The sequence below is a fragment of the Melozone crissalis genome, unplaced genomic scaffold, assembly GCF_028551555.1.
Source record: "Melozone crissalis strain CALT ecotype California unplaced genomic scaffold, PUWL_Pcris_2 ptg000033l_1, whole genome shotgun sequence".
Lineage (NCBI taxonomy): Eukaryota > Metazoa > Chordata > Aves > Passeriformes > Passerellidae > Melozone > Melozone crissalis.
In genome coordinates, this window is record NW_026535811.1 from 18,730,304 (window position 1) to 18,994,614 (window position 264,311).

Below are 264,311 nucleotides of genomic sequence, written 5' to 3' on the forward strand. Positions count from 1 at the left end.
TCACAAAACTTTCAGCATATGTGATACTGGAAAAAAAGCCAAAACAAACCAAACAACAGCAAAACCCACCCTTGTACCAGGCTAGACAGGAAATCTGTTTGTTTCTTTGCACTTATGTTTCCATAGGGCTGGTGAATGCAGCATGCTAACTAGCTGTGATTGCAGCACTGCCAGGGGTAGAGGATTTTAAGAATGGTTTTTGCTCTAGTAAAAAAATTAAAAATAAACCACAACATCATCAAAAAACCTCACCCCAAACAACAAAACATGGGCATAAATAAGGAGAAGGGAAGAAGAGACAGAAACCACCAGGGAGGTCAGGTGGTTAAGTATTTTTGGACTGCCAAGGTGGTGATCTTAAGTGAAGATAATGTATTATGCAGTGGAAAGCTAATGAGACCAGGTCTGTTAAACATGGACTTGGTGTTACTTAGCTCTGGAGTGCTTCAAATTACACAGGCACGGGTTGTATTTGATCACCGCTCCCGCCCTGACAAAGTGAGCAGCAGGCTTTTATATAATGTAAGTGATCATATACTGTGGGGAACAATCCTGTGCTGGCAGGGGAGGCCGGCTGATGACATAATGGGTCTTTTTCATCTCGAAGTTATGTGATTCATCAATTAAACCAATTCGGTGGGATAAAGCAGCATGAAAGGGCACTGTCCCTGCCTGACGATTAACCCTCCCAATTCCACTCATTCCGCTCGGGATTTAGCCTCCACCAATGTGTCCAGGAGGCTCCGCTGGCGCAGCCCCGTTCGGTACCGAGGCGGGCCGGGGCCGGGGGGCACCGGGCACTGCGGGGCAGCCGCCGCCCTCCGGGGCCGCAGCCGGGCTCCGAGCGGGATGTGCGGCCCCGCTCCGCCGCAGCTGCTGCGGGGGCACCGAGCGCTGTCCCGCCGTCCCTCGGCGCGTCGGGCCGCGGCTGCTCGGCGCACCTGTCCGGGCTGCCCGTGCCTCCCCTGCCGGCTGCCCGGGCTCCCGCTGGCTCCCGCAGCCCCATCCCGGGGCCGCCCGCATTGCGTCGGGGGCGCGGCGCGCAGCGTGCGGGGGCGGCCGGCCTGGGGGCAGCGCGCATCCCTCCCTCCTCCGCCGGCCCCGGCCCCGGCTCCCCCGCCCTCCCGATCCCCGAGCTGCACCAAACAGCTCTCAGGTTTCTGCTGATACTGCAGCGTCAAGAAATGGCTCGAGTTTGCTCCTCGCTCTTATGCATTCAGCTGCACTCTCGCTCCTGCCACACGCGTCCTGCTCCTGCCTCCTCCTGCCTCCGCCGCTGCTGCTGCCGGGACGAGCCAAGACCGACTCCGGGGATGCGGCTGCAGGGCTGCGGCGCTCTGACATCTCCTCCGCCGCCGCTGCCCAGCGCCTGGCTCCTTTTCCAGCTGTCCTAAGGCAAGAGAGCTGCAGAGGCAGCAGCTATCTAGGACTCCTTGATTTTATTGACTAACTCAAGCCTTTTGGAAAAGGTACTTTGCGCTCTTTTCCACGCACACCCCCCACCCCCCACTGCGGTTCTCAGCAGAAACTAATTAAACCCACTAGCCCTTGTGCAGCCTAAGACAGTGTATGAATATTTCAGTGTCTCGCAGGCAGCCCTGTAAAGCGATCGCTGCGTTATAAAGAGGGGCGCAAGAGGAGGAGGAGGGTTAAGTTTGCCGCTGCGGTTTTTGTTTTGGTTTGGTTTTTTTTGGATGCTGCTGCAAGGCGACTTGACGCATTCCGGCACTGGCTCCTACTCCTGAGCGGCGCGTCTCACCCGGAGCAGGTAAGGAAAAGCCCCTTCTCCGTGCCGACGTTACCCTCGATTTTGGACGGTTTGGGTCTGGGATGTCGACCTCCCTCCCCTTGTCTCTCTCTCTCCCAGTTACATTTAGCTGCTGCAAAGCAGGAGAGGAGATGCCTTGCCTCCCCCCCTCCTAATCCGCTCCCCCCCCTCCAGTCGGTGTGATGAAGTTGTCAGTGCTCAGCTAAGTCTCCACAGCAGGGAGCGCGGTGCTCGAGAGCCTCCTTTGCAGGAGCTGACCCCGCTGAAGTTTCCCGGGAAGCCCTCCCGATGAGTTCGGGGCACCTTCCTGCCTTGGAGGCCCTGGTGCATGTCCAGGGATGTGTAGGAACGCGTAGAACTCCGCATATACTGCTGTAGTGGGCAGAACGGGATGTTCCTGCTGATGTGAAAGCCAATCCATTGCGCCTGAGTGTGTGTGTGTATGTGGAGGGGCTTGGGGGCTGGTTTATTCTGTTTCTCTCTTCCCTGGCAGCCTCCATCCTGCAAGTGAGCTTTATGCTTTCAAAGCAGAGTGTTTCCATCCCTCTCTCCCTCCCCAGCACAAAAGAGGAGAGGACGAGGGCAGTGGTGGTGGTGGTGGGAGGGGGGAAGGAAGAGGCAGGTGATGGAAATTTGCTGAGTTGGCATTGCAAGGACTCGCCTCCCAGCCAGCCCGTGATTTATTTATTTATTTATTTTATGTGTATGTGCGTGTGCGTGTGTGTGTGTGTGGTAGCTTCGTGGCAGCAGCTGCAGCGATGGTGAAGCCGGCAAGAAAAGTGGACGGATCGAGTTAAAGGCTAAAGGAGACAGCTGGGGAGGGGAACTCCAGCCTGGGGGTGCACTCCATAGACCTTCAGCCTCCCGGTGTGGGGGACAGGACCCCTCACCTTACCTGCCCTCTGCCCCCCCTAAAGGTACTTCTTCCCTCTTTCTTCACCCTCCCATCATCCCTGATGCCTCTCCCTTCATCCCGCCTCTCTTTTCCCCTTTTGGGTATTTCCATCCTTTAGGCTCCCCTTCCACCCCTTCCTCAAGCTCCCCAGCCCAACCCCCTCAACCTCCCCCACCTTGAACTGCCCTGGGTCTATCTGTGCTTCTCCATCCTCCTCCTCCTCCTCCCTTTCCCTCACTTTCTCCCCTACCCCTTGGTCCCTTTCCTCTGTGCCACCATGACCGTGATGGCTGGAGAGAACATGGATGAGACTTCTGCGCTACCTGGCCACCCCCAGGATAGCTACCAGCCCGCTGCCCATGACGACCACGAGTGCTGTGAGCGCGTGGTGATAAACATTGCGGGACTGCGCTTCGAGACACAGCTGAAGACTTTAGCCCAGTTCCCCAACACGCTGCTGGGCAACCCCAAGAAGCGCATGCGCTACTTTGACCCCTTGCGCAACGAGTACTTCTTTGACCGCAACCGGCCCAGCTTTGACGCCATCCTCTACTACTACCAGTCCGGGGGGCGGCTCCGCCGGCCCGTCAATGTCCCCCTGGACATGTTCTCTGAGGAGATAAAATTTTATGAGCTGGGCGAGGAGGCCATGGAGAAGTTCCGAGAAGATGAGGGATTCATTAAAGATGAGGAGAGACCCTTGCCGGAGGGGGAGTACCAGCGCCAAGTGTGGCTCCTCTTTGAGTACCCAGAGAGCTCTGGGCCGGCAAGGGTTATTGCCATAGTCTCTGTCATGGTCATCCTCATCTCCATAGTGATCTTCTGCCTAGAGACATTACCTGAGCTGAAGGAGGACAAGGAGTACACAGTGCACCGCACTGACAACACCACCCAGGTCTACAAGTCCAACATCTTCACAGATCCCTTCTTTGTTGTGGAGACCCTGTGCATCATCTGGTTCTCCTTTGAGCTGGTGGTGCGCTTCTTTGCTTGCCCTAGCAAGACTGATTTCTTCAAGAACATAATGAACTTCATTGACATTGTGGCCATCATCCCTTACTTCATCACCCTGGGCACTGAGATGGCCGAGCGGGAGGGGACTCAGAAAGGAGAGCAGGCCACCTCCTTGGCCATCCTGAGAGTCATCAGACTGGTAAGAGTCTTTCGAATCTTCAAACTCTCCCGGCACTCTAAGGGCCTCCAGATTTTGGGACAGACCCTCAAAGCAAGTATGAGAGAGCTAGGTTTACTAATTTTCTTCCTCTTCATTGGGGTGATTTTGTTCTCTAGTGCGGTATATTTTGCTGAGGCTGAAGAACCTGAGTCTCATTTCACAAGTATCCCTGATGCTTTCTGGTGGGCGGTGGTATCCATGACCACTGTGGGCTATGGTGACATGTACCCTGTGACAATTGGAGGCAAAATCGTAGGCTCCTTGTGTGCCATCGCTGGTGTGCTGACAATTGCCCTGCCTGTACCTGTCATCGTGTCCAACTTCAACTACTTCTACCACCGAGAAACAGAAGGGGAAGAACAGGCTCAGTTACTTCACGTTAGCTCCCCTAATTTAGCATCTGACAGTGATCTCAGTCGCCGCAGCTCCTCCACAATCAGCAAATCTGAGTACATGGAAATCGAAGAGGATATGAATAATAGCATAGACAATTTTAGAGAGGCTAATCTCAGAACTGGCAACTGCACTGTAGCCAACCAAAACTGCGTTAATAAAAGCAAGCTGCTGACTGATGTTTAAACAAACAAACAAAAAAAACCCAAAACAAAATCCCCACTCACAGCTTGAAGACTTTAGTGACACAGTCACATTTTGTAGATGCTTTACTGATAGTCTTTGAATGCTTTATTTACCTCGTAAATGCATTGTTGCATTGCAAATCTTTGCTCTGCAATAAAGAAGCTTCCAGGATCCATGAAAGATAAAATTTTGTTTATTTTCAAAAAAAAAAACATTTTCCACCTGGCAAATTATAACCATTTGAACTAGTTTAGTTTTAAGCTGTTATGATGTAGACCTAAACTTTTCCTCTCCTATCTCCTCTTTTTTTTTCTTTCACTTTTTTTTTTTTGATAAAGCTATCTTAAACTAAGCAAGACAGTTTTTAGAGCTATTAAGCATATGCATGGATTCCAGTAAAAATATTCTGCAAAACTACACAGTTGCAAGACAGTGCATCAGCTAATAATAGTACAAAAAGATCAGCCAAAACTTGTGGCAAGCATTTGCCATGGTGTTTATGAAGGAGTGCAAATTTTCCTTCCGCCCCCTCTGTGAAAGATTCCATCCTTCCAACCTACAGATCCACACAGCACCTTATTAAAAAACCTCTTTTGCTCTCTGTAGAAGAAATATCCTAAAAGGAGAATAACAAACAAAACTGAAGACAAAACATCTGCAATGCTGCTAAGTCCTCTCACATGCAGGTGATAGGAACACACTTTGCCCCCGCTCCCCGTTTGGAACTGGATACAAAACTTTAAGCCCCTCTGTTGCAAGATAGCACAATGGAGTTTAATATAAGCATGTTTGAATTTGATACTATTTATTTTATGATCGCATGCTTGAAACGTTACCTCAGTCAATAGCGGATAAGCTTTCGTTTGAGCTGAATCTTCTAAAAATAGGTCCTTTCTCTTCTCTTTTTTCATTTCTTTTCTTTTTCTTTTTGATTTGCATTCACCAGAAGTGCACTCCTTAATTTATTAAATCGTTGACTAGTAATTTAAAGTACTGTATTTAAGTGCGTATGTTAGTCAAAGGGGAACAATAACTTTTGGAGATCAAAGCATGTTCAAATATTCAGCATTATGGCCTATTTGATTAAAGTGTAACTTGAATTAATTAGTGCATGAATTCAATGATAATAATAATAATGATGATGATGATGATAATAATAACAACAATAATGATAACAATAAAAACAAAAAAAAAAGTGCTTGATAGACTGAGGGCCTGAATTAACTGATTAGAGAAACCTGATTGTTTCCTGCATTGCTCAGGGAAGTGTGTTGGCTTTTGTCCAGGTGTTGTCAGAAGGGAACATATCCCATCTCTTAAAGGAAAAGCTATATGGAAAACTAACAAGTCAAGTTATATATAGCAACAGCTAAAAACCTAGTATCCTCTATAGATGAAAGGTGCAGATGCATGCTTTTTGGTGCATTCTCAGAATGTAAATGAAACTTATCTATTACATGCATCCGAATTGCAGCAGCTGGTTTCTTTTGCAGTCATCAGTTGAGACTTTTTTGTATCCCCCCAAAACTCACTGAAGAGACCCAGCAGATTGATTGAGAGAGTTGCGCAGTGCCTTTATCTTACACCCCCCAAAACTGCTGAAAGTGCCTCCAGGAACTGAGTGGATCAGAGACACCGAGGGAAAGGACGAGGAGTCAGTCCTGTATGTCAGGATCCTGTGTCCTGTGCTGTCTACTAGTGCAGCATGGAAAGGTTTAAGGATAGAAAGATCAAGTGTGAGTGAGAGGGATGCAGAAGAGGCAGGCAGAGATCACCGGTGCCCGTGGAATACTTTCCTTCCCTAGCTAGGCTCATGTTGCAGGGCTCTGCATTAGCTTCTGCCAAATAACTCCTAGTTGTGTGCATGCAAAGCTTCAGATTTCCCTGGTTTGTTCATAAAGGCATCACTGACATCACTGTATCAGCCCTTCTTTTCCCTGAGGTGGCTTTTTGGCAGCTTGTCCCTGTAGGGCAGGGTGCAGGAGGAATGGGAGCCTGGGCATCGCCCAGTCAGGCAACCAGACTGGAGGACTGTGCTCTTCTTTCCCTTGGGTTCCCCAGCAGGTAGATGAGAAAGGCTTTGCCAGACCCTCCCATCCCTGTCTGCTCCATCCTCTTTCAGATCTTAGATCCCATCAAAGCCTTTGAGCCATAGTCTTCTTCCTGGTCTCTGATCTTACTGTACTTCCATCATTTCCTGGTGAGGGAAGCAATGCTAGGAGAAGATATGTTCTGCAACATGCCAGCCTTGACTGCTAGGCCCTGGAAGATCTGAACAAACATATAGGCACTAATCTTAATTTTTCAAATGACAAAGTTGAGGATCTTCATTCTGCACTTAGCATGTGGCCAACTGCTGTTGAACACATCTCCTTCCATGGTGTACAGATCCTTTCCTCCCCTATCTTTCTGATATATGTATATATGTGTATAAATATATATATATATATGTATGTCTGCTCCTGTGTGTGTCACATACATATGCAGGCACATGTATATATAAAATAAAATCAAAGCACTTAAAAACCAACCCTAACTCTGCAGTTACGCACAAGCTTGACCTGCCAGGTTTTCAGAAAGACTTGACTTTATTTCTCACTGTGTGACTTCTGTGAATCTTAGTGATGAGAAAGATCAAGAACTGAAGGAGCTCCAATTCCTGCAAGAAGTGCAAAGTATCATATAAAGCAGGGCATTACATCGTCTAGGTAGATGTTGTAAAGCTTCTTTCCTGTCCCCTGCTCACGCCCTTGCCCTTTGTACACCTCTCTCCCTGTTAAAGTCCAGCGGTCCTGATCTTCCCAAACTCTTGAATCATAGGATATGACTTCTGATATCAAAATGGACTTGAATGCTGCACTCAGCTTATAAAACCACCATCTGACTAAACTAAACAGCAATAATCAATTCAGTGCTGTGGGACCGATGATCAGAAGGATGCATTTGGGAGATGAGGCCTCACTTGGGTACCTTCTGCCACAGCTGGGTGTGCACACCTTAATTTAATGTGCAGAGTGATGATCATTCTGCTTATGCACAGAGAAAAGTGCTGCATGCAGCAATTCTTTGTCAAGAGACTGGGACGGATCATAAGAACTCATGGTTTGGGGAGCCTGAATGTTGCTTTGTCCACTTACAGCTCACTGCAAAGGATCTCAACCCATATGGAGTACAGGAATTAATATCATGTAGCATAGGCATGCATTTTTGACAAGTTTGACACAAAAAAATAACAAAAACAAGGTTCTTACTCCCTTTACACGGGAGTGCTGAAATGTCTTTGTGGGCCTGAAGGTGCACTTAACAAACTGCCTGTTCTTATCAGCAAGTATCCCTTTTTTATTTATTTATTTCTTTTTTTCTTTTCTTTTTATATATATTTTTTTTTCCTTTTGGCCCTTATGTTTTTTTTTTGCTACACGTGGACTCTAAGGGGTTTTTTATGTAACTGGAAGAGGACTGGAAATGAGCTGATAGCCAGTGTAGTGCTTCTCTGAAAGAATTCCATTGGTAGGTACCTCCTGGAAGTGATGCCCACATTATGCTGGACAGGGAACCCAGTGGATATGGCAGTCTTTAGTTTGCTGAGGGGAAGAAAGCTTTTCCAGCAGGAATCATTCCCCATGCCCTCACCACCACCCACTGCTCTGTGCCTCTCTGTGCTTCTTAACTGGTCCTGTGCAGCTTTTCCTTCATCCACTCAGGGAAAGGGGTGAGGGAATTTACCTGGCAAGGGCAAGGCAGCAGTGCACTGCAGTGCAGAGGCAGGAATGGAGCTGAGAGTCAGTGGGCAGGAATCCCATAGACTGGTATCCCTGCCAAAATTCCCCATCTGGTTCTACCATACTTAGCTCTAGAGCGCTAGGGAGAGGCAGAGGGGCAAGGGTGAGAGTGAAAATGAAGGACTCTGTACCCTGTTCCTTCACAGAACCCAGGGCTTTCTGCAAGACCGCTGAGAGCTCAAACCCTCTCTGTGGCAGCTCCAGCACAGGCCATGAACTGGATTTAGTCACCTTCATGAGGAAGCTGGGGTGCAGTTAGCCAGGCTGTGAGTTCACAGCATACTAGCAAACCCATACAGATTCCCTGCATGGGGTGTCCTAAGCCTTATCTCCACCGGGGACTTCAGGAAACCTAATCCGAATTAATGAAAGGTGTGCATTTAAAGTAGATTTGTTAAACTGCTTTAAAGCCCAGCATGGACATTCTGTTGCAGTATTAAAGCAACCTTAATCTGATTTAGAGTCATTCTTTTTGAAAAGGAAGTAATCTGAATTGAATTAAGGCTGCTTTAATTCTGAACACAATGGGGCTTAATGCAGTTTACCTCATCTGCCTCACAAGCCCATTCAGACAGATAAGCCTGTAGTAATCATTAGATGTACTGGAAGTGACCCCATTGTGCAGGGGGTGCCCATGTGCACCAAAACTCTTGGTACACGAGTGCTGCAGATTCACAGCCTGGCTTACTGAGGGGGAAACTAACACTTGATCCTGGTGCCAGTTCTGGTGAGTCCCTCCTTTTGTTCCTGGTTTATACCACTGCTGCCTTTCAGGAAGCCGAAAACAATTGTGGCCCAAGGAAATTAATTTCCACTTTACAGAACGGCACAGGTGCTAGCCTGATGTACTGTTAGTCACATGGACAAGCACTTGTGAGACAGAATGAAGCACTGAAGACAGGACAAAATTCAGCCAAAGTCCTCTTGTTTGCAGCAGTGGTTTTTGCCCACGCAGAGATTTCAGAGATCAGACGCTTCTTAACAAATCAGCTGTGTGTCATTCATTATAGGCTGCAGGTGCCCGAACTGACAACAGTAGCAGTGGCAACTTGTATTGACAGGGTTTTTTCAATACCAAGGGACAATTGTTTTCATTAGGCAGAAGTACAGGAAGTTAGTTTCTACTGTGAGAGAGCTGCAGCCCAAGTGGAACCTCAAAACCTTCTGATTTTAAGGAGCTGAGGGCGAGTTTCACTTTTCCACAGTCCACACTTGAACAGTGCAGTTTCTTATATGTACATTTATTAAACAAAACACAACCAACACTAGGTCAGGAACATCAGAAATGTATTAGAAAAAGGTGGAAAGTTGTATTTTAGAACAAAATCTTCTGCATACATATGCAATACATGGAGAGAATGTATTCCTTTTCAAATGCTACCTTGATAACTATTGCTTGAGGGGTGCCATTCTGGATTAATCGTTTCCCCTAACCTGAAGAAGAGGGAGGTACTGCAGCTTTTCCAGGAATGGTCTGATCCTGTAGGCTTCCAGCAGCCTGATGCCAGTGATCCTCAGAGTAATTTCAGACTCACAGGGACGCAGAGTCAGCTCCAAGGTGTGATTTAGCCTCGGCAGCCGCAGAGCTGGACGGAACTCGAAAGCTGTCCTTGCAATTGCACAGCAGGGCAAGTTTGTCCCAAACTTGCCTCCTGCAAGTCTGGAACAGGCTCCTTTTCTGAGATTCTTTAATCAGGGACCTACACTTCAGTTTTGGTTGGACTTAATTCAGGCTGAGTTTCTTTTTCTGTTTTCTGTTCTGGCTTTACTTAATCAGGTGTAGGGAATTTCTTTTTCCTGAAATGCTTATCAAGTATTCTTAAAGGAGTCAGTATTTGTATCTGCAAAAAAAAAAAAAAAAGAAACTTCAGGGTGTTCTACAGTTTCACTCAGTGCAGGTGAACTTGCCACCAGTGAGGTCAACAATTTATGCTGTCAAGGTATAGCATGCTTTGATATTTTCAAAGGAAATAAAATGAAACTGAGGTCTTAACTGAAATTTGTCTCAAGGTTTCTGTTAATATCTGTGTAATTCTGTATATTTCACCTGTTCACAGGCTCTAGCAAATGTCACTACAAGTTATATATTAAAAAAATCATCATCCATTTCTAGTTTCTATAATAAAATGAAGACGTTGCATTCAGTTCCTTTAGGTGCATCAGTCTTTGATCCATGTTATTGTTTCAATGACATTTCTATAATGTAATTGGGATCAAATGTATATTTTACTTTTGTACAAAAGTAAAAATGATATTTTTATTATTAAATTCAGCAAACCCTTACCTATAGCCTGCTATGATGAAATATTTTTTTTCCTTTCCTTTACATGTAAAACACTGTGTTTTTTGCAGTATGTCGGTTTGAAATGAATAACTAACAGCGGTCAATAGAACTGTAAATGGCCTCTCAGACATACCTCTGACTTTAAAGATCAAATATTGCCGATGTGAAAGATATAAACTGAATAGTCTCCCTATGAAAGTGCACCATCAGGGCAACAAACCATTTAAGCTGACACAGCTGTACTTATTTCCACCATTCACCAATCGCTTATACTTTGGGTGAAGTATGTACTTCATTGTCACATTACAGCTCATTTTACTTCCAAATAGTGAAATTGTTTGACTTACCATTTTTAGAACATCTGATGTTATGAGTTCTTAACTATTTGAAATGCATAGTTTTCATCTATGCAATTTTACTTGCTTCTGTACTCGTTCATCTGTTCATACTTGGCATCAATTAAAGATAATTTTTAAGGATCTTACCCAGGTTTTAATCTGTCTGGTTATTTTCTGGAGTCTGTTTTCTCTGCTGTCACTATTGGCCATTTCTGTCTGAAATTGATGGTTGCTTTATTGATGGTTTTCCTACTGAGTGATATAAGAAATGGCAATGCAGTGAGTGGGAAATGTGGCTGTGGGCTTTGAGAGGCTTGTAAATGATTACTCAAGCTTTACAGTGCAATTAATCCAAAGGCTTGGTTTGTGCAGGCTTTGGACCTGGCCCTGCATAATGTTCTGCGGCCAAACTGTGCTGCACTCATTACTGAGACATCACTCAGTCCCACCAAAACTTAAAATCACGTTAAACCTACTGGCCATGAGCACTGACTGCACCCTCCAAAGGTTTGTGGGTATTAATTAACATTACCATCTGAGTGCAGACTGGTAACCAGGTTTCAAACCATTGTGTGACTGACCATGGGCTTTGGGTTGGGTTGGATGTCAGCAAATCCAAGTGAGTTGATGTTGTTTTCCATGGAAAATTGCTTTATCATGGCGTGTTTCATGCAGAGTGTGCTGGGAGAGCCACGCATGCCATGTCCCAATGTTGCATTGTTCACAAAGGAGGCAATGACATGTATGCTCGTTATTTTGTGCCAAAGCTGTTGTGTGCTGGGAGTCCACCTAGAGAAGGGTTTTTTAGGAGATAGGGGCAGTTTCCAACAGTGGGATGCACACAGAGTGCTGATCACACGTTGGTGAAAGGAAGTGAAAATATCCTGGCCTTACACGAGGCAGAACATTTTGTGTGGCCTCTCCTGTGATTTTATTGCCTGACTTCTTAGTCGAGAAAAGCTTTTGTCAATTAAACCCTCGTTCATCAATAGCTTTGAGTGTTTAGTCAGTTGATTGAATATAATTTACAAACTGTCTGAAATTGTTTTGTTGAGTTGTTAGTAAGGATTTGCAGTGATCTTAAATGGGTCTGGTCCAAGCTGTTTGTCTGCTGTTGGCTGCTTTGTGGTGGTCAAGGGGGTGATCACTGTCAGTGAGTTTTGCTGGCTCTAGGTGTGTCTAAAGTCTCATTGCTTCTTTATTTCTCTATTTTGTGTTTAGAAAAACCCAACCCAAACCAAAAAAAGCATGTTTATCATCTCTGCAGCAGCAATCTTCTCCCATTTGCTCTTAGCAAAGCTCCTATTATTTCCTGTTGAAACTTTGTGCATTCAGGACCAGGTCCTAGGACATGATTTTGACCTCTAAAATCACTCCATAAAAAAACCCCCAAAAACCCAACCAACCAACCAACCCAAAAAACAACAACAACAAAAAACCCCAAAACACAATTAAAAAAAAAAAAAAAAAAACAAAATCCACACAACAAAAAAGTCCAACCAACCAACACTTTGTACTGAGTTAGTTGAATCTCTGTGTTAATCCCTTAGTCTCAAAAGTAAATGTGTGGGATTTTTTACCCCAAAATGCAAATCCTCCTATCTTGTATTTTATACTGCATAATTTACAAGAAAGTTGTATGCTGAGTCCTTCCTTTGGTTACACCAAGCCACCTCCTATATAAGTTCTTTCTAAAGCATCCTACACTGAGGGGAAAAAATGTGTCTCTGCAGATATATCTTAGGTAACAGACATGAGGATCCATGGAATAAGCTCCTTTTTTCTTCAGCTGCTCTGGCAAGTGTGTTCTAAGAGGAGCAATAATTCAGCAGGCTTTCAATACAGAGAGGAACTGAGTCCATTCAGTAACAAGGTGCTATTTTCCTGTTACCTTCTTTGTATAATATTGTTGATTTCAACATAAATTTGATTTATCTGGCAGTTAATCTTGGAAGTTGATCAGTTTTTGTGTACTGTTTTGATTAGTGACTACAAAACAATTGCTTTATGGAATCCTGTGGATCTCGGGTGTGAATATGCACTCTCTTGCCGCGCAGAAACCAGGTCTTCATTCTTCAGTGAATCCTAAAATTTCTCCAAGCCATAAAACAACTTTTAGCTCTGAAAGCAAAACCAAACTTTTCTGATGGGTGCACCCTTCCCTAGTGTTAGGGTGTTGCCCATCCCATCCTCTGCAGCACCTGGAGCAGGTGCCTTCAGGATGGCAGTGTAAGTCAGATGGTGTGACTGCCAGAACAGGTCAGACATCTGATTCAGGGCTGTCCCCAGTCTGCTCTGGCTGCAACAGCCAGATACAGGCTCTTGAAGTAACCCAGAGTCCTCAGGAGTAAATAGGGTTTTGTCTTTTCCCCTCAGAAGGCTGCAGAAACACCACGATTTTGTGCTCTTTCTCAGATGAGAAACATTCTGTGCTCAAGGCTTCTACTGGGTACTTTTGGAGTTGCATTATCTCCCATGGCTGGCCTTGCTATAAAAATGCTCACTTCACAGAGTGTTAGATTAAGCGTTGGAAAATCAAAGAAGCTTTAATTAGCACAACAATGCTTCAATCCACTCAGCTCCTCTAAGAGCTTCCTAAAATACCTCACATTTTATTCCAGCGAGAAGACAATTGCAACTCTTGAATAGAAACCTTTTACAGCTAGCAGAAGAAACTGTAATTGTAGATGGTATATTTGGTGACCTCCTCTCACTAGGTAGGAGCAACAGCACATTTGGCTCTGGAGCAGAGGAGCCTGCAGTTGTCACTGTGACAGGGAGAGTTGCAGAAAAAGCACTGGTTGATCCTTAGGAAGAGGACAGGTCAAGGATGGGTGCATTTCATGGGTCACCCTTTCCATCCTCTCTCACCTGTTTTCAGTTCACATAAGAGTTTTGCTGAGTGAAACCCAGGTGCAGTGGAAGTGGTATTTAGAGTTCCACATCTCCTAGGCTGATACCCAGATGGATCCTCCAGCTTATTTGTCATGAATACTGAGAATACACAATAGATTTTAACTATTTCTTTTCAGGTTGAGGGATTAAAAAAAAAAAAGTATTTCATGTATTGATTGTTTAGCTCATTGCTGTTTGGCCATTCTGAACACAAATCTTCATGCAGAATTCTGCACTAAACTCTGAATAAAGGATTTTTTAGTTTCTTGTGGCAGCTGGGTCATGAGACATTCTGGATTCATGGTGGGAGCTGAGACTGGCAACAGGGTTCTGCCTTCAAGTGGAATCACTCAGACAATGGTAGGTGTTTAGATTCATCTTTGCCTTCTTCTTTGAGTCTTCTGGTTTGTTTTCAGTGTGTTCCAGTATTCATCTTCAGCCCCAAACAAGCCAATTCCATCTTTCAGCTTTCCTTTGGTGCTTTTCTATTTAGCCAGAGAAACCTGATTTGCTGGACTTTGGCTGTTGTTGTGGCTTTTAATGCAAATAAATCACTTGCAAATGTTCCTGAAATACTAATGGATAATAATAATTCTAATTCTACTAATAATAATACTAATTCTTATTTCCCTCTGCCCTGACACCTGCAGATTCAATTAGTATTATTAAGTTTGGTTGTTTCAGTTGCAATTTTTTAAAAAAAAATTTGGATAGAATTTGGAAAGTTAGAAGGAGAAATTAAAAATTATCTTGCTACTTGGGATACATACTCTTTTATGATTATTTAAATGATAAAGAAATGGCTTGAATTGCAAGAGAAGAATATTTACTGCTAATGAGGCTTTAAACTCTTGTGGTATTTAATATTTAAGTCCTGAAGAGGGAAAGATGTGAGTACTGCAGGGTTTGTGCAGTGACAGGGTGATGTTCAGAGAGCTGTGCACTTCTGGGGTTACAGTGACAATTGGTCACTGGAGTGTAGGGATGCAGCTGGAACTGGGTGTTGCCATCTGAGCTGAGACCCCAAAGTCACCCTGGGGAGTTGGTTTAGTTCAACAGAAGGATGGATTAACTTTAAGGCTCCAAACACCAAATGGAAAATCTTTTTGCCTGTGAGGAAAACACTGTTCTGACACAAACGTTCTTGTCTTGAAAAAATTTGTGCAATAAATCACAATGGGTTCATGTCTTCCTGTGGACTGCATGCCACATTGGTTTCTGGCCTTTTTGGCTCTTAACATTTTGCACATTTTTCCTTTATGTTTTTATTAATCCTCCAGTGTTTGAGACATAAAAGTGGCATGAACCAGACCACTGCCTTTTGTTGTCCTGTGGCCAGTCTGTCAAAGCCACACAGTTTGTGTGAAGCTTTTGCTGAGTCTCCAGCAAGTCTGTATGTTTGGTGTGGAGATTTTGAACCCACTGCTTTGGTCCTGCTGGGGTAATGTTGAATTGATCTCCAGCACGGCACCTTGTTGGCACTTGGGATAAGAAACGCAATAAGATCTCGATGTGAGTGCAAACTGTGAAGTCTTCCTGGGGTCTGGGCAGGCCTGGAGTTCTGTTCTGATCTACTTTGGCTCCGTGTCTGTTTGCCCTGTGAATATTTCATGTGCTGCTCTCATCCTTTGGTAGCTTTTCAGTGTTGGAGAGAAACCATGTTCTGTCTCAGGAGTTTCAGAAATGTGAAGGGAGCTTTTGTGTCAGTCCCTTAGACCAGTCAAGGGTCTGGGGATGCTCAGGCTGTGCTGTGTTAATCCAGGGTATCAATCTATTTATCGAGGATCCTGAACAGCAGTTGGGAACAATGGGAGCCAATACCTTCAATTATTAATTGAAGGTAGCAAATGGAAGCTGGGTATCACAGCAGGGTATAGAGCCAGTATTGCTAATGAATGTTCAAAGCCTGCATTCTGTCTGACAGGACTAGGATGTGCCTCTCCTGGCCTGCAGGTGTCTGTGATCTCACCCATTTGTGACACCTTCCAAAGGCTGCTGAAAGCCCCCAAGACAGAGAGCAGCCCAGAACAGATCAGTGTGTCCACACAACCCCACGTCCTGGCTGGAACATTTGGGACTGGCAGACAGGGAGCAGAGTGCAGGTGTTGGTCTTTTGATTTCTGTGTCTCCTTTTGGTAATACTTATTCAGGTCTTACTCCTGTGACTTGGGTACCAATATGAATGTGATGAACATGGGAAAAGAGATTTCACTGGCTGCATTTGTGCAGTTCATTGCTCCTATATAATATGAAAAATGCCCTGGTGCAAGTCAAAATAACTAATTTCTTCTGAACTAACCAGCTAAGGGTCTTCATTTCCTATTCACATCTGATAAAGTTTTATGTAAATAAGAGCTTCAGTTTGGCCAGAAGGAAAGAATCTTGCCTATCAGGTTCTACTGTAATATAATATATGGGAAAAACCCACCTCTTTTAAAGGAGAGATGTGTTAAAGTGACACCAAATATATTTTCATCTGCTGGCTCTAAACAGTGACTCTGAACAGTGTTCTGTGATCACAGAGTATATGCTTTAAGATAATAAAAATTAAGGCAAATAAAGACATGAGCATCCTTTATTTTGCCCATTTTACTGTTCTAGTGAAGACTTAAATTGTTCTCTTTTCCTGTGCAGAGATTTGTACTTAATATGGAACAGTTTATGAAAACCATGAGTGAAAGATGGAGAATTATTTAGGATACATGGAAAAGGTCAGATGGAGACATCTACAGAGCAAGCAAACTTTTTAACTCCTACTCTTCTCCAGAGTTCTTTAACACTCCAGTGATAAAGCTACTGCAGAAAATATCAGAAAATATGATTTACTGTAGTGGAAGTTAAACATGCACCAGGCTGTATTTGCTTTTACAAGGGAATTTAAAACCTCCTGCAGATAAATATTATCTGGAAGTGTAGGGGAATTAAGTCTTTAATTCTCTCACAGTAAATCTCTGCTGTGATACTTTAAGTCTGCTTGTTTATCTTACTTTGTGCAGAACATGGTTAAAAACACACACCAGAATTTTTTTTCTACAAACATAATCTATGTTCACTTTGGAGGTGAGTCTCCTCCATTTAAGTGTGAATTGCACCAAAACTTACACCCAGCTCCAGGACTTCTTACTCTCCATGGTGAAACACTGATGAGCAGTGATGATGACAAAGCTATTAAAACAGCTGGATCTTTTCAGAGCATCATGGCTGATAGGATGTGACTGACTCCTCTACATCACACTGAGAGTTATTAAATACATCCCAGGGGATTTTTATTTGTTTCAGGGTGGGGGAGGATCACAGAATCATAGAATGGTCTGGGTTGGAAGGGATCCTAAAGTTCATCTCCCTGCCATGGGCAGGGACACCTTCCACTATCCCAGGTTGCTCAGAGCCCCATCCAGCCTGGCCTTGGACACTTCCAGGGATGGGGCAGCCACAGCTGCTCTGGGCAACCTGTGCCAGGGCCTCATCACCCTCACAGGGAAGAATTTCTTCCCAATATCCAATCTAAACCTGCTCTCTGTCCATTTGAAGCCATTCCCCCTTGTCCTGTCACTCCTTACAGGATGGTGCCACGGGAGGGAAGAAGCCCCTACAGAATGTCTCTGTAGCAGGAAATGAGACTAAGGACCACTTAGGAGCTCAGCTGGTTGAAATGGGCTGGGTTCTGGGGAATCCAGTGGCCCTGTGAGATTATCAGTGTGAAGTGAATGAGCACAAAAAAGCCATGAAATTGTAGTACAAAAGCCGCTTATGGCAGCAGGGAGCAATTGAGGGCATTTGTCTGTGAGTCCCTGTGCATTTCCAAGCTGATTTTTCCAAGTGCCCTAAATTCTCATGGAGTTCAGCACCTCTTAATATGTTACTGTGCAGGAATTATATTAACAATGACATGTGGGAAGGCAGTAGATGCTGTTACTTGAATGATGTTCTGTGGTTATTCCAGATGAAATTCCCATGCTTTGTCACCCAATCTAGAAAGTAACTGTTGGTGTAAAGCACCAAGTAGAATGAAGCCCTTGATCCCACAGTGTGACTACACTAAAAACATGAGTAAAACCAAGCTTTATTTTTTAATATAATCTTGGTGATTAGTGTTTAAAACAAAGCCATCTCTGATTATTTCTATTCAGTAACATCTGGAGTGAGGCAGGTGTTTTGTGGATAAATGGGAGAAAATCTCTATGACTCATTATATTTACAACTTGTGTGAGCAGCATCTCTGTGGAAGATGAGATTGTGACTGATGGGGAAACTGAGACAAAAAGGTCTTTCAATTTCCATTTGTTTGAACTTTTTCAGGCAATACTTTTATTGCATGAATAAAAGACTGATTCACCCTTTGCTGTACTCTTAGGGTTTCTGTTGACTCACATGATGTGAAGCTCAGTAGAAGCAACAAGTTTATGGGTCTGCTAGGAAATGTCTCTCAGGTGAATCTCTCTCTGCTCATAAATATGGTGAAGGGACATTATAATCCATTGATGCTGTGAGCAATTTCTAGCCTTCGAAGTAATTGTTTGAGCCTTCCCAGCCTTCAGGATAAATAGCTATGTGAAAAAAGCCACATCTACAAATTCGCTGCCCAACACACATGTCAGTTTGCCCTGAGAAAATCTGAGTACCAACACTGCCTCCATCACTACCTGACTCTTCAAAGTCCCTGGGCATAGAGGGAGAGAGAATTCCTGGTGTTCTGGACTCCAAGACACATGGGAGTTCTTTGGGGTCTGTGTGGTTGCCTGAACTTTGGCCTTTGGAGCAGAATCACCACGAGGGGTAAGTTGGAGGCCTCTCGCAGTGCTCCCCTTCTCCACAGCTCTCCAAGGAATATGGTACTTGTCCTGCAGCCCTGGGCCACATGGACATCTTGGTCTGTGGTTCATGGAATTACTTTTGTCTTCTTAGGAGAATGAAGAAATGTTACAGTTTAAAGAACAGTTAAAGTGCTGGGCATCCTGGTCCTTGCCCTCCTGTCCCCTTGCCTCCCTCCCCACCCTTTCCCTTGTCATTCCTTTTCTTCCCAATTTCAGAATGGATGGTATCTGTAAATACTTCCTCTTTGCACTCTTTAACAAATAATTGTAGTTGTCAGGTGATGTTTTCATTTGTGTTGGGCCAGGTATTGAAGATTGGTATTTTCTTGCTCAGTGGTACCACAGAATCATGGAAATGCTGAGTGTGGAGGAAATCTCTGGTGATTTCTAGTCCAGCCTCTGGGCCCAAAGCAGGGTCTCCTGGAGCCAGCTGCAAAGGACCATGTGCAGTCATTTTTTTGAGTAGCTCCAAGGATGGAGATTTCACAATCTCTCTGAGAAATGTGCTCCACTGTTCCATCACCTTCACACCCAAACCCAGTGTTTTTCTGATGTTTCTGTGGAATTCCTTATTGTTCAGTTCGTGCCCATTAACTCTTGGCCTACCACTGGGTACCACTGACAAGAGTCTGGCTCTGTCTTCTTTACACCCTGCCCCATCAAGAATTCATCCATGTTGGTGGGGCCCTCCTGAGTCTTCCCTTCTCCAGGAAGAGTCCCAGCTCTCCCAGCCTCTCCTGGAGCATATGGCAGACTTTCCCAGTCCTTTGATCATCTCCGTGGGATGTGTGATCACAAGTGGGGCAGTGTGATCATGAGGAACTGTGGATCCTGACAGAAGCATTTGGAGGCCCATCCCTGCCCACCCATGCCGGATGAGGAGCTTGGAGTTTGTCCCAGGCTGGTGTGATCTGGCAGCCCTGTTGTCTGTCCTCTAGCATTGGATGCTGCAGAAGGCACAGAAACCCTGGAGAATTTATATGTATGGTCATCTAAATCACCTTATAGATACATTCTCATGTGCAGCCTGGGTTCTGGTACATAGAGTTTGCTTTAAAACTTAAAAGGTGATGGTCAGCATCTCTTTCAAAAGTTAAATGGGTAGTTATAGAAATGAGAAATACCCTTGATATCTATACATAAATACACAAGATTCTTTCTTTCTTTCTCTCTCTCTCTTTCTTTCTTTCTTTCTTTCTTTCTTTCTTTCTTTCTTTCTTTCTTTCTCTCTTTCTCTCTTTCTCTCTTTCTTTCTTTCTCTTTCTTTCTCTCTCTTTCTTTCTCTTTCTTTCTTTCTCTTTCTTTCTTTCTCTTTCTCTTTCTTTCTTTCTTTCTTTCTTTCTTTCTTTCTTTCTTTCTTTCCTTCTTTCTTTCTTTCTTTCTTTCTTTCTTTCTTTCTTTCTTTCTTTCTTTCTTTCCTTTTTTCTTTCCTTCTTTCCTTCCTTCCTTCCTTCCTTCCTTCCTTCCTTCCTTCCTTCCTTCCTTCCTTTCTTCCTTCCTTCCTTCCTTCCAACACTTCCTTCCTTCCTTCCTTCCTTCCTTCCTTCCTTCCTTCCTTCCTTCCTTCCTTCCTTCCGACACTTCCTTCCTTCCGACACTTCCTTCCTTCCGACACTTCCTTCCTTCCTTCCTTCCTTCCTTCCGACACTTCCTTCCGACACTTCCTTCCGACACTTCCTTCCGACACTTCCTTCCTTCCGACACTTCCTTCCTTCCTTCCTCTCTCTTTCTCTCCTCTTTCTCTCTCTCTCTCTGGTTAAAAGGCCTTGGTCAAGGCAAGTACCAAAATGCAGAACCTGGAAGCAAAATCTTTCAGCTTTCTTGTCTCTTATGGAATTATTCACATGGAGGACACCTGTTTGAGCTGCTGTTGATTCAATTCACTTGAATGGAGTCAGTTCTGTGCAGATTTACAGACATAAAGATTAAAGTAGAGTTTTAAATAAGATTCTGGGAGGAGAGGTTCTCAGGTCTGAGCTTTTGGTAAACCACTGGTCAAATCAAACCTGGTTGGTTTATAATAGGCTACGATTAAGAGATCTTGGGCCATGGGAACTGCTGTAGGTTCACTGATTTCCTCTAAGATCTGCCACTTTACAGCAGTTCCAAATTTGAAGGGTAATTTCAGCAGCAAAAATAAGTTCGAGAGAAGAGAGGGGAGTTGGTTGTATAGGCTTTTCAGCAGGCATTCCCACCCATTCAGCATGCTCACACAGACGCACTGATTTTTCCTGGGAATTTGAGATAAGTACACTTGAATATGTAAGTGTGCTTATTTACGACCCTCTCATTGTAGCGGGAGGAATACTACACATTAGCAAAAATAAATCCCCCAGGTCAAAGTTTGGTAGGAGCCCCTGGCTGCAGTGCATTACAGAAATGGAGACTGGCTGAGCCCAGACTGGAGGAAACAGGGAGATGTGACTGAGAATCAATACAATGGAGACTGAAATCTCTTGGGTTTGGGCTGTATTTGGGAGAAATTGGGAGTGAGGGGATGAATGACACTGGTTGATCTGCCATAGGACCTATAATGATGTCAGATTCTAAAGGTACCTAATGCTGTCACATCCCCTGTTTGGGTTTCCCCATGTTTACAAGGATGATTCTGGAACAGAGGTTATCACTTTTAAGGCCCTTTTTCCTCTGAAAACAGAAAATCCCTTGGATGCCTCATCCTCACTGTTTTGCTTGATCTGGGGTCAAGACATGGAGATGAAGCCCTTCCCCTCAGGGTTTCTCATGGGTGGTACAGACAACATATTTAGCCATGACAGTGTGAGGCCACATCCCAGAGAAGACTCTGCCTGCATGCTGTGGAAATATCTTAATTATTTGTGTTTGCTGCTTTTGATAATTGCTGATTAGTGCTGTGTGGGATTCAGGCAAACATTGGAAAATTACATTCATCATAGCCTGAGGAGAGAGTGGAAACATCACTGTGATTTGATGGCAGCGTGAAACAGATGCTGCCACTGTAACAATCCAGGCACAAAGGACTAATTCTGCGCTGGAATGCACTGTTAAAATCACTCATATCCCCATTCTAGTCAATCATTCATTGTCTATGAAAAAGAACATGGATAAAGTTACAGGCTGGAGGTCCTCATCTAGCACTAGTAGTTTCTGCAGAATCAGGGGACAAAAGAGGATGCTTAGATTCTTCTGGTTTAGGGAACCTTCTGACCTTAAGTCTGATTTCCTGAGGAGTGGTAGGAGGGATGTTGGGTTTTGTCCAGTTGCAGAGGTTTTGGGGTAAGAGTCAGGGAAAATAAAGAGATCTGTAGCCACACAAAGCAGGTGTGTCACAGAACAGAGCTCACTTCCCTGCTTGTCAGATGGAAGAGATGTGAAACTTTGGCCAGAAGGATATTCCATCAATATTCTGGAAACTGTGATGTTTTCATGAACCACCAGCTGAAGTAGAAGAGAGAGGAACTTTCCTCATTTTAGTTACTTTCAACCATATAAAAATCTCTCAGCTAGAAAAAAACTAGCTGAAAAGATTTTCAAACATGCAAAAACATGATTTGAAGTAGAAGCTTTCTCTTTTCTCCGTAATTTTTCAGCAACACATCCAAGAGTTTGCTTGTTGGTAGAAGAAAACATTTGGCTGTCCAAAGAGAAGAAAAAAAAATTCCCTTAAAAAAAACTATTTTGTCTTCTAGTCCATGGACAAATACCTTTTTTTTGTTTTGGAGGGCAAAAGGGAACTGAAAAAACTCTTCACACACTTGGCAGGCTTCATTCTAGTGAGCTCCCTGATTTATTAAACCATTACCTGAGAAACTGACCATTTTCCTGCCAAAAAGGGGGTTGTGTAGAGCTCCTGCAGCACAGACTCAATTTTTCCAGAGGGTACCACCTCCCACAGCTCCAGTTCAGCTACATCTTTCTCTGCTTGCTGTGGAGGAGAGAGCAGAACTTGTTAAGTAGAGAGAACAGAACTCACTGGGGAGGGGGGGGGGGGGGGTCAACAGAAATTCCAGAGTCTTTACAGACTCTCTGATCAATATTTTATAGACAAGATAACTCAATTATTATCCCATTTTTTGGCTGAACAAGGCTTTGATGGATAATTTTCAGCAAGACAAAATGATTAATATTTTGATCCTTTTCAGGGCTGACATGGATTGCAACCTTAAGTTTCTAGTAATGGGAATCCCATCAGCATAGTGATTAGGCCAAAAGAAATTCCCTGCTCATTGAACAACTTCTTGCCCATTCTAGAGAGCATTTTAATCTTATCTCAGAGTAACTCTTGATTAATACATCTGAAAGATACAAATCCAGTCCTTTGAGCATGGGACCTTTGAGTTGTGAGTTTTTTGTGAGAGGCAAAAATCTTCAGCAATCCTTGTTGCCATTCAGACATCTTCAGAAAGGGTTTAGTCACTGGAAAATGTGACATCCTACATTTTCTTTTTCCTGTGACTTTTCCCTGTCGTGACAGTTAATGCCCCACTCTTCTTCTTGGTTCTTCCCAAGTGCATGGCAGATGTCTGTCACTCCCCTTCGCTTTTTTACCTCAACTCAAAGTAACATTTTGCCTGGGAGAGACAGGACAGATCTCTGAAAGCAAAAGGCAGAGTAAAATTAGGGCAGAAATAATTTCTTAATAAACAGAGCCCTTGAAGTCCTTTTTGTCACACTTGAATGGAATTGTCCCAGGTTCCTTCTAGGCTTGCAATAGAGATGATCCCAGAAATCAGTGCAATAATTTGAGGCATGGTCTCTCCCTGTGCAGTTTCTCTACATGGGGCCAGCTGGAAAATTCATAATGTGTGCTATTTAAGGCACTGTGTAGATGTGGACCTTATGTCTGCAGAGGAGCTGTAGCTTAAATTAGTTCATTGACTTCTGGGCACTTCATTTGTGATGTGGCTGTAAAGCTTTTTCTGTAGCTCCCTGGCAAAGTGGGGTTCTCTGCCCACTCTCTCATTTCCCCTTGCAGAGGAAACTTGCAGAGGATTTAGGCAGCTTGGTCATGTCAGGTAACAGGATTCATCCAGTTTTTCATGGGCTGATTTTTCCAGATTGTTCTGCAAAGTGTGGCTCTCCTTCAGCGTTGATGTCCTGGTCAGTGACGAACCTGAGTTTTTTATTACTCTCTGAGTTTTCCAGACTGCTCCTTTCCATTCTGATTTCTCTTGCTTCCCTCCTTTGAAACCCAGGTGTTTACATGTATGCAACTAAGGAGCTCATATCACCTCCAAGGCATTGGTACTCACTGATACAAATCCATTTATTATGTCCAAATTATATTTCAAGTGTAATTTTCAAAGCGCTGTTAAAGTGCTGTGCTGAGCATTGCCTACACTGCATCTCCCACCTCCTTTGTGCCCATTAATTTTGTTCTTCTGTCAGAATGCACAGTCCAACATGGATTTTAGGGTTTGGGGCTTTTTTTCCCTCCAAAGCAAAGCAATCCTCCAAGAACCACTACAACATCTCAGAAGTGATTTCCCCTGTGGTCCTGCTGGGCAGTGTGACCAAGGGCAGTGAGAGCTTCACAGTTTGCAGGCTGCCTTTGATTTTTTGCCTTCTATTGAGAATGCAGAGGCAGGATTTGCCCAGCTTGCTTCCTTCATACTTGGAAGGGCTGGCATTGCACTTGGTGCTCCTGGGACTCAGATCTCTTGACCTTTCTTGTGGTCTCTCTGTGATGCTTTTGAAATAATGCTCGAGGTGTCTGGCAGCTCTGTGGGGATTCTGTGATTCAGGCAGACCTGAAACAGAATCGTTTGGCTGTGTGAAACAGCCAAATGGTGCTTGGTAATTTTTGAGACTCTAGAAACCCTGGAAAACAGTGATCCCCTGTAAATAGCCTCCTCTAGAGTGCCTTACTGAAAATGTTTCACTTGAATGCTGTTTCATAAAATCACATGGCTGCACTGCCACAAGCCCGTGAAATTCCCATCCCTGAAAATGTCCTGGTAATGCTAAACTTGGAACTAAATTAGGTCATATTTAACAGGAGCTTTACAGCTGTATGTCCTATATAAACCTTTGAAAATGTAAGGGCAAGGCAGCATGTATTAGTGTGGGAGTTCAGTGGATAAGGCTGGGAGTTCTCTGAAAGGGGAAGGACATTAAATTGGAGAGAAATCCCCATGTGAGGTCTCCAGTGAGATTACTGAGGTTCAGAATGTACATGAGAAAAAAAAATCACCATGTGGGTAGGAATGAGTCACCTGGAGCTGCTGGGCAACTCCAGCCTTTGAAATGCCCATGATTTGGCTGGATGAAGCTGCAGGTGACCTGGTCTAGCATTGATGGTGGTGCTGCTCTGAGCAGGAGGTGGCTCTAGATGACCTTTTGTCATGGTTTAGTCCCAGGTGGCATCTGAGCCCCACACAGCTACTACTGCCCTGCAATGAGAGATGAAGGAGAGAATTGGAAGGTGAAAGAGAGAAAACTTGTGGGCTGCAAGCAAAGCAAAACATGGAATTCATTCCCTACTGCCCATGGCTCAGCTCTCTGCAGGAAAGCAGGGCTCCATCACTTGTAACGCTGACTTGGGAAAACAAGCACCATCACTGCCAACATCCCACTTCCTCCTCCTCTTCACATGTGCTGTGGTATGAGAAGTCCTTTTGGTCAATGGGGACCAGCTGTCACAGCTGTGTCCCCTCCCAACTCCTGGTGCACCCCCCAGCTCCCTGACTGGTAAGAAGCAGAGAAGACCTTTGCTCTGTTCAAGCCCTGCTCAGCAAGAACTAAAACATCCCAGGGTTATCCACACTGTTTCCAGCAGAAATCTGAGACATAGCCTCATACTAGCTCCTGTGAAGAAAATTATCCCAGTGCAAACTCCCTCAATTCCAGCCAGCACTCCTGTGTTGAGAATAGGTGCTACATGAGTAAAAAGGAAGAGGGGAGAGAGCAAGGCATCACAGTTTGTTCTGAGAGCTGCAGGCTGGAGCTCAGAAATCACCTTTCCTGTCCTTCCTGTGCCAGGAATGAAGCAGGAGAAGGTCACACTGTGGGATCTGCCAGGGACAGGGGAAAGCTGAGGATTCAGGGCTTGCATCATCCAGTCATGCTGGGGAGAGAGGCTGTGCCTTGCCTTGTGCCAGCTGCTTCAGCCCAGGGTTTGTAGTCCATGGCTCTCAGTCCTCTGGAGGTTGGGATGTGTGAGCACAACATAGGAACTTTGCCTGCCTGTATGGCAATTCTCTGTGCCTTCATTTACAATTTGCAGCTCTGCTCCCTCCTGCTCTCGGTGTCATGATCCGGAGAGCACTAAGGGGACTTAATTAACCTGATCACCTGATTACCCCAACACACCTGATACACATCACAGCTCCCTGTCAGCTCTGGCTGGAGGCACCAGGCTCAGTCTGACTTGTGGTACAGGTATGCTTGTGCCTAATCTTGTGTTTTGCTCTCCTGGGTGGATTTTGGATGTGTGCTGTCAGTAGCTTTGGCTGTTTTGAGCACAGGAGTCCTCCTAGAAATGGGGTATGGACAATTTTGTGCTTGTTAACTTACATCAAAATGCAGAAGGGGGACCTGTCATAAAATAAGAGATAGACCTCAATGTCCTCCCTGCTTCGTTCATCCAAGTTGTTTATTATGTTTTAGGAACTGGTAGGTGAGGGAGGATTTTCTGGTTGATAGTGCACAGCATTTAGGTCTTTAGCCAGCTCTCTGCTGTTGGAGAGACGTGTTCAATCCTTTGGGCTCTGCTCTAGAGCTCACTGAAGTCACCCAAAGCTTAGTCGTTGCCTTAACTGGAAATTAAATGCAAAATCAGAAGAGACAGGTTTGATTGCAGTTAGCAGGACTTCACAAACAGTGTGAGAAGTTTAGGTTGCATTTTAATTCACAAAACAATTTGTATTGTCACATAAACAGCACCTGAACAGGAGATTCCTAAGTGAAACTTGAAGAAGTTGTAGTATTTGTAGCTCTGGTTCATCAGATGCATTGTGACTGCATCTGGGCACTGCAGTGGTGCAACATTGATACTTGTGTTATCAATGTGTTTTTGAGACAAAAAAAACCCAGAAGGTTTTGGCTCCTTGTGGTTAACAGACCTCTCAATACAGAGTAGGTGGCTGAAGTTCAGTGTGGGCACCTGTATTTCCTTATTTAAATGTGCCTCTCCCTCCTCTCTGATGCTGTTTGCTCAGTGGTGTGCTCATCTTCCACATTTGAAGTGTTTTTTCCCCCAATAGCCTGCCTCAGCAGCTTTCAGCTTACCCTGTGGGGACCTGAGTTTCTGGGGTGGGTGATATGGCAGCTACTTGGAGGACATGAAGTGCAGTGAGCTACTTCAAGGTGAAAAGCTCTCCAGGGACAGCAGTTCCTGTGCTGCTGAGTGTTCTTCAGCCTGCAAAGGGTCTCTGTTCCTTGATTTCACCATCCCTTAAGACCTGAGAGCCTTGTGGCTTTGGTGGGAGGGAAGAGGACAGCTTTTCTACCCATGTTGGTCCCTGGAAAAAAGGACAGTTTTCCTTTGCTGAGCAAGATGAGGAGCAGAAAATGTGCTAGTCCCCTCCCATCCTGGGGGATGCTGCTGTCCACCAGGGAGCTTCCATGGCACTCTGGATTTGTAGCCATGGTGGCAAATACAGCTGAGCTGTGCTGCTCCAGAACAGGGTACCATCACGTGGGGGAAGGGTTTGCTACAGCCTTGGCAATGATGCTTTAAATCTCCAAATATCACAATCAGGAGATGTTGTCCCCTCCCTTCTCTGCTAAGCTTTGGAGGACTTGTGCTGAGGTGTCATCAATGCTGGAAATACTTCAACATAGAAGATGTTTTTCGTTTACCTTGCTATATTTAGGCCTCACTTACAATAGGAGCACTAAACTTGGAATGTTTGGAGCATACGGGGGTGTTGATATCTTATATTTAGCTTGATCTGTCAGTTATACAAGCATCTGTCACAGACATAGCAGATGGCAGAAAGCCCTGATAGGGTTCAGAGGGAAAAGAACCAAGATCTTGGTTATTGGGGGCAGGGTACACTTAGGAGTGAAAAAAGCTCGTAAAACATATGTCTGTTTTCTGCAGGGAAGCAAGAGCTGGACTCTGATGTGGTATGATCAGTGTGAATCTAGGAGAAGTGATTGCAATAGTTTAAAGTTTGAAAGCTGAGCTAGCTCAAGAACGTCACTTGAGCTGGGGTGCCTTTTGGTTCTGGGGGCTATGCAAAGGCAAATGAAAACTCAGTCCTTAGGCCCGGGAGATTTGCAACATGTTGGCTTCATGGATTTTGCTCTCTGGCTGCAGCTGTTGGAGCTGAGGTAAAAGAAGTGTTTGACTAGGAATGTGGCTTCACAGCCAGCTCTGCCTGACTGAATTGTGTGTGATGTGCTGCCAAAAGGAGCAGCTCCTCTGCCTGCTCTCAGCTAATGCTCCCAACAGGCTCAAATCTACTTGGGTGTTCTGGAAGCTGTGCTGTGACTCACATCAGTTCCCCAAGCTTGGCTCCAGGGAGCCAAGGGGCTCCTTGGCCCCTTGATCACACCCAGAGAAGGCAACGAGGCTGGTGAGGGGCTTGGAACACAAGCCCTGTGAGGAACGACTGAGGGAGCTGGGGGTGTTTAGCCTGGAGAAAAGGAGACTCAGTGGTGACCTTATCACTCTCTACAGCGACTTGAAAGGTGGGTGCAGTCAAGTGGGGTTGGTCTCTTTCTCCAGGCAGCAACTGACAGAACCAGAGACACAGTCTTAGGCTACGCCAGAGGAAATATGGATTGGATATTAGGAAAAAGGTTTTTACAGAAAGGATGATAAAGTTCTGGAATGGTCTGCCCAGGGAGGTGGTGGAGTCACCGTCCCTGGAAGTGTTTAAAAAAAGACTGGATGTGGCACTCTGTGCCATGGTTTACCTGAGATGTTAGGGCATGGGTTGGACTTGATCTTTAAGGTCTCTTCCAACCTAGTCATTCTGTGAATCCTGTGAATTCAAAACTCAGCTTTCTGCTTCATCAGCCTGTGAATGTAACTGGAAGATTGGTGGTGCTGGTGGAAAATGGGGGAGTGGGAGAAGAATGGGGTATCCAAAGTTATGGGCTGGGCTGAAAGTGAGGCCCAGTCCTTTAAGTGGAAACAGGGTCTCACATGGATCTCGCACAGCATTCTCCTGGGGGTGCTGGGGAGAGCGGCTGGACAGGAGCCAGGCGTGCCCAGGGGGGCAGGAGGCCAATGGCACCTGGGCTGTGCCAGCCCTGGTGTGGCAGCAGGGCCAGGGCAGTGACTGTCCCCTGGGCTGGCACTGCTGGGGCCACACCTCAGATCCTGGGGCACTTCTGGGAACCTCAGGACAAGAAATGGACATGGAGGGGCTGGAGCGTGTCCAGAGAAGGGAACGGAGCAGGGGAAGGGGCTGGAGCAGCAGGAGGGGCTGAGGGAGCTGGGGGGGCTCAGCCTGGAGAAAAGGAGGCACAGGGGGGCCCCTCTGGCTCTGCACAACTCCCTGACAGGAGGGGACAGCTGGGGGGGATCAGGCTCTGCTCCCAGGGAACAAGGGACAGGATGAGAGGAAATTGTCTCAAACGTTGCCAGGAGAGGTTCAGGTTGGACACCAGGAAGGATTTCTTCACAGAAACGAAGGGCAGGCATTGGAAGGAGCAACCCAAGGAAGTGGTGGAATCTCCATCCCTGAAGGTGTCCAAGAAACAAATGGATATGCCACTTAATGCTTTAGTTGACAAGGTGGGGACTATCCAAAGGTTGTACTCAGTGATTTTGGGGGTCTTTTCCAATGATCCTGTGGTTCCATTTTGTAATTCTAAAGGTGACTGAGATCTTGGTAGGATGTGTATGTGCTAGGACAAGGCCTGGGCTCACATTGCTTTAGCAAAAAATTAATAACTGTCCTAGGAATGCTTTCTCCACTTCACATGAAGATGTGTTAAGTGATTCATTGTGGTCATTTTACTTTTTCACTAACATGCACTTGCTTAGACAGATTCCTTGTATCATGAGTTAGGATGAATTATGAATTAAGTTGAATTGACTTAAAACTGCCCATTTTTGTAGACTGTACTGAGTGGATTTTCTTTCTCAAGAAAATGCTTTCATTCTTTTGTTCAAAAAGCAGGCAAACCAAATCTTCATGATAAACTAATTGATGTAGCAGATATGGTATGTAGTCACCAGGCAAGAAAATCAACCCCTTCTGAAATGCTGAGTCCAGGCAGTTCATGTCACCACTTCCTTCTGCTTTCAGTGCTGAACCAGAGCAGGGACACCAAGGGGATCAGAGGGATGGAACAGCTCTGATGGAAGGAAAAGCTGAGGAAATCGGGATTGTTCAGCCTGGAGAAGAGAAGGCTTTGGGGTGACCTCAGTAGTAGGAGGAGGTACCATTTGCAAACTGCTGAGAGAAATTTAAGGACTGCGGGAGGTGGGAAGGAAATAGGGAGAGAGGGGAAAGGATGAAGTCCTAAAGCCTTCTGTGTACCTGTTTACTTCAAATGTGTGATGGGAATGAAACGTTTTTAAACAAACCACTTTCCAGCCAATAGAAACGAAACAGTGACTATAATTTTCATAGAAGTGCTTCATTTTCTATCTGGCTTGTCTCCAGGACTTAATCAAGGCTTTCTTGGACATGTTGGGTTTGCAGTCAGTGTGAATGCACTTCAGAGGCAATTTTTGGTTTGCTCCTTGCTTTCTGTGCAGTTGAAGGGATGTGTTTAAGTGAGCAGGATGCTGCTCTCTGTTCTGTTGATGGCACACAGCTTTTCCACACATAAGTTAGTGGGAACCTGCTGAATCCCAGGAGCAGTATTAGCCTCTCAGAGGTAATTGAGCTTCTGTGCATGTCCCAACTATTGGTTTTGAGATTAACTTCTCTCCTGAAGAGGTGAATGAAGCTTTAGGTGCTTACCAGTAAAGGTGAAAGTTGTTTTGGTACACAAGGTAGATTTGCAGTGAGTTATTTGACAAGTGACACTTGATATTGATGAAGGTTCTTCCATGAAGAAGTAAGGTTTTCCACTGGAAGGATTTAATGCAGTGCCCTTTCCCATTTTAATGGGCTTTGGAATAAAATTGATTCATCAGCCTTTCTTGCTGCCAGTCAGGTGATAATCCCAGTTAGATAATGCTGAGTGGCATTGTTCTGGTGCAGACAGAAAAAAGGGCAACACTTCACTCTCCATACCCTGATGCATGAAGCTGTCATCTCTGCTGATGATCAATAATGCTGCAGAAGTAGCTGTGCCATTGGTTATAGCTGCACCTTGCAGATAATGAATATTTGCCCAACAGCAACTGATTGTGTACACATTTCCAGGTAGATTTGAAAAAATGCATCACTTAAGCTGATACCATCTGCTAATTCAGGTACCTAAGAAAATTATTTAAAGCATATTTTTGGTGTGGACTTATAAGTAAAAAGAACTCCCCCCAAGAAACCCCCCTAAAAACCAACCAAATACCAAACCTGTCACATTCTGCAATTCTGGCTTGTTAATAGCAGCAATTAAAACACCAACTGATGATAATTAATTTTTACTTGTTTTCTCTGGGTTTGCCTCCTCAACTGATAGAACATTGCTTCTTCCAGAATATCTTCTTACCAAAGAAAACATTTTTGGCTGACCCCAAACAGTTCAGCCAAAGGAACGTTAATAAAATGAGTTATTAATAATCCTTGCACTGAATAGACTTTAACTTCAACAGGAATACTATTTCAATATGCAGCAGCTCAGCCTAAGGACAACAAGCCATGTTTATTTGTAGCTGATTCAATGGTTGGAGTTCAGTTACATCCAAATGCTTTGAGGAAAATAATTCAAGTAATGGAGGATGGAGGCAGTCAGGGAAAAGTCTGATTTTTTTTTCAGACTCCAGGCCATCTGCTTTCAAAAAAGGCATTGCTCTTAGATGGAAGATACCTTTTATTAATTAATTAACTTTCTAGGTACTTTTTTTGTTTGTATGTTGCCCTACCACAATGTGTTCTTATGAGCATGTAAAGTTCCTTGTTTTCCTGAGGGCTGCTGGGTGCCTTTGACAGACATTTTTGTTCTCATGGAGGAAAAAATAGTCACTTCTGGGGCAGTTCAAACTGAAGTAGGTTATTTAGATGGCACTCAAGTCCCCAAATTACCAGTGGAATGCTGCTGAGCATATGGCTGGACCTAACATTCCCTCCTTTGGAACCCGGGGTAAATGCCACACACTTGTCAGCTTTCTTCCCACTCCCTTCCATGAGTTGGCAAGAAGAGGAACCCAGGAAACTACAGGCTGGTCATGCTCACCTTGATCTCTGAAGAAAGTGATGGAACAACTTGCCATGGGAGGTATTTCCAGGCACAGGAAAGTGACCAAGAAGAGGCTGCCTGGGTTTACCAAAGAGATGTTGTGCTTGACCAAGCCAGACAACCTTTTGTGATGAAATGAATGGGTTGGTGGATGAGAGGACAGCAGGGACATTGCCCGCCTGGACTTCAGTGAGGCTTTTGATATTGTGTCCCTCACAGTAGAGCAGATGGAGGGTAGGGTAAACAAGACAGAGAACAGGCTGAAGGGGATGGTCAGTGGCACAAAGTTTAAATGGAGTCCAATCCTGTCAAACATCCTTATTAATGTGGATGATGGGCAGAGTATTCCCACGTCGGACAGAGAACTGGGGATAGTGGCTGGTGTCCTTGGGGGCTGTGCTGTCATCCAGGGAAGGCTGGGCAGGCTGGAGAAATGTGTGGCAGGAACGTCCTGGAGCTCAGGAAGGAGTGCAAAGTCCTGTGGACCTGGGGAGGAAGAGGCACCAGTATTTGCTGGGGACTGAGTGACTGGGAAGCAGCTTGGCAGGAAAGGACCTGGCAGGCACCAGGATGGATGTGAGCCAAGCATACACCAGTAGCAAAGAAAGTTAAAAGTATCCTGAGCTGTGTTAGAAGGACCATTGTCAACAAGTCAAGGAGGTGATCCTTCCCCTCTGTTTAGCACTGGTGAGGCCACACCTGCAGAATTGTCTGAAGTGCTGGGAGCCCTGTAAGAGAAAGACATGGATGTGCTGGAGAGAGTCTGATGAAGGGATTAGAGCATTTCTGCTGTGAGGAAAAGCTGAGAGCACTGTAACTCTTGAGAGGTCTCAAGAGGATCTTACCAAGGTGTAGAGTTATCTGATGGGGCTAGGTAAATAAGATGAAGCCAGGCTTTTTTTCCATAATGCCTAGACACAGGACCAAAGGCAATGGACACAAACTAGAACACAAACTGGTGTTTTGGTTGTTGTTTGGTTGGATTTTTGTTTGGGTTTTTTTTTCAAGTGACTTGAAACAGAGAAGAAATCTATTTCATATGCACCTGGCACTGGAATAAACATACCAGCTTTGCAATTTTTACAAGTTGTAGAATTAGGGTTTTTTCCGCAAATCAGGGGGCAGGGGGCAGAATGGAGCTCCTTGGCACACCCCAGGGATGTTCCTTGGAGGGGCTCCGCTCTGTCTCGGTGTGTCCCCTGTGGAGACTGACAACAGTATGTATCGAAGGGCCCTGGGAGAGAGACAGGGCTGCTGTAAGCCGCTCAGAGATGTCAGATGCACAGCCTTGTCCCTGTGCTTGCAGGCAGCCATCAGCCGAGCACAGTCAGCGGCAAAGGTTCCCTAGCTGATAGCGCATCTAGGGACAAGTTCATTGTTCGATAGAGCAACTGCTAGCAGCTCTGGGGGTGAGTCGAGTGAACCCAAACTTTGTGTGCTTGTGGTATCCAGACATTGTAGTTAATGTGTTTGCAGTCATGTGAGTGTGTGGTGTATGAAAGGGAGAGCAAGGGAGTGAGTGTACCCATGGCACTGGAGGGAGTTCTACCCGCGTCTGAAGGGGCCGGGTGAAGCCCCGGCTGTGGGTTGGAGCAGGCTGTTGGGGCAGGGAGCACCCCACAGAGAAGCAGAACAAGTGGAGAAATATGAGTGAAGATATTTATTGAGTTTAAAAGTAGTAATTTGTGTAGATTGTACACATCTTAACTGTAGCGAGATGAACACAAGAGGTTCCTCTGCCCGAGTAGTTTAAACTTGATCCCTGAGAGTTTATGAACCCTGTGAATTATTAGATAGAGGAGACAAACAAATTCATTTAGAGGAGCTTTATCAGACTTCAGCTAGTGATATAGTAAGTCTAAACTAAGAACAACCTGCCATAGAGGATTTAAAAATCCCCAAAGTGATAAACAGAATAGCCTACCTCTGCAAGCAATTCCTGGGCACCTCAAGTGCATCAAGAGATTGGCACCCTACGTGGGTACTATTGCAGAGCAGAGTTTGTGAGAGGCACTAATATTGCTGTTCTAGTAAGCATCAAAGCATATGCCCCAAGTGTAAATTGAATTTTCCTAATCAAGCTCATTCAGAACCTACGATCTCAAAGCTTGTGTGTAAAGGATCACTTCTGATACCTACCACCTGGGGGTATATGAAAAAAACCTATGAGACTTTGTGAAGAGAGGTTTGGGTGAAAACGAGATAGGAGAAGGAGATAATGAGAACTAACCAAAGCAAAGAAGCTCCCTGAGCTAGCCCCTTAGGGTGTATCTTAGCCCAGTAGAAAGAAGTCGCCAGTAGGAGCGGCTCGGAAAATAAAAAAGATTTAATTCAATATTGCACACACTAATAACCGTTATACAGGTAAGAGGATAGAGCTTAAACTTTAGATTATAATACCTTATTGCAGTTAATGCTGTTTTTAAAATGAGAAGGCAAATAAAATGAAGTCTCGTATGCAGATATACTTTTTTGTCACCTGGAATGGCAGAGGGACTGTGGGCTCAGAGCTCCCTCTGACCCAGTAATGTTAACTCTTAAAAAAGAAAACGAAACAAAGAGAGGGCAAATCAAACGTTGTTCAGCATGTAGTATAAGACAACAATGTATAAGATCAGACAAAGTTTGTCATGCTAAAGCGCAGGAACGAAATATATTTAATTTGTTAAAAGCTCCTCCTAAGGGAAGGGAGGATGAAGATGAAGGTGAGAAAGACTTTCCGAAGAGGCAGGATGACTTCCCCAAAAGAGAAGAAGACTCAAGCTCAAAAAGCATATCCACGCAGCATATCCCCCTCCTAGTAGTCCAATTTCATGCAGACCTAAGAGGCAACCAGTGTTACAAGCCCCTCTGTGAGAGGCAGTGGGACAAAAAAAAAATAAAAATTAATGATAAAGTGCCATTTACCACTCTTAATTTAAAAGCATAAAAAAAAATTGCTAAGAATTATCACATTAATCCAATAGTTACTACCAAACATCTACGATATGTTATCAAGCAACACAGTCCAAATTAGGCTGACTTCCAGTTACTACTAGATGCTTTCACTGAAAGAGAAAAACAACTAATCTTAAAGAGAGCAGGACCTTTAGCAGAAGATCATTACAAGAACAAGTAGCTAAATATAAAATAATATTTCCCCCTCCAAGACCCAAAATAAAATCTCAGTATATCAACAAAAGCAAACAAATTAGCAAGTTATTAAGAGTAAACAACAACAAGAGCAGAAAGAGCTATTCCAAAACCCATAAATTAATCTGCCTTATATTCCCTTAAGCAGGGGCCTTCCAAGACTCTGTCCGAGTTTCTAGAGCATTTAAGAAATGCTATGCCTCGCCATACATCATTGGATCCGGGGTCTAAGAAAGGGATGAATCAGCTAGTTAATTAATTTTTAAGACAATCTACTAGGGATATTAGGTGTAAACTTCAAAAAATCCGGGGGCTGGATGAAAGAAACCTCAAAGTCTTGCTAGAAGAGGCATGGAGAGTATTTAATAGCCGAAAAGAAAGATACAAACAAAAAATAAAAAAGCTAGTAGCAGTGGTACAGGAGGAAAAGCAAACAGAAACACAAAGACCACCCAGACAAAGTCCACCTCAACTAGGCAAAAACCAGTGTGCAATCTGTAAAAGAACTAGTCACTAAAGCAATACCCAGAACAAAGACAAAATAACCAACAAATAGTTGCACCCATACAAAACAGATAAAAAAGATCAAGAGATTCCACCCCAGCAGATCCACTAGTTATAACAATAAAACTAAAAAAAAAAAAAAAGTAGAATTTTTAGTTGATACAAGGACCACATATTCAGTTTTAAATAAAACTTTAGTACCTATAGAGAATAATTATGTTGTAGTACAAGAACAACTAGCCAGTCTGAGAAGGCATACTTTCACAAACCTTTAAAATATAAATTAAAGAAACAATGAAATATTCGCAAGTTTTTATATATGCCTAATTCACTTTTTATATATGCCTAATTCACTTTTTATATATGTCCAAAAACACTTTTAAAGAAAGACTTACTAGAACAGTTACAAACAACCATTGCATTCAAAAATGGGGGGGTTACTCTAGAAGTAAATAATCAAAAGTACATACAAGTGTTAAATTTAACATTAGCCATTAAAATGAAAGAAGAAATTAGTGAAAAGATTTTAAGTCAAGTATTTCCTGGGGTATGGGCTTCTAATGTACCAAAAAGAGCAAAAAATACCCCCCAAATAATCAAGCTTAAAAAGAGATGAACCAGTAAAAATTAAACAGTACCACCTAAAAAAAGAAAACAAAAAAAGAATAAACTCAATAATTAAAAATTTTCTGCAGTTAAAATTATTGAAAGAATACCAGTCTAATTTCAATACTCCATTTTAGCTGTTCAGAAACCTGATAAGTCATATCAAATAATACAAGATTTAAAAGCTATCAATAAGACAACAAAAAATTTATATCCTATAATAGCAAATTCATGTACTTTACTAACTTGTTTAACACCTAAGTTAACCTAGTTTACCTTTTTAGATCTAAAAGATACCATCTTTTACCTCCCTGTCCACAAAACCAGCCAAAAAAATTTTACACTCAAATAAAAAAGCCCTAAAAGCAGGCACAAAACCCAGCTCACATAAACCATGTTGCCTCAAAACTTCAAAAATTCCCCCACTCTGTTTAGAGAGCAACTTGCAAAAAGTATAGAGTCCTAAGAAGCTCTACAAAAAGAAAGAAAGTTTTACAATACATAAATGATCTTCTAGTAACCACTCAGATGAGGGAGGCATGTGTAGCCTAGAGGATAAACCTTTTTAAATGTCTTAAAGCTCCAAAGTATCAAAGAAAAAAAAAGCACAAGCAAAACAAAGCCAAAAGTTTAGGATCTTTCTGGTGTTTCCAGTTTTCAGAGCTGCTAAGGTAGTTATACCCTCCTACACAACCTGGCTGAAGGCTCATTTGGTGGCTGCATAATCAAACTAGTTGCTCTGTGTATTTCCCTTTTAATCAAACTAGTTGCTCTGTCTATTTCCCTTTTTGGCTTTTGGTACTGTTCTTCAGCAGCACCACGATCCACTTCTTCCTGCTGCCAATCTACCTTTTTAAGCCTTTAACAGATCAGAATCCAGCTTGTTAAAACAATTTGTGAAAGCATTTGGTGACATTCACTGCCTTCTTGAAGTCTGCCAAAAAAAAAAAAAAAAAAAAAAAAAAAAAAGAAAATTAATAGTTATAGAAGCAGTCAGAGCTGCAATGTGGGTAGGAATTTATTTGTATATATATTTGTACTTATCTGGCTAATATACAATACCTGAGGATCTGAGTTGGCCAGAGCAGCAGAGTTATGTTGATTCTGTTGTTGGGAGAATAAATGACAGAGAAAGCATTAATCTTGCTTATATTTCTCTCAAAGACTCTCTGAAGTAATTTTTGTATCCCTTTTCTGTACTTCTTGGGTTTTGGTGGTTCCAGTTTTGGGAGTCCCATTTTTGTGTGCCCTGTGAATGGTAATGGGGAGCCAGGCTACAAATTAACACTCAACTATTACAGCAATTAACATTACTTAATAATAGAATCATGGAATGGCCTGGTTTGGAAGGAATCTTAAAGAGCCATGAGCAGGGACACCTCCCACTGGACCAGGTTGCTCAGAGCAAGGGATGATCGCCTTCCTAGACTACAAGCACTGCATTTGGCTCACTCTGCTTTCTCACAGTCAGTTGAGAAGAAAAGGAATTGCTGGGTGTGATTCATGGACAGCCTTAAATGTTAACCAGACAATAATAGATCATGTTGCAAACCAGTTTGCCCCAGTGACTGTAATGGGAGTTCAGACCACTGGCTGAGCAGTTCAGTGAGTCCATAAATCACTGGAGATATCCCCAGTAAATCCAACCCCTTGTTTTGAAAACCTGTGAGAGATTAAGTACAGGTTTCATGCAGATTTTCAGCCTTCTGAGGAATGCCAGTGAATATGCCTTTGAGCAGGCCTAGATGATCCATGAAGTAACTGGGAAGCTCTAGAGCTCAATATTTGAAACATCTGCAGAAGAGCCTGTGATTCAGTTGATGTAGTGGAATTTCAGAATCACCTTTCAGGTTTTAAATATATTTTTCATTTTATTGGTCTCTGTATAAATATCAGAGTTCTTTTTGGCTTGTGCTTGATGGTTCATTGCTGACTTAAATAGATAAATGAATGCATTGCTGTATGGGGTTTTTTAGGGATAGATCCACCAAATGATGGGCATTGAAGTGCTCAGTTACTGCTTCAGCTGGGGCCACAGAAGGCCCTGGGATGGAGTGGGTGGTGAGATGGAGAGGGTGACATTGTTTTCTCTGTTCTCTAATTCCCTTCTCATGAATTGTGTTAATGTTGGATCTCACATTTTGCGTGAGTCAGGAGTGCTGTAGTGGTAAACATGAGTTTCTAGTCAAGCACAAGTGCAACAAGAGAGAGGATGAAAAGAAAATGTGGAAAAAAGCACTGTAGACTCATGTGAGGATGGCAGAAGGGGGGAGTGTGATGGTTCTGTTCTCTGGCCTTCCAGAGATCTCCATGGAAATGAGTCTATCAAGTTAAAAAATAAGAAGGCTGAGCTACATGCTTTATTAAAAACACACCAGATTGAGGTGGAAGAGAACACTGCTTATTTAAAAAAAAAAAAAAAAAGAAAAAAAGAAAAAAAAGAGAGTATTTTTGTCAAAGATAGGAGGTGGGAGGAAAGTCCACTAATGCTTTGCAACTTAGTAGTAACAGGCACCCACAGGAGCAAAATATATCTGTGTGCCACTGTGCCTGAGGAGGAATGAATGTGTGAGTGTAGATGTGGGCTAGCTTGTGTATGGAATTGAGGGGTTGTAATCTTTGAAGAATTGGATGGAAGGGGTTGTTCTGCTGCCCATGAATGAGCAAATTAGCTTTTTAACCTTCTGTAGGGTTACTTTTTTCTCTTGCCCTTTGGAGCACCGAGCCTTGGTAATCACCAAGTTCTGCTGGTGGCTTCTGTGTATGAGGCAGCCTCATACAGATGAAGGCATTCAAATAATTGCTGGCACTAATCTCCTAGAAAAGGATTGGGAGGGCATTAAGAAAATGTGTTTGGGGAAGTGTAGTCCATGTGCACCATCACAGCCATGAAGGTTAATCTGAAGTTCTTGTTGTGTAAGAGCTGGATGTGATTGGGCAACCAGAAGGACACCCCTGTAAGTGACAAACAAAACCTGCTGAGTTTTCTGGTGATGTAAAATGAGTTCACAGCAAGTAGATTTATATGCAGTTAGTCCCTATCTCCTAAAGCATGCACAACAGATGGATGCAGGCACCAACTTCCCCAATATTTTCAGTGCTCCTACAGAAAATCAGTATTTCTTCAACAGTCACAGAATCACAAAATGGCCATGGTTGGAAGGGACCTTAATGACCATCCAGTTCCAGCCCCCTGCCACGGGATGGGGCAGCCACAGCTGCTCTGGGCAACCTGTGCCAAGGCCTCACCACCCTCACAGGAAAGAATTTCTTCCTGATTTCTAAAACCTGCTCTGGTCAGTGTGAACCCATTCCCCCTGGTCCTGTCACTCCAGGCCCTTGTCCAGAGTCTCTCTCCATCTTTCCTGCAGGCTATCTTTAGGTCCTCGAAGGCCACAATGAGGTCACCCCAAAACCTTCTCTTCTCCAGGCTGCACAATCCCAATTCCCTCAGCCTTTCCTCCCAGCAGAGCTGCTCCATCCCTCTGATCCCCTTGGTGTCCCTGCTCTGGCCTGGCTCTAGCAGCTCCCTGTCCTTGCTGTGCTGGGCCCAGGGCTGGATGCAGCCCTGCAGGGGAGGCTAAGCAGATTCCCAGGCTCTGTGGCTCATGTACTTCCCATATATTTGTATCACTGGGTTTCCACCATTTTCCCTATTGGACTGTTCATGGTTTTCCTTCTTATGTCAGCAGTGAAAATAAACTTAATGTTTATCCTCTAAGTTCACACCGCTCAAGGTGTATCAATAATGGCTGTGAAGCTGCTTGAGTAGTTTGTTTCTGTTTGTTGGGTTTTTCTTTGTTTTTTTGTTTAAGAAAAAGGAGGGTGCTGTGTTGTAGAATAAGTAAAAGGGGCTTTTTTACCTATCAAGGAATATTGCTCTCCACCACTGATGCACAGAGGTAGGAAACAAATGTGGAAGGAGAGGTGCTGATGGTTGGTTGGAATGTTTTATCTGAGAAAGAGCCCAAGAGTCTCTTTCTGTTCAGTTGTCCCCACTTCTGCATCACTTTGGAGTCTTAAGGATCTTAATGCTTACATTTTTAGTCTAGGAGTGTTTTTCACAGACATTTGCACTTGCTTTTGCCTAAAGATGTAAACAGCATGGTCTTGAAGTCCTCTGTGCTGACTGAGAGCACAGCCCAGAAAATATTGATCCCATGAGAAGTCTTTGGATCCTACTGCACAGCAAGATAGGAATATCAGCTCCTCTGATGCCTCTTCCATCGTGAGAGAAATGCATGTGGAATATTCCTTCTTGCTGTCTTTTCAACAGATGGAAAGCTCACAAACAGAAAACCATGAATTTTAGATCTGAATAGGGGGTGGGAAAGTAATAACTCGGACAACAAGCCACAGTCATTGTCACTCCAGGAGTTTACTGTTATTAATTGTCAGCTTCTGTCCCTTTTCCCCCCCACAATAAAGACTCCAGAAGGCTTTTCCACTTAGTGAACAACCTGTTCTACACAACAGGGAGTAAGGAAGATGAATTCATCTCTATCTCAAACTTGGATGAGGAAAGAGTGGAACATTTGGTCTGTAGCGAGGGGACACAAGCTGCCTCTTCAAAAATTGTCTTCCACAAACTCCAATTAAGTGGAATCCTGGCTTTTGTGAAGTTATCCCAAGTCTGGAAGTATGTGTGTGTGCATTTTTATTTTATTTTAAAGCTGTGAGGTTCATGCCCAAAGCACAGGGTCTTAAAAGCAACATTTAAAAGGTTGAAGCATTGTTTGAGACATGGTCTTTGTTCAAGCTTCTCTTGTTCTTGGTGTCTAGGCTGTATATTTTGATCCTGCTTGAGTGCAGAGGTGGGACCAGGTGACTCACTGTGGTCTCTTCCAAATTTACCTATTCTGTGATATTTGTCTATGCTGGTGACATGACTTCTATTTCCTCATAATTTTTTGATAAGTGACCTTAAGAAAATGTGCTGCTAACAGTCATATCACTCATTTATCTTAGTCTTTAAACAGAAATTTCCCTCTCTACTACTTTTTCTGTCTGTCCATTCACATCCCTTGTGATGCCTGTTTGGCTTGTGCACTTTTCAAGGAAGATGTGGTCCTGGGGCAAATTAATTTGCTCCAATAATCCATTAATATTGCTGGTCCTTAAGCATGGCTTAGGCTTTCTGTGGCCTGTAGTGCTGTGTTTTCATGAACAGAGGGTCTTTTTTTTTCTTCAAAAGCATCAGCTGTGTTTTCTGGTGTATCAAATTAGCAATAATTTACTTAGGGAAAACGTTGTGAGTTACAAAGAGGGATCATGTCTAATTGCACTGGCCTTCTTCCATCTGGGATTTCACCAACCTTTTGCCTGTGATCCTTGTTGGATCAAAGCTTCCCTCTGAAGTGGAAAAGACTGGAAAATGACAAGAAGGAGGAGGATGCCATACAATTCTCAGTATCCTGAACTAAAAGCACCCTGGGGGCATCACTCTGGTATCCTGAACCTGAAAGTCACAGGAGTCCTGTCAGTTTAAGGGGCAGCATCAAATTCCAGATGTCTGAAAGGCCAGGCCAGGCACCAAGGTACTGTCCCACGATTTAGGATAGGCATCCTCATATGTTAAATTTGCCTATAGAGTGATTAATGTCCTTCCACTGGTCTGTTTTGCACCATGAATATAACTGATTCTAGCAGTGCTTAGAAAACAGCTGTTGGCTTCTCTTTAGATCCTATTTATGCTCTAAATACCATGGACAAGTGCTAGCTATTAACAGGAAAATTGTACTGTGGTTTCTCTGAGCCTTTAGAAGTATGTCAGTGCTCCACCTCCACACCCTTCCTCCCAATTTTTGAGTTCCTCAGCATTTGGACACTGAAATTTTGTGAGTCCTGCTAAAACTCATGTATCCTCCTTCCTTAAAGGCTATGGACTCCTACATTTCTAGTCCAAAACAGTGGAATCCTTCTTAAGAAAATCCAAAAACATTGCTAAAAGTAGAGGTAGAAATGCACAGAAGTCCAATTCTAGTCTAGTCTATAATGTTGCTGTAAACAAAATTTATCCAGTAACTCTCAGGATATCCTTATCACAAGCTTTAGAGATCTCCTGAATTAGCTGTTTAAAAACCAACCAAACCAACCACTGTGGTCCCTTCTAACCTGACCTATCCTGCGATTCCGTGAACTGGTTTTATTTCCAATTCAGCACAAAGCTCAGGATTTTGGGAGGAGGGTGGATGAGTTGAGTTGGGCTCACCTGTCTGCCCCCTGTGGCACCTGCAAGCCCTGAGCTAGCTGACATTACTTCAGTCCAGAATGCTGAGACAAAATCAGAGGATGAGCAAACCCTGGCGTGCAGCCTTTGCATATAATCCACCTGTCCAACAGCACTGACATCATCTCCTGGAGAAGGAACTGAGAGGAACTTCAGTGTAGAAACCTCAGAGGTCAGTATAACTGTGTTGGATTGGGTCTCCTGCCCCTTGATGGGGGTTGAGATCAAGTTCTTTCACATATTTAGTACCTTTTACATACACAGCAGAAATTACGTTTGGAGAGAATCAGTTTTTGAAATTTGACTTTGGCTTTTTCAGTGCTCAGTTCCATTTTAGTTCCTACACCAATCCTGCCCTCTTTCCCACATTCTTTGGCAAGATGCAGGAGCTCAGTGCCTGATAGTGAGTGTTTATTGGCTCCAGAGAAGGTGGGCTGAGGGAATGCTGGGGAGTGACTGGGAGATGCTGGGAAGTACAATGGGAATGGTCAAGGAATGTGCAAGCACTGCAGAGGTATGTGCTTGGTGGTGGTGAGGCCTCATGAAGGCTGACCTAGAACAGAGGTTAGACCGAGTTTAAGAATAAAAGTAGGTATTATTAGAAGGCCTCAATAGATCCACCTAGGGCAGCACAAGAGCCCAGCCTGTGCTACACCCCAGATGAACCCAAAATTGCCACAAAAATGGATGACCAGTCACAGGGTCTCACACTTTTATAAGTTCTGATCCATTAGCATATTTGAGCTAATCATTTAATTACAACTCTAGCCCACGAAGTCCCATCCTTCATGTTTTTCTCTCTTCAGTCCACCATTGTTTATGCTCTTGGGCCTGAGATCTGGATTGGCTGTCCTTGGGTCCCCAGCTAGAGAAGGAATTGTTTTGTCTACCTATTCTGTGAAGAGAGCTTACTATCCTCTTATATGAAGCCCAGACCCCTAAAGCAGCACAGAATCTGAAAAATATAAAAGCTAAAATCTGAGGCATCATTGGGGCAGGGATTTCCAAGAGATCCCACAAAAAATCCTGCAGTAACACAGAATGGGAATGTTGGAAGTGGAAGTGAAGTGAAGTGAAGTGAAGTGAAGTGAAGTGAAGTGTTGTCCTGCAGACGGCAGACAGTGGAGATGGGTCCCACAAGGTCTTGTGGGACAGAAAACCTGAACGGAGCATGGTTTGTTCTAAAAACTATCAAGATTCATGCTACAGAATCCAGCAGAAGGAAGAATTTCAAAGCAAATTAATTAAGCTGGGAAGAAGAAAAGTAGGATGAAAAGGTGCAACAAACATATAGAAGGGCTGCATGACAAATGTCTGCGTCATCTGTCTTTTTGCTTTAAATTCTGTCATTTCTGTGTTTTCTCCTGAATACCAGCATTAGGCAAAAGAGAGTTATAGTGTAAGTTCTTGGGGTGGGTGAGTAATACTGTATTGCAAAGCTCCACAGGGAAATTTTGCCTTTGTTGTTTGCATTACCATATTACCCAAAGGCCTTTGGGAATCAAAACATTATTTTTTTAGGCCCTATGTGGCAGAAGTTTCTCCACTATGAGCAATAACTCTATGAAGAAAAAGTGCAGTGGTAGGGAAGATAAGAACTGGAAGCAATACTAAGAAAATCTGTTATGCATATTAATATTGCAAAGAAATTTTTGTGGGAGATGAAATTGGATTTTAGATTATTTATTTCTGAAATAGAAAATGCTGTGCTGAATCTGTGGAGATAGCTGTAGATAATTTATCTTTCTGAGCTCTCTTTTTCTTTTTTTATTTTAATGCAAGAAATATGCTACTAATGCAGTTCCTGGACTCTGTAGACAAGGGAATGCTGATGGCATCCTAGAGAAAAATCCTCATGTCACTGGAGGAAACTGGAATTGTGGAATATGCTGGCAAACAGATTTTTTAAAAAGCCAAACAGGTTGGGAAAAGGTTAGTGACTTACCATAGAGCCACTGGCTCTAGGTCAGATATAGGTCAGATTCCAATAGGACACCTGGGCCATTGGTAAAGATTCATGAAGGGAATGGATGACAGGTTTTATAATCTTAATTTCAGCATAGCCATTATCTCTGTGGAAAAGCTGCCTTCATAATAAATGAGATTTGTATTTAAGCAGCCAAAATTACATAGTGTTCCATCATGAAGTTCAACCTTCTCCCTCCCCAGGATTCAGGGGATACTGGATTTCTGAAGGACAGAGCAAGAGAGGCTCCTGAAGGGAATGTGTAGCTCCAGAAGTTGTGGTGGCCTGGCTCATGCCATGCACTGCAGTACTTGCAGGGAGCACTGGGTGTGCAGCTCCTAGAATGTGCTTTTTCACCTAAAAGCAGCTTTTTTTTCCCTACAAAAAAGTCCATCTCAACCATTTCTGAAATTAATCTGAGAGATCTTGGTCACAGCAAAGCATAGGCATTGTTCCACCATAACTGAGCTTGCCTGCTGCTGGATTTGGGTTAAAAGTCAAGCAACCCAGAAATTACATTTATCCATTTTGTTGGTGATATGGCTGTGAATTTGTCCCTTAGAAGAGAGGGAATTGTCTTTCCTGCTTATTTAGTTGAATACCCACAGTTCTTTGATTCCTTTCTTTAGAAACAGGGCAGGACAGTTCCTGTAAATTTAAGCATGTCATGTAAAAATCATGAGGAAGTACAGGCAAAGCTTTGTGGCCTGCACTGAGTGGAATTTGATCACTGTTTATTGTATTGACATATTGGAAGAGGTTTTGTTGTCTAATGTGGTTGCTGATTGATGCTGGCATTAGTGTGTGATTGCCTCAGAAGGTTTCCTGTCTCCACAAGATCTCAGAACACAAAATTATGGCAACAAATTTTAGAGAAATGAAAGGATTGGCTTCATGAAAAAGTACAAAATAAGGCCAGGGTAGAATTAGATGGTGATGAGAAAATCTTATGGACTCCAGTCTTCAGGAGCTCCCACACCTGTTTCTCTGGCCAGAAATCCACAATATAAAAGGGAATTGGGGAATCTATTCAAGGCTCTCTGTTTAAACTCCTTCTGGGCATTGATTCCTTATCTGCTTCCCTTGTGAAATCAAGGCTTTTACTTTATTAGGGGTTATGCCTTGATAAAGCCATATCTGTGGAGGGATATTTTTTTCTCTTTCTTAACTGAAAGCAGTTCAAATCAGGAATATCTCAACAGAGACCCAGGAATAGAGAGTCTGCTGCTAAACCATTCCTGCTGTAATGTGTTCATAGGCAAAGCTTGTTGCCTTTTCCACTGATGCTCAGGAGAGGTGATTTGCCTTGTAATAAGGACTCTGAAAAAATGTAGAATGTGATATTACCTTTATTATAATTTTCTGGTTTGTTTAGTTTTTTTTCTTTTTTTTAATGCTACCTTAGTGTGTCTGTACTTATATCTATAGAATATATACAGACTGTCATATAGAAAACAACACCTGCTGCCTAGGGTTGACCCAAAATATCATCTATTTACTCCTTAAATACAGTCTTTGCAACTTTTTGCAACTTGAAACGTTTTGTATTTAAGCACCTAAATTTGTTGAGAGCTGCTTCAGCAATTGTCACATGAGAGCATTTGAAAAATAAAAATTTTGAGGGGAAATTTGACTTGCAAGAAAGTAGATTTGAGGTTACAAAACAAAGAGACATCTCACCCTACTTAACCTTTCCAAAATGCTTTCTATTTGGTTTGTGTCAGTTCCTGTCCCCAGTAGCTGGCACCTTATCCTTAGAGCATTCCCACACATGGAACAGACTGTGAAACTGGACAGAAAGCTAGCAAAAGGCTTTAAAATACTTTAAAAGACCATTTTAAGTGGTTTTAATAAAAATATAGGATGCACTGTAGTGACTGGGTGCAGGCTTGTTCAGCCAAATACACTGATCAGTGAGGGGTTACATTTGACTGACCCTTCTTCACACCCTTTCATGTCCTATTTTTTCCTTCCCTCTTGTTTTGCCCTGCCCCACTAAACATTCCTTAAGTTCAGTCTCTCTGGCCCAACTCAATACCCTCAGCCGTCATGTTCTTGTTTCCACCTTCTTAGCAGTTACAAATTCCTCTCCAAAGCTGTGCCTGATGATCCTTGGTGGTCCCATCAATGAGTGCTTTTGTTCTTTCCCAGTGCCTCTCTCTCTCTTGTGCACCTGGCTTGGGTCTCTGCATGTTCTTGCTTACAAATTCCTCCTTCATTTAATATTCCCTTGGAAGTGAAAGGGTTCTTGAGGTGATGAAGCAAAGGCCCTCACCTTCCATATGACCTTATAGTGGTGGCTTCTGTCTTGTAGTGGAGCTCTGGATGTAGCCCTTGAGTGCTTCAGGAGCTGAACAGGGAGGCAGAATATGTGCTTCCACCATTTCCCCTTCATCACAACTGATTAAACATGTGTTTAATATGGCACTCACAGCACTGCACAGTATGGGCAGTATTTCAGCATGTTGTTTGCTTGGCTATCTCAAAACCTGTCACCATCCATGAGACAATTAATTTCTGAAGCAATGCTCTGGGCAATGATTCTGGTGCTGTCACCCTAAAAAACAACAGACAAAGTCTAATTGTGGTGGGAACCAACTTTCAAAAGAGAGTTCAACAGCACCAGAAACTCACCTGTTTTATACAGTTATAATCTTTTTATTTTGCCTGGATAGAGAGAATCAAGTCCTTATTTCCTTCCATATTTACATATTATTGTTTTCAGCAGAAAATGGCTGGAGATGGCCCTTTTGGGAGCAGTGGTGCAAAGATATTTTCTCATCAGCCCGAACAGAGCCTTAGACTGGCTCTGAATGGGAGAGCACTCCTGAGATTGTTGTCTTTCTCTCCCACACAGATAATAAACCTGAGCTAGAACCACCAGTGCAGATCAGAGATTAAAATCTGCCCTTTGCCACCATGTGCCTGTTAGGGGCAAAAGGCAGCATGCTCTCCCTGTGGAAGGAGAGGCAGAAGTGTGCTGCCAAGCTGAAACAGAAGAAGAGCTGTAATAAGCCTAAAAGAAGTTGGGAAAGTATTAACTTACAAGTGACCAGAATCTGTAACTGATATGGAGCAGAACAGCATCTGTGCCCTCTCCCTGCTTCAGGGCCAACAAATCTCTTCACTCTCATAGCAACAGCCACACTGAACAGACCTGCAGGAGCTTTCATCACCTCTACCAATATGTGACCCTTGTCCTGCTGCTCTTGTTTGCAAGGACTCTATTTTCCATCACCTCTCTTCAGGCAGGCTGGACTGCCCTTCATTCTTTTGATGAACTAATTACACCCTTGGATGACAGGCCAGTGAGAGGGGAAGAAATATGGGGAGCTAAATATCATCTTGTGAGCAGGATAAATACATACAAAAGTTGACTTCTGAAAATGTCTCTATTTGACAGGAAGGGGGAGGATTTGACATCCAGCTTTCAAGCCACATTGCAGAAGAGGGTCAGAAGGGGTTGGTCTTCTTTCCCTTCCAGGGAAGTCTTCTGGAGCCTGGGAAAGAAAACAAGATGTGCTCTGCCTCTGGCTCATCTTGTTGGTCTGGAAGGCTGTGACTCCCTGTACTTCTCCTGCACCAGAACTTCTCTGCTTTGCAGGAGCTAGGCTGGGAGTGTAATTTGTTATAAGTAGTCTCTCACTTTTCCAGCAGCCTCCCTTCAAGCCCTGAAAGGCCACAATCAGGTTCTTCAGTCTTGCCCGTTTCCTTTCAGGGTTGGATCAGAGCTCTTTACCTTGGATTAAAAGCATCTGGAAGAATCAGGGTTTATCATAGTCAAATCCATTGTTCCTGTATAATCTCTGTGTCTAATAAAAATTCCTGTTATTATCCCAGTCTGTGGGAATAGGACTTTACTGCTGCTGCCCTTGGTCTCTAGCTAGACAACTCTTGTACAGAGTAAAGAAAATATGCATTTCTGAAAGTCCAGTGACTCTGTTGCCCTTTGAGTCTTTAAAGGCATCGATTCCATCAGTAGGATTGGTCTTCAAAAGTGTTTCAAGCATCCAAGAGCATAAAATCCAGTGCAAAACAAAATGGTTTAAATTTGAGGCTGTCCAGGTGCTATATGAAGACTCCAAAGTCTCTCAGATTGCTTAAAGATTGCTTGGAGCTAATTGGTTGAGAGTTAGGTGCCTTTGAGAATCTGAAAGTACCTTGACCTTATTTTAGACCCTATGTTCTGAGTTGACACTTGCATGTAAAGCATTTTGGTCTTCTAGGTGGAATTCAAACAAAAAATAATAAAGCAGGCTGCCAATGATACCTTCAAAGTAAAAGTAAGGATACCTTAAAGACAGTTTATTTCTTGTTCCTTTTCCTATAACTGATAAAAAATTATAATTTTTTACCAATTCAGCTACTTTTTTTTTTTCTTGGTGTATTACTGTCCAATCAGAAGTTTTTTGACGAAGCAACAGTTCACCTCAGAAAAATTTGTTTCATTTTCAGGAAAAGTGGGACAAATAATTGCTCTGCTTTTGAAACCTCCTCCTTTTGTTAGTGAAGGGTGTATTTATATGCTATATCTTTCTTAAATTATTAGATGCTTATATATGGGTTTTTTTATATGGACATGTCTATGTCTTGCAGCACATTTGGGGGTAGTAATTTTAAAAAGAGGGTTTTTTCCAAGGGAGAGAATTAAATTTGCATTATCTGACTTCTATTAGTATAGTACTCTATATCTGGCATCACCTTTTCAGTGATAAGACTTCATACCTTTGTCTCACTGTGTGGAGCAGCTTGTCATATGATTTTGTCTTGCTTTAGAGAATCAGAGCTTGCTGGTGCTTCGTTTGTACTCTGAGAGCTCTGGAAATCTTTTCCACCCTTCTAGCTCAAGGTTGCTCCAAGTGCATTGCTGATTTTATTCTGTTCTGTTCAAAGAAATCAAAGGGAAAACTTTACAAAGATTTCTTGGTGACTCTTATCCAAAGTTTATGCCCTGTTGTGCTCTGAGTGGGCAGATTCAAGTTTCTTCCTTTATAAATTGAACGGAATCACACCTGGCTGAGGTTATTCCACAAAGCTGAACCAGAGTGTTGCTTGTGTGGAATATTGATTCCAACAAGTGAAATGTTCTTATGGAGCTCTAGAAGGTGATCATCCCCAAACCTGAAGGGCTCAAACTTAATTTGAAATTGCTGAATAGGATTTGTGTGATACCATCCCTTCCTGGGGACTAGGAGGAGATAAAGCAGCTGTACTTGCGCAATAGTTCTGCAAGGAGGGTAATCTTTCTGGTTGATACATTCCAAGGCTACAGAAAGACTGGATAGGATTGACTTCCAGAGTACCAGTAAACAAGGCTGTCTCTTCTGGTTTCCACCCTTATTTTCAGCATTTTTCGTTATCAAAATTAGGTACCATCAGATAGAGTCTCTAGGGTGGAGAAGGTAAACAGATTTGTGAGGCATCATCATCATCTACTGTGTTTTGTCATGCCAGGATGGAACAGGAAGAACGAGTGATAAGAAATTTATGTCTTGTATTTTATTAGTCATCCAAGTCTTCAATTATTAGTGCTATGCTAATGAAGTCTCTTTGGATTGTCTGACAGATCTTATGATAAACTCCTTAACAAGACAATAAAACTGGGAGGATGTCAATTGGGTAATTAGCTGATAATCAATATCCTGCAGCTGTGACAAGATGGCAGGCAGATATCAGGCCCTGCTCCAGGCTCTGGGTACTTTGTCGGTTCAAGTTTCAGGGAAGATTTTGCCAAAACAATAATAATTGCATTGTGTGACAAGAGTTGGGATAAAGGAATAGCAGCCTAATAGTGACATTAATTTAAACTGAATATGTAGAAATCCTTTCTCCTACACAAATCATTATGAAGTGGTTGATCCTGGCAATCTGATTTTTTTCTTGACATGGGCATTAGACAGGGAAGATCTGAAATGCCCTGAGGAGAACCTTAAACTCCTAAATCTCCAAAGAGCCAGGGATATCAGCCCGTTTTACATTAAACATTTAATTATAATTTCATGGATGCAAACCTCATTGGATGGTTCCTTTACAGTCTTAGAGGCAACTGGAACAGAATTTACTTCATTTATGTGTAGACATCAACAGCAAAGACAGACATAATTCTGGGCAAGATAACTCCCATGATATCCAGAAAGAAGGAGCAGGAGTTGCCTGGTGTAGGGAGCTGTCCCCATTCTGATGGAGATGTGGTGCACCCTGGAAGTCTCTGGTTCTGTTCATTACCTCTGGAGGTTAGGATGGCCACATCAAATGCCTGAAGTTCAGAGAGATGAACTTCACTGTGATTAAACACATCACAAATACCAATGAGAATAAGAACTTGCTTGGAGGGACTCTGTGTGTGTGGCAGATCCAATGGCACAATGAGGTTTTGTGTAATAATACAAAGCTTTGTAAAATTCAGCTTATTCCAGGTATAACTTGGAGATAGAAAAGGGAGAGCACAATTTGTCCACAGAATGGACATTTAAGATCATCTCATTCCAGCCCCCTGCCAAGGACAGGGACTCCTTCCACTATCCCAGGTTGCTCAGAGCCTCATCAACCTGGTCATGGACACTTCCACAGATGGGGCAGCCACAGATTTTCTGGGAAACCTGTGCCAGGGCCTCAGCACCCTCCCAGGGAAGAATTTCTTCCTCATATCCAGTCTAAACCTGTTCTCTGTCAGTGTGAAGCCATTCCCTCGTGTCACTCCAGGCCTGTGTAAAAAGTCCCTCTGCGTCCTTCTTGCAGGCCATCTGTTACCTTTCACTGCCAATCCCAATGAAGATCCCAACATGATTTCTCTATATGATTTTCCATTGTGTTCCATTGACTTGGGTTGGTGAGAAACATACAGTATTGTGGACAGGATATTTCCTGTGAAAATTAGTGAAAAATGAAACTGTGAAAAATGAACCCTATGCTTGATTTCACCACCTAAAAATGCATGGGGTTTTGGTTTTTTGGTTGTTTTTTTTTTTTTTTTTTTTTTTGGTTTTTTTTGCAAATTTCCTGAATGTCACAGAATTCCCTCCCATCCTAGCTCAGGGAAGTTCGGGGGTTTCTGGACTTGTGTGAGGTAAAAAGCAGGCTGGAGGAGACAGGGTGGGCAGACTGTGCTGGAAGCATTTCCCTATCACGTAGCAGAGGGGGACATTAAAAATGCCTCCTGCAAGTTTCTGCCCTTGCTAAAACCTCTCCTGAGGATTGTGCTGTGCTGCAAAGCACCTTAGCAATTCCTTCCCTACAGCTTTTGTCAAGCCTGGCTTGCACTGGCCAACTCAAACCAGAAAAAGATGATCACTGCCTTCACAGAACCTCCCAGAGGCTGAGAGGCCGTGGCTTGAGAATCAGCTTAAAAATAGGAAATAAGGGTAGGGGAAAATAAAGAAAAAAAACCCCAAAAAATGGCAACCCATCAGAAGCAGTTGCCACAGCTTCTTGCATATTAAAGCAGGTTAGTGCTCCACAATTGTACTGCTGGAAAAATCTGACAGGTTTGCACTGAAAGACACCACTTAGAAGTGTTAACTTCTTTTATCTTAGCCTTATGGAGCCTTTTCACTGCAGACTATAATGCTGGCTACAGCCATCATCATTCATTCTTAAAATGTGAGGTTAATGTGTAGCTACAGTGGATACTAAGAGAAACAGATGGAGCAGGGAACACAGTGAATCACAGGGAATCTGTTCACGAATTTTTCTCACTAAGAGGTTTTTTCCTTACTGAGCCTGCCTTAACATCAGAGCAAGCTCAAATCATCATCTAAATGCCAGTTCCACTGCTCCCTGGTCGGGATTCAAAGCTTCCAGATAAATGTTGGATTTGTCTGTTTGAGTTGGGAGCCACCAAGGAGAAGCAGCAAATTCTTTCTCATTGACTTTAAGCTGGATCTTTGTTCCTAGTCTCTCCTGAAAGTCTCAGCCTTGATTTCCCTGATGACCTGCAGTATTGTGCATTGTAAACCTCACATGCAGACCTGCTGATGTCACCCATAAGAAGGCACTCCCAATTCCTAACAGAAGCCATACCTCATATCTAAATTTACTGTAATTCCAGACTACCCATCAGCCTTCTGGCCAGCTGCCTCAGGGCAGGGGATGGCTCTGTGGTTATATAGACAGGGTTGTTGGAAGCACCAAGGGAGGGCAAACTGGCACAATTCCCACAGTCAGAAAGCCCAGACAGGATTTCCATTGCTCTTCAATCAGATAGGATGGAGGAAGAATGTCTCTGATGATCTCAGCTGGGAGCTGATAACCTTCCAGAGCTGGATAAATAATAAATGGCTCCGGTGATGGTTGTCTCTGAAATGTGCTAATAATTTTGGTAGAATGTGCTGGATGGCATGGGTGTATATCTGTGCCCTCTAGGTGATCTAGAGGTTGTCACTGGTGTGTAAGAGAACAGAAGATGAGGGCCTTTCGTGAATCCAGTGGTTATTCCCTGGAGGACATGATCAAGGGAAGCATCACCACCTCTTGGTGTTCTCAAAACAGGATGGCTTTCAGAAAGTAGAAGCTTTAGCTCAATATCTCTCATTGTGTTTAATGAAGAAGCGAATGGATGAAATGGATGCAATTGGAGTCTGTGGAACACAAAGAGATGGCACCATAAGATCAAATGGCTCCTTTGTGCTTACATCTTTCAGAAAATCTTTTGCCTGTATTTTCTTTAAAGAGTTTGGAGCAAAACATTTCTAGTCAGCTTCTGAACTGGTGAAAAAAAAAAAAGTGATAATTTTTTTTTCTTTCTATCATTACCCATTCTGAGAAAAATGTTTTGGCTTGATATGTTGTCATCTGATTTTCAAATCCTTTTTTTTTTTTTCCCATGCCTCATATTGCAGTAATCTGTACCCTTGGAACAAGATGATCAGAGCTTAGTATTTGCCCTTACTGAACTAATCCTGTTGGCTATGATGTGTGGCAAAGTGGCAGCTCTGAAAGACTTTGGTGTCATCTGCCCTCACCCACTGGGTGGGATGTGGTGAGGAGCTGTGCTGTTTTGCATGGAGTGAGAGCAGAATATTCCCTGCTGTTCTCTCTGCAGGAGGGAAGGACTTTGCACCACCCCTTCAGCTGGAACGTCCTGCTCCTCTTGGCTTACCTCCACACAGGCTGGGGATCGGGGAGAAGGAATATGTCAGTCTTCCCATCCATCTTCAATTCCACCTACATTGTCTTTGGAATGCAAGGTACACTCAAACAATTTTAGGCCAGGAGATAAAAATCTAAGGCCTTTTTTCTTCCCCTGTAGCAAGGGAAGGACACCCAGCTTCTACTAAGAGGGGACAGAAATCTGTGTTGGTGTCAAGGCTCCCACTTAGCTGACACAGGTAGCTTGTTCTTCCAAAAGGCTGCATCTCAACTGACTCTTGGTGTCTCCTGAGGCAGGAAAAGGCAGAGTTAACACATTGGCAAAGTCAGAGCTGCAATCCTGTTCTGCATAAGACCATAGGTTTGCCGTGTCAAGGGTCAGGAACAGATTGGGGGAGGTGCAGGAAACCTCCTTCCCATTCTTTGCAAGGGGTTGGAATACTGTCCATTTGCTGTGCTGAGGTGGTGGCACAGTGGAAAAACTGTAGCTCTTGGGCTGGGCAGACAATCCCCTGTGTGATCCTGCATCATGCTGTGTGTCTGTCTCTGCCTCTCTGGGGTCTTAGCTCTTGCAGTCATAGAATCATAGAATCCACTGAGTTGGAAGGATCATCCAGCCCAACTCCTGGCTCTGCACAGACACCCCAAGAATCCCACCCTGTGCATCCCTGAGAGCATTGTCCAAATGCTCCTGGAGCTCTGGCAGCCTTGGGGCTGTGACTATTCCCTGGGGAGCCTGTTCAGTGCCCCAGCACCCTCTGAGGGAAGAACCTTTTCTGATATCGACCCTAACCCTTCCCTGACACAGCTCCAGCCATCCCCTGGGTCCTGTCCCTAGTCACACAGAGCAGAGACCAGGGCCTGCCCCTCCTCCTTGTGAGAAAGCTGCAGAACTGCTGTGAGCTCTGGCCTCAGTCTGATCTTCTCCAGCTGAACAGAACAAGTGACAGCAGCCCTCCTTTGGTGTCTTCACCTCCAGGCCCTCACCATCTTCCATAGCCTGACTGGATCCCTTAAAAGGAGTTGGTACTTACACAGGCCTGTTGCTTTATGTGGCACTGTTTGAGATATGAAATGTGCCAAGTAAACAGCAAAAAAGAAAAAAAAATGCCTTGTCCTCTCCCTGTTCTTGATCCTTGTAGAATAGGTGGTGGTTTCATCCAGTATGACAAAGAATGGGGCTTTTCTTCCCTTTTCTCTGTGGTGGGTTTTGGTGATGGCATTTCTGGATCACTTGACATATCTCTGCCACCTTTGAGACCTTCCCTTAGGATTCATGTCACTCCCCAGTAAGACCCTCTGGGAGCTGGCAGGAAGCAGTGCAATACCAAACCTGTTGGTGACCTGGACAGATGGCCAAAGCCCTTTCTAGACCCAAGGTGGGAGGAACTCTGCTCCTGATTTGCACTGCTGGAATTTCTGTGGCTTGAATGGAGACTTTGCTCGCCTGTGAAGTGATGGGAGAGCCAGGGTGAGCATTTCTCCCCTTCTCTGGCAGGTGGGTGTTGTGTCGCATGTGGCTTTGGGCCCCTGTATCACCGTAGAAACAGCAAGGCATTGTTTCCTGACAACTGTCAGGGTTGCTAAGAGAAAAGTCAGCAGCTTTGGTCGATGTGACATCTCTGACATCCTCCCCTCACATTACATTGGGATGGGTTTGATGGAGAGAAGACAACCTGGTGGCCAAGTCTCATCTCCTTTGACCCGGCTGAATGCTGGATTTCAGAAATAATTACAGTGTCCATAAGGCAATGAAACAGCCTGCCTGGGAGATGGGGAACATGGATCCTCTTGTTTGCCATGCTTACCCCATTTAATAATTACAAGTGACACTTCCTGCCCTCTGCTAGGAGATGAAATAATTTCTGGGAATGAAAATCATTGTCAAGGTAATGAGTGTTATCACTGGTCTTTGATGCTCTGGTTCCTCAGTCCATTTCAGAGGTGGCTTCACTGAGAAAGAAACTTTCCTCAAGCTGTCTGCTCTGACAGTGATTCATTCTTAAAAGAGTTTGCTTCCCAAACCCACCTGTCCATGGGGTGAAAGCTGTGGTTCAAGTGAGGCGTGTGTGAGTGTGGGTGGGGGAAGGAGCAGCAGGTTCCCTGAGGTATTACTCCAGCTTAGCTCAGTGGAATTCAGTGCAGTTGTACCAAGGCAAAACTAAAAGCAACACAGTGATGAATTGATAAATCCTATTTGCTCGCATCTGCCCACTCGGAGGCAGAGCTGGGGACATCACTCGCTGCTGCTGCGTGCCAGAGCATGTGCAGAGGGAGCTGTTGTGCTCTCTGCAGTGCTCAGGAGACAGATGGTGGAGCCCACCCATTCTCCACAGAGAGGAGGATTTCTGCAGTGCCGTGGTGCTGGCAGACGGTGCAATAGCACTGTTCTTACATTTCACAGAACTGACGGGTTCAAAAGTGATGTTTGATATTTTACCAGCGTTCCCTTCTGGAACCTTTTTTTTATGTTCCACAGCTGCCTGCACAGCTTTTGGCACAGCACTGATAGTGAATAGGTATGCTCTGGCTGGACCAGCTCTTCCATTTAGGGTAAGAGTTGGACTGCAGGGGAGAAATAATCTTGGCTGTTGTGGTGCTTTTAGGAGAGGAGAACCAGTGAAGTGATGTTCTTATCCCTTCTAAAATTTCAGCAAACCCTCTGTCTTAGCACAGTATGGGAGAGCTTCTGTTGGCTGGGAGTTGGGGCAGATCAGATTAATGGAGATGTCTTCTCTTCCCTAAATGGAAAAAAATTGATTTAGCTGTACAAGTGGGACTTGTGACAAGAGAATGAAGCCCAGTATGATTTTGCAGAGGCCATCAGAAGTCCTGGGGACATTCAGAAATGCTCAGTTTCCCACCAATTTCCTGCAGCTGACAGCACATTTGCATTGACCTTGGTGACAGTGCCAGCCTGGCAAATGGAAAGGACATGCATCACTAAGAGGAGAATTAAATTTGCAAGGAATGCCTTGTATTTCATTTTCTGTTACTGCCATTTTTTATCTCTCCCAGCTAATCCTTGTGTCCCTAGAAAGCCTGCCCTAGTGTTCCACTTTCTGCAGCAGGAATGGTGTCTGTGCTCACAGCAGGGGTGGCTTTCTCCAGCTCTTTTGTCAAACGCTGTCATGGACCCCCTGAGCTCCTCCTTCCTTTGCCAGCTGTGGGGAGTGCGCAGCTCACTGATGTGGAGCCTTCTGTCTCCTCAGAGCAAGGAATCAGCCCTGACCTGACTGGTGCCTCTAGGAGCAGCTCAAGTGGAAGCTGTTCCCAGTTTAGCAGATTCCAACACAGGTTCCTCTGTGGTGGAATAAGGGGGGAAGGTAATCTCTTCTCTTGCAGCTGTCACTTCAGAGATTTTCAACCCTCTGTCTTATATAAGCATTAGAGTATCATAGGCACAGGAGGTGTGGGTTACAGGTATGTGAAATAGCTTCACACAGCCCTTGTGTGAAATGTGATATTAAAGATATGTGATATTAAAATGTGCTGTTAAAGAATGTGATATTAAAGAACCCGTCATCTTCTTGATATTTAAAAAAAATGTACAATCTTGGCATAATTACCAACAACAGTGACACTGTGGGTGCATCCAGATGTAATTAGCGCTTTCTTCTTCTCCTCCCTTCCTTTTTGGTTGTATAAAACATCACTGCAGCTCGTTTTTCAGGGTTGTGTGCTCATTATTTTACAGTGAGTGGCTCTGCTCAGAAGTTTCTACCTGAAATATCCTAGAACGTGAAGTTGTTTCTTAAAAAGAAAGAACAAGATGACCAAGAACAGTCATCTCTAAAGAACTGGTCCAGTAGTCTGAGCAACCTAGAGGTGTTTGGAGTTGCAGAGGCTTAGTGTTCCTGAGTTGCGGGGGAAATAAATGATTGGATACCAGACCTGAGTCCTTGGCTTTTGGAGCTGGGCCAAGACAACTTCCTATAATTAAACTTCAGTCGTCATGGGCATGACGACAGCTGGGCATGACCAGGTGATCCAGCAACCTCTCCTGTCCTCCACCAGAGATGAGGATGGAGACAGGGCAGAGCGAGAGGGGAATTCAGAATGAATGTTGTGACAGGCTGTGCCCCGCTCCGGGAGAGCCTGGGCTCCTGTGCCCCTCTCCTCTCTGGCGGACTTGGCAAGGTCACGGCCAGGCTGCCCGTGCTCCCGGAGCCTGTTCCTGCTGGCAGGAATGCGCAGTGCCCACGGAGCTGGGCTCCGGCTCAGCACAGCGCTCTGCAGCCAAGGCTCGATGACTTTGCAGATGCTGGTTCTGCGCACGGAGTGACCTGAGCTGAGCCGAGTCAAGATGCAGTCCCAGCCCTGGAGAGCTCTGCCGGCAGGAACAAGCCAGTGGAGCTCAAAGTGGAGTTCCTCAAAAAGGATTTGCTTTACAAAAGGCTCGGGATTGATGCAGCTGGCTGAGGTGAGGATGCGTTTGTGTTGCAAAGGCAACGGGAATGTTCTTTTGTTCCCTGTGGAGACAGAGGAGCTTGGGAACCATGAGGAAAACGTCACCTAGAGCTCTGTGGGTAGGAGACATTTTGTAGCAGCAGCTCCATCTCTGTAGCCCCAAACAGACCTAAGTCAGGGAAATTCGAGCACAGCAAAGTCCTTTTTTTGGCAGTATCCAGCAGCATTTCCTCTCTGGAGAAGTCGAGGTCTCTAGTTCTGTGCAGAGAAAATGTCGGGGCTTCATCTGTCTGTCTGCCTCCCTCCTACCAGTTGAGAAGGCAGCAAGTACCTTTGTAATGAAGGATTAACTGTGCAATCAGATCTGTATGCCATCCCCACATCCATGCGCAGTCACACCCCGAGCATAGGAAAACATGCTCACAGAATAAATCCAGGTCAGGTTTCAGGCTGCTGGCTTAGCTGTGGCCTTGACTTCTTGAAGCTAGAGTTTTGACTTGCTTAGCAACAGTAAAGCTGTGCTGTGGGTCCAAAACCCAGGACTGGAAAGTGCTGCTCCTGACCTCTCACCTGAAAGACACAGCTTCTGAGCCAGCTGCCACCCTTTGTTTCTCAGTTTTGATCGACAGAGAATCACCATGGAATCCTAGAATGGCCTGCGTTGGAAGGGATCTTGAAGATTATCTCATTCCAGCCACTACCATGGACAGGGACACCCTCCATTATCCCAGGTTGCTCAGAACCCCATCCAACCAGGCCTTGGACGCTTCCACAGGCGGGGCAGCCACAGCTTCTCTGGGCACCCTGTGCCAGGGCCTCACCACCCTCACAGGGAACAATTTCTTCCCAAAATCCAATATAAGCCTACACTCTTACAATTTTAAGCCACATTTTTTGCAGCCTTCAGCAAAAGCCCTCTGGCATTTCACCCCTTAAGCAATGCTGGGAACGTAATAGTTGCTGTGGGGTGGAAGAAATCCTAGGGAGGCAGGGCAGTAGAAGCTTGTTTTGAATCCGTGTCCTTGGATGCCAGCCCTAGCCCTAGGGAAGGGGACATGGTGACTGGGCAATGTGGCAACAGGAATAGAAAAGAGCTTTGGGCCTTTTCTTTTTACAACAAGTCTCCCTAGCAGTAATCTGTAAGGACTTGGAGTTCCCTCATCCCAAAACACACCATTTCCAAGCCAATGCTAAATATGCCCTTGCTTTGCTTACCACATGCACAGAGAAAAGAGGCCTGAGAAAAACAGTAGCTCCTGCTGCCAGCTCTGGAAAGCAGCAGACTTCTCAGATGTCAGGCAGATCTGAAACATCAAAGGGGCTTCTCCTGAACTGGCTGACCTTTTATTACCCATATCCTTCCACTAATACCGAGCAGATTATCTTTGCCTTGTTTTTGCTGCTGTGTCCCTGACCTGTGGAAACCCTCATGCTTTGAACATGCTCCATGATGGCAGAGAAGTGGAATTTGCAGTGACTGCTCTGCTTCAGGTGGCTCCTCTGTGAATTTTCTTTTGGATTTGTGTGACTGGAAGTGCCTCCAAGTGTGTTTCACCACCCGCAAACCTCCATCTGATCCTGAGCTATAGGTGAGCACCAGCTCAGCAGACACTGAGAGGAGGTTTAGCCCAGGGAACTGTAAATTGCTGTGAGTACAAGGTGGCTGTGCTTACACATGATAAGCTGCACCCCCAGACAACCAAGGACAATAATTTCCAGTGCTTTTCTTTCTTCTTTCAGCAGTCTCACTGAAATCCAGGGGAGTGCTGGTGGAAACAGGTACAAAAATAGTTGTTTTGGGGAAGATGTTGCTGGTAGCTGCTGGATGTAACCACGACCATGAGAGGAGGCAGTGAAGGAAGGCCAGCACACAGGCGAGAGACCCTGTGCTTCCAAACACTGCTCTGCTGTGTCTCAGATGTCAATCACTGGCCTCATCACACGGTTCTTGTGGAGATGGACAATGCTGCCACACACAGACTGCTCTGTCTCTGCTCTCTGGGCTGTTTGCAGCTTTCTCCTTCCTGGGCCTGCTGCTCTGGTCCTGGGCTTTCTCCAAGCACTGCCTCCCACTGGCTTTGTGCTGCTCTCAGTCGTTCCTCTCTTGTGTTAGAATCTGCTGGAATAACTTGTACTGCATCAGCAATTCTTGAAATGTGCATTGAGTTTATCCTTAAGGCAAAGGACAGGCACTAGCAGAGAACCACCAGATTAACACCAGTCCCTGCAGGGAACAAGGGGCAGAAACTGCAATGTGTTGCCCAGGCCATTAGGAAACCCTGGTTTCTAGGGGAAGGGGGGAGTGAAAAATGTGGCTGGATGGGCCTTGGCATGCTGGACCAAACAGTGAGGATCAGTTTCAGTTTTCCAGAGTCAGGATCCTGGAGGACTGTTGCATCCACTAGCTATCATGCCGTGGTGTGGAAACCAGTGGCTTGAGGCTGTGTCTGCAAAACTACATGTCTGATTCCCTCCCACTGTCCTTTTGCAGCCCTCAACATCCACACAACTTGCAGCCTTCCAGCACCTGAAGGGAGTCTACAGGAAGGATGAAAAGACTATTGACAAGGGCCTGGAATGACAGGACAAGGGGGAAGGGCTTCACACTGACAGAGAGGAGGTTTAGATTGAATATTAAGAGTGAGTTTTCCCAGCTAAAACTTAGTTTTTAATGCTGGACTAAATCCTTGAATAATGAGGTGGCTTCTACAGCATAATGGCTTCTACCGCATCTTTGTTCCACGAAGGATAGTCAGGTGCTCTACAGACAGCAAATCCTTGATGATTTTTATTGTTAACAGAAAGACAGATAACAACGGTTACCTCACTTCTGCCATCTCGTAAAGAACCCGGGAACTGCTGGATGAGACATAGAAATATCAGGCAAAGCTGTACTTGTAGGCATGAACTGCATGAAAATTAGCCTGTTAACTTGGCCTAGTCCCTTAAATATTATTGAAACAAAACTGGAACAATCCAGTTGGGTCATGCAGTGAGATGTGTGATTTATGAGGGTGAAACCAGCTCAACATCATCTTAATGCCATACTATTAAATACACATTACTAAATTTGATATGTCCAGGAGCATACAGCCTGAAGGCCAGCATTCCCAGCTAATTCAGCGACTTCCACTGTTTTTCAAACATATTTCATCACCATAGAAAAAGAGAAGAAGCACTGTTTTGGAAAGTTTCTCTGCTGGCTACAGATAAATGTAAAATTGAACAGTCATAGCTAATATAATGTCATCTCACAGAATCTCAAAATATCCTGAATTAGAAGGGACCCACAAGGACCATCAAGTCCGACTCCTGGCCCTGCACAGAACCAGAGCCAGGGACAAGCATGGAAATGTTTAGACTTTCCCTTCTGGAGAAAGGAAGGGCAGGAAATGGTGTATGACTTCCTGTCCTTCATCTACCTAAGTTTCTGTGAGGTGACCTTTCCAATGTTAATTCAGTCAGAGTCTGAGCTGTGACAGGAATAATTCTTGAATGCAAAAAAAAGCAATAAACATATAGACACAGTTCTGAAAGCTTAAATTGCTCTCCCTGATGCAGAGAAATATCTGTCCGCTCAGGTAAATGCCACCAAACAGTGCTGGATTCCTGTCAAAGTGGCAGCTGATGGCCATTCTGGGAATGTGACTACCAATGGTTCAGAGCTGCCAGCTTTGGCCAATTTGTTTCTGCGGCATTCAGGCAGAAGTTCAAGTTGGCCTCTCAGCAGAGCTCATTCCAGGGACTGAGGGGTGGAAAATCCTTTGTCCATATCTCCACTGCCATGAGCAGGGACACCTCCCACTCGAATTTCCCCCATGCTGTTTTCATGGGAATTATATAAGGACAGGAGCTTATAACTGTGGCTTGCAATTTTCATGCTTCTCATGAACAACAGCCAGCAAGGAGAATGAGCAAGTGGCTTATTTGTATGGGAACTTGGAAAACCCATGGTGTGCACAGCACTCTGCATCCAAGCCAAGTGACATCTGGTGATGCATCAGAAGACACCTGGAGTACAGAGGAATTTGTGAGGATCACCACAGCATCCTAGAAAGTGCCCTTGGACCTGCACAGAGGACCTGCTCCATTACAAAGCCAACTACAGTTTCTAGGAATGATATAATCATGTGAAGGGAGACCAGGCTTATATTACCAGCAGCCATCATTTGGAGGATGCAGCTGAGCTGTAAGCAGATAGCATTAGCAGGGTGAGCCAGAGTTCACCTGGGTTACAGGGCTCTGTGCATGGCATTAACTGGGTTTGATGCAGAGTAGTTGGAGGGATGGGAAGCCAGAAATTCCCTGCAGAAGTGGGATGGCCAGGAAGTTCTGTGTCTGAAGCATGGCAGGAAGTGATCAGTCTCTAGGGACAAATTGTCAGAGTTGCTGGGTTGGATCCTGGAGAGATACACAGCAAGGAGGATCCCTGCTTGCTACAGCAGAACTGGTGTGTGCTTCTGCTCTGGCAGAGAAACCACAGCAGGATCTCAAAGTGCTCCATTTGGAGGAAGGGGTGCCTTGGTAGGGGTGGGATTAGTAGGATGCTGCAGGGAAGATCTGGAGATCATGGAAATAATGTCAGCATCAGCAGATCTCCATCCCTTTCCTGCTCATCCTTGACAAATACATTCCATCTATATTCTCTCCTCATTCCCTGCCCCTAATGGTACAGGGAGAGTCAAACCGTTCTTATTTTATATACCTGCCCAATGACTCCTGAGGGGGAGGCAGTTTGTCTCTCACTAGAACTCTGGAAACATGGGGAAAATGAATTTAAATACAATGTTTTGGGGTCATGTTCTCTGATGGTGCAAATCAACACTGTCTCAGTTAATTCAATTAGCAGTGCTGACCCTGGAGTCATAAATATTGGTGAGTCTCTCACTCTGAGCTCTGTGGCAGCATGTGGAAAATTTTTAAAAGAGCAATTTTCAACACACACACACACACACACACACACACACACACACACTCACACACTCCCGTTTTTCATACAATTCAAAAAAATTCTAAAAAAAAGTTGTCAGTCTTTGGGCCAAAGTTCTGGAACCAAATATCAGCTGTACTGACTGCCAGACTGCATCTTAGAGCAACCTTCACTGGATGCACTCAACTGTCTCATTCAAAGGACCTTTTTCACATTAAAAATCCCCTTGAGTTTGATTAACAAGTGACAAATAAGCTGCTCCAAGTCCTTACAGGAATTCTGAAGGATAGATGAGTGTGGGGGCATGCAAGTACTTTCATTTCTTCTTAGAGGAAATCCTGCCACCTCCTATGCATGGCAAATTGCAACAGAAGGATTCATATCCACAAAAGAAGTGTTTCCTGTGCATTTGTGATGGCAACAACAGACAGGATTCCCTCTCAGCATACATACATCCTCTACAAATACATGGGAGTCCCAGAAGGTCTTGGTGTCCACTGTTTTGAGAGGTTTATTATTTTGGACGAGGGACAGACTTAATTTTAGTTTGTAAGTGCAGCAGGTCTCCTCCCAGACACTGACAGTCAAAAGCCATGAGGACTGGATGTCATTTACCGTAATTTCTCACAAGAAATTGAGGAACAGAACAATCAGGGTCAGGTACTGAAGTAATAACGGCTTTCACAGTAACAACCTGTCTTTCATTTCTAGTTCCTCATGCCTTGCTCACTTGAGCAGCTTCAGATAAATCCTAATTATAGAAAAAATTCTAAGTCAACTTAGTCAAGTGGCAGAAATCCCAGACTGGTAAAAGGGTTGAAAGGAAAGAAAGCAGTCATTTCTATGTCATCTTTCCCTCAAATATGCACATAGGAAAAAAAAAAGGAAATATGATAAATAACTGGTCTTCATTCAGCCTTTACTTGAGAGTTTCCTTGCCTAAATTTAATAGTTGATCACAACAACAAATATCAGCAGGAACAATGGCACAATGGCTGTCATGTTAAATATCCAAGTCTGTTTTTCAGAGAAAGGTTTCTGGGGGCATTTATCCTTTCTTTTCCCATTCTCTGTCTCTGCAGTAGCAGAAAATGCAGCGTATTCCCCTGCCCTGTGTGATTTTTAGACTGGATGTTGCGAAGCATTTCTTTACCAAGAGAGTGGTGAGACCCTGGACCAGGCTTCTGGAAGGAGTGGTCAATGCCCCAGGTCCATCATGGTTTGAGAGGCATTTGGACAATGCCCTTAACCTTTGGTCAGCCCTGACGTACTCCAGCTGTTGGACTAGATGATTATTGTGGGTCCCTTCCAACTGAAATATTTTCGTTCTATTCCATTCTATTCTTGCAGTCATTGTCTTCTCTGTGAATAGGGGAAAAAGAGGGAATGACGGTCCCAAGGATATGGCTGTTCCCTGAGGCTGTGAGCAGCAGATTTCAAGGGAGCTGGATGCCAGAGCAGTCCCCACATGATGTTAAGGAACTGCAGATCAGCAGTGGAAGACACTGACAGCACTGCAGAGGCTGTAGTCCCAGGACCTGCCTGACTTGAACCTGGGTCAAACCAAATGCATAAGCTGCTCATGAGCTCTAAATCTGGTGTTTAGGTTTGAAAGCCAGAAAGAACTTTCCTTCCTCCCTGCCTTCCCCTTCTCCTGCATGCAAGCCTTTTGCCTCAGTGACTTTGCTGTGTGGGCTGGGAGCAGGATGCTGGGAGTGGGATGTCAGTCTCTGCTTCCCACCCTGCTCCAGGATGGGAACAGGAAGGGTGCCACTGTGGTGGGAGTGCCATCACTTGCCTGTGGAGGCTTCCACTTCCAGAAAAAAACAGAACCTGTGTTTGCATGCAGGGCATCTCTGTTTTATGTGTTCAGTAGCCGTACTCCATCTGAGTGTGCATGCTGAACAGAATGCTGGTAGTAGCAGAAATTCCATCAGCTTGAGGAGAGTTGTCCCTTACCTATATCCATAAGCTAAGAAACTGAAAGGGGGGGGGGGGGGAGAGAAAGAAGCTTGAATTTTTTCTAGTGTCCATATGTTTTATTGCATGGAGTCCAGCAGATCAAGGGATGAGATTCTGCCCCTCTGCCCCACTCTGCTCAGTCCCCCTGCAGAGTTGCCTCCAACCCTGGGATCCCAGCACAGCAAGGACAGGGAGCTGCTGGAGCCAGGCCTGAGCAGGGACACCAAGGGGATCAGAGGGATGGAGCAGCTGGAATTGGGATTGTTCAGCCTGGAGAAGAGAAGGGGGTGACCTCACTGTGGCCTTGCAGTGCCTGAAGGGAGTCCACAGGAAAGATGGAGAGAGACTCTGGACAAGGGCCTGGAGTGACAGGACAAGGGGGAATGGCTTCACACTGACAGAAAGGAAGGTTAGATTGGATATTGGGAAGAAATTTTTCCCTGTGAGGGTGCTGAGGTCCTGGCACAGGGTGCCCAGAGAAGCTGTGGCTGCCCCATCCCTGGAAGTGTTCCAGGCCAGGTTGGATGGGGCTCTGAGCAACCTGGGTTGGTGGAAGGTGTCCTTGCCCATGGCAGGGAGTTGGAATGGAATGATTTTTAAGGCCCTTTCCAACCCATACCTCAGCCCTGGGTGTCCCTGTGTGCAGGGAGGGCTCCGAGCAGGGCCCAGGCTCTGCTCCAGGGCCCAGCAATGGCACCAGAGGAACGGGCAGGGACTGAGGCCAGGAGGTTCCACCTGGGCAGGAGGCAGAACTTCTGTCCTGGGCAGTGACTGAGGACCGAACAGATTGAACAGAGAGGGTGTGGAGTCTCCTCACTGGGGATATTCCAGACCCCTCTGGACACAATCCTGTGCCCTGTGCAGTGGGATGGCCCTGCTGGAGCAAGGAGGTGGGACCAGCTGCCCCACTGGGGTCCCTTCCAGCCTGACCCATCCTAGGATTTTGTGATTCTGTGAGTGCAGGTGTTCTCATAATCTGTGTTAAAATCCTAATTTAGAAGCCACTTAAAAACTCAGTGTTAAATTCTTGGTGTGTTGTACTGAAAGTGAGGAATGAGGGGAAGTCTCCAGAGCACAAAAGCTTTAGCTTGCAGTCTCCAGTGAGACAGGAGGAACACCTTCCTTCTCAAAGAAGGTGTAACAGGATCAGAAAACGTGATACTATATACATTTCTGTGGTGGTCTGAGCTTGTCTAAAGGATATTGGTGTGCATGTCCATCTTGCATGTGAAGGTAAGGACTTTCTAGAAGGGCTAAAGCAAGCTGCTCATTGGGGAGTTGGTGCTGAAAATGAAATTTGGGTGGTGGATCTCATCCCTAGCTGTGGTTTCTGGATTGTTATCACCTCCCTTTTTTCTCATGGTTCCCCATGTTTTTTGAGGTAGGAGAACAATTTGCAATGGAGGCACGCTGAGGTGTTCGACCTCCATTACCAGAAGGATCATTTTTGCTTTTTATTAAGGACAGGAGTTGAGTGCTCCTTCAAGTGCAACAGTATGGCCCCGGTGTCCTGTGAAACATACGGGTCCAGGAGAAAGGCCTGACCTGAACCTCAGCTGGTGTCCGCTGGCATCAGACCAGCCCCACGTGCTCAGAGCAGCTGAGGGAGCCTGTCTCTGTGTGCAGAGCTAAGCTGTTTGCCTCAAGGGCAGCCTCAGCCAGGCTGAAGGACTTAGGATGAGATGCATGCTTCTGTACTTCCCATGTAGTTTTTTGAAATGTTTGCATCAGTCTACTGCTGTAGCCTTGAGAAAGAGGAGGTAAGCCTTCTCTGATGACCCCAGGGGTGTGTATCCTTTAACAGCCCCAGGAAGAGAATGCTGGCTTCCCATAGTAAGGGTTTCCTGGAGGGAGAAGCTGATCAGCTTCCCAGGGTCACCAAGTCCTCTGGCACTTCTGCTTTGTTAGGATGAGTGTGCCAGGGACACCGAGGCTCGGATGGTCTCTGTTACAGCCCCAGTTCTACAGCTGGGGAGAGGCAGCATAATTCTGCTTTACTGCCTTCCCCTGTTTGAAGGCTCAGCCCAGAGGATTTGTTTATCAGCTCTTCCACATGCCACATTTCAGCACGAAAATTCAGAGCGTTACAATGCCAGCAAGAATGACGTTTAATTTTAGCAGACACCTCCTTGCTGTGTGTGGGAAGATGGACTTTGCTGGGCGCTGAAGCGCACAATAAGGCTGTTATCGAACATTCCCATGCTGGTGGGAATTAGAAGCAGCACAGCTTTAAAAATCAGCAAAGCTGTGCTCACTTTAAACCAGTCTGCTTTCCAAGTCTTCACCAGGGGCATTTTGCATTTGCTGTCCCAAGAGACAAATGGAGGACTGAGGGTCATATTTTCTCTGGAGCCACATCAGTTAATATCTGCTGAGCCCCTGACTGGGAATGCTTATTCCACCAAGTGTGTCAGATTTGCTGCCCTGTTTTGCAGTAACTCGTGCAGTGCCTGAAGCAATGCATAAAACCAGGGCAGGATACACCAGTGACCAAGCAATAAAAGGCTCAGTTCCTTGGGAAAGAAGGACTTTTTGGATCACCTCTATGGAGAGGGAGAGGGAGAGGAAGGGAAAGGAAGGGAAGAACAGCCCGTGAAGGAGCTGTGCAAGAGCGGGTGCAGAGGAGGATGAGTCACCTCCAGGCTTCAGCTTGGGTGGCAAGGGAAGCGCTTCCACCTCCAAAACACCTCCTCCCCTTGCTTTTTCACTGCCTTACTGAGCTCAGGTTCTGCAGTGACCCCCGGATCTGGGCTCAGAGAAGGACAGTGGCAGTGCCCCAGCATGGGATGGTCAGGGCAGGAAAGCACAGCACCTCCTGTGGGGATGTCACAGCCCTGTGCCATCAGAGGCCTGTGCTGGCAGAGGACTGGCCACGGGGCTCTGGCTAAGTCTGACTCCCTCATGTTTTATGCAGTCACTTAGCACTCAGCACTGGGGGAGGCAGCACCAGCAAATCAAAGCATCTCCAGGTCTTTACACTCAGTTTGCTTGCTTAATGTCCCACACAGAGAATTACCTCACAGAGCCCTCAGCCAAGAGCTTCACAGCTGCATATTGCAAGTGCTGCCTCAATACCCAGCACTGGGGCAGCAAAAGGGAAATTTCCCCTTATTTGAAAAATGACACTCAGGCATAAAGTCTCAGCTAATTGTCTAGGCTCTTCTGGGTGCTTTATTTTGTCAGTGCAAAACCAAAGCAGTGCTAACTGGTGATTCATGGCAAAGCTGACAGGCACGGTGACTCAACTCCCAATAACACTGGTTTGTCTCCAGAGTTCTGGGGTTGCTGAAGACATCCAACTTTCAGGTGGGTAAATTTAGGTGAGAAGAATCATATCCCAGGAAGCAATTTCTGCTGCCATCTCTTGCCTTCCTCTGCAAACATCTCCAGTGAGAGGTGTGCGGTGACTTGTGAAGAAATGTTCTCTTCACAATGAAACAGCAGCTCTGAAATGAATATTTGAATGTGAAATGTCAGTGGCTCTGCCCATGGACCGATGGCCAGCTTGTAAGAGAGTAATTATTAGACCTGGACTGGGGGATGTCAGGCATAGAAAACCACAGTCTGAATGCTCAGCTTGTTTTTACCCACAGAAATTCACTTAGAGACAGATCTCAGGGGTTACTCTGAAATCCACAGAAAAGTTGTTTCTGTACAAGCAGAAAATTTGCCTATCAGAGCAAAGCAGAGTGATCAGGTGGCCAAATCAATATGAAAACTAGCCAAACCAAAACACCTCCCCCCCAACATGCTATAAACAGCACCATTGTTTTGGAAATACCCACCTCTTATGATTACTTTAGAATAAAAAAGTATTTTTCTGATGGCATTAATCCTTCATGCATAGGTGAAGTACTTTTTCCAGACCACTAACACCAGTGAAGATGTCAGATATGCTATTCTATCAAAACAAATGCACAAACACAGTAGATGTGAATCTTTATTCCTAAATTTCTATTTATTCCTAACTTGAAACCAGCCGGCTGGGTGTCTGTTCAGTAAATCCCAATCTAAGCAATATTACACAAGAGATCAGTCCATGGGTTTTAAAGAGAGCTGAAGAAAATTGCTAATATTCATAAATTATTTGCTTATTAAGTGTTTTCTCTTATTAAACTGCTGAAAAGTTGCTTATTTGAATCTTGTTCTGCCATTTAATATCAGAAGCTGATATTAAATATGTAGAAACTTCTTTACAATCATGGTGCAGGTTTGCATTCATGGTATTCTTGTGCCACTGACATAATGTAGAGTTTTCCAAATGTGCAGCACATTACAGGCCTCTAGTGGTAGAAATGGAAAAAAAAAAAAACAAACTAGCTTAGGATCCATCCTAACTGTAACAGTTCCTGATGGTACTAAATTCCAGTCTTAATAAATTATGTAATGCTTTCTGCTTATAGATTTGGCCTTGTAATTTGCTCACCTGAGGGAAATGGAAATTCAGCAGAGATCAGAGATGTCAGTGACAATTCTCTGTTAATTTGAAAGAAAAAAAACCCGAGAAAGTAAACCAAGTTAAAAAAAAAAATAAAGAGAAAAGCACATGGTGCATGGCCCTAGTCTTGCTCAATTAATTAATTAATTGCAGTAGCCAAAAGAGGTAGAATGCTGCGAGTCTGGCAGGTTACAATCATGCCACACCACACCTGCCTGGGCTCCAGACTTACCACCCTTTTTTCTGCCAGGTCTGTGTGGGCACAGGACTCTGCCAGTCCATCTCAAAGCCTGGCTGCTATCACCTCCCTGTCAGATTCAGGTGAGAGGTGTCCAGGAGCATCCTCCTTTCAGCCCTTGCAAAAGGAGCATATCCTCCTGCCAGGGTTGATCTCGCAGCATTTAACATTTGATTTACTCAGCACAAATTTATTTATCTTGCACAAAGCACAAGGCAGTGACTAAGCAATCACCACAGGGTTGTTTGGTGATTTGGTTTTGGTTTTCTGGGTTTTTTTTTGTTTTGTTTTGTTCGTTTTTAATTACAAATTTTCACTAAGATTACTAATAATATTCTCAAACTCCTCATTTCTGAGATAAATATGCAAACTTATACTACTCAAAACTCTCAGCATTTTACTACATTTTTAAGGGAGTTAACACTGTGGAGAGGAGTACTATATGTAAAAAAGCAGAAAGGAGAGAAGTGACAGAAGTGATTGAAGTTTTTTCCCCTTTGGGTGTTCTTTATTGGAAAATGGGGTTTGGTCACTGGTTACTGCATTTTGATGGAGGAGCAGGCAAATCTGAAAGGCTTCAGAAGAGATCAAATGAAATGCTGTATACCTGGGGACTAAAGAGCTGTGGAGGAAAAGCTTAAGGTCATAAAAATCTCTGTATGAGCAAAGACCATGGAAGAAATTATGGCAGAAGAGGGTGAAATTCTGTTGAGGGTGGCATTCAAATCAGAACATCCATATTTGGCAGTGAATGCATTCCTTTAAGTGCATCATCTTGGGCTTAAGCATCTTGAGGCCCTATCTTGGATCTATGGAAGGGACTTGGACACTGGAAAGTGTCCCTGCCAATGGCAGGGGTGTTGGAACTGGGTGATTTGTAAGCTGCCTTCCAACTCAGGCTATTCTATGATTTACACTCGCCAGTCCTGTCCAGGGGATATGTGAGTTGGACCATTTTGGTACAAATAGCGCCAACATTTCTCAAACATTCCCTCTCATGACCCACAGTGAAAAAATTTTTAATTTAGCACCAAAGTCCAGTTGCAGGGCATCCTGCGTGACATCTCACAGCAGTTCTGCAGCTTCCTCAGGAGAGGAAAAGGAGGGGCAGGCCCTGATCTCTGCTTTGTGTGACCAGGGACAGGACCCAGGGAATGGTTGGAGCTGTGTCAGGGGAGGGTCAGGGTGGGTATCAGGGAAAGGTTCTTCCCCCAGAGGTGTATCAGGCTCAGAACAGGCTCCCCAGGAATGGTCACAGCCCCAAGGCTGCCAGAGCTCCAGGAGGGTTTGGACAATGCTCTCAGGGATGCACAGGGTGGGATTCTTGGGGGTTTTTGTAAAGGGCCAAGAGCTGGCCCCAACGATCCTAGAATCAAGAGAGTCTATGATCCTATTGCTAAAATCAACTCTTAGAACAGATTTCTTGCAGCTATTAAATGTTCTCAAGTATAGAAGAGACTGTGATGCCTGAGACATGGCTAAAGACTTCATGGCTACATGGTAAAAAAACCCCAAAATCAGGTAATAAAATAACTGGCATAAGTCCCTACTCCACAGCTGAGCCCTGGCATCTATGGCTGATTTCCAGGTAGCTCAGAGAGAATGAATACTTGCGGGATCTACACGATATTCTGATAATCCATTTAACTGAAATATAGGCACCCCAACAGAGGTGATTTCCTCATAGTGCTGAAGGGTGGGTTATTCTATTAATTTAGGGCCACAGCTGGTCTGTCCTCTCTATGAGAAAATGCTGCCATTCATGGGGTGGAAACCTTGCTGCCCCCCTCCCACAGTGGTGAAGGAGTGTCACCAGCTCCCCAGGATACCACTGCGAGCTCTCAAATGTGACATGAGGCCCTTCTCTCATCAGCTCTTACTGCTGGCAGCTAGTTTTTGGCTAAGACATTGCTCCTGGGGAAGGGGCTGGGCAGGTGAGGCCGTGAAATCCCGAAGTGAATACTTTTGTAAGCAGATGGAAGGGATCTGTTGGTGACTTGTGTGGAGGGCAATTCTGGCACTGCACAAACCTGCATGGTGACTGCCTGTACTGGCACTCAGCAGAGTCCTAAATGCATGCCTTTGGAGATGCTTTTCCAAGTGGCAGCTGGAAACCTCCAAATCTCTCTGTCTTTCTTACCTACTTAGCACAGAGATGGAGCTATCATCCTGGAGCTCAGCAAATTATCCTAATTTCAGTGCACAATCTCTGAAGTCTTAAAGAAACCCATGAGCCATGTAGACATACTTTTGCAAAAGGAGGCCCCTTTTTCTTCTGTCTGCTTTCTTTATATCATTAGTTTGGGCCTTGCTAGCTACAGAGTCATTATATCATATTCTAATTGTCTAAATCTCCTGACAGAAAGTCATTAAAAGGCTTCCTTCATCTGCTCTAAGACAGATGAAGACAAATTGTACACTCTCCATTTTTTTAACAAACAGAGTGTGTGACCCGCATACTCAGAACCAGGTTTCTTTCCAAGGTAAGTGCCTGCTCTGTACTCCATCGTGTCTCCTGTGGCAGAGATCAGTGTTTTCCTCTCAGAGGGGTGGTTTGTTGCCTTCAAGCTAGGAGAATCCTCTACCATTGTGTTTTTCCCACACTGGTGTGTAGAAGATTGTGTCTCAAAGCACTGTGCGGCAAGAAGGACTAACCCACAAACCAAAGCAGCATGTACAATCAATCCCAAATGGATCAGTTCCAAACTTCTCACAGTGGTCAAGATAAAAAGGAAGGATGAAGTCTATTGAAGTACCTTGAGCTAGCCCACATCATCCCTCAGGATTTGGTCTGTAGCCTGGAATTATGACAAGACTAGTGCCTGTAGGCCAGGTTAACTTTCCCTAGGACTTCATGCAGTTGCAGGAGAATAGAAAGCAGGAGGAAAGGAAATTCCTGTGTGCTACTTTGGCTCATTTGTTGCCACCTTTACCAGGACTATTGCCAGCAGCAGCGATGATATTTACAGTTCTTGTCATGAACAGGTTACCTTTCTGTAAGGATTCCTAAGAATAAAACAATAATTAAACCTCATAATACCTTGGGGAGTTGCAAAGGAGTCATGTCACTTTTATAATGCAGCTCTGCAGTTGTTTGACTGTGTATGTCACTTCTATTATTGACTGATTCACCACAGGCCCAAGGAATCTGAACTGGAGGAATCCCAACTACATTATTTTTCTGCAATAAATTGAGGGAGACTGGCAGTTTTTTCTCCAGTCAATCACCCACACTGTTTTCAGAGAATCCCAAGATGGTTTGGGTTGGAAGGAACCTTAAAGATCATGCAGTTCCAACCCCCTGCCTTGGGCAGGGACACCTTCCACTATACCAGGTTGCTCAGAGCCCAATCCAACCTGGCCTTGAACAGAGTGATCATGACTTTGAGAGCAATACATAAAATCCAGCCAAAGTCCTGCCCAGTAGAGATGTTTCCATTTTTTTCCTGTGTGGAGGAGTTTGTTGCCTCAGTAAGGATTTTATGTCATTGTCTTTTGTCATGAGTTACTTTAACTCAAGGGGAAATTTTCTATTTTACACATAGATAGAGATTCGGGATGGATCATAACAAAACTGAATCTTTTTTGCTATTGTAAATACAAGGCAATTTCAGGAAGGTGTCTACTGTTCTCCACACAGTAATTGCTTTAGAGGACAGAGATCAGAACAATCTGTGCTGCCTATTGGCTCCAAAATCCACCATTGGAAGTTGGAAAGTTGAACTGCTCATTTTCTGGCTCCTATAAATATCTGTTCTATTTGGCTTCCAGATCACCGGGAGCATCTGTACCAGATCATTAGAGGAGGAAAGAGGATTTTGCATCCTCAATTTTTATTGCTGCCATAAATACTTTGGTAGTCATCGCACAGGGAATCAGACTCTGCAGAGCCTGCAATCTGCATGTTAGACACGATCCAGTGCATTGCAGGCATGGGCAGGAGAAAGGGAGGAGCAGGCAAAATGGGAATAAAAGGTTAAGTGGAAAGAGTTGGGGATACATCACAGTCTGGTTGACCACCAGCAATTTGCAGGCATAATTAGGGGGAAAGGCCTGATGATAAAAAGGAGCCATACTAATTTCTGTGGGGATGTTTCTCCAGGTGTAGGGCAGGAACAGAAGGGGATGAAAGCACAGTACCATCCCAGAGGGATTCAGATCAGTTTAATCTGGTGGACACACCTTTGCAGAGGGAGGACAATATGGGTATCTGCCAGGCAAGCATAAAAAAAAGGAAGAGTTGTCCTAGACTTCCAGAATCCCCATGAGGCTAACAGATGTTGATGTGGTAATTCAGAGCATCTGATTTAAAAAGAGAATACATTGTTTTCTTTCAGCAGCAGCATTACAATTACAAGAACATCCTCTTTCCTACAGTGTGAACCCCAGACATTTGCAGGTGGCCTGGACAACATTTGTGCACCATTTAATGTCTCTCTTCAGCTTCTGAAGAAGCATCTGTTATGACTGGCTTATTTGATCAGTTGAGTGCACATAGTGGAGGAATATCAGAAACTAGAGGGGAAAAAAAAAAAAAGGAAAAACAATCCTTATAATCCTTTCTCCAATGCAGTGGATGTTCAGTGGCAAGTTCTATTAAGTGCTCTCCCTTCAATAGGAACAGCTGGTCAGAATTAATTTCTCAGCTCAGTGCTGTTGGTGGGTTTGTGTGGGAGTGAAATGGAAGAGGAAAGTTCTCAGAAGCACTGAAACATTCAAGTATCACCAAGAGACAGGTACATGGAGATTCTGTATTCCCTTGATTAACTGGGAAAAAAAGAGACAGCAGTCATTAGCACTGTGCTCTCATTACGTGAGTACTGCACTAATTATAGGCAGGAATTCAATCTGTGCTCTACCCATGGCTCCAGCATATTGGAGATGCCATGAGGTCTGGGTTTGGAGATCCACAGGCTGCATCTATTGGATAATCAAGTTTGTTCAGTGTTCTTTGTAGAGCTCTAGGACTAGAACAATATTCCTGGCATCCCTTGGATGTCTAAATGAAGGCTCATTACCTTCTCTTTCTTTTGGCTTCTCACTCCTTTAATGCCAACATCTTGGCATAAAAACCTTGTTGCTACCATGATGCCTAAGGTTTGGTTTTTGGTTTATTTGGTTTTTCGTTTTTATTTTTGGAAGAAGGTGTTATAAGCCAATTGATTAATACATAATCTTAAGCCCATTTCTGGGAGGTGTTTGGATGATGCATTAAATTTTGGGATCAGCATTAAGTCCCTTCTCCTTGCCAGTCACAGCACAATTTTGAAATAACGCTGATTCAGGACATGCTGAAAAGACAGCAGATTTTGAGATGGAAGCCAAAAGTTTCTGAGTTCTCTAGGCCTAGGAGTGACTTGGGAATGTATTTTTGGAGACAGGGCTGTTTCAGGCTGTCACAACCAAGACTGATGCTTGGCCATAAAAGCACATCACGAGAGAAGGTTCTTATCTCAAATAAACGATCAAGTAAGTAGGCAAGGCTGACAAAAGGTGGGTCTAGAAGCAAAGAGGACTCAATTCAGATGCCTGTACATAGGTAGGTGTCCAGTGCCACTGGAGATGCCTTAAGATAGGTCTGACGGTAATTTACACAAGAGTTGATGCAGTCTCCCAGTCCTATGCGCAGAGACAGTCTGCTCAGTAGCTCTGCCAAAAATCCCTTCCTGTAATCTCTTCTAAACCTTTCAAGGTCTGTGCAGTTGGTTGCATGGAGCATAAGCAAGGCAATCAAGAAACAGAATCCCTGTGCCAAAAACATCTTCAGCTGCTTCTGGGCCTCTTAAAAGCTTCTTTTTCCTGTGAGTTTTGATTTTTTCATGCACAAGAGCTTTGTGGATTAGACCCAGATGTACTGGAAAGTTTGGTGAGGTCTTCAGAGTGTTTTAGTGTTGGCTGATTGTCACCTGAAACCACTGTATTTCCCCAGAAGCATATATAAACTGGTAATTGCATATTAGCAAAACTAACTCAGCTATTCAATTATTGTTCTGTATAAATTCTATATCTGTGAAAACATCTATTATTGTTTTCCCCATTGTTGAGAGAGTACTCATAAAGCCAGCTGTCATTTATTTCTGTTGCAAGCAATTGAGAGCTGAGGTAGTTGTTAAAAAGCACGAATTAGAGGAGATGGCATGAACCTCCCTTGGCAGCATATTCACAAAGATATCATTTCAGGAGTTCAGAGCTTGCTCTGGAGCACATTTGCCAAGGAGCAAGGTAGTGCTTCATCTGCTGGAAGTGTGGACAATACAATCCTTGAACTTCTCCTGACTCGTAAATGTGTTATCCATAAGCAGTTTGTTTAGCAAGAGTCCAGATATAGATATGAGCTGAGGCAGAGATCTGTGGGTTTGTCACCTTCCTTCCTGTTCTGTGGCATCCTCAGCTCTGATATTTACCTCTCATTGAAGCCAGTTCCATACATAAGTTACCAGTATTTTTTACTATCTGCATATAATAAACTACATCTGAATATCTGCATGCATCAAACACTTGAGCAGCTTGATCCACTTGAATTGCATAGGAAGTGAATTTGATGCCATTCAGGAGTTCCAAGGGCCAGGTATGTGCATTTTTTGCCCCATCCCTGGAAGTGTCCAAGGCCAGGCTGGATGAGGCTCTGAGGAAGCTGGGCCAGTGGAGGGTGTCCCTGCCCATGGTAGGGGGTGGAACTGGATGATCTTTAAGGTCTCTTCCAACCCAAACCATTTCGTGGTTCTGTAATCTGCCAAGTCTCTGCTGTGGGGTCCAGAGCAGCACCATGACATAGCCTGTGTATCCAGATGAGAGTGGCCCCCTGCTCCTTGACTTTCTCAAGCATTAGAACAGGTCTTCTTTGATAATCTGTCCTTTTAGTTCTGGTTGGAAGCCACAGCAGTCACAGGACCAAAGAGCAAAAGCTGCACAGTCTAGAAGCCCTCAGGATTGTTTTCCTGCTGATACTTGCTATTGATAATGATTCTGTGGCAATCACTTCTAAACTATGCTGGAGATAGCCAGGTTTTTCACTGGTTAATATATTTTTTCATCTCGATGGAGTTGTCTGAGCTGTCACACATTCTACATAACTGAGTTCCTTATTACTGTGCCTGTCATTCATGTCCCTGCAATCCCCTTTTTTCTTACCAAATCACTGAATGAAAAACCCAATTCACTTTGGCACTAAGAGCTCCCATAATACTATTTCAGTGAAGGAGCAATGTTGGGGGTTATTTTTCTACTGAGTTCTTGCTGAAACTAAAAGTTCTGAGGCTTTTGTGTGCAGTCCCTGCAGAGCTGCCCTTCGCAGTTGTGCTAAAATTCATCAAAGGGCATCCATTCCCGGAGTGTAAAAGTACCACATTGCTGAGGACATCTCTCCATCTGCCAGCCGTGCTAGTGAACATCTGCAAAGCACCACTGGGAATACTTCAGGAAGAGGGAAGGTTTTAAAAAAATAAAATGTGTTTCATGATATTAAAAGCAAAAATCCAGTTTATGTGAACAATAAAATAGTTTGCCCAAAATGAAATTTGTGAAAATTCACTGCAGGTGATTATTTTTTCACCAGGGTAAAAAACATTTGATGGAAAGGTTTTGTGTCTGTAATTCTGAGTCTTATACATCAGTATAAATAACTCAACAAACATTACTTAAACTATCTGATGGATATAATAAAATATAGTCCCATCTACATGTGACAGACAGAAAGCATTGATCTGATTTATCACTTCCATTGATTCACACAGATAAATCATTGAACTCTTTTTAGGACTGGGGCACCAAAAATACAGAAATGAAACCTGCTGGTTCATGAGCAATTAGAAAACTTCAAGGAAAGGTCTTAATAGAAAGCTCTGCAAGAAAGAAAAAAAAACCAAAACAACACCAAAAAAAGTGTGTAAAGTTCACTATGATTGTAAAGTTCACTATAATTGTAAAGTCCACAATAATTGTCTCCCTGACCCTGGGTCAGCAAAAACCCACTATGCTACCAAAGGTCAGTCAAACCCTCTTCTAGACTGGATTGCCCTTCTAATGCCCTGACCCCCCAAATTCAAAATCTTCATCCTAAATCACCTTTCCCAAAAACATTTGTTTAAATACTTCCATGGTTTCCATAAATTACAGAAATGCAGTAGCTGTCCAACAGCGTCAGCACATGATATCTTTCAATGAAAAACTCCCAACACATGATCTGCCTAATTCCTAAAGCTGCTTTGAAAAGCTAATCTTTGGTGTTTTGCCCTTCAAAAAGGTTTGTTATGTATCTGGTGACAGACACAACACAGTGGTATGAGAAATGGTACTACCCTCTAGTTTATTTGGAGTTTGCTAATGATCTATGCCCACTGGAAAAAGAAGAGGATGTATCTACACCCCAGGTGGCCCCAGGTGACGAAGCTGAACCCCATCACTTGGCTTTGGGCTGTTTCTTGGAGAGTGGGGGTCCAGGGTCCTAGTTCTGCATTGGTCCCCCCACGTGGGACTGAATCACTGCAGTTCTCTGCATTTTCCCTCGATGCAGTTGCTGGAGATCACTTGGTGTCTCTGTCACACCTCTCCAAATATTCTCCTGTCATTAAAAACAGTGACTCCCCCAGGGACACAGGCTGGATATGAGGGGATGACTCCAGCTGAGTTTTCCCTGCCTTGAGTGTCTGAGACTGAGTGAGAGTGAGTGAGTGAGTGAGTGAGTGAGTGAGTGAGTGAGTGAGTTCTCATTGTTCTCTATCCCCTCATTTGGTGGTCTGGACTTATTTTGAGCACTCAAAAGTCTTGCTGTCAGCCCCTTCTGCTGTTCTGAAGGAGTGCTCCAAACAGACTGCTTTCCAGCTGTGATCCTTCGTCTTTTACTGTCTGCAAAGCTGTCGTGGCATGTCCTGCAGAAACCTGCAGAAGAAATGCTGGCCCAGGTCCCACTTGGCCAGGCTGGGCTCCTGAGCATGGCACTAAAGGTCAGTGGTTCACTCCTGCGGAATCCCAGGAATCTTCTTCATTTGTTTCCTCCTCTTTCCAGTCCCCTAATCAGATAAACCGTGTGGGGAGAGGCAAGAGAGCGGGGGGAGGAGTATGTGATGTAACCTCTTATTCTGGCTAAGTTGCGTGATAACCCCACGGTGCCTGTGGCTCGCAGTGGGGTTTAGGTGGCACCGCTAGGAGACTGAAGAAGATGGCCTGAAGATTCACCACGGCTGTGGGAGACCTCGCAGGGGATGTGCTCACCTCCTTTGTGAAGAGGAAGGCTGCAGCTCCTTGTCTTGCCGGCTCCACCTGCGCCACGATTGGCTGGGGACAGCCCTGGAGAAAGGGATACTTGGAGCCACTTGCGCTGCTGAGGTGAGTCTGCTCCTCCTTCCTGCCTCTTCCCGACGGGTTTGGGGGGAAGGAAGGGGAGTGAGCTGGACTGCGTGTGGGTTTTTTGGGCACTTGTAACCGTGTGGAATCCCTGAGGGATTGACTCTGAGCCTGCTGATAATCGCCGACTAATCCGGGTGCTGGCAGAGTCCACCCGGATAACACGGGCATGTGGCTCTGAGTCAGGATAGGTGTGACACCTGCCAGGGGTCTCTGGCTTTGTGTCAGAGGAACACCCGAGAAGGACGAACTGCAGAAGAGAAATTTGGGGGTGTCTGTCACTGACACAATGTGGGGCGTGGGTCTCACAGTCCGTGAGGAGGGGTCAAAGGAGAAAATGTACTTTTCTCAATGCCAGCAGGAGATGAACCTGGAGGACGCTGCCCCTCTGTATTTGCTAATGGAGAGAACTGGATCAGGTAGCTCAAGCTGTTGAAACTAACTGCAGAAAAGTGTTTTCTAGGAGAACTTCTAAGTGCCTTTGAAAACATCTCCCTACTAAAGGAAAGAAGGGAAGAGGAGGATGATCATAATATGTAAGAGTATTCTGCTTCATATACTATATTACAGAATCTATACAAGATAGAACAAAATTAATGTATAAACTGGGGCCTCAGAAAAACCAAATAACCAGCTCTGTTAACACCTCTGGAGCTGCAGCAGTGCTGAATGAATCCCTAGCTGCCTTCCAGCACTGGGAATATCTAATACTACCTGTGGAAAGATGCAGTTATGACACTTGGTGTTTGTCCTCACATGAATGTTGTGCCCACACTGCTTTAGGAAAAAATGCCATGTGACTGATTTCCCAGTGGTACTGGCAGTTCCCTCCTGGATCTGGCAGATCACATGCAGCTGCTCAGAGCATTTTTTAGAGGTGAAAACTCCATGCAACATCAAAATTTGTAAATTAAATAATAAATTATTAAAATTTATAAATAAATAGAATCTGGAAGTTAAGTAGCTAATCATTGCGGGGGGGGGGGGGGGGGGGCTTCTCTTTCTTCCCTTTTTAAAGGGGACTTTAATCCTGGTCTAAAAGTTAATTTTTTTAGAAAGCAAACTGTTATCCTTTCTGTTATCCTATCCTTTCCTTATCCTTCAACTTCCGCTGTAGTTCTTTGTCTAAAGAACCTCCTCATTCCTGACTCAGTCAAGTTAATTTCTTTCCAGAACTTGGGATGGCTTCAACTTGGCAGAAAACTCAGGAATTCTACAACTGGATTCTTGAAAGTGGAGGTAGGTAGAGATGCTGTCTAAAATGGGAATTTCTGCATCAACAGCATGATCATGAAAACCAAACCTAAAAAGAATGCAAATCTTTACCCTAGCCCACATTTTCCTAAATAAGAAGATTTCCACTTTTCCTTCTCCATGATCACGAACTTCCCTTAAGTCTTGAAATATATCTCATTGACCCTCCAGTTGGATCACAGTAAGGAATGAAGGGACGAGGAATTTCCCAGTGGGCAAGGAGCAATAAATGCCTGAGATTGTTGAGTCTGGAGTACTAAAGAACATGATTTTTTTAAATGCATATTCATGTGTCATGAGAAAGCTTAGTTGACTAAAGAGTTAATACTTTGGGGGGTTTAAACTCTTTGTGATGCCAGGAAAACCTGTTATCAAATGAAATATTGGCAGGAACCACTCCTCAGTGCTTGAGATTTGACAGCTTGCAGTGAGGAGACATCAGATTTTCATTAGTTAAAGGCTCAATTTGGTTCCAAAGGGCTGTGAAGTATCTCTGGATGTAAAGAAAAGCCACAAAATGCCATGAAGGTAGAACAGCAGGCTTGCAGGAGGAAGACATGAGGCATAATGCTTAGACTTTACATAAGGCTCAGTAAATGTTTCACGACTTAAATTTCACAAGAAAGTATAAATTGTGATCCAGGACTTCTGATGAGCTGCTAAATCTAGAAATGGAATGTCAAAGAGCTCCTAACACAGCTCATAACACCCATCATAAAGAACTGGAAGGTTTAGAAGGGAGAGGGATTAACAGAGTTGTCCAGACTGGTACGGCATTTATAAAAAAATGAAGGGGGTTGACAGAGCAGTGATCACACAGCAAAGGAAAGCATGAATGGTACCTGGGATGTTTTTGCTGATATAATATATCCTGGATGACAGCAGGATTAGGAGGAGGTGGCATGACAGAAAATCTCTTCAGTTTGCTGTAGGACCAAAGAGCTGTTACAGCAGGGTAAGTGTTTTGGCATTTCCTAGTGAATTCATGCTTCTTAAGAGAGCCCACTGTATGAGCAGATATAAAAATGAAGGAGTGGAGAATTTTAGATATCCTGAGGATTGTAAGGAAGTAACACCAAAGATTGAAACACTTTTATTCTAAAATTGTAAATTTACACTCCTGAGGAGCCACTGTTGCTTTGGCTGCTCCTGTGCCTACCTACACAGTATCTGGGATCACTCCTTTCACCCAGGGACGGCTCCAGCTCATCCCAGGAAAGATCTGCCTTCCAGTACAGCAGTCCATACCCAAAAATTCGGCTAAAACCTTTGTGCTAAGTCCTTTTGGCAGAGTCAGAGCAGAAGGACTGAGGTGCAGCTTTGCAAAGACACAAAGACACCAATTTTCTTTCTGCAGCGAGCGCACCCAAGGGAAGTATTGAAATACAATTAAATATATCCGCCCCTTGCTGTGTGGAGGTGCCAGCTGTGGCTGTGTGTTTTGCTTCTCAGATCCAAGGACAGACCCGTGGCCACTGGTTTACTCCCCACTTCCAGTCACCCTGATCTTCACCTCCTACCTCTTCATGGTGGCACTGGGACCGTCCTGCATGCGGCAGCGGCAGCAGCTGGAGCTGAGGGCTCTGCTGCTCACCTACAACCTGGCCATGGTGGCATTATCCAGCTACATGTTTTATGAGGTGAGGAGGCAGGATTGGCTCCTAGGTAAGCACCTGAGAAAGGTTTGAATTCCAGAGCCTCCAGATTCCAGGGTTTGAACAGCTTTTGCTGATGGACTCTGCTGAAGGGAGTGGAAGCTGGTTTGGACATGTCCATGTTTTGCCACAAGAGGAGCAGTATTGTCCTGCTGTGCTTGATTTCCTCCCATTTCTCAATATACCCACCATTCATGAAATTAACATGGAATTTCATTCATGCTGAATGAATGAATTGCAGGTTGGGAATTCCCCATTTAGGCACAGATTTTGTGGAGAATGTGGAATGATCTCATTTCGTCTCGAGTCTGGCTGGTGATGGATCCATCTCTGAGGATAAGAACCACTGGACTAGTGGAAGATGTCCCTGCCAAAGGCAGGGGTTTGGGACTAGGTGATCTTTAAGGTCCCTTCGAACAATCTATGATTTTCCAAAGTTGGCAGTTCTCTCCGGAAGTGCCAAGCACTCTCTGTCTTCCTGCTGCTGAGAATGTTAAGAACTTGTTTTTCTGCTTGTTCTTAATGCATAAGCCTTTCTACAAGCCTTTCCCCCCAAGTTTATGTAGGCCACTGAAAAGTCTTTGAGGGAACATGGCCAAATAGGTTTCAAAAACATTCTGTTGCCAACAAATATGCCCTTTTAATTTGTATTACAAGTCTTACATTAACACTAACTGCTTTTGGTTTTTTTTAACAAATGCTGCTCCATCTGAGGACAGGTGTGCAAATTGCTTTTCTACACTTGATTGTTCAGTTCTACTGGTTATTTGGTCCAGTTTTTGGCTTTCCAGTGAACAAGCAAATGCAACCTACCAGAACAGAACAGAAAGATCTTTGCAAAGGAGAGCAGAGTCTCTCAGAGAAACTTGGAAGCCTAGAATTCAGTATTCCTGCTGAAGTAGTTTTGAGCCCTCCAGTGATTACACAAAGAAATACAAATCTTCCCAGGCCCAATTTGCATTTTTTGAGATTTCAACCAGGATGTGAAGTACTTTGTTTTAGGTTTTTACTATTTGTCCCTGTATTTTCTGTCAGTACTATCAGACTGAAACCTCACTACCTTAGCATTAATATGCCCATCTTTTTCAGAACAGATGGCATTGAACAGAAAACTGATTTCTATTTGCTTTTTGTCTGTTTCAGTTTCTGGTCACTTCAGTCTTGGCTAACTACAGCTACCTGTGCCAGCCAGTGGATTACAGCCGGAGTGAGCTGGGAATGAGGGTACAGTTCTGGAGAAAGCTTGCCTTAGGCCCCGCCCTCCCATGGCTAGGCAGATCCTTTTGCTCATAAATAGCAATTTGCCTGGCTAAGAAGGCTTTGATTCCAGTTTGTTGTTGCCTGTAAATCTATTCCACTAAATTGTCTCCTTCAACAGTTGTTGTGCTTTGCTTTAGGTCTCTAAAATTAATCATCTCAGTCAACCCAGCCATCTAAGTTTGCTCTTTGACCATTGCAGAGAGGGTGATCTTACCAGCTGAAGTATCAATATTGCAAATCAATTATTGAAATAAATGTGATTCTTTGCATGGATTATAAGGATTCTGGGTGATCTCTTTCCAACAAGAAAACTGATTTTTGTATCCTCTGACTTGTATGACAGAAATCTCACTTAACCCTTCTTTTAGCAGGGGGGTTTAGCTAAAACTATTTCTTGGTCATCACAGGGGTTTGGGTCCCACCAGCATCAGCTTTCCAAAAATGCTGCATGAGATTTTTCTCTTTGAATTTGGAGTTACAATACAAGCATCGTAGTATCTTTTCAGTTTTTCAATCTTGCCATCTGGACAAAAAAAAAAAAAAAAAAAAAAAAAAGGGCCCCTTAATTTCCCTTAATTTTCCCCCTTGCTGCAGACCGCGGGTGGGCAGGTGGGCAGGGATACAGCGTGGTTGAAAATGTGTTGATTCGGGGTAAAGCTTTAACCGCCGTGCCTTGTGCTGCCCAGCAGATGGCAAGAGTGTGTTGGTTGTTCTTCTTCTCCAAAGTCATCGAGCTGCTGGATACGGTAAGGAGGGTTCAGCTCTCAGCTCCTCAGCGGGACAGGGGCTGGACACAGATACTTCTTTGGCAGAAAGGGGCAGTGTGCCAGAACTGACGCCCTGGGTTGATCACATATTGATTCGCTGCCTGTCTCCGTCCCTTGGCTGCACACACTCCCTCCCCAGCACCCTTCCTGAGGCTGGGCACAGTGCTAGGGGAGAGGCTTTACCCCTGGCTGCTGCCAGGTGGGTCCCCAAAATTTTAGCTGCTGGTGCCACACAGGTTCTGCTATTGCCTGGCTGGCTGATTAACAGTGAGGCTGAAAAGGAGCTGGACAAGTCCTGGCATCTCTGCTGCCATGGATTTTCCCAGAGCTCTGCACTAAAGGTTTGTGTCCTGGAGGAATTTAAAGTCCACCTCTTTACAGCTTGTCGTCAGGTGTCCTTCTGCACTGTAAATGAACTAAGTGACTGGACAAGGCCTCTGCTTGGCCAGCAGAAGACAGCTGTGTCCTAGCCTGAAATTTCAGCTCTCTGGGGTGTAAGTTAACAACCCACTGAAATGTGAATGAACATGTGGATCCTTCCTAGATCTATTGCCAGGGTTTTGGCTGATCCCCTCTCTGTTTGCATCAGCAACAAAACAGCTTTTTGCCAGTCCTGAGTGCCTGAAAAGCAGATTCACTTTTTGTTGTGTGTGTATGAATATGCATGGGGAAATGCAGTGACCTGACATGTATTCATCTGGCAAAACCCTTCTGCTTACTAATGCAAATTCCAGGAGGGTTTGGCCATTCAACACAGTGGATTTTCTATGGGTTATTGTCCAGTAGCGGTAAATATACAAGCTATGTCCTGAAAAGGAGCAGATCCAAGCAGCTGTGAATTGTATGGAAGGTCAGTTAGAGTCTCAGATGTGTCCTCTTTGGACTTTGGACCCTGAATCCAGACATAAAAATATCTGGGGCTTTGTAGAAGAAATTCTGTCTTCTAGCTCCCCCTACAAGTTCTATTGTGTTTCACCAGTTTTTGTCAACAGCAGAGGAAATGGGTTTGGGAGATTCAGACTCATAATTAACTATTTTTATAACTTTTTACTGTGAAATTTTTATCTAGACACGTCAACTCAAGGTTCTCCTTTGCCTGGCTTCTTTCAGGTTTTCTTAATTCTGCGCAAGAAACAAGAGCAGGTGACTTTTCTGCATGTGTACCATCACGGCTCTATGCTCTTCAACTGGTGGTCAGGGGTCAAATATGTGCCTGGAGGACAAGGTATGCTTGCAAGAAATGCTGCTGCAAGAAAACCTTGTGTTTCTCACAGCTTTTTTGGGCCATAGAGGTAGCATTAACAGTGCAGATGGGCTGAATGGCAGGTAGGAAGCTCACCTACTTCCAAAGGTGAGAAAAACATGTGCATTTCAGATGATCCCATCTGCTCAGCTTTTGGGGCTGTTTAGGCTGCCCTGTTCACTGCCTCAACCAGAATAAGAGTGTGCCATCAGAGCAAGTCAAAACAGAAAAAAATAACATCCCACAGAAGGTCACTGTGTATCTCCTCCCAGAGCAGTGCTCCCTCTCTCTCCACTCAGAGGCCCTGGGGCAGCAGGCCAGGTTCTGGCTCTGTTTCCTGCTGTGGCTGTGCCCATTTCTGGGCGGTATCCAGAACACTGCCCCTTTTTGCTCAACTGGAAGAGAAGCATCTGTCTACTAAGCATCTGGGTACTCTGGTAGGCCTTATACAAGATGTTGAGGCATTCTTTTTTTGGGAAGTCATTTTGGCTACACAGCCTTGACACCAGAATGGTATGAAATGCTTACGTCAGACGATCAAAGTCTCTCCTCTGCCTTTGAAGCCCTTCTCTGTCTCTGAACACTTGATATGGGATGGGTATATCATGGATACACCAGCCTTGGCAGTGTTCCAGGCCAGATGAGATGGGGCTTTGGGGCAACTCTCGTGGGAGATGTGCCCTGGGGATTGGAGCTGATGGCCTTTAAGGTCCCTTCTGACCCAACCTATGCAACAACTCTGGATGCTGAAGGAAGGGAGAAGCTAATGTGCTTCCACAGTGTCCTGGTTTTGCATGGGAGGTATGAGATCCCAGGTGGAATGTTATGCACAGAGGTGGATGTGGTATGTTTTGGAAGCGTCATCATAGTGGCTGTTAGCCCTTCACGGGGTTAGCCTGGAATGCGTCGTGTGCCTTGTTCACCCTCACTTTCTCACTCCTCAGCCTTCTTTGTTGGGATGCTGAACTCCTTTGTCCACATCTTCATGTACGGTTACTATGCCCTGGCCAGCCTGGGACCGCGGATGCGCCAGCACCTGTGGTGGAAGCGTTACCTGACCATCCTGCAGCTGGTAATTAGCTCCAGGTGTTCACCCCTGCCCTCCCATGGCTCAGGCGTGATGGCCTCTGCTGTCTGTCACCTCACTGGCTCCATTTGCTTGCTGTCCATGGAAGGCAGCACGTTCCCAGGTGCCCTCATGTGCCACTCTGAGAGGCGAAGCCATGGGTGACCTGCTTCAAATGCTTTCACAAGACTATCAGAGGCCTTCAGTGACCATCTCAAACTAATTATCCACAGCTTTGTAATGGGAAGGGAAGAGAAAAATTAACAATTGGATTCCTCTTTTTTATGTTGTATATGGAGCAGTGAAAACGGAGCTTGATGTGGAGAGGTAGGGACAGTGGTTCAGGGAAACTGGATTCTCAATAAGGCAGCAGACTGGGGAGCCTTGATTCAGTTCCTTCAGAAAGGAAGAGGGTCTCTAGGCAAACAGGCAAGTTAAAGAGAAATGTGTGAATATTACTCTTTCTCTAGAAAATCCCTTTGGATTTTCTTTCCCTCATCTCTGATGAAGTTACAAATCTGGAAAAATCCGTGTTTTTTTAAAGATACAGCATAAATGCAATGGTCCAAACAAGGACAATGGTTGTAGGAGAGATTTTTTCCACTCAAAGAGAGGCTTTGCAAACCAAAAGTATACAGTTACAAGGGAAGAGGAAGAGGATATGTGTAAAACACTGGTGCAGTGAAGACTGCTCCAGAATTCTTACTTAGCCTGCATGGCAAAACAGAACAAGAAAGCATTGCATGAAATAAAAAGGTATTTCTAATGCAAATTATAGCAAAGGAAAAAAAATATTTAATAGCTCTTTGGTACGTAGAACTCATTGCTTCAGGGTATTGAGACAGGTAACTTAGTAAAATACAAAAAAAATATTAATGTTGAATGTTTAAATGAATAAATGTAGTATCTGTATTTCCTCTGTGCAAGTTAAAATACAAATCAAAATAATTATGGGTGTAACAACCTGATTACCACTGGGGAAGAGGAATCTATCACCTTCACTTTTCATATTCCAGCATCTCAGTTACTGCACTATGGCAGAGAAATGAGCCAAGGGCAGGAGAGACAGGATTGGTTAAGCCTTCAGGTTTGATGGACATCTTTCCTGGTGGGAAAACACTGCTAAACTTGAAAGGAAGGTTCCCAGGGATGTCAGGAGAGGCAAGCAGGTGATCCCCTGGGTTGAGGACACTGCTAGGACGTTGTGATAGCTGTGATGGTCTCAATGGCCAGCTGAGGTGTATCTCATGAAGGTCCCCTAATCTCACTGCTTCTTTTTTCCACCTCTTCCAGTGCCAGTTTGTGGCCATTGCTGCTCATTCCTCCTACAACCTCTTCACAGAGTGCCCGTTCCCCGATGGCTTCAACACTGCAGTCTTCCTCTACATCCTCAGCCTCCTGGCTCTCTTCCTACGCTTCTACTATCACACCTACGTCAGGGGAAAGCGGGAAAAGCTGACTTGAAGGAAATCAAAGAGGACAGAGAGCACAGCCTGATGAACATGAGCATTCTCTGCTGCTTGTGACATGGTTCCAGGAAGGAAATGTATCTGGGGAGTGTGTGTGAGGCTCACGTCTAGCCTTCAAATATCCCAGGTTAGGGAGAAGAAAGGAATGATGTAAACTCAGGGATTTAGGAACTGAGGAGCTCACTTAATTAAGCTGAGGCCAAGCTAAGCCAAGTAGTCACAAGCATAGCAGGCTTTGGGACATTTGCAAGATAAGGTCTTTTTCTCTTCCATCTTTAACTTGGTGTCCAAGGTCTAGCAGCCAGCTACAACTCCCTGCCTCATTTCTTAGGCTGTAAAGGGTTTCTTTGCATCCACAGAACTATCTCAGCTTGTTGTTGTAGGTCAGGCAGGGTCATGTGCCTCCAGCCTGGAAATCAATGTCCAGGTAGCAGCAGCAGCCAGGAATCCACAGGGACTGCAGGATGTACACTGCATCCCACCCGTCCTGCTAAGGAAGCTCCTACTAGGCCTGGGGTGGTCCTGATGGTTTAACTTCTTATCAGTATAAGCAGCAAAGAAATTGCACATTAGGTTGTCTGGCTGGACAGGTGTCTTCACTGTCCTGAAGCTAAAGAAGGCATTATTAGCACTTTCATCCTAATAAGAAGCCAGTGCAGTAAGAGTCACCATGCCCCATTTTCTGGAATGCTCATTTCCCTTTGGTTGTTCTCATACCAACAGAGGATTTTAATACATGAAGATACTTGGTATTGCTCCTTGTAGATGCCATAACTCAACTAGAAAGAATAGATTGATGTTCCCTTTTCATAACATTTTCTCCAATCTGTTATTATTTTTAATACTGTTATTTTTATATTTTGCTTCTTGTCAAACATAAAGAGTTTAACAACACCATAAGCAACCACCTCCACTACCTAATTGTATAAGAATTAATATAAAATGTATAAAATCAATTCATTGGGTAGTGCAAAGCTGCATAGCTCCATTGATTTTAAGATATCACTAACTGGCTTCTTTTTTTTCCTCCTAAATCAACTACAACTAGAATTTGGCACTTACATTCATCTGCCAACTGTTAAATACTGTTGAAGTTCTGATGTGATAGTACTTTGAAGATCCTAATTAAACTACAAAGTGGTAATTATTGATTGAATCCTGCTCAGCTGATTAAAACTGGTACTACAGAGTAGTAGTATTTTGTAAAACACAAAGGTGTTGAAGGAGAGGATTGGAATTAGTGACATGATGCACTGCCATTGCTAAGCCAAATCCATCTCAAATATAAAAAAGTCTAACTCCACTGGGAATGTCCAGAGGACTAAATCTGGCCTGAACAGCAAATGGATGTACCCCTAAAGACCTGTGTGCCCTTCACCAATCTGGAGTTGAGTGGCTGCAAAAAATAAATTCAACTTGTTCTTCACTGCCCTGTGCTCGTACCCCAATCCTTTCCTTCAGCCCCTCCATGCACATGCGGAAGCTAAAACAATATTCTGCTATTCCTCACCCTCCTCCCCTTCACACACAGCCACTAAGGACTTGTTCACACTGTCAGAGGTCACATCTTCAGTGTCCTTCCTTTGATTCGAGCAGTCTCTCTTCTGGTTGTGACTGGTGAGTATCAGAATCACTGCATCCGTGCTGGGGAAGAGGAATCCACCACCTTGGTTTTCTTCCTGTCAACTATTTTTCTTTGCAAATAAATTAATAAATAGTGACACTTCCAAATACCGTACTTCTTCTTCTGTCAGATTTTTAACTAGCAAATCCCTGGATGGGTCTTTCATTCCTCCTCTTGTTTGGAAAGACAGGAAAACGGGATCTACTGTAAATCTAACATATTCATGTGGAGGATTTCCCCTGGGGGCTCTCCAGAGCTGAAGACTCGGTGCAAGTAAAGCTGTTACATTACGCTTGTCCACCTAATGATTAATTTACGGCCCTCTCCTGCAGTCTCGCCCTGCAGCCACAGGAGCTGGACAAATGCTGGCTAGCCGCTCCCGGAGCGGCCCAAGGAAACCACGAATCCCGCCACTCGCAGGTTCTTCGCAAGAACCCCGGGTAGTGGTGCCGTCTGCGGCGTGGGTGGCGAGGCGAGAGCGGGACTATGAAGCACTGAGGCGAAGGAAGGAGAGAGCAGATACTCGTATGGGTGCCAGGGCGCTTTATTGTCCCAAGCGGGGCCAGTGACGGTGTCAGGGAAGGACTGCTGGAAAGGCACTGATAAAGGGGATGTGTGTGACAGGAGCAGACACGAGGGAACCAATAAATGAAGCCCAGGGGAGGAGCAAGGGACACAACTGAACCAATAAATATTGCACAGGGGAGGGAAAAGGCTCAGGAGACAAAGATCTTAAGGGACAACTGACATAGCAATTTCTCGAAATAAAGGGGGTGTGGTTACAATGATGGACAGGGGAACTGGGCAGCATCAGGAGGGAGGAGATAAACTTCTAAGGACATAAGGGGAAGGACTACGGGATCGGCCACCTTAACAGACAGGTCACTGGCGGGAAAACAAGGGACAAACAACTCAGGGACAAACCATTTTGAGGGAGGAACATGGGGGAAACCGAGGGTCAAACCATAATCTCGACTTATAAAAAATAACCAACTTTACAAGAAAACCTGTATAAAACACAAAATGCTACACTCTCCTGCTTAAACTCTCAGTACCTTTGGCCCCCTAGTTTTGTGGTAGAGCATTTCCTGCAGCTGGCTAAATTATCTGTGCTCACAAAGCAATCTAATGCTCTTTTTCCTATACACGAGCAGGTTTCGACTTCAGTTTCCCCCTCACTTTAATGTTTTCAGAATGTAGTAACTAAGTTCACTAATAATTTTATACCAGACTAAGCATCACATATTTTGATTTTCCTTGATTCATGACTGCTTAAAAAGTAGAAATAAGCACGAAATCTGAATGAGATTACTCCTTGCTTTTCCACTCTTAAAATACATGTATTTTTAAACATGCCATTTATCTGTTTTTAATGCAGCCTATGCAGGTTAATTTGTGTCTATGTACGACAAAGCAATGGTTTCTGGAGTGTCACTGGCCACATAGGTGGTAACAAAACATGAAAGTACAAATTTCACCTGACAGCTTGAAGTGACTGATCACCCAATTCAGACACTGCTGTCACCACTTGTTCTAGACATGAAACCTTTGATTTATTCCTGTCGCTCTTCCTCACAGCCTGAGTGAATGGCCTGATCTTGAATGAGTAAGAGCTTTTTGTTGGTGTGACTTTGATGGCACAGGATGAAAATGAAGTATTTTCAGTTGAATGATAAGGAGGAATTGATTTTGCCCAGAAACACCATGCTTTCCATACAGAAACAGACACTGGCATGGAGCACAGCTGTTACAGAAGCACTGATGCAAGCAAAATTAACTTGTGAGGATATTTGCACTGGCAGTGAAGAAAAAACTGCAGTGGTATAGCTGAGAGGCTCTGCAGGTTACTCCTTCAGATTGCCCTTGTTTGTCTTCATTCTCCTCTTTTAAAATCGGGTTGTCCTAATTGGAACTGTCCACCTGAGCAATCCTGTTGTAACAAAAAACCTGAAAGCACAGCCATGTGCTCCGGGAACTTAACAGAGAGGAAAGGCACCAAATGGGATTTCCCCTCTAAAATCAAGTCCCTGGAATTCAATATTACACCACAGAAAACCAATGGAAGTCAAAAGGGGTGGGAAATTATAAATTACAAGCTTGGATGGCTCATGCTGTCTGGTAGAGTCCAAAACTTTGAGGATGGGTTGAAAATACCCTGTCACAGCTGGATTTGTGGAAAACCTCTGAACCAAATGCTGGTTCTACCTATTTGAGTGACAAAGGCTGGAGCTCCTCTGGGATGAGGCTGGCACAGCTGTGTGGAAAGCAGCACGCTCAGCTCCACAGCCATGTGTGCGGGGGGCAGGAGTGTTATTCAATCCTATGAACAGATGACTTTTGAGGGCACGGTGGTGTGTAAGTCTCCCTCTTACAAACTGTGGGTCATTAAATGTTTGGTGAGCAGTTTCCATGGACAAGATGTAAAAGCATAGTGCAAGTAGGCTGCTGAAATGAATAAGCTTGATATCTGGTAGTGCTCAGCATCTTTCCTGCTGTTCCAGTCAATGTAAATTATGGATGTTCTGATCAAATTACTTTTGAATTAAGCAGACCATTTACTCAGTGCTTACTTTCTCTCTGAAGATAAATGAGAGAGATTCTCATTTTAATCAAAACAAAATACAGAAAAGAAAATCAATTACTATTTAATGTTTTTTCCATCCTTGTGTGATGGAAAGTTTCCAGAGGAACTTGGGCTTAAAATTGCAAAGCAATATAAAATGCAGGGACATGGCTGGGTTTTAGCTATTGGATTTTTTTATATACTATTAGAAAACATGGTTAAGTTGTTTTTGGTTTTGGTTTTTTTTAAGGCAAAAGAATTACTCTAAACAATTAAACAAGAAAAATCAGAATGCAGTAGATTGCTTCATCCAAAAAATAAAAATCTGTTGATACAGAGGTAAACCACCTAGAAGCCAAACATTTAGAAAGATCAGCCAGCCCTATATATAGAACAGTGTGAATGTGCTGAATTCATTAATAAATAGCTTCATGGATTAGGGCTTGATAGATGGAGATCTCCATCCAGATGTTTATTGTGATTTGTCAATGGCCTGGTACTTAATCCTCCTGGACAGGAAACAGGAGTCTTTTCTCTAGGATCTCCCCTCGGGACTGAGGCAGTGCCTCCCTCTGGCCTGAATCCTCTCAGCACTGGATGAGGCTGCCGAGGAATTAACCAAGTGGCAGAGGCACGGATTTGCCTTTAACCCTTTTGGTTCCCTCTCAGCTTCAGATGATTTCCTAACCATCTGCCATAACCTCGCTGTTTTTTAGTCAACTTATGAAAAAGGAAAAAAGGGAGTCACCCATGTCACCCTGGGGTCCCTGTACCCACAAAATGTGCCGAGGGAGGCACATGGATTCCCATCAGCACTGAGGAGGAGGAGGGCTGTGGGCAGCCTTAAGAACTTGGTGTGCCACTCTTCACTGCTCAGCGTCGTGTTTTCATTTTTGTTATGCTGCCACTCCCTGTCAGTGACAGGGATGGCCCAAGAGGTAGTATTTGTGAGAAGACTGATGTCCCCAAGGTGTCCTCGGTCAGGGTACCAGAGTGTAGTGTGTGTATGAGTGAGTTTGGGTGTGGGTAGGTGAATGCAGCCCCTGCAGAGAGTCCCCACGGCTCATTTCTCATCACGCCTCTCTGTGGGACGGGTCCTTCATCTTGCTGTGGGACGCTGAAGGACAGCTCCCAGCAGCCACACCTGCTATGGAATGGCACAGTGGGTGCTGCAGGGAATGCTAGGTTTTGTTGTGGATGTGCAGGATTGTAAAGGACTGATTTCCTGTGTTCAACTTCTGGCTAAATCACAAGTACAAATGTGGACTTTTCAGGGACTGCCTGGTTAAAACATCAGTAGCACATCTCAGCCCTATTCTTCCTTAGTCTGCCTGTCATCTTTTCTCTCCAGTACCTTGGCTTTCTGCTGTGCTTCAAGAGTCTGTCTTTACACTGAGCTGAAAAAGTGAGGGCTATTAAACAAAAATTGTCCTTTAAAATTCCTGCTTGGAGTAGATGTTCCTTCCCCTTTAACATCATGCTCCCACTTTTTCTTGTCCCTTTTCTCCGCTCTTCTTTTGTACCCACACATACAGACACTGTAATGGATTCTCAGACCTTTTAAAGCTGCAAAGAAAGTAGCTACAAGTCACTCAAATGCTGTACAAGCAGCTGCATTTTTCCGATCTATCAATTAATAGTGTACATTTTCTTCATAGGGTTTTCTGCAAGGCTTTAATCCAAGTGAATTTGGGCAAGTCTTTATTTTTCTTTGCACTTTAGCATAATCCTATCTGCCTTCAAATTCAGGATGTGGACACTGCAACTTGATACTTAGAAAAGCTAGAAACTTGAACTAGAACTTAAATTTGGTATGGTCCCTTCCAGGCATTCCCTGCTATTAATAAAGGAATGGCAGAATGGATACAAACATCTGAGAGGCAGCAAGTTACTGCTCTTCTGTACACTTTATTCTGCTCTGAGTGGTGCCCACCATCACAGATGTCTGAGGATGTTTTCTCCTGAAATAATAAATGGTTATTCCTGAGGCAATGTTTGGAGGGAGAATGCCTTGCTGACAGAGCTGGAAAACCAGAATAGTTTTTGAATGTGCAAGCCCTACTCTGGTTGTAATCCCTGATATGCACTGGTAGCAGATCAGCCAATCCTTATTGGGGTGCACAGCTGTGTCTGTGATGTGTCTGTATTTATCATGGGTTTTGCTAGTCCCAGAGGGTGTTATCCTATATTTTGCAGGTTTAATATGTTATCCCATTAAATAACTGTAAATCAAAGGGCCGTTATTTTGAAAGAACAATTTATCTCCTACATAATTTTGCTTCTAGAAATTACTGGTGTGAGTAAAGCTGTCATTTATTCAGTAGCACACTGGCAAAACAGGTTGGCGATTCTGTGCTCAGTTCTTGGAGATAAAATGCAAGCCACCACTTACAGAAACCATTTAATGCAATTATGGTTTTCTATTTTGGCACTGCTTTTAATATCTTTGGGCAGATTTGATACACAGAGATAATGTTTTAAATTAGGGAGAAGCCACTAATCACAGTGAATCTAGGTGAAGTGTTTGATGGAGCTATGAGTGGCAACATAAGGATTTAAGAAAAAATGTCACTGTGATGCCAACTGGAAGGCAAAATGGTCAACAGTCAATTTTGTTAGAAAACCAGAAACTCCCCAAGAGTATATATACCTATAGGTTCTAGTCATACGGTATTTATATACATATTTAGTGTATTTCCCTGCAGACCTTAAGTAGAATAGATGAGTTCATGGCTTGAATGTAGCAAGTAGGATCTCACCACCGACTGTATTACTGAACTGTAATTGTATCATTGTGTAAAGCTGCTCGCTTCTCTTTAATAAAATGTGCATCTACTGAAATGTTTTAGCCTTGGATGTGCGTTTATGAATGCATCAATGGGAAAAGTGCTTGCAAATGTTAACATGAAAACAGCCCGGCAGAAATGTCGTTTGCTGGCTTGGGAAGCACCTTTTGGAACCGCACTCATTTAGCGAGAAACTCGAGGGAGCAGAAGCGGGGAGTGCAAACGCAAAGCAATCCCTTCCATTGTTCTTATTCCGCTGGGGAATAGGGAGGGGGGGGACACACGCCGAGAGGAGCCCGGAATCCCCGGAGCTTTCAGTTTTGATTTTCATTAGAGGCGAAAGGGGGTGTGCAGCCAGAAGCGCTCGCGGCGAGCAAATCCACGCGCGGGGGCCGCTCCGTAATCCGCCGGCGCGGCGGGGGCGCGGGATGCGGAGCGGAGAGCGCTGTGCCCCGCGGCCCCGGCCCGGAGGGCAGCTCCAGCCCCCTGCCCGGGCGCACGTACCGCCGGCGCCCGGCCTCCCGCACCTCCGGAGCGGTGCCCCCGCCGCGCATCCCCCGCGGGCACCTGTGGGCATCCCCACGGCCGGGCCCCGCTGGACGCGCAGCCCCTCGCTGGGGCGGGGCGGGGCGGGGCGCGGGGGGCCGCGGCATCCCAGCTTCCCGGGGGATGCTGCCGCTGCCTGCGCGGGAGCGCGGAGCAGAAGGGATCCTCTTTGACGTCAAGCGACCATAATATAATGATCGCTCGTTCATATCCGGGTCCCCGGGCGGCTCCCCCGGGCCGCGCTCGGCCGCGCTCGGCGGCGCAGTGAGGGGAGGCGGGTCGGGCAGGGCAGGGCAGGGCAAGGCAGGGCAGCGCGGCCGCCCGGAGGTGGCCGGCGGCGGCAGCGGCACCGGGGCGGCGAGCGCAGTATGCCCGCCGCCTCAGACGCGCCTGCCTCCCGCCGCAGCTGGTGCTGCTGCTGCTGCTGCCCATGGAGATCGCGCTGGTGACTTTGGAGAACGGCGGCACCACGGCCATCGCGGGCGGCGACGATGCCGCGGCCGCCGGCGGCCGGGCGCGCTGGCGGGGCAACTTGCTGCACCTCGCCGGCTCGCCGCAGCTGAGCGACGGCAAGGAGAACGCCCCTCCGCCGCCGCCGCCGCCCGCGGGGGACGAGGAGCGGGAGCGGCCCCCGCCGGGTCCCCGCGCGGGAGGCGGCGGCGGCGCGAGCGGCCCCGACGAGCGGCCGGCGGAGCTCCGCGCTGCCCTCACGCCGCCGCCGCGGCCGCCGCCCCGCGCCCCGCGCCCCGCCGCGGACATGGGGCCGTCCGAGGAAGGGGGACACCGCCGGGGCATGGCCATGGCTGCGGCCGGCGACGAGGAGGAGGAGGCGGCGGCGGCCAACCCGGGCGCCATGCACCATCAGCGGGTGCTGATCAACATCTCGGGGCTGCGCTTCGAGACGCAGCTGGGCACCCTTAACCAGTTCCCCGACACGCTGCTGGGGGACCCCGACAAGCGCATTCGCTACTTCGACCCGCTCCGCAACGAGTACTTCTTCGACCGCAACCGGCCCAGCTTCGACGGCATCCTCTACTTCTACCAGTCCGGGGGCAAGCTCCGCCGGCCCGTCAACGTCTCCATCGACGTCTTTGCCGACGAGATCCGCTTCTACCAGCTGGGTGAGGAGGCCATGGAGCGCTTCCGGGAGGACGAGGGCTTCATCAAAGAGGAGGAGAAGCCCCTGCCCCGCAATGAGTTCCAGCGCCAGGTCTGGCTCATCTTTGAGTACCCCGAGAGCTCCAGCTCAGCCCGGGCCATCGCCATCGTCTCCGTGCTGGTGATCCTCATCTCCATCATCACCTTCTGCCTGGAGACCCTGCCCGAGTTCAGGGACGAGAGGGAGATGCCCGTACCTCTGCCCCCACAAGGTGGAGGTTTAAATGGCACGCCCGGGGACTCCCCACCCATGCAGCCACCCAGTAGCCTGGCTGACCCCTTCTTCATCATTGAGACCACCTGTGTGATCTGGTTCACCTTTGAGCTCCTCGTGCGCTTCTTCGCCTGCCCCAGCAAGCCCGAGTTCTCCCGCAACATCATGAACATCATCGACATCGTGGCCATCATCCCCTACTTCATCACCCTGGGCACCGAGCTGGCCCACGAGCAGCAGCAGCCCGGGGCTGGCAGTAGCAATGGGGGTGGGGGGCAGCAGCAAGCCATGTCCCTGGCCATCCTCAGAGTCATCCGCCTGGTGAGAGTCTTCAGGATCTTCAAGCTCTCCAGGCACTCCAAGGGGCTGCAGATCTTGGGACAGACTTTGAAAGCCAGCATGAGGGAGCTGGGCCTCCTCATCTTCTTCCTCTTCATCGGGGTGATCCTCTTCTCCAGTGCTGTCTACTTTGCTGAGGCCGATGACCCCGAGTCTCATTTCTCCAGCATCCCTGATGCTTTCTGGTGGGCTGTGGTAACCATGACTACTGTGGGCTATGGGGACATGAGACCTGTCACTGTGGGGGGCAAGATTGTGGGCTCCTTGTGTGCCATCGCTGGTGTGCTCACCATTGCCCTCCCTGTCCCTGTCATTGTGTCCAACTTCAACTACTTCTACCACCGAGAGACTGACCACGAAGAGCAGGCTATCCTCAAAGATGAACACAGTAGTGCTCAGGGCAGCACTGTGGGGGGAGAAGTGAAGAGAAGACCCAGCAAAAACTCTCTGAACAAATCTGTTGTGCACTTGGAAAACAGTGAGGAGTTCAACAATGGCACCAGCTCCTTAGAGAAAGCAAATATCAAAGCAAAAAGTAATGTAGATCTCAGAAAATCCCTCTATGCTCTCTGTCTGGACACCAGTAGGGAAACAGACCTGTGAGGAGAGGAGACGGTTAGAGTTCAGAGGGGCAGAAGGATTTTCTGGTGTCAGAAACTTGCTACTATAATTACTCTTTTAGTACCAATTAGTTTTTTAAGTCAGGCTGTACTTTATAAATTGATCACTGTCCTGAGCAGTCCTCCAGGAATACATGTTTTTGTGGTTTTTTTCCATGACACAAAGGGTCACCTATTTTTAAAACAGACTAAGAATAAGCTACACTCCATACAGGAGCTGGTAAATTATGACAGTGAAAAATCTAATTTGTAGAAACTTATTTTACGAATGACCATTGGTTTTGAATGGGTAATTTGTAACCAATTCAGTTGCCCCGAGTTTAGTGTAAAGAACTGGGGGGATGTGTGTGTGGAGAATGAATGGATTGGGGATGGGAGGGAGGAGGTTGAAGGGTTTTGTATTACAGTTTCAAATTGAAAATATTCAAATATATTTTGTATCTGTATGACTGTATTTATGGTTGAAAGGAGATTTCTTATTCCTGTGAAATATGATATCATTAAAGCACTAGGAACATTAGCAAATCAGCACTTTCTGAGTTTTCCAGTAGTGATCAGCACAGATCTGGTTATCTTGTATGTGAAGTGAATTTGGTGCTTTGAACCCTAGAGCAGAAACTTCTGTTGTCATTGATATGTTAGTTTCTTGTGAGCCTTAAATTATTAAATATTGTAGATATACTTCTTTATAATAATTTTATTAGTTACCTTCCTGTTTCAGAATTTCTAAGTCATTCAGTCATGTGCTTACTGGCCCCACTCAAAAAAGTATGTGCAACTTTTCTTTTTCTTTTTTCTTTTTTTTTTTTTTGTGGTTTTACAGTTTTGTATCTTTGTTATATTGTTGAGACCTAAAGGAAAAAAATACACTCTTCTGCTGTTACTGGTTTAAATCTAGTGCACAACAAATCTAAAGTGATCTGAACAGATTTTCAAGTGCACAACAGATCAAAAACATGAGGGAGTGGATAGGCACAATGAGAAAGTAGAATATTGAGTGTAATATCTGCAGAACTGTTTTCACTGTACACTCGAGATTCCTTGAGTGTGTGTATCAGTCGCCTTTATGTATGCACACACCATTTGTGTACACAGTTCTCTGGTTTTAGTTCTCTCAGACTGGGAGTGGATTGCACTTCAGGAGTCGAACGTGGCGTGCTGTGCTGCTTCAGCAACCATCGTGTGGCTTTTCTCTTGGACACGGATGAAAAGCACCATCTTTTCATCAAAACACACCCCTGGTTTCTTGTATTTCCAAACAAAACCTTCTCAGTGCTGTGGATTTTACAGTTGAGGTGTTGTTGAGAGACGAGTGACACCTTGCCTTCATCAGGATCACAGCTAACTCTGAAGACCGACGAAAAGTTGCTCCTTTAGCTCAAAGAGCTTTCTTACAATTTCTCTTGCAAAGGACGTCTTTGTTTCCCCCTCCAACTTCTGTTGTATTGCTGAAGGATGGTCCATGCCTTTCCCACATCCTGTGGCACAGCAAGAGTAGCAGAGAAGAGAAGGCTTGATTGTCAACATCACTCAAGGTTTGTTTCTAACAAATTTTCTAATATAAATAAGTGCTCAGTTGGGATTATAATTTATTCAAGTACCTCATCTATGTCCTGAGATAAATTGGGATCAGCTTTGCAGAGCAGCACTCTGACATTCTCTCCCCGAGACACAAATGCTGCTTTCCTGTCCCTGACCATGCTCTTTAATGATAATGCCAAAATGCATGATGTTTTTTTCGCTCCTAGTCAGTAAAATAACTGTCAAGCAAGTCATACGTTTCATTAACAGAGTGCTCAGCACAAAACCCAGGGCTGAGGGGAAGGAATTTGAATCTCATAATAGAGAACAGCATCTTTCACATTAATTTTCGAATTTTAGATGTTGGTTTCTTGGTTGGTTTGCTTGTTTAGTTAGATGTGGAATGAGGCAGTAATGTGCTGAGGAGCTGTCTAAAACAAGACTGACAGGAAAAACATCCAGTGCAGCTGCACTCCAGACTCAGGGAGCTCTCCAGTTTGCCTTAGTGGGAGCTGTTGCACCGGAGGGAAGTGAAGAATCAGCTCTTTGGTGAGGATGAATCTCAGATGAAACAAAGTGGTGTAACTCTGCCGCACGTGCTGAGACCTAGGTCACTGATGGACTTAGAGTAAGGCTTTTTGCTCAGACAAGTGCTTTGCTTTGCTCTCGGTGATCACATCCATCTGACTGGCCTGAATAAGCACCAAACAACTGCAGTGAGTCTTTCAGGATAAAGTTTTGAGGTGGTCTTGCTGAAACTACTACCCTTACCTGCCTGACCACCAGCGTTTGGTCTTCCAACTGTGTGTTGTGTTGGATTGGGCTGTTGGCTCCTCGGAGGAGGGGCACTGTGTCCACACAGCCACCTGTTTGGAATCTTGTGTAAGGATTTTAGGGATCTGGATTACATCTCAAAAGTGCAGCAAGCTGATAAAGGTGAAAGTAGATCAGGGCTATGGGGCATGGGTCAAGCTGATCGTGGTGAGACAAAGGGAAGGCCTGGTTTTCCCCCTCCTTTTTTACTTTTCTTCTTCCCACCATGTGTCTTTTTGTTGCTTTCACTGAACTGGTTCTCTCCTCATGGAAGTACAAGTTCAAGTGCTGCCTTCTCTTCCTGTAGCTGCCTGCGCTCACTCATCTGATAGGAAATTAAATTCAGCCTTTTGTTGGAATATGCTATGTTTTTCTATAACAAAACAACAGAACTTTCCAATAGAAAGAAAACAAGTCATTCTCAAAGTATGGTTAAAAAAATTTGCTTGGCTTGGGTTTCTAAAATGTTAAGCACAGTTCAGGCAAATTTGGTATTGACACCTTTACAAATAAATACATGATTTCTATTGGCTTATAGGGCAGTAAAGGATTTGCTTTCTAATGACAAGTACTGCCGCCAAGCACTGAGTAATGTGACCAGGAACATGGTCTGAACCCAGTTCAACAGAGCATTTAGCACAGACACATGCTTAAACCAACACAATTTTCAGGAGGTGTTTTAGATGCACTGATTTTTATGATTTTGAGGTTTGAGATCCTGAGTTGGACTTGGATGTTCCTTGTGGGTCCCTTCCAGCTCCAGGTATTCTTTGATTCTCTGATGGTTATTTAAAGATAAGTTATAAACAGGACTGAAACGTTGAAGCCATGGATTCCCCTTGGATTTTGGGGTAAATATGTGGGTACATGTTACAGTCACTTAATGTGCTGATGCAGATTTGTACTGCAGAAGAGTATGAGTGTAAGAGAGAAATGAATCCCTCCAAGAAGGCTCCTGGAAATGTGAGAGAGGAAGAGAGTTTTCTCTTCCAGGCCCATCACAAGAAGGAAATACAACCTAACCACTATTGATTTTATGTTAACTGACCTGCAATGAACAGCAGGCTGAATCAGACCTCTTCGCCATATCAAAGGCATCAAGATATCAGAACTTAATGAATAGCAAATCATGACAGACGTCAAAACCCCAAACAAACCCAGCCAAACAACAAACCAACACTTTTTTGTAAACTCTTTTGGCTAGGAGCTGCAACAGAAAAGCTGCCTCACCCCACACATGCCGTAGTTATTAATGGCTTGTCCTCTCATGTGGGACACTGTGCACTAAAATGCATTCTTGGGAGTGCTGAAGTGAATGTTCATTTGGGTCACCAGTAATGTAAGTTTAATTTGCTTAGCCTGACCCCAAGGGGAGTCCACATTTCCCTTCTACTTTTCCATCATCCTAAGAAAGGATAAAACAGTGCCAAGCAGTTACATAACACCATTCATCTCCCGGCGCTCTGTGGACAATTGCACCACGCTCTGTGTACAGGCAGGGTAAAGAAAAGGCTGGGGAGGGGAAGTCCACGCCTTTCAAAGGGGGACAGGGCTCAGAGAGGCACAAATAGGAGTGGGTTTCGCTGGACTGAGAGGTCTCAAATGTGGATCTCAGGGAAGAGAGATTCCCCCTGTGGTCTCTTGCATGGCTCTGGGTGGCTCTGCAGGCAAGGACTGGATGCCAGCAGCTGTGCACCATGATCCATCTGCTGGGGTCACTGAACACAGAGGGGACTTTATGCTGCTCTGAGCAGCACAAACAAATCCCTCTTTTGTGTGCCCTTTTCATTTGGGCTCTGTAAGGACAACATGGCACTCCTGCTGGCTGTTCCCTGGCCTCTCCAGCTGCAGATACTGCTGGTCTGGTGGAGGTGATGCTGAGACATTCTCCAGGCACTGCCCTTCACCTCCCATTAGGGAGCAAAGCACATGTCAGAGCACTCTCAGAGGGAGACACCTGAGTGCACAAAAAGTCTGGCTCTTCTGAAACCTATCTCAGAATCACTGAGGTCGGAAAAGACCTCAAAGGTCAGTAAGTTCGACCTGTGTCAGATCACCACTTTGTCAACTGAACCAGAGCACTGAGTGCCATGTCCAGTTGCTTCTTGAATACCTTTGAGTGTGGTGACTCCACCACCTCCCTGGGCAGCTCATTCCAATGCCTGACAACCTTTTCTGAGAAGAAATTCTTCTTCCTGGTCAGGGTTAGAGAGGGTAAGAGAAGCTGGTGCTGAGGTCAAATGAGGAGAGCATTTAGTGGCATGTGACAGTGCCACTGAGCTGTGGTGAGGGACGAGCTGCCTCGATGACATCTGATCTAGCCATTTAGCAAGATGCCATGAACAGGAGTGGAATTTGGCAGGGGCCTCAGGGTGGTTGCTGCCATATTTAGGGAATGACAGACAGAGGGCTTTAAACACCTCATCAAGACTTTGGCCTTGCCACTTGGCCAGCGGTGGGATCGGAATGTTGTGTGGCAGGCAGGGTGTGGGGGAAGGCTCAGGAATAATGAGACTGATTCCCCTGCAGGACAGAGGGGCAGCAGGGAAACGGGGAGATGAAGCTCTAACAGCATCTGCCTGCCTTTGGTTCAGCTTTAGCCATGTCACTGAATGACTACCAGCCTCACTCCTCAGCTACAAATGTCCAAAAAATGAAATAAAAAAGGTCTTTACAATAATCTAACCTAAGACCACTTAAAATCATTGTTCCAAAATTATTCTGCCATGACTTTTGCTACATACAACACCACTAAATATTTTTTTAGATTATGCCATTTAGTCTTTTCATAGGTTCTGTAATGTTTGGTTTTTGGTTACTTTGTAGTTTGCTTGTTTTGGTTGTTTTTTTTGTTTTTTGGGGTTTTTTTACTTTCTTTCTGTATGCATTAACTGGTCCCTAGTTCTTCTGATCAGCTTGTTAAAGTTCTGTTTCTCTGCCCTAAATTTGGGACCTCAGGGTGCTGGCACCCTACATTGGACCTCGGTCATGCCACCTGACATCAGTGTGTCAGCTCATTTCACCAAATTTCTCCAGTAATTCTGTGGGCTCATTGACCAGAACATACCTAATATTTGTATGATGAAATATTGTGAAAAATGTGGTTATAGTAGCCATTGAGATAATGTGAAATAAAAACTTTTATGTTAATTGGAATAGGAAAAAAATAAAGCTGATAAGGAATTAATTGGAATTAGAAGTTTTGAAGAGAAATATCAGCTTATTTAAAGAAAAAGAAGGCTTCAAAAAGACAGAAAGTAGGTTTAGATTGGATATTAGACAGAATTTTTTCCCTATGAGGGTGGTGAGGCCCTGGCACAGGTTGCCCAGAGAAGCTGTGTGTGCCCCAGAAATTACCTGATCTAATAGTAAAATGACTGTCCTTCCTAGAAGGCAACAGAGTGTTTTCATTAGAGCTTGGGCTTCCTAGCACACAGTCTTTATGGTTACTGCAGAATTAATAATTTTCCAGATAGAATTTAAAATTTACCAAAAGTCAACTGCAGGTTGTCTTCTGTATAAATAATTCACAGTCATTAGGGGGATATTTCCAAATAAAACAGTTTTAACACCTGATTGACAGGAAGAAGAGAAAAAAGAAAGATATATCTTATTTCTGTGCTTCAGTTGTGGTGTGCCATGGAGATTGTAATTTGCAATATTCTGGAAAACAGCTGTGGCTGTCTTAAAATTGGCATTGGAAAGAATGTTGCTGGAGAATCACCTTGGATGAAAACAGGTAATAATTTCCCTCTCAAGACAGTGGTTGACTGACCTTCTCCAGTCTTCTGATAAGGCCAGTTTGGACATAAATGTTGAAATATAAGGTCTCTTCTCTCAAATCTCATGTCCAACCCTGGCCAGCAATGGTGGTTTCCTCATTCCTGTGGGTGAGGAATGCAATGGAACCTTGCAGCTCTTCTCATGACAGTATAGCTGTATAATAAATACTTATGTCAGGGTTGATGTTTCCATGAAGATGCTGGAGGAGAAGATGGGATTTAAATGGACTACATTGGTCTGAGGGTGTAGTATGTATAAGGAGCAGGTAAAATTTTTTCCTCTGCATGATTTCATTCCAGTGATGGTGTCCTAGCACGCAGTAATCCCCCTACAAAATATCACAAAATCCATACCAGGGCTTGCTTTGCTCTCTTCAGTTAGTAGGGATTGGTTACATTATACCATACTTAATTCTCTCAAGCAAGTTCAACACATTTAAAAATTCTTCCTCTTCCTCCTCCCTGCTTAAGTATAGGTAGAAATGCCTGTGATTGGAAAGGTGAAAAATTATTTGAATTATTTAAGCAACATAAACTTATAATTCTTTTTTCTATCATGTTTAAAATGATTTGAAAATTTAATGGGGTGTGATTGAATGCGATTCCTTTAACAGGAATTTGCAGAGCAAATTGTATGAGTTTCTCAGTTCAGAAAACACAGTAATTTTAGAGGCAGTGCTGCACAAGGGCGCTGTTAAAAGGAAGGCTATTGTGAAAATACACGGTGTTTTATTATGCAAGGGAATGGTGCAAAGAAGCAGGGAGTCTGGCGGGTGGGTGACAAAGCTTGTTTGGGAAGGAATGCCCTCTAGCTTAAGCTTAGCCTCTGTGCTCTGAAGGAGAGAGCATTCCTTTAGGCACAGAGGAAGCAAAAGGAAGAGCAGGAATCCGCAGCTGAGGTATACAAACATTTGACAGGCTCCCACAGTTGTCTCTGGGGGAGAGATTTCAGCCACTGGGTAAAATACCTGCACAGTACCTCTCAGGATCATGTTTTAAAAGTCTGCCCAGTTCATTGAAAGGATACAGGTCCCTGCCTTCAGGAGAATGTGCTGAAGTGTGGATCTAAGGCAGGCACTGGCATCTTCCTGCAGGCCTGGCAGAGTCAGTTCCAGTAACCAACAAAATTTGGGTCAGATTCCCACTTGTGTCCCAGAGTATCTCCATCTCAGTGATACATTCTTACAATGGAGCAGAGTCTGAGAAGTGCAGAATTCTGGAGCACGAGAGAGAAATCTCTCTGAAAAGCTTGGAAACGCTGGGTATTTCAAAATAGCATTTGCACTGCTTCTTGCTAGTGGAAAACGGAGTAGCTCTGTTCTTAAAAAGGAAGCTGGATATTCCACTGAGGGGGAGATACAAATTCTCATAGACATCCTGACTGCATCTATATTAGAAAATGAAATGTGCCCAGGACCATTCCCTGGCACTGAGGCCAGCTGGCAGGAGACCAGCTGAGCTCCTGCTGCCAGAGGCTCACTCTGAAACAAGGTGTTCGGAACTCAGCCTGCTGGGCTCCCTTCCTGCCCTTTGCTCATGCCCACATCGTGCCTAGGAACTATAAGTCTGTACCCAAGCCTACCCAAGAGAGTGCTTGGGTACAGACTTACCAGCGTGACCAGCAGCCTTGAAGTGTAGTTGATTGTGATTAATTGCTTGGGAACATTCCCTCAAATTCCAGAGAGGTGGCAGGTGTAAATACAGCCCAGCTCTGGTGCCTCTTGCCCTCAGGTAATTTTTGGGGTATCTTAAAAGCTTTACACATTTCCCCCTATTGGCACATTCTTAAACAATAATCAGTCTCTATTCACTGAGAACAGTTATTCCTGCCAAAATCTGTTCTCATCTAATTCTGCTTCCACCTGCACTCATCTATATGCAACTCTAACTAAAAATCACCACACTCTTCCAGACGCACAGAGAGGAGCACAAGTGGATCTGACAGTGGGAATGGGATACTGTTGCTTTGGTTTTAGGCTGATTTTCCTGTTTGCCTGGCCCTAGTGTAGGCTATATCTTGTGTTTCAGTCACTGCATCTTCTAACTCTGCTTAGCATTCCAGTTGAGGCCCTGGTGGCCATCCATATGCCCTGGTCTTGTTGTCCAGCAGGATGGAGCACAAAACCATAAAAAAAAAGGCATGGAGACACTCTGCATTCTAGTGCTGAAGAAACCAAGGACCACCCAGCACAGGCAGAAAGTGGGCCAGCACTAGAATTCTTCCATGGCTTCAAGATGAGCCTACATGCCACTGGTCCCCAGAGAATGAAACATGAGTTAAATTCACTCAGAGCGAGAAGAAAAAGCAAAGTTCCTACTTCCTTCTGCTAAAGTAGAACTAAACTTCCATTTAAAATCTTTCCTCTAGTCATGGGTCTTGACAGCTCTAACTACAATAGTTTAAGATGTCAATGCTGTCAACCACCCTAAGAAGATGGTAAATCACTCTGAAGGGACCACTAAAGACAAGTGAACCTATTGATGAGATTTTTCCTTCAGCAGATGTGTGGGCACATGGTTTAGTGTGGGTGTGATGTAGAAAAGACCAACAGAATGTGGAGGTTGGAATGCTGATGTACACCACCTGGGAAAAAGTGATGGAACTTTTTGTGCCAGGGAATCACTCCTTGAGATCTGTTTCATCAAGTAAGGCTGAAAACTCTGTTTATTGTATTTATGTGTTAATATTTAGAGACAGGGCACATAGTGAAAATGCATATGTAGAAAACATGAAGATTTGCAAGAAAGCAAAAGTGTAATTCGGATGCCAAACACATCCTGGAGGTGAGCAGATGCAATCATCATCAGAGCCAGTAAAGAGAGGAGGGCTTTCTAATTATTTCCCAGAAGTACAGCAGTTGTAAAGCCATTTTTGCAGCATTCATGGAAATTTATATTTGAAATATCTCAGAAGCACACCCTGCACTCTGTTCACTCTGTAGCTGCATTTAGTCCTACTGAAGGCAACTGGATTCCATTCCAGGAATCCTGCTCAGATAGACTTGAGCTCTGCAGTCACATCCTTTGTTTTCCTTGACTCCTGACAGCCCAAATTAAACAGAGATCTCTCTTAGCAGTGAGGGAATGCTGTAGGCACGGTGTGGGAACAATATCAATTCTTGCCTGGCCTCAGCGTGGCCAAATGGCAGCATGACGTCCTGGCCACATTCATCCCTCAGGCAAGGCAGGTGATGCTGGGGAGGGGTGTGAAGGGTCCAAATTTGGAAGAGAAAATAATCAGAGACTGATGACTGGAACAAAATGCTCAAACCAAAATGCTTTCTCCCCAGGGAAGCTCTCCCACAGCCAGATGCAGTGTTGTTTAGCAGTCTGGATTTCATTCCAGGACTGCACGTGGCTCTTAAGGTCCTGCCTGAGACTTTTTTTGTCTGATGTTGGGCAGCAAACCCAAATAAACAGGAAGTCAGGCCTGAACAGGAATATCACATATCATCCACTTCTCATCCCTGTAAAATCCATCCCCATTCCCTTGTCTGATTTTTTAATTGACTCATCATGGCTGTAAAATCACACTGTAAAATTTCCTCCTCTTGTTTGCAGAGAGCCCAGAGGAGAAGCCAGTATAACATATTTGGAATTTGTCTTCCTTTTTAGAAGGGGCTTGCATTTTGGGTAATTTTTTTCCTGGGCTAATGTACATCTGATGTCAGACTCCCCAGATGAGAATGGTTAGACTGGAGTTGACATTTTTAGAAATATGTGCGAATGGAAAAATATCCTGGGAGTGCTGCCAGTGGCTGATTTTGTACAGTCTTAGTCTCTGTTGGAGAGGAACCATGAGCCAGGTACCTGTACTGAAAAGAAGCCTTGCTCATAAAGTGTCTTGCTCAGGTGTGTGCCAGACATGCCTTCTCAATTTAAAGACAGGGCAGAAATTAATTTCAGCAGGCTGTGACTCAGCCAGGCAATATTCAATTCCCCTTTCTGATCAGATGACAAACAGCCTGTTAGCATCTTCCCCAGAGGGAGGTACAATGACTGGAGAAGTTCCTGGCAAAAAATGGATTTTCCAAGACTGAGCTGTGAAGTGGTGCAAACAAATCTGCCTGACCTGTGGCTGTTCCTTCCAGTTTGGTACTGACATGACTGGGACAAGACAGCTTAGAGCTGAGCTGGTTTGCTGCGAGCCAAACCTGCAGCTTTCTAATTCCTGGTGAGCTGGTGGAATTTGGAGGATGAGTGCTGCTGATTCATGGTGCTGCGAATGTCAGCAATTTTTATGGGCTTTGTGGGGGGCTGGTGTTTGCTGCCTCATCAGAGCAAATGCCTTTTGGCAGGTGGCAGGCTCCCACTGAGCTAGCAGGGGGTGGCACAGGGGCTAGGGCAGCGCAGGGTGGGCGCTGAGGGCGCAGCATCAGCTCGTTACAGACAGACAGACAGCTCCATCTCCAGCCCCTGCTGAGCTGCTGGCTCTGCGTCTGGGGGGGAGCCTGGAGCTGCTTCTCTCCGCTGAGGCCAGTGCTTAGGGAGCAGCTCTGTGCTGAGCCTTCCCAGCTGCCTGGCAGGATCAGAATGTGCTGAGCCAGCCCTGTCTGGGTGCTCCAGAGAGCCAGCACAGCTTTCCTCCAGCTTGGTGGGCACATCAGCCATCCCAAGGACAGTGGCAGGGTGCTTTTGTGCACACCATCCTTCTCCCATCCTATCCTGGTTTAGGGCAAATTTGGGAGGAAACGTCCAAAGGGGCTCCTCTAGAAAGCAAATTCAAGCAGCCACTTGTCCAGCCAGTCCAGGAAAATATTTCTTTGGAGAAAAGTGGAAGAACCCTGTTTATTAAACAGGCAAAGCATTCACCAGCACAAAAACATTGTACAATATTAAACAATAAAACGTCTTGCCAATCTGAAGAGATGACAAACTCAGACAGTCCCCTTGGTGGGCTGTAGCTCAGCTCACTCAGTCTCTTATCATCCCTCCAGTGCTGGAAATGCCGTGGCCCAGTCTGGCCCCATGGGCCACAGGTGTGAGCTGCCAGTGCTCTTCTGGGTTTTCAGTCAGAGCAGGTTTAAACAGTTCCAAGAAAAAAAAAAACCCACAGTCCAGGGAACTTCTCTGCCTCAGATAGCTAAACACTAACTAAAAGCAAAGGAGAGCTCTGTCCTGCTGTCTGTCCATGCTGCAGACAAGACAGTCCAGGAGAAGGATGCCGGGGAGCAAGTGCAGTTCCTGAAAACAAACTGCGCACTTCTTCTCTTCCCTCTTTGCTCTCAGAACCAGTCTAAATGGTGCAAAACTCATTTCTGGGCTAAACAGACAAATGGGGATATGAGCATCATAAAGTCACCCCAGGACACATTCCTGTCTCTCTTCTCAATAGCCTTCTGCAGGCTCAGCAGGCTCTGCCTCATCATCATCTCCCTGCTGATTTCCATACTCCAGGCTGAGTGGATGAGGCTGTGCCTGGTGCTCCTTATTGAGCAGTCGTCTTCAACATATTTATCAACCACCTGATGCAGGAGTTGAAAGCATCCTTCAGCAGGGTGATGCCAATATGTGCCATGGAGTACATGTTCTGGCCCCGGCAGGGCTCCCAGGCTTGGCTCGTGTTGGGGACAGTCCCCCACACAGGGACACCGTGGCTTAGTGGTGGCCTTAGCAGGAAATTCAGGTACAGCTATTTGCACACACAGTTGGCTCTGCGGGACACTGCAGAAATAAGTTTTTATCGGCTCTGCAGACAGCAGTGGACTGAGCTGGGTTTGGTTTGGAGAAGGATTTGGTGGGCTTTTAGCCACTCTTTTGTTCATCAGTAGCTTTTGGACTTGTTAGCCATTTGCAACCAGCTTTCACAAAAGGACACTGGCCTTGAAGAAGATAAGGCTTCTTCTTTTTACAGCTTTTGACAAGGTGGCTGGCTGCTTGGGGAAAGAAAGACTGGAATTATAACTGCTTCTCTTAGGAAAAAGCTGTGGCATGACCTGTCCTAAACTGTTGCTCTCTCAACACAGGAGAGACTGTGGTATGTTCACAGACTTCTCTGAAGTGCTACAAATGCCAATTAGATGGGATTTAGAGCAAGAAGCAGTGTTGTGCTTAGAAATAAGACAAACGGTGCCTTGTATCTTGAGGCAGAGTTCCTTCCTTCCTTCCCTTCCTTCCTTCCTTCCTTCCTTCCTTCCTTCCTTCCTTCCTTCCTTCCTTCCTTCCTTCCTTCCTTCTTTCCTCCCTCCCTCCCTCCTTCCCTCCCTCCTTCCCTCCCTCCCTCCTTTAAATGTTACAAAAGAAAACCTTGTGCTTAAAGCTCGCATCCTTTTGTGCTGCACGGCAGTGGTAAGCTTGGAGGGGCAGGAGGAAGAGGGGGGAGGCTTTACCAGGGAAGAGTTCATAAGAATGGATCTTTGTTTACATTTTTAGGCTGTGGCCATCATGGAATTTCTGGATTAGACCCTTCCAGTGATGCCATATAAAATGTGGCTTATAGCCCTCATGTATTTGCTCTCTGTGAGCCGTGAAGCAGCTGGGTGTTTTAAAAAGAAAATATAGGTGGATATCTATTAGCAGTGTGTGACTTCTGAAAGGAAAGTGCATCTCAGAGCTGTCCTTTGTCCTCAAAACTTTGGCTCCTGAAAGAAGTGTCACTTCCTGGTCCCTTAAAGGTGGGAGGGTTTGCTGAGCTTGAGGGAAAAACACCAATTGGTTTAAGTATCAGCTTGGGGCTCTGAGCTGATGGCTTTTTATACCTTGGGCCTTGTTTCTTCAGGGCTCAAGTCTAGGGCCAGTCCTGTTCAGTTATTTATCAGTGACCTGGATGCAGCATTTGGACGCACCATGAGAAATTTGCTGGTGGCACCAAACTGGGAGGTGCTGTTGACTTCCTACCGGGCCAGGAGGCTTTGAGAGGTTGGAAATTTGGTCTGTGAGCCATGGGGTGAAATTTAACAATAACAAATGCTGGATTCTGCACCTGGAACAGGGGAATGCTGGGCAATATACACTGGGAGAGGAGTGCTCAGACAGCTGGGCCTTTCCAACTGAAAATAGTCTATTTTTTGTTCTGTTTTCTAAAGCTATGAATCACCCTGGAGAGAGGGGCAGTCATCCTTGATTGATTCACATACAGGCAAATCTGGGTGAGGATCAGAAGGCATTTGATTTGCTGCCATTGTTAAGAAAGGCTGTAGAATTTTGTCAGTGATGGATTTCTGGTGAAATCTGTTCAAAACCAGTGATGAAATGCTCACTAGACCAGAAAAAAATCAACACTTCTGACTTTATGTCATGCAAAGTACATGATATCTGTACCAAATTGGTGGGGAAGAAGAGCATCCTGTTTGAAATCCGATTTTTACATTATTCTTACGATGCTGTGCAGTCTGAGTCATGACTGTTGAACACACAGCCTGTGTTGAACACTCAGCCTCTCTCAAAAAGCATCCTGATTTTGAAAGGTAGGAACTGCTGCAAAAGAGAGGCAGAGGCCCAAACATCCTCGCCTTGAAGTCTGTCATGGCTTACACATCTACAAAAATCTTCAGTGAAAGCCATGTAGGTGCTTTATTTTCCCTTTATGTTCTTTTACCATGGTGAAATAAGTGTAGCCGCCTGCTGCAAAACAAATAGAATGTAATCTGCCATTTTTATCTTGACCATTTTGAAATAGTCTGTTCAAATAGCTAAAGAATGGCATGCAGGCAGTTTGTGAAATCATTTTGCATGAAGGGATTTCAAAAAGCTTCCCCAAAAGCTACCTACAAGTTATTAACTCACATTTGGGGACCATCTGCCCAGTGGCTTTTCAAAATAATGCTATAAACACAGGCTAAAAGCAAGAAATGTCTTACAAAAGCATATCTTCCAGAAAAGAAAAAAAAAAAAAAAAAAAGAAAAAGGAAAAAAAAAAGGAAATAAAAAAAAAAAGAAAATAGAAAAAAGAAAAGGCAAAATCCACCATAACTGAGCTTTATCTTTTGCTATAACTACATGATAAATCAAATTTGGGAACAGAAGTGTATCTGGGGCTTTGCCACAACACATGTATGTTCTGAAAATCATCTTGTAGTTCCTGTTGCAGAATTTTGACCTATTTTGTTCCTGCTACATTTGTTTGTGGAAATTGCAGTGTATGTAAAAGGGACATTACTGTGGCTCTTCAGATTTTACAGGCAAGAATTTACAGCAATTTTTCTTCTCTAGAGAATGACCGGAGATTGGAGAGGGTTTTTTTTCTAAATCTGTAAAGTTTCACCTACATGGGAACACTTGGGAAGTGTGATCTGAATGGCAATCAGAAAAATATAGTTCTTAATTACAATGACTCAAAATGTTGCACACACCTTTGTGGATAATCACATGTGGAACAAGGGTAGGCCTGACTTATGTGTAACTTAGTGCACTTTGGAATACCAAAACAAATTTAATCTCTATTATTTTAAAGAATTGCTGTGCAGGGACTAACCAGGGCAAACATGGCTTTTTCCTTGGTAGACAGTCCCCGTATTTAAAAGTCATCTCAGAAGTTAGGGAGGACACTGAAGTCATTGCAAACAGACATGCCATCTCCATAATTTGTTGTCCACACAAGGGAACACTTCAACAAGGTGCTGAGCAACATTTTTTTTGATGTGCTGCATTCCTTTTATCACCTGTGAGTGTTGAGGGCCATCGGTATCAGCCATGGTGAAGTACAGGTGGCATTGACAGTGACCTGTGCTGCTCAACACCACTTGTTTCGTAGCTGTTACCAAATGTCATAGGCATTGAATGAAGAATAACTTAATTCTAGAAGGGATGAAAAAACCTTTACCATTCTTAGCTGCAGAGCACTAACCCCTGGGATCAATCCAGCAGGGAGATGATAAATATCCATACAAAAAGGCTGAGAAAATTGGGGTTGTTCAGCCTGGAGAAGAGAAGGCTTTGGGGTGACCTCATTGTGGCCTTCCAGGACCTGAAGGGGAGCCCACAGGAAAGATGGAGAGAGACTCTTGACAAGGGCCAGGAATGACAGGAAAAGGGGCAATGGGGTTCACACTGAGAGCAGATTTAGATTGGATATTGGGAAGAAATTGTTCCCTGTGAAGATGGGGAGGCCCTGGCACAGGTTTCCCAGAGAAGAAACTGTTGCTGCCTCATCCCTGGAAGTGTTCAAGGCCAGGCTGAGTTGGAGCAACCTGGGCTAGTGGAAGGAGTCCCTGCCCATGGCAGGGGGTTGGAACTTTACCAACCCAAACCATTCTGTGATTCTGTGACTGGAATTTGGGCCAGAGAGATGCCCACTCCACCCTTACTTGATTCAAATTGTGTTTCGACTCTGAAGACCTAATCTGCTGTAGAATTGAATGGATGTTTTGCAACTGGCTTCAGCAGACAGAGAGAGGATGAAATAGCACTGGTGCTGATTTTGGTAAACTTTCCCACTGCTGGTTGGATGCAGCAGGGGTTTGTCTGAGTCCTGTTTTTGAACTGGTGGCAAAAATCTCTTTAGAAAAGGATCATGATGAGGCAGTTATTCCCCACTGTCAGCTTGGAGCCTAAATTATGAATCAATCTGTTTCTGTGGTCTCTTATATAAGGCTGGGTATCACTGTCAGTCCATAATGCTTAAACTAGGAAAAATGGAGCTGGAGAAGGTGGAAACAATTCTAGGCAAATGGCACTTTTGTACTTTGCTTAAGGAAAGGATTGCAAGTGCTGAACTGATATGTAGAGACCTTTTGTAGATTCACAGCATGCCAGATTAGTGCTTACTATTTGAAAAGATAGCTGGAATAGCAATCTATTCCATGTTTTTATTTTTCATAATTTATAGTCTGGATATTTCCTTCATTGTCCTGGCCCTTTGGAATCCAGTTCAGTTTCTGGCTTCTCTGATTACCTGTGTCACTAAGTTCTGTAGCCTAATTACATCTTTTGTTAGAAAGTGATTCCTTTTCCTGCTTTTGAATTTTTTGCTGTGGATCATTCACACATCTCCTGTAAGGCTTCTTAGCCATCTTTAAGCTCCAGCATCTAAAGCTGGATCCTAAAATGGGCTGATCCACACATTATTGTAAAGATGATATTTTCACTTTCACTCTCTTTTTCTCATGCATCCTGTCACCATTACAGCTGTGACTGCACCCTGTGTAGTGAACTCAAGCCTTCACTTTGCAGGTAGTGAAACTCTTCACTGGTGGCCTCTCCTAGGTGGAATTTAGAGCACTGAGTCTAAATTCTAAGTGGTGGCACCCAGGTCCCTTGAATATTCACTGTTGGTTAAGTTTTAGCCTGATTCAGATTTAAATTTGGGCTGGCTTCTTTTTAACCAGCATCACTATAAATACCCAGAATGTGTTTTTTCAGAACTCAGACAAAAATTTAGATCTCTGTGATACATGTGAGGATTTTCTCTTACATGTTATGTAGCTGCAAATTTAACTGGCCATTTTGCTGCATGTTCACCCAGCTTTTTCCTCTTTCTCTGAAGAATCTCAACATTCCTTTTATCCTAACTACCATAAATTAATTGATCATTGGTAGACTACTCTGTCTCATTTCTATCTTTCCAAAGAAAATTAAAATATTCAGTGGAACACAAGCACCAGGTAGCCTTGCCTGGTCTTCTACCATGATTACACCAGGTGTGTCCCTGAGAGGGGACATTCAGCCTTTCTTGAAGCAGTTGCAGGCTTCACAGGAACAAATCCCTTCCAGTACTTGAAGGGACAAAGATGGAGAGAAGTTTTCTACAAATGTAGTGTCAGAACAAGGGGAAATAGCTTCACACTGACAGAGAGCAGGTTTAGATTGGCTGTTAGGAAGAAATTGTTGCCTGTGAGGATGGTGAGGCCCTGGCACAGTTGCCCAGAGAAGCTGTGGCTGCTCCCATGCACTTTCCTGAAAAAACTTTTGTCCCTTTTCAGTTTGTGAATGGCCTGGTTCTTCCTACAGCCACCAGAGTCATTAACAAGGCTGTCTCACCATGCTACCCTGTTAGTTCTGCCAGCCTCCATGAGTCACAGCAACAACTCCCACAAGCAGCACCTGTGCAAGTCACACACTGTCAGACTCAACACTGCCTTGTGCCAGCCTAAATTTGCCTTTGTAATAGGCAAACCTGACCCGATGCTGCATTTCAGGAGGGGATTTGCTGTTGTTTCAATAAAGCCTGTGTTTTTCTGATGGGGAGGTGCTCCTGGTCTACATTCCCAGTTCAGAGAGCAAAAGTCTGTGCTCACACAGCCTGTGTGGGAGCAGGAACAGAGGAAAGGCAATGCCACAGAAAGATTGCTCTGATTCTGCTGAACATACCAAGGCTGGTCTAATTAAGCTGGAGGTGAAGGAGTTAATATAGGCCTTGCCATGGCAGCCAAAGGGTGCACTTTAGGAATTTGCCAATATCTTACTCAAAACCACAAAGTCCCAGTCCTGACACAGTAGAAGACACTTGGTTGGTGGTCTCTCATTTTTTCTTTTTCATGGGGGTCAGAACTGAGCTCAGGGCTCAGTTTAGACATTTTGGATAGCACAGTTCAAGTGTAGGACATTGATCTCTGCCAAGAACTTAAAACTGAATCCAGCCACCACAGAATCGGGTAGTTCCTTAGGAAAGTTTGTTGGACTTGTCAGTATTGACACTGGATTTCAGATGTATATTTGCTTAATTACTCTTTTGATAAAACCCCTTATTAAGCAAGTCTGCTCTCCATCTGGTGCTGATCTGACTTAAAATACAGCAAGATTGGCAACTCATTAATTTATGGACAGGATAAGTATAAAATTTGCATAAATCAGTTAATACTAGAAAGTACAAAATTTGTAGTTTCTTGAAAAAGCAAACTGTGAACCTTTCCTCTTAGGACAGAAAATCTTTGTGAGATGAAGAAATATCTCACACGTTTCTTATGACAAAATATCGAGTAGTGATATTTGGGTTTTTCAGATTCCTTACCCATTGATTCTTGTTCTAAATATAGAACTATACTTGTCTTGAAACTGGTCACACGTTGTGTTCAAGGCAAAATTCCTGCTCTCTAATGATGTGGGTTTATTTTTAAGCCTTTAATCTTGCATCAATAATTTTAAGTGCTTTTCAGTGATGCTCTGAGTGAGGAACTACCATCCTTCTTTGTTGTTTTCAGTGCCAGATGACATTTATATCCAATGGTAGGCATTCATTTGCCATGAAGATTGAGTTCCAGGAATGCAGTGTATAGATGTGAGGCAATTTTGATCATTGCTCTCTGGAAATCATAGTGATTATATGCATTTTAGTAGTTAGTTTACCCTCTGGATTGCAACTCCTTCTTCTGAATCATTAGAAGGAAATCACACTAGTTTTATTTTTTTTTCCTGGAATATTAAAAATCTTGTTTAAAATGAACCACCCTGCTCTAGCTTGTAGGAACTGCAGGTTACCATCTGTGAGAGGTGGCAAAGAGTTCATCTCCCATATGATTGAGGAAACCTTTGCCAGAGAACTCAGGATTGAATCAGAAATGTTTCCATGAAAAATGTATCTTCCAAACACCTAACATCCTCCAGAAAAAAAACAGTTAATGGAGAAAGTCCCTTGCTTTGCTCTATTCCATTTGGCAAAAGTGTCCCTGCATATTCTTTTCCTTGTGTTTGGAAAAGACTGGAAGGAAGTGCAGAGACCAGCTCCACGTGAATGAAAAGCTGCTCCTTGCAAGTAATTTCCTGACTGTTCTGAGTGATGGCTTTCACGGAATCCTTAGGGCTGGAAGGGACCTCTGGAGCTCATCCAGTCCAACCCCCCTGCCCAGGCAGGGTCACCCAGAGCAGGTGACACAGGAACACATCCAGGCAGGTTGGGAATGTCTCCAGAGGGGGAACTCCAGGCCCTTCCTGGGCAGCTGTTCCAGTGCTCTGCCACCCTCAGTGGAAAGAAATTCTTCCTTGTGCTGAGACAGAACTTGTGTTTAGTTCATGGCCATTGCTCCCTGTCCTGTCATTGAGCACCACTGAAGACAGCCTGGCCCCGTCCTCTTGACATCCTCTTTGAGATATTTTTATGTCTTTTCCTGACCTTTTGTGCACCTCAGGTGATAAGACAGAGGCTGAGAAGTAAGATATGGAAAGGGTTCCTCTGGATTCATAGAACAGCTTAGAACAGCTGCAGACAAAGACAGGTTCAGGACAGGAGATTGCAGATCAGGACAAACCTTACTCTAAAGGACTGCTGACAGGTGTTTGACAGCAAAAACTTTAGTATCAAGGAGCCTCTCTGTTAAACAGAAAGCTCACAGCTGGACACTGCTGCATTAACAAGATTTTCTCTGGCTGCTCCAATTCCCTTCAGCTTTTTTTTTTTTTTGTAATCATCTTTCAAACTGCAGCAGCATTTGTTGTCATGAGGTGCTGATTCCAGTGTTCCAGTGGAAGAGATTTTAGTGGAAGCTTCTCCTGCAGTGTGCACAGGCTTCATTTCAGGTCAGTAATCACATCCTCCTCAGCCTCTCCTGGGGCTCTCACATTGATCATCCTCCAGCTGGAAGAATTGTCTGAGAGGAAGGGCATGACTGTTGTGTTGAGGTCACATTTCTAGACTGAGGGTGGACTGAGGGAAGCTTCTGCCCTTTGGATTCGGGGGAGACCTGGCATTTGGATGTGGTGTGGGTGTGCAAGCTGTCATCCTTCCTGCTCCATCACGCTCATGTGTCCCCCTCCGGGCAGCCAGTTATGCTGGGAAGAGACAAGAGGAGAGGGCAGAGCATGTGATGGGTGCCTTGAGCTGGTGTTTGGATTCTGAGCAACAAAGTCTCTTCTGGATGAGGCTATGTCACCAACAAAAGGCTCATTGACTGTTCTGAGTCATCATCAAGAGTCCATGCAAAGGACTTGAGTTGATGTGAGGGGGTAGGAAGTTTGCCCTGGGACAAATCTGGAGAACAAAATATCCACAGAAATAAAACATGCTTTATGTTTTCCAGTGCTACCTGGAGAGCCAGATGGGAGCAAAAACAAAAAGCAGGAGGCCAGGGGATTTAAAAGTTTGTGAGAAAGGGCTCTTTGACATCTTTTGCTACCTTTTCCTGGGAAAGCTGGAATAACACTGTGGATCACAAGTGATCCTTCTGCTAAACTGCCTCTAGAACCAAGCTGACACCTACCTTCTCAGCAAAAAAGGGCATTACTTTGGCTAGATACACTCGAAGGTACTGGAGAGCCCATTGCTTCAGTACCTGTATGAGGGGAATCTTGCTACTGAGTAGAATTTCCACAGCTGAGTTAGGATTTTATTCCCCTTTCCCCAGATAAATGCCTTTTTTTTGGTAAACATTCTGTGGACAAGGCTTCTTTGGCACCTTTCAATAAAGTTCATTTTTTGAAATGGCAGGGCAAAAGAGGAGGAAACATGTAGATTGAGATTTATCTGTTATTTTCTAGTATGAATATTTTTTTTGAAGAATGATACGGTGTCCAGTTGCTGCTTGAAGTACTCCCTCTAGCCTAGAGAATATTTGCTTGTTCACATAAAGAGCGAACCTTCTGTGCTGTTGGCTTCTGACTGGTTTGGAAATGCCCTCAGGAAGATGGAGATGGAAGTTCAGATAGAGGGAAAGGAGGGAATTTGGATTCTTGAGCAGGGGCTGTCATCACTCCATGAAGAGGTAAGAGAAAATAATTATGCTTCCTCTGATCAGCCTAATTTCTGGGAGGATGTGGAATTTAGGTTCCTAACTGGCAAACTCCGTGTTACTTCTGGATTTAGAGAGAAGCCAGAGTCCAGGCACTTGGGGAACTGAATCCCCTGGGAAGTGCAAGGGCAGGATTCTACGGCAGGAAACTGTACTGGGGTTTTGATATTCTGCATTTGGGATCACCATAGCTGTATGTGCAACTAGTAAGGATTTCAACATCCAATTCCTGTTGTGACCTGGCCTTCCCATCCCACATCAGGGGATTGTGGTTTGGCCTCAGGAAGCATCAACCCTGCTAGTGCGGCATCGAGGACCATATCCCTGTGGTGATAACCAAGAAACATGTAAGGAACAGCTCTTTTACTCATCTTGAATTACATTCACCTGTCTCTCAAGAGCCCTTTTCCCCCTCACAGGTTGAGCCCTGTAGTTTTACTTAAGGCTGGTGCAGTGCCAGCTATCCATGAGATTGTCTGGAACTGGGACTTGCATCCAGACATGTCACTAAGGCTGTGAAAACAAGGAAGAACTGCAACCCTTACAAGTGCTGAAGACAGTTTGCAACAGCCAGAGGAGGTGTGTGATAAACCAGTAAATTCTGCTGCCTCTCTGTGTTTTCCAGAGTGACCTGGAGCTCAAGCAGTAGTGATGTTCTCCAGACAGCTCTCCACGGCTTCCCTAAGACACCAGTGAGCCACGAGACTGAGGCAGAAATTCCAGTGTGGGGAGGGTGTGAGTCATGAGATGGTGAGTGAAGGAAATAGCGGGATAAAAATAACAGAGCCCAGTGTGATGCAGAATATTAATCTCCTGCCCTGTGTTATCCTCACTTGTACTACAGGCAGCACTCTGCTGTAGTGTAGATGCTCTGCTGCTCAAAACAGATCCCTCTGTGCTACTCAGAAAGATTATGGCTCAGGATGCCAGATTGCAGGGACTCCTAATACTCATGCCCTCAAGTTGGCTGAAAATTCTTAATCACGACATTCCTGCTGTAGAAAGTACGTAATCAAAGAGCGTCAAAACGCTACATTCATATTTTTCATGTTTACATGGAAATGTAAATTTCAGTTAATTAAATTTGAATTTCAGTTAGTTTGACATCAGCTGAAAAAAATTATTAATTCAAAATTTAAATGACTGAAGTCCATCTCATTTTCCAACCTTTTTTTTTCCTCTCCTTCTTCCTTCAAAAGGAGAAAAGAAAGGAAAAGAGTATGAAAATACCATGAAAAACCAACATAATACTCAAGTTTGATTCTAGCTAACATAAATCAGTAGGAGGAAAAAAGGAAGAAAAGTAGAATTGGTAAAATAAAATTAAAAAAGAAAGCACCAAGTATTTTATTTTGAGATGTGAATCTCTCTTTTTCTACTCAAATCTGCCATCAGATCTGATAAGCCTGGTTCCGAGATCATTCACAACCAAATCAGGATCCCTTCTAGGGAGCATTTCCAGCTCAGCCATTGTGAGGTTTCTAACCCAGTCCTCTTGACATTTCCTCTAATCACTGGACAGTGATCTTCAGAGAGCTCTTGGGAGCCTAGGAAACCTCTGATATTTTTCAATCCAGCCTGGAATCTGGGCACCATAAAGACAGGAGGAGCTTTTCCTTTAACTTCAAAGGTGTCAACTCTGGCACTGAGGCTTCACTGCAGATTAACATGTGGGGAGCTCTTCTTACAGAAACTGCCTTTGGTATTTCAGAGTGGGGAGAACTGTTTATTTCATTTCACACAGATTCACTTCAAAACCTTTCCAAAGGATTTAATTTTGCTGGTTTTTTGTTGTTTCTTTTTTTTTTTTTTTTCATGTATGTCACCTTTGGGCTTAAGTTCACTTTCAAGACTGTAAAACTTTACCAAAACTGGGGAACAGCCTTCTGAGACAGGCAGGGATGTGGCTGTGTGGTGCCCATGCTGCAGGACCCACAGAGTGAATGACCAATATTTGTAGGGCTTTCTCTCCTCTTTGCCCTTTCAGGGCTGCTTTATGAGGCAAAGCGTTTGCACACACGCTGAAAGAAGGCACTGTTCAATTATGATGGATTTAAGGGGGGTTGTGTGTATGTGTAAAATCATGTGGTTCAGGTGTGCAGTTATGGCCACAGTACTCCTTCCTCACTTTCAGATCCCATTGAAACCAACTGCTTTCATCCCACCGAGCTGAAAAATCCTTTTGCTTCTGCTTCTTTCTTTTCTATTTTGTCTTACAGAAGCTGTCTGGGAAACTGCTTGGGAATAACTTTTCTGGTTTTAAATATTCTTCTTAAGCAATCTCCTGTTATTTTTTACTTTTATATTTCCATCTATTTAACTTATTATTCCCAAATACCAAGTCTTTTTGATTTTCCAATGCATAAAGAAAGAAAGATTTACTTTGGAAGTTGTACAAAAATGGAAGTCATGGTAATCATTATTTGATGTCCTTGGAACACACTTTATTTACTATTTGGTTTTATTAGGACATTGTTCAAATGTAACTTAAAGCCCAACAAGGTTTCAGGACTAATCTCCTGGGAGAGGATATTTATGGTCCATATTTTCAGAGAGGGAGATTGGAAGTAGAAAAAGGCTTAAGTATTTAGGCCTTGCTTTAACTCTGAAGGCAGGGGAAATCTGCAAATAGTTACTTGACCAGTTAAAGGAGAGGGTGGCATGTGCAGATGCCCAGCTTCAAGGGGCACTTGCATTCCATGTGTGCTCATTCCAAGCAGAAACATGGGCCTTAGATTGTGTGCCTTACTGCAGGGGAACTGACCTATTTTTCTGGAGAGGAAAAATCTACCATAAAAATCTAATTTGCAAGGATTGTGGGAGTGGAAACAGGGCTGGTTTTTTTTGTCTCTAGGATATTTGGTTATGCAAACAAATTGATGAAGGAGAAACTTCCAGCAGGAAAACTGTTGATGGTGCTCAGTGTCACTCAATTAATTGTAACACTCTTGAAAGGGAAGTGAAATAATGGTGAATCTTTCAGAGAATCAGAGAATCATCGAATGGCCTGGGTGGGAAAGGACCTTAAAGATCCTCTAGTTCCAGCCTCTCACCATGGGAAAGGACACCTTCCACTTTGTTCTAAGCCATAATTTTGTGTCCAGTGTAGAGCCTAATGGTTTTTCCTCCTTAATTAATGCAGCTTTTTGCATGACACTGTCCTGATTGCCTTCCTCCTGCAGACACTGACCATTAGGAAGACACTGCTGCAGAGTCTGAAACCAAACCAGCCTATTCCTTGTTCTCAAGTCATCTTGGGTTAGAAGCTGCTGAAAAACTTCCTTCTGGATAAATAACTGTGATGTCCCCATCATCCGCAGAATTGGATTCCTTCACTGGGATTGCTGAAACACTGGTCTGCTCCAAGGTTTCTCTCATAGATGAATAGTTCAGCTTCACAACAGGAGTGAGAAAAGTTTAAATGCTTTAGGGCTCACTCTCAGGCACAAGACTTTATTATTTGAGCTTTTGTTTGGAAATAAATTGAGTTCTTGTCATAGATTGGGCATCTTATCCCCTGCTTCTTACATATCAAACTTTCTCATAATTCTGGAAGAAGATTCAAGTGTTTGTTCTCTTTCTTTTATTGGCACTCGTCTTTATTTATTTATTTTGTATTCTTGGGATGTGCTGCATCTCTGGAGTTTGTATTTCTACTTTTACCATAAAAATGCTGTACATAGAAGTCTAGAATGCATCTGAAGATTAGTCTAATTTTTCATGTGACTTTGACTTGAACGTTTTTCTATTTATGTTTATATTGCTATTTCAAATATGTTCATTACCTGTATTCTTTATGCTTGTTCCCCATCTCTCTAACTCAATAAAATAATGTCCCCATTCTTCAGAGCCATGTCCCGTGTGCGTGACAGTGATAACAGTTTCTGAATAATAATGACTGATAATTTTAAATGTGCTAATCTATATTTATATCTATTTCTATGTCTATATGTGTCTGTCACAGCCTGAAATTCTTCTGATGTGGGATTTGAGACCGTGAAAAATTACCAGGAAGTGGTAAGCTCAGCTCAGGAATAATTCTTCATAAGTCTTTTTGGACTTGAAAGGTAGATTTTCCTGCTCCATAAAGGTTTATGTTCTTTATTTCAGTTCTCGTCCATGGCTAAATTTAGAACTGATATTACATGAATCAGTGGAGTGTCACCCATTTCACCAGGAATTTGTGTGAGGACAGTACTTCCCTGTGCAGCTCTTGGAATTGGTGCTTGGAACAGGACCTGGCCCTGCCTTGTGAGAGTCCTTTAGGCAGATTCTCAGCTGGCATGAACCAGCCTCATTTCCTTGACATTAGTGGAGCTCTTCTGGTTTTGCTCACCGAACACCTCAGAGTTTACCTGCATTTAAATGCAGCTTGTTTCTGTGAATCACAAACTTTTTAAAGGAATTTGGTTGGGTTTTTTTGTAACCCTCTCTACTCAGGAAAAGAGTACCATGACCTAGGAGATCTGTGGGCTGATGGAAGCCTTAGGCCTTTAACTAGAGAACTTCATCCTCGTCATGCGGATCTTCCCATTCCTTGCAACTCCCCTGATTTTCTTTTGCTGGATAGATCCAGTGAGGTGCTCAGTTCTGTGCTGAGGCATAGTCTTGACTGACATGAACAGATGCACAAATGGATGCAGGACTGAGGCTTTAATGAGGAGATTTCTGAGTCTGGAAACAGGCTTTGATCGTAGAGTCAACTTATCAAAATTCTGAGTGCTCTGAGCATTCATGGACATTAAAGTCCCTCAGAGCAAGGGCATGAAACCATTCAGTGCCTCTCCTACTTTGGGGAGATTCAGCTTTTTTTTGGCTTTTTCTTTGGAAAAGACATTCAGTGCCAGCAGAAACTTGAGGCCATTGTACAATGCTGGCTTTTTATTGCTGTAATATTCCTTTGGGTCTCAAAGGTTTAGTGAAGTCAGTGGGAAATTTTCTGTCATTTTCAGTGTGTTGGGAACATGTCCTTGCTGCAAGTAAGACTCCATCATATACTGTTTACAAAGCAAAGAGAGAAGGACATTTCTGGCCCTTATCTGTTTAATGCTGTATGCCAAGCCTCTGTTGAGGATTTTAAATCATACAAATTGCAAAATATCCCATTTAAATAGAACAAAGGCTGAACCAACTCAAGCTATGGGCTATTTAACACAGGGGACGGGCAATAGGGCCTCCAGGGAGAAGCCTGAGGATTGTGAGTAGTGACAGTGGTGATGGGGACAGGTGGCTTCTCTGACCTACCTACACTTCCATCACTGAACTGAGGGGAGCTCTATTTTCTCATGTCCGCAAGAATGACAGCTCCTGATTCCTCTTACATCCTGGGGGCATAGTATACACATCTAGACATCTCCAATCAGAAACAAGATTTGTTCCTGTAAACAAACAGCTGGGGCTGGCTTCTAATTAAGGTTTCTATTAATAAGGCATCTTCTTTAGGTGAGCTACTGCTGCTGTTTTGCCAAAAGCATCTTCATTAATTTCTTTTCAGCTTCTCCTTGTCATTATTAGAGCATAGGAAGCAAGTCAATGGTTTAATAAGCTTGAGTTTCAGACTAGGATAATCAAATAATTTTTATTCCATTTATCAGCTTTTAATTTGCAATAAAAGATTAAATTTAGATGAAAATATCTTCAACCTGAAAAGGAGATTTTGCTTAGAAGTTGACTGTCCTTAACCAGCACCTAGCTCTTTGCTTGAGCTTTGTGCCTGTAGTTACAAGAAAAAAGATCCAAGGTAAACACAGCAGAAGCCACCTAATGATAAGAAGAGTGATGGACTGAAATCCACCGAGGTGAAGGTGGTGCAAAAACCTGTCTAGGATCAGGTTCTTAATCCCAGGATCCAGTCGCATCCCCTTGTGAGCATGTTTGCAGCAAAAGAACCTTGCAGAGCATGTGCCTGCCATCAGCCTGATTCGGCTGCCAACACTCTGCTGAATGCTGAGTTCATTCATTATTATTGCTGGCTTTTCAGGAGGCAAGATGAGCAAAATCAACATCAATCTCCAACAGATGGGACTATGGGAGGGCAGCTGCAGGCATTTGGTGCACTACATACGGCAGGCGAGCGCACGTGGAATCCTCTGCCCCCGGAGCTCCGGTGTTTCCGTACCACGGGCAGCAGGAAAATACAATTATCTGAATTAACTGCCTGCAAATCCCTGCACTTTGTGCCGCCCACTCGGGAATTTAGGCAGGACCCAGGAACACTGAGCACAGAGGTGCCATTCCTCACGTGGCAGCGGTGGAAAAGCACATTCCTGCCTATGTGAGATGAGCAGGGGCATTCCTGCAAGCCTCTTGCCTTTTCTTTTTTGTTCTTTGTGCTCATTCTGTTTTGTTTTTCAGGCTGGCAAATGAGATTACAGAAAATAAAATGCAGAGGAAACGTGTAAACAAGATTACTAGGGCAAAACAGCGCCTCTCAGCACATTAACTGCACTGGGAGATGTGAGGCTGGGGCAGGGCTGGAAGCATTTTTTGCCTGGGTACAGCAGATGCAGGCAGAAAATATTAATTATGTGCTCTGAGAGAGCTGTTCTCACCCTGTTCAGAGTGCTGACAAACTGATGGTGGGAAAGAAGCACAAAGAGTTCAACTTGTTAGGGATATTTTTATTATTCTTTCACCCCAAAACATCGTTTTGAAATCATGTTGGATTTTGACAACTTTCAAAGAATCTCAGCTGTCATTTTGCTGTGTCTCAGGCATGGACCCACACACACTTGGCTCTGTGGATACGACACAAGAGCTGTCATAAGATGAGAAATCTGATAATAACCAAAAATGTTTTGTTGGTGATATAGAGGGGATACTTTTAGTTGGATTCTTTGCTCTTGGTTTAAAATGCTCGGTTGTTGATGCAAGCCCTGTCTGCCCAGTCTGTTTCAAGAGCTGTGAACTCTTCACTTCGGGAGCTCTGCAGAAGGAAGGGGCACAGGAGAAATAAAACTAGCTCGTGTTTAAAAAAAAACAACCACATCACGACAAATCCTCCACCTTTCTGCTTGCTGGCAGAATCTCTGCTCCCTCCCATGCAGTCCCAGCTGGAGAGCCTTTACTTGCAGCAAAGCCACTCTGGTTGTGACAGTCCCTTTCCACTCACTGCTCCCTTTTCTTTCCCTCCTAGGGAGCAGCAGCTGCCACCACAGCCCCTCTTTTCTGCCTCCAAGGGGCTCCCCACTTACGTAATTTGCAGAAGACAAAGGAAGAAAATATTGAATAGATTCCAGACAGGGTCAGGCAGATTTTTGTAGTGGCAGACATTAGCAGGTCCAGTGCTGCAGTGAGCATCCTGCTTCAACTTCAGGTGTAGTCAAATCTTTCACCCAGGCCCTGAACCTGCCTCACACACAAAGCCAGGGCAGAGGAGCTCTGTGCTCATGTGCTTCTGGGTTTAAAAGTGCCTTTCAGGCCAGAGTTGAACCTGGTGTTTGGAGTGAGGCTAAGTTAATGGGCTGGGGGGAATGTGGCTGGGTGGGAGCTTTTTTGCACATGACTGGCCAAAATCGGTCTCTTTAGCAGTGCCAGGATCAGTGCTGCTGCTGAGGGGTCATCTAGGGAGAGTGTTCCCTTATCCCCTCTCTGCCAACCAGGGGAAGAAAGGAATAAGTATCTTGAGCAACCTGGTCTGGTGGAAGGTGTCCCTGCTCAGGCTAGGAGGATGGAATGAAGTGGTCTTTAAGCTCCATTACAATCCAAACCATTCTGTGACCTTATTAAACTATGCTGAATCCTGGTTGAGTCAAGGACCAGTAGTTTCTGTCATTAAAGAGCAAAGCTCAAAGCAGCTTTTGGGAAGAAGATGGGGTAGAAGGCACAAATTAATTTTCCTCTGCTCACTCTGGGGTCTGCCTCATTCCTGCCCATCGATGAGATGGATGCCAGCGTGGAAGCTGGGCACAGATGTGTGCTTCAGTAGCTAATGAGGTGTGACTGCTTCCCTTCTTGCTCAGGAAGCACAGCACAGTGCTCCTTTCTCTGCCACAGGCGATCCTCCTGGACATCTGAACAGGGATTCTAACGCTCAGGGAAGGAGACGTGTCAGAGGGTGAGGAATGAGCAGAGCAGCCTTTGGGGACTGAAGGGGCAGCAGCAGCCTTAGTGCAGTTTGTGTGTTGGCTAAGGACTGTTTTATAAATGGAGCACAGCTATCATCCCTCAGGTGCTTGGAGGTTACAAACCTCTCTGGAGGATAACCAATTATTTGGATTGGCTTAAACAGGATGACTCACTGCAACAGTGTGGAGCCAAGATACCTGTGTGAACACCTCAGCAGAGAGTCACAAACAAGGCTGAGGGGGAAAAGAAATCCCATCTGTCAGTGAAGAATTTGCACAAAACCTCCTGATTGCTAGAATTCCATACCCTGGTATTCCACGAGTTTCACAGAATCATGGGATGGCTTTGGTTGGAAGCCTTAAAGCCCATCCACTTCCAACCCCCTTCCGTGGGGGACACTTTCCACTAGGTTGCTTAGAGCCCTATCTAACCTGGCCTTGGACTTTTTCTGGGATGGGGCAGCCACAGAAACATCTCTGGGCAAGTTTCTTTCAAGTCTTTCTCTCATTGACCCTGCACAGCTCAGGTTGACAGGTGAATAGGGTGTAAGAGCAAACCCTTTCCTGTCTGGTTACAGAAATTGCTACCTTTGCTCAGGTACACTTTGCTCTTATCCTAGGAGAACGATGGACTAGAGATCAAAATTCTCCTTTCAGAGCCTTCCCAATGCCATTCTCCATCCTCTATCATGCATCCCTGAGCCTCACTGGCACTGCCTGGCTATGCAGGTGGAGAGGTGGAGAATACCCAGGCTCAACACCACACCCAGGGTAATTTCTGGGTTGCTTTAACTTTCCTTGATTTTTCCATTCTTTTTGTGCTTCATTAGTGTGACAAAAAAACAGGCTGCTCCCAGCACATATTTGTTAGACATAGCAGGAAGAGTACAGATCTTTAAATGTGAGGGACATGGTTTCCTCAGCAGCTTTTTTTGCCCTGTTTTGCCAAACTGGCACTCCCTGCTCAGCCTCATTGGGAAATTGCCACAAATAAAGCCCATACTGAAAAGCTTCTACGTATAAATAACTATGAAGACAATGAGTCCAAGAGTCCATAGCTGTCTGTGGTGGTTTGACATTGACAGGAAGTCGGTTTTCTGAGATATGCTGTGGTCACCAATAAGTGTTCAGATTTTAATATTGGCACTTGGTTTGGTTACTGATATTTAGACACGCTTCTGAGAACACACAGGGGTTTAAAGCGGAGCTGCTTTCTTGGAAGGTTCTCTTTGGATTTCCGGCGGGAGAGAGTTCGATTCCTCCCCTGGCCCAGCTGCTGGCTGGGGGGAGTCCTGCCGTTTGAAGGAGCTTTTGACCCTTTGTAGACAATGAAAACTTTACGGAACATTAACCCTTCCTAGAAGAGAAATAAAAGTAGAAGATGAAGAAAGAAATGAGCAAGTGATGAAGGTCTAGGCTACAGAGAGAGATGTTAGAAAAATGAAGAAGATGGAGTAGCATTTTTTGCTAGACTTTCTTTTGTATAGCTATAGACAGAACCATGTTTCCTTGTGATAGAGAGACTGCATCGAGGGAGAGCAATGCCCCAGAGCCAGGAAGGTTCAGCATAGGTACCACTCGGCCCCTGGGGGTGAAAAAAATATGGGGGGGACAGATGTCCCAAAGTTGAGACTGTGCCTGTTTTTTGGAGTGAGACAAGGCATTCTTAAAAGACAACCCTAAAAGCAGCTCTGGTCCATGTGCAGTGGTGAGAACGTGGACAGTGGGCATGGAAAGAAGATGTCACAATGGCAAATGATCTCCAGGCAGTGCCACATGTGACAAGAAGCCCATAGCACAAAGAAAGACTCCTCCTCTTAATAAACTGAAGATTAAGTATTCTAAAGAATGGTGCCAGACCAAGAGTTAGTGATTTAAGAGATGTATTGTATTAGAATTTGGTGGGGAGAGGAGGAAAATGCTTTTGTAAGGTTTTCATTTTCCTTGTGTGTTTTTTTTTCTTTCCTTGTAGTTTAGTTATTTTCTTGTAGTTTAGTTGATAAAATTTTCTTTATTCTCTAAGTAGGAGCCTGCTTTGCTTATTCCAAGTCACATCGCACAGCAGACACCAAGGAGAAGGTATTCTCATAGAGGCACTGGCATTGTGCCAGTGTCAAACCATAACACTGTCCCAACTTTTCTTCACTTAAATTGGTGTTTTGCTAGGCAAGGTTTGAGAAACTGGAAGAAAAAACTCTAATATAAAATAATTTTTTTTCTTTTTTTTTAATAAGATGTGTTTAATGCACTTTGCTACACCAGAATGCAGTGCAGAAAGGCAGCTTTTATCACTTACCTTTGATCATCTAATAGGTTTTCTGTGAGGAATATGAGCAAGAGCTGGTGGGAAAAAGAAAGGGACAGGCAACAGTTAATGGCAGTTTTTTAAACTGACCATCCAGACTAGTGCAGCTGAGTAAATGTGACAGCTAACACTCTGACTTCCCTGGCTCTGTCCATATGAATTGCTGGTAAAACTTCCCTTCTCTGAGATGAACACTTCAGAACTTCATGGTAAGCTTTGCCATTCTCTGTTTGTGCACTGATATGAATCTGAATAAAAATTTCTTCTCACCACTGACTTTATTCATGATATAAGAAGGTTCTAAGAATAAAATCTAGCTAAGTATCTCCTGACTCACCCTCAAAAAAACAAAAAAAAGGAAACTCAGGCCTAGAAGGGTCTTTACAAGTGGTTGTGTGGTGAAAGAATGTTCATCTTTTTTATGGTACCCATAGTTTGAGGATAGGCATGAGGGGAAATCATTCTCTGGAGAGATATAGTCCAAGGAAAAGCAGAAACACTACAAGAGAATGGATGGGACATGGAAAAGTAATGAATTCTTTTTCCATGGCTCCAGGCCAAGAAGATGGAATTGCTGATAAGCAGGTGAATCATGTGAAAATGAGGTAAGATTGTTCTCTTATTCTCCCCTTGGACACAGGGAGTCCGTTCTGAGGAAGGTGCTTTGATTAAATGGAAGTTGTTTCCAGGCTACACAACCTCCCTTCCTCTGTGTACAAGTGAGCCCCAAAGATCCATCTTAGCCAATAAATGTACCAAATTCCTAAAGGAACAGGCTGCTAGCAACCTTATAAGGAAAGTATGAAAGGCTTGGGGAAAGAAGGTTGTACAGGAGGGAAGAAAGTAATAGGGAATGACTTAGGAAAAATAACAAACCCTGAAGCTCCAAAAATTCAGTGAAATGAATCTCCCAAAGAGAGTACTCAAGTCCAGCAAGTGAGAACAGCCCTTGGTGACCAGCTTGAACCTCCCAAGATATGCGGATGGGATGAAGTGAAAATCACCCCCATTTCTGCTCCTTCACCGTTATCCTATCTGCTTTGTGCTGGAAATGTGTCTCTGTTATTCACAGAACAACTGCACATAAGAGAAGGGGAAAGAAGGAAAATCTGCACTGACTAGGATTCTGTGACCAATTGATTCCATGGCCACTGATCCCAGTGAATTTTAACAGGCTGATGCCAGCACAGTGTTATCTTTCTTTCATGGGGTGAAGTGATTTCATCAGGCTTTCCCTTTCAGTAAAGGGCCTGACTAAAGTGATGGTGATATCTCTAACGGGATTCTGATGGTAATATCGCCAGTGAAAAACCTGCAGGATGTGCAGGAAATTTCCATCATTCTTTTGTCTCAGGTAGCCATGGCACGAGAGCAGTTTTTGTGACATTTCTGAAAGAAATGTCAATAAATCAACTCACTCAAGGGCCACATTAGCAGTGTAACCACTTTTTAAAAGAGTCTAGAAATAATATAAAGACCTCAGCTCTGTTCCAACATAAATGTATGATTGTGAGGCACACCAAAGTGTGTGGGACATAAAACACAAACTGTTTTCAGAAATACTTCTGGCTTTCTCTTGATGTAGCTTGATGCATAAGACCAGTTTATAGATTGTCACTTGCTCCAACACTTAAAACATTTTTTTTATGTGTTGAGGGAAGAATTTCTGTTTTTTCTAGTTCTCTGTTTTCTATTTTCCCCCTTACATTTTGTCCCAAATTTAGAAGTTAAAGTACTTAATGGAAATAACTGAAAATTTCAAAAGCTCAAACTGAAATGTTTTATAAACCAGCAATTTTTGTCCTATCTGAAATGGCACAGAGTGCCATGAACAGAATAGATAGGAAATTATAGTTACCTCTGAATAATATTATTTGTAGAAAGTGTCATAGAAAACAGACAAGAAGGTGAAACAAATCTTTATTGCTCTGGATGAGATGTTTCCAGTCACCTAAACCATGTTGTCCAGCAGAACATTCTTATAATTTTATCCACTAAATCCATTTTTACTCAAAATCCATTAGATACTTCCCATTTTCCAGGGAGTTAAAGGCTGAGAAAACCACATAGGTGATCAAGATAGAAAATGACAATACATAAAGTGTGAATTTATCTGACTGTGGAGGATGATCTGGTCTGATGTATGTGGTCATCTTTCTGTGGCTCCCATCCAGGATTCCCATCAGCCTGTTTGTGAGTTTGTCCTTGTACTCCCAAAACACCTCTAGCAATCCATTGGAAGCTGTGGAAAAACAGGTCCTGCACTAAACACAACCCCGTGCTGAAAGAGTGATGTGAAAATATAAAGAATAATTTGTGAGGAGGGTAGTTTTATATTTCTAATCCCCATTCTTGAAATGACAATCTTCCTTCCAGATATACCTGTTATAGTCAGATAATGAGATGATTTGCTCTCACAATTAAGGGAGAACTATTGTGTGACTATTAAGAAAAGCATTAGTGGTGTATAGTTATGTTATTGTAGTTTTGATGCCCTCTGTTCTCCCCATGGTTCCCTTTTCCCCCTGTATTGCTGCCATCACACAGCCTGGGCTGTCTAGGGCAGGTACAAAGAAGCTGCACAGGTATGGGGCAGTGGGGAATGGAAAAGCTTGGTGCTTAGGGGGTGCAGCATGGCAACACCTGACCTCCAATCCAGTTACAAGAAAGCAGTTTCCACTGATAAATGGCAAAGAAGAGCTGACTGACTGACTTTGGGAGGGGCCAGGGCTGGCTGATGCAACCCCCAGGGGTATAAAAGACTGAGCATCCATCTTGAAGATAACCGGCCATGAGGCCAGTTCCCCACACTGCAAATTTTTTGTTATGTAGTCCTTTTGTTCTATTTTTGTTAAGGTTTGATAAACCTTTTTAAATTTTCAAAGTGAGCAGTTGTTTTTCACATACCTGAAATTAGAGCCCATATCTCAAAGTGTGTTTGTCAATTTAATCATACAAGGAAGAAAAGTATGGAGCAGCTGATGCTTGTGAGAGACTTAAGAATAATGAATAGGATTTTAAAAATACCAGCCCTACTGAGGTAACAACTCTGTTGTGCTTCAGCCTGGTGCTACAGGCCTTGTGTTTGTTTCTCTGTTGCCAGAAAAGCTTATCAGAGATTAAGGTTTTTATCAGTACTTGAAATTTTATTTTGATATCTCAGATTCCACAGAACATAACTCAGGGAAATAATACAATTTTCTTTCAGTAGCATTGATCCAGTTTGGATCTCATTTTATTTGGAGTTGCAACAAGTCAGAGGATTTATCTTAGTCACAAAATGAGGCACAGAAATGCCTTTGCTATAGATAAATTAAGATAAAATTGTATGATTGCATCTCATTCCTTTAGGTAGTTTAAGGTTAAAACAGTCTGGCACCAGGGCAGAGCTCTTATAGTGAACATTTTTTACAAAGGCTCCATCATCCTCCAAACCTCCAACTTTCCCAAAAACCTAGTCTCTGAACTTTGGTAAATTTGGTAAGATATTTTGCCCTCACCCTTCCTAATGGCCTCCAAAATATGGGATTTTTTCTCTTGGTTGTAGTTACTTATCCTTTCTTCTTAAAATATAAGAAAAAGGGGGTTTTTTTTTATCTGACTGGGTACTTTGCCAGATTATTGTATGCCACGAAGTGCCTCTGTCTCTGTGGATTGTTCTTTATTTGCTCAGAAGTTCAGGAAATTATTCTTTCCATCTCTGGCTGAAAAAGTTACATTGAATGATCCTGGTTCTGTACTAATGTCTGGTGCTTAAGGTGGCCCAATAGTCCTTTTTTTTTTCCCCCACACAGGATTTAAATTTAGACTGTCCTCCACCCTAACACTTATCTGATGATATGCAAATGCAAGATAAGCGTGAAAGACCACAAACTTGCACTCAATCAAAGTGCAAAAGTAAGGACATTTTTCTTCATTTGTCACACTTAGAGAAGTTTAAGTGCTGGTCTACTGATAAGTCCACTCAGTTCACATCAGGTGAGTGCGAGAAGATTCCAGGCCAAAGAGACTGAACCACTCACCACATGATAAAAACTTGACCTGACAACCCCAAAATCTGCCCTTACATCAGTGACCTCAGTGGCTCTTTCCCCTTTCTCTCCAATGATTCTCTTCATGCTCCATGAAATGTGCATTGCTTTGACAGCCAGCAGAGCACTGAAAGATGGAAAACAAATATTGCAAATGTAAAGTTCTTGACTCACTGAGTTGATCTCCCAAAGGAGATGTTTTGTCCTGTACAGGGTCTTCAAACTTGAAAACCACAAAATAACTTTATAAGAATTTGTGACCAAAAAAAAAAAAAAGGTTATTATTAGATCTCTAATTAGCCCTCTAATTTCTGATTCCTTTTTGTCTTGTCCGCTGTCCTTTGCTCCCACAACACTCTTTAGCATAAATCAGGTGTTTGAAACAGCTCAAAGCAGTTGTGTTTGCAGTAGAAGTTTTGCTTCTAATCACATGCAGTCCATACTGTTTGCTCCTTGTCTTGCTGAAGATAAAAGATTTTCCTAAAAGCAGCTGCCTGGCTAAGAACAGAACAGGGAAAGCTGAAATTCCAGGGATTAAATTGGGTTTTCCCATGCAAGAGCATGTACACAGTGAGATTTGCCAGTCTGTTTATTCCTCTGTAGAGTCCAGTGAAGACAGCTTCAGAAGATCACAGATAACTCACATACCAGGAGAAGTTACTTCTCAGTGATGAATCCATACTAAATTTATCCCAATTCCAGAGCAGCAGTTTATCGTGCTATAGTTTATAGCAGTTTATATTTAAAAAAATAACCTCCTTTCCTTGCCTTCTGAGACTTGAGTTTCACTTGGGAAACTTCTCTCAACAGCTCTGGGTTGTTTTTTTTTTTCTTCTCTTTCAAGTAAAATCATGAGCTGCTGAAAGGTTCCAATGAGCTTCCAATTTAAGTTCTGTGGGATAGCAGGGCCCTCCAAATGGTCTCTGCAGAAGTGGCTCTTGGCAAAGGCAACACTCCTTTTTTATTTGGTTTCCTCTGTGAGGGTGAAATCCCCACCATGAGGACAGCTGTGGGCTGGAGTAGGAAGGTTCTGTATAATCCTGGGAGATAAATAGTTAAAATATTATTAATCTGAAAGTGGAAGGAGGGAATACAGACCCTAATGGGTACATGAGATAAATAGCAAGGGTGCAAACTTGGGAATAGAATGAGAAAGGCAGACAGAAAGAAGAGGATGAGGGACATTGTCTTCTGCTCTCTGAGACTTCAGGGATGCCACTGAAAGGAAGATCTGCATGGGTACAGGATACAAAAATAATTATTAGGAAGAGGCATGATAGTCAGATAACATCATGATAGGAAATTTGGAATGACTTACTTGTAGTGTTTTTATTCCTCAGTGAAATAGGTGGAAAACACACAGGAGAGCTGTAATCACAGAGGTTCTCATCATTCTCAGACTGTCCAGCTGAGTGTAAAGAAAGGAACCTGCAATCAGGCTAAGCATACAGCTGGGCTGATATCTTTCTAATAGTCTGGTGGTTTTGGGGTATTTTTGAGGCTTTTTTTGTTATAAATAGTTGCCAAATTCACTTTGTAAAATGGGTACCCAGTAGCAATAGCTGGAATGTAAGATGGTTCTGCTTGTTTTCCTTTGAGACTTTAGCTTGCAATCAGGTCACTGTAAGCAGACCTTTTTGGCCCATGTGGAGTCATATCGTTCCCTCCTCCTACAAGTTGCCTGATTTGGATGGATTTTGAAGATAAAATTATATCACATGTAGGCCTCAGGTATAGCTTTTCAAATTTCCAATGTTTCAATGTGTAAAACAGTTTTGGTGGTTCTATGATAGCTATGGATAAGAAGGGAAATATTATTTTCTGGGCTGAAGCAGTGAATTCCAGATAGTGACATCATAAATTTCAATGGACCTTGGATACATGGGTTCAATCATACACTTTAGGCCTTGAGCACCTTCAACTCCCCAGCTGCAGAAATCAATCCATGAGAGGGACAGCTCCAGCTTCTTCTTGCCCATGTTTAAAAGCCTTTCCCATCTCTACAAAACATGTTGGCCATAAAAATGGATCAATCCAAGGAGGCAAAACCCCATTTTTTCTTGTAGATGAAATTAAGTAGTGTGAGAATTGAGAACATCAAGTCTCAAGGAGACTAGCTCCTGAGTTTGTGTTATTTATCTATTCTAACAGTGCCAATCCCATGGAAAGGAAAGAGCTCATCATCTGCAACCATATAAAATAGTGTTAATAGTATGTGCCAAACACACATTTGCTTCCAACAGGATTTTTCCAGTGGTTCCCATGTGTGTCTATTAAAATGTGTCTCAATATCAGGAGTCACCCAGGTATTCCAGGAGGAAAACAAAACAAAATCCTAGTTGAAACTGAATACTGCTGGCCATGTGCCTGAGGTTGCCTGTTAAAGCCAGAAAAGAGATAAGACTGAAATAATGTGAGGTAAGGATTGATGATGCAACTTCCCTCCCTCATTTTAAAAGGAAATAATGACCTGTTGGATTCCTGCCTTGCTTGCATTTAAATACAAACGCTTTCAGTCTCAACATCTTAAGGGTTGCAATCTTCTGCACAGAGGAAACCATCTTTAGTTTAGTGATGAAACGAAACAAATGGTCTCTCCTTTATGCACTAATCTTCCTGTATGTTTCAGAAAATTAAGGTTTGGGAAGTGGAGTTGAGGCGGGGTGAATTCTTCTCCTGGGAGAGAATATTCAACAAAAATCAGTTCAGGTAGATTCACTTAAAATTGTATCTCTTTTTATGGATAAGTAGCTTGCAGGCACATTGCCTATTGCTTTTCCAGAATGTTAACAGCTTGTTTTAACAGTTCTCTATTGTACAACCTCTTTGTAGCCATCTTCTCTCTTCCCAATTTCATCTGGGTTGCACATAGACAAAGCAATATTGTCTCTGCTGCAAGTTCTATGTGGTTCACTACCAAAGTGTTCTTCACTTTAGGCTGAGGAAGGCAGATTTTCATCTGGGATTTGGTCTCATTCTTCTTCTTGTGCACTTGAGAGGACTTTCAGAATTAAATGTGTATCTAAAGAAATTTTGGAGAAAATTTCAGAGAAAATGTGTATCTGAAGAAATCAGTCAATTATGGATTACTTTGTGTCTAATATATTTATTATCACTTAATGTTTAATCTAATAATGTACAAGTACAGTATCAGACTTCCAGTGACCCTACAGGGAGACTTTCCTGAGTGAGACTTTCCTCTGTTTCCAAAGTTTTGTGTTAGTGGTGGGGTTTTGGTTGGTAATTTGGTTGTGGTTGGTTTGGTTTGGCATTTTGATATGTGACTTCTTTAAAGAACTGCCCTTAAGGTCCCCTCCACAGAACCACAGAATCATGGAATCATTAAGGTTGGAAAAGACCTCCAAGATGTCAAGGCCAACTTCTGACCTTGTCAACTAAACCAGAGCACAGAGTGCCACATGCAGTCGTTCCTTGAACACCTCCATGGATGGCGACTTGACCACCCACTGGACTGCCCATTCCAGGCTTGGCAATCATTTAAAATTGGAGAACAAATTCAACTTTGGATCAAGAAATAGAAAACTGGCCAGAAATTAGGGAACCTCAGTTTCAAAGGCCTTTGCAATTAAGTTGACCAAGACTTACTTTTCTTAAATCCAGCTGTTATGCTTCACTTTAGACACCTTTGTTGCTGATTCTAATGAAAAACATTTGCAATGATATGTGATACAACCTGCTAATGTTCTGCAGAAGTGAAAGGTAAAAGCAGGTGTAGGGTTTCACTTAAGTGATTTCATAAATTAACTTTAATGTGACCTGTGGTTCCTTTGCCGAATAACAGGTTAGCAAATGAATTTGAATATGTATTATTTGTAAGATGAAAGCTAATGTTAGCCTCTGAATGGAAACCTGACAAGTTTTTATTGAGTAACAGTCTTCTTATTATTTCTAGTGAATAATTCATGTCCTGAAGGTGGCTGTGGCAGAAAGACTGCATCACCACACATGAGACAAAATCAGACATTTATTCCACACTTTAAGGTGTGCATTCAGATAAGAACAAGACTGAAAGCCTAATTCTCATCGGGGTTCAGTAATTCACAGCATCTGGAAGCAGCTTAGTGTGGAGCAGGCCCTGGGGAAGACAGCAGGGCTACGAAGCCAAAATGTTTGAAGGTCAGGAGGGTGTAGTTTCCTACAGAGATAGCACTCCCCTGCTCAGGGACCTTCTCATTAACCCAGGGATAAGGGTGAAGAGATTTCCTTCATGCACCTGACACAGCCTTTCAGTGTAATGTGCTCTATTGCAAATAACCTCCTGCCTCCTGGATATCATTTAGTGTAGAATTATTGAATGATTTTCGAAATGTTATCAGGGAAATAAAATGCTGTTAAAGCACAGAAATGCTGGATTCTGTTGCCTGAAAGCACCCACTGAAACTAATGCTGTGAGTGAGACCAGTTTTTTATTCAGCAAGTAAAATGTCAAATTAAACACAGCTCTATTGATACACCAAGAAAAGAGTTCTTGGTATAATGCCAACATCAATAATTATAAAGGGGAGACAACAGCCTAAAAGGCATGGCTGGCAGCACTTTTAAAATATTTGTCCTTGGTGAGACCAGAGACTGATTTAGATTAAATTTAGGTTACAAAGAAAAATAATATCTCAAAGGGCATATCATAAAACTTAACTGATTTATTTGTTGCAAACCAGATCAAACAAAATACAGTACAATAAACATTTATTTGTTTTAAAATGGCAAAACAGCGCTGCAGACAGATGAGTGAGTTGGTTCAGTACACAGTCAGTGAAGAGTTAGGGGATCAAGGGATATGATTCTGCCCCTCTGCCCCTCTCTGCTGAGCCCCCCTGCAGGGCTGCATCCAGCCCTGGGCCCAGCACAGCAAGGACAGGGAGCTGCTGGAGCCAGGCCAGAGCAGGGACACCAAGGGGATCAGAGGGATGGAGCAGCTCTGCTGGGAGGAAAGGCAGAGGGAATTGGGATTGTTCAGCCTGGAGAGGAGAAGGCTTTGGGGTGACCTCACTGTGGCCTTGCAGTGCCTGAAGGGAGCCCACAGGAAAGATGGAGAGAGACTCTTGACAAGGGCCTGGAGTGACAGCACAAGGGGCAATGGCTTCACACTGACAGAGAGCAGGGTTAGATGGGATATTGGGAAGAAATTGTTCCCTGTGAGTGTGGCAGGACTTTGGAACAGGTTTCTCAGAGAAGCTGTGGCTGCTCCATCCCGGGAATTGTCCAAGGCCAGGATGTGAAAGGTGTCCTTGCCCACAGCAGGAGTGTGGGATGAGATGATCTTTAAGGTCCTTCCAAGCCAGGCCAATATTCTCTCTTCATCTTTCTGGGTTTCAAATCTCTGTCAGTGTCTGTGAGCATGTGGCATGTTCTAGACAGTTCTGCATGTTGAAGAGATGAAATTTAAATGGACAGATTCTGTCTCAGTTATGGCTCACCTCTTTATGACTTAGCTCCAAAACGAAGCAGGTCCTGTGTGTGGAGGGCAGACAAAAGGTCTCCAAGCAAATATTAGCTATTAAAGTCTATTGAGTGGAAATCTGCCTTTAGTTTATGGAGTGGTCATGCGCTTAGACAGTTAAGGCAGAGACTATTGCCAGTGGGTGATCTAAACATTTTCTGGCAGATCCTCAGAGGAATCACTGTGACTGAGGTTTGTGAAAGAAGAAAAGACTCATTTGTTCATTCACCATTCTCCAACCAGTCGTGCATGAGCCCATGGTGATGCAGAGCACAAATATGGATTGAGCTACATTGAACATTCATAAGTGACACTGGTGACAAGTACCTGGGACAAGGCAACTTGTCCATAAGAGAAATAAAGTTTATTGTGACTTCCTGCTGCTCTGGCTCAGCAGCCTGTTTGCAATGAAGAGAACACATTGCACAGGCAGGGAGCTCATCTCAGAGGCAGAGAGAATACTGTCCCTGGACGTGATGGAGATAACTCAGGCCTTTGGGACAAGTCCAACAAGACTGCAGTAGATGATCTTTCCTAACCATTATTTGATAGATCCACACTCTCAAAGTCTTACCCCTCCAAGGAATAAATCATCATTATCCTTTCAGAGCCAGTGAAGACTCTTCCACGCAGAATGCTTTTCTAAATGTATTTTGTCAAACTTTTGCTAAGACAAATTTCTAAGAAAGACAGTTTTCAAGGGGAGTTTCTTGGAGCTCTCTAATAAAACAGTCCTCTTAAAACTGATGTACTGATGTACTGATTTTGGGAGAGAAAGCTGTTCTGAGAGTGCTGCAGCAATGTTTTTGGTTTTCACCACTATTTTGTTAATTAGTACCCTGGCTTCAAAAGATCTCACATTCCTTGATACTTCTCAGGCAACTTAAAAAAATACTAAGTTAAAAGAAAATGTTCTGCACCAAGCCATTGCCTGCTCTGATATGGTGACAAATGCTATTTTGGTAATACTACATCTCTGTCAGAGATGTCTCATTGCAATGCATAGGTGTAATAACCCATGGAATCCTCTCCCTCTCCTACTGGAGTCAGATCAGTCCTGAACTTTATCCACTTTTTCAACTGGCAATCATCTGATCTCACATATTGTGCTTGTTCTGAACATTAAAAGAACAGTCTGATCCACTGTCTGAAGCTGTAATAATGGCAGAAAGGATTTTTTTTTCATGATCAGATGCTCAAAAAATTATTTTCAAGTCCTTATTTTCAGTCAAAATAGGAAAAAATATGTCAAAGCACAAAGATTTTATGCTGTCATTTTAAATTAGTGCTCTAAAGTTCCAAACGTCACTGTCTAAATAGTAAAAAAAAAATCCCAAGTATAATCTCTTTCCAGTGGTTACATTTGAATTTGTAATGCACTTTTATAGTAATGGTGTCTTTATGCTTACCAAAAATAAGACACTGCCTACTTACTCCAGATAAGAAGTTTTTCCTGTGCAGCCACAATGTTCTGTTATCCTTCACTTTCCATGGTGTGAAATTACTCTGCAAGTGCACAAATTTTAAGGAATTATTTACTATTATCATTTGTTTGTGTCCTTTTCCAACCCCCTGTGAAAATTTGTTTCTTTCTACCTACCACTCGAACTGGAATTTCCCTTGAAAAATTTCAAATATCCATAGCATCATGCCAGGTCGCATCAAGTCATTCAGGCTTTCAAGACATAACATCAGCCCACACAATGTGACATGGTTGCTGCATCATGTCACAACTCTTCAGGGATATTATAGTTTTTTAATAAATGATTGTGGAAGTTACCATGGCTACAAACCCTCTTTATTCTGTTCAGATTTGAAACATTTCTTTATATATTGGCTAAACCACTCTTTCCTTCCCAGCAACAACATGAGTGTTTCAAATGTGCTTATTGTCAAGTTTCGAGGATGAGGAAATTCCTAGCATATTTCCATGTGGTTTTCATTGTTTTGTTGATTTTTTTTTAATCAGCTGTGATTTCTTTCCTTGGGATAAATGCAAAATGTGAAAAAAGGGATTTTATTGCTATTTAAATAGCACCTAAGAGGACTTAGCTGCTGTAGATAAGGACAACTCCAACGGACTTGTGAAGGTCAAAGTGGGCAGTGTCTGGAGTAGGAGGCAGTGCCCTGTGAATGCCACTTGTCATTCCTGCTCATTTTTTCTTAGAGTTGCCAATGGTATTAAGCTGGAAGAGCTTGGCAGGACACCCTGTGGAAAAAGCATGACAAAGAAGCTTCATTTTCCACCCTAACACTGGGTAAGATTTGGAAGTTTTATCAATGGGTTTCATTTCTGGAATTCTAGTGTCCACTGTCAGCAAGTCCCAAAGTCTGGTGGTCTTTCCAAGAAAGTTTGTAATTCTCTTCTGAATTTGTAGCCAGATTTTGGGTGTTTCAGAGTCTATGGAGGAATACAGCCTAGGAAAATCACCTCTGCTAACAAAAAGTAACTTTCTCTCGAGTTTTGCTCAAATAAAAGCAAAGACACATCCGGGTTCATCTTCCCCTTGTGTAGTTCTGGAACACCCTATGGCTGGTCTTACCAGGCTGAAAGGGAGACAAACATATTTCTCTTTTGCCTTTTTGCTTTTTATTTGTTTTTAATAATTTAGATTACATTATTTTAATTTCCAGATTCTGTTGAAAAGTGGATCTTAGTTGTAAAATACATTACTTTAGGCCAAGTTTCTTTGCTTGCTGTCCTAGTTGTGATTTTTAATGTTTCCCAAAGAAATGAAAAGGAAATTTGTTGGAATTTGACCAGATTCTCTTTATCATAATTATCTAATATCTGTATTATGAAATGGGAAATCTAGGAATTCAAAATGAAGGAAAATAATTCTATCTGTTCCCTCTGGGGATTTTGCATATCATATCTTTATACACATTCTATTATTGGCATATATTTATTATATGCAATAATTACAATAATATATTGCTTATTAATATTTTAACTACATATGGTTTTGTATGTACATATTTTGAAGTGATTTCCTTTACTGCTAGGAAATCACTAGGACTAATTGCTAGAAAAGTAGCAGTTGGCAGAATGGAAGATCTTGATAGACATGTTTTAATAGAAAAACATCTATATTAGGAACCTTTTCTATGTACTTCCTCAATTATATCATAAAAATGAAACAAATGTCAGTGATTAAAACTGTTTAAAAATAAATCTTTCCTTATCAAATGTGCATGCAAAAATTAATGGTTTTAGGGGAGTTAAGGCTCCCATGTGATCAACAGCCACTCCATTAGATTGATTTGCATAGTTTTGTACACCCAGAGTCAGTGTGCAATTGATTTATTAAAAATATGGATATTGATCTAGTAGCGATATCCAACTGTGATGGACAAAGACTCTCTAAGAGTTTAAAGTTAGAAAGTGTATGTTTATTGCAACGCCGGGCAGTGTGTGGGATAGCTCCGAAATACACACTGTGATTTACAGGTGATTACAGAGTTATTTTATCTATACAAGTATTGAATACCCAAAATACAAATACATATTCATAATTTTGGTACATCCCATCCCCCGCTTCATATGGTAATTAGTTCAAAAGCTCTTAAGCATGCATAGTTTGTTCCTTGAAATGGGTCAGTGGTCCCTTTCATGGGGAGGGGTCCCAAAATGAGGAAGTAAATGAAGTCTTCCTAGTTCTGGCCATTCTACCTTTTCAATGCAAATATGACAAATGAACCCATTGGTAGAACTCCCATTCCTCATCTTCAGTAGTTTCAGAACAGAGGAGGCCTACAATTGTCTTATGTTCCTAAAAGCTATTTATCAGTTTCTATATTCTTCATTATAAACCCAGCTAACCAAACATTATGTTGACAAGCAGTCAGTTATTAGTTAACTACCAACTCTTAACTTCATCAAGGCCTACCCATTTATTTTGATTAACTCCAATAAAGCGTATCTCTAACTAAAATCTCAGCTCCTCTAAAATCCCTAAATTCTTTAAAGTTTATGTCTCACAATGTCATTTTCCTTTGCCTTTTATTGGGTTGTTCCTTCCTGTGGTTATTTCCCGCAAATTCTCATGACTAATCTGTTTCTGAGGTGGCTCTTTTTGCAGCCAAACCTCATTCCCTGAATTAATTAGACTTCGTGAATCAGTGGGGGTGATGGCACCCGAAAAGAAAGTCAATGAAAGTGATGCAAGTAGCCAATTTAAAATGTCACAAAAGGGTGACCAATGGTCTGATTTTTATCCTTTGGCAGTCACCTCACAGTGGGTTTGAAGGGACCGTTTTCAGTTGGTTTATGATCTGTGCCAATGCCTCTCTTTATCATCTGGGATCTTTTAGCTTCTGTAATTTTTGCTATCCATTTCAGAGGGAAACTGAGATGGGCCAAATTTAATGCAGGCTTTACTGGAAACTGAGTCCTTTAATTTCTAATAACCACTCTATCTGAGTATGTAGTGATTTAAGATTGTGTAATTAAAAAAAAAGAGAATGTTATTATTCTCCATTAAGTATTTCTTTGGTTTGTGAGCAAAACATAATTCTGAAAAGAAAGAGCAGAGGGAATGAATTGTATCTTTAGACTGTGATTCTCCTCGTGAAGCAGCAGGACAACCTCTCCCACAAAGGAGTTCAGTTATTCCTCCAGGATTCCTGTTTTCCATAAAACAGGATCCTGACTGTGACAGTATTCACAAGGGTTGCAGGTGAAGAGAGAGGCGAGAATGTTGATTCCATGTTCAGAAGGCTGATTTATTATTTTATGATATATATTACATTATGACTATACTAAAAGAAATAGAGAGAAAAGTTCTCAGAAGGCTAGCTAAGCTAAGAATAGAAAAGAAAGAATAACAAAGGAGCTCTCTCCGACTCTGTCCCAGATTGGCCATTAATTGTACACATCCAACATGGGCCAATCACAGGTGCACCTGTTGCATTCCACAGCAGCAGATAACCATTGTTTACATTCTTTTTCTGGGGCCTCAGCTTCCCAGAAGGGAAAATCCTAAAGAAAGGATTTTTATGAAAAGATGTCTGCAACATCTGACTCCTACCCTCAAACTCACCTCCTAGACATTATTGTACGCAGCGTCGTGAAAATGTGTTGATGATGTGTGCAGCTCTATGAGTGTCCATGTGAACACATGGATGTCAAGATCAGGGACAGAGTGACAAAAGCCCAGGAAAATTATCTTTGCTTGGTATTTCTAGAATTACAGAAATCATTTTTTTTCTCCCCTGTGTCAGGGAGCAGCAAGGGCGAGGCAGGTGGGAGTAGCACTCCCATTCAGTGAACAGTCCCACAGAACCAAACAACATCAGAGAGGATGTGGAATGACAACCAAGGTTCTTGGGTCAGGCAAGAATCCAGTGATTGGCACTGGATTTTGGGCACTCAGACAACCAGCTGAACATAAGCCAGCTGTGCCCAGATAGCCAAGAGGTCAATGGCACTTGGGCTGTGCAAGCTATGGTATGGCAGTCACTGTCCTCTGGGCTGGCACTGCTGGGGCCACACCTCAAATCCTGTGTCCACTTCTAGGCCCGTCACTGCAAAATGAACATTGAGGGGATGGAGCCTGTCCAGAGAATGGAACAGAACTGGGGAAGGGGCTGGAGCACCAGGAGAGGCTGAGGGAGCTGGGGGGGCTCAGCCTGGAGAAAAGGGGGCTCAGGGGGGCCCTTCTGGCTCTGCACAACTCCCTGACAGGAGGGGACAGCTGGGGGGGATCAGGCTCTGCTGCCAGGGAACAAGGGACAGGACAAGAGGAAATGGCCTCAAACTGTGCCAGGAGAGTTTCAGGTTGGACACCAGAAAGACTTTTTTCACTGAAAGGGCTGTTAGACACTGGAATGGGCTGTCCAGGGAGTCCCTGGGATGTGGAGTTCCCATCCCTGGAGGTGTTCAAGAAATGACTGGACATGGCACTCAATGCTCTTGGGCTGGGGGACACAGTGGTGTTTGGTGACAGGTTGGACTCATTGATCCTTGAGCTCTTTTCCAATCTTTGTGATCCTGTGACCTCCCACATGTTTGCAGCAGCGAGGCAGGGCTGAGATCAAAGCAGCAGGTGCAGGCAATGACTGGGACACAGGGGACACGAGGCAGAGCAGAGGCACTGCCACTGCGCAGCCACACCCAGATGAACCCCAGCTGCAGGGTGATGCTCCTGCGCTCTGGCACTTGTGTGCTTTCAGCTTCCAGGCTGGCTGATACAGGACCTACCTCTGGGCCCCTAACAGTGCTTTTTGGTTACTGTGGCCCTGAGTAGCATGTAGGCTTTCACTGCCCTGAGCTGTAGTTTCCCCACATGCACCATCTGCTCACTTCTCCAGGACCTCTCTGAGCCCGAGCCTGAGCACCCACCTGTGGCTTTGGCTAGGTTAGAGGTGTTCCAGCACCCAGCCCCATCATGCTGAGTGAATTTTCAGGGCTGATCTTGATTTGTTTGCACCATCAAATAAGCATGTTGTCATCACCCATCCTGCTTGCTCTGCTCAGGCCCTGGGGGACAGTGCTCTGGCCAGGTGGGTGCTGCATCTGCCCATCTTGTGGTCACCCTTGGTTTCTTGTTGTCCTTCACAGAGCAGCTCTGTTCCTGTTGCTCCCTGGTGAAGGTCTGGTGCCTTTAGACCCCTCTTCAGTCACTGCTGGGAGTGTCAGGTACATGCAGGGGCTGTTCTGTTCTCAGGGAGTTTGAATTATGTTTCTGGGATGCCTTTATTCCCCCTGTCTCTGCAGAGGACACTGGGAAGATAGGGCCCCCAAACTAGGTTGTGTGAACAGCAGCAACAGAGAGGGAGCAGACTACACTGGCAGAAAAAAATCACATGAGTGTCATGATAAATGTGCTGCTTTTGAGAGAGTGAAAAGGAAATCTAAGAGGAAGAGATAAGGAGAACAAAATGGTAAAATAATCTATAAAGAGAAGGTGTTGAATTGAGCTGAAAAACACTGCTAAGAGAATCTACAAGAACTGGAAATTGTCAACCAGCTGAGCAAGACATGCTCCAACCACAGACATGATAAATGAGAATGTTTTCTGTTTCTAACATTGTGTGTGAGCACAGTGTCCCTCAGTCCTCTTTCTGCAAATTTCATTTCAAGTAAAATGGCACATTTTACTCAGGCCAGAGGACTTACCACTCGTGTCCTCTTTGCTCTCAGAAAGCCTTCCCTGTTTAATTCTGGGTTTTGAATAAAAAATAATCCTACAAGGAACTACCATCCAGTGATACTGTGGGTGCTTCTGCATCTACTACAGCCACATCAACCCTGTGTTCTGAATCCTTAGATGTGAGAAAGATATTCCTACCCTCTGTGCTTGTTTGGCTTTTCGCTGGGAGGCAAAGTCATCCTCTGCACAGAGTCAGTGTAAGATTCAGTTTGTCCACAGTAAGATTACACAAATTGTTTAATATAAAAAATAAGTAGCCCTGGCAGTGTTTTTAAAAGCCTTGGCAATAACACATGGGAGGGATTTCATTATTCTGCAGGGTGGTTCTTCTTATGAGCAAAACGCAAACAGAACCAAAACTTTCCATTTCTCAATAGGCATCTAGTGGTTAAAGGGCCTGTTTTTTTAACACTGCACTGAATCATGACTGTACATTTCTAAATGGCAGCTGTTTTGAAGGCCCTGCACTCACTAAACGGTGCTCCAAGTATAATATCAGTGTTATGGATTGGATACTGGCAGCCCTTTTTCTCTAACCAATTAGTTAGCCAAAGATACAGAGAGGGGATAATTTCTGAGGTTCACAGTTTGAATTTTGACTAGAGACTAATAGTGAGTCATTGTGAAAAATGAGGTCTGACTTCACTATGCTCTGAAGTGTGATGTGAATCTCCTCTAAGTGTGACCAGACAGCTTTGGATTTTCCTGGAGAGAGGCTGAGTCACATCTGTAAAGATTTTTTGGTGGATGGTGCCTTCAGTTCCGAGTAAGGTGAGTGGGAATTTCTGCTGCTCCCTCAGAACACATGCAGAACAGCTGGGGAGCTGCTCCTTTGCTCAGCAATGAACTGGCCACTGATGCCAGCAGACAAAAAGACAACTGGCTGATGAGAGCCTCTGAGCTGCAAGAATCTGCATGTCTCTGGGCTGTTGTCTAGGTCCAATCCGGCTAGCTCGAACCCTAGTCCACACGGTCTTGCAGAGACAGAAATAAAAGATGAGAAGTGCTCTTCTCCACGTGGGGATGAGAGTCCTGTTTATTGGCTTGGGACGGAATGCTGTGGCCCCAGCGACCACCCAGGTGGAAAAGAGGGCGTAACACACCTGCAGTGGAGTTTTATACCCGAGGACGGGGGTATATTCCCCCACCAGGGGGTACAGCAGGGGGTCTATGGGCGATAGACCATGTGATGGAAGAGGGGGAATACTCTACATGACGTACCATACTCACTACAAATTTCCCATCACCCAATGCAAAACAACAAGTAAATAAACTATTTAGTGCAATACAACACTGAGTCTCGGTCTCCTTTGAAGCACTATTCTGTGGGAAACTTTGAGAGAGCGCTTGAGAAATGTTAAGGCAAGGGGATGCTCCTGTCTCTGAGCAAACTGTCCCCTAGCCACACCATCAGCTGATTGCAGCCACTGCTCAGGAGCTGATGAGTGGCTCATAATGAACACGAGTGGCTGCAGGGCAAATGCTCCCTTGGCAAACACAACTCTGAGCCAAGCAAGGGAAAAGGTCAGGCTGAAGCTGCATGCCACAAAATCAGGATGCTGCAAAGGTGGCTTTAAGGGAAACCTTTTAAACCAAGATTTACAAACATTATACTTTCCACCAGGATCTGATTTCCTGGTCCTAGCTCAAAGTCTGGCCTTCATAACACTGGCTGCCTCTTTTTCTTCTGCTGTGTGCATGTATTTTCAAGCTTCCATACAAGATCCCAGCCTACAAACAGGTGAATAAAACTCAAATTTGCCAATACCTTGCTCTTGGATTTGTGGGGGCTGACTCCACCAAAAGCAGCAGCACAACATCTGTGCCTCCGATGTAGCAATGCAGAGCACTTTGTGCAAACAAAAATAGAAGAAAATGATGGCAGAACTGTGCTGCTGAGCTCTTCAAAGCCATTCTGATGATTTAATGGTAGTGACAAAAGCTGTGTCAAATGATTCCCTTGCTTATCTGACAGCATCTAGATATGTCAGACATCCGAGCTCCATCACACGAGGCTTGGTGCTCTGATAATAAATATTACTTGCCCCAGAGCTCTCTGCATGTCCAGGGAGAGATGAGCTGCCAGGAGGGCCGCATGGAGCTGTGAACTGATTGAGATTAGTATAACGAGCAGCAGCCATGGAACACCAGCTGTCTGTCTAGAAAGGAGCGAGCAGGGAGTAAGCTTTAAAGAGATATACCAAGAAAGACATGGAATGCTATTTACACAGTATGACTGGGAGCGTTCCCCATACATAGAGGGTAGAATAAAAAAATTGGGAGGAAATCTAACAGACAAGACAGGAATTTATATCTGCAAAGGCAAAGGCAGGAATTGATATTGGCTGTGAAATCTATAACTGAAGGTTTGCTATCTGAGTTTCTTCCTTTTTGACCGCAGAAAAATTTTCTGCATCTCATTTTCTTCCAGTGTAACATGTACACCCAGCAAATACTCCAGCTAAATCATTTCCAACCTCTGGATTGTTTGTGGACTGTTAAGTTTCTTTGCTTTGCTCTTCTTCCTAAACTGCATGCCAGTTTCTTGTCTTAATTACCTGAGGGAAGAAGGTTAAATACAATAGCAGAAAGTCACTGCTGAACATTCCAGAGCATTTTTTTAAATCCTAAATATCTGAAGTGCATGGGATTTCCATTAATAAAGACCAAAGTGTCTCTATAACCATTTTTTTTAAAAAATGCATACTTTTTATCTTTGTGGGCCGATTAAAATCCTCCCCAGTCTCCTCTTTCATTTACTCAAAAAATACCTGTATGTTTTATTATCCAACTAGCAGTGCCTGTAGCAACTATCTGTGTCCTAAAATACAAACAGCAAAAAAGTTAATCTAGGATGATATCCAGGATGAGGGAATAGAGTCTTGGGCTGTAAAAGTCAGGGGTCAGCTGTGACACAGCATGGACAAGTCCCCCAGCCCCCTGTTCCTGTAGCAATGGGACTGGTGTGATGCCAGAGTTCAGGTCTGGAGATCCTTTGTTGTTTTGGTATCTAAAATTTATCTTCATGCCAAATGATGTTTCCTTTGGCCAGCAGGATAGCTTGTGTTCTGCCACTGGCAAGTTTTTTTGCTGTGAAAATAAACTCTACTGCTAGTTCATCAAATGAATTAGCTTTTGCCTCGATTTCCAGGTTTTTTTCAGGCCTCTGGCATGACTAGCTTTAACCTTCTGATGGTGCTTGTGTGATCTTCAACATCAGTTTTCTATGATAGTTTAGATGAGATCAATTTGCTTGTTTCCTTTGTCTCAAATAAATTGGCAGCTTGCACTTCTCCTCTCTTTAATGGCAAAAAGACCTGTTCTCTGTGTTCTTGCCCCCCAGGTTTCAGGGAGGTGAAAGGCCCATTGCAAATTACCCACAGCAGGAGCCCACGTGGCGCCAAGAACCTCTGAGTGACGCTGGCAGTGCTCTGTGTGCACCTGTGACCGGGATTTTATAGGGTTTTAGAGAGTTATGGGGAAAAGGAATAAATCCAGCTTCTGTTCTTGGGGAGGAATATGATGTGGAGTTGTGGGAGTGCAGATGGAATAAGGATGGTTGGAGGTGGTTTTTGCTTTTCCAGCTGTGGAGAAAGTGTGATTCTGTATTTTACGGCAAAGAATTTCGTGGGAAAAGGTTCTCTTCTCCCTCACCCCTCCCTGTTTGCCCTATAAGCACAGGGAGAAAAAGAAGGTAGGGAGTAAGGCAGGGGATATTTGTGCTTGTGGAAATAAAAGCTGAGGTTAACTGTGCTATTCTTCATGAAGTACAGCAACAGCTAAACATTGGTGCATGAAAAATTATTACAATTTCTTTCTTTTTATCATTATCATCATCAGAGCTTCTCTCAAAGCCATACTAAGCACAAGTATTTAAATATTAGGCTTTTTTAAAAGACTGAATCAAAATATCTGGAAGCAAATTGTTTTCATTCTACCCACAGTTGTAAATTTAACAAGACAAGGTTTCCTTTTTACCCCTTTACTGATCTTGACAAGTGTTTGGCTGAATGCAGAATCACGTTCCTGGCAAACATCATTGTGCCACTCTAGCCTCTTCCCTGTGTTTGCTGACCCCATCCATCCCAGAACAGCTGCTTCTGCAATGGACTGGGAGGACTTTTATTAGTGATGGGGAATTTTTATGCACTTTATTGGCCTGTATACACCTTTCACATGAACACAGAAGCTTTTTAGGCCTGTAAGATGAGCTGAGGTTTAGAATCACAGAATAGCCTGGGTTGGAAAGGGACCTTAAATATCATCTCATTCCAGTGCCTCCTCTGCCACAGGCAGGGACACCTTCCACTAGCCCAGGTTGCTCAGAGCCCCATCCAGCCTGGCCTGGAACACTGCCAGGGATGGGGCAGCCACAGCTTCTCTGGGCACCCTATGCCAGGGCCTCACCAGCCTCACAGGGAACGATTTCTTTCCAATATCCCATCTAACCCTGCTCTCTGTCAGTGTGAAGCCATTGCCCCTTGTCCTGTCACTCCAGGCCCTTGTCAAGTCTCTCTCCATCTTTCCTGTGGGCTCCCTTCAGGCACTGCAAGGCCACAATGACGTCACCCCAAAGCCTTCTCTTCTCCAGGCTGAACAATCCCAATTCCCTCAGCCTTTCCTCCCAGTAGAGCTGCTCCATCCCTCTGATCCTCTTGGTGTCCCTGCTCTGACCTGGTTCCAGCAGCTGCACATCCTTCCTCTGAGGCTATCCCAGAACTTTTTAGCCCCTCAATGAGATGTCCTTGGAACCTGGATAACTTGTATCCTAAAGTGCAGCTGGCAGGTTTTGAGCCTGTCATTTAAGAACTGTTTAGGTGAAAAAAGTGTGCAAGGGAGGGGAGTTTAATTGTCCATAGCAGAGGCTGTCATGGTCTTTGGAGAGAATGTTACTGACCCTTTATAATTCCTGTAAATGCTCTTTGGACTGTGAAAGCATTTGGGTAACAGCCAACACTTTGATTGTGAGAGTCCATGGAAGGTCATGGCATTATCCAAGGAATATCTGTGTGCCTCATGGAGTCAGGTAGGAGAGGGCTGTGAGCCCCCTGTGCTCAGATGGTCCTTCCCAGTGCAGGCACAACCTTGTGCTTCTTTCTGTTACCATTCTTCACCTAGCTCACCCAAAATCTGGGCTTGCTGGGAGGTGCCCTTCAAAATGTGCTGCACAACTTTCCTTTTCTTAAGAAGGGTCAGTGCTAGTCCTAAGCAGCTTGGCTGTGGTCCTGTTAATTAAGTAGCTGTCACTGATTTAAAGGATGAATCAGCAGGGACTTCATTTGTTGCTGGCTGAGAGCATCCAAACAGTCAGTAAAGCTGCCAGGATGTGTTTATTCCTACATATTCCTATGCTGTCCCCTCCACGTGACAAAGCCCTGTGTGGGGCTGAAACAAGTCTGGATTCACAAAGCTGACATGAAATGTCAATACTGCAAACCATTTCTGACATGCATGGGCTTATCCTAATCCAACTTAAGGTTTATGCAGACCCAGTCATTCATAAGTCCATCAGTCACCCAGCCCCTCATGTGTGCCCTGAGCCCCTGGAACAACACAGGGCCATCTGTTGCTTTAATGGAGGATTAATTTCTAGGAAAATCCAGTGCCCAGTATCAAAGCTGATATGCTTACATCCATGTTTGGCCAATTTTTTTAGTATTTTTATTCTGGGCAGGAGTTGAATCTCAACCAAGATAAATAATGTACATGCATATCTTGAGATTGAGCCAGCATGTGCAGTTTTCAGAGCAATGAAATCAGATTTGCTCAATCTTGTGACTTCAGGTGACGGCTTTGTCATTTTCTGTCCTGAACCTGTAGATGTGTATGGAGATCGTCAGAAATTGTGTCTTTCTGAGGAAGAAAAATCATGCAAAAGAAATTTAATGAATCATAGGCCTGGCTTGGAAGGAACCTTAAAAATCACCCAGTTCTACCTCTCTGCCATGGGCAGGGACACCTTCCACTAGCCCAGCTTGCTCAGAGCCCCATCCAACATGGCCTGGAACACTTCCAGGGATGAGGCAGCCACAGCTACGCAGGCCAGCCTGTGCTAGGGCCTCACCAGCCTCACAGGGAAGAAATACTTCCTGATATCCAATCTAAACCTACTATCTGTCAGTTTGATCATGATTCAGTGAAACTAACGTGACAGGTAAGTCTATTTATTTACTTAATCACTATTATTTTTAGCAGCAAATTAGAATGTCAGTACAGCTAAACATAAAATGGTTGTAGGAGGACAATGAGCAAGCCACTGTCAGTGTAAGGTAGGGGCCTGCACCTTACCTACCATTAAGTGGCATGATAAACTTTTTGGGAAATATCTGTTTTCTTCAAGCTTTTTATTTTTCCTCAGGGAAAATGGTATGTTTAGGGGCAGGCCCACATTTCTGGAGGTTTCTGTTGTTTTTCTTCACCAGCCTTTACTGTGATAACTTCTGCCCTGGTGGTTTTCTGTGTATCTAATATACAATTCTAGCTCTTACTCAAAAACTGTCTAGCTGGCTTTGAGTGCTGAGTCCCTGAGAGCTTGGAGCTCTGGCTTGTCCCAGGGATTTGAGCTGTACCTGAGCACTCCACCTTCAGGCAAGTTTTAGCAGGATCCAGTGTTAGCACACAAACCCAGACAATACTGGAGTAGTGCTCACATAGGCCCTTTTCCCTTTATTCTTCATTCATAATACTCAAAATTAAATTGTTTCTCCAGATTTGGTGTGATGTGTCTATTTTAACTGAGGGATTGAATGGTGTGACACGATTTTTCTTGGCACGAAATCCAACAGAAACTGTTCTCTTTCTCTTCCAGAAACAATCCCCATCTTTTCTTTTGGATGTCCTCATTTACAGCTTGGCTACAGCAGTAGATGGAAAAGCTTTTAACTAAGAGCTTGAGTACTGACTAGGAATAAACTTCTGTTCTTCCTCTTTCTCCATGTTGTTCTCTGCCTTTTGTTCTTGCTTTTCAGTCTTTCAGAGAATCATTAAGGTCAGAAAAGACCCAAAACATCATCGAGTCAAACCATTGACCAAACATCTGCAGTTCAGCCAAATTATTTCCTGGTTTTTTCCATCATTTTATCTGCAATAACTTTCTTCCCTCTCCAGTTTCAGCCACTCTCCTGCTCCTGTCTCCTCTATCTCCCAGTTGTTGAAAAGTCTGTGATCCATCTTTCCTCACTGCAAATGTATGCAGGGAAAAATGCAGGAATGGTTCTCAGAGCAGAAACTGCACAATCCTATTTGCAAGAATCTCCAACTTGGAGAACAAAACAAGACACAAAACTTAGGAGAAGGCCAAGGGTGTTGGAAAGAAATAGAAAACATTTTGTTCTGTTTTGTTTTTAATAGGAGATAGGAAATTGTTGAAAGAGTTTAATATGGGAAGTAATATTAATAACCCAGGTTGTTATTTAAAATTATAGTTAATGATAAGGAGTGTTGTAGAAAGGATACTGCGTCCTACTTCTTGGCCCAAGTTATCTTAGGAATCAGAATAAATTAATTTTAAAAAAATCCCCTAAACTGAGCTTATATTTGATTAAAGGGGCAGTTGATCAGACTAGTCTGACCTATCTCCTTTGTTTTAACCTATCATAAGCAGATTTCTTTCTTTGCAAACCAAAAATCCTTCTGCAGCAGTCTGAATTAAGCTCAGTCTGAAAAGTAGGTTAAATTGATACAAATATAACTTCATTTTTTTTAAATTGAGTGTTTTTAAAATAGGGTGATACATGCTGCTTGAATTAAATTAAAAAACCAGAGAGAGGAATCATGAGAACCCAAGTATCTGTGAACTGGGAATGAGAATGCTGAGAACAGATTTGCTTTGCCTCGATATCTTTAAACACTTCTTTTTAAAATACTCTTCCTGAAGCTATCGAAACAATCTCTTTTACTACAAGTGTATGGTTTGTTGTGCTGAGACACAAACAGGAAACTAATCGGGGGTTATTTCATTTATCCCTGTCAGACAATACTGATTGCCTGACAGTGCTTGTATGAAGGAAGGAAACCCTTAGGGAACACAATGCATATCTTGCTATGAAATCCTAGACCTCCACATAAGAATGAAGAGACATTTTAACATCATTACATTCTTTAGATAATCAGCCCTGAACCTCTATGGCTCGACCTACCCTATTGTGGTTTTTGCACCATCCCAAGGTGTGGAATGGAATGATTTGAAAAAAATCAGGTACATTAATATTTAATGTTATATAAAAAGTGAAGATTGTCTTAAGAACTTGTTATTAAGATATTATTGTATCTTATTATATACTAAGATACGTTCTGTCCCTCTCTGCTCAGTCCCCCTGCAGAGCTGCATCCAGCCCTGGGCCCAGCACAGCAAGGACAGGGAGCTGCTGGAGCCAGGCCAGAGCAGGGACACCAAGGGGATCAGAGGGATGGAGCAGCTCTGCTGGGAGGAAAGGCTGAGGGAATTGGGATTGTGCAGCCTGGAGAAGAGAAGGCTTTGGGGTGACGTCATTGTGGCCTTGCAGTGCCTGAAGGGAGCCCACAGGAAAGATGGAGAGAGACTTGACAAGGGCCTGGGGTGACAGGACAAGGGGCAATGGCTTCACACTGACAGAGAGCAGGTTCAGATTGGATATTGGGAAGAAATTGTTCCCTGTGAGGCTGGTGAGGCCCTGGCATAGGGTGCCCAGAGAAGCTGTGGCTGCCCCATTCCTGGCAGTGTTCCAGGCCAGGTTGGATGGGGCTCTGAGCAATCTGGGCTAGTGGAAGGTGTCCTTACCCATGGCAGGGGCATGGAATGAGATGATCTTTTATGTCCCTTTCCAACCAAAACCATTCCATGATTCTAGGGTGTTAAACCCACAGTTTTTCATCCTTTCCTCAACTCAGCACAGATGTCACCCATGGAAAAGGATGTAAATAGGATCTTTCCCTTGAAGTGCTTGGAGTTTGTCCTGTGAACCAGAGATGGTTGAACTGCAAATCGACCTTGATCAGGGAGCTGATGCTGCCTCTTTGCCAAGACATGACACCAGTCTACGGGGGACTCTGATGATGTTTTAGATGGGCAACAGGAAATGGAGGCTGATTAAGACCTGCCACTGTCCTCTCTTAGTCACAGGAACAGTTTCCATCAAAGGGATTTGATGGGGATTACAACCGAGTCGAGAGGAAGGTCTCCCTGCCTGTGCCAGGGAGATTGGAACGAGATGATCCTTAAGATCCCTTTCCACCCAAACCAGTCCATGATTCTGAGATGATTCTATGACTGAAAGCGACTCCCTGAGTTCAGCAATAATGAAGTCAAAGTCTTTCATTTTCCTCACAGCTTGAAACAAAACTGCTGGGTTCTGTGGTTTGCAGCCCTCTCCTTGACTTTTACACACCATGAGGAGCAAAGAGAAGGCTGAAAGAGGGGGTCAGGTAATGGGAGAAAGGTGGGGAGTTACTTCAGGCTGCAGCCTGAGGAGCTGCAGGGCCACTCAGCTATGCTGATCTCGGTCTGGGGCCCTCTCCTGTTCCATGATCCACACACCACTACATCCAGAGGATCGGGCTGATGTGCAGGGTGTGTTTCCCTTAAAGGGCTGAGAGACCGCGGGTGGTTTTGGCCCCATCTCTGCTGGTCTCTGCAGTGAGGGCATGGGGCATCCCGATGCTGAGAGGCAGATGCCGAAGCTGTGGATGCCTGGAGCCAGGCTGGGCGGCTTGGACAGGATTAGGAGCGGGTGACAGATGCACAAGCTGGCCTGAGGGCTCGGAGCATGGCTGGCCAGGCATAAATACCACAGCTTATATCGCGGGCTCGGGGTCTCGCACGGCTGGATGTGCGGGGAGGAGGAGCAGGTTCAGACCCTCTGCAGGAAAAGGGAGGAAGGTGGCAGATGGGTTTTAAGTGGGGAAATACGCATATCCCCGATTTAGGGCTTTGGTTCAAGGAGAAAGAGCCGGTGTTACAGCAGCTTGGGGAACTTCTGCGCTGGGAACGCGCAGCAGGCTCGAGGTTGGCGTGTGAGGATTCCGGCAGAAACGCGAGGCGTTCCCGTGCGCCCATCCCGGATCTCAGCCCGCGGTGTGCCGGGGCCTTCGGAACCTGGCGGGGAGACGCCGCCCGTGTCCAGGGATCTCGCAGGCGGGCCAGGCCCTGCCAGGCCTGTGCCAGGGCTGCGGTGATCCCAGCAGTGCTGCTCCCATCGCGGCCCTGGGCTCGATGGCACACCCCAGCAACAGCGAGAGCAGCGGGACCCGCCGCTACCGCGGGCAGCCGGCGCCATCTCCCGGTGTCGGGATGGAGGGAAGGAGGGAGGGAAGAGAGAGAGAGAGAAGGAGGTAGAGAACGAGGCAAGGAGGAAGGCAAGGAAGAGAAGGGGGCAGAAAGAGAGGAAGGAGGGGAGGGGAGGGGAGGGGAGGGGAGGGGAGGGGAGGGGAGGGGAGGGGAGGCAGGAAAGAAAGGAAAGGAAGCAGGGAGGAGGGAGGCAGGTAGAGAGAGCATCTAGTTCTGTCTCACAGCATGTTAGCAATAGTCCTTGCTTGGCTCCACAGCTGTCCAGTTACTCATGTTCGAGACAGACACATTACTTCTATTCTGGGCTTCTACAGGAGGTCTCTTGCCTCAGAGGGACAGGGAAAACAGGCAGCACCTTTACCTTCAGAAACTTGTCCCAAAAATAATTGAACATTTTCTCTGCGTGTGAAAACACCCATATGAAGGTGTTCAACATTGCTAGGTGTTCTTCCTCCTCCATCTGCCCTATGCTAACCTGGTTCTGTTTTTATTCAAGACATAAAGTGGATGAAATACGATTCTGCAGCAGACTGAGTTTAAAAAACCACTCCATGAAAGGGCACTACACTACACTACACTACACTGTAGTAGGCCATTGGTGTATATATAGCCATGGTCTTTTTCTTTCCTTTGGGTTTATTTGGTCTTTTTATTTTGTCTGGGTTTGTTTGGTTTTGGTGGGGTTTTTTATTTGTTTGTTGTTTTGGGGTTTGTTGTTGTTGGGGTTTTTTTGTTTGGTTGGTTTTGGTTTTTGGTTTTTTTCCCTTTTTCTTTGATAGAGATTGAAAAGTCAAAAAAAAGCTTCTGGTTTTCCTTGCAAAACAAGTTGTATGTCTGTGTAGATTCTCAATTTGGGCAGCTTCACAGAATCTCAGGATGGCTTGGGCTGGAAGGTGTGGGGGGAACGCACAAAGATTATGAAGTTGGGACATCCTGGGACGAAGCAATCAATCATAAGTAAAACATACCTTTTGTTCCAGAAAGTTCCGAGTTCCCCACCTTTCCATTGGATCCCTCTCTAAAGACTGCCCTCACCCCGTTCCCCTATTGGTGTACCCGTCACCTCACTAGAAGACCCGTTCTGTAACCTCTTCTTAGTGGTCAAAGGGCACCCCCGAGCCTGCCTGCTCCTTCCCCCTTTATAAACCCCATTCCCGCCCGGGTTCGGGGCTCAGCATCTCGGCTCTGGTACCCTTCAACAGAGCCATGCCCCTCTTTCCCTCCCTGCCAGCACCCCCGGACTTCCCGATATGAAAAAGCCTGTTGGAATGATACTGGAGTCACCGAGACCTCTCTGTCTAGCTGTGCCATCTTAAACATCCGGGACTGCGTGTGTGTGTGACCACAGCTGGATCCCTCCAAGGCAGCAGATGCTGAGAAGGGGGCCCGCCGGCACCCACCCAGATTTGGGGCTCCCAGCAGCTAGCCGGACCCCAAAAACCCGCAGGAACAGACCACAGTGGGGCAGCTGGTCCCACCTCCCTGCTCCAGCAGGGCCATCCCACAGCACAGGGCACAGGATTGTGTCCAGAGGGGTCTGGAATATCCCCAGTGAGGAGACTCCACACCCTCTCTGTTCAATCTGTTCAGTCCTCAGTCACTGCCCAGGACAGAAGTTCTGCCTCCTGCCCAGGTGGAACCTCCTGGCCTCAGTCCCTGCCCGCTCCTCTGGTGCCATTGCTGGGCCCTGGAGCAGAGCCTGGGCCCTGCTCGGAGCCCTCCCTGCACACAGGGACACCCAGGGCTGAGGGCCCCTCTCAGCTGGGGCTCCTCTCCAGGCTGGACAGCCCCAGCTCCCTCAGCCTTTCCCTGCCACAGATGCTCCAGGCCCTAAATCACCTCTGCAGCCTCCACTGGCCCCAGTCCAGGAGCTCCCTGTCTCTGCTGTTCTGAGGAGCCCAGGACTGGACACAGCACTGCAGGTGAGGCCTCACCAGGGATTTGTAAACTGGGAGCTTCCAGGAGCCCTCAAATACAGGACTATTACAGCTTTTATTTATACCATACAGACCTGGAGTTAAGCCTTAGCAACTGCTTAGGAGAGCATAGCAGAGCCCCTTTTCTTTTCATGGAATCATTTCACTTCTCTGATCATTCCAGTTCCTGGTCATCATAACATCCCTACTGCAACATGGAGCTCCACCTGGCTTTGATTTGCAGGCACCCTAATTCTGAGATGTTTATAAATGCAGAGTACTGTAAAGGTCAGTTTTCCTTGCAAACTTTACTCAGGAAGGTACACAAAGTTCTGCACCAATGTTTCACTGTATGATTTTAGGTGTAGCATCAATTGAGTTGTCATTACAGCGTCACACACGTTTTTGGTGGTTCTCTCTGCTAAATGCTGGAGCAGGAAAGTCTTGCAGAGGTTAATGATTTAAAGGTGGAAAGTATGATTTCTCCATTTCTAAACATGGAAACAGTAGTAAACTGCTACTTACTGGCATGGAGAAATAGCTGGAAAACTTGTACTCCTCCAGATCTCAACCAAAAAAAGATGAACTCTAATGGATCTTAAAAGAATTGGCTGTGGTTTTCTCTCATAAAATTTGCAGTATATTCTATCAGAGAGGAGTTGTACTTCTTGACAGTGTTAGGGATTGCTGCAGTTCTGACTGGAATTTGAATGCTTGCCACAGCCATTTAATATGACTTTAATTTTAAAAATAAAGGTGAAGTCCTTCTGAGACCATACCTTTAAGTAGAACACATTATGTAGAAGTAACTAGAGCTCCTGAGTCCTTCAAGCTCTTCATGTGTAACTTGATATGTTCAGTGTGGAGTGATTTTTTTTCCTTCCCACACCACACTTTCCCAAATGGGAGATGGCTCCCAGGACTCCAGGGAAGGAGACCCACGAGTATGGTGAACCTGAGTGGTCAATGATTTCAAATTAGGGTGATTTTGTGTCTAAAACAATACAGAAAACTCATCTTTGCAGACTTTCTACTAGGTGGGACCTCTAAAAAGCAGCTTTCAAAGTAAAATTCTGTTAAAAATGATCAAGTCGTGAGCCAAAATTATCAAAGATTTAGCAAAGGTTTATTAATTTGTGTGCGAGACCGAAGTTTGGTCTTCGAAACCACCACAGCCAAAGAGACAGTGTCGAGCCTGGGGTTGACGCTGGGTGAATGTGGATCTGACCCCTCGAGTGTCAGAGTCTCCCCAGTTCACGCTCGCAGCTTCTTGCAGTGAGGTTTTATGCAGTTTATTGTGCCTGAGGCAAAGATGACCGAATTTCCTTTGTGTCTCTTCACATGCATTGCTGTTTCTTTCCATGTGCAGAGCTGGACAAAAGCCGGTTCCAGGTGTGTAGTCAGCGTCAATGGGCTCGGGGGAAGCCATGGATTCAGATGCATCAGGCTGGCGCCGCTGACTATCTTGATAGATGCAATCGGCAGGGTGATAATCGCTCTTGGGTGGCTCCCAACGACTCAGGATACCGGTGATCATCGCCCTGGAAGCTTCTATTCTTATGTTAAGGCGTCACTCGCTATCTTAACTTGTGTCCGGGAACTCGTTGAATCTAAATAAGACAGCTGTTCCCGGCCGGGATGGTCAAAAGACATGCTTTGGATGTCACAATATTTTATACCATACATTAGCAGCATGAATTATCCCTACCATATATTACAATTCCAATCAGAAAAAAAATCCCAACAACGAAACACCGCAGTTTTTCTACTTCTTTCTCATTCTCACTCAGTTCTGAAACATTTCACCTGCACCTGTCATGAGAATTCTTAAATATAAGCGCTTTATATTTCTTCCACATTTAGCATGGCAGCTTTACACTTTAAAACATTTGCTGATGTCTGTCTTTATTTCTGAAAAATGCTGATTAAGAAAACTCAGATGTTTACAGAAAAGTTTAGCTTTGGAAAAAATTCAACTACATTGTCAGTTAAAAGTTTTAAGATGGCCTGTGCTACGATTTAACAGTTCTGAGCCTTTTTCATTGTGTTTTTTCTTTTTTTTCCCTGCTTGAAACCACTTTTGTCTAATTAATTAATTGTTAAAAAATATCTTTTCTTTGAAATCTTTAGATTTTTATCCTAATTCAGGAAGGAAAACAGTAAAAATCACTATACCAAATAGTGAGTATGATAGGAAACCGTTTCCCAGCTGCAGCCATGGGCACCTGAGTCAGTTGGCCCAGATTTTTGTTTTATGGCTGCAAGTCCTTATACAGAAAATTCTGGGTCAAGTCAGGATTTTGCTTTATTTAGAGGAGAAATATGATTTGGTTGCCTGTTGTCCCAGGACAGTGGCCTCTCAAGAAGGGTGTTTGAGGTTTCCAGCAAGTGATTGTTACTGTTGTTCCAGACTGAGTCACTTGAAGTACTCTTTTACAGACTTAAAGAGGTCTGTGGGATGATGAAATGAGACGAATTAATTTTTCCTAACAAATCTCATGAAGGGAAAAGGAGGTGAAGGCATCAGAAACCATCTTATCCTCTGGAGGTGAAGAAGGAGGATCTATATCAGGAGTATTTGCTGTCTTTTCATTCCATCCATGGTGATGGATATTCTGAGTGCACTGGTTGCAAATATGAGCCCTAATTTTTCACTTTCCTTTCAGATCAGGATTGTTGGAGGGGGGATGCAGCTTGTTCAGCCTGTTTATGTTACTCCTGTTGGTATCATACCTTCTGTTCCCTTTTCATCTGTGAAAGGATGGGAGGAATGTGAATAAAAAGCAGGGCCATATTTCCTGAGCACATTGACCGGACTTGGCAAATCATCCTTCAGATCATGTTACTAATGTAATTCAGCAAGTTTTTGAGCCTTCCCTGCTTCTCACAAACACTTTGAGTTTGATATCCTTTTTATTGGAGACATGTTTCCTTTGTAGCGTCTCTCTTCAAAATCCTTGCCTGTTCCCCAAGTTCCTTCTGCATTAATTGCCTCTTATCAGGAATTCAGTGTGCTCTGAGGGGCTGTTTGTCTCTGCTCTTTGTTAGTCACAAAGTATCTGCTGTATTGGTTTTCCATCTCCAGAGTCTCTGAGGGCTCCTGGGAAGTACATGAAATATAAAATTACCCAGCTCTGTCTTTAGATCATGGTGATAGTCCTCTAATCCCAATGCACAATATCAAGACACTTTGTTTTATGCAGATGAATGTCACCCCCTGAAAGAAACCAAAGATTTGAACTTCAGCTCAGTGAGTGCAAGCTCTCATCCTTCCCATTCCCAGTGATAAATTTGTGCTAAGGAATTTTGAGGGAAAATTATTTACCTAACAAGCTGGTATCTTGCCAGAAGATGTGGTTTGGGATTATTTTTCTCCAAAGCTCTCTGGGGGAACACAAATTTAAAAGATTCCCTAAGGAATTATTACCTTTAGAAAATTTATTTCCTTATTTTCCTACCCCACAGATGTTCAAAGGCCCTCTCTTTGTTCCCTGGAGGTCCTGCCCTCCGTGGGTCACTTGGACTGGCCCAGCAGGGATAGGATCTGTCCTGTGTTTCTGAGCAGGACACTTGGGATTTGGGGGGTGCTGAAGAGTTGGGTGATGGACATGGGACATGTAGGGCATGAAATTAAGCCAGAGTCCTGTCGTGCTGCTTTGCTATGCTTGTTTATGTAGGGGGCTCTGTGGAGATTTTCCTATTTCCATTCTCTTTATGGATTTGATTTTTCAATCAATGGCTCTATGCTTCTGAGAATTTTCATGTTTCTGAGTTAAGAAGACCCAATGTCCCTGCTGGTCACCACATTGTGACATTTCTTTTCCTACAACCTGGGATAAAAACATAACTTCAGAAAGGAGCTTATTTTTATTTGTTTGGGGTTTATTTGTTTGTTCATTGGGGGAGGGGGTGGGGATGGGGATGGTGTGGTGGTGTTTTGTTTTGTTTTAAAAGATATTTAGCTGGATTAATCCTGACAGCAGGCACAGGCCCCAACAATCCTTTCCCATCTGTTCACTTGCATGTGTCCATGCTTCTAGTTTTGAAGGAGGGATCACCTCTCTCTTCTGTGTGGATATCTCTGGTGCTAGTAAGCAGTGGTAATTCTGCAGCTCTACAACAATCCAGAAAGTTCCTATTCAAAATAAGTAGCTTTTCTCCCAGGCATGAGGAGTACTTAAATGTCCTTGAGACTCTCCTTTGTTTTCCCTTCTGCTTCAGCTACATATTTATTTTTATTTCTGTATCTTTTTTGCAGCTGCCAGCAGAAGCCTTTGCAGCCTTGAGTCTTGAAAGTCAGATGTTGGTATTATGAGTCCTATTTTTGCTCTGAGTACTGGCAGGGCACCCACAGGCAGTCTGAGATGGCTCCAGTTCTTAATGTCCCTTGTTGTCGTGTCTGTGCTAAAAAGAACAGCTCTTCCCCTTGACTAACTTTCCTGTTGATTTTTCTTGTTTTCACGTGAGTTCTCTTGTTGTGGACTACAGCCACTCAATAATAATTAACAATGCCAATAGCAGGCGATTACAGGCAATCTTCTCTTACACTCCCTTCATTCTAAGCAGTTCTGGCATAAATATAAATAATATAATTACAGTGTAATCTATTTTTGGATGAAGTTCCAAGTACCACTGAGGACTTCCCAGTGGGAGCAGGAAGCAGGAAGCCAGGGACATCCGTGTTATAAAGAAGCAACACCATCAATACTATCCTATTGAAAGGAAATGTTGCAGTATCAGTCCCTATGGAATTGCTGTTTTCTCCTTAGATGTCCATCAGTAGTGGGACCTTGGCAGCCTCTCGGTGGTGTGAGTGCAGTGCCCATAAAATTAGATTGATCGGGACATCATTAAAAAGTGAATCCTGCAAGCAGGATTTTGCTGGGATCATGTCTTACTCCCTGGCCTTGGCAGTGACTTCTGCTACTGATCTCCTTTTGAGATGACCCCGAGCCTTCAACACTCAGTGTCTGGCTCTTTAAAGGGTCAACCTTCTAGATATATTGGATTGCTTTTATTGGTATTAAAATTAGAATAATTTCCCATAGGAAGCTGACCAGATGTCCTCATTTAATCAGAACAGATTTTTTTTTCTGTGTAACATCCAGCTGTCCTATCACCTTTCAGAGCAGACTCAAATATCTCCCTTGACTTGTATCTGAGATCCCTGAAAGCTGTCAAGAATTGCTCACTCATAATTGCATCTCTGATCCTTCCATCAGGAGTAAAACACAACTCAAAACTCAAGGAAATATCGGTTAGAGCTCAGAACTTCTTTAATAAGAAAAGGAATTGATACTCTTATTGCAAGGGACTTCTTCAGTGTAGTTGCCCATGTAAAAGATTTTTAATAGTTCATTATGAAAGTATTTTTGGGTTATCTTTTATTTAGCTTGTGCACTGTTTTCTCAGGCTGTAGGAATGCAGTCTGACAGAAAGTGTATGGGAGAATAAATACACATTTTTACATACTGAAGTGCTGGAAGGCTGGTTTGACTTCAGCTTGGCAGTACAAGAAAGAAATATTTCCTTAAGAATGATAGCCACTGTTGAAAATGAGGCTGATCCACAGACCCTGAGTAGCATGGAAACTAAACACTTGTCTGCTAACAGCATAAACAGCACAATTCAGTTGGAAGGGTGCTTGAAGATATTTTTATTCCAGTCATAAGACCCTGGTGCATTGTATAATATTTTTTATATTAAGTATTTTTTTTTATATTTGGTTTATCTGTTTTCACCAGAATGGAATAAATGAATTTAGGATAAACTGTGCTTTCACTTTTCGTGCAGTTTTAATCAAAACAGGGTATTTGATTCATAAAAATTCTTGGTGCACATAAACCTCAGGCTGAAAAGCGGAAGAATAGGGCGCATAATCATGGTCAGCTCCCAATGGGGTCACTCCCTATCCCACAGAAATCTGCCACTCTGCTCAGCTATTTATTGCCCACCATAATTATGACAAATCTTTAAATCCTTTCAGTTGTTACTGAGATGTCCTGGGGGCTCATGTCCCAGGATGTCTAATTTCTATTTGGCCAAATAGCCCCAGTGGGCAGAATATGGATTAGATTTAAAGCCTCAGGGGACTTCCCACAGCAGCACCTTATTTACACTGGAATAGAAAAGTACATTCTTCCATATGGGAAGAGATTTTTGGATAAAGTGTGTTGTCTGTGTTGTTTGCAGTACAAAACAAATTCCTGGAACAGCTAATGAAAAGAAAACAGGCCCTCAGTTGCTAGGAGTGCAAGTGACTTGGTGGGTTTGATTCAGCCCAGAAATCCAAGGAGATTCCTGTCAGTGAGCAATCTGAGCAAGGCAGCAAATTTTTTTAGACACTGTGGTTTGCAGAGCACATTACAGCTGCTGTACTCTGTGAATAAGGTTGGACTTGATGATCTTGGTGGTCTTTTCCAGCCTTGAAGATTCTATGATTCTGTGATAGTCTGACACTCAGAAATGTGGCCAGAGGATGGGTAAAGGCGCAGCTGCTCCGCCACACAAGGGAGGGCTCTCTAAAGGGACACTGAAGCCTTTTTCCTTGGAGAAGGGGAAGAAATGTTGTTCCAAAAAACCTCTCTAAACAAAGTATTTAGTGTGTGGTGGGGGAAAAAAGAGTGTTCTGGGAAAAAAAAACCTAAAAGGACCTTTGATTATCAAAGAGCAACAAAGGCAAGGGAGGAACATTGTCCCGTGGATGAGGAGTCAGTCATGGTATATTTTAAGCAACCAGCAATAGATCCTTTCATACCTAAAAATAAAGATCTGTGGATCTCCTCCAAAATCCATGAAAGCAAATGGGATTATTTTCATTGACCTTTTCAGTTGGAAGCCATAAATAGATGTTTTTTCTCTTTTTTGCCCCTTTTACTGGAGAAGAACAGGACATTTTGGATTTTATAGCTCTTTTCTAGCTGACAGACTGTGTCTGCTGAGTTATGCACAGCTAGATCTCTCTACACTGCCAATCTCAGGAAAAACAGTACTGCTGGAGCTAGGATGAGCTGAGAACAGGTGAATCATGCAAATGGCAGCCTCCAACATGGCTGAGGAAAATAAAATATTTTTGTACAGATAGAAGGGCAATTGGGGTAACTGTGGTGTCATTGTGAGGGGTGAGAGAATTGGGGTCATTAAGGCAGGAAAGGGATGAATCTCCAGACACCTGCTTTGACTTCCTTTGTAACTTGTGCTGTGAAGCCATGCTCAGCAATGAACCTGGAACTTGTGGCTGGGCAGTAAGACATCTGAGAAAGCTCCTTCCTTGATTTCAAAGCAATGTATGTTTGAATCACACAAGGTGTCAAAAATGACCAAAAGTCACTGAATCCCATGTGTGCAATCCTGCAGGGTAGATCCTGTCTCTCAGTGTGTTTACAGAAGGCTGCCCACTCCGCAACCAGCAATCTCCTGTAGTGTTGTAATATTTTTATTCCTCCTTGTACCAAAAAACTGTGCAGTGACTTTAGTGCCCGTGCACTAACAGGCCTAGGCATACAGCAGCTTGAGCAGAGAAAGGACAGATCCTGTGCTGGCTTCTCAAAATATTGGCAACCTTCCTGCTTGAGGGTCCATCCCAGTCCTCCCACGTCCCTGCATTTTATACAGGGATGGCTGATCCTCCCTGTAAGAGGTGCCTGGAAAAGGTTTGGGTCTATACACTGCAGTCCCTCACTTGCTTGATATTTCAATTCAATTGAATTGAGAATTTTATCCCTCTGGAAATATTTACCACAGTCCTGGTACCCTGGCCTATCTCCAAAATATAGAAAACATCTCCAGTTGTGCCTGAATTTGACCATGTGGCTGTATTTGCCTTTGAAATCTTTGCTGAACTGTTCTACTGACACCACTTCATTTTTTCAATGCCCTTTCTGTCAGAAGCAAAACATCAGCAGCAATGACAGTTCATGAAGCAACAATTTGTAGGGTAACTACTTCAAGCTCTGTATGTAGTTAATCTCATCTTTTCCATATTCAAATCCAGTTTTATTATCTATTTTGTTTGTGTGGTTTTTATTTTTCTTCAGAGTGATCTTTTAAGATCCTTTTGATCAGCAGGAGTTAAGAGCACTGTACCCAAGAAAACATTCTTCTTTGAAACAGGAAGCACCAGGAAGGGGTGAATGCTCAGGGTCTTGCACCAGAGCATCTTTGGCTGAGTGATGAGGGTTGGACATCCAGGGAATTGAACTTGGTACATGTCATAGTCTCCCAATGAGTTAGCAGGACTTGTTTGTCCAAAAGCATTTCTGAAAATCAAAGGTTATATTAGTTTAGATAAAGCCTTGGGCATTAGTGTTGAGTGGAAGATGTCTTTTTTTAGTCTCTGGTTATGGCTTCATACTTTGAAAGCTTTTTTTAACTCCAGGGAAAAGAGTTAATTAAATACATATTTCTGGAATCCACCAATGGTTGCTTTTGCTGGAGGTGAATTCAATGTTCCTTTCCAGTCTCTCACTTTTTAAAGTTTCCTACAGCCTGAGAATGAAGAGAGTATTCAAACGCTTATTTAGTTATTTCTCCTGAGAAGGAGGTGCTTTCAGTTTTCATTCAGCTCTTGTCTCAAGCAACTATTCAAAACTGGGGGGCTCTTCTATGTCAAGTTACTGCTTATTCAGGAGAAGCTGAATTTGTGATGTGGCATTTTTTATATTAGTGCCCAGCATTTTAGGAGAAACATGCTGTCCTGTGAAGCTTATTCTAAAAGTGTTAGCAATGCAAGAATTTTCTATTAAGAAGGAATGGGGATGCAGGCCTTGGGAAGGGTATTCTAGCACTTTTAGGATGGATTATGGAGATCTAGCCTTACATATTGACTTACTTGTTCCCTTGTCTTATCAGATACCATGCCACCTGCTCAGAAAGCCTTGCTTGCAGTTGAGCTGTGCCCAGCAACTTGTTTTGCCTCTCATTTGGATAATGCTTTAATCACTCTACTTCTCAAATGGGGGCTGTAAAGCACTCAGTGATTGGCTGTGCTCCTGATGCTGCTAGGGCCACTTTTCTGGTTCAGTTAATTTACTTCCACTGGTTTGTGAAGGCTGCCCAGTGGCAATATTCTGGTAACAGGAAAGAATGAACAACTCTCCTTATTGTACAACACTGAGAGAACTCTCAGTTAGTAGTTAAACTTAACTGTCAGTTAAAGTAGTTAAAGACCCCTGTAGGGTCCAGCAATGATTTGTAGCACCACCTTCAGCAAGCAGGTGGTGGTTTTGGTTTTGTCTGTCAAGCTAGCCCTTCCCAAGGGAATCATGGATGCAGAGCTCTTGTGACCTTGGTAGGTGCTAGAGGCCACCTCTTCAGGATTAAAGGGATGGGTGGGAATCATGGAATTCTAATGATCACTGACTTGTGAGGCAACACTTGGAGGCTTTTTGCGAGCCTTTTGAACTCTGGCCAGCCCTGCTGGTCATGCTCCTGACATGCCTCCGAGCTGATTCCATGGAGATTTCCTTGCATTTGGTATAGAATGCCTGCTCTCAGATGGTGTTTCACATTCTCATGACTTCAGCCTGCCTGTTCTGAAATGCCAGTGTGCCTGCTGCTCGCTCCTGTGCGCTCCAGTGGCTCAGCAATGCTGTTCCCTGCCTGGCGTGGGATTTCCCTGTTTCTCAGCAATACAGGGTCAGCTTAGCTGTCCTGAGTCTCTGTGCCCTGAAAGCCTCTTTCCTCATCGCTTGTCAAGCTACACCTGCCTTTTCTTCTCCTCTTCCCACCCCAGACTTTCTCTCTCTTTTTTTGTGATGTTGTTACACTTTAAGTCTTCACTAGGACTCTAGTGAAGCAAAGGTGAAGCAAAGGTGGTCAAAGGAGGTAAGGAAAGGATATATTCATTCAATTATAGGGACTCTAAACCAACAACAAAACTAAAGGAATACTTATCACTGTAGTTCTCCTGCAATTTTGGCATGGCAAAAGTGGTTCTCTTCTCTCCTCTCAGTCGTAGAGATAGATTTTTCAGAGCTTTAACACCAAATTTAATATGTCCTTTAGGATATGTGATTGCACAAAATGTGCTGGTGCTTTTCTGCTGAAAAGACTGTGCTCTTTGCAACAGTTTTTGTTCTGACTCAAGTTCACAGCCCTCAGAAAGCTCTAAGTGGAAGGAAGGCATATTTCCACATGAAAGAAAAGGAAATAAGCATAACAAAGAACTGAGAGAACTCAGTTCTTCCTTCAAGGACAGTGCTTAAGTACTTTGATGTGGTAGCAGAATTTCTTCTTGATGAGGGAGGGCATATCAGCCAAGTCCCTTGGTAACTTACCAAGTGTCCTTCCTAATCAGGTTTTCCACCATGCATAATTATTTACTGTACCTATCTTTTACACCCCTGTTCTGTGAGCGAGATATTCTGTTGCAGAACTTTCTATTTAATGTTGGACTGCCCCAGCTCATGAGTGAACCTTCTCTCCTTACCTCTGAAATGCCTCTGTTGTGTTTGTTGCACATTTCCTTGTCCCACTGATTTCTTTGGATGGACAAACTGAGGCACCAAGGGGAACATGTGACTTAAGACACTGCAAGGAGAGAGTGGCAGATGAAGAAGTGAAGATTACACAAGTCTTGTCTTCAACACTAAGTCAATGAGAATATACACTGTGTCTCATGCCACAAAAAGGTGATGGTGAGAGACATGAGCTGCTACCATAAAAAGAACAATTTAGGGTGTGTATATATATATCCTGACATTTGGAATGTTTTCTTTCCATATGTAGGAGATGTAAGTGTGATTCTAGCTCATGTATCCAGGCTGTGATGTGTCAAATATAAGAGGAAGCTGCAACAGTCTGATGTTGAAACGACAGTGAATGTGTGGGAAAATTGTGGGAACTCAGACCTCACTGCTGAGATTCCATTTACTGCGTGTACACACCATGCCCTTCATTATGCCCATTTTTATATTAATTTTATATCTTTTTTTTTCCAGCCTGTGATACAGGTTATTGACCTTCAGCATTTGTACAGACTGATAACAAAGGATAAGTAAAGTACAGATACAAATAATTAATCAGTACCACCTATGCCCATTGCCCAATTGTTTATTTTGCAAAACATCTTATTCTGTAACATGACAGGTATGGTTTCTTTTGCTTTGAAAGTGAAGTACTCTAGGGTTTAGTGCTCTGAAGCTTTAAATTCTCATTTAAATGCTTGTCTCCTGAAGGCCACATTCTTTACCCCTTGGTGCAGAGACTTTGTCCTCTTTCACCAGCTGCTTCATTTTTCTCTTTTCTTTTGATCCTTTTAGCTGGAACTTTCAATCTTCAGTCTATGGAAGAACAAAATTCTGGCATTAAACATAAAATCATATTCCACCTTCATTTCTGAATAGTGCTTATTTGATTCAAATAACTTTATTTGAAACAAGGAAGAGGAAAAATATGATACTTCAGATAAATATTACTGGGATCAGAGGAGCAAAATAAAATAAGCCTGTATTTGCTACAAACCCTGAATTTTACTTGTTAAAAATTTTCACTGCAAGGGTTTTCCTTTGTGATCTCAGGCCAATCATCTCATTTCTGCTGTGATAGGACAGGATGCCTTTCTTTCTCCTGGTATCTTCTATTCTTCTGATGATTTTGGACGAAAATAGGCAGAGAGAATTTAGAGAGAAAGGGAAAGGATGATGTCAGCTGTTGTGCTGTGACTGTGTTAACTTCATTGACTTAGGAAATCCTGTTTAAAGATTATTCTGGCTCATCCTGAACACACAGATAACTCCTTGCAGAAGTGTAAAAGTTCAATCTATCCCACCAGTGTTAGAAAGACAGAACATATTGGCATCTCAGCAAACTCTTACATTAGAATTTTAAATAGAATTTAGATAGTTTGTTATCTGAAGTCCCGGTGAAAAATATTTAAACACTCTCAACCTTAATTTCCCTAAAATATTCATGGGATTTAGAAAGCCTAACCTGTAAAAGAGGTTCTGTCATGCACCTGAAGAGGTACCTGAGTATCTTCAAGAAACTGGGACCACATCTCTCTTTGGTAAATAATTCCTGAACATGTGACCTGTGACTCTTCCCCTCATCAGGGGCACATTTTCTGGGCACAACAGATCCTGGATACTTTCCCACAAAACTGGGAAATGGTAATGGAAAACTGGGTAATGGAAATTACCCAAAACCGGCTAATGGGAAAGGAATTTGCCTTAAAGACACTGCAACAACAAATATGACACTCTGAGGGAAATCAGTCCCTATTTACAGCGTGCCATGTTTGCTGTAATTCACTATAAAACATTGATCTTTCTCGGTGTAAATATTATCCCACAGAATATTAACAGCATATCCAGCCTTGCTTCCTGGTGTTGTCTTGTTGATTCACATTTCATTGGTTCCTTGCCTTTCTCTTCCTTGTCTTCCTCCTCTGGTGGAAAGTTTGGATTTCTGCTTCCTAAATGGGCTGGATGCATTGGAGCATTGACTCTCTGCTATGCTATGTCATCCAGCCAGCTTTCCCAAACTCTGCATTCCTTCTCTCCTGGTTCCCACTGCCTTTCTGCCTCCTTCTGCCAGATGCTGCCTCATTCTGGGCCTGACTTGAGGATATTCCGTCTGATTTGCATCCCACAGCTGCTATTTGATCTCAGTTCTGCTCTTTTCCCCTTCCTCCCCCTGCTAGTTTTGATCTAGGTCCAGAGTTTCATTATCTAATTCATTTGTTCTGGTAGACCTTTAATTTCTTCATCTTTTATTAGGCCTAATGGGAATTGTTTTCTCACTTTGGAGCTTAGTGATGGCTTCTTTTCCCATTTAATATGTCTAGGCTGCCAGGCACTTGTACCAGACTGCATCTCAGCCTCCAGCAGGCCATGGTTGTTATCTGGCTTTTCCCAGCAGTTGTTTGGCTCAGAACCAAGAATGCAGGAGTGCACAAAATGCCTGTGTGGTGTCTGCCCCTGACAATGGGCCACAATTACCAGCTCACTTCAGAGATTGTCACCCTCAAAACTCTGCCTTTCTCTACATATGGCTGGACACGGTTCATTTGTGAGGTTTGCCTGGGAGACAGGCCAGAGAGGTTACATCTCCTGCAGCAAAAAAACCCCAAAACCCCTCAGCTGCCTTTTTGCCAAGTTCCAATCTCAGGAATCCAAAGAGCCATCGTGGTTGTGACTTAAAGATGGCAAACCCTGAGAGCAGCTGAGGACATGTAGAGGCACAGGGACTTGGTTTCCAACCCTCTTGTGTCCCAGTTAAATGTGTGTTTTTTCTCTTAATAAACCTCACCTAGGGCTCCTAGGTACTGTGTAACACAGGTATAATATACAAGGAATTGTAATGAGTAACTTCTGCTTGAAGGAAAAGGATGGTGACTACACACTTGAAAAAGTTGCATTTTGAGTTGCATCTTACCCAAAGGAGATGTAATTATTTAGGTGTCTTGGAGTTCTTCAGAAATACTGTGGTCTACTAAGAATAGTAGGCCAATAATAATTAGGTGTAAGTATTGGTTGGACACATGACAGGAGAAAGCAGGAGTGGGACAAGGCAAGGACACACTAATCACATGAATGATGTGTTTTTTAATTTTACCCCATATAAATGCTATGGATTTATCTAAAGGTTAATTATGTGTGTTTGGAGCTTTTGGAAAAAATGAGACCCTTTTAAATTTATTTTTTTTTTCCCAGAGAAATGCAGGGAATATGGAGATTTCAAGCTTCTTTACAAATCAGTCTTACATTGATGTCTTGCGGGTGTTGAGTCCTGCCCACACTTGGGTAGCAAGGCCACTGTATGGAGACCTGAGAGCAGCCTTCTGGTATCCGAAGGGGCTTCCAAGGAAGCTGGAGGCAGACTTTTCATCAGGAACTGGAGTGACAGAACAAGGGGGAATGGCTTCACACTGACAGAGAGCAGGTTGGATATTGGGAAGAAATTGTTCCCCGTGAGAGTGCTGAGGCCCTGGCACAGGGTGCCCAGAGCAGCTGTGTCTGCCCCATCCCTGGCAGTGTTCCAGGCCAAGTTAGATGGGGCTCTGAGCAACCTGGGCTAGTGGACAAATTTCTTCCCAATATCCAATCTAAACCTCCTCTCTGTCAGTGTGAAGCCATTTTACCTTGTCCTGTCACTTCAGGCCCTTGTCAAGAGTCTCTGTCCATCTTTCCTGTGGGTTCCCTTCAGGGAGTGCCACAATGAAGTCACCCCAAAGCCTTCCCTTCTGCAGGCTGAACAATCCCAATTCTCTCAGCCTTTCCTCACAGTAGAGGTGTTTCATCCCTCCAGTAAACTTTGTGTTTTATTCTGTGATTTTGGAAAGCAACATTGCTGGTTTTAGCTGGGGTAGGGTTAATCTTATTCCCAGTGGCTGGAATGGGGCTGTGGTTTGGATTTCTGCTGAAAACAGAGGGAATAATACAGAAATGTTTTTGTTATTGCTGGGCAGGGATTGCGCAGAGCCAAGGCCTTTTCTTCTTTTCCTGCTGTCAGGCTGGTGAAGGAAGTTGGGGATGCTTGGGGATTTGGTAGGAGACACAGCCAGAACAGGTGACTCCAGCTGACCAAAGGACATTTCTGACCAGCTGACATCATGCTCAGTATATAAAAGGGAGGGAGAAGGAGGAAGGTGGAAATGTTTGGGGTGACCGGCTTTTTGTCTTCCCAAATATGTGTGATGGATGCCTGCCCTCCTGGAGGTGGGTGAACATCTGCCTGCTCATGGGGAGTGGTGAAAGAATTCCTTGTGTTAGTTTATTTGTGCACACAGCTTTTGCTCTTCCTGTCGAACTGTCTTTGTCTTAACCCATTAATTTTCTCACTTCTACCTTTCTGATCCTCTTCCAGATTCCTGTGGTGAAAGGGTGAGTAAGTGGCTGCTGGGTGGGGTTAAACCAGAACAGGAAAAGGGATAAGGAACCTTGACATGCCACGGGCAGATCTGAAATAAGGCTTTGCGCTAGGTGGAAAGAAACAACTTTTCCTCATTCAAATAGCTGCATTTTGTTACTGGTTTGTCAGAACAGTTAAACAAAACCCGTCATTTTTGTGTTTGGAAATCTTTTGTTGTCCCTCATTATTTATTTGAAGGGGAGAAGGAAGGACTTCAGTGTCCAAGCTCTGGCTGTGTTGAGGAACAGGTTGTGAGGATATGTGCACACTCAGTTCAGCCAGGTATCCCCATTCTTATATAAGGATATAGGTACATGGAACAACCAAGATATCCATCAAGGCCTCACAAGTCCTTTATATTGTCAGCAACAGTATTTTAAACCAAAACATTTTTCATTCTTAGCAAAGAAAAAAAAAAAATCTTTAAATCACAGTTCCAGTGAAAACCTTTCCCCAAGTTATCACAATTTAGTTGTGTTTACTTGGTACAACCTAACCTTTCCTAGCAAAATTTAGGTGTCTGGAGCAAAACAAATCATTCTCATAGAGTATTGATGAAAGGAAATCAATTAATTTTAAACAATCTGTAGGAACGAATTATCTGGACAGGGCCTGTGCAGTCCTGATCCTTATTCACAGGATTAAGTGTTTTGTTACAGTGAAGTGTCAATGTTGTGGCTTGAGAGGAACCATCTGTGCTTGGCTTGATAACTGTGGCGTTTCCTTTTGTTTTTCTCTGTGTGATTTGACATATCAGACTTCCAGCTCCTCAAACCAATCTCCCTCTCTAAAGGTCTCTTGTGTTCAGCACCCTATGGAGAATTTTCACTTTCAGGAGGTGCCTGTCTCTAGCCATTAAAATAATTTAGACCCTCAGGATATCTCCAGCTTTTTTTCAAGCCTTCCCAAGTGCTCTTCCTTTCTTTGGCTCAAGTCTTGCAGATCCTCCTGAGTATTTCCCAGTTTCGTATTCAGCTTTGGTTCTTGGCTCCAGGTATGGTAGTGGATTGGGTCACAGAACTGAGGAAGGTGGCACAGCTTTATCTGGTACCAAAGGGTTCTTAATTTGTAGCTTTGTTGTCTGGAATGATTTAAAAGGATAATTAATTCAGCCAAAGGTCTTGAACACAGTTATAGCCACATTTGCATTAAACAAAGAAACTCCCCCTTACAAAAAATGAACTTTGTGTGTTTTGTAGTCCTATTTACTTCTCAAATGAACTTTCTCCTTCTCATAATCTAATTCAGAGGGTGAAACAATCCTACTTAATACATTCTACACTTCACTTGTTCTGTCAAATTGAACAGGATTTGCACTGAAATTCCCTGGAAGTTTTCAGAAAAGCTGCTTTGAGCTCTGCTGGTGATAAGTCTCAGCAAGGCTGATGGGTGATGGTAGCTCAGAACAGCTCTGTAGGTACTTGAGACTGTTCTTGGGGAGTGAAAAAGCTTTGAACCCAGCCTCTCTTGTTCTGCTGATCTTTTCCTAGAAGCCCAAGACAATTCAAAATGGTGAAAAACATCTCTGAAAGTAACTATTACATTTTCAATTACCTCCTAATCTATAAAATCATTGAAAATCAAACAAATGTATCACAAAGTTCAGATATTCTAATCAATAATTTGAGCAGATAACAGTCACAATTGCAATTGCCTGAAAATCAATCAATTGGGAAACTGGGGAGATCTTCCCTTAGCAAAGACATCAAATGAATATAATCATGTCAATAATTATGTAATGAAAGCAACAGGGCATGAAGACTGTAAAACACTAATCTCTAGAGAAGACACTTTTTCATTTAATGCTAAACCCTTGACAGGAACATTTTCAGCAAAATGATTGATTGAATTAATTAAACATTCTTAACATCAAACCCAAACTTGTTTACCCAAGGGTACTTGAAGCAGATTTAGACTTCTGGGTCTCTATGCATCGAATATGATATGGTTGATGTGACCTCTCTCAATTTACTTGCTTTTTGATCCTGTAGTATTTAGGTGACTTCACTTCCTCCTGCAGAGTAGAGCATGGTCTTTGCCAGATCTTTTCCCTGCTAGATGCCTGGCAAGTTTCAAAGCAGGAATTGCATAGCTTATAAGTTTAGGAAATGGTGACAGATGTCTTTTTCATAAGAGCTTGTCTGTGTGTGCTCAGACACATGCTTAGAACTTCAAAAATGGCAGAGAGAATGGTAACAGGGGATAGTCCAGCCTGTAGGAAAACAGGAAAGAAGACACAAATGGTTCCTTAAACTCAGAGGAAAGATTCATTCCTTGAGTAGCAGTCTTTGGACGTTTTGGGGGCAGGCAGTCCTCAGACATCACCTGTTCATGACTCACCTTGATGGCATTATTTGGAGTGCCCAGGCTGGTTGAGTCATTGCTTCATCTTCTCTTCCCAAGTTCAAAAGCAGGAATCACTCTTTGTCACTGGCACAGTGGCCTGGAAAAAGGAGCACCATCTTCTGCCTTCAGCTGAAGGCAGCTGAGCCTTCAAGGCAGTGATTGTGACTTCTGCTGCCCTGCAGCCCCTCAGCCCAAGGTGTGCCCAGTGAGCCAGGAGGTGCTGATCCCTACAGCTCTCCCCTTTCCCCATGTTGTTCTGCTTGTCCTCCTCGTGGGCCAACTGGGAAAACCTCCCTGAGCCTGGCAGCTGCTTTTTAACATCCCTTGTCACAGCCACAAGCCAAGCAGGCTCTGAAAATAAACAAGGAGTGGGATAAACAGGAGGTGAATTTGCGGAAGCTGCCTCAGCCCCCAGCTGAGGCACCACTTGACACCAGCACAGTCATTTTCCTTCACCCATATTCTCAAATTTAAGGGGCTTGACATGTTCTGGATTGTGGCTGATTGTCCAGTCAATGATTGCTGCTCCTTATACATGCTTCTACATCTCCATACATTTTTAATACACACTTATTACTCCTAAAATAGACACAGATGTATTTTGGGAGCTGTCACAACCCCTGTTTTACCAGGCAATGAATCAGAGAATTAATCACTTGCAGCTTTTGGCAGCACAGGGATTTAGAGTCACTCCTATCAATTTACTAACCAAGAAGCAAAGTGCTAGCCACATAAAGTTCACACAAGGTAAAGGAGAGTAAACCATAAGGGAACACGTAGTCTGACTCCTCTGTAAATTGTGAGTTTGATGATATGTTAAGTAAACACACCTCAGTTACTGATTTTTTTTTTGCATAAGCAGAGTACAAATTGTAAAATGTTATTTAAAATATTACTGTATTCATAATAGACTCTGACTGTAACAAACCAGTGCGTTAAATGAAATGCTGCAAGGATGAATCAGTACAAGAAAGAAAAAATTTTGTGTGGATTTTTGGATGCAGGACATACAGGACTCACCTTTTGAAACATTATGGCTTTTTAGGTTGGCTGAGATTTCCTTTTCTGAATTGCTAGTCAATCCAGAAGGACATTTCCTAATATTTATCACTTCAGTCCCCACATTTTTAGCCCTATTTAGAATGTAAATTAGTTCTCACTATAGCAAGTTATTTTACATTACCAACATTACGTTTGTTAACAGCTGAATGCAAAACCCTTTTAAGTTCTTGAGTTTTTCTCACATTAAGAATAAGACATTGATTTGCTTCATCTGGTAGAAAATAATTGCTTCCATCTCTAGCCATGTCATGGCTCAGTGCTGCTGGGATCATCCATCACAGGAAGAAAGGAGCATTTCCTTCACAGGCATCTCCAACCACTTTTCACTCTTTAAAGATCCTCCCCTGATACTACAAAGTACCATGCCAAGGCCCCACTGTTGTGGTTGTTTCAAACTTTTTTTCTGAAATTACTAAACTGATTTTATGTGAGTAAAATCACCTTATTAGTCAGAACAGTAGCTTTTACATTGATGTTTCCAGCTAAGGGCTCAGTTAAAGGGCATTTCACCTGCTGCTGCTGATCCAGCAGCCTGGATAGAAATGGGATTAAGGTGTGAAAGAGGAATTGCAAAGAGGGAGATGCTCAAGGAAGGGGTTCAGCCATCCTGTTTAATGCACTATTGAAGGCCATGAAATCCCAGCAGGCTGCAAGTGGATGGAATTGGCCTCTGACTTTCTGCAGCTTCATGGTGAAGGCAGGCTGTGCTCTGTATTGAATTTGAAAACTTGAATTGTCCGCTGTGGTTGGCAGAGGTGGCTGAGCCGTAGAGGGCACACTCTGCTCCCTTTTCCCAAGGATCCAAGATGTGCTTCTTTCCATCCTCCCCCACCTTTGACTGCCTTCAGAGCTGATTTAGCAGCTGCTGCCCTGGGTGTGCCCCAGTGGGATTGGGCTGTCCCTGTGCTGATCCATTTCCTTCCTAAGGTGGAGATGGGGTGCTGAGCTCCATGAAAGGTAAAGGCCTGTCTGGGATGAGCTGCTGGCCTAGAGGGCACGGCTGCCAGCCCTGTGTGTCCTTTCCCTGGTGCCCCCATCACCACCCCCACTCAGCTTTTCACGGCCACTGCAGGCATCTCCATTACTCATCTGAAGTCTGGGAAAGAAGGCAGTAAACAAAATTTGATCAGGAGGTATAGGATGAACACCTACTTTCCCAAATGCATTGTTACAATACACAGGAGGCGGTGGGAAAAAATAGATGGGACAGAAATGCCTGTGAAAATTATGTTTCCTTTTTCGGTCTGCTCCAAGGAACTGTGAATACCCTGGTGTGGTGCTTGATCACAGAGTTTAGCACAATCTTTTTAAGCTCTGTCTCCTAACAGCCTGGCTTTTTTAATATCAAAGATTGTGATAGATGAATGTATGCAATTACTGACTCTCACAATTAACAGACAAATACTATGGATATAGGTTAAGAAAAGTTTTATAGATGTTTTACCCTTTGTGTTGTTATCAAGGGACAGCCAGGGCTTGGACATTTGGGAGGGTCGCCTTGTCACTATGGGGACATCTGACCTTCAGTCAGGATTTGAGGAAGTAAACTCCACCATTGGACAGCAAAGAAGGAGTTGATGGACAGAACTTTGGGAGGGGCAAAAGGGTTAAAAGGAAAAACCTCCTTTGTGTGGGCAAGCACATGGTGGGGAAAATCTTTTGCTCCCAGCACCGTAACATTTTCTCTATTCAGTCTTCTGTCGTATTTTTGATAAGGTTTAATAAACCTTTCTAAATTTATGAAAAGTGAGTAGCCATTTCTCACAAAGATATAACTATTTAACAGTTTGCCTGTTATCCTGAGCATGAGAGTGCAGGTACATTTGTAGCCATGGCTGAAGACATTTTACCATTGAATGACCACAAACTGTTCCTGCTAATACCATATTTTTACTCTTAACATTTTACAACAGTATGGACACAAGTTGAATCCCAGGTGCTCACGGCCCATCTGCAAAATTAGCACTATACAAATCAAGTTTTCCTACAGAGAATGCAAGGACTGCTGAGCCACAGCTCCATGGGACACTTGTCTTCTGAGCTCCACAGAAAAGTGTTCAAGTCTACCTAAAGATGCTTGAGATGTGGGATTTAGTGCAAAAGATGACCACATCCCTTCTCTGGCCTGCCTTTCAAAGCTAGAAGGAGTCACACGCCATATATCATGCTTTGTCTCATTTCTGTCTTCTTCCATTTCAAGGAGTTGTTACTTAGCAGAGAGAACAATTTCTAGCTTGGCACAATTTTTGTGTTCTCTCTCTTTCAGCTGTACCCATCCTTTGTTTCTTCTTTGAGCCCCAGCAGAACAGGCCCATGTGTGTGGACATGGGGTATAGCACAGTGGTGCTCTGCTCTGTGTCACTTGGCACTTTTATCCAGCTCTCAGAGGTGCTGAAAGTGCTGTAAGCACATGAGGTACCCCACTGACCTCAATTGTGCTTGTTTCCTGTTTCAAGACTGCTTTTTATTGCCAAGTAGTGCAAAAAAACCCCCCACATTAGAATAAATGAGATGCAGGTCATAGATTTATGGATACAATACCACAGCTAACAAAATTAATATACCACATAAATTAATAAATAAATTAATAAATTAATCTAAAAATACCCTTCCAGTTCTCCTGGTGGAGGATTATGTGCAGATGAGGCCCAACAATATGCTCTTTATGACAAATAGGCACTTCTTTTTCTACCTGTAAATTTACAGCACTTTGGACCTGGTCTGCGTGATGCTGATTTAAACTGGACTGGTGAAACAAGCTCAGTATCTATGTGATTAAATGAATGTATCTCATGCTGTCCCAGTTTAATGGAATTAGTTTTGTTTTATTTTGAGTTAATTCATTATTTCTCTGAGGTCACACCTTCAAAGGGCTGAAGTAAAGCTTTGTTTGTTTGTATTTGTTGGTTTGGTTTTTTGGAATTTTTTTTAGATTTTTCTGTGAACATTTCACAGTGTTTCACAGTGTTTTGTGATGCTGTTGCCCCTTCTGTGAAGGATCTCCCCACCATATGCATTGATCAGAATCGACTTGCTCTTCTCAGGCACTCCAGAAGAAATTCTGCCTCTTTGTGTGCATAGGGGAGTGGAAGCACTGAAAGTTACCCTGAAGCATGTGAGAAATGCTCCCACATGCCATTTCCTCGACACTGCTGTGAAAGCAGGGACTTGGCCAGGACACTGCTAACAAGTAACAAAGGTCAGTGACATCTTGACACAGTGCAGCTGCTTCCTACTCAAATGTGAGTCCAAGATTTTGCTGTATCAGTTTTTAAACTGATTTAATTGGTATCTGCAGTTTCCTGGCTAGACAATGCCTCACTCATAAATCCAAACAAATATGGCAAAAGTGGGGAATGACAGTGTCTCACTGATGAACTCTGCTTTTTTTCAGACGTTGTGTGTTTGAATTGCAGTAAAAGAAATGTTAGATATATAAAGGGGGAAAATAAGAGCACAATCTCCCTCCTGCCCCAAATTCCAAAAAAAGAAATCTTCTTCCAATGTATATTTCAGCAAGTAAGCCCTGAAATGCTTTCTGGATGATTTAGGTGAAATAATATCCTCGGGAACACTCGCTCCTCTGGTGAGACATTTCACTGATGCCAGGGTTCACTCTGTGCTTTGGAAAGTCTGTCTGAAAACTGATTGTGTGTTTTCCCCATGTTCTAAAACCACTTTTAGTGCTCCTGTGAGAAATAACACTAAGAAATGCTTTTCCAATGCTCCAGGATAAAGGGGCATCAAAGTGACTGACTGTTCATAGTTGGTTTTCCATCCTTTTAATTCACAGTGTAATTCTTTATGTAGAGAAATCACTAAAGACTTGTAACAACTTAGTCTTAACACAGGGTGCTCATGTCCAACAAAATGCTAGAGGCATGGAAGGGACACAGATTTTTCTTTAACCCAGATTCTGATCATGCACTTAAATGCCTCATGTGACCGTGGCTGTGTTTTATAAGTGGAGCTTCTTATGGAAGGTGAGGTGAAAGGTAGAAGCCTGGCAATGCCATTGCTGGATGTAAAGAGCTCAGTGCTTTGCAAGGAGGACAGGGTTAAATCAATCTCCTTTCCTCTCTGGAGTTGGAGGGGTAAAAGGATCTTCCCACGAGACCCCAGGAAAAGCTCTGTGATGGGCTCAGGTATGTGTAGCCCCAAGGACCACAGAAGCCCCAGTGATGACACAATTTAAAGATGCCTAAGTGTGGACACATTCAATTATACTCACTTCTGTGACTGCCAATTAAGATATAGACATAATAAATTGGAATTAACTTGTCAGGGAAAGCATATTTGAAGCCTTGTTGTAATCACAGAGATATTTAAAGTGTCTTCTCCTTCTGCTTAGTTGTGTGTGAACAAAATTCCATGTTGCACCTTAAAGGAAGAACTCTGTGTTTGGTCATTCTTGTTTTTTCTCAAGTAGATATTTGCCATTTTTTTGTCTGTAGTCTTTTAGCTATTTCTAGAACAGGCTGTATGCTATAATTTTATATGAAAAGCAGGGCTGAAGATCCATAGGAGGCCAGAGAAACTCCTCTTGGGGCTGAGAACAGCCAAGGAAATCTAAATAAGCTCTCAAAGGTCACTGTGCAGTCCAAGGGTGAAAAGGAACACAATCCTTGGCCTGCCTGCCAGTCCAACACTTTTTTGCCACTCTCACCTTGCACTGAGGGGGTGGAAGTGAATGGGGCAGGCATAGGGGTGGTGCCTGGGTTCCAAATCCAGGTAAAGCAAGGGAAGAGCACGGCAGGTTTTCTCCAGGATACACAAGTTCACAAATATTAGGGCCGGTGGAGTCACAAGGCTGGCTTTGTTGATTTAATACTATTCAGCTGTTCCCTGTTTCCATGTAACCCTACACCTTTCCTAGCAAAACTATTTATTATCCTATATTAATAATAGCAGTGTTTTTTCAAAGTCACCTACCACGACCTGCCCTCACATCAAGGTCTCAGGCTCTCTCATGGGATTCTGGGAAGGAATTGTTTTATCTTGCCCAAAGATTTCAAGGTTTATGAGGTAGCATAAAACTCAGTCTGTGTCATGTTTCTGCTCCTAAACTAGAGCTCCCATTTGGCTGTAAAAGCTTTGCAGTACAAAATGTTCTTTGTAATTGGCCCAGTGATTCTCAATTCAAGTTGCTTGGTCTCATTACAGCCAGGGAGTAGCATCTCTTACCAGAAAAGAAACCACACTGAGCTTGGACAGACAAAGCTAGTAAGAAAATTCAGGTCCCTCTATGATGGCTATGACAGGACATTGAATTATGTGTGTCTGTTATCTCATTAGTTCCCAGTTCACCTTTAAAAAAAAAAATCAAATTCTTTTGGGATTTAATAAAAGACTCTAAAGCTTTTTTTTTTTTTTGCCTGTATATATGTGCTGATTTTCTTCAGAGTAAGGACTCCGTGGGCTAAAACATAGCAGTCAGATTATCCTTTATAGGTTCACTTCAAGTAAATTATTCCCTATTCCCAGAATTAAACAGCATTTTGATTTAAGTACATTTTTGGTTATGTAAAATATCTGTTATGATTAAAGTTATGGATTAAGAGATTTTCCTCTTTGGCTTGTTTAGCTAGGCATTCCTTATTTGAAACTAGAGTTTGACATCTCTAGCTAGGAGCATTTTCTAATTAAAGAAAATATTCTTCTGAGGTCAGGCATGCATTAGTTGACTTCAAAATAAAATTTAAAAACAAACAACCAAACAAAACAAACAACAAATCCCAACCATGTTAGTCTCACAGTATATTAAGAGGATGGTTTTTATTTAGAAAAAATGCATTAAGTGCTTCAGGAAAGAAAATGTTTATTTCTGGTTTTGAACTGGATATATTATTCAGATCTGATATGTATATTTACTTACCATGATTTACCATTCTAGTGAAGCTGTACTCTCAGGAAAACAGGTTAGAAGGATAATCTAGGTTCAGAAAAAAACTATTAGCTAATTTATCTTGTGTAATGTGAAATCTGTTTGAGAAAATCCTTTTTGACTTCTTAAAGATTGATTTATTTTCCATGAGCAATTTTTAAGAAGAAACGATCTCTTCTGATAGAAAGCAAGTTAGCTCCACATTATTACAACCGACAAAAAAAATCCACCACAAAAAAGGCAAAAAAAGAAAAAAAAACTCCAAAAAAAGAAAAAACAAAACCATTGGGTTTTTACTCATGATCCCAGTAAAACCATTGCTGAACTGAGTGAGGTGCTCTAAGATATCAAATCATCCTGAGTCTAATCTGAGCTTCACCAAAAATCACTCAGGTGACCTTGTGGGTTTTCTATAATTTCCAAAACCAGCCATCTAAAATGGCAGGCACCTAAATCTGTAACCTCAGTTGTGCCTCTTTGGGAAGGTTAGAAGTTGGGGGGTGCATTTGTGGCTTGGAAGGGTGTCTAATGCCCAGTATCAACAAATATATTTTCATCTATTTTAAGGATCATCACACTTGAAACAAACCAAGCAGCTGAAACCTCACAGTTCATTGGTTGCTTCAACTGCCTGAATATACACAACGTTGTTCTGTGCAGTTTCACATGACCTAACACTATTTTTATCCTCATTTCACTAATAGGTTACAAAGGCACTTAATACTTCTCTCATTAAAGCTCCTCTTGCTGCTGTTGCCATGGGGCTGTGTGCTCTGAACCCACCCACAGTCCTTCACCTCTCAGCCCTTACGGCCACAGACAGGGAAAGAGGTTCCACCTCATCCTGGAGGTCCTTTGTCCCTTGCCTTCCTCCCACCTCGATGGCTCTTTGTGCAAGGTCAGTCTGACAGGGTATATCCATTATCTGTAACATCCCTGTAATTCAGATTTTGGAGTTTTACAGCTGAGAGCACACAGCTAGCACAATGCATTTCTTTTCTGCACTCCTGGAAAAGTGGAATGTCACTTTTGTTGGGCTGGCTGCTCATGCAGATTTCTGAGGCTGATGGACTTTGAGATGTGTGAGGGTGTTTTTGTACAAATCATAGAATCACAGAATGGTTTGGGTGGGAAGGGACCTTAAAAACCACCCACTTCCAATACCCTGCCATGGGCAGGGACACCTTCTGCTAGCCCAGGTTAATCTGAGCCCAATTCAACCTGACCAGGAACATTTCCAGGGATGGGGCAGCCACAGCTTCTCTGGGCAACCTGTGCCAGGGCCTCACCACCCTCACAGGGAACAATTTCTGCCCAATATCCAATCTAAACCTGCTCTCTGTCAGTGTGAAGCCATTGCCCCTTGTCCTGTCATTCCAGGCCCTTGTCCAGAGTCTCTCTCCATCTTTCCTGTGGGCTCCCTTCAGGCACTGCAAGGCCACAGTGAGGTCACCCCAAAGCCTGAACAACCACAATTCTCACAGGCTTTTTATGTGGATATTTATGCACACATATTCATCATGCTGTTGTACAGGAAACTGGGCATACTCCTTAAATTCCTCCTTTTCAATCTCCAGCTGGAGGTACACAGACTGCTGTTGATTATTGTTCAAAGGACCAAAGCTGAGTGTTTGCTCTCACCTCTGAAACATGGGCTGCTGCTTTGTAGTTAAATCCTCTGCCCCTGGTCCATTTACATGCAATTACTTTGAGAAAAACCAGATGTGGATACCTGATACGAGGTCTACTTTTCATAGCTTTGTTGTAAAAATTGTTGGAAGTTTGCAATATTGCCATGAAGTGGGGGGAAATGGTGCTGAACCCAGCATGTCCGGCCTCTAAAAGTCTTTGTAACTGGTGCTGACTCATTGGATTACTCAGTATTAGCATGTGGAAACCTAGTGGTGCACTTGCTTGTGCAGGATCCACCAATTAATATTTACATAGGAACTATCCATGGCATTAAAAATACCCCTTGGCAAGTCTGTCCTTGCTGTGAGCAGAGAGCTGTTCTTCACAGGAGTGACCTCAGGAGGAATTTTCAGCAACTGCTACATCAAAACAGGATTTTCTTTCTACTTATCATTCTCAGAGGCTCCAAGCCATGGTGCATCAATAATAACCCATGTTTGTGTAATGTGATGCCACAAACCACAAAAATTTCAAGAAGTAACTTGTTCAAGTAATCAGGGAAACCAAAAGCAGTGGAAAAAATGTGCTTTTCCACCTCATGAGAAAAAGACACAAATGGTGATCAGTGCTAAGTACAAATCTATTTCTTTTAAGGGAAAGGTAAGTTTCAACTTCTCATTGCGCTCCCTGTAAAAACCAATTGCCAACTTAATAATGGGGACCTTCTGTTTGTTCCACCTGTGAAAATCCAATTTTTATGTCTCCTGTGATGAGAGGGAAATACTCTGCCTACCATTTCATGTTTGTTTCTTATTTATTCCTGTTAGCACAATAAAGGATTGGCAGGCAGGATTTGTGTGGGAAGCCAGATGGAATAAGGGAGCAAAGTGGGAGGCCACAACTTTAATAAGATGTGTCCTCAGATTATTCCTGTCATGTTATCCCTGGCCAGATGACCACTTGCTGGTAAGAGCAGCCAGAGTGACAAAAGGGCTGCTCCTGAAAAGCTCTTTTTTTTTTCCTGCTAAGTACTTAGCATTAGTACTACTTTCCTAAAAGTACTTTCAAGTACTTTTTTCCTGCTAGGAAAGGAAATATGGCAAGTTAGCTCTGGAAGTAGAGACTGGAGTTGGGCACAAGTTTTCCAACCCCTGGTACTTCAAAGGACCTAATAAATCATGGGATAATTACAGAAGTGTCAAAGGAAAGGCAGAAGATGTTGCATGGTGATGTCCAGGGACTATTGTGTTGTCAAATAATTAGGAAATAAAGAAATAATTTTCCATACCTAACTGAAAGAAGCCAAAAATGCTAATTAGTCGCTAGATTTTTGCAAGGCTCTTGCTGTTTTCTTGATGTGTCAAAATTTTCTGTTTTCAAAAGTAGCAGTGTGCTCATTACCTTTAAATGTTATTTAATGTCATTAACCAGCTTTCAAGATTCTGAAGATTTCACATTTAAAGTCTTCACATTTGGAAAAGGTGCAAATTGAGATCTGAACAGATTTTTTTACCAATACTGGCACACTTCATAAAGGCAATGTTAAAAAATAAAATAAAATCTAACCAGTAATTTACATAAATATGATTTAGGTTATCAAATGAAGTCACTGATTTAAAGGGTCTTGATTTAAATAAATTGGATTCCAGTATTGTTATTAAAAAAATGTTGTGCAGCAGCATGCAGTGACAGCCCATACATTGAACTGTGTTGAGATATTGTATGAATCATGCATTTTACATATGTCAATATATATATTATCCATATATTAGTACACAGAGACAATGACTGAAGAGGTAACATAGCTGGAAAGGTTAATTACACTATCTCAAATGGTTGGCCTGGTTAAAATGAACACTAAGTTCCAGGCCGATCAAAGTTATATACCTGAGTATTATTCATCTGCTTCCAGCTATGAATGGTGATATAATTGAACATTTTATCAGTAACTGATAAAGGCTCTGTCACCTAAAGCCTCTTTATTTTAACACTTTACAGTGGATGTCATAATAAACATCTTCTCTATTTTTGTTTGCTTTAAAAGGAAAGCCAAGCAACTCCTAGTCTGGGTTCATCACTGTGCAGAATGATCCTTTGTTTTCAGGGCCATAGTAAATGGGAATACATGGGCCTCCAGAAGGCAATTCCTCAACAAAAGTGGAAAAGAAAAGCATATTTTTGGGAACATATTCACTGGTTTGCCCGGCTCACTTGATACTCTGCTGTATAGACTGAATACAAATTTGTTGTTGTAAGAAGAGATTTTCTGCCTTTGTTTGGGGCTGACTCCAAATGCACCTTTTGTGCTTCTCCTGTGGTTTGGTTAGGAATGAGATCTAATATTTCTTCTCCCTGACACAAACACCCAGTGCTTTCCACACAGCCTTTGAAGTACGATGGGGATTTCACTGATGCCTATCACTACAAAACTGATTCACCATCTGGATGTGCCCACTGCATTCATTTTCTGTGCCTCATTGTATCTAGCAGCAAGAATGAGCTGGGACCTTTTAGGAAGCTTTATCCAGTTAAAACACAAGATATGTTATGTAGTTTAAAATATAGAACAGAATTAACTGACAGGGATTTTGCAATCTCAGAATCCAAGACAAGATTTTCCTGATAAAGGAAGACAATAGCAGCTAACATATATGTGTACAATAGAAAACTTTTCCAACAAGGTTCCTATTGTTAAGAGCTTCTCTTCAGACCATAGCCCTGCTTATCTTTCCAGCAGCAGCCTATTTCACTGACATTTCACAAGCTGAGCCAGGTAAATGTATATGGGGCTGGGTTCCATATTTCATTGGCCTTTAATCTAAACTCGCTTGTATTCAGAGCCCTTTAGTCCATTCTGGCTTTTATCTTGCTGGTTGCCTTTGTTAATGGGTTATTTCCATTTTCTCTTTCAATTTAATGATTTTGACTAGGAATAAAGAAGTGTTTCCAGCTCGGACTTCAGGACTGCAGGACCAGCTGTTTGCCTTGTTGCATCTGGTGTGAACTGGGGGGCAGTTAAAAGAATGAGTCAGTTTATATGCTCTTTATTTGAGAAAGGTTTAAAAGCTTTTCAAGTTGCAGTTTTATACTGGTTGCTTTTAACACCAGCCAAAGAAACTTGTGCTATAACTGGCTTTTGTTTCCATGCCCATGATACTGGATATTAGGTTTGAAGACTTAGCACAGCTACCTCATCAGCGCTGTGCAATGGGACACTCATATCTCTCATATAAAATTGATTTCTTTGTTGTGTTTTGCTTCAGGAATGACCTTGGCCTGAAAATGTGGAGAGGTTTTAGAAAACAATAATATTTTCACTGCCTGAATTACCCTTAAGTAAAATGTAGAGTGTATATGTCTCTCTATATATAAATTCCTCTGAATACAGTAAAAAAGAAAAAGAATCAAGCAATTTCCTAGTGCTGTGGAATTTTCCAAAGGAGATTTTGTTCTTCATATATTCAAAAACTATGCAAATGTCAGCCTTCTTAGAAAATAAACTGGAAATTAAAGGGGTTTTGACCCAAGAGGTACCTGGTACGCAGGTACGCAGAGCAAGGGAACACTTTAAAGTGTTCCCACATTTGCTGGCATGATACCTGGAGTTTTTTTAAAGTGACACATTAGACTAAAAGAGATTTAGTTCACCTGAAGTCAAATAGTAAATACTTTACTTAATTTGGAGTCCACAAAAAATGAAAAGTAACTTCATGTCAGATATGTACAGAATTTACTGCAGAAAAATCCATATTATAAAAGGATTGTTTGACTCAATTCTATCAAACTTTTTCAAAATCCTGTGTGTTTTCCAAATGAGTCAGAGCTGTTTTGAAAATAGCTTCTTTTAATATAGATTTTTTGAGTAAGATTTTATTTGTAATAGGCATTTTTGAAAAGATAATGTTCTTGCTTTCATACAAATCAGGACTTCCTACACAAAGAAATATAAGTTTACAAAAGTCTGGTGTTACGGGAAAGAGCAGGAGATAGGACTGTCTTAAAACCTGTTCAGAGAGTTATGGAACACGAATCATAGCCATAACCCAGAGACAAATGCTTTATCTTCCTCATGGATATTCCTTTATCCCCCTTCTTCTTCTTTTTGATTTAAGTAAGGTTGGGGTGCCTGAAGGGAGCCAACAAGGAAGATGGAGAGGGATCTTTTTACAAGGGCCTGGAGTGACAGGACAAGGGCTTCACACTGACAGAGAGGAGGTTTACATGGGATATTAAGGAAAAATTCTTCCCTGTGAGGGTGGTGATGCCCTGGCACAGGGTGCCCAGAGCAGCTGTGGCTACCCCATCCCTGGAAGTGTTCCAGGCCAGGTTAGAAGGGACTCTGAGCAACCTGGGCTAGTGGAAGGTGTCCCTGCAGTGTGACAGGCAGGAGGTTGAAAAGAAACCCATGGAAGGGTGTTGAAATGAAACTGTTTTTAAGGTTTCTTCCAATCCAAACACTTCTGTGATTCTGTGATTTATGTAAATGGTGGATGCCAATGGGCCCCAGGTATTGTTTGGGAGCCTGTGTAGGTGATGTTGGATCTATTTCTCATTATCTGATTAGGCTGTTGGGCAGTTCTTAATACTACTTAATCCAAACCAGAGTGAAGAAAATCTTTTGGGGTCAGTCTGGAGGAAACCTGATCCCTGAATGCTTGTTGTCATGCCCATCCCTTTCAACGCTCAGCCCTGCTCTCTTTCTTGGAAGCCCTAAAATTCCTGCTGAGGCAAGGCTTGTACAGGCCCTTGGAAAACCCCAGAATCTCCAGGTATGGGCCACCCAGTGCTTTGGTGGTGAATTCATCAGTGTGAGCCCCAGGGCACGCTCAGGCAATGGGACGGTGCTCTAAGCCAACCCAGAAAAAAGTTGCTGCTCTGCTGCTGGCCAGTGGGAGGGGACAACTGAGAAGGCATCTGAGCAAGCTGTGCCTGAAAGCTTTCTAAATCAGGGCTGAGCAGAGGGGTGGTAACCACACGGTGTGGAATCTACCATCCCACACACGTTTCAGAGTAGGGTAATGAATGCACCCATTGACAGGGCAGTGTGGTTTGATTCAAGCAGCAGGGATGGGGCTGGAGTGCCCCAGCTGCTCTGAGGAGCAGCTCAGGGGAGCCCAGCTGCAGAAGCAAGGGGGAGGAAGTTACTCATACCCTCAGAATCAGAAGGCTAGCATCAGAAACCGTGGACCACTCCTGTGCTTTTGGGGGTTTGAGTGACCCTTGCAGACCAGAGCGTGGCAGCCCCCAGAAATGACATGTATGGGTAGCATGGGGCAGCTTATAGCTACCAGGGAGTGGTTGAAAATTAAACTTGGGGATTCCCAGTGGGACCTGATGGCTGATTATCACCATGAGAACCCTGCTCTTTGTCACAGCCATTTAGAAAAAAAAAAAAAACAACTAAGAAGACTCCAGGAAGACTAAAATGTTTTTGGAAAATTGTTTTAAAAGCAAGACCTTTTTCTTTAGTCAAAGGTGATGAAAATTCAAACACAACAGTGCTGCTGAGTCTCAGACTGGAGCAAAGTCAAGAAATCTGATCAAGTCCCTGCTAAAGCCCTGTGGGGTCATGTCCAGCTCTTGCAAACCCCTCAGCTCCCTGAAGAGAGACGTGTAAACACACATTTTTAGACAGTTGTGAAAGAACCACCTCCATTCACTCAGGGCTTGGGTCACATTCAAGCTGAGACCCTCTTTGCCCAGTCCTACTGTCCTGGCAGTGAAACTCTCCTGCCTATTTTTAAATTCTTTCATGTTGCCAAATTGAGAGTTGTGAGAAGGAGGGTCAAGCGTGGATCAGTTTACACAGATAGAATTCTAGAGATTTTGTCTGTCTTTTGTGGCAAGGACAGCGTTATCCCAACCACTTCTACAGGCTTCACCACTGTGGCCTTTCCTTTACAAATAAGGCTCTTTGCAGCATTCTTTTCCAGGTGTTAAAGCAGAAATAAAAGATACAAAAGAAAGCCTATTGACACATACACGAACTCTTTCCCACTGCATACTGGAAAGTTAAGGCTTTTTGTGTGCTGTCACTAAGTCAAACATTTGCATGCTGTTAGATAATTAACTGTACTGATCAACAGGAAAATCCAGCTTTTGTGTTGTTTTGGATTAAAAATTTCCCTGGTGTGATTTGACAGTGGAAACCAATTGTCTTGGTGGAAAACACAGTTAGCTAAATGCTAGGAAAGAATTTATTAACCTGGAGTGACATGGCTTTTGAGGCAATGGATTATTTATTTTTCTTTCAAAGTGATTCACTAGGTGAAATGAAAAATCATAAAATCAGAGTGGTGTGGGATGGAAGGGATGTTAAAAAACATCCAGTTCCAACCCCCTGCTACAGGCAGGGACACCTTCCACTATACCAGGTTGCTCAGAGCCCCATCCAGCCTGGCCTTGGCCACTTCCAGGGATGGGGCAGCCACAGCTGCTCTGGGCAACCTGTGCCAGGGCTTCACCACCCTAACAGAGAAGAATTTCTTCTATAATTTCCTCTACTTCTTTGACTTTCCCTGGTGAACCACTTTTACAATGATGGGTTAGGTTTTAAAACCTCTTCACGCTTAGAAGGGAATTAAACTGAATTCCTTACTTCCTGGAAGAAAGCCCTTTGCTACATCAGAGGTGACACTGGCAAAGCTGGTGGATTCATGGCTGGACTAAACAAATTCTTACTTTCAAGAACATTGTAACATATGTTGGGAAATAATTAATGCTATAAAAGAATGTATTTTATAAAGACTGTGAAATCCAAACGATTCTCTGACCACAAGCAGCCCAAAGGCAGACGTCTACTTGAATTCTGAGGTTCCTGGAGGTGGCAGGAGAACAATTTGCAGTTAGCTTATGAATAGACGTGCCCAGCGTGATGATCACCGCTATCCTTGAGTAATCGGAAGACCCCTAAGAACCATCAACGCCCTGTTGATAACATCGATCAAGATAGCTGAAGTCGCTGGAAAGATACATGTGAATATGCGACTTCCCCGACTCGATCGCTGACTATTGACGAGGAAGCAGCGATTGTCCAGCTCTGCACAGTGAAAGAACCACTATGAATATGCAGAGTTACAAAAGAAACTGGGACTCCTCTGCCTCGGGCATAATAAACTGTATAAAACATCCCTACTAGAAGCAGCTCTCGTGAACGAGAGGGGATTCGATGTGATAGAGGTCAGATCCAGGTTCACCCAGCGCAGACCCTGTGCTCGACGCTGTCTCTTTGGCTGTGGTGGTTTTGAGGACTGTATTTTGGTAGCAGAGAAAGATAAAATCTTTTTGCGTTTTTGATAATGTAGCTTTTGATTAATCATTTATAAAAACATCAACTTTGCATCCACACTATCAATTCTCTTGTGCATAAGACCCATCTACCTGCCAGATGATTTTTGAGTTCTCATGGCAATTTTTTGTGCATTTCCACTTGTAGCCAACTAGTCACACATGTACATGCTACCTTTCTGCCAAGAAAAAGGAGAAGGGTCTTCAGGACCCAGCTTCTCAGGTTTCCAAACCACTTCAGACTATTAACTCTGAGGACTTCTAAAAAAAAACCCAAAAAAACCCAAAAAAAACAAACCCAAAAAAACCCCCACAAAAAAAAACCCCAAAAACCAAAAATAGCTCCAGCATCAACACAAATTCTGTCTTTGTGATGAATGTTGGATTATTTTTGTATGCATTCTTGGCAAATATGACAACCTGAAGCCCTGGGAGACCATGCTACTGAGTAGATTTTTGAAAGTAGCAGCTCTTTCAGCAGAGTCTCTGCCAAGGTAATAACAACAAACAATGAGCTGCTTGTTGTCAGAACCCTGAGGAGGCAGAAGGAAAAGTGTCTTGGAAGCAGATGAACTTTAAGTTCTGCTTTGAGTAGACGAAGAGGGTGCTGAAAGATTGTCAGTAGATACAGAGATAGACTGGAGAAAACAACTAATTTTGGAAGCCCAGTGGAGATTTGGGTCATTGTAAAGTTAGGTAAAGTATGTGTTGGGAATGCAATGAAATGTGTGCTTGTTTGCATGTGTATGAGAGTAAGACAGTTTTGGGCAGCTGGCTTCCAGGTCTGACTGCAGGTAAATGTGGAGTGACACCCCAGTGGGCAGGGCTCATGTTGTGGAAGCTGAATCCTGAACAAGATTCTATCACTTTGCTCAGTACAAGGGGTAGTAAATAGCTTTTGGAGCCAAGGTGCCGCTGTAAACAGCTATCACTGCTGTCAAAAAGAGCCACTCCTTTCCCTGGAGACAACATTGGTTTAAGTTTTGTGTGTGCCCCAGGGGAGAAACAGCGTTAGTTTCTTTCCTTTCGGAAAAGGATTTTGGCGTTTATCCAGAAGGAAAACTTGGCTGAAGCCTGAGTCAATCCACAAAACAGAGGAAAAGATTTCCAGTGGTCCATTTTTTCCCTTCTAGGTAGGTGTTGATTGTCTGATGTCTTTGGTCAATGTGCTGGTTGTTCTGGGAACTATTTTGAGATCAGTCATCAACCAGTGGTTCTGGCATTTAATGGCTTCAGGATGGGAACAGCAGGGAAATTATGAAAAAAAAATTGGACAAAAATATTGGACAACTGCAGTGGCTGGCTCCTTATTTCAATCCATCCTGAAGTACTAAACCAGTGCAGGATCATCACTGGATCTTGGTCTGGTGTCAGTCCTTTGGTTTCAGTGAACTCCTCTGCTCTAAGTAGATGTGTCTTAGTAGGGGATCAGGTCTCAGCTATGAGATACCTGCAATTTATTTTTCCAAGGTCAAAATTTTATCATAGGTAACTCTTGGAATAGGAACATAAATCTGCATCTGGAAGTTGGTTGATTTGAAGGCTTTCATTATCTTACTTATTAAGTCCTGGGTCTGCCCCAATACGTGATAGTGTCACTGTGTATCCCAAGTTCCAGCAAGTCGTGCCTTTGTACCAGAGCCATTTGGCTCAAATGAGTAAAATTTACTGAGAATGTGTACACAGCATAGAAGGGGAGTATTTATTCAACATGTAAGAGTGCATAATGGGTATGAACCTCAAATATTGAAAACAGTCCTGAAGACAGAAGGCACAATTTGATAAATTCTTAGAGTATGGCATTTAAAAGCTCCTAATTTACAGCTTTTTGCATTTGGTAACTTAAAAGTAGAGACTACAGGGAAAATCCCATCTCACTGCAACTATTTCAGAGGGGGCAAAATGTTACCTCTTTGTGCATAAGGCTGGTCTTGTCTATGAATGTGAATGAACTGATAAATTGCTTTATTTGCCCCCTCTATGCCTTTGCAATAATTACTCACATTTGTTGCCTGAGTTCTGGGTGGTTTCTAAGAAAGTTGCTGGCTTTTAATGGAGGGTTTTTCCTACAAAACACAGAAACAATTTATAATACATGGCTCAGAACATGAATTCACCAGTTTCCTCAGGAATCTGTGGATTAGGAATTGGGAGAAATAGGTGTAAATTTGGTGAGCACTGAGCAAATGTGTGATGAAGAGTGAAGATATAGCAGGAGAAACATAGCAGGCATGATAAGGAAACGGCTGCAGGCAAATGATGAAGTTGGAAGTAGCTGGGAAAGAAGAAAGAGACCTAAAGGCAACAAGTGGCCTGGGTTTAGCTGCAGGAATTAAAGCCAACAAAATACTCCCTACTGGAGCTGGAATGGAACCCAAGAGCCATGCCAGCACACAGTTCTGTGGTTTGCTGGCAAAACGCGATGGTCCATACTAGAAATGCTAAACTATTGCAGCTGTCCTCTGCTCCCTAAGCTCCAGGAACTGAGATTAGGCTGAGATGACTCACACAAGTGTCAGAAAAATGCCCTTTGATGAAATGTCCCTTTTATTGCCTTGGTAATTTTAGAGCAGATGTCATATGCGATACATGGCAGGACATACACACGGGCTCGGCTGCCTTCTGCCAAACATGAGACTTGAGATGGACTCCTCGTGGCTGCTGTCACTGCAATGGGTGGGTCTGAGGAGCTTTGCAACAGCACCATCTTTCACGGCACAGCCTGTAATCTGATCCAGCACTAGGTGCTGCTGTGGGTTGCTTTGCATCCCGATTTTGGATTTGTGGGAGCTCTGGGTCCTTGTGGATACAAGGGGACCAGATACAGAGCATGCTAATGTTCCTAAGAATTCTGAATAACTGGGGCCTTCAGACTCAATTGTCACATGAGCAATAGTTCTTACTTTAACATCTTCTTCTTGTCCCCATCAGTAAAGGACGTTTTTGGGGATAAATGTTCTTGCTCATGAAGCCTTCAGACACAGTGCTAAAGTACAAGGAGTACAAGATGCTCAGTCAAGCATGTCTTTCCCTTCCCTCACTGTGGCACTGAAGGACTCAGGGAGGTGATTTATGCTTGCTTCTTGTAGGAATTTCCATGGGGAAATGAAGCCTTCTGTCTTCAGAACAGGATTTTGATAAGTGTGTCCCGAGGCCACACACAGCATGAGAAGTGAGTGAGTAAAATGGCAGTGAACAAATACAGAGCACTTAGAGCATGCAGAGAGAGAAATGCTTTAAGAGGAAAAGATAAAAAAGGTCTAGGATCACTCAGTTCCAGAATTTATCACATTACAATCTCACAGGAGATGAACTATAATTCACCAGGATGTACTTAATTTTTGACATTTTCTCTCTTTTAGGTGCTTGACCTAACATCTTTTACAGTGTTTAATACACTTCTGAGAGTGGGAATTCATGCACATACCCACTCACAAGCCAGGTGTGTGCACTATAGTTACATAACATACACATTAGATACATATTTGAATTCAAAAGCATTTATAGAAACAGGTTTTAGTTACCATCATTCTTATAACTGATATTCCTCACTTAGGGAAGTGTTAGATTTTATTTGTGGTGTCTGATCTTTATAAAAGCTCTGGAAAGGAATGAGTTATGGCTAAAGACTGTTTCTTTAGTTCTTTAGACCAACTTGCAGTCTATGTTAATAACCAATCTGCATGGAGATTTTTTCCAGCATCCTAAAAAAATTGCCCCCAGATTTTGCTTCCCTCTTGTAGCCAAACTGCATCTGGTGCCCAGCTGATTTATGTGTCAGGATACCTATAGCAGGCTGGTGTATATGTACAGAGAGTCACAAATGTGTGATGCATTCAGGCTGGAGCTCTCCATCATCCTACATTCCCCATATGGTGGAAGCAGGATAAGAAATCATTGTTTCCTTTCAACAAGCCCAGAAGAAAAGCAGAAACCTGCTGAGGTGTAGCCTGAGAAATGTCTGATCACAGAAGCACAGACTGGTTGAGGCTGGAAGGGACCCCAGTGGGGCAGCTGGTCCCACCTCCCTGCTCCAGCAGGGCCATCCCACTGCACAGGGCACAGGATTGTGTCCAGAGGGGTCTGGAATATCCCCAGTGAGGAGACTCCACACCCTCTCTGTTCAATCTGTTCAGTCCTCAGTCACTGCCCAGGACAGAAGTTCTGCCTCCTGCCCAGGTGGAACCTCCTGGCCTCAGTCCCTGCCCGTTCCTCTGGTGCCATTGCTGGGCCCTGGAGCAGAGCCTGGGCCCTGCTCGGAGCCCTCCCTGCACACAGGGACACCCAGGGCTGAGGGCCCCTCTCAGCTGGGGCTCCTCTCCAGGCTGGACAGCCCCAGCTCCCTCAGCCTTTCCCTGCCAGAGATGCTCCAGGCCCTGAATCACCTCTGCAGCCTCCACTGGCCCCAGTCCAGGAGCTCCCTGTCCCTGCTGTGTTGAGGAGCCCAGGACTGGACACAGCACTGCAGGTGAGACCTTACAAGGGCTGATTGTTCAAGTCATACCTCTAAGAGGCCTCAAACATGCCTCTCCCAAAGTCAGAAGTCTGCATTTAATGAAAGCAAGGTGCTCTCTGCACAAGGAGAAATAAGAAGGCCTAACTAGCAGTTCTGCCTCTCCCCCTCTCTCGACAAGAAGAAATGGGTGTGACATCGGCCCTTTTCAGTCAAAAGTAACTTCTGGTTGCCATGAGCTGTTGAAGATGATGAGTCTCACAGTGACACTGATAGTTCCCTTGGCACATCACAGCCATATTAACTATTCCCATGAACAATTGGTTTAAGTGCTCCCTAACTCTGTCTTCTTCCTGCAATCATGAGGAAATAATAACAGTGTGATTCTTTGGGTGTCCTGTGCAGGGCCAGGAGTTGGACTTCAATGATCCTGATGATCCACAGCAAGTCTCAGAGCCCATGACTTCGAGACTTGTTCTACCAGCTGAAGAGGGTTTAATCTGCTTCCTCTTCCCAAGCTGGTGGTCTGTAGCAGATTCCTGTATCAGATTCCTGCCCCAAATATTAGACTTTATTCTGATAATTCCTGACAAAATCTTGATTCATTTCCAATGTTATTTGGACACCTGAGCTACCTTAGGCATTTCTGCTCAGGTCTCCCCCAGCTTCCATTTCTAGTGATAGAGCATTTAGAGTCACCTCAAGTTCATCTGCATCTCCTGGTGTAAAATCTCCTGCAGCAAGAAGTGTTTCAGTCCAGCTGTTTAATGCAAAAAAAAAAAAAAAAAAAAAAAAAAGTGTAGTTTTGAGCATTTATACTCTTGTGGTATACTGGTGTATTTGAGAAAACTATTGAGCGAAAATTGAGCTGGAGGGAAGAAGAAGAAAAAGACAGCAAAAGAAAAGAAATAAACCAAAAAAAGAGGAAAAAATAATACAAAAGGAAGGATTTTGAAGCTGGTAGTGAATAAAGTGTTAGGAACACTTTCTTCCTTCTTTTTATCTCCTGGCAAGGTTATAACTTCATGTTTTTCCAGGAAAAGTCCACCTTCTGTGATGACAAGTCTTCTGTTTACTCAAATTAGTGTCACAGCTATGTGAGATCTTTTCACCATGGAAGAAATTAGGCTGGCAGTTGGTGATAGGCACGAGGCACATCCCTGAGAGCTGGACAAGGCACTTTGAACTGGACTTGATGCCAGGGACCTTAGTGGAAGGAGCAGTAAATGAGGATAATGAATGAGTTTGGAAGAGGGAAGGAGAACAGATAAATTGGGATATCAATCTATTGAAATTTTATGATAGGAGTGCACATGCATGTGACATGTAGGAAATTATTTCGGCAAATTAACTTGGGAATTCACTGTCAAATTAAAATTAGTACATCAGTTCATGGATAAGACTGGAATAACATGCACTATAGGGAATGTGCCATGTAGATTGTCTTTCGTACATCCTTTCCCCACTAGAGAGCAGCAACTCACCAAAGGATTCTTTAGCATGTCCCTCCTTGGAGAAACTGTAAAAATGAGTCTTGGTTTGTTTCATATTTGAATTCATTCATCACAGGTTCAGTTCAACTTAAAGCGCTGTAAGTCTTGGTTATGGTATTAAAAGAAGATTTAAAAGAAAAGATAGAGAAGTCTGGCATCTCCTAGCACCAGCATCTCCAGCATCCTACTGGAGAATGGACGAGCAGACAAAGCACATCATAGTCTTGGCTTGGTAGTTTTTGCTTCCTTTCTACAAGCAGAATTTGCAGCATCCATGTATTAGACTTAAACTCCCTTTGGCTACTGATTAGACTGAAATTCTCTTTGGCTACTGATATCTCAAAATCATCTTATTCCATCTCACACCCACTGAGATGATGCTTTTAGAAGGGCCTGGGTAATCTTTGCAACATTCTCAGATTTCAGGGGTGGTCTTTCATAAACACCAAGTTAGGTGGTGTTTATGAAACAAAGTCACATAAATGTCCAGACTAGAATAAATCAAAGCTTGACCTCATTTTCTCATGGACATTTAGCAAAACTTTACCCTCAAAGAAAGGACTAGTTCTTTTAGAAGGGCCATTGAAAATATTGGACCATTGTACATCTATTTTTTCTGTGTTTCCTCCTTCATGAAGTACAAAGACACAGACTGGAGGTAACTAGGTGTGATGATAGAGGATTCTTTCCTATTCTTACCCTATTTCAGTCTAAAACCTCAAGAATGCCATATCAAATTTTATCTTCCTTTCTGGAGACCTTCAGAGGTACATTTTAGGTGATCTCATGTTTTTACTAAAGGGATGAAATCTGCTAAAAGCTGAGTAAGGTTTTCTTCTCTCAGATTCATTTCCAGTATAAATTAAGTGATGAATACCAAACATAGAAAGCTCAATGTCTGAAGTCTCTTTTTCCATGCTGTGCCCATCTTCCCATCTGCAGAACAGTCCACATGTTCTCCAGTCATGATAATCTAGGAAGCAAAAAACATCTCCTTGTCCTTTTCATGGATCCTCATGCCTCAGCATCCCGGGCCAACTCAGGGAGTGCAACCACTGCCAGCCTGTTTCTCTCAGTTTTACGCAGGCAGGAAGGTGACAGGAAGGGATGTGACATGAGCAAGGTGTCAGTGTATCCACACACACCTCTTAACACATCAAAGTTGCCATAAAGGAGGAAGGGAACTTATTTTAGCAAAGGCATGAGTTCCACAGATTCATCAAGGCTGGAAAAGGCCTCCAAGGTCATCCAGTCCAAACACCACCCTACAACTACAAGTCAACTACACCAGAGCACTGAGTGCCACATCCAGTCATTTCTTGAAAAATCTCCAGAGGTGGTGACTTAACCACCTCTCAGGGCAGCTCATTCCTGTGTTTTACAACTCCTTCAGTGAAGAAATTCTTCTTTAACCTCCTCTGGTGCAGCTTGAGGACATTTCCACTTGCCCTGTCCCTTGTTTCCTGGGAGCAGAGCCCAACCCATGCCTGGCTGTTCCCTACTGTCAGGGAGTTGTGCAGAGGCAGAAGGTCCCTCCTGGGCCTCCTTTTCTCCAGGCTGAGCCCCTCCAGTTCTCTCAGCTGCTCCTCACGTGCCACTCTCCAAACACTAAAGCAGAAGAAATGGGAGACATAGAACGCAGCAGTTAAAAAAGGATCTGTTTTGTGTTTAATGCCCTGTTTTACCTCTGAATCAGACAGGAAGATGGTGTTGAAAAGTTTGCAGAGTAACAGAGAATCTGCCTTTTCCCACAGCAGCATCAGATGGATGAAAGATGACCATGAGGTATCAAACAAGTACTGCGAAGAAACTTTTTCCAGAGGCCGAGATCAAGGCTGAGAAAAGTGGCAGCGGTGATGCTGCCCTGCTCCTTGTGAGAGAGGGGTGTGGATGGACATGGCCCTTCCAGCTCCCGAGCGGGGTGGCAGCTGCAGTGACACTTGCAGGGGAAGGAGGAGAATCATCCCATTCCCTGCTGGGAGCTGAGCTGAGCACACGAGCTGTGTACGTGAGACAGGCAATGCCAGCTCATCCCCAGCTGCCCCGTGCAGCCTGGCAGGGATGTTCAGCAGGGCAGCTTTGAAGTGGGAGCTGTAACAAAAAAGGGAGGTCCTGCAATGAGTTTGTACCATCTGTTTATGTAAATATGCTCTCCCTCCACCACATCTTGGGCTGTACCCTGAATGTCTTCAACCCTGACTACATCTCCCCTTAAGATTTCTGCTCTGTTGAGCCACTGCCATCCTTTTTGTAGTGTTAGAGCCTCAAAGTCTCTGCATGCCAGAACATTTCCCTCTAATCTGGGTCTCTAACAAACTGCTGTCATCACAGATGTATCACAAGCAGCTCTTGCCCCAGGACACTGCATGTTTCTGAAGAACTACTTTCCTAACATTCCAGAGAAATGCAGGAATCGTGTCTTGTAGTCTCACAATACCTCCTCTTTATCCATTTTTCTTTTAAAGTGGTCAAACTGTGTATCGCTATCTCTGTGTGTTATTAAGTCTCTATTTAATTCTATTTTCCCCAGAAAGATAAAATATTCTTTATCTCATTTGCTTAAGTAAAAATGGTTATTCAGATGGAGAAAAAACACAATATTTTTGTGATATGGCACAAATCTGATTTTATAATAGTTTCTAACCTTGTAAGAATTTCAAACCTGTTTTTACAATTTAGTCTGAGTGCTGCTTTTATAAATCCAGATCTTGATTTGCTGTTCGTACCTTTATTTTAGTGAGAGATAAGGGTATGAAATTTGCCATATGATTGATACGCTTTCACAGCTGTCAGAGCCTGTCCTCTTCATGAGCACCCTGAGATTCTATCAGTAATACTGAGGGATAGTAAAAGTTTGTCTTTGTTCTGAAAAGTGATCCTTGAGGATTCAGTCCTTTCCCTTAGGTCAGCACTGCTGTATCATGTGTGCAACCAGAGAGATATACTTTCTTTGGGAACAAAAGTAAGCCTTTATTTCTTTCAACACTGCCAAAAGAGAGTGGGATCTCCTTCCCACGCTGACAAACGTGAGTTCTGCAGCACGTTAAACAACTGCTCCAGGAAACTGCTCTTCTGCAAAGCCTCTGTGGTATCAACGTTTCACTGATGTCCCTGAAGACTAATGTTAAAGGCAGCAATTTGCACAAGAGATTGTCCTTACAAAAATTCATCATCTGGTTCTAAGTCAATGAGCTGGAATCACTTTCAGTTGTTGTTTTTGTGGGGCAAGATTCTCATAAATTCACATGTGCGTCAAGATACTTGAAAAATCAAATCTTAAAAGCTCTCATTTAGAATGCAGGTTTGGAGCGTTACTCAGCTATTAAAATATCAGCATGTAACATATTCTGAGCTGTTCTGTGATATCCTTTTTTGTCTGGATCTACTGCTTCAGAAGGTTTTCCATTGCCCTGTGTCATTTCTGTCCAGCTCAGGTAAATGTCTTTGGAATCTTAAAGTCTCTCAAGTTGCACCAGATTCTCATGTACACACAGTTGAATTGCAGCTTTTGAAACCAAGATGAAAAAGCATTAGCAGTGTTCACACAGTTCTCAGAGATATTTACCTTTGCTCATCTTTAAAACATCTGCATTAAATAAATCTGAAGAGTTTGAGTTTTACATGTCAGGTTTTGGGATGGAATTGTCTGTAAATCATCTAACAGCCAGAAGCTAATTACAGCCTTTGTCTAGACTGTTTGGGATGAAGCAGACTTTATTGGAGAGTTATTTTCCTGATGAAAAAACTCTGGTTTTGAACAACTGAATGATGCTGTATGGGAAAATTACTACTTTACTGGAACATTGTTTTCTCTTTGGAAAATCCAAGCAGTATCTTCCCAGAAGACTACCTTGAAGATGCTGGTCTACTTCTCTCACTTTCATTAAAGAAAAGCAAGGACCTTAATGCTGCCTGTAAAGAAGCAGAGCACAAGTGTGAAGGTAGAAAAAAAGTGATGATCAAGAAGGCAAAGTTTCTAGGTTCACCATGGCACATGAAAGGGTGTTTTTTGCTTTTTCTTTTTTTAATTTAAGTTATTGCAGCTTTCTTCCTGCATTGAGAAAGCAGAAATGCTTGAAAGCTTTCAAGCTGAGCAGCAAGCAAGCCATCAAACTCCCCAAACAGAGCATTTTAGAATTCCTGTCTCATGAACAATGCCTGGGTTTTCTGTTTTGTTTTGCTTATTGAGAATCAATATGAACTTGTTTTCCAGTCTCTTAACATCTTCCAAGGGATCTTGATTCTATTTCTCTGGGTCAGATTTATTATTAAGATTTTGGGCAAGAATTCCCAATGGCAAATAAATATGAAAAATAAATTAACGGCTACAAAATCAGTGTGATCTCTGCTAGTTCTGCACTCAGCTGGAATTAGGGATGACCTTTCTGAGATGTGGATCTCAAGGATCTGGATGTGTCTAATGGCCCGTGTTTCCCCACCTTTGGAAGCAGCCTTGGTTACCCATACCCCTTTCTTTGTGCATTGTCAGCACTGCATGGCCATAAAACACGACGGAGCCCTGCACCTGGGGACTTATTTTTATTCCAGAAAACCCATTTTGAAAATGCCAAATTAAGTCCATGACCTTGCTATAGATCTGTTACACTAGGAAGAAGGCTGGGGAGGGATTGTTGGACTCAATCTTGGAGGTCTTTTCCATCCTAAATGGTTCTGTGAATAAAAGGTCTTGAGGAGCTCTGCATTAGGGCTGCAGACCCTGCAGACAGCAGGGATACTCCTTCTAAGCTCCATTCTTCACAAACCTCCAGACTGTAAATTCAAATGCCACCCAGCAGACCACCCCTGAAAACCCATCAGCAGCCTGTCTCAGCTGAGAGTCACAGTTCATGGCGGAGAGCCAAGCCTTGGTTCCATCGATCCATTTGAGAGACTAGCAGAGTGTCCATGCCTCTTGCTCTCTCTCCCGCCAAGTGTGAGTGCTCAGGATCTGTGCCTGGAGGTTTATGTGCCTATGTTTTCTAATGATCACATATTCCCAGCTGAAGTGTTGCACTTGCTGGCCTCAAGTGAGGAGTAGAGGGCCCTGTTACCAATGTTTTATTCTCCTACTGTAGCCATTTTGGATTTAAGCCAGCCTTTCCAATTCTGCACAGCCATTTTAGCATTCTGGACATCAGCCAGTGACCATAAAGTGTGTGGCATTTATTTAATTTCAGCTGTCTCCCCAGACTTTTGATAAATGTATCCAAGGTGGACATGTCTGTCTAAAATAGGAATTTAATTCTGTATTGGGAGTGAACGGTATTTGGATAAATTCTGTCACCAACCCAATTATCAGCGTTGCTTTCAACTTCTGTCTAACATAATGCCAGACGAAAGATGCTTTAAAAAAGAGGATGGCAATGAAATTATATCATTCCAATGGGGCTGTAAACTTGATGTTTTATGTTTTATGTCCACGTGGATAGTTAGGCTGTGATGGAAATGACTTACCTCATTCCCATAAGGCACTTGAGCATTACAGTATTACACATGAATTCTTCTTGTGCAGTCAAAGAGACTTTCACAAGTTCAAAGTGCCAGTTCTCATTGATTAGAAGCAGAAAAAGTCACAGAAATATTCCAATGCAGTGGTTTAAGTAGTGGTGTGATTCTAAATTTTCTTCTGAAACCTCTTTCTTTCATGGACAATGTGGAAAGAAAAAATCAGAAAATACCACACAGCTAAGGATCTCATTGCTTATGCTATTCAAATGCATAATATTATGACAAATTGTGACATTTCAACAAGCTCCTAAAATCACATCACCCCCTATCTACCTTTTGTAGCTACTTGTAAGATTATTGTACTTATATTAACACCACATCTCAAACAGTACTATCTCAGGGTCTATTTCTATCTAATATACATGGAGAGATAAAAATGTAAGCTTTGCAATGTAATTAAAAGCTCTCAAGCAGACAAAGGATTGAAAGAGTACTAGGAAATCAGAGATTGTAATTTTGACTGATGTAGGGGGAGCAGAAAGTAGAGCACAGTGGAACTTACTCAAGGGTGAAAAGAGATGTGTTTTTATCCAGGCAGAAAGTCTAGATTTTACTTCACAGAATCAAATGCTCTCTACATTTTATTTAGTATTCCAGCCTTATCAAAAATTGTTGGGGTATCCTGTGCAGGGCCAGGAGTTTGACTTGATGACCCATGTGGGTCCTTTCCAACTTAGAATATTCTGTGACTCTGCAATATCTCCTCTTTGGCTCTAGTCAATGCAAATTTTTTCTTTAAAGATGGTGACAACGTGACAGGACTGAGACCCATAAATAAATAACCCATTGTGCTGTGACAGACCCAAATCCTGATGACAAACCTGACATCTGTTCACAGTTTTGCTAAGAGGAACTGCCTATTTTCTTCCATGGAGATTACCAATAAAAGTCCAACAGAAGTCATAGGAATAAATGCCTTCAGGAATTGCATCCGTGACAATATTGACTGTCAACATGATGTCTAACCAAACACAATCCTGGAATGCAAGAGAAATTCTTAATGAAAATGAGGATTAATTTTGTGACCTGAAGTAAAATAAAATAGTTTATTTTAATATCATCTTGTAATTGTCACATTTTGGTAAAAAGACAATTAGCACAATGACCTATAGGAAAGATTGGGAATAATGGACAATTGTACCTGGCATGCCAACTTACTGTAAATTATTCAGAAAGTTTCTGAGATAGGCCAATACACCATATACCCTTAATTTTATCAACAAATATTCTGTATTTGCTTGAATATTTACCAGAAATATGGCTTAGAAAAGCTGTAGAGTTTTAAAAGCAACCACAGATATATATGATTTTTTACACTATAATTGTTTCCTTTAGTCGCATCTCTAACCCTATAAAACCTAGGTTTATAAACTTCCTCAAGTTTTATGAAGTCAGCTCTTTGGAGTTAAGTAAGGGCCAAAAAGAAAAAATAACCCCAGTAATTAGAGACCTGAACATGTTTCAGCTTTAAGAACAAACTCCTTAGGTATGCCCAGGACTGTAAGGAGATTCCACATGTCATTTTCCCTTCTTATTTATCAAATCATTGAACCAAAGAATGGTTTAAGCTGGGAGGGACCTTAAAGATCAACTTGTTCCAACCCCCTGCCATGGCAGGGACACCTTCCACTAGACCAGGCTGTCCCAAGCCTCATTCAGCTTGGCCTTGAACACCTTACCGGGATGGGATGTTCTTAAAATTTTATTTATTTTGAGCTCTGACAGGCAGATTATTTTTGAGAATGACCATTGCTGTATTTTGGGGGAATTTTCATTGAAAGGCAGAAGGAGAAAACATTTTAGAAAACATCTAGAAATCAATATCTGAGACTGCCTAATATTGGAACTGCTCTAGGGGAGGGCCATGGTCTTCCCAGCTGAAGAGTGTGTGACTGGAGTGTCACTGTGATCCTTCCTTCCTTCCTTCCTTCCTTCCGACACTTCCTTCTGACACTTCCTTCCGACACTTCCTTCCTTCTTGCCTTTTTAGAGATATATTATTTTTCATCTACATCCCCAGGCCCAGATTCCCATTTGGTAAAATTAAAATTTAGGACACTCACCAGGCATATGGGAGACTAAGTTTCCAAACCCTTCTGGGAGAGTCTCCCGTATCCTGGTTCATGTCATAATCGCCACTTACTCTGGCATGGGCTTCGTTGCTGAATCTGCCCTTTTGACAGTAGGTAAATGTTCTTCAGGAGCAGGAGGCAAGATGTAAACATGACCTCATATGTTAGTGATACCCAGCAGAGGGAGGCTCCGGATTTGTGCTCCTCTTTCATTGAAAATGTAATCATTTTTAAGAACTGGAAGGCAGGGGTAGGTAGGAGTTTGTCTTTGGCAGGAGAGAGATGATGACATCTCATGGAGAAGAGAGAAGAGCAAAAGTCGTCTTTAGTTCTAAGCATGAGTAAGGGAGAAATAATGCTCTGGATACCAGAATTTCAAGGCTTATCTGTTTGTTTTCTGCTCCATGGAGAGCCTCCTTTCAGCACAGGTGTTTTATTTCAAGCACAGGCTGTATCTCATGGAGTCAAAACTATTTTATTCTCCAGCTGGCTGATTACAGTTTGGCTCTGTCATATTTATTCTCTCCCAGGGGCTCTGTCATATTTATTCTCTCCCCCATACACACTGTATGGAGTTTGCATGGCCAGGTTTTGGTAGCAGGGAGGCCCCAGGGGTGGCTTCTGTGAGAAGCTGCTGGAAGCTCCCTCCATTGTCCAAGATAACGAATTCCAAGATGGATGGAACAGCTCCAAGATGGATGTGCTGTTGGCCAAGGCTGAGCAGATCAGGGATGGCAGGAGCATCTCTGCCATAACATTTTTTAAGAAGTAAGTAAAGATGTTGTGCAGAGGTAATTGTGACCAGAGAAGAGAGGACTGAGAAGATGTGAGATGAACATCCCTGCAGACACCCAGGGCAGTGAGGAGGGAGCAGAGGCACCGGAGCTGAGATTCCTCTGCAGCCCATGGTGCAGCCCACAGGGGTGCTGAGATCCACCTGCAGCCCCCAGAGCAGCCCTTGCTGCCCAAAGGCGGCATGTGGGGGGATGCCCAAAGGATGCTGTGACCCTGAGGGAAGCCCACACTGGAGCAGACTCCTGTGGAAAGAGGATCCCAGGCTGGAGCAGATTTGCTGGCAGCACTCGTGACCCTGTGGAAGAAACCCAGGCTAGAGCAGTCTGTTCCTGAAGGACTGACCCCCATGGAAGGGACCCACGCTGGAGCAGTTAGTGAAAAACTGCAGACCATAGGAAGGACTCATAGGAAGGACTCAAGGAGAAGTTCATGTTCCCCAAGACAGGGACCCCACTCTGGAGCAGGGGAAAGACTCTCCTCCTTGAGGAAGAAGCAGCAACAGAAACAATGTGGTGAATTTACCATAACTCCCACTCCCCATATCCCTACTCCACTGAGGGGCAGGATGGAGAGCCCAGGAAGGAGGGAGAGGTGGGGGGAAGTTGTTTTAGTTGTTTCCAGGATTTGCTTTATTTCTCATTATCCTACTCTGATTTGACTGGTACATAATTGAACTGATTTCCCCAAGCTGAGTCTATTTCACCCAGGACAGTAAGTGATGCCTGATCTCTCCCAGTCTTTATTTCAACTTATGAGCCTTTTGTTATATTTTCTCTCCACTTGAGCAGGGGAGTGACAGCACAGCTTTGGTGAGCACCTGGTGTCCAGCCAAGGTCAAATGACCACCCATATACACAGAAAATACCCATCCAGCTGCTCCTCATTCCTCCTGTGATCCCATCATCTGCTCTCAGACTAGTACTCAAGCTGCAATTTAGGGCAGACTGTCTGAGGAAAACACACTCTGGTCTTACTGTATCCTCTGTTTGGGAATACCTATCACCCCCACATCCCCACATGGTTCTCACATTAAAATGTAGCAAGATTTTTTATTATCAGCACATTAAAAACTCCAACAAACCAGAGGTTTCTGTGGTGTGGCTGCTTGGCACAGATTATTTTCTCTGGCGTTTGACTTCTGAGCCTGTGCTGCTACCCTGTCTTTTTGCTGAGAAGAAATTTCTGCTTCAGGAAACCTAGAGCTTCCATAAAAGAAGCTTGAAATAATCAAGATAAATCAGTGGCTCTCTGTAGGACAGCACTCACAGGAACTGTTCATCAAGCACTAAAGAGGTTTTGGCATATGGTACATTGAGCCATTTAATGTCGGATCTCTGATTTGGGTGTTAAGAATTTCTTTTTACTCTCCATTCCACACTTTAGTGTCAGGACCAGCAGCAGTGTGGCTGAGCGCTCAACAGACATTGCCTGACCCTAATCCCTGAGAATACAGGGATTTGTTCTAATAAAGGGGGATTATGGGAAATAGTACTAAAACCTTATGTCCCTGTTCATACTATCTCACAGCTGTTCTGTAGAGCAGAGGTGACAAAAGCAGAGGGGAAGACAGTGGTTGACAAAGATGATTGAACTGCTGGGACTAACACGCCACTTCCATAAAGTCATAGATTCATTAATGATTTGGGTTGCAAAAACTTCAAAGAAGTTCCACCCCTCCTGCTATGGGCAGGGACCCCATCCACTATCTCAGCTTGCTCAGAGCCCCATCCAGCCTGGCCTGGAACACTGCCAGGGATGGGGCAGCCACAGCTGCTGTGGGCAACCTGTGCCAGGGCCTCCCCACTCTCACAGGGAAGAATTTCTTACCAATATCCAATCTAAACCTGCTCTCTGTCAGTGTGAAGCCATTGCCCCTTGTCCTGTCACTCCAGGCCCTTGTCAAGGGTCTCTCTCCATCCTTCCTACAGGCTCCTTTCAGGTCCTGGAATGAGGTCACCCTGAATCTTTGTTTTCTCCAGGCTGAACAACCCCCAGTTCTTTCCGCCTTTCCTCTTGCAACATTCAGAAGAACTGTTTTGTACATATCTGTGTTGTTTCCTGTCTTTATTTAAAGAAGGCCTGAGAGTGATATGCATCAATGTAAGTGACAGAAATTCTCTATAAGCCACTGAAATCAGCCTTTTTTCCCGCCTTCATGATGAATAACAGTGTAGGCTAAAATGGGAAGAATTTCCATGCTTATGTGTTATGTTATGCCCAGTGTCTTGACATATTATTTTCTGTTTGTCTTTGTTCTCATTGGATCCCAAATTCTGGGAATTTGGCTCTGGGAACTGATACCTCTTTGTTTAGGGAGAGAATAGGAGCTGTCTGTCTCCTGGAAACAGAGCAGGCTGGGCTCGCTAAACTCAGGATTTAGTCCTTAAACATCAGGAACATTGAAGTCTTTGCTTTTAGAAGTTGTTCTGCTCCTTGCCATGTTTCTTCATTCATGTTTCAAGGTGAGATAAAGAAAAATGTTGTTAAACCTTTACGCTGATTTAAAGCAGGATGGAGCCTTCTGACTATGTGAGTGATAGTTCCTAAAAGACCACTTTTTGGGGACTTTTTGTCTGCCACACAAGTGTCAGATTGTGAACTACATGTGCCAAAGACAAGGCTCCTGGGGTGACAATCTCCTATTGAACTCATTACTGATGTGCGCTCTGATTAAGGAGATGACTTCAGCTCAGCTTAGAGGCATAGTCTGGAAAGCCTATGTTTGAAAATATGTGTACAAAAACCAGAATATGTTTGGAACGATGAAACTATTGGAGCAAGTCCAGAGGAGTTCACAAAGGTGACAAGGGGACTGGAGCACCTTCCCTACAGAGACAGGCTGGGAAAATTTGGGCTATTCAGCCTGGAGAAGGGAAGGATGCATGGAGGCCTCGTAGCACCTCCTGATATTTGGAGGGCCTACAGGGAAGCTCGAGAGGGACATTTGCCCAGAGAAGCTGTGGCTGGCCCATCCCTGGAAGTGTCCAAGGCCAGGTTGGATGGGGCTCTGAGAAACCTGGGATAGTAGAAGGTGTCCCTGCCCATGGCAGGGGGTTGGAACTGGAAGACCTTTAAGGTGCATTCCGTCCCAGGCCATTCTGTGGTTCTGTGATTCTAAGATTCTGAGTTTCAGAGGTGTGTGAGACATTAGGCACAAGAAATACCCATGTAAGGCCTAAACCTGAGTTCTCAGCCCTGTCCCGGATCCCAGATGGGAGCTGGAAACCACAACTGGGCTGCCATCAACCTGGATCCCCCTCATCCTGCAGGAGGACGCGCTGTCCTCAGAGTAGAATGCTGCTGGCAGGAGCAGGTGTGGAAATGTCAGCCTGCAGTGTTTTACACAACAAAGACATTTGGTTGCATGCTTATTTGTTTTAGAAAGTGAACACAATCTGTTTACAAAGACATACTTTTGTGCTGACTTGATGGGAGCCACTGAGTGAAAAGCTGGTAGGTGGGAGATGTGATTTAGCCTCCTTGTTGATGCCCCTTCAACTCAGGTGGTGATTTTGTTGCCAAAGGAAAGAATTACCATGTTTTTTAATAATCTCTGGAGAAATCTTTCCCAGATCTCAGATCCAACACTTAATTCTTCATTAACTTGCCACTTTTGTTATCAATTCCCTCACCCAGGAGTGAATAAGTGATTGCTATCAGTCCTGTCAATCCCCCTCACCATGCTGAGATTCCTCATCACTGGAGGATGGAGGAGGATGGCTTTGGAGGCAGACCAATATCAATTTCATAATGGAGGGAGTAGGTCTTGGGAATGGCTGTTGAACACACCTGAACCAAGAGGGAAAATGTAAAAGCACAACTCTTGGCTTTATTCCTCTTTAAGTCTCAAATCTGGAGCTGTTCCAAAATGAGACTTTTAACTTTTAAGCTATTGTTCTAAATAAGTCTGACTAATTGCTCGGTTTTTATCTGGAAAAACCCACTAAGATTTTTTGGACCCAGTGGGGATATTCTGACTTTTTCTGCTAGATTCTGCTGAAAATTCAAGAGCAGGGAGTTGAGGTACTTCTTGTTTCTTTCCAGCTGGTTAAAACACTAGGCATTTGAAAGCAGTTTAAAATCAGGATTTCTACCTAAAAGCACAATGGGAAGAAGAAACTGTTCTCCTACCTTTTGGAGAGGAAGTATTTTTCAACTATTCCAATTTAAACTGTAGATCCTACAAAACCAAATCACAGAGGTTATAATAAGGCTCACTAGACTGGAGCTGTATTGCCTGAGAAATGTGTCATAAACACATCCTTCATGCAAATATATTGTTTCAGCTCTTTATTGATCACCTAACATTATGTATTTTATGATTTTATTTCTTTTCTGCTTAAAAATGTAGTTGGACTTGTCAGCACAATACATTAAGCATTTGCTGCTTGGTTTGATATTTGAATGTGGAATCCTCAGTTTCTAGGGTTTTTTTCTAGAATTTACAGTCTAGCAATGACAGCGAAGTGGATGTCTCCATATCTAGGGATTGGGGCAAAGTTTGGGAGTTACTGGAAAAGTTTAAATATATATGTTTAGAAAATAAACTATAAAATGAAGAAGCTTTCAAAACAATTTTCTATATAGTCTTAGATTTGGCTTGAAAAGACTGATAAATAGGTCAAGTTTGAATTTTACCATTTCAGCTGCCTTTGAATAATGCCAGAAAAGTTAAATTAGAAAGCTTAGTAAGTTAAAAGAAAATTTGATCTTACCACACAATGCTGGATCAAAAGTAATTTCCACAAACTTCCTGGAGAAACATAAAACATGAATTCTAAATTTTCACAAATTGCTGTGGAAAAGCTTTTTTGTGATACACCAACAACAGGAAAAGAGAATTTCAAAACGAGATAATAACAGTGCTTTTAAGAAGCAAATTGAAGTCTTATAAATATGTTGGTGGTTTGGGATTTTTTGTTTGTGATAGCTATTTTAAAAACTCAGCAGTTGCATTTCAAATCGATTTTCTAACCTTAAGAGAAGTTTGCTAAGCTCTTAAAGTTGGGAGTCATCCTCTTGTTAATTTCATGATCTCTGCCAAGCACTGTTTTCAGTGATGAAAGCAAAGGTCTAAGTCCCTGGACTCCTGTGGGAGGGATAGAAAATTAGGTGACTAAGCCTGACCTCTCCTCTAGTTCAGATTCACCTCCTTGCCTTACATGTTATTAAGGAAAATATTTTTAAATGCTTGGAGTTCTGAGCACCTTCTATTAGGTTAGGACAGCTCCACCCACCAGCACAATTAAAGAAGTTTTATTCACCCAGTCATGAATACATTATCCTTCTTGTTGCTGGCTTTTTGATTTTTTGGGAGTTTTTTTAATGTAATGACAGAATTTCGCTGGCATGCAAACTGTGAAGCTGGGAACCAAACCCAGAAAGGTTTGTCTGGGCAGAAATCATTGCAATCCTCAAATCTCCCGAGGAGCTCTTTTTTCCCAGCACTCCCCAGCCTTTCTAATCCTCTCAGAGCTATCAAGGACTCTAGAATTGCTGTTGTTTGGAAACCAAGGGCAAATCTGTCTGTATTTACATGTGTAGAAAGTACTGAGAGGAGGAACAGAAAAGGCAGCAAATTAAATGTGCCTGTGTCACAACACATCCCAGGAAAGACGTGGTTTCCTAAATGGAGAAAATTGAGTTGGAATCCCACAGCAGCTGGTCCTGAGCTGCTGCTGGCTGATTCTTCCTCTCTGTTGTTTTGCTGAAGCCTGGTATGGTACAAGCATTATGGGGATGGGTTTAGGAGCAGCCAATGTAGGGAGGAAAATCACCAAATTTGAGGATTCCTCCCTGACTTAAGTTGTTCTGAGCACTATTAATGGTGTTGAGACTTTTCCACTGTCCAGAATGACTTATTAAGCCAGGACATCGAGAACAGCTAAGCTGATGTCAAATAGTAAGAAAAAACCTAAAACCTGTGCACATTAAAACACTTTTCTCTGTTGCTGTTAATTAAATAGCTTCTTACTATTTGGCGTCTTTGAAAACTGAAATTTGGGTTTCTCTACACGACAACTGATTTATCTTTTTTATTTTAATGAAGAGTGTCAAGATTCAAATTAACAATGCCAAGACTAGAACACAATATCTCTACTGAGCTGTAGTAAATGCAGGCTATAAAGAAAACAGTTTGCAGTGGTTTCACATACAACTGATTGTAGTATGTAAACACTGATGCCAGCCAGACCACTGCTGGATTCCTGCTAAACCCCCAATCCCTGCAGCAGGGTAATCAGCTAATCTTGTAATCCTGCTCCCTTGGGGAAGGGATTGAGATCAGAGTCAGACAGCAACTCTTAATGCAGGCTGTGCCCTGGGAGCCAAGGCTGAGTGACTCCCACAGGGAAACAGCTCTGGCCCATGGATGTATTGCCCATGGCATCTCTTTTAAAACTGGGGTGTTGTAGGTGCTAAGGGGGCCATGTAGAGGAGACAAAGTAAAACCAAGTCAAACGAGTCTCATTTAGTATGGGAAATCAGCAGGGTCTTCATGGGGTCTTTCCAATGATACATCTAGAAACTACAGAGGGATTTGTTTTCTTTTCCTGGTTTGTTAAGTCTTGTTAAAGCTAAAGAAAGCCTGATCAGATAAAAGGACCAAAAGGATGGTCAAGCACTGTCACAGTTCCCCAGAGTAATTGTGAAGGCTCTGTCCTTGGAGCTGTTCAAAATTTAACTGGACACAGCCCTGAGCAAGGGCTCAAATTCAGTATTTACTCACGGTCTACTCAGGGGCCACAAGTCTTTCCAACCTAAATTATTTTGTGATTCTATACCAACTTCTGAAGGACTTTGTGCATTGAGCTATGTGCAGGTGTAATAAATGAGGAAAAGGCTTAGAAGAATCCCTTCTCTCATTTTGCACCTGTTAATGTCCAGGGAAAGAGTGGAAAGGCAGAAATTTATATGTGATGGGCACTGTGAACAACCTGGAAGTATTTTTGGGGGGATCAAAGCCACAGCAGGAGCAATGTGTGAGTGTTACATCCAGGAAAAAGGGGAAACATCTTTTTCCACAAACCACTGGAGCTCTCCTTCGGTGTGGTGTGTTTGGAAGCCACCACAATTGCAAGGATGTGTGATCCCTCCTCTATACTGTGGCATGTATATAAAAGCCTCATGTATATAAAAGCTTTAACTGATCCTTAATTTGCTGTTTCCTTCTGATTTTGAAAAGCCCATGAAACACAGAGGTTACTGGCAACCTCCAAGCTCTTGACTCAGTGAAAGTGAATCATTCTATTTATGTTACTACAAGGGAGTGGAGTCTGGCAGAGGCCCTGTTTGGAATGATTTAATGAAATAACTCCTTTAGAAAAGATTAGTTTTTCTTGGGTTTTTTGTCTTTTTCTTCAGGGGATTCATCTTTTTTTAAGATGGAGGAGCTTTTGTTTTCCCTTAGCCCTTCCAGCCTCCTCTCCTCTCCTCTCCTCTCCTCTCCTCTCCTCTCCTCTCCTCTCCTCTCCTCTCCTCTCCTCTCCTCTCCTCTCCTCCCCTCCCCTCCCCTCCCCTCCCCTGTTAAAATCTTTATCTGTTGCGTGACAAAATATTTGTTGTATTTTCAAATGGTTATGCATATGACTATTCAATCTTTTTCTGAATTCGATTAAATTTTTTGGCTTCTCTGCCTCTTAGTTTCTCACTGTACTTTAGCCTTACATTATTTTTTAGAGCTTTTAACACTTTGAAGCTTCCTGCATCTAAATGTCATTAGATACCCATCATTATTTTGTTACGGACTACCATGAACAACATAATCACTTCACGCAATTCCTTATTTTTCCAAAGCTTGAAACATTTTATATTTGCCTTTCATCTCAGTTAAACATTTCCAGGTGTTTCAATTTCTCTTCGGACTTTTCTAACATGGGGCAGTTGTCTTACACAAGATAAGGCAAAAAACCTCTTTCCCTGAGATCTCAGTCAGGTATTTTACTGCCTGCAGGAAAGGAAGATCCCTCAGCAATGGGCAGAGCAGACCCTGCTACATTTCAGAGAGTGAAACACAATCCAGCTGTAAATGCAGGGAACTGGGCCTTAGACAGATTGTTGTTATTTTAATGTGAGTTTTTCCCACCTGTTCCATATTAACTGCACTGATAGTCCCTAAATATGCTTCTGTCTGTCCAGTACTGTGTGGCTACTTCTTAGCACTGTTAAAATGTGGAAAAATTGAGCAGGGAAGAAGCAGCTCCCAAAATGAGAAACGAGGAGAAGAATGCAGAACACAAGGGATGGAACAAGAAGAACTAGGGAAAAAAAATTCCAAATGGAAAAAGCTGTGTAAGTTAATGAAAGATGGATTCCCATGTTGCAAACAAATGTTGCGGAAACTATTTTCTCTTTCTAATAGTTTATAAAGCCTTCTCTTATCCAGAATCAGATTGATGTCCTTGTTGGGTTTAGCTTTGTTTTGCCTTGTTTTTAACATGGTCCACCTGTCTTGAATGTCGTCGTGTAGAACTGATTTCAATAAAAGACAGGAAATTAAGTTAATGATCCTGATCTCTTTCCCTCTCTTTCCCTAAAGTGACAGAATCCTCTGTGGGAGGCCAGGGCTTTTCCAGCTCCAGGAAGACATTGGGAAAGCCTTGTCAGGAGCCAAAAACTCAGTTTGATGCTCTTCTTTCCCTGGATCCTAGTGCCTAGGTTATACCCAGTAGAAATCAGAAATCAGCAGACTATTAAGCAAGGCTATCCTTTGTTCCAGCTTGGAGCTTGCTGTCCCTTTTATCTGTTCCTGGAATCTCTTTACCTCTCTGCTGAGGTGGCACTGGTGAAAATAAAATTATTGTGGCTAAGAAAGAGGGATCTACTCAGAGTAGTGTGGCTCACATGCTCACTTTCTGACAACTTTCTTTTGAAGAGGCAGTTTAATGGGCCCATTCAGCCTGACAGAGAATATTTGATCTGATAAAAATTGTCTCTGCAGCAGCTCCTGAAATAAGGGAAAAAATAAAGAGGGGAGGAGGAAAAAGACCCACCTCATATAAAAAGAAATCTGAGTACAGAGTAAAAGCACTACATAGAATTCAACAAGAAAATATATGAATCTTGTATTTGCCACAGCATCATCAATGTTTGAAAAGACCTCCAAGATCATCAAGTCCAAGTTTTGACCAATCCCCACCTTGTCAGCTAAACCAAAGCACTGAAGGTCACATCCAGTCATTTCTTCATGGATGGGTACTCCAACACCTCCGTGTACAGCCCATTTCTGCCTTTCAGTGAAGAGCTCAATGTCTTTTAGTAGTGACAGGCCCAGAACTGGACATAGGATTTGAGATGTGGTCTTACCACTGCCCACTACAGAGGGACAATGGGACAATCACTGCCCTGCTCCTGCTGGCCACTCCATCGCTGAGCCAGATTTTTATATTAATTTCTTTGTCAAAGCACCTTGACGAAGAAACTACAGATTTTAGCAAAGGGTTCAGAGGGAAAAAAAAAAAAGAAAAAAATAAAAGAAGATCAAGAAGATCTAGGAAGAGAAAACAGGTTCTTGGAATACAGAGGGAGGGGTAGAATTGGAGCTGACACAAAAGTATCTTAAAAATCTATCAATGATTTCTGGAATGCCACAGAAAATGTAGTGAAATACTCAGAGAAAATTAAAGAACACATTTTTCCCCAAGAGAAGAAAAGAAATTGTTGGAAAAAGAGCATGAGTCCTCACCTTCACCAGTCCATAAGCTGTGGTACCAGCTTATGAACTGATGAAGTAATTGAAATTATTTCACTCTCATTTTCTAATAGAACTTTTCATTAAGAGGCTTAGCTCATAGGATTTAGGCAGTCAGCATAGTGGCCCTCTCCATGGGCTGCGGGCAATCTCTGCTTGGGTGACTGGAGCCCTGCCTCTCCCTCCTCCTGCTCTCATCTTGTGTCTGCTGGATGTTTCTCACATGTTTTCCTCACTCCTTTCTGCCCATGAGACATTATTGCACTTCTTTAAAGACATTTTTGCTTGGCATACGGTTTATTCTAACAATATTCCAAGAAGTAGCATAAGGTGATAGATAGGACACTGATTGTTGGGAGTTTTATTTGTCTTATTAGTGGTTTTTATGGCCAGTGTAGCTACCTAGAGGAGCATCAGTGTTTTGTCTCATTCTGGACTAAGTCCCTTGATATCAATTGAATAACTGTTATCAACTAAAAAGGGAGCAGGGCCTGCTTTAGTTTGCTATTTGAAAAAAGTGCAGACCATGAGAAATGCCCACATTTCTTGTAAAAAACAGGTATATCTCCAAAGGCCGTGTTGAACTTGTAGCCTATTCAGGTTTTTTTTTTCCTACCAGATGCAAAAAGCCAGGGAAGTTTGGACCCTGGAAAGTTTTCAGTTGCTAACAGATTTTCTCTGAAGTAAGAAGGGTTCCAGTGCCCCATCATCAGTCAAGCTTCAAAAGTAAAACCCAGGCCCTCCTTTCTCTTGGTCTTGACACCTTGTCTTTCCATCGATATTCAGTTCTCACAGCTCACCTGTCCTTTGTGTGTTTTCGCATCCCTCAACCCTGCCAGTGGATGTCCTCAATCCTTTTTCCCTCTTCTCTAGGAATCTTTTTTCCCTGATGAATTTTTGTTTCCTTAATGTATCTTCTCTACTTCTTGCCCAAGTCTCTGAATTTTTCTTTCTCCTACATTACACATACATGGCCAGACCTGCTCCTTGCTCTCAGTTTTGTTGTTTTTCAGTCAGTGTATAACCTTTCAATGAGGATTTTGAACAATAACAAGGATTTTGAACTCTCCTTGTAGAGGAAGGTAAACAATATTAACCTTAATAAGGATTTCCAAATACATTGTGAAATTAGCCATTTCACAAGCAGTAGGACTACTGAAGCATGATTCCTACTGGCTTTGTGCCATGAGGCTCAACTGGGCAGAATGTCTGATGCCTAATAAAACAAAAAGTCATCTTAGTTTTTCCCCCAAAGGGCTACTTGAGGAATCTCTTGTCTTTCCCCAGATGTCATTTATTAGTGTCTGTATTATGTCCCAATGATTATTACCCCTTATCATCTTAGGAGAGATGCTTGTCCCTGTTTGTGCAAGCCAGGGCCTTTTCTGGGATTTAACCCTTGGCTCCCTGGTGGTGGTGACACAGGGGAGGCACACAAATGCATGTCCCCAGCCTGCCACATGGGGCCAAAGCTTGCAGCTGGGCCATTAGCACAGCTCTGGAAAAGAAGTCATCGAAAACTCTGCATTTCATATGTTGATTAATCTGGCTCTTGATAAGGACACAAGATTATGGCTGAAGACACCTGGACATTTCGTGCTATTTTTGAATGGCATAAGAAATTTTATTTATTTTATTTAATTGTTTTAGAGTTACTGTTTTCTTCATTGGCCAGTGCTGACACATGGATGGCTGTGCAACAATTAGTGCAGAGCTATGTGCCTGTGGTGATAGGGCTCACTGAAGCATTTTGACTCATGGCAAGAGCAGAAGAAGCAACAAAACTGAACACCAGCTTTGAGTCAATCCTCTTCAGAGGAGCTCCGTAATGAACAGAGCAGAAATTAGCCTGATGTGTCTAATAAATTACAAAATGCTGGCTTAATTAGTTCAATATGAAATGGATGGACTAACATGTGACAACAACAAACCTGTGACTCTGTCAGCTCTGTCAGAAGTGCTGAAATGCAATGACCTTGCTTTGAATGATGTGATGGGGAACCCAGAAATGGGATGGTGGTTTGGATCAGCCCTGCAGTAAATAATGGGTTATTACACCAGTTTGCCACTGCCAAACCTTAGAAACAATATATGCTTCATCACAGAGCAGAACCAGTTAAAGCCCTATTACCTTCTGCTATCATTTACTATTTCTTGAAGTTGAAGGAGTTTTCCTTTTTTTTAATTCTGATTTTAGGCAAAAAACCCCAACAGCATATTGTGTGGAATTCAAGAAAGCACACGCCACAGGAATGTCATCCTGCCCGTAGGCAAATAGCTCAGCAAACCCCAAACACCAGACTTTCAAAAGCAAACTTGTAAGCAGCTTTCTGCAACCTCCTCTATATGAGCAGGCATGAATTAAACATGCTTATCCCTCCCATGGCTTTGCTGAGGCAACTGTTGTTGTATAAGAACAAAACTACCTTGAGGGATATGAGCTCAAATGTCAGATAATACACCCTTCCTGCTCTCAGTCAATTTTTAAGTTTATATATTTAATAATGCCAAAACCTAGGATACTTTGCTTCCTGCAGATTGTTTTTTGTTTAACCCTGAACGATATATTGCTGATGTGAACCAAGCATGGAAAGTGTCTGATACTTGGCTGCATTATTTCATACAATTAGTGGTAATTCTGGGTTAGCAGCTGAGATTATCTAAGAACAAAAGGAAAAAAAAAAAAGAAAGAAGAGGAAAATAACAACAAAAAAGTGATTTGATACAGTTATTCCTGGTTTGTGTTGTGCTGAAATTGCCAGCAATAAAGGGAACTCTTCACTATATCAAGGACATGAATTTGGCATTCATTTTTCTGGGCAAATCTTTCTATTTGATTCTTGAGTTGTCAATATATTATAAAGGATTGCTCCACAAGAGTTTAAGTGACGTTCACCACCTACTTCACTGTCCCTTAGGAGCCTCCAGAATCCTGGAATGCTTCTGCCAAGGCGCTGGAGTGACAGATATTCCTGCCACTAGAGGGTATAATGTCTCCATCATTCATACCTGGCCAGCCCTCATTCATCGTGGGTGCACGAACGCCTGGCTTTTCAGGAGGTTCAAAACTGAGGCAAAGCATCCTCAGGGAAGCCCAAAGGAATTTTTGGTTCTTTGGGATAGGAGCAGCCTGCTTTTGCTGGTCTCAGCTGAAGAATACTTTTCAGAAAGCTGCAAGTATGAGTGCAAACTGACCAGTAGAGCTAAATGGAAAATGTAATTACCAGGGTCCGTGGGAAAAGTTAATTTTAAAAGTCCATAACCAGAGCAGTTTAGCAACAGTGGGAAATCCCAGCCTGTCATCCCAGGCTGATGTATAAACCTATTAATCATGTTCCCTTGTACTTGGGTGGTAGGATCTCTCAGCAGCCAAAAGAAAGGTTCTGAAGGCTGAGAAGAAGCCCTGGATAAAAACATAACTGAAGAGATCCCTGACTGATAATTCTGAGGAGGGAAGAGCTTGTTCTCACTCCAGTGAGGTAACAAGCTCTATGCCAATTCAGCAGCCCTCAAGCAGAGCAGAGGGTACAACAGCACAAGCCAAAGAGAAAGATTGGGCCATGACAGCCCTTCTTCTACAGCACTTGGGATCCTTCAGGGAAAAAAAAAACCAAACACCTGTGTGTTCAGCTCTAGGGATTCTTCTGCCAGGTTGCCAGGTGACAAATGCATTTTTTTTTCTGCTTCCAGCTAGTGAGAAAAATCAGCTTCAAGGGAAAAGTTACTTTTGAGCTGTTAGAAGGCTCCATGCAATTAATCATGCTAATCTCTAGCATTTGGGAGCAAGATATATCTTTGATTGTATGTCTTGCTGCACTGCAGGTTGAGGATCTGAACATCTGAATAACAAGCCCAGTGAGGAAATTGCAGTCTAAATTAAACATGCAAAAGCACCTTCTCAATCTTTTAGAAAAATGCTAAAGACATTATCTTCTCAGTCTAGCCCTCAGTCTGCTTTGTGATCTCTCACAGAGAGGTGAAACAAGAAAAAAATGTTTAAATCCATAGATGTTGCAGATGAAAAAAGTATTCCTTTAAAGAACAGGAGATACAAACCCTGTGTAAAATTAAGAGTTTCACCTTGCCTTTGAAAAGGTCAAGATGCACACAGATATGCAGCCAAACACTGCTTTTAGGTGACCAGAATGTCACTTCAGCTGCCTCCAAGTCCCCTTGGATCAGGGCACTTATGTGGCACCTGAGTGAGAAAGCAAAAACACCAGCACCAAGTTCCAGATTTGCCACAGCTCGGTCTTGCAGTGCAAAGCCATCAGGCAGACTCACAACTATTTGCTCTGCTAATCTGGATTCCATTTAATGGCTATCAGATAACCCCACCATGGTGATTGTGATGCTGCTATTGTCCCCAGCCAGTGGCAGTGCAGATGGCCAGGCAGCAGGGCTGCCTTTATGGAAAGCAGGAACACAGGAATTCTGTCTGAGAAAGGACTGTGAATGGGTCAGGGCTGCAAGGCCTCTGTAACTCAGCTCTTCCCTCCATTCTGCACATGCAGGGCCTGGGCTGGTAGAGCTAATCCCTGGTGAGAAGTGAGTTGATGGAGACTGTGTCAGTGTCTTGCTGAAACCCTAAACTGTGAATACTCCCAGTATGTCAGCTCACTGGCAGTGTGGGGAAGGAGTGAGTTAGGATCAGGTGTAAGGCAGAGTCTCTGCTGCTGCTCTTGTGCAAGATAAAACCCCTGAGAGCTTCACTAGAGCTAAATTTGTCCCTCTGGTTCAAAACCATGCACATGTGGCACATGGAGACATTGGTCAGTCCTGGCTTGGTGGGTGGGCTAGCTGGTCTTAGGGGTCTTTTCCAACCATAATTATTCTATGTTATACTGTGACATTTCCCTCAGGAATAAGGAATTTAGGGGTCATAAATGAGAGAAGCTGGACCTGCAGGACTAGAAATGACAGACAAGAGAAAATTTGACCTCTGGAAATAAGGGCCAGACTCAAAACTGGAAAAGATACAATCCTTGTTTATGCATTTAAAAAGGATCTCTGCCAGGCCGAGCTGCTCTTTACTAGCATAACTAAAGGCTGTCCTGTACAGGGCCAGGAGTGTGACTTCGATGATGCTTGTGTGTTGTTTCCAACTCAGGATATTCTATGAAATTTATTTACTATTAATTATTGAAAGCATTATGTCACTTTGTTTCCCCAAAACACGTGTATACAGGTGAAATAGGAGGATTCTCTCCAGAAACCATCCCACAGGTTTTGGGGAAGGGAATGAGATGTTCAGAACCAAGCTGATTACTGCACCAATAAAATATGTACAATCCATGAAAAAAAAATCACTTGAAAAAGAGGTTTTAAGAGGACTATCGTGACAATGAAGAACATAAAGACACAGGTTGGTATATTCTGCCAAAAGTACAGGGACTTGCCATGATACTGCATTGCAATGGAAGTGTGAATTTTGTGGATTCTGTATGAGTCTGAAAAAGGCCTTGGAATTAGTGCAACTCCATGTCTTCTGTTATCAGTGCTTATTATATTGCATAATACCCAAATCCTGGTGGGTCCACTTCAATTCATGGAGTTTAAACTGGCTTTCGATGCAAGTACATGCAGAAGTCACAGGAGAGTTTCAGAGCTGTAAGCAGGCACGTGGAAATTCAGAGTTGAAGGATGTGCTGGTTTTGTCTGGATCAGAGTTAATTTCCCTCACAGTAGTTGGCAGGGAGCTGTGTTTTGGATTTGTGCTGGAAGCGGGGGACGTTTTAGTTCTTGCTGAGAAATGGGATGTTTTAGTTCTTGTTGAGCAGTGATTACACAGCACTGAGGCCTTTTCTGCTTGTCACCCCACCCCATCAGCGAGGAAGGTGCACAATGTATTGTAAGGAGACACAGCCAGGACAGGTGACCCCAGCTGGCCAGAGGGACATTCCAGACCCTTTGGCATCATGTTCAGCTTATAAAGCTGGGGGGAGAAGGAAGTGGGGGATGTTTGAAGTGATGGCAGTTTTTTCCCCAGGTGTGTCTGAAGGAGCCCTGTTCTCCTGGGGATGGCTGAACATCTGCCTGCCTATGGGAAGTGGTGAATTAATTCCTTGTTTTGCTTTGCTGGCTGCTTAGCTTTTGCCTTCCTGATTAAACTGTCCTTATCTAAACCCACGAGATTTCTGGCTTTCACCCAGACTGTTACAGCTTTTTTCCTTCGCAGTGGGATAGGAGAAAGTGAGTGACTGTATGGGGTTACACCACAACAAAGTAATTTGCAGTTCTCAGTCTTGAGGTTGCCTCCTGAAGCTCCACTTTACTCAGCCTCATCATGGGTTTTACCTCCTGTGGGTTACCACATCTTAGCTGTGCAGGCTGGATAGATTCCTGTGGAAGACTCAGTTATGTGATGGTTGGTTCATGGATTTAGATAAAACAGCCCAAACAAATGGATGTCCTTTGTCCACTTGTAAATGTCCACTTAACCTGAAGAGGTCAACCGGGTGCAAAGAAGGGCCTATTTCCTTTGGCTTAAAACTAAACTCAATTAAATGGATTGCTCCAAAAACACTAAACATAGACTTCTCTAGAAAAAGAGATTTTTAATTTTAAAGGATTTTTGAAAAGAAGAACAAAAGACTAAAACTAATCTTCATACCCACATGCAAACTTTATGTTTTCCAAGTGTATTGCTACTTTCCAGAGATATGATACAATACTGCTTATTATGGGATTGTATTGCTTCCTGCCAATTCCGTCTTAGCCTTATAGTCCACAAGCATAACTCACATGTGCATGCTGAAACCTAGAAATATCTAACAGAAGACACAGCGTAATTTTCATGGTCCAAAAATATAGAGTGCCTAACAGTGCCTTTGTTTACAGATGTGTCATCTGAGGATGTGGCCAAGGGCAGTGTCACCTTACAGCAGACCAGGTTGCTCAGAGCCCCATCCAGCCTGGCCATGGCCACTACCAGGGATGGAGCAGCCACAGCTGCTCTGGACAAACTGTGCCAGGACCTCAGCACCCCCATAAGAAAGAATTTCTTCCCAACATCCCATCTGAACCTGCTGTCTGTCAGTGTGAAGCCATTGCCCTTTGTCCTGTCACTCCAGGCCCTTGTCAAGAGTCTCTCTCCATTTTTTTTGGAGGCTCCCTTCAGGCATTGGAAGGCCACAATGAGGTCACCCAAAACCTTCTCTTCTCCAGGCTGCACAATCCCAATTCCCTCAGCCTTTCCTCCCAGCAGAGCTGCTCCATCCCTCTGATCCCCTTGGTGTCCCTGCTCTGGCCTGGCTCCAGCAGCTCCCTGTCCTTGCTGTGCTGGGCCCAGGGCTGGATGCAGCCCTGCAGGGGGGGCTCAGCAGAGAGGGGCAGAATACCCCCTGCCCTGCTGCCCACAGTGCCTTGAATGCAGCCCAGAAATTTCTCCCTTTCCTCCTTGGGATGACTTTTGAAAGGTTGTTTCTTTTCCATTTGCTCCCTGAAGAAAAAAGAGTTGCTGTCATTTCCCACCCTCTCCCCACTGATCGTTGTATCTATTGTACTTCAGATTTCCAGTCAGTCTCACTGTCCCCTAGGCCACTGCATGTGCTTTCATTTGCACATGAAAGTATGTCCATGCATTCCAACTCTTGTCCTGCATATCTGTCATGGTTTGACATTGGTGCAATGCTACTGTATTTATGAAAATATATTTTTCTCAAATGAATGTTGTGAGATGAGACTAGAAACAGAGCAGAGCAGGCTTAAGCTTAGAAATAAAGAAAAAATAACTTTATTAACCTACAACTATAATAAAAGGAACACACAGAATTCAAAATGAAAACTTTAAAAAATATTCTTTCTCCCCTCACCCAATTTCTAACACAGCACAGTGAGACAAAACTTTGGATTCTCAATCCAGTTACCATCTTTCAGATAATTAATTCTCAGTTCATCACTACTCCTCAGATAATTAATTCTCAGTTTATTAAGGGAGAGAGGAGTCCTTTTTGTACTGTAGGCTTTCTAGGAAACACCGTTGAAACTTCTTGTGTTTTTATGTCACACATGGCACTGCTTGGAGAAAATTTGCTATCATGACTTTTTTTTTCTATGTACAGTGCTTTCACTACTGTTCATGCACTAAAACTGCTTATAGGGTTCTCTTTTAAGGATGCTTTGCTAAGTATTAAAGAATAACTATCTCTTATCTGTGAACAACAGTCTTCCCTTTATTTTCACTTTTTTTGGGGCCGCGGGTCTTGAGAACAGAGATTTTCTTCTTTTTTTCTGAAGCCAGAGGGCACTACTACACCCTCTTCATCTTTTTCTTGTTCTCTCTTCTCTTGCACTTGGCATCACTGCAGCAGGTCACTCTCTTGGCTGAAGCTATTGCATCCCCCTAACTGCAGTTTCTGTGTTAGAGGAAAAATTGATTTAATCTATGGCTATGTGGCATCGTGTGTTTTAAAATGTTTATATGAGTTCAGTTGTAAAGTTGGTTATCCCTTTTATAAATTAAAAATATGGTTTGGTCCTCGGTTCTCCCCATATACTCCCCTCACAATCGTTTCTCCCTCAGTTGTTTACCCCTTGTTTTCCCGCCAATGGCTTGTCCCACAAGGTGACTGATCCCTTGATCCTTCCTTTTATGCCCTTATAAGTTTATCTCCTCCCTCCTGGTGCTGCCCACTTTCCCTGTCTATCATTGTAACCATCCCCCTTTATTTCAAGAACCTTCCATGTCAATCATCCCTTACTCGATGTATGATTTGCCTCCAGAGCCTCTTCCCTCCCCTGTGCAATCCTTATTGGTCCAGCTGTGTCCCACACTCCTCCCTTGAGCTTTGTTTATTTGTTCCCTCGTGTCTCTTCCTGTCACGCCCATCCCCTCTATCATTGCCTCCTCAAGCCATCCTCCTCCGACACCTGTCCCTGGTCTCGCCTGGGAAATAAAGCCCCTTGGCATCCACATGAGTGTCCACTCTCTCCTTCCTTTATCTCAGGATTTCGTAGTGATGGTCTCACCTGCACCTCCCACGCCGCAACGGCATCACTACCTGGGGGTTCTCGAGAAGAACCCGAGAGTGGCAGATCTTGTGATCTCCTCCGGCCACACACCGGGAGCAGCTAGCCGGCATTTGTCCAGCTCCTGTGGCCGCAGAGCAGGCTACAATGGCTATGCAAGAAAAGTCTAGCTAAAGGCTACTCCATCATCTACTCTTACTTAGGATTCTTTTTTATCTTTTTCTGACATTTTTTACTTGTTCTGACTTTCACTACACTTGCTCATTTTCTTCTATTTCACGTCTGTCTTGTTTGTTATTCAATTCAAGGAGAACTAGTGATTCGTAAAGTTTTTCTTGTCTAAGAAAAGGGTTAAAACTTTGGGCTCTGCCCACCCAGAACTCCCATCTGGACCGGGCACCTTCTTGCTGCAGCCCCCCTCCTTTCTCAGCTGGCCAGCAGTGCTGCCAGTGCATGATATATAATTTCAAGGTGGCAGGCTCTCTCTCTGGACGGGGGGGCTCTCTCTTTCTGGGGCTGCCCAGAACATCCCAGTGTTTCTCCACCTTTCTGTCCTGCAGGGGGCTTCACCCCCCTTCTCTGTCCAAGGCTCCAGCCTACCTCAACCGAGTGGCTTCCCCTCCCTCGCCCAGCCTGTGGCTTCACAGGGGAGGGAACCAAGAGAGAGTTCCCCTGGGAGTTCTCTGCTTTTTAATGCCCTGTGTTCTCAGAGGCATATCCATGTCTTCAGTGGCCACACCAGATGCCAATATTCAAATATGAGCACCTCTTGGTGCTGTTATGAATATGAACGACGCCAAACTTTCTCCAGACAAAGAGGTTTTTGTTTATTAAAACAGCTACAAGGAACAGAATACCCAGGATAAGCTCAGGCATCCACACAGCGAGCCAAAAACAGAACAGTGCACTAACCCCAAGTGCACTGGGTTCTCCCCCAAAAAAACAAGTATCCAAAAAGAAGAACCCTGACCCATCTGAATTCCCCCCCCCCCCCATTTATAGCCCCTTTTGAGTCCAGGATTGGTCCATTTTGGATCCGCATGACGATTGGTCCATTTCCAGGCTTCTCATTGGTCTTTAACGCCGTTCATTCTGGACCAATTGTTTCTGCAGGGCTACGAATGATTGGTCAGATCTTCCATCCAATCCGTCTTTGACCTTGCCTTGCCCCGCCAAACCACTGTTCCACCAAACCCTGGACTCTTCTCCTAGCACATTCTAATAAGACCCCCCTTTTAACATAACACCATTAATATAACATAATTAATGCAATATAATTTAACCATACCCTTATTTAACTTAATTTTTACCTATAACAGTGTGACCACAACTTCCCAAAAAACTCATTTCCTTGTCAACCCAGGACAATATCACAAAGGCAAATGTGAGTATTTTCTCTCAAGATTTTGTGCAAACATAGATGCTGGCAGCTTGAAACTAAATACATATTTGGTATTCATACTTTTTCATTTGGAGAAATGGGATACGTAAGATTAATCATGCCCAGAATTATTGATTAATTGTAAACAAGTCTGGAGTAGACAAACCTAAATGAACTCTTATATAAGGACAGGAAAATCCCACCTGGTGCACCTGTGCATTAAAAAATAAAAACCTTACAAACTGTACCATGCTGCTTATAGGAAATAATCCTCCCCCTTAAAAAAAATTACATTTCCTCAGTTTGCAACACTGTAACTTTCTACTATTGTTATATTAACCAGTGTTTCTAGGTGAGGTCCGCCTTTTCATGGAAAGGAGGAAAAAAAATGTTTCAGTGACATATTCCTACAGGGATAGCCTTTAATGCTGATTTTTTCCGGTCAATAGTTACAGTTCTAATGAGGTTCCTTTGAATTTTCTTGGAATTCTTTGTCAAAATAAAAAGAATAGTTCTTAATGTGTTTCCTTTGTGTATTCCTGTAAAGTATTCTTTCCCAAGTTCCCAAGAAGGATTCCCTAACAGTAAAAGGAAACTAAGCTTAAAGTCATAGTTTTCCTTCCAGCGTTCATCTTGTTGAGTTTTTGGCTAATTCTATATTTGTCCCGTAATTTTTAAAATTCCTTCAACTTTTTCTTTATCTTCTCTGTTACCGCTTCAGACCATAAGCTAATACACCCAAAAATGCTCTGAAAAACTGTTTTGTAAAGAAGATGGAATTATTACAATACTTTTCCTGCTCATTGTTTTGGCAAATACATTTGGCAATAAGGAAGATTTAAGAAAATTCATAAATACATGAAAATAAGCCAAGACATTAGATAGAGAGAGGGAATGTGTGTGGTGTATATTAAAAAAAAAAAATTAAAGGATAGGTGGCTGCCACCATGCTGTCTCTCTATGTTCATGTTAATGGAAAGGTGCAGTAGGACAGTAAAATGATACTTCTCATCTTAAACAGGAACCAGAGGACAAGCAAAGTATCCAGAGTGGGCTCTGCATGATGCTTTAGTCAGTGTAGGAGGAGCATTCAGGAAGAGGTGCTGCAAATTAAGCAAGGACTTGCTGTGGTGTCCTCCCCAAAAGGGAAGGGAGCTCTTAAGATCCACAGATACTCCTGGTTGAAAGGAATTACAAAAGTCAGAGGGTCTGAGAAAGTTTATAAAGTTTATGGGTAAATCACACACACCTGCCATGTAAATCTATGTGAGTTTGTCCCTGATCTCCAAGTACATACACATGGTGGTGGATTTGGAACAAAGGGTGGGGCGGAAGGGAAGAGAGAGAGAGAGAGGGATTAAAGCGGGGGAAGGAAATGGTGAAGGGATGGGATGGGATGGGATGGGATGGGATGGGATGGGATGGGATGGGATGGGATGACCAGTTCTGGTGCTACTGTTGCACTGTTGACCTAGGTGAGAGGGGTGCCTGGCCTCCTGTGTGCTCAGGCTTTATGGGGATATCTTTTCATAGATAAGTTTCCTTACTCTGGAGATAAGTTCCTTGTTTTCTATACAAATTACTTGACAGAGAATAACAAAATCACTGAGATTCGAAAAGACTTCAGAGATCATCAAATCCAGCCTGTAACCAATCCCCACTGTGTCAACAAGCCCAGAGCACAGAGTGCCGCATCCAATGGCTTCTGGAACACCACCAGGGATGGGGACTCCACCCTGGGCAGCCTGTTCCAATGTTTCACAATCCTTTCTAAGAAGAAACTGCTCCTTATGTCGATCCTGAACCTCCCATTGTGCATCCTGAGGCCATTTCCTCTTGTCCCGTCACTACTTGCCTTGGAGAAGAGACCAGTTCCCACTTTGCCACAACCTCCTTTGGAAGTGCAAAGCCAAACCTGTTTCGTTGTGGCATTGTCCCATGGTAGGAGCAGTTTGCAGAGTCTAATTTCTGTCCCCACAGTGTCACCTGAAAGGTTTAGTAAGTGTGGCACAGGAGCAGTACCACACTGGGTCACCAGCCCAGCCATCCCTATATCCTTTCTCTTGCCATGCCCTGCATTAGGCAGCTCATTTTCAGGAAGCTGATAATTGAACCTTGATGACCAAAAGGGAATTGGTTCCTTTATGCTTCATTTGGAAGGAGGATTATATTCTAAACCATTAGGCTTTGTTTTTCTTTCCAGTAACTCTTGGACGTATTTTTCTTTCTCCCACTTCTTCCTGGTGTAACTGTAGGTGCTGATCTTTATATGATTCATCACGTAAGCGCCCAGTCCCTTCTTTACTCTTGACAAATGCTTAACCTCAAAGCCACTCTGTGACTGATTAATCCCACACTAAATGGCACTGATATCCTGTATGGCCACAGGAATGGCTATGCACGGGGTGCATTTGCATTCCTGTCAGGTGAGTTCTCCCTCCCCCATTAGCCTCAGGTTAACATTAGCACAGTACAGAGTTCCTGCCTTTGTCAGCATGCTCAATTCACATTAAGTGACCAAAATCCTTGATGCTAAACCAGATCACAGAAATAAGGGGTATTTTGAAATTTGGTATGTTTTCTAGTTCTGCTTCCCTCCTACAGAGTTGAGCAACACACACTCTGCAAAAAATGCTGTTTGCTTCTTGAGGTCTCATTTTGATATGCTTAGATCTGTTTAGTTTTATAATATTCAAAATTTGCTCCAACAGAAAAAATTACAGTTTATAACAAATTATAATAATAAAAACATCACACCCGTTGTCTTCGGGAAAGTTGAGGAAAGCCACCAGGATAACAGGCACAGACAATGTTAAAGATGCCCAGGAAGCAAAGTTGTTCTCTTTGCACTGAGCACAAAATGCTGAAAGATGTGAAGAGAGAGTGGCACATGTGATGCCCAACACAAACTGAATCTAATTCCAGGTGAATGCTTTCCTATTTCTTTATGGAACCCAGCAGTGTTATTGCAGCCTCATTTAGACTGGTGTAGTTCCATCTGGGTCAGTATTTCCTTTGGAAATCCCTATTTTTAGGGCCTTAGAAACTGCTCATAAAAAGCCTTAATGGGCAGAAATCTTGGCAGCCCTGCTCCCAGTATGGGAGAAAGCCACTGAGTTTTAAGAATGTTTATTTCCCTCTAAGTTGTAACTCAAATTACTTCATGGGCTTTGCTGAGAGGAAAGCTTTCAGACTTTCTGTGTCCTCTTGTGGCCTGGACTAAGGCAGTCTTGTTGCTGAACATGAATAACACCTGTTGCTGAGTGAGGAAACCCAAGGATGAGTCTCTTGGGTCACTTTTGCCCAGACCCACCAGCTGTAATGTAGTCCTGGCAATTCTTATATGGAAAAGGGGAGAGCAGATAAAACTGATGGATAATTCAGCACTCTTTCCCCACCCCAATATATTCCTGATACCAAATATAGAAGATTCATATCCTGACCAATTTCTTTCCATTTGTGGAGGCCATAAACCAGGCACATATATTTTCTTTTCCTCAGTTCAGGGTTTAATTTCACACCTTGGGCCGCCTTATTTATCCTCCAGCCCTTTTAGGCAGTCTGAACGCATAAAGGCATGACTAAGAATGCATAAAGATTATTGACACTTGTTTTATGGGCTCTTTGAACTGTTCAAGTGATATAAAGGGAACACGAAGTAATAGGAAACAGAAGCAGCAGTATGTTAGTAATAGAAAGAATAGGAAGAAAAGTCTCTTAGACTGGTGGGGATCATCTAGATGGTTTGCTTCATTTTTATTCCACCAACCCTGGCTAAGTCTATTTGCAGTGGTCAGATGCCCTGTTCCTCTTCTCTGTGGTCTGTCCACTGAGGAAATCTCTCCACAGAAGCCTTGGAATGACTGTGTGGATTCCATGCCATGTCATGCCATGGCAGCACTACCCCCAGGACAGTGTTGCAGTTCGGTGACTGGAATTGCAGTTGTGCATGGTTTGAAGTGAAGCTTCACCTCATTGTGTGTGGTAGATTGTTTTTCTGTTGTAATCTTAAGGTGTTCCTTATTGTGAGGTTATAGTGGTTTGTTCCATGTACCCTGTTTGGTTTACCCCAATGGTTTTGCCCTGAAGTTGTTTACTACTATTTTCCCGCCTAATCTTCTGTCAGTCCCCATGTCAATCTCCCTTGCACCTCCCTGATTTCCAGACCCTTCCCTGCCAATCCTTGAACTGCCCTCTTCCCTTGTTCATCAAATGTAACCCCACCCCTTTCTCTAGAACCTTCCTTGTCTATCACCCTTCCCTCAAAGTTCCATTGGTGTGCCAAGACTGATCCCTTCCCATGTTATCCCCTCTTGGTTACCTAGAATCTGATCCCCAAGCTATGTTCATCTCCTGCTGTTCTACTATTGGTTATCCTTCTCTAACAGTGTCCCCTGTGCTTAAGTAGCTGTTACCCCGTTGAAGCTTGTCACTTGCCCCTGGACCCTCTTGGAGATTAAACCCTCTTGAGAACTTATACAAGTGGCCCCTCTCAATTCCTTTGCTCTGGCTTCCTCGACTTGGGATTCCTATCAGCAGCTGCCCAGAGCAGCTTTGCTGCCTCTGGGAGTTGGGCAGCTCTGCTCTACTTCCCCCAGACTGACCTGTGGCAGCTGCTCTTGGCACGGGCCAGGAGTTGAGGGCTAGCCAAAGGATCACCAAGCAACTGCCCGTGCCACTTGTGCACCTCTTATACAGGGTTGGAAGTCCCAGGAAGGATTTGTGTGTGTGGTGATGAGCAAACACAGCTCTCCGGGACATTTCCATTTCTTACCAACACTGATTTGGATGTCTTGCGAAATAACATTAAATAAAGAAGTGTGAGAACTTCAACAATCCCTTCCGTAGTCACACATGATTGTGAAGAAACGAAAACATCCCTCACTCCCTTCTTTAATGTACAGATAACTTAATTCTGTATACCAAGACAAAGGAGAACTCAGAATCTGAGTTCTTCTGTCAGTGAAGGGCCTCTCAATGCATTTTTCAGACAGATTTACCTTTTATTGTGGTCACAGCTTCATGTTATTGATTCTCTGTCACTCAGAGTTATCCTCATATTTTTTTGGTACTGCTTCTGCCTGGGAATTATCTCCTGCTTTAGATGCATTTGCTCCTTATTTGTGTCACTTTGTGCTTGGCTTTACTCAGAATGTTATTGTTTACTTTCGACTGGTTTGTTGTACTGCATTAAATAGTTCATTTAGTTGTTACTTTGCACTGGGTTGGTATTTTGCACTGAATAGTATGTTTGTATCCTCATGGGATTCCCCTCTTGTATTACACAGTCTTCCCCCCCATCCCCCAAGCCCCAAGTGGAGGTCCCTCCCCAGGTTACCCCCTCCCCTCGTCCCTGCCATCACTTGTATCCCATTGGCTGTGTTCCCTCTTGTCTGCCCCCCATTCCCTTGGGTTTAAAATCTCCTGCCATGAGTGATTCTGGCTCTCTCCCCTCTGGGATCCTGCAGATGGATCCCCAGGCAGCTCCTACCTAGGAATAGAGTGGGACTCTGGCTGCAAGAGGAAAAAGCACCTTAAGTTTTTTACTTTTGTCCTTGTAAAGCCTGCGAGGGGCCAGAGTCCAGAGAAAGCCACTTCGAACCCAAACGGCCCCAGAGATCAACCAGCCTGTCCACTGCAGCAACGAGAGACCCTATGTTCACCTGCCTTGTAGGGATTCTGTTGCAGTCTGGAGAGTTTCCAGCCAAGTTTGATACATCTATGCTGGACCCAGGTCCCAAATCACATCACACTCACCACACAAAACCTGTCAGCAGCAGGCTGTAATGATCAAGAACCCGATAGAGGACTGGCTGCCAAAGTTGCCCAGAGCTGCTCAGGAACCCCAAGAGTTAGAGCTCTTGGGTTCCTCCTCTGCACCATACTGCATACACTTCATTTTTACCTCACTTTCCAACACTAAACCTTTTAACAACCTACTGCAATACCAAGAGGAATTCACTGGCAAAAGGTGGTGTAATGTATTAGGCCGTGTCACAGCAGATAATCCATACCATTCACATCCCAAAAGCTTCCCTAACGGTTTGTTTCTAATTTGTGGGGATTGGGCATGGGCAGGAATCCCTTCTGGGCTTTTAGGAGGGCCATATACCATTGCGCAGTTGTCCCTGTTGCCACTCAACCAAACCATGATTGGTGACTGGACTCAAAAGAACAATTCGGTCAGCAAAATTCAAAAGAGAAGCGTTTACAATTTAGACCCAAATTGTGATTCAGAAATTTTTCATTGGGCAAAGTCAAAGCAAATCGCTGTGTCCCTGTTCTGTCCATGGGTTGTAGCAGCAAAAGCTCTAGGTGAATTGAGCCACCTAGAGTGATGGGTAGTCAAACAAGCAAACTTGACATCTACAGCCATCAGCTCCCTCCTAGAGGACTCCAAAATTGTGTGGCCGTAGATTTCTTCCTGCTGCTGCATGGACACGAGTGCCAGGAATTTGAAGGACTTTGCTGCTTGAACTTAACGTCAAAAGCACCCATAATCCATGCGGCTCTCCGAGAAGTGAAAAGCCTGATCAGACAATTCAAGAAGGAATCTGAGGACTGGTGCAGCGGACTGTTCAATGACTGGGGACTGTCAGGGTGCTGGACTTTGATAATTAAGACAATTCTGTTGTCTTTTGTTGTTCGTTTTCTAATCATGTTAGCATTCGGAATTCTACGTCGCGTACTTTTAAAAGCCATCAATGGTTTAATCTCCACTACCTCAGAAGTCAACTGCACAGAGTTTGTGGACCTGAAGCAAACTGACAGGCCCGCAAATTGTGAGTGATGGACAAATTCATAATCTATAAAAGAAATAGGCCAATACTTTTCCTTTAGTTTTTTTCTTAACAGAAAAGGGAGAGGAGTTGTATTGCATTAAATAGTTCATTTAGTTGTTACTTTGCACTGGGTTGGTATTTTGCACTGAATAGTATGTTTGCATCCTCATGGGATTCCCCTCTTGTATTACACAGTCTTCCCCACCACCACCCAAGCCCCAGTGGAGGTCTCTCCCCAGGTTGCCCCCTCCCCTTGTCCCTGCCATCACTTGTATCCCATTGGCTGTGTTCCCTCTTCTCCACCCCCTTCCCCTGGGTTTAAAATCTCCCGCCATGAGTGATTCTGGCTCTCTCCCCTCTGGGATGCTGCCTTGATACTCAGGCAGCTCCTAGCTAGGAATAAAGTGAGACTCTGGTCACAAGAGAAAAGAGCACCTCGAGTCTTTTACCTTTTTCCTTGTAAAGGCTGCGGGGGACCAGAGTCCAGAGCTAGCCACTTCAGACCCGAACAGCCCCAGAGATCAGCCTTTACACTGATCTGCCAATTTTTCAAGATCTTTCAGATTCTGATCCAGTCCTCCAAAGCACTTAGAATTTCCTTTCTTTCAACATGATATTCAAATCTTTAGGAAACCCATTAAGCACTTAGCCTCAGTTAATACTTTGTGCAAATAATGAACTTTTCAGTTCTTAGTCCAAACAAACAAAACATTTAGCCTTGAACATAAATGATTTCTTTTTCTTTCTCTTGGAGAAGAAAATCCCTTCCAACTCAGCATATTCTGTGGTTCTGTGGAAAAAAAGTCATTATGAGTCAATGGAAATATTTTTGTTTTCATTGCTGACAATTCTAATAAAAGCAAAGAACTGAATGAGAAATGAAAAGCTTCATTAGGTAACACTGAAAAATAACAAAGAAATGCCACTCTTTCTGTTTAACCCAGTGCTTAAGCTGCTTACCCAAAATACCAGAGATTTAGATTCACTGCCTTCTCCCATGGAGTAATGTCAAATCCCCAGCTACTAGAATGCCCTGGCCTCCAAACTCTTTGTCAGATCTGGGCAGCTTTTCAGTCTCCCTTTTAAAGCATTTTCACAATAAGCTGAAGTGATCCCCAGCAGAGGGACAAGAACCAGGGCATTCTCTTTTCCAAGTGAGTATGCCAATGAGTACAGGGAGAGCACCAAGCTCCAGCTGCTCTTTCCCATGTCTTGGACAGCTCTGTTCTTGGACAGGGATCCTTTTATGAACAACAGCCAGCAGAGGAACTTTCTTCCACCAGTCTAAACCAGAATATCCTTAATGTGGATATGGATAATGCCTTAGATGTGGAATAGGACAAGAGTAATCAATTCTTCACTTCTAAAAGGTTCCTCACATCCAAAATGGTGTTCTCATAAAAAAGGATGAAGATCCTTGCTCCACTTGAGCAACTCAAACCGAAAATTTTTAAAAAATTTTCTGAAAAGCTTTACCAAAATCACTGCATCTTTTCAGGCCAGCCCCAAACTTGTCCTTCAGTGAGCTGAACATAGCAAGTTCTTCACATTCTTAGTGACACTCACTTGTGACAACATGCGACAAGTATCTGTCTGTACCTGAGAGGATCCGACACTGACTCCTTCCAAAACAAGTAAGAGGGACCTCAACCAGCTTCTGCTGAAAGTATCTGAAGAAAAATTTTTGTGGCTTTGGGAAGCCCAACATGATGTTATGGTGCCACAAGTCTAACAATAAATAGGTTTGAACTGTTCCCTCTTTGGGTAATGTTACTTTGAGCTCCCAGATGTGGCCAAGCAGAACAGTCTGTGCTGCTCTGTTCTCAGCTGCCATGTGGAATATCTTCCCCAGCCTAAACCACACCAAGATTGAGATAATTTGAGAACCTAATACAAAAACAGACGTGATTTGGTTTGAAATTCATTAGTAACAAAAGCTGTACAAGATCCTTGCTGCTAAACTACTCATCAAATAGTAAAGCTCGAGGAAGCCAGTCCTGCATATTGGTGATGGATTGGGATGGGAAAGGAAGTGCTGATCCCATCAGATGGCTGAGCTCTGTATTCTCAATAGAATAGAAAGCTTTGTGCACACTTAAATTGTGATGAAAGAAACCCTAGACCTCTAGCAAAAAATCAGTGTCTGGTAAGGCCCTTGCTCAGTGCTATGTTTGGGTGAGGATTACAAGGTTTATTTTCAATTCTTATGTTCAGAGCGTAACCACTGAAGAATACTTTGTTGGAGATGTTCCAATGCTTGGAGTGAGTTTCTTGTCAAATGACAACACTCTAAGAATGGACTGCAGAAGACTCAGAAGTAGAGGGGCCTTCAGCCCTGGGTGTCCCTGTGTGCAGGGAGGGCTCCGAGCAGGGCCCAGGCTCTGCTCCAGGGCCCAGCAATGGCACTAGATGAACAGGCAGGGACTGAGGCCAGGAGGTTCCACCTGGGCAGGAGGCAGAACTTCTGTCCTGGGCAGTGACTGAGGACTGAACAGATTGAACAGAGAGGGTGGGGAGTCTCCTCACTGGGGATATTCCAAAGTCAACTGGACACAGTCCTGTACCTTGAGAAGTTCATGGCACACTGCTACAACAAACAAATGGCTCACCATGTGGCCTTGAAAACCAGGATTTCCCAACACTAGCAGGGTGAGAACACCCTAAGCAAATGCCTAAAGTTTTCTCTACATGCCTTTTTTTTTCTATAGGACCCCCTGCACAGAGCAAAGCTTTATCTATACCCATCACAGACTTGACTTATATTTCAGCTGCTTTTTCAGATATACTAGAAAAGTTTCCTATAGCTAACTTCAGTGCAAAAGATCAATGTGTATCTAGTAGTTAGGTATCTATAAAGACTCTAATTGACATTCATAGTTATTTGCTCTGGCTAAGCTACAGGGGCAGCCCTGAAGGACAAAATAGTGACAAAAGGGAACAAAGCATTTCCGGCTGGCACTGCTTTCTTATTCAGCTTTCTGTGTAGGATTTTATATGTATCTTTCTGTAAATTTGGCACTGGCCAGGAGTAGAAAAGAGAGCTGCTCTGCTTGGCCAAGTGGTGCAGTTCAGAACTACAGTTTTCATGCAACTTTATTATGAAACTGTTTATGACGATGCTGAACTCATATACGTAAATGTAACCTAAAAACCTTAGGAAATTTTCAAGCCTCCTAGAAAAGCTAACATCTTTAGGAATACCATGGACTCAAACTCAGTACTTGACCTTAAAAACATATCTGAAGAAGAATGTTGTGGAGACTGTTGGTATTGAATATTTCAAGCAAAATTTTTACATTCTTATGTTCTTAAATGTTCATGGGTTTGGGCTCTGAAATATGAGGCTTTTGCAATTGTGATGTACTTAATAAAGCTTTGGATGCTGCAAAGCTGCCAGTGTTCTTGGGGAGATACATCTATGAAATGCTTTCTAGAGTTTTTAACAGTAATAACTGTCATTTCAGTCCCTCCCTCTGCTCTGTGAAGCAGAGCTGTGGCAGTTTTGTTCCTGGGAGGTGCTAAGATGCTCTGCTGCTTGCTAGGTTTTGCTCTGCGCTGCTCACATCTGATTTGAGAGGCACAAGTGAGAGGTCTTACCGTATTGTGGCATCTGATCCCAGCAGCTGCAACTCATTCAGGAAGCACAAGTGGAGATGGATCACCATGGAGTTCCACAACGAGTTCCAGAGTGCACAAACGTGTCAGGTTATCTCCATTAGCAGAGAGGTGGAGATGATCTAAGGGAACCTAGAGAGATGTGACATCCAGCAGCAGCCTGATATCCTTCTCTGCTCAGCATTGTTTGTATGTGCAGTCTTAGATTGAGCACTCTGTCCCAGAAGAGAAATGACCCAGGGTCCAGATTCCACTTTTTTATTAGAACTGATGCCTTTGGAAACAACTTTGGCAACGTTCTGGGCAGAATTTTGTCCTTGTTCCACGCACAGAAACAGATTCTGTGCAGAATTTTGTTCCTGTCATGAACACAGAAGCAGATTTCTCTTTCCCATTTATCTTTCACTTCCATGTCTTCCCTTCTGTATCCTCCCTCTATTTTTTCTCTCTGCCTCAAACAATAGGTGTCTAAAAAATAAGGGTATGCCTTCTGGATGTACCATTTGAATGGATTTTAAATATATGGATCTGGATACGCCTCTATTCCTCAGCATCTTGAGTGTCTAATCATCTTGAGCACTGCTTCCAGTTAGGAGTAAATTCTAAGTTAACAAATTTAAAATTGCACAGTGCAAAAAGGCTTCTTCCCTTCTCCCCATTAATCACAGCATCTTCAAAATGATTATTTGTTTTTCTCCTTAATAATGGTTAAACAGGGCATCTCACAGCCATAATGAATGGGGGGAAAGTGTATTTAATTGTGTGCTGCTGAGGACAACCATGGCCACAGCTCATCAAAAGACTATCCAGTTTTTAAAAAAACTCACTGTCTAATTAGAGTGACCAGAGTTCCTTTTTCTTAAAAATAAATGATGTACAAGCTTCAATGAGAATAAATTTTAGCAGACTGGCATGAACAGGAAAGTCTTGAGTAATATATATGAACAGATGTAAAGAAATTTGAAGTTTACATCTGTATTTTAACAGATTTCAGTGGGACCACACTGGGCTCAGGGAAAAGCAATTGGAAGGACACTGTCCTAAAAGCCACATGTGTGGAATTTTCACTGTAATGGGACATTTTTATGCTCAGAACAAGGGTTCTGTCCTTTGCTTATACGGCATGATAATGCCATGGTGGGAGACACTCAGATATAAAGAATGGGCAAAATAAGTGCTTTTGTCTCTCCTCTTGGGGCATTTGCTTTGTGGCTTAATTGTAGAAAAAAAAAGTCCAGTAGAGAGAAGTCTAAATTTAGTCTACGCTGGGGGGAACCACACCATTTCAATATATCTTGGCAATATTTCAATATTGCAACAAGTAACAAATTCTTTAGAGGTGGTTTTTTAGCCACTGAAATCAAAGTCTAATATCCCAGTGACTTTTTGGTAGCAAAGTAAAGATCCTTTATTTTTGCAGAGAGTCTTGTACTACTTCAGGCCCTCTAAATACTTCAGAAATCCTTTTGGCTGCTAAAAATAAAAGGGGTTGTGACATTTGTTTACAAATCTGCACCCTTATGGAAGATATGGATTGACTTCTTGACTCAATGGGGGCAGCAGAATTCCACTAAATGGAAATGTTTTAGTCAGACTTTTAAAATGCTAACACTTTTGTTTTACATCTTAATGCTGCACTAACACTGAATTAAAATGGAGTCCAAATGGTAATGTGCAATATCTGAATCAATATCACACAATTAGTGTCATGAAAATTAATATTAAATGATATAATAGAAGTGGGACTCACCAGAAAGAGGGGATTTTTAAGGGAATAAAAAGCCTTTGGTGTCCATTAACTCATGCCTGACTAATGCTAAATTATCAAATATCTGGAAAATACTTGTGAGAGCTTCACTAATGTCCACAAAATGTATCCTAATTCATGCTATTGTGATAAATTCTGAAAGAATTCATCATGACTCAGTACTTTTAATAGATAGTTACCCATACATTTAATCTCAATTGACTCTGGCATTACCACGTCCCAGTGATTAGTCCCACAAAGATGCTCTGGTGGACTGTGTCCAAACTCTTTATTTAAAGACTACCAATGGCTGCTTTTTCTGTTTGACATATTTAAGTTTGGAGCTTTCAGCCATGACTGAGAATCCACATCCTGCCTCATTTTGGGGCTTCATGGTCCATGCAATGCCTCTGTCCATGTGGTCTCCACAATGGACAGGCTGATGTGGATGTGAACAACAGGAGGAGCACAATGATGGATGTGATTTCGGTCTGTCCAATCTCATGTTATATAAATACTAAATTTATTTGCTGGACAAGAAAACTGCTTGGATTCAGATTTTATCAGACACTAGAAATATGGATTTTTTGAGATTGTTCCCTCCACTCATGGAGTCTCCCACATCTGTTCCACTGCAGATCATGGCAGGGCCTGTCCCAGTGCCTTCAATGCATCAGGAATCTGGTTTGTATTCTCTGAATGTAAAATAACATGTTTTCTATCAAAATATTTCCCTGCAAAAATAACCTCCCAATGAGCAAAGTGATCTTTAATATCTGAAACATAAAAGCCATTTACAATTTATTGTAAATTATTACAGACATACTCAAGCATGGGCCAATTTTCAAGGCGTGGGAACAATATAAATTTAAATTAAACTCTTGTAACTTTGTGAAAATTGCAGATATCTCTTTCAAGTTCTCTCCATCCTTTTAGTTGGATATGCTCTCTGAACTAAATTTAATGTAAATGTTACTACTTTCACCCAAAACACATGTCCAGACACAACAAAGTTTTTAGAGCATATGCTTTGCTGGATTTATGCCTGGATTAAATCCAGAGAAGCCCAGTGTGCTCTTCTAAGCAGGACTGCATCCATACATGCTTATATGACTTCCTAAATCAAGGCCTTTTTTTGTTTGCATTGCTCAAAAACTTGCTGTCCGTTTAGCCTTCATATTTATTGATTTTAAAAGGATTTGCCAAAGCAACAATTATAAACCAGGAGTCAGGGCAGTGTTACACCAAGTTTATTTTCTATGTAGCCAGTAGACAAATGTACAACAGAAAGTCAATTTACCTGTATTTAATAGTTCGTGGTCACCATTTGTCTATATATTCCTTTTGTCACTTATAGATTAAATCAGCAAAATTAAAAAATACTGATTTACTTGGTTCTTCTAGAACTACATAGAAATTGGTTGCTACATTTTGATTTTCACGAGAAAAAACTGCAGTAGGTCAGAGTCGACCCTATTGTGTGCCAGAGATTAATTTGGCCTTGTGATAGATTTGGACATTATAAAATATGCTTCTACTCTGAACACATGCTGCATTAAATAGCAGCTTATACCAATCAGTCCCACACTCTGAGCAGAGTCAAAATTGCTGACTTCAATGACAAAGTGACTTTTATAATGTTTTTTCCCCAAAAGTACATGCTTGAGATTGTAACTGAAGAATGTGCTTCTGCATATGGTTGAATTCAAAATATTTAGATGGCAGTGCAAGCTTGCCTTGAATATGTGCTAAAGTGCAGCTCCTGATAAAAAGAGATTTGCCTGCACAGAATAGGGTGTGGTAGCCAACTACTGCTCCATCAATTAGTCTAGCAGGCCAGGAAGATCTTTTTTTCTGAAAGAAAATAAAAAGAATTTTCATGCAAGGCACTACCACCACCACTGTTTGTTTGGGTGGTTTTTTTTGTTTGTTTGTTTTTTGTTCGTTCTTTTGTTTTTTTATTTTTATTTGGTCAGTGGGGTTTTTTTTGTTTTGGGGTGTTTTTTTTGGTTATTTTATAACTGACACCCTTAATCAGCTTTTCCCTCTTCTTCTCCTCTGATATTGCAGTGATTTTTTCTCATTCTGTTAACATTGCTGTTAGAATTCTCTACACCTAAATTTTCCTCAAATCTTTCAGGGAATCCTAAGTAATGAATCTGTAGTTCAAGCTAGGATTCATGCTTTTCTTTCAAGCAAATACATCAGAAGGCCCTGATTTCCACAAAGGAAAACCATTTCTGTGTATCTACTTCAATGCTTGCTTGACCTTTCTTGTGCATCGACAGGTACATGTGTGTTCAAGCACTCACACAAAAATCAGGCCCTGATTTTGCTCTCTTGAAGCACCACTTTGATTTGCTCATTCTCCTCTGAGTGTTTGGATACATATTCTTCCTACCCCACATAATGGACCTTTAACTACAAACTCAAGGTACCTTTTGTCCACTCAGCTCTTCACAGTTATTTCAGCACATGGTCAAGTAAAGCAAAAAATTGAATTATCCTGTGTTGAAATCCATGTTGCACAAAGTACACTGGTCACAGCTTGCAAGTGAATGACATTTCAATCAGCCAAGACAGGTCTGCAGGAACTCCAGCCATCCCTTAGGTTCTTCGCCTCGTGGAATTGGAGGCGCAGGCTGCAAGGAATGCTGAATTTCCTGCTAGACTTTATTTTCACAGGATCAAAACCGTTTAGGCTGTCAAAACATTAACAACTCCAAGGTATCACCTTTATCTCAGGCACTCCTCAAGCTGGTTATTAGAGACTAGAAGAGTATCCTGGAGGAGTGTCACTTGAGATTTACTTGAGTCTCACCTGTTTTCCATGGGGTGTGATATTTATGTTTCCATAGGCCAGGATGCTGAACTTGGTGGACTTTCACCCTGGACTTGTGCTGTTCTTGCTTCCAAGTTGAACCTATAACCAAACCATCCTTATTCAAGACATAGAATTATGAATAAACAGCACAATAATTCATGTAAACTGCTATTTATTTATCTGCTATTATTAAGTAAGCAAATCACTCAAAATCTGCTTGGGCTGGGAAATGAAGCTCCGTGGGGCTGACTGTCCTTCAGTCAATTCCAGCTGGAAGAGGAGAGGCAGGAACTGGGGCAGGACTAGTCCTACTGAGAATCAGCTCTCTGAAAATTGGATGTCTGGCTCAAGCTGCTCACATGGGGCTCTATCTCAAGCACCTCGAGGGAGTGATTCATCTCTCTCATCTGAAAGATTAAACTAAGTGAGGACAGCTAAATGTGGGGGAAATCAATCTTGTTCTCAGTTTCACCCTCTCTTGTCTTTCCATCCTCTTAAGTTTTTTCACCCCACTGATTATATTCTAAGCAACTGAATAATGATGTATAGCAAGCTTAATAAAGCTTATCAAATTAAAAGGAATAAAAAGGATTCTTAAACCATCTGAGGCTCCCAAGGAATAACAAAGATGTTTCGCATATTTTCTTCCCAGAGTCTGAACGACCCAGAGAGTCAATGGAGACATTTTTGTTCCCATAAAAAAAGAAAAAAACCAACCAATAATATTAATTTCAAGGGGTTTGCTTTGCTTTGTTTTGTCCAGGTTAAGCCCAGTCTTTTTCACTTCCTGGAAAGAAAAGCTTCCATTTTCAGCTGCAAACTTATTTCTACAATTACAAAACAAAAACAGGGGTTAAGAATATGAATCACCAAGAGTTTTCAGGAGGAAAATTATCGGAAATTCCATTTTCTTCTGGTGTTCAGAATTTTCTGTGTGCTTTCTTTTCAGTCTACAAAGAAAAGCTATTTTGAATAGTCAAAAAAACAGAGTTCTTTCACAACTGTTCTTGCTTTCAGTTTCCTCCAGAGGACTCTGCCTTGTTGTGAATGAGTAATAACTGTTTCCAGAGCTGTCCATGAGTAAAGTCTACTCATTTCCTCGAGCCAAAATGGGCTTTTGTGTCTGGGCAATGACTTCTGGATCAGATTTAGTTATTTCAGAAAAAATGCCTCCTGATGCTGCCAGCAGCACTTGTAAGAGAGGATGCATGTCTGTAAGGGATGCTTCCTGAGCCCAGGCCTTTGTCTTCATCTGTGCTATAATTTCATTTACTTGTCAATAGGGATGATATTTACATCAGCCTCACAGAGCTGTTGCAAAGTTCACTTCAGTAAAATTTGCCATATGTCAGGTCCTTGGAAGCAAGATGGGATGGAATTATAAAGAAGTTATTTTTAGTATTCAGAAATTAATCTTTTAACCTGCCAGAACAGATGCTCTTTGCCTTTCTCTGTGCCCTCAAGGCTGCTGAACTCTGGTGAATCATGAGCAGAAATTAGCTGCAGACTTTGCCTGCAGACAAGGTAAGGATTGCATCAGACCCTGTGGAAATAAAGATATGTTCTCAAAGACCTGTTTGAGTCCTTTTGAATGTGAAGATTGTGTTGGACAACTTCTTAGATGATTCTGCAGCTCTCAAACCCAAAATTGTTCTGTTGGAAAGGCTTTCTTTAGGAAGTGACAGCTGTTTAGGCCACTAAAATTTAGATTTGTCTTCTGAAATCTGCTGGTTTTCCATAATTTTCCCCCTGTTTGGAATTAGTAATTGTCAGAGTAGCAGTTTTCAAATGAAAAAAGTTAAACTATAGGAATACCTTTAAAAAGTATTCAGGACCAACAATGAAACAAAGTTTAAGAGTCCTAAATAAATAAAAAGCAGCCATGGCCTGGAAACTAAAAACTAAGGCCAAAAAGGAGAGAGTGCTAAGGCTTAGAATATCTGGAATGGAAAAATGCATAAAAAGTAAATAGGGGAAGATGATTTATTTAAGCTTCAGGCTTTCTTTTTCTTAATTGTGTTTTAAGAATGCTTCATTTTAATTATCAACATGAATGGTTCAGTGACTCAGTTCTACAGACCTCAACAGCTACAGCTCAACAATGTGCAAAATCTGTTCCTCACACCACTCTGATACTTTACCACTGCTGCTGCTATGTTTCAGTTGGGACTGTGTGACCAGAAATGGGAATGTTAGGGAGAAAAATGTCTGCAAACACTCTCATTCCCTTTGCTTCACCATGAAAAATGCCACACCACCAGTGTGGCACTGGCCTCCCTGCAGAGAAATCCTGTGAGCCTCATTGCTTCAAGCTGTCCAAGCTTCCAGCTTCGGGAGAACCTGCCCAAGAGCTTGCCAGGATGATGGGATCTGAAATAACAGCACTGTGGCCTTGTCCATTTTTCACACTCTGCCTGATCATGCACTGGCTCAATCAGCCATGAGATAGAACCTGGCACCCTTGCCTTCAGGGGCAGCTCATAACACTTGCACAGAGCAGCTGTGGCTGCCCCATCCCTGGATGTGTTCAAGGCCAGGTTGGATGGGGCTCTGAGCAAGGGATAAGGGAAGGTGTTCCTGCCCATGTCAGGGGTTGGGAATTAAATGGACTTTAAGGTCCCTTGCAAAGGCAAAGGCAAATCATTCTATAATTCCATGATCTAGACATGGGGTGATCTGGTCCAGCCCATCACAGCTGCACAGCCCCAGAAGTAGGAGCACTGTGCGAGGGATGAGTGAACCCCAAAGCTGGGATGTGGCTTTCACACTGCCAGGGTCACTTCATAGTGCCTCTGTCTGGTGTCTCTGCAGCCTGCTCAGAGCTGACTTCACAGAATCACAGAATCGTTTATGTTATATGTAGTAGAGATAATTCATGCTCTAGAAATAGATATATGCATGTATAAAATATTAGGAGAAACCAAACCTATGCTTGTAACTACTCTGACCAGGGACTGCATTCTATTCAAATTATAACCAGTTCCCGGACAACACTAAAGATAATATCAAACCTGTTGCTGTATGAATGGGGGAGGCTTGGGCCATGAGCTAAGCCTGCAGTCACCCTGAAGGACAGAGTTATGCACATTGTAGCCACTTCCAGGACAGCCCGGGACAAAAGCAGATCGTTTACCCTATGAATGAGACTGGCTTGGGCCATCAGAGGTTTCCTGTGGCAACATGCACTTAGAAGATATCTGTACCTTCTTGGAATGGAATGTCCTGAGGAAAGCTCCCAAGACCTGGCATCTATGATACTCAGGAGCTGGCATCACCTGCTCCATATGAATACACCTTATGCCGTGATACTCAAACATTCGTCTGGGTTTGGACTTCGTCTTTGTCTTTTTTTACACATGTATGGATCTAACTTTACATGCAAAGGGACACAAAGAAATATGCGGTCATCTCTGCCTCAGGCAGAATAAACTGTATATAAGCTGGCTGCTGAAGGCACTTGGTGTGAACTCCTGGGGAAATGCTGCCACTTCGTCAGTGGAGCATAGTTCAGCCAGAGCCTGTGTCCGGAGCAGACGCTGCCTTGGCTGTGGTGGTTTTTCCAAAATTTTCTATTTTTTGTTATCCATAACCACCCTTTCCACAACAAAATTTTTCATATTGTCCAACCTGACCCTCTCCTGGTGCAGCTTGAAGCCATTTCCTCTTGTCCTCTCCTTGCTCCCTGGGAGAAGACTATGACCCCACTTGTCTGTGCCTTCCTGTCAAGGAGTTGTAGAGAGTGAAGAAGTCCCCCTTGAGCCTCCTCTTCTCCAGGCTGAGCCCCTCAACTCCCTCAGCTGTTCCTCACAGAATGTGCTGTCTTGGTGTATTCGGAGTACAGAGCTTGAAGATGAACAGGGGTCCATGCAAACACCAACAGCTGCAGAGTTACCATGGAAGAGAACCAGCCAGGCATTTCAGGTACAAAGAGATAATGGAGATATGGTTCAGAGGAGTGAATCATCTCTTTCGTGCTGGTAAAATGCTGCTCATAAAATGTGATGACAGCCTCAGCGTTAATAACATGTGCGCTATCTCTGTGATCAGCACAATGTTTATTTTAGAGAATGGTGTTTATTCCTTCCATTGCCTGTCCTCGTCATTCAAGGCTGAACAAAAGATCTTTTGTGTAGTACAGAGCTGGGCTTAACCCTACAAAGGGCTAAGCATTCTTGCAGCAGTGGACTTAGTCACATGCTTAACTTTAAGCATGTCAACAGCCCCACTGAAATTGGCAAGACTAATTATGTCCTCAGAGTTAAACACGGGGCTTAAGTGCACTTTTGGACCACAGCCAGAGTACTCAGCACCTTTGCAAGCCTGATCTGCCAGTGAGTAAATTTTGTTTTGGAAGAATTTATATTCAAAGAAGGCAAAATGACAAAAAAATTTTAAAAAACCAAACCAAAACAAAAAAACTAACCAAACAAACAAAAAAACCCCTAACCCTTGCATATTTCTGTAAGTATTATTAAATTGGATCCCGGCCAAAACTTTACCATTCCCACCAGCACATGCAGCTGTTCTCCAAGAAAAGGGTGTAATTCCAACCCCTGGATAAAAGTGTACATTTCAGTGCATTTGCCATAAGGAGAAGTTTGCCGTTTTTCACAGTTCAAGCAACTTTTCCTGGTTGGTGGCAGTTTCCTTGTCTCCAGTGAAAACTGCCTCAATTTCCTATGGAATGTTTACAGGCAGAACAGGAAACAGTTTCATTTTATTGCAACTCCGGAGTGTATTTCCCATTTCATCAAGCCCATGAAGAATGTCTTCCAAGCCTCCAAGCTGAGCTGTGGCTTGGAGAACTCCAGGGGAGAGTTTTCAGGTATTGAAGGAGCTTTAGTGAGACCTGCTCTGAAAAGTGCACCTTGAGTCTCCAGAGAAGGGTGAGGTGAGATGAAGTTCCACTGCTGCACCTTCATCTCATTCCAGACCATTGCCACCATTGACGCGAGCCTGAGTAGAAGTCACTCTCTGCCCTCAGTAATTGACAAAGTAATTCACACAGTGAAAGACACGGCTGTGAAACTTTGATTCCTCACTTCTCATCTTGCCATCTCCTCCAGGATGAATCCAACTTGCAATTGCTGCTCAGCTTATTTATTTTTTTTTCACCTGCATACTCATTTTCCCTACTGGACACCCCAAATTTTCACAGATTACTTAAATTCTTACCTTCTCTCCTACTACTTAATGCTACCAGTATCTGTTGCCTTCCACCACTGGAAGTGAATGCATCCCTGCAAACAATTTCTCATGGATGAAATAAAAGAGGAGAGGAAATGGAAGGGGGGAGGGAAGCAGGAAAGAGGTAAGTCCCTGAGCTTTGAGGTTTGAGCTGTGCACCTACCAGTGCTTTTCTAGCAATGCCTTCCCAACTTGCCAGAACATGTCATTCTAGCCTTCCTATTATCACTTGCACTTTGAATTTCTGCTGAAATGTACTCATCTGTTGATTTCCCATTTGCTATTTGGTGAGGCTCATAAGGAACAGCTCCAGTACCTGTCCTAACTCCTTCATTTCTCCTCCTCCCCTCCTCTTTTCAAACCAGTCACTAAAGTACAGCTGCTCTGGCTTGGAGATCCTACACAGAGCTTGCAAGCAATGTTTGTTAAACAGATCTTCAATTAGCTGTAAGGTCCCCAGGTTTAGCTCTGGAAACGCTCAATTTAGCAGCTGACCTTTCAGTTCAGTCACCTATCAACTGGACTAGTTTTTAAACCCCAGTCTTTACCTAAACTCTTGGCACTGAAGGAGGGTTTTGCTTCCTCCATCCACCTTTGCTAAATCACACAAGAGTGCACGAGGTGACATTTTCTGGTTTCTAAGAGGCCAAAAGATGATTTTGTTACAATATGTATAGTTCTGCTTTTAATCCTTGCTGTCTTCAGGTTCAAGTGACTTCAGAATTCACCCCTACCCACCATCTATCCAAATCATTCCATTAGGCCCATCACAGTGGTACAGGAGAAATGAGATCACTTTCCTGGAAGGATAGTAACTGCTGATTTATTTAATAAAAAAAACCAGAATCATCTGTAAGCACAGCAAGCTGCAGACTGGAGTGGGATGGTGTGAGTGCCTCCTTCTGCATGTTGGATATTCCCATAATCCTAGAATGGGCCAGGTTGCAAGGGACCACAGTGGGGCAGCTGGTCCCACCTCCCTGCTCCAGCAGGGCCATCCCACAGCACAGGGCACAGGATTGTGTCCAGAGGGGTCTGGAATATCCCCAGTGAGGAGACTCCACACCCTCTCTGTTCAATCTGTTCAGTCCTCAGTCACTGCCCAGGACAGAAGTTCTGCCTCCTGCCCAGGTGGAACCTCCTGGCCTCAGTCCCTGCCTGTTCATCTAGTGCCTCTACTCAGCACCACCAGCCTGGCTCCGTCCTCTTGGTGATGCTTTAAATTTTAGCTTTCATGTTCTCCAGATTCTGTACTGCATTAGTGTGCAAATCTGAACATATAAAGTGTTAGCAAGTTCTCTTCACAGCTGAATTAGACAAAGCAATTCTTTTCCAGACTGAGAACCAAGGATACTATTGCAGCTTCAAGCCCAGAAAGTACAAACAACAGCAAATTGATGAGAGCAATCTGGGAGGATGAGACTTCATAACCTGAAACTGTAATTGGACAATTAATTCCAATATGTAAATGGACCAAAACTTATAAAAGTGTGAAAACTCATGCCCCAGAGTCCATCTTGGCTGGAGCCACAGCCGGACTCTTGTACTTCCCAAGGTGTGTCCTTGGAAGGCCTTTTAATAAATACCTACTTTATTCTTTTAACACTGTCTAGCGTCTATCCTAGGTAGCCTCTCAAGGCATCATTGGCACCCTCCCTTCTTCATTTCAAATGTCAGTGACAGGTGTGCTTTTTCCCTCAGAAAATCTCTTGCTCATTCATTGCTTGTACACAACAAGACTAACAGGAAAATCCCAAGCTCCTGTTTGTATGACTGCATTCAAACACAGGTCCTCTTCCGTCCCACGGAATCCTTCAAACATGGAGCACAAATTCAAGCAGTTTGGAAAAGCAAGACTTCAGCTGTGTAAAACGTTACAGAACGTTGAGAGCAAAGTCAGGTAGCAAAGGCAAACTTGCTGTAAGACAGCAGTTTTGAGGTATTTACTTTCACAAATGCTGGCTGGCAAACATTTTTTTTGTCATTAGAAAATAAACATTGAAAATACTACTAGAGGCTACAAAGTATTTAAATTGCACAGACTTCCTAGACACTCTAACACTGCTAATGCTGTTTCCTACAAACTCTGAGATATTGATGGTTCTTCTATCCTGTTTAGCAGTAGAAGTAATAATAACACTGTCAATTTTTAGTAATCTGCAAGAACAGCAGCAGCAATCTGCAAATTTTTAAAAGAACAGGCATCTGAAATCATGCTTTGTTGTAATGACTATTTTTTTCTAAGATTCTCCATGCTCACTTCCTCTGGGACCTCATGCTAAGCCAGATAAAACTGTTGTAGTTCCTGAGGAGCAGATCCACACGGCATATGAATATTGTGAGATATCTGAGACATCCAAAGTTTTTTGGTTTTGGTTTTGTTTTTTAAAGGGAGTAATCATGAGAAATGTCTATTTACTTCTCCCTGGAGGAATTTGAGACAGTTCTGAGGAAGTAGCACTTAATAACAGTACATTTTTGCAGTCACTGTGACATGAACTCTGTTTTTGTGGAGAAATTGCACAGTTTGGAAAACTATCAATGCAGTGAGAGACAATTTATCTTTTTGTATTCAGAAAATAGCACTTTTTGGTATGACAGAACTGCCGTATGACAGGCATCTTCTTAAAGCAGAGGGGACCTTTTAACAGTTATAATGAGGAAAATCAAATCTAATTCAATATGAAAGAGCAACAGTAATGGAGTCAAATATTTTAAGACTCTAAAGCAGAGAATATTCCATCAGTCCCTGCCCGCTCCTCTGGTGCCATTGCTGGGCCCTGGAGCAGAGCCTGGGCCCTGCTCGGAGCCCTCCCTGCACACAGGGACACCCAGGGCTGAGGGCCCCTCTCAGCTGGGGCTCCTCTCCAGGCTGGACAGCCCCAGCTCCCTCAGCCTTTCCCTGCCACAGATGCTCCAGGCCCTGAATCATCTCTGCAGCCTCCACTGGCCCCAGTCCAGGAGCTCCCTGTCCCTGCTGTGTTGAGGAGCCCAGGACTGGACACAACACTGCAGATGTGCCACACAGGGCTGGGCAGAGTGGCAGGATCACTCCCTGAGCTGCTGGCACTGCTCTTCCCAATACACCCCAGGATTCCTGATGATTTCATGTGCTACTGTGAAAGGAGCTGGAGGCTGAAAATGCAGTCACAGGGGTGCCTGGTGCCTCTGGGCACACAGCAACCTGAGAGCTTCCCTGAAAGCTTTCAAACTCCCTCTCTGTGGGAGTGCCTTCATCAGCTCTCTAACTGATAAGGGAAAGGCCATCCCAGGCTCTGCTGTAGGATCTAGGTTAAATGCTCTAGGGCAAACAATGAAATTCCCTTTGGGCTTTCCATATCTGAGGGGAAGATCTGAAGCTCTGAAGTACTGAACTGAAAGAATAAGCAGCAAAAACAGTTTTGTTATATAATGCTACAGGAACACCTCCACACTACAGGGATTGCAACTCTTCCCTCTCTGTTCTGTCACCTTTCAAAACTTTCTTCGTTACATATGCAAATTATCCCAGGTACTCCGAGAGACGAATTGGAAAAACTTTAGTGGGGTAAATGGATCAAGACTATCCAAATCAGATCCAAGTGCTATTTCTTTTTCTGATTTAGAAGATGAGTAACCTTTTTCACTGGATGACCAAGCTGAGCTGTAAAGCCCAGGCTCATGTTAGAGAAGTCTGACTTGAGGCCAACCTTTTTTCTCATCAAAACAAAGGCTCAGCTAACACGAGAAAAGTAACCTTTGGAAGTATTTAGCAGCTGGTGAGCAAAAAGATTATAACAATCCATTCTATGTATGTAATATATTAGAAAGCTTGGTAAAGATAGACTTTTCCTAATGATAGACTGTGAAGATTCACCATTTTGTGGCTGTAAATAAGTGTGAAGATTCACCATGAATCTGAAGGAATATGACATCTGCAGAAAGCATGTTAAGTGTCTATTTCTATTTTTTTCCTTCACTTTTGCTATGAGTGGTAAATTAGATCTGGTTTATCCTTGTCTTTGGCTCTTGTATCTTTTTCCCAAGTTTTCACATGACCATCTACAAAATTCCTCAGAGAAAATTAGGAGTGACTTGCAATAAACATATAATAGAATTCATATAAATGTGTATATACACATAATTATAAATATTTATAATTATGAATTTTTCTTTCCTATTTCCTGATGAAGACCAGGCCATTTGTAGGCACTGCAGTCAGGAAGGAGTCAGAATTGTGCAAGCCAAGGGCAACTCAGGTTCTGTAATTTATTCATGCAGCAAGGCTGTCATTAGCCACTGTCAGAATATTTCATTTCAAGAGTTATTATTGTGTGTCAGGAAAACTTTGAGATGGGGAAACCGTGATGGTTTTGTACTCAGCTGCTGAATGGAATTTAGTCTGGTATTGGCCAAGGAACTAAAAATTAGTATCTGAGGAAATTATTGGTTAAGATTATTCATCTGTCTGGAAACAGAAGAAATCCACCTCCCATTGATTTTGGTACACCTGTAAATCAAGGTTTGCTATTCTAAGTCAAGCTGAATAAAACCCATTTGAATTATTCACTGTGTTGATTCCCAGACTGATATATGATACTGCCAGGCTGGTGAACTGGCAGTATCTTATGCCACAATGCTACAATTAAAAAAAAACATTCCAGAAGGTGGAAGAAGACTTAAGATGAAGCCAGAATCCCAGGTGTGTAAAACGAGGAAAAAAATGGTACGACATGTGAGCATCAAAGAGATTTTCTGTAGCTCAAGGAAAGCAATTCAAAGAAAAAAGAACTGTATTGGGGTTTTTTAAAGAAAAAACCCAAAACTAAAGCAGAAAAAACCAAAGCAACCTTTACATTCTACTTAAAACCTGGACAGTTTGGTTGTGCAGATACAGCAATCAAGATCACAGGTACAGGCACTTCATTCAAGAAAGACATGACTGAAGACTTAAAGACAAAGTCACAGGAATGAGAAGTGAAGTGCAAGACAGGGAAAGACCAGAAGGAAGGACTACCTTCCAAATGCCTTCCAAGGCATTTTCGACATAGATGAAATGCTTGGCACTATTTTATTTTCCAAACCTCGTTAACTGGGGGAATTTCCCAACACACGGACAGAGAGCAGATCTTTCAGCAGGCAGGGCCTTATCTTATCAATTTAAGCTACATATTGCTGTATATTGATTTGCTGACTCTAATCAGGATGTTCTTCTGAGCAATTAGATCTTGTCTGAAAATGTAGGAGTTGCTGCTTGCCTCTACTAATCCTGAGATTTCTATCAATACTCACAAGATTCAACCAGTACCAGCCAGAACGTGGCGTGACTGTCCGTTGGAATGGAATCCCCATCCAGGATAAGGCATCCCCACTCCCACGCAAACTCACGTCTTCCACCAGAGCCTCCTGCCTTGAATCATGCTTGGAGGATCCTGGCCTCCTCCCCTGTCTCCAAGGCAATCTGCACTGACTAGTGTCTGATTCCAGAGCTCACGTGGCTGTTAGTCAGGCCTCTCCTTTCTTTCCCCTGATCAGACAGCCTGGAACAAGTCCACATGGACAGTGAGGAGGAGGAAACTTTTGTTCCCTTGGTTTCTGCAGCATGGTGGGAATATTACAATTTACATCTCCAAGGCACCAGCAGAACATCAGTACCTTCCCTGGCCAGAGAAAGGGGAGGGAGACACTGTGACTCAGTCACTTAGCTGAGTCACCATTCTGGCAGCAGCAATTTGGGTGGTGCCACTGTCACCACCCTCCTCCCTCAAAGCTGTGCCTGTGCTCACTCCCTGCCTGCAGGAGACTTTTCTCATCAGGCACTGAGGTACCTGCCCTGGTGCACCTGATTTTAAAATTAGGATGACATTCTCCAAGCCATGAAATAAATGTGAAAGCATTCCTTTGAAAGAAAAAAGAAACTGTACCCACCAAAACCTTCTAAAATACCAAGTCACCCTTTAAGCTGAGTCTGGCAAGACTTTAGGCATTAAAATAAATATTTCTGCATGCCAACTGTTCTCCTTTCAAATTGGAAAGAGGAATTTAATTGAAATTGTTAAAAAATCCAAGAACAATACAGAATTGGAGTTTTCCCAAACTGTCCTTCCCCTTTCTCACATCAGAAGCAGAGAGTGACAGTGATATTCTTAGACACTAAAATAAAGACCAAGCAGGTGGTTCTGTCCTACAGTATTTAATCATTATCTCAAGCTTCCCAGGAGAGCATCTTAATCACCCTTACACCTCCTACAGTGGCGTATGCCACAGATAAATCAGTTCTCATAATAATTACAGGCAAGAATTCTTACAAGCACCCATAGGACATTATTTTATTTTCAGGCTGAGGAAAGTTAAAAGCCATTTAAAAGCTATAAGCCAGGCATGAAGGACACTTAAATTGTCTTAAAAATAGCACTGGTTTTGCAGTATTTATGAGCAAATCTGGGGAGGACTCAGATGTGTATCAGACCCATTAAGGTGTGAATTATATGTAATGCAAGATATGCCCATCTGCCAGTGCTTTCGAGGCATTCAGATCCCTACACAGAGTTCTTCACTTACTGCTTCTCTAGAGTCAAAGCAGCCCCGTAGGGCCAGGAGTGAATCTGGGCTTTGTGTCAAGATCAGATGAATGGCAGCAGTAAAAATTATTTGAGGATCAGCTGCAGCTCAAAAGAATGTGCGTGGTTCTGGTGGAGTTTGAGGTGCTCCTGCAGGAAATGGATTTGTTTCTGCCCTAGAAGTGCCCTGTGTGCTTTCTAAGATCTGAAGAGAAAAATCATTTTCACAATCACTTCTAGGTCAGTAATTTTCTCTGTTTTCACTGAAAACTTCCTTTAGAAATTTACTTGAACAATTTTAGTCAGCCATTACCACATTAAGGCTTTATGACAGTAAAGTTTTTATTCTCTCACAATTTGAAACAGTCCTGAACAAAGATAATCAAGAGGAAGTAAATTCCAAATAGAAATTCTGCTAAGATAACAAAGATCATGTCTAATGTGTAAAAAAATACTGTGTTCAACTGAAATATTTTGCTTCATCAACTTACCTATTTTCATTGCCTGTGTCGCTGCTGGCACGGGATGAGAACGAAAGTGGAAAATAAGTCTTGTTACATGACTATCTTCAGAGTCTCTATGCTTTGCTTTTCTATACACTGCAACCATATTTAGAGCTAGGCTTTCCCTGAAATGTGTATTTATGTAGCTGTTCCTTTTCTCCTTCTTTTTTTTCTTTTGAAACAATTTAAGTTGCCACACTAAGAATGTGAAAAGAAGCATCAGCAGAATGGGTCCATGTTTGTGCCATTTGGACCCAATCACCTGAAGATGATTTTTATATACCTGAGGGATGATGTGCAATGTTTATCCTGCTGTAATGTTTATCCTGCTGACACTTAGGGGGTCTTGCTGAGGCATGGGAGTTGCTCAGGGATACCAGATCTGACTCCGGGCACCCTGCCTGGTGTCCCTGTCACCAGCAGGGCTGGGAGGGTAGGTTCACTCCATCCTGAGAGCCACGTCCCCATTGCAGGGTCCAACTGGGCTGTACCTATGGCACTTGTCTTGCCAGAGGGGCTTTGCAGCACAGCCAACTCATTCCAGTTCTGGATTCCCACCAGGCGCAGGTGGTTTAGGGATTTCTGCAGGGCACTCAGCAGGAGGGGGAGATGAACTCTTGTTGATTGTCACCAGGAACATCAATTTAGGCCGGATAAGAATCAGGCTTGGAATAACCACATGGAAAGCAGGACCCTTGTCAAGGAACTGGTGAGTCAAAATTCCAGACAAACCATATGAGGGGGATCTGGGCAGGCCTAGGAAGTCTGTATCAGATCATATTTGTATCCCTCCCAGTTCAATGTTCTATTTCTGACTGCAGGCAGTGCCAGTTATTTCAAAAGAAATTCAGCTGTAGACCATTGCAGTTTATCCCCAGGGAAAGCCTGGGTTTATATTTATGGCCTATGTCTTGAACAAAAGATTTATATCAATTTGAAAAAAAGGTTGATAAACATTTAGTCTTTTGGACAAGACACTCTCCAGCCCCTGGAGAGAAGCATTTTGACAAACCCTGCAAGGGATGATAGGGGCCTCAGACACATTTTTAAGACTCAAGTCTCGGGGGTGTGGGAGGAGCTCATGCAAGAGCAAAGTCACTTTAGGCTTTGCAGGCTTAGACTACAAATTTCCAGGGAGATCCAAAATTCATGTCCATGCCATGTGAAAGCAAAGTGCCTCTTTCAGACAGCATTTACCCCACCTGAAACTGAGGACTGAAAACCCACCTCAGTCCCCATTGTGAGGTGCTCTGCACTTCCCAGGGAATACCCAGCAGCTTTTAGGAAGTTTAGATCACCATTCCTCTCTGCCCTGCCAAACCCCAGGTGTCCCTGTAAAGTGGGCACTTGGAGTTTGCAGGGCAGAGCGGAATGGTGATCAGCAAACCCATCCAACCCACAGCTGGATGAAAAACTCAAGATGAATCTCCAAAACTGTTTCTTCCATCAGAAGCACTGGGCTGACTCAAGATTTACTGGGCTGTCAGGACAAAACAAGGCATTCAGGAGACCTCCTGATCCCATCCTCAATCTCATTAACTTCCTGCCTCACCCAGTGCCCCCCATGGCCTCATGTTAATGAAGGGCTGTAATTGGTAAATGAAATTGATTACACAACTCTTTGAATGAGGCAAATTGTTCATCTCTGGAGAAAAGGTATCATTTTCTGCTATGCGTAAATCAAACCAGGGTCTCTTAAAAGCCCTGGTTAAGTAGAGAGCATTTCAAATTGGCTACAAAGTGCTGGACAAAGCTTTGGCAGAAGGAGGGGCAGGGACAAAAATTGCCTTAGCCGCTCTTTCCTATCCCCTGTTTCTGTGATTCTATGAATTTTTAATTCTGAGCCGCACAATTTAATTACCACTTGCAAAGAGCTGCAGAAAATGGAGCCATTTTCTACTGGGGGCAGATCTGTCCTGTCATCTGTCAGCTGTGAGGGGGATAATTATTCCTACAGAAATGTGGACATAAAATTGATCTGTGTCTGCCTGAAGGACTGTACATTGGGGCATCACAGCTGGAAAAAGCTGCCAGAGGTTGTCCTAAAAGCCCCAAACCTCTCTTCAATAAAGCAGTCTGATCTCTGCCATGTTGCAGGACTACTCAATATCTTGTCATTTAATCATGTTAATATTTTCATAAGTTCCTTTACTCTCTTACTGTCTTACTCCTTTTATAGTAGCCATTTTACTAATGCAAAGCTTGGCCTTTTTTATCTGAGAGGAGAAATGTATTTCTAGGTTATTCTGGGAAACAAGGAATAATTCCCTTTCTTTGTGAGATGCCCTTGTCACATTAATATCACCCTTTCAACTCTCTGTAATCCTTAAGGGAATCCTCCAAGCCTGGTGTCAGTTTTGTTCTGAATATTTATCATATTATACAGGTGCTCCTGAAGCTGTAATGACAGCAGAGGACAAAAGGATCTCAGTGTCTGGGGATATAAATATAAATTATGAGCCTGTGTATTCATAGTATCATAGAACCATAGACTCATAGGACTGAGTTGGAAGGGGCCACAGGAATCATCTCTTTCCAGTCTCTCTGCAGACTTCCACTAGACTGGGGGGCTCATTCCTAGATCAGAAAACCTGTGGGACAGGAGTAATAATTTAACATTTCTTGTGCATAAATATGCACCCTACTCTCAGGCTAAGCCTGACCAGTTTCATCTCCCATATTCTGTTATTGCAGGAATTAAACAACATTTTAGGGAGTTTGCCTGTGCTGATTTTAAGGGAACAGAGTGCTCTGGGAGGAGTAATGATGGATGTTCCTTCATTCACCTAACTGAAAGGCTCTCACTTGTGCCAGCTGTAAGTTCGGTTTTACAGACCAGATGATACTCAAATTATTACCTTATTTTTTCCAAGTGGAGATGTTGTTAGTAAGTGATTAACTGTGCTCAGTAACAGTTTCTTGAACTGCGCTTTTTTTGACCATTTTTCCTCTTGTTTGCATTGAATTGATTTATTTATGTGGACCTTGATATGTTACAAACCCTAAAATTATCCTAGACATCAAGTTTCTTCTCAGGGGAGACCTCATCTCACTGTTGATGGCCTGATTTATTTAACTCACTGCAGAAAAGCACTATTTCTGTGACATGCCAAATTATGCATTCTCCCTAAAAACCTGCTGTGTCAGACAAATAAACATTTTAGCCATGGGAAGGCAGAAGCAGAAAGGTGTTGAGACTTGCTGAAAGCCACACAGTGTTACTGTCGGAGGCCAGATTAGGATTTTGCAAGTCACTCATCAGCAAACTCACTTGATTTGATATCTGGGATTCTCAGTACCAGTTCTCCAGCCACTGGAACTGAGATAGGATCCTAAGAAAAGCTCATGTAGGACAAAGGTTCTGCCACAGCTTCCCTTCCCTGTTTTGCGTGTGTGTGTGTGTGTGTGTTGTGTGTGTGTGTGTGTGTGTGTGTGTGTGTGTGTTTGAAGACAAAAAGGATGTGGCAGAAAGGTGCAAAAACTGTGGGTAGAAGTTACAGCAGCCATTCTGTGACACTGTGAAGTTGTGATGTGTGGTTTACTGACAAATCCCTAAATCCCTTTGAGCAGGGAGGTGGCCCTGCAATATGGGACTGCCACCACCAGTTGGTTTGTTCCCTTTATTTGGAGGGGTTCAGAAAATGGATCTCCAGGATACATCTGAAAAAGGCAAAGCTTGCCAAGTGCCAGTACCTCTTAATATTGCCATATCCTGTTAGCAATACAGTTCCTGTCTCTGATGCTACTTCTGTGTTTGGGACATCCATGCCCTGTATCCCTTCAGGAAGACTCATTGACCTAAGCTTGCTGGGTTGGTTACTCAGATAATCCCCTCAAACAGGAGAGAACCACACAAATGGACTAGGTTTTTTTCTAGTTACTGTGTTTTAAGGATTGTGTGCCATGTGAAATAATAAAGACTTACTAAATTATGCAATCATAGAATCATAGAATGGCCTGAGTTGGAAGGGACCCTAAAGATAATCTAGATCCAATCCCTGCCATGGGCAGGGATACCTTCCACTATCCCAGGGTGCTCCAAGCCCTATCCAGCCTGGCCTGGAACACTTCCAGGGATGAGACAAATGGAAGATGAAAACTGCTTACCTTCACACACATGTACCAGACCATTCCTAGAATCCCTAGAAGAGCTTTAGAAATAGGGCACAGAAAGACAGAGCAAAACTTCAAGAGCATTTCTACTCTCCTTCATAATTCTGGTAACTATCACCTGTGGATTTTTCTCAGTATCTTCAAGAAAAAGACAAAGTTCCTTTTTCTGTTCACTTTTCAGCATTTTCTAACAATTCAATACTTGCAGTTGAAGAACATATGACATTTTTAATGTCATTGTAATGTCATTTTTCTCCACAGGCTGCAATAGTTTTTTTCCCTAGCTCCTTCTCTGGAGAAGGGGGCAAGGATGGACACAGGACTGTGAGACCTGTTCAATAAATAATTTAATTCTCAGTAATCGTAACATCTAAAACAATCTTCCCTACCCCAAGTGGAAATCATAGCTGGACACAGACATATTCCCCCAGCTGCACAATTCCCAACAAAAGTACTATTTAGAACTAATGGGTCAAAAACATTCCAAGAGTAATTCTGCTGAAAATGATAGTGTGAATCAATCTGAAATTAAATAGGTGGTGCCTAAACTCTTTCTTGCCATGGGCAAGCAAAACCTGGGATGTGGAACAGCAAGTGCAAAGTAAAAGCAGCAATGGGAGTATTAGAGAAGAAAGTCTAAATGATGAAAATCTAAGCCTGAGCAAAATTTTTCTTTGTGTCCCAAGAGGTCTGGTCACACATATATTGCGCATTTATATTTTATATGCATATATACAGTGCAATTATGCTCTTGCACATAAACATTTGGAGGAATTTTTGCTTCATTTCAAAGGTTTCCAAAGTGCAAACCTGTGAAATATTACAGATATATCAGGCAGATTGGGAGCCACCTTAATTTTCAGAATCATTGTAAATGCCTTTATGAAAGAGAGACTTTTTTTAGCTAGGTTAGGTCAAGAGCCACGAGAGGGATGTAGAAATGGAAGCAAAGTCTACATATTCCAGAGTGTTCCAATTTTCAATTCCCATTATATTTTTAGCTTGGGCTTCAATTGTCAAAGCTGCTGTATTCATGAGTTGTTCCCTCTGGGTGTTTAGAAGTAGAATAATTAACTGAGTAGGTTGGTTGGTAGTAGATAGGTAGATGTGTTGTCACAGAAATCAAGAAGAAACCCTCTATCATCCAACACTCTTGTTCCTTCAGGTCTTTTATTTCACTGCTCCAGCCTAAGTTTATTTTCATTTAAATGTGGTAAACATAACAAGCCCTCTCATGAAATGTTAGAGGCCAACTCCACCCCTCATTTTATTTAGTGTATGTTTCTTTGCTGCACTTAAAAGAAGAATAGCAAAACCATAAACTGAAACCCAATATCACCAAGCATTGAAAACAAAATGGCGCTTACGAGATTGGAGTACTGGGGGAAAAAAACCACTGCTTTACTTTGCAAAGCGTTTGGAAAAGTGCATTTGATCTTTTTAATTCATTCTTTGGTGCTTGATATTTCAGCCATCCACCCTGGGCTTAATTCTGTGTGGTCCTTCCAGCAAATGTGGGGTTTGTTCTTGGTGTTACTGCTCACCTACTGTGTGACATGGGTTGAAGCACATCTATATCCTTATGGTGCCGAAAGACACCTGGATGTAAAATGGCTGAAGAGGAGCATTTAATTTATATTTGTGAATTATGTTTATTCATTATATTTATACATTATATTTATAGATTTTATTTAATTTAGCTTGGTTCCAGAAGGCCTAATTATAAGAGTCTCCTACCCAGAGTACCTAAATGAATTCTCTCTCATGTCTCTCTCTGCTCTTGTCAGTGTTTTATCCACTCTGCCAAAATATGGCACATTTATTTGTTTGAATTTTGTCATGCTAATATTTTTGCTAATACTTTTAAATTTGACTTCTATCTTTTTTTACAGTCCCCAGTTCTGGAATGTCCTTTGGAACCATTTCTGTGGGAAGGACTGCAAGACTGTAGAGGCTCTCACATCATGAGCCTCTATCAAAAAAAGCTACTGCATAAATCACTAAAACAAACAAGAGGAAAGGTGTTTTGCTATAATAACTGTTAATTAACATGATTTGCCTTGTTAGATGTTCTTCAGTTTTAATTTATGACAATCTATATCCATTTCTATACTTCATATATTCAAGATAGGGACATTGATGAGTTTCTGCTGTTTTGGACTTTTAATAAAAGGACATGTGCTCATAAAGTTTCATATTTCAAACATATTTCAACATGTTAAAATACCTTAATTAAAAAAATACAGGTTTTTATGCTTCTTATGAGAAGTATATCTTTAAAAACCAGAAACATGTTAATTACCAGTATGCTGCTCCATAATCAGCACTAATCAGTGGCAGTGGGGGAGGATGAATCTAAAAAAAAAGGGGGAGGATGAATCTAATTTCAGTGCTTTGCTGGGTGAACAGAACCAAGAAGCTTTTTTCCTTTGTAACTGGAAATGATAAACATGAACATAGATGATATGATAAATAGAAAGAAGAAACATGAACATAGATAACATAATAAATAGCACATAGATTGGGAACCTCATTATTTGGGAAGCCTGTTATTACAGCAATAAAACCACAAAAGGTGCATCTGTAAATAGGATAAAATACATTTGTGTCTGTGTGTAAAAATATTAAAGTAAACCTAGAAAGAGCTAATAAATATATTTAACAATGAAAAGAAAATCTGGAATTCACATATGTAACATGATGTATGTGGACTTTGATGTCATGTGTTAATAAACAAAATAGCATCTCTCTTCCATTATTTGAATCTACATAAACTAAATATCACTTTAAAAACGTCTGATAGAGCAAATACTTAAGTCTAATACCTCAGTCTGCCTTTCATTCTGTATAAAATTAAGTCTGTGTGTATTTCTGCATGAATTTTTATGTATTAAATGCACTGTTTTGATTATTGCGCCACCTGTGCATTTTCTTCTCTTTTCTTATATTTTGTTCCATTCCCACTCTTTGAAAGGGAATCACACAGAATGGCAAGACAGTGGATTCTGTTTTGCCCTGGAAAAGCAGGATCTGTCCCATCAAGCAGGTTTACAGTACCAGAGGCTTATAAAATTGACTTTAGGAAGGGTGTGTACAGGTATGCTTTTATGAACCTGATTTCAATGGGACAAGTTCATGAGCAGGATTATATTGGATTCAAAGCAGGACTTGAATATCCTCATATTTCAGTCTTTCAAAACCCCCACAGATTATTTCCTACTGCACAGCTCTGATAAAAACTGCTAAATATGGCCGGAATGTTACAGACGAGTTGTTTTTTAAGGCTGCTTGCTATAGGTTTATTGGGAGAACAGCAGTTTTTCATTTATTCCTTTGTAGATCTGCAGCAAGAAATTCCAGAGAAGGATATAGATGGAGCAACAAACAGATGAAGCAGTTGGGATTTCTTGGTCTAGTGATATTTTGCAAGAATTCTTAAAAAATTGAGGCATTTTTTCCAGATCCTTATCCAAGGATTTTAACATTTGAATCCTGCATAAACAAAGGATTTGTTTCAGCAGTTTCCACAGTAATTGGCCGATGCAAACACCCAGAGTGTTTTAGGGCTGGCATAATGGGTCTGCTCTTAATTTATAAAAATAAATCACAACTTAGATGTCACTTTGCAGTTTCATGTAGTAAACTGATAGACAACTGGAGGATCATAACAATATGGTAGCTTATTTCCTTTTTTTTTTTCTTCAAGCAGTGGCAATGAAATTTCTTTTCACAGTTGACCAAAGCCCCAAGACAACATGACAACATCAAGACTGGCCAGCATAAGTCAATACTTTGAGTTGTCATCATTGCCAGTGTGGAAAATGGCTTCTGGTGAGCTGTACATCACAGAAGTCTTCAAATTACTTCCACACATGCACAGATGCCATGTGATGAATGTCTTTCCAAAGTGAAGTTATTCCCTCCTGTTAATGTCCTGAAGCTGTATGAACATATTCCCCAAAACTGGTACCAGGCAGCAGCTAGAGCTGATTGGAAGACAAGAATTCCATTTTTATTAACATCTTGGGGATTTCAACATTTTTTTTTGTCCTGTTGTTTTTTTTTAAAAAAAAAAAAGCACACTGGGATAAAAATTGCACTGGAACAAAATCTCTGTGTCTTTGGAGAAATGAGAAATCCCAGTTTGAGGGACAGACAGCACAGTTTAGACACTGAAGTACACCAAGGTGTGTCCCCTGCTCTATCTCCTTTGGCCACCTGGATGACTGCTGTGGCCTCTGGGCTACAAAATGGTAGAATCATAGACTGTGCTGAGTTGGAAGGGACCCACAAGGATCATCCAGCCCAACTCCTGGCCCTGCCCAGGACACCCCAACAATCCCACCCCTGTGCCTGAGAGCATTGTCCAAATGCTCCTGGAGCTCTGGCAGCCTCGGGGCCGTGACTATTCCCTGGGGAGCCTGTTCAGTGTCCCAGCACCCTCTGGGGGAAGAACCTTTAATGATATCCACACTAACTCTCCCCTGACCTTGCTCCAGCCATTCCCTCGGTTCTGTCCCTGGTCACACAGAGCAGAGACCAGGGCCGGCCCCTCCTCTTCCCCTCATGAGGGTGTTGAAGAGCACAATGAGCTCTGGCCTCAGTCTCCTCCAGCTGAACAGACCAAATGCCCTCAGCTGCTTCTCATGTGGCTTCTTCCCCTCCAGGCCCTTCACCATCTCCAAAACCCTACTTTGGACACTCTCAAACAGCTTTAGATCTTTCTTATATTGTGGCACTCAAATCACAATATTCAAGGTTAGTCCGCCCCAGCCCAGAGCAGAGTGGGACAATCCCCTCCCAGGCCTGGCTGGCCATGCTGGGCCTGGTGCCCCAGGACAGGGCTGTCCCTCCTGGCACCAGGCCACAGCTGGCCCATGTCCAGCTGGGCATCGACCAGGACCCCCAGGTCCCCTTCCACAACACTGCTCTGCAGCCTCTCATTCCCAGTCTGTCTGTACATTCAGGCTGTCCCATCCTAGCTGCAGAGAATCCAGCTCTTGCCTTTGTTAACTTCACACAGTTGGTGATGCCCAGCTCTGTCATTTGTCCAGGGCTCTCTGCAGAGCCTGTTCACCCTTGAGGGAGCCAACAGCTCCTCCCAGTTTTGTATCTCTACCTGTCCTGTATCCAAGTCCTTTATGAAGCTGTTGAAGAGAACGGGGCTTAAGGTGGAGCCCTGCAGAACCACAACAGTGACAGGTCCCCAGACTGATGACCACAGTCACTGTCACCCTCTGCGCCCAGCCTGTGAGCCAGTTACTCCCCCAGCACAACATGTTTCTATCCAGCTGTGGGCTGGACAAAATCAACATGTTGTCCTCATTAATAGACTCTAAATTAATTTTATACCATCAAAATCAATGACCATCAAAGCAAACACTGTTTGTTGTAGTGACACTTTCCAAACCAAGTGAAAAACTTCCATTAAAACAAAAAAGTAGCAGTTTCTCACATCAGGACCACAGAATCAATGATCTCTGTATTTCTTCATGAAAAATAAGATGAACTTTATTCAATGCATCTAAAGTTAGACCAAAAAGAATTTTAAAAATCTTTTGCACCTGGATGAACTTTTCAACAGCAGATAAAGGATAGGAACAACCATTCCTGGCATTTTTCGCTAAATAATAATTGTTTTTCTGAACTGACAGAGATGTTTTTGTAGGAAAGCAAACCTTTAGAATGTACACCTTGACAAAGGAATTTTTTTTGTTCTATTACGTACTGAAGCACACTGATCTGATACAGATATAGTTTTTATAGCTGATTACAATCTTGTCAACCATATACTCCTCCAAAATATTGAACTATTTTTCATCTCAATTCAAATGAAATAATATAAGACCTTTTAAAACCTGTACTAACTTTATATTTTATGCTTTGATAGACCAAATTTTATGGGAGGTTTTCAGTAGCTTGTTTCTCTTTTCCAGAATAAGCTGGTATTATATTTCCCTATACAGCACTTGTTTCTGTTTCTGCTCAGAGTTTAAATTATTCCTACTGCTAAGTTATGTTCTTCAAGTTTCATTTCAATTTCTGATTGTTAACAAGGAAGGTGAAATGTAGTTTTTGAAGCAGATTATTCTGTATCACCCTCCTGAGAGGACTTTGCAAAGCTTTCCCACTTCTGTTGGTGCTGCTGTTACATTTAAGATACCAGAATATGCCTTGTAACCTGGTTTTCCACATAGCTATTTTGTGCTTAGATGAGTCAAATTGTCCAAAAACTCATGCTAAACCCATCTGCCATTCTGCTGGTGCTCCAAAAGTGCTCCTCTCAGCTGTCTCTCCTTCTCTCACTGTGGGACGTGCTCTTGCTTGAAAGAGACCCAGCCAACAGCCGATTTTGACCCTCAGACAGACAATAGGGCACCTGCAAGCCAGACTGGAAGTAGCACGTCCATGGATTTGAGAGAAGTGAATGAGAAGGGATGCACCAGAAAGGACTAGAATAATGCAAAGTTTTTATTTTGACCTACAGTTCAGAAGCAGAGGGAAAGCAGTTAAATCCAAAGTCAGTAGATTTAAAACTGATGAAAGCAAAGAGATATTTCAGCCAAAGTCTAATTAGCTACTCTTTATCTGTATCTATTATACACGGGGAAAAAAAGAGAAAAAGTAAAAAGTAGTAACAGAACACTGCATTATTATCACATGGGAAAATATAACCAAATATATACCCCAGAAGAATCTATCTTAAATAAAAATGTCAGACTTATAAAGCTACTTTAAAGCTTATTAAGCCAGGTATTAATATAATAATTCAATTTTTATAATACTAATGAATAAGTATTTAAAAATATATCTTTCACATTTTATAGTTGCTACAAAGGGAAAACCTGAAATTTAATATAGTCTTTAAAGTCACTTGTTTCTGAACATAGAATTCTCAGAATAATGAACAGTCAGGATAATAATCAGTCGAGATAAGGAATTAATTGAGGAGTATATAAGGAGTAAAACTGTGTGTGAGAAACAGAAGATTAGGCCCCATTCACTTTCAATTTTCTTTTAAACATTCAAAATCATGATTTTAAGCAATGGTAAAAAAATCCACTAAAAAGTAGGCTGCCACAGACTTTAAGAAGTCACCCAGTCCATTTTTCTACTCTGGGCAGGGTTACATATAAGCAAACTTCAGTCTCACAACTCACCTAGCAAATATTTGTCTAAATCTTTCTTTAAGCCTCCACAAATTCCTGGAGCATGCTAATCCAGCCTTTCACTATCTTGCCATTAAAAAGCTGAGGTTTTTCCCCCTAATTCCCACTCTCTTTCTGTTGAGGCAATTCAAACACATCATGTCTTGTTCTGTTCCTGGTGGCTGTTATCATGTCTCTGCACATTCTTCCCTTCCCTAGACTAAACAAACCCAGCTTCTTTGCTCTTGTCTCACTAGCTGTGTTTTCTGGACATCTAATAACTCTTGGTGTTCATCTCTGTGTTTTTGCCAGTTGGCAAGGGGCATTTCTCCAGCTGTTACGTGCGCTCAGCTGGACACAGGATCTCAGATGGGGCTTTATCCATATGGGAAAGAGGTATTACTTCCCATACCTTCTGTAGCACCCCTCATTTACAGGGGATTCCTTTTTTCATCATGGTGGATCTGCTGACTCACAAATTCCCTTTTGTAGATTTGCTGCCTACTCGGTTGTTCTACTCCTTATATTTGTCCCCTTGACCCTTAGAAATTGTTGGGTTTTATTATTTTTTAATTTGAAAGTTGAAAAGATGAGAGGCTTCCATGCAAAAGAGGAATTGTATATATGTTTGCAATTATGGAAAGACACACAAAAAAATTGCACATAAAACTAAATTTGTTTTCACTACTTCACAGTTACCATTTGCAGTCTCTAATCTTTTGTTATAAGTGGTGACCATAAAGTAATCTTTGGTACAAATTACTTCATTCTGGAAATGTTTGTATTTTGATGTAATTTTAAAAAATCAATGAGTTCTTACTTAACATTCATAAATAAAAAGAAAAAAGTATGGGATCATTAGGCAAATGAATGAATAGAAGGACTTTAGAAAAAAAAAAGTGATGTGTGGGTTTCCTGAGTCTAGAAAACTCAGGAAAATAACTGCATTTTCTTCAAATCCTGTTAATTTTTCAGACTAAAATTTGTCATTCTCTTCAAATAAGGAAATGAGAAAAAGTCTGTATCTACAAAGAAATTATTCACAAGTCTTCCTCTTTCCTCAGAATGTGAATCATCCCATGATCAGTACAACACCTGAAGCCTGACACCCTGGTGTTCCAGGATTTGTGGCTGAGCGCTCTGAATATCAATTTCTGGCCAGGCCTTGCTTCAAGGCTACAGAACTTCCTCTGCCTCGCTGTTCCAGTTTCTAATAATATATTTGAGTTTCTGCTCCAGCTTTTCCCTCAGGAAAGATTGTTGGGGTCTTCTTCTGTCCCTGCCACCACTTTATTGAAATTTGCAGTTTAGTTCCTCTTAAAACTGAAGTCATCTGTCAGATGTAGCTG

At 43.3% G+C, this 264,311-nt stretch overlaps 3 protein-coding genes across 7 annotated transcripts; all 3 read left to right on the top strand.

The window, feature by feature from the left end:
• Positions 1-2,834: 2,834 nt before the first annotated feature.
• KCNA1 (potassium voltage-gated channel subfamily A member 1) lies at positions 2,835-10,966 on the top strand. The gene has a single exon (XM_054281846.1). It carries the CDS (start codon positions 2,941-2,943, stop codon positions 4,414-4,416), a length of 1,476 nt encoding a protein of 491 aa, XP_054137821.1. The 5' UTR covers positions 2,835-2,940; the 3' UTR covers positions 4,417-10,966.
• Positions 10,967-79,738: 68,772 nt separating this feature from the next.
• Positions 79,739-87,568, top strand: LOC128940640 (elongation of very long chain fatty acids protein 4-like). 2 transcript variants are annotated; one of them, XM_054282191.1, is made up of 7 exons: positions 79,739-79,845; positions 81,313-81,500; positions 82,659-82,739; positions 83,465-83,521; positions 84,653-84,767; positions 85,730-85,857; positions 87,145-87,568. In XM_054282191.1, exons 1-7 carry the CDS (start codon positions 79,788-79,790, stop codon positions 87,313-87,315), a joined length of 798 nt encoding a protein of 265 aa, XP_054138166.1. In that variant the 5' UTR covers positions 79,739-79,787; the 3' UTR covers positions 87,316-87,568. The 2 variants fall into 2 exon arrangements, with proteins under 2 accessions (XP_054138166.1, XP_054138167.1); XM_054282192.1 differs by lacking the exon at positions 83,465-83,521.
• A 7,701-nt stretch (positions 87,569-95,269) lies between these two features.
• Positions 95,270-240,948, top strand: KCNA5 (potassium voltage-gated channel subfamily A member 5). Of its 4 annotated transcripts, XM_054282187.1 has the most exons (4): positions 95,270-98,705; positions 117,670-117,856; positions 118,509-118,633; positions 121,066-121,714. In XM_054282187.1, exon 1 carries the CDS (start codon positions 95,270-95,272, stop codon positions 97,151-97,153), a length of 1,884 nt encoding a protein of 627 aa, XP_054138162.1. In that variant the 3' UTR covers positions 97,154-98,705; positions 117,670-117,856; positions 118,509-118,633; positions 121,066-121,714. The 4 variants fall into 4 exon arrangements, with proteins under 4 accessions (XP_054138162.1, XP_054138163.1, XP_054138164.1 ...); XM_054282188.1 differs by lacking the exon at positions 117,670-117,856; XM_054282189.1 differs by lacking the exons at positions 117,670-117,856; positions 118,509-118,633; positions 121,066-121,714 and adding an exon at positions 240,937-240,948.
• The last annotated feature ends 23,363 nt before the right edge of the window (positions 240,949-264,311 follow it).

What these genes read in the sequence shown, in the direction of transcription:
- KCNA1 (XM_054281846.1), top strand. Translation starts at nt 2,941, where the DNA reads ATGACCGTGATGGCTGGAGAGAACATGGATGAGACTTCTGCGCTACCT.
- LOC128940640 (XM_054282191.1), top strand. Translation starts at nt 79,788, where the DNA reads ATGGCTTCAACTTGGCAGAAAACTCAGGAATTCTACAACTGGATTCTT. An exon ending in CTGGATTCTTGAAAGTGGAG is followed by an intron (nt 79,846 to 81,312) that starts GTAGGTAGAGAT and finishes TTTGCTTCTCAG; the next exon opens with ATCCAAGGACAGACCCGTGG. An exon ending in ATATGTGCCTGGAGGACAAG is followed by an intron (nt 84,768 to 85,729) that starts GTATGCTTGCAA and finishes CTCACTCCTCAG; the next exon opens with CCTTCTTTGTTGGGATGCTG.
- KCNA5 (XM_054282189.1), top strand. Translation starts at nt 95,270, where the DNA reads ATGGAGATCGCGCTGGTGACTTTGGAGAACGGCGGCACCACGGCCATC.